The 288,358-nt window shown below is 44.7% G+C and overlaps 3 protein-coding genes and 2 pseudogenes across 13 annotated transcripts in view; all 5 read right to left on the minus strand.

Annotated features, from left to right (window-relative positions):
* Positions 1–17,724, minus strand: part of RBP2 (retinol binding protein 2) — a 23,332-nt gene extending 5,608 nt beyond the window's left edge. Inside the window, exons 1-2 of the mRNA XM_059162775.1 lie at positions 17,564–17,724; positions 4,262–4,440 (exon numbers count right to left, since the gene is read on the minus strand). Of these exons, the coding sequence (XP_059018758.1) occupies positions 4,262–4,440; positions 17,564–17,636 (252 nt within the window). The 5' untranslated portion in view covers positions 17,637–17,724. The remainder of the gene's footprint in view (positions 1–4,261; positions 4,441–17,563) is intronic.
* A 6,581-nt stretch (positions 17,725–24,305) lies between these two features.
* On the minus strand, positions 24,306–25,035 carry LOC131825567 (protein farnesyltransferase/geranylgeranyltransferase type-1 subunit alpha-like; annotated as a pseudogene).
* Positions 25,036–62,777: 37,742 nt separating this feature from the next.
* On the minus strand, positions 62,778–87,245 carry RBP1 (retinol binding protein 1). The gene is given in 5 exon segments (XM_059162777.1): positions 62,778–63,027; positions 64,873–64,974; positions 86,177–86,355; positions 86,881–86,983; positions 86,985–87,245. Coding segments are annotated over 5 exon segments (684 nt in total). The 5' UTR covers positions 87,231–87,245; the 3' UTR covers positions 62,778–62,973.
* Positions 87,246–103,569: 16,324 nt separating this feature from the next.
* Positions 103,570–229,151, minus strand: NMNAT3 (nicotinamide nucleotide adenylyltransferase 3). Of its 11 annotated transcripts, none has more exons than XM_059162782.1 (6): positions 176,558–176,635; positions 128,567–128,749; positions 115,612–115,795; positions 110,775–110,854; positions 110,087–110,175; positions 103,570–104,730 (listed from the first exon to the last, which is right to left on the minus strand). In XM_059162782.1, the coding sequence occupies exons 2-6, from the start codon at positions 128,581–128,583 to the stop codon at positions 104,315–104,317; spliced, it is 786 nt and encodes a 261-aa protein (XP_059018765.1). In that variant the 5' UTR covers positions 128,584–128,749; positions 176,558–176,635; the 3' UTR covers positions 103,570–104,314. The 11 variants fall into 11 exon arrangements, with proteins under 11 accessions (XP_059018765.1, XP_059018763.1, XP_059018762.1 ...); XM_059162788.1 differs by lacking the exon at positions 128,567–128,749 and adding an exon at positions 228,930–229,151 and having other exon boundaries at positions 104,568–104,730; positions 176,558–176,707; XM_059162780.1 differs by lacking the exons at positions 110,087–110,175; positions 128,567–128,749 and adding an exon at positions 228,930–229,148 and having other exon boundaries at positions 176,558–176,703.
* LOC131824596 (isopentenyl-diphosphate Delta-isomerase 1-like) lies at positions 159,030–163,920 on the minus strand (annotated as a pseudogene).
* Positions 229,152–288,358: the final 59,207 nt, after the last annotated feature.

Below are 288,358 nucleotides of genomic sequence, written 5' to 3' on the forward strand. Positions count from 1 at the left end.
TTTCTGTAAATTTGAATCAGTCCTTTGAGAGTCTTTTTTTTTTTTTAAGGAAAATAATAGTTCTTTAAATTAAGAACATTGAAGGGCACCATGAACATGTTTAAACCTTCCCAGAACATTTGTCCTTGCACAAGAGTGATTTTTTAAAAAGATTTATTTATTTATTTATTTATTTGACACAGAGAGATCACAAGTAGGCAGAGAGGCAGGCAGAGAGAGAGAGAGGAGGAAGCAGGCTCCCTGCTGAACAGAGAGCCCGACTCGGGACTTGATCCCAGGACCCTGAGATCATGACCAGAGCCGAAGGCAGTAGCTTAACCCACTGAGCCACCCGGGCGCCCCACAAGAGAGATTTTTGGCAGCACCCATCCCTTCCAGCAATTCCAGGTGGGGGCCTCCTGGAGAAGGCTGCAGCTCCTGGGCTCTCATGGACACCACAGTGGCATTATTTGTTTTAACTACCATTGTGTGCCTGCTTTCCCCTGCCCTGATTGTCCGCCCCAATTACTTATTGTTTTTAATTGAGATATAATTCACATACGATAAAATTTACCTTCTTAAAGTACAATTCAGTGATCTTTAGTATATTCACCAAGTTGTAAAACTCACCACTGTCTAAATCCAGAACATTTTCATTGCCTCCCAAAGAAACCCTGCACCGATCAGCAGTCTACTCCCCATTCTTTCTGCCCTAGGAACCACTTTTTGTCTCTAGGGTTTTGCCTAGTAATTTTTAAAAGATTTTATTTATTTATTTGAGAGAGAAAAAGATAGCAACAGAGATAGTGAGAGAGAGCACAAGCTGGGGGAGCAGAAGCTAGGAGGAGAGGGAAAACTCAGGTCTCGATCTCGATCCCAGCACCTGGCATTATGACCTGAGCCAAAGGCAGACACTTAACTGACTAAGCCACCCAGGGTCCCCTAGGGATTTGCCTACTCTGAGTGTGTCATATAAGTCCTACAATATGTGGCCTTTGTGTCTGACTGCTCCATTTCCCAAGGTCATGCAGTGTGTATCAGTGTTCCATTCCTTTCTATGCCTGCATGCTATTCTAGCACATGAAGATCTGTTACTTCTTTTTAATTTTATTCTGGGTAGCTTGTGTACTTTTTGAAAAGGGCTTTAAATCCTCTTAGAAACAAACCAGGGTAAGTGAAGAATATATCATACCCACAAGAAGAAGGAAGGGGGGATCCCTGGGTCCTTCAAAGTGTTGACCCCACATGGTGTCACCACCCCTGCTGTGGGATGGCATAGATCTGGGCACTTTAGGGCCTTACTCTGCCTCTGCTACAACCCAACCCCACACCCACACACGTCTCCTCCAAATGGCCGAATGGAGAGGTTCTCAGAGGGGATCGTGAGGGTGACAGAGACGTTGAGAAGTAGCAGCCTGGAGAGTAAGAGCATGAGCACTACAGCAGCACACGCACACACACACACACACGCATGTGCATGTACACACATACAGACTCACACGTGCTCGTGTGTGCACATGCACACGACACACAGCTTGTGTGCCCTCAGCTGTGCCACCACATGCAGCCACAGACATTAATCAGAGAGAGATACTCACCTGCTCCCTATCATCCTTTTCCAGCTGAGGGTTCCAGTCAGATTACAACAAGTAGGGAGTCCTGAGGACATTTGCTTTGGTTGTGATTCTCATGGGAACACCCTTTTGCTGGAGACGGGCAAATTCTGTCCTGGGGGCTTCTCGGGCCCCACCAGTCTCCTGTGTGTGTGTGTGTGTGTGTGTGTGTGCGCATGTGTGTGTGTGCATGTGTGTATAAGCCCCAACTTTTTGTTGTGGGTCAGGCAGAGATAAGAAGTGCGAAGTGAGATTCTCTTTCTCTCTGCAGGACTCCGAACTGACTCTGGGGAGAGGACAGGGCTCCAGCGGGGGCGGGGGTATGGAACAGAAGGCAAAGAGACATGAGAGTAGGTGTTGAGAGGTAGAATCCTCTAATGGTCAGGACTGAAAGGATGTAACTTATTTTAGGAAGAGAGAGTTCTCTGCTATCAAAGGTGATGAAAGAAGTCAGAGAGAACAGGCCTGCTTTTCCACAGCCCACATCCAGAATGGAAAGGTGAAGGAAAATGAATCATTGTGAACAGATGAGGTTAGAACAGCAGAGTGATGCAAAAATCCAGAGACAGATTTCCCATTCATTCTGGTGTCTGAGGGACTGGCCTTCCAGCCACACAGTTCAGAGAAGACTTGTCGATCCATCAACCCTTCAGGGAGGGGATTCTACAAGGGGCTGTTCCAGAGCCTGGAAGCTTCAGCTTTTATGCCAAGATTGCTCTGATGGAAGCATTTCTAAAGTGCTTTTCATTTCCCACTTTTCTTAGCAAGGAGCACTAAATATAATTCAACCTTGATGTGATGGCTGGGATTATCGGTGCTGCAGGACAACTTGATGGAGAAATAAAATGTGTCCTGCTCTCTTGGCTTTACAGTGATCACCAGAGAATGATGACAGCTTTTCTCCCCACTGCAGAAGAGCAGCCAGAGCTCCCTTGCTTTGAGGGAGATTTGAGACCTCTGACTTTGGATTAGCTCCTGAAAGCACCAGAGAAGAGTGGGAATCTGGAGTGAGTGGGGCTCATGGTGAAAAGGAATGGGAAAGGTGGAGGATTCTGTTTCCTTATGGCACTCTGAGGGGCTGGCCCACTGCTCGGCTAAGGACACAGATACTTGCAGATAGGATATGCAGCACTGTCCTCCCTCATTTTGGGAGCCAGGACAGAGATCCTGGTGGCTGCACTGGCATGGAGAGAGCAGGTACTGTAAGTATGCAAGCTACCCATGGACTTTGTATATGTTTATACACAGTTGTATAAACTGCATGGGCCTGGACAGTGAGCAGTCAGTGGCAACCATGTTAAATGACAAACCAGAAGTCTTCCCAAGTTCCCTGGACTGCATAATCCACCAGATTCTTACATGATGCTAAGACTGAAATTGGGGTGGGCAGCACCTGGGTGGCTCAGTCAGTTAAGCACCTGCCTTTGGCTCGGGTCGTGGTCTGGGGGTTCTGGGATTCAGCCCCGTGTTGGGCTCCTGCTCAGCAGAGAATCTGCTTCCCTCGCCCTCTGACCCTCCCCCATTCTTGCTGGTGTTCTCTCTCTCTCTCTTTCTTTCACACACACTCTCAAATAAATAAATAAAGTCTTAAAAAAAAAAAAAAAGATTAGGATGCGGGAATCCTTAAATATGACTGAGATTGCTTTTCTTGGCATTCCTGTTTGTGGGGACTGACCAAGGGATAATCGGATTTAGATAACCAAAGATAGGTACATGAGTGTGAGTGTGGGCACTGGATTATGATACTACGTGGTGACACAAAAGGCGAGGGGGACCTGCTGTTACCCTGCCTCCCCTGCCCCCTAACCCCAACCCCACTTCTTCCTGCTGCTGTCATTCTGCCTTATTTACAAGCAGCTCCTCTGGGCGAGGGTCTGCTTCTCCTGCAGAGTCCAGTTCCTGGGCCTTGAGATAACCCCCCACATGTGTACTCAGAGTTGTCTGCTTACTTCAGGGTCCTCCCTATAATAGCCGAGCAGTTCAAGTGGCTGGAAATCTGGGCTTTTGATGAATGGAGAATTTACTCAATTATGATGTGAGTTAAGGTGGTGCTGGAACAGAAGCCATCAGTGTGCTAGAGATTTTGCTAAGTGCCTAGCACTGGGAAAACCTTGACCTCTTCACTGACTTTTTCTGATTAGCATTGCATTTTTCTTTAAAAAAAACAAACAAACAGACAAGTTAAATTAGTTGGGACCAACCAAAATTGAGGTATTTCATATAAAAAGTGTGAGTTCTCAACATCTCTTGAGAAGAAAAAAGCAACCTATTAACATGAGGGCCCTGTGCTCCAAGGCAAGGCCTGGCTGGTGCTGAGTGGGGCTGCCCCTGGGATGAAGAGCTGTGCTACCCAGCTCTCGAAATCACTGTCACTCCCTGTGATATTGGCCTTGCCCACCAAGCCCATGTTGGCATAGGAACTGGCTTCCTACCCCAGGTCCTGGAAAGGTTGGCAGTCTTCTGTCTCACCTTCATTTATAAGCTTAGTGTAGAAACTGGCTTGTTTCTTCCTGCTGAGCTTCCAATGCTTATTTATTGCCAGTATCAAGTCACTCTGGTCCCCTCTCCTGATCCCTCTCTGGTTGTTTCTGTCATATTTTCATTGTGAAGCCAGATGGCCGGCTTCTGGACAGAGTACATGAGTTGAAATGGCCAGGCTAGGTCCTCACCTTAACAGTCCGGTTGTCCAGGCCCTTCGTGCACTCCTCAAACTCCACTCCAACAGTGAAATTCAGCTCATAGTTGCGGAATGTGCTGTTGGTTTTTGTCTTGAAGTTATCGCCGTCTTGTTCAATGATCTTTGTCTGAGTCAGACGTACTGCGATCTTGCGGGTGGCAAAATCAATATCTGTTGGCAAAGGGAGTTGTGGAGGTTATGATGTGCTCAGCCAGACTCATTCATTTCTTTAACAAGGCCAAACATTCAGGACCAGAGACACAGACCATGGGCAGCCCACGTTTCTTTGCTCAAACGGGAAACAAGAGTTGTATTACACAAAGCCAGTTTGCGCAACTCAGTCAATTGTCTGGAAATGTCGGGTCTCTCAGTGCCTCCTCGGGAATCCTGATGGGAGGGGGAGGCAGCAGGCAGGGCTCGCCCTGAGCTGCAACTCTCAGTAGGTGTGTGCATTCAAACACACATGCACACACACGCACACACTCACACACACAAACCCCTCCCCCAGAGAAGTTCCATTCTATTTGACATATTGGATTTCCTCCTAAGAGTATGCTGAATAAAAGATTTCATGGTTTAAAAGAAAAAAGACCACTTTAAAATAACCATCTAGATCACGGGTAAAAGGGGCCTTTTGTTAATATCCATGACCTCTAAGGACACATGCGCACCTCAATTTTTAAAGCAGATTGGGGGTATACTTAGCTGGGTTGTTCTGCCTCAGTTATGGGCCCCCAGGACAACTTTAAGCATATTCCACACACTTAATAAATACTTGTGGAGAGATTTCTTTGTTGCTTTTAAGGAAAATATGAATGATTGTTCATATTTATATTATTGGGAAAAATTTAAAACAAACCAAAGCAGAAAGGAGAGTACAAGGAACTCCACACAACCTTTACCCAGTTCGACCATTATCAGATTTTGCCACATTTACTCCATTTAGATCTTTACTTTGTCTTGATTTTTTCCCACCAAATTCTATAGAAGATTTTTTTTAATCCACAGCTTAACTAAGATACAAGTAACAAATAACATTGCATCACTTTAAGTGGTATGATGTAATGATTTGATACACATATATGTTGCAAAATGTTGACCAACAATAAGGCAGTTCTTTTTTAAAGTTTAGCATGCATCAGAATTTCCAAGAGAATTCATGCAAAGAGATCCCTGGGCTTTGGTCCATACATTCTAACTCTGTAGGTCTTAGAGCAAGACATGAGTTTGCATTTCTAATAAACTCCAAGGTGATGTTCATATTATTGGTCATTGATCACACTTTGAGCAGTATTGCTATGACAGATTGAAAATTGATACATCAGTAGTATTTGTTTTCACATATATTTTTGATTGAGACTAATGGAAATGGATGTTTGAAGATTAAGCTCACTAGAGAGCCCTTTAACTATTTTTTATCTTTAACTGTATCTTCATTTTAAAAATCAGGAGGAAGTATTAGGAAGTATTTTAGTATTTAGTATTAGGAAGTATTTTAAAGGAAAATGTACTCATTTCTCAGAGACTATTAGTATGCAAAAGGGAGTGTGCTTTTCAGTGGGTGCTTCATTTACTAAGCTTTGAATTTTATAGTATGAAGCTAGGTATGGAGCCAAATTTCTCGCTAACTTCTGGTTGTGTATAAAATGTCACCCAAGCCAAAAAGTCACTGTCCTGTGGAATAGGTTTTTATTTATTTTTTTTTAATATTTTATTTATTTATTTGACAGACAGAGATCACAAGTAGGCAGAGAGGCAGGCAGAGAGAGAAGTGGAAGCAGGCTCCCTGCTGAGCAGAGAGCCCGATGTGGGGCTTGATCCCAGGACCCTGGGATCATGACCTGAGCCGAAAGCAGAGGCTTTAACCCACTGAGCCACCCAGGCGCCCCTGGAATAGGTTTTTAAAACAGAGGATAATTCTGGAACTTGCCACAAACATCATTAAGCTCTTAGTATCTAGCTAAAATCATATTGGATCCCCTTTATGTCTGTGAATTCTCCAGATATTTTTGGATGCCAATCTAAATCTTTAACTTTTTTTTTTTTTTTCAGAAATTCCACTTGGAAGTTTTTAAAAATACTGACACTGGTTCTATCATAACCCAAAGATAATAATGACCTCAAGAGTAAGAACAATTCAGACTAATTGAGTGTTCTTTCTCTGAGAATCTCAGCCCCATCTCTATGGTAGGGGTAATAAAACTTCGCACTATGTGCTTTCTGTCAGGGGATAGATACTATTGTGCCCATGAGGAAGACCAGTGGTTACCATCAGCAGTTTAGGAAGCTCCTGGCAATATGGAGAATTGACACCTCTACTGGCCTACCCCCACCCTTTCTGCTGCCCTTCCATTGTAGCCAAGCATCACTTCCCTCATCTTCTCTTCTCATTACTTTCTGACTCATCTTCTGGATCTCTTTAGTTACTATCACTCTTCTCCTCCTAAAGGACCAAGAAGAGACTGAAGTTGGCTGTTTGGACGTCAGTCTGGACCAGCAGTTTGGCCACAGCTGGGAACCCACAGTAGTATCATATCTGCATAGGGAAGTGCTCTGGATTGGCGTTTGGACCTGAAATTGTATAGTCAGGCTTTATCATAATGGGAATAATTTCAACATCAGGCAGCCCAGAAGGTAAAATAATTACATACCCATTTCCTAAGTTGAAAAGAAAAACAAATTCAAGTTGTCATGAGCTAGTGCATGAATGCTAGTGTCTTGCTGAAATATCATTCCTGACTATTGGTTGAGAACCTGTCATGCCTAAGAATTCACCAATGGGTCCCATCAGGATCCTGTGGGAAGATATAAAAACTACAGATTTCTGGGTCTTACCCCAGACCTAGAATCTCTGCGTGGTTTTAGATCTTGGATTTCTTCATAAGGGGCTGTTTGGAGAGATTTCTATGGTTTAAGAAATTTGAAAGCCATGACTTAAGCACCTACTCCTCAAGCCATAGGTGATGACATGGAGGCCCAGAGAGGTTAAGTGACTTGTCTAAGCATGCATAGCTGAAAAAGCAATCACAAGGTTTGATAATTGGGTGGATATGTGTGGAGAGATCAGGTTGGGAGGAGAAAACATGAGTTTTTAGTTTGGGAGTCAAGTTGCAGTCCAGGAAAGTCAAAAAGAGAATTAATCTTATGGGTAACATTGGAACTGAATTTTAGGTCAGATGACCTGGAGGTTACTCTGTGTGGAGCCTCGGTAATATTTGGAGTGGTAATTAAGACACCTTGGAGCCAAAGAGCAATGATGCCCCCAGGGTGGAACCACCCTTGAGAAAGTTCACCCAACAAACCCATTAGGTAAGCATTATATTATCTCCATTTTACCAATGAGGAAACTGGCTCAGAGAAGCTGTGGCACTATTCCTGGGTTGTATAGCGAGGAAGCGATAAAGGTGGAATTTGAACTCAGAATGATTAATTTCCAGGGCCAGCATAGTGCTCCACAAGCTCTGGGCTGGCCCATCTTGTCAGAAGGTCAGACCACCCAAGTCTGTGCACTTTCTTTGGCTGCTCAAATACCAGTAACTCCTGAGTGACACTTCTTTACAATTTCCCTGGAGCTGCAGGGACTTCTAGATCCAGCTGGAGGACACCTCCCTCTTTGGGGAAGTATATGTTTCCCTACACTCTAATGTACCATCTTCACCAAATGCTGTTGTTTTCTGGGTTTAGGGTTCCCTATGAAATCTGAGCTGAATCAGTCACACTCTAACTCCTGGTCTTTTTCTGATAACTCATTTAGCTTCTGCTTTGTGGCTTAAGGAATTGTACCTGGGGACATGCAAGACACAGAGCCTGCAATGAGGCCACAGGACATGGAATTAGATAAAAGCTCTCTCTGATGCCCTTTGTGATTTGAATATTCTAGGCTACCATTCATAGGTACCCCACTGCATTTGCCATGGTCCTCAGCTTCATAGGTCATCAGGTGGTCCAAAAAAATGTGGCTCATGATCAACTGTTTGGAAAGTGAGGAGGTAAAACGAAGAGAAGCTGGTTTCTACACTGAGGAACTTCAATCTAAGAAAGATGTTTTGCAACCCCTAAAGTGGGGATGCAGGATATGGACTTTCCCAGTCTTATGTGGCTGTAGGCCCACCCTGTGGTGGAACATCCCACCCAGCTGGTTTGGTGTTCCATAGAACATGGTATAGAAAGGGCTGACAAAACCCTCTGGCTTTCTCTCAGTCACCTGGGCCCTGCAATTATGGAACTATATCCTGTTTGATTTTCTCCATTCAGTGCAACTTCTGGCCTGTTTGGAAGGGAAAAAGACTAAACAGGACTAAGTGGTCAAGTATTTCTGTCTTAGAAATTAATCTTTCTTTAAGATTGCTAAAAGTTTTCCATATTTTGTCAGTATAAACACATGCTTGTGACAGGCAGAGGGCTAGCATGTCACAGTCCAACTCCTGTTTCTCTCCTTCTGCCCCAGAAACACAGTCTAGTGAGTCAGGTGACACCTGTGTGTCCAGCTTCAGTCCCAGGGTTGGACCCTTGAGTCCAGATCTACAAACAGGAGAAAGCAGTGGTCATAAGTGGAGCTATTATGAACTACATCAGGTTGCTTTGAGGATTAAATTTGATGGTGTTTGTGAAGAGTTCTGCCCAGTGTCTGGTGGCTTGTGGTAATGGCCCCATAAATGGTAGCTGCTGCCATCATTGTAATCATCATTATGAAGCTCTTTGATCTCACAGGGTGCTGTGCTCCATATCCTTTGCATTTTCCCAGGTATGCCCTGTGTGTTTGCCCCCTAAGTCCCTGAAGCTCTCCTCCTAGCTCTGCAAATCTCATAAGACCCAGTCCCAGTCCTGCTCTTGGCCGCTTCTACTCTTTCCCTGCCTCCTTTCTCACCTGGTCTTCGGACCACACAGCTTTACCCCCCAGGAGAAACAGCCTGATAGTCCCCTCTGGTTTTTTTTTTTTTTTTTTTTTCATGGGGGTGATTTTTCTTCCCTCAAAAATCTTACCTCTATGAGGATAGAACAATGCTGTCTTCTTGCTCTTTGTCCCCAGGGTTGGGCACAGAGTAGGTGCTCAAGAAACACACCCAGATTGTTTAATAATCACCATAGTTTAGGACAGTGGTTCTCACAGTGAGGTCTTTGGGCCGGCAGCATCACAGCACCTGGGAACCTCTTAGAAATGTAAATTCTGTATTCTTGGCTGCCTTTTCTTCTCATTTAGTACTCTGAATGTCTTGCCAGCCCTTTTTGGCTTGCCAGGTCTTTGTGGATAGCTGTGATGTTATTCTGATATTCCTCCCTCCATAAGTAAGAAATCTCTTATCCCAGCTGCTCTCAGGGTAGCTTCCTTGGCTCTAAGATTTGCAAGTTTCACTAGTATATGTCAGGGTATTGGTCTATTTTTATTAATTTTAGGAGGGGTCCTCCCTGCCTCTTGGACACAAATGCTATTTCCTTTCCCAGATTAGGGAAGTTCTTAGCTATGATTTGTTCAAATATACCTTCTAGTCTTCTCTCTCTCTTTCTCTCTCTCTCTCTCTCTCTCTCCACCCCCTCAGGAATTCCAATAATTCTAACATTGGAATATTTCATGGTGTCATTGATCTCTCTAAGTCTGTTCTCATGGGCTTCTAGCTGCCTATCCCTATCCTCCTCAGCTTCCTTTCTTTCCATCAGCTTATCTTCTAGATCTCTAATTTGTTCTTCGCCTCATTTAGTCTAGGTGTTAGAGCATCTAGTTTAGACTGCATCTCATCCATAGCATTTTTAAGTTCAGCTTGATTAGATGTCGTTTCTGCCCTTAGATATTCTATATTGTTGCTAATGCTTTTTTCAGGCCTACCTATTGACTTCATAATTACTACCCTGAAGTCTCTCTCTCACATCTTGCTTATATCCATGTCCATTAGTTCTGCCGCAGAGGACATTGTCTCTGGTTCTTTCCTTTGTTGGGAGTTCCTTCTAGTCATTATGTTGAGGAATGGTTGAGGGAATGTACAGAGTCCAAAATATCAATCACGGCCCAAGCAAAATGTACCTACAAAAAAATCTGAAGTGGTCAAAAGCTACGACAGATATGCCATCAAAGCCAAGATGATCCAAAAGAATAAAAAAGAAAGAAAAAAGAAAAGAGAAAAATAAGAGGGAGAGGTAGGGACAGATTATAATCTATCAGAGTGGACAAAGCTAGGTGATCTGCCTGTTCCTGCTTGATTTTTGGTCTCTGTGTTAGAAGACATTATATCTCAAAATTGCAAAGAAATCAGAACTTATATATATCACGAGAAAAATGAATAGAGTGAAAAATGGGTTAGTATGGGAAATAAATCTATAAAACATATATGCGAAAAAGAAAATAAAAGTTAAGAAGTGACTTACAAACATAGGTTGGGAAATGAATAAAGATATGGTTCATACATACAATATATTACACTATAGGAATATTACTCAGCCATCAGAAAGGATGAATACCTGCCATTTGCATTGACATGGATGGAACTGGAGAGGATTATGCTAACTGAAATAAGTCAAGCAGAGAAAGACAATTATCATATGTTTTCACTCACATGTGGAATATAAGGAATAATGCAGAGGACCACAGGGGAAGGGAGGGAGAACTGAACGAGAAGAAATGAGAGAGGGAGACAAACCATGAAAGACTTTGGACTCTGGAAAACAAACTGAGGGTTACAGAAGGGAGGGAGTTGGGGAGTTGGAATAACTCGGTGATGAGTGTAAGGAGGACATGTGTGGTGATGAGCACTGAATGTTATACATAACTAATGAATTGTTGAACACTACATCAAAAACTAATGATGTACTATATGTTGGCTAATTGAACATAAAAGAAAGTTAAAAATAGAGCTACCCTAAAAAATAAATATGGGAAAGATAAAATAAGATGAAATCAGAGAGGGGGACAAACCATAAGAGACTCTTAGTCATAGGAAACAAACTGAGGGTTGCTGGAAGGGAAGTGGGTGGAAGGGAAGAGGGCTGGGGTAACTGGGCAATGGGCATTAGGAGGGCAAGTAAAATAAAACAATGAAAAGAAAACAAAAAAAGTGTAAATTCTGGGGTTTACCCTAGACCTGGGAGTTGGGCGCTGCTTGTTTTAACAGGACTTTCAAGTGATTCTGTACATGCTAAAATTAAGAACCATTGGTATAGAAGAGGGAGGGTTAGGTCCAGGTATAAATTCTGCCCCAGATTTCCCAGCTATGTGTGTCTCTCTGTCTCAAATAAATAAAATCTTTTTTTAAAAATGGGGAAAGAATGCTCATTTCACAATGTTATTTATTGAAGGATTCAGTTAAAATGATGGTATAATGCTTTACAAAGTACCAATGAGCTTGTGGGTATCCTGAGCACATTGGCCACCACCCCTTGGCCTTTTCTGTTTAGGTGAAACAGCGGCCAGATTGGCTTTCAGTCCAGAGTAAAATATTTGGTTCATATTTATGCATCTGTAAGGGTTCTGGACTCCGAAGGAACAGTCAGGATGGTGGCTGATCTACTTCCTCACTAGCGGAGCCCTGGCATTTTATCGAGCCTGGCCAAACATTTCTCTGCATGGATCAGCTTCCTCGCTGCAATTTGGCTAGTGGGTAGAAACAACTTTATCTCCCACTCATGAGGTCCATGCTGTTTTAAACCATGATGCCAAAACAGTAGTTAGGAGATGAGAAAGAAAACCACAGGCCAGTATTAACCAGGTGAAACAAAGAGGAGTGCTCCAGGCAAAACAACTAAGGGAGAACTGGGGATTACAGAAAAATTTAGGATGGCAGTGCTCCTCAAAGAGGTTGTGGAAGTCAAGGCTCAGAGAATTTAAGTGGTGGGTTCAGAGTTACCCATGGGACAGAGTTCCTGACTGATTGCCCACAAATAAATTCTGTTATCACTCACAACTAAGGCTCCCCTAACAAAAATTATCGCTTGTTCCTGGTTGCCTAGAAAGGCAGATCACAGCTAAAAATACCTATTGCTGAGAGTACTGGTTTATCTTGGTCACACCAGCCCCTGTCAATCTTTCTGACCAGTGCCGGGGGAATCTTATTAGAGGCTTTATGCAAATGGAATCAAGTATTGCTGCTTCTCTGGATTGAAAAATGGCTCAGCATCTTGGCCACCCTTTAGCATTTGCACAGGCTAGTTAATCATGTCACCCCTGCTCCACCCCAGGGAAGGGAGCCAAGTGTTCTGTTGGTGGATTCGTGATATTTCTAATCAAAAGGAAAGGTTTAACTGCAGCAGTAGAATACACACACACACACACACACAGATTACAAAAACACTTCCTCTTTGTACTTTGTAGAGAAAATTATTTTCCTGATATGGTATTTTAACACCAGGGTTATCGAGTATGTTTTATCTGCTTTTCTGGATTAAAGGTATCTTCGAGTCTGATTTATAGCCAGGTGAAATGAATTTCTATCTCAGAGGAAAAGGTCCAAAGGCAAGCTATTTCTGAATAATATATGTGGCGTGTAGCTACTGCAGAAGAAAACAACAACACCGAAGTGACTTTATTAAAGCATACTTTCCATAACTGCATTTTGAACAATGTAAGTCATAAAGTTGAAATATGAGTATACTACTTACCATTACAATGCTTTGTAATATGCTTGTGAAAAAAGCTAAAGTGGCAGGCTAAAAGGGCAGGCACTCTTTGTAAATTAAAGAGAGAGACGCACACATATTCATCATGTGAAATCTGAGACCCATTTCAGCCGTTTCAGCCGTGGCTTTGATGGGCTTCAAACCTGGACTCCTTAATTCTCATATCATCAGCACTCTTAGGCAACTGTGAGAAGCAGAGTGCAAGAGCAATTTTTTCCATGTCTTTTCCTCTAGATAACACATTTAGAGAGAAATTGGACTGGCCCCTGCCTGCCTCCTCCAGTCTCTCATGGGCATCTCCAAATATGTTTAAAACCTTTCCTAGACAATGGAGGCAGCCTGGAGACCCTGAGGTGCCTCACTGCTCCCTCTGCATTATTCCACCCCCACCCCACTCATACTCTAGTACTCACTATTGGGATGGAGGCAGGGGGAGATGCGGCCAATACAAGGGAGGAGAGAAGGGACTCTCTCTCTCTCTCTTTCAGAAAAGCCTAGGAAAGGGCTGAACTGATCTTCACTGGGGGCTTTTCTACTGCGGCATTCCCAGCACTTTCAAAAGTTTAAAAGTACAATCAGGGAATCCTGGGTGGCTCAGTCCATTAAGCGTCTGCCTTTGGCTCAGCTCATGATCCTAGGATCCTGGGATTAAGTCCCCATCAGGCTCCCTGCTCAGCAGGGATCCTGCTTCTCCCTCTGCCTGCCACTCCCCTTGCTTGTGCTCTCTTTCTCTGTCTCTGACAAATAAATAAATAAAATCTTTTTAAAAAAATTAATAAAAGTCCAACCAGATACCATGTAGTTCAAGTAAAGACTATGGCAATGTATATAACTTCTTTGAACTCTAAGCACTAGCAGAAATCCAAATTTTGTGAAACTAACTTCTTCGGTCATCGGACATTTTTTCTTTCTCTCTCTCTCCCTCTCCCTCATTTGGTAATTAATTTCCACCCTGGGACCTTGAGTGACAACTTTGAGTTTGAGAAACAAACCTTGCTCAGAATGAAGTTCCTTCTCCCCTACCCCATGCTTAGTACCTGCACCTAGAACAGTGCTGTGGAAAGAACTGGGGTGGTAGAAGCAGGCAGACTGGTTTCCTGGCTGAGTAACATCAGCCACAGGTGACCCTGGGAAGGTCCTTTTACTTCTCTGGGCTCAGATTCCTCATCTTGTGAAATGGAAAACATTTCTTCCATCTTAATCCCTATCATCTGAGCTATAGATTTGTATCAACATGCCAATTTTAATAATTTACCTGAATTTGTAACAGGCATCTGAAATCCAAATATGCGAAACAGAAGTCTTAGTGAATTTTGCCCCACTCAGCACCGCTCTCCAAACTCACTCCTCCCCATGTCTTCTCTATTTCAGCCTATGGGATCACCATCTTCCCAGTTGTTCAACCCTAAGCCTGGGCCATCTTCATTTCTTCCATACCCTCTGGTTTCATATTTTTCTGCAAACCCTGTTGGCTTTATCTCCAAAGTATATGTTTAACCCGTCCTCTCTTCTCCAGGCCCCTGGGCACTAGTAGCCCAAGCCACCATCACTTCTTGCCTGAACAACACAGCTGCCTCCTAGGATGGGCCTCCCTGCTTCTAGTCTTGCCTTCCAATGATTCATTCTCTACATTATAGCCATAATGATCCTTAAAGAATATAAATAAGATAGATTGTCTTCCATCACAAGGGCTCACCTTCCCCCTGTTTACCACTTCCCAACACACCAGCCTTTGTGTTTCTTGAACACACCCAGAAGTTTTGCATTTGCTGACTCCTGTACCTGTGACACAACTTCCCAACATTCAAGCCTTAGCTCACTTGTCACCTCCTCAGACAGCCTCCTCTGACCACCCAAAGCTCTTCACTCAAGAAGTCCTTTTTACTTTCTTCAAAGCTCTTGCCACTACCTTAAACTATTCACTTTCTCTCACTGCTGCTAGCATATGTACTTTAGGAGACAAGAAACTTGTCACGTCATTGACCACAATGTTGCCAGTGCCTAGAACAGTTCTTGGCATGTCACAGGTGCTCAATGCATTTGTTGAATCTGAATAAATTAAGTAAAATAATATATATACATTTCTGATAAGATGCTTACCATGGCTTGATAATGCCTATCATGGCATGTGCTCCCTTCGGAAGCTGGACCGTGGCTCCTAAACAATCAGGACAGGATTTGGAATCTTGTGGGTATTCAGGAAACCTTTCCTGGCAGAAATCATTCAGAGGGAGAGCTGCCTGACTTCAGCCTCTAAGCCTGCATCCTTTCGGGTAGAATTTTCCAGAGACCTACTAGGACTTTTTGCAGTGGCCTCTGCTCTTTTAAATCTGTGTATGTTTATTTAAATGAAAAGATGTTCTTCATAGAAGATGGCTCCCCTCACCTTCTTTTCCAAAAGAAGAATTGGATTTTTCCCAATAGTTACAATTTATGAACCAAAGAATTCCTAGATGTCTAAACTGAACATTAACTGAGCATTTTTAAGACACACACATTCCATTATATGTCCACATCTTCACTGATTAGAGTTACATGATGGTGTTTCATTTTCTAGGCTCCTTCCCTGCCTGGTCCCTGCCCAGTCACCAAATCTAGTCTATTTCCCACTCCAGACTTTACCTTGCCCACCTTTTTGGCACTGTTCTCACCGTCTTCCCAGGGCCATCACAACAACCTCTTTACTACTCTGAGAGTCCCTGCAGATCTATTCACCCCTGGCTGTCAGAGTGAGCATTGGTGACTTCTCTCTCCTCTGCAGACACTTCCTCTCCTTGTAGGATGAAGTCCATACGTGGTGGCATGCCACCTTCAAGATCTGATCTGTCACATTTCTGATGCTCTTTTATCTCCTCCTTGCACTTCACCTCTGGCAATACAACTTGTTCTATTCTCTCTGCCCAACACCATGTTCTTACCGGCCTGGCCTTCACACATGCCTGCACAGTCATACCTGATTCCATTTCCAAACCCCACCCAGCACTTAGGAAGCCTTGAATGACCTGCATACAGTAGCTCCCTCCACCACATCACACATAACATCTGCTTCCTGTTGCTCTACTATTATGGACCCAAGGGATGGAATCACCCACTGTCCCATGAGGGACAGATTGCATTTACTTAAATGGCTGCAGCAATAGTTCTCATCCTACCTGCTTTTCATACCATGTGACTTTGACATTCTTCTTACTGAAAGATGGGGGTCTCTGTATCATTCCCTCGAATGTCAGTGGGCTCATGACTCCTTCAACCCAATAGAATACAGAATGCTGTATGATTTCTGAGGCTGGGTCCTAAAAGACCATTCAGCTTCTGCCTCCTCTCTCTTTGGACACAGCAAGCAAGCTGTGAGGAAAACCAGGCCAGAAAATTACTATCTGGCAGATGAAGAAACTGGTTCTGGAAGGTTAAAAAGTTGATCAAGGTTAGAGAGCAAGCCTTAACTGGGCTGGCCCCTCTGATTTGGTTTCCTTACCTGCATGATCTTGCTCAGAATTATACTTCTGAGCTAAGGTCCAGACCATCTGCCCATTTATAGAATCAGTTTTCCATTCTATTGTCCACTCAGGGTACTAAACTCAGCACAGCAGAACTGGGGCTCTGGTAAGAGGATTTGTGCCTTCCCTCTCATCCCCCAAGGATTTGTGGTAAAATTCAGATAGCCAGCAGGAAAAAGAAAGAAAGCAATTCTGTGTTGGAAACATGCCTAGAGTACATGAAGAAAGTTCCAGTCTCTATAATTTGTGTAATATGTCCCAGCTCTCCTCATTCACTGAACATTCTCCTCATTCACGGTAGAAATGTTCATCAAGCTAGAAGTTAATTGCACAGGAAATTCCACAATTCCTATTCTTGATGAGACTTCTCATCATCTTATCCAAATTATTAAGGCTCTCACCCCACAGGCAGCCCCAGCAGTGGGGAGGTTCCAACCAGGAGCTCCGTATGTGGAGAGCTCTAAAGGTGGAAAAATGATGAAGAGGTTGTTGCAAGATGAAATAAGCACAAGAAGCCAAAGCTCCTTGCCCAGTGCCTGGCCCATGGCATCTGCTACACACATCAGCTCCTCCCACAGTTTTCATGTGATTTCTGTTAGCCCCATGATAGATCCTGCAAGAGTCGACTCAGGACACATACTGATCAAGCCTGGAGTCCAGTTTAGAAGTCAGGTAAAGCAGTGAGTTGTTTGATCTGTTGACAAAAGCCACTCCTAGCCTTCTGTGGGTCTGATATTCTCTGGCTGAGAAATTTTTTTAGACACTCCTTGTCTGCTTCCCCACCACAAGCCTGATGCAAGAGCAATGCAGGGGCCATTCATGGATAATACCTGGTCCAACTGGTGATCTAAGAGACGGTGGTCAAAAGCAAAAGAGCTACTGTGTTATCCTGTCAAGTTTGGTATTACTCCGTGTGTGTGTGTGTGTGTGTGTGTGTGTACCCTCTATTCACATGTCTTTTCTCTGTGCCAGGTATTATGCTATGGACATTTCAGACATCATCTCATTTCTATTATTCCCCACTTACAGATGTAAATTCAGAGAATTTGTATGACTTACCTATTACTATATAGTTAGCAAATAAAGAGCGAGGTTTGCACATAGATCTGTTGATCTCCATGGTGGCACTGTCCAGATGGCTGGACCATAGTTCTCCCAAAGTTCCCCTCTTCCCCCACCACTGGTCTCTCCCTTACCTAGGGCCTTCATGTATCCTTCAAAATTGTCATTACTCTCCATCTCCCAGGTTCCATTCTGGTCCCTTGTCATGGTGATAGCCTCTGGTTCAGTGTGAGTGAGTGAGTGCTGAATGTCAAGGAGCAGACTGCAGGGAGAACCTGTTGATATGAGCTACTTTTATAGTGTAGTAGACCAGGTTTATGGCTTTGAGATAACAGGATCAAAGGTTATAAGCACAGCCCAAAAAAGCTTTCCTTTCCTTGGCAAAGTTCAACAGGACTATGAGCAACCCACATTCAGAAAGTCCAACGTGGCCAGCATGGGTGTCCCAGTGACCTCTTCCACATGCAGGGCTCCAGAGCAGCTCCTTTTTGGCTGGCTGGGTTCCCACAGAACCCCTGGCCCCACGCTGAACATTCTTTCTTGTCCTTAAGGAAAACAAATACCCTGTGCCCACTCAATACTGGGCAGAGCCCAATCTACTAAAAGCAAGCCAGATCTGAAGGAGACCAGATGGGAGGCATAAGGGAAGTGGGACTCTACTTTAAGACCCCAGGAACAAGCTGAGGATTGCCTTGACCAAAGTGGGGGACATAGCTGGCATTTGGACAAAGACTCTTGGTTCAGGCTGTTCCCCAAATTAGCTGTCCCAGTGAGTCAGAAAATGAGTTGGTTTCTTGCTCTGATGCATAATTCTGAGAGATGAGGCCCAAGCAGGGGCCACTACACTCTGAAGCACAGAAGTGTGAGCTAAGATGGATAAACCATGAGTCCCCCAAAGTAGGCCAATTTTGATTATGGCACTTTGGGGTTCTAAAATATGTAATCATATGCTGTAAAATCTAAGCAATGGTTCTGTCTCTGTGTGGTTTGGGGGGAGTAAAGCAGCACATCTATATTTTAGTAAATATACCAGGATCAGGAAGACACATGGTAAAAACGGCCCAGCTGCTATCAAAAAACCAATGTAGGATAAAGGGAAGAGTAAAGGACAACTTCCTAAAAAGAGAAAATGAGTGAAGGCAGAAGAAACAGACAGATGATAAGCATCAGTCTTCATTATTTGATGTCCAGCCAGAAGCTGCTGTAAGCTGAGCACTTAGCCTCCTGGTTTGGAAATGTAGGTATTCCTTTCTGAATTCAGATTCAAGGACTTCCACACAGCCCCTTCTATTCCCAACTGAATCTCCTATTAGGCCTCCCTTGCAAGAAAATATTAAAAAGCTGACCTGGTGGGGGAGATGGTTGGAGGCAAAAGTGGAATTGCTAATTGCAATAAGAAAAGAGATTTGAATTTTAATGGGTGGGTGGAGGCATTCACTCTGTGTCAGACAGGAAGTTGAAAATAAAATGCTTGCAAAAAACTAAAACATTGGAAAGACTACTCCGCCAGTGAGAATGTGAAATACCCAAACCTGCCCAGAGACAAAGACAAAGTTCTGCCCTGCTCTACCTCTGGTTTGGGGTTTGAGCTTATGCTTCCTGCTAGCCAATGTATTAGACATATGGAGTCCTGAACTTGCAAAATGTATAGGCTTCCAGAAAGTAGTAAATGTGAAAACTGTCTGGAGGGACACATTTTCAAACTAGGCCAACCAGAATTTCCTGTGATGAAGTCAGCCAAATGTGAGGTCATCAAAATTTGTAAAACACACATGAAAATCCACCAAAAAGCAAACAGCAGCAGAAACATACAGTCAAACTAGACTTTTAAGAGCCTCAAATGGTAAAAATGGTCAGTAACAAACCATAAAATAAGTATGTTTAGAATGAGCAAAAAAATTTAAAAAAATGTAAAAGGATAAAAGGACACTTAAAAAATAGATAAAAAAATAACCAGAGAGTAGTCATAGAAATTTTAAAAATATAGTCAGTAAAATTTAAAAGGTAATAGGTGCATTAAAAAGCTGATTAAACACAGCTGAAGAGAGACTTCATAAATGAATGCTAGAGCTGAGGAAATTATCCTGAATGTATATAACACAGAACACATGGGTGGAAATTTAGAATATCAAAATAAAAATAAAACTCTAAAATATTCCAGAGAAAACAAAAAACAACCATAGATTACCTATAAATAAACAATACAATAATTGGATTAATATCAGACTTTTCAACAATTCTGATGGAAGGCAACAATGAACAATATCTTGCAATGATGAGGGGAAAGACTTTTGACTAAGAATTCTAAATGTAAATGAACTTCATTAAAGGGTTTTAAAAACTAAAATACTTTCAGATATAATAGCCCCAAACTGGAAACAACCTAAACATTCATTGACAAATTAATAGATCAACAAATTGTAGTATATTCACAAAATAGAAAACTACTCAACAGTAAAAAGGAACATAATGACATGAATAAATCTCATAGCCTTATGCTGAGGGAAAGAAACTTTGACACTTAAGATTATATACCGCATGGTTCCACTCTTGGGAAACTCCAGAAACAAACAAACAAACAACAACAAAAAAAAACCTAACATACAGTCATATAAAATAGATCAATGATTTGCTAAGTATGGGAAGAAAAGGTGGGATAGGAGAAGGAACAAGGGAAATTTCTTGGGGAAGAAGGATGGAAATGTTCTATAGTTCAGGTAGTGGCTGTATGACAATTGTTAAAACTAAAACTCTACAACTGAGAGCTGTTCCTTTTATTGTAGGTAAATTAAATTTTAATAAAAATTAATGAAATCATTTTTATTCATGCATTCATTCATGATGGTTTTGGAAAAAAAATTAGTAGCAACCCAAAATAAAATCCCATATTATAACTGTATGGGAAATTAGCTGATTGAAATGAAGTAAATGTGTGTAAGAAGGCTATAAGTATTGATTGACTAGATGTTTCTAAGAAATATAAGTTTACATATTACTTGAAAAACAAGAGGAACCTCTAGAGCAGTGGTTCTCAAATCCTAGCAAGTGTCAGATCTATCTGTAGGGCTAATTAAAACACAGATTGTTGAAGGGAGTCAGGGAGATGGCAGCAGAGAATACTGAGCTCAGCTCATCCCATGGGCACACAGAAATAACAGCTACGTCTATACAGATTAACTGAAATGACTTGAACTCTGGCAGAACAGACTTACACAGTTAATCTTAGAGAGAAGACCATGTTGAAAAGTGTAGGAAAGGTAGAGAAGCAGTTGGGAACCAAACTCCTCCAGTGAGACTAACCACAAGTGGGAAGGACATCACAAACACAGAGAAATGAGAGGGTAAGATCCAGTACCAGGCACACCTGGCACTAGGGACCTGCACTGGGAAAATAAGCCCCCATAACATCTGGCTTGGAAACCTGCAGGGCTTAATTTCAGGAACTTTAAAAATCAGTGGGCTTAACTCTGGGAGAATTAGAAGGTTATAGGAAACTGAGTTCCTTCCATTAAAAAGCCAGCATAATAAATAACTCAGTCCAAGACACAGCACAAAAAGTTTGAAAACTGCCTGGGGTAGACATGAATATTTATTGACTATTTTTAGAATGTCTGCTGGAGAGGCAGGGACCTTTAGGAGATATCTCCAAGAAGAAAAGAATTTCTCTTCCCTTCTTCAAGCCTAATTAGCCTGATATTTATGGAAGCTAGCAGTAACACTCTCTATCTACCTTACTAGCACCATGAGCCCTGACCTTGTGCTCCCCTGCAGAACCTACCCTAGTCAAACTGCCAGCTTCAGCAGGCATCCTCCAAAGTAGCTCCTGCCCTGTGATACTTTATTGGCAGCGCTGGCCCTGAATGGTGCCACCCCAAACTGACTCCTGCCCTGGGGAGGGAGGAAGATAACCCTACACACCAGCATTGCTATTGTAGCAGATGGGCCTATTACCTCACTGCCCAGCGAGCAAGCCCTGCCCTTTGGTATGCCTGCAGCTGTGGCAGAGAGGCTAAGTACAAATAGTTAATCTGACTGCCAGCCCCACCTACCAAGAAGTCCTCAGTGACCGCAGACAGACCTCTCAACAGCATAGATATCAAATACTACCAAGTGTGCCCACAGTGGGCAAAGCAGGTGATTGCAGCCAGTTGGGCTGAAGGCAACTGCAGCTCAGTCACAACAGTAGGGTGCATGAAGCCCACACAGAGGATACTTCTGGAGTGCCTGGTTCTGGTGACCAGAAGGGACTGCACTATAGGGCATCACAAGACCTCTTTTTCACAAAGCCACTACTTTCAAGACCAGGTGATGTTGCTAACTTACCTAACAAACAGAGAGACAAAATGAATTGACAGAGGAATATGTCCCCAATGAAAGAACAAGGCAAAATCACAGTAAAAGAACTAAATGAAAAAACATAAGCAATATGCCTGATAAAGAACTCAAAGTGATAGCCATAAAGATACCGAACGTGAAAAGTAGATGAGTTCAATGAGAACTTAAACAAATAGAAAATATAAAAAATAACATTACAAAGCTGAAGAATTCAATAATTGAAATAAAAAATATGGAAAGAATCAATGGCAGATTAGAGGACACAGAAGAATGAGTCAGTAATCTCTAAGACAGGGTAATAAAAAGCAGCCAACATGAATAGGAAAAAATAATAATAAAAAATTAGAATATATTAAGGGAACTCAGCAACATCAAGTGTAATAAGACTCACCTTATAGAAATCCCAGAAGGAGGAAAGAGAAAGGGGCAGAAAACTTATTTGAAGAAATAATCACTGAAACCTTCCATAATCTGGGGAAGAAAACAGGTATCCAGGTCCAGCAAGTACAGAGAGCCCCTAACAAGGTGAACCTGAGGAGGTCCACACCAGACACATAATAAAAACGGCAAAAAGTAATGATAAACAGAATTTTAAAAGCCACAAGAGAAAGGATAACAATTACATAGAAAGAAAACCCTGAGGCTATCAGCTAATTTTTCAGCAGAAACTTTGCAGTGCAGAAGTGAGTGGCATAATATATTAAAAGTGCTGACAAGAAAAAACCTACAACCAATAATACTCTACCCAGTAAGGTTATCATTCAGAAGAGAAGAGATAGGGTTCCTCAGACAAACAAAAGTTACATGAGTTCATCACCACTAAACCATCCTTACAAAAGAATGTTTAAGGGAATTCTTTTTTTTTTTTTTAAAGATTTTATTTATTTGACAGAGATCACAAGTAGACAGAGAGGCAGGCAGAGAGAGAGAGAGAGGGAAGCAGGCTCCCCGCTGAGCAGAGAGCCCGATGCGGGCCTCGATCCCAGGACCCTGAGATCATAACCTGAGCCGAAGGCAGCGGCTTAACCCACTGAGCCACCCAGGCGCCCAAGGGAATTCTTTAAGAGGAAAAAGCAGGCCATAACTGGAAGAAAATTATCAAAGGAAAAAATTTCACTGGTAAAAGCAAATATATAGTAAAGGTAGTAGGTTAATCACTTATAAAGCTATATGAAGGTTAAAACATGAAAATAGTAAAAATCATTTATATCTGCAAAAATTTGTCAAGAGATACAAGAAATTAAAAGATGTAAAATATGACATCATATACATGAAACTTGAAGGGAGGAGAAAAAAATTTAGTACTTTTAGAATGTGTTCAAACTTAAGCGACCAACTTAATATAGACTTCCATACACATAAGATGTTATGTATGTGCTCCACGGTATCAAATCAGAAACCTATAATAGATACAAAAAAATTAAAAAGAAAGGAATCCAAGCATAACACTAAAGAAAGCCATCAAACAACAAAAGGGAGAGAGCAAAAACAACCAGAAAACAATTACAAAACGGCAAGTATATACCTATCAATAATTACCTCACATGAAAATGAACCAAATGCTTCAGTTATAAAACATAGGGTGACTGAATGGATAAAAAGGCAAAACCCACCTATAGGCTATCTACCCAAGACTTCAAAGACCTCAAATAATCATAAACGTCTCTAAATTCTTCACAATAAATGGGCTTCAGACCTAAAGTCACATACAGATTCAAAGTGAAGGGATGAAGAAACTTACATCATGACTATGGAAGTGGGAGGAAAAAAAAAAAGCTAGAGTAGTAATACTTATATCAGACCAAGTAGACGTCTTTATTTTTCCAGAAAAGAGGTGACTATTAATGTTTATGGATATTAATATAGAAATTCATGCTATTTCAGAAAATTCTAGCTCTTACAACAGCTTTTTGTATCCTAAAACAGTAGTTTTCAACTGGAAATGATTTTTCCCCACAGGGGACATTTGGCAATAGGGACATTCCTGTTTGTTATAACTTGGCAGGGAGGGAGTTACTACTGATATGTGGGATAAAGGCTAGGAATGTTGCTAAACATTCTATGATATTCAGGACAGCCTCCTACAACAAAGACTTATTCTGCTCCAAACCCTGTGATGATAACCTGGCCTCTGGGGATTATTATCTAAAGGGCAACAAGGATGTCTGGGTGGCTCAGTGGGTGAAGTGTCTGCTCTTCAGCTCAGGTCATGATCCCAGGGTCCTGGGATTGAGCCCTGCGCTGGCCTCCCTGCTTTGCATGGAGACTGCTTCTCCCTCTCCCTCTGCAGCTCCCCCTGCTTCGGCTCTTTCTCTCTCTCAAATAAATAAAATCTTTAAAAAATAAAATAAAATAAAGCTTCCTAGACACTATGAAATCTGATTTCTTCTCAATCAATAGTAGCAACAGTATTTTAAGAAACTTAACACACTACAAAGTAGAGGTATACTATAGTGTCTGTAAATGTGTCATTATAGAGTTCATCTAAGTATTCTGTCCTATTCGTTCCATGAGGGCAGGATTGAGTATACTGCTGTATACTCAATGCCTGAGACATGATAGGCACATAAATGCTCTTTTAATAACTGAACAAGTGAAGGAGATTACTAACTGGACTTCTCTCTCCAATATAACATGATCACTGTAGCCAGTGGTGTTAGAAATTATGAAGTAGCTATGGTTCCAGACAGAGTTCTTTCTCATATCCTCTTTAAGAAATTGGTCTACATACTGCAGCTCATATCTCAAAGTTATAAATTCCATTGTTGATGTTAACAGTTACGATAATCCTCTGCATCCTGATTAAGAATATCAGCAGTAAACTCAAGCTCCTGAGATGGATCTTTTAGGCATTCCGCTATTACTTGCCTGTGATACTAAACTTGATAATTTGGGGGCTCTTCCTCAATTATTGCAGTGATGTAGTTCATTTTCTCATGTAAATCCTTTTGAAGTGACTTTAAGAGAACTCTCCAAAAACACCAGTGTATAGTTGGCTGCGTTTAATGGCATCTCTGGTTAGTTTAAAAGCTCATTCACTCCTTTTTTCACGTCTCAAATAATCATAAACATCTCTAAATTCTTCACAATAAATGATCTAGACCACTGAACTGGGGCCATCATTCTATGGTACTGGATCTATATCAGCGCATTCTGCTCTGTCCCTCTACAGGACATAGGTGGGTGAGTCTGGGCTCATCGGTGAGTCTGGAGCCTGTTGTCTGTAGGTCACTGCTTCTCTAGGCTCAGCCATAGGCAAGCTGATGCACATGGTGTCAGTTGGATGCTCACATAGGTTCTCTCCAGGGCCCACTCCTCCTTTTGAGGGAAGTGGGCCCTGAAACTTGCATGTTTGGCCCGTGTTTGTTGTGGGAACTAAATACCACTAGATTTGTTCTTGCCAGAGTCCCTAAGTGGAAGGAGACCTGGAGTTCCTTCAGCCATCACACAGAGCTGGGTCTTGTTTTAGATTTTTTGTAAATTGTTCCCTTTTCCCACTTTTGTGCCCAGAAGTCATTCCAGAAGAGCAGGAGGTCACAAACCCTGATTGTTCCCAGGGCCACAGAGATCAAATTGTTTTGGTTCATATAGGGGTCCATTTTCAATCTCCTTGTCCTTCCCACACTCCCCTACACTTTAACTGCAGTTGGAAAGATGTAGGGAGCTGGCAAGAGTGGGTCACTCTAAACCACCTCTTCCCAAAGGAGCTGTCCCTGCCTCCCTTCCAAGGATTCTTGGGATGCCGTTGGCAATCCTGCCAGATGGAAACTGCTCCCCACTGAACTTCTCTTCCACCAGACCTAACGAATTTCTGACATTTCTCAGATTAGGGAAAATCTGTTTATTTATTTTCCTTCTTCCTGAGATTAGGGGATTATTTACTATCTTTCTCCTTGTTTTGTTTACTGCCATATCCCTAGTACCTAGCACATTGCAGATGAGGAATAAAAAAATATTTGTGCAGTGAGAACTGCTGGTATTGAATGTAAATGGGGAGGGTATTTCTGCAGCAGAAGCCCCAGTTGTCTGTATACCCTGTGAAAGAAGGCAGAAGCATTTTGACTACTAGTGATGCAGTAAACTACCAGCAATCTTTGTTTTTAAGACCTCAAATTAAATGAAAACATTGGTGATTTAATCAATAAGATATTCGTCCATATTCTCTCTTACCATTTATCAAATGTCATTTGATGTGTTAAAGTCAATGAAGATGTGTCTGTTCAAAACCTCTTATTACACAATGTTTTGTTTCCAATAAGTGACTTATTAACCTTTGATTAGAATAGCAATCATGTTTTGTTGAGCTTGCCAAGCACTTTTCCTGGCTTGTTTCACTTAACTCTCTCAGCAACTCTTTAAGAGAGGGAGTGTCACCAAAGTTCCACTATGAGGATGATGAATATGAGGCTGAGAGAGGTTAGATATCTTCCAAGGGTCACACAGCTGTTAAGAAGATTGTGGATTTGAACCCAGATACTCTTTTATCTGACCTATAGAGCTCTGTTTTCTAGCCAAGGAAAATAATATTTACTTTGTAAGGCAGTGTTGAAAATTAAATGGTGGAATGTTTGAAAAGAGTTTAGAGCTGTGGTTCTCCAATTTCGGTCCTATCAGAATTACCTCCATGAAGTTGATGAAAACATAGAGGCTATACCCTATGCTGCTTTAAGGATCCTGGACCTCTTTGTGCCTTATTAGCTCCCCAGGTGATTCTAATACCTGTGAAAGTGCAAAAAGCATTGATGCCGTACATGATATACACTGAACATGTGGGAGCTACAAAACAAACAAGCAGAGACAAAATGCCCATGAAGTCCAGGTACAAAAAGAGAGCAGAGGGTAGCCAAAGATGTTGGACACAGAAAGCATCAGAATTTTATGGTTTCTCAGTGCCCTGAGTTCTGTAAGTGCTGCCCTCTGGATTTGGGAAAGGCAGGCCTCAGGAACAGGTATTAGGAATGGCCATGGCATGCTGGCCTGCAAGCCCATAATGACCTCAAGGCAGCCACTGAGGGCATATCACTCTTTTGGGGCCAAAGCAGGTGAAGAGTACCTGGTAGTACTGCCCTTGACAGTCAGGTAGTTGCCGACCTCAGCCATGTATTTGAGTCAGATTGAATGTTTCCCAACTGGACACCCCATGAGACGAGGCAAATCTCATCCCCATACTGTTGGAGGTGGAATCCCAGACTCAGAGGGCCCATGGGGCCCTGCTGAGAAAATGATTGGTGCTCATCAGGCTGGGGTATGAGCCATTGAATTTATCTTCACTTGAGTCTCCAGGAAGAAGGAGACTTGGGAGTCCCCTCAGCTAGCAGGCATCACAAGGCCTAAATTGTGCCCCCTCTCTAGTTTTGTGCCAAGAAGTCAGGCTAGGAGAGCAGGGGGTCATAAATACTCATCCCTCCCAGGACCAAAGGGATCAAATGGCTCAGGCCCAGGAAGGGGCCCATTTGTAGTTCTCGTGTCCTACCCACCCTACCCTACCCTCTTATTAATAGGAGGAGATAGGAACTTGGCAGCAGTCACTCCAGACCACCTCTTCCCAAGGGGACCTGTCCCTGCCTCTCCCAGTGACCTTTCCTTCCATGAGACCTAGGGAATATCTAACATTTCCATTTGATATATCTTGCAAATCTTTTCAAATCAGCACATATGATCTACATCATTCTTATTTATCTATTCTTATTTTATTGCATTTTGGATAGGTAACCTATTCACATGGCTTGAAACTGAAGTAGCATGAAAAAATACACAGTGGAAGTTTGATTCAGTTCTTGCTCCTGCTAAACAGGAAACCTTTTGTGTTAATTTCTTGTGTATCTTTCCAGAGTTTCTTTATGCACATAAAATCAAATATGAGGATATTTTCCCCATCTTTAACTTTTTATCCAAAATATAGAATACAACAAACTGGATCCATATTTTTCTTTTTTGCTTCTCTTAGCAAATTTTCATATTAATACACAGAGAGCTTTCTAATTCTTTTTGACTTCTGTATAGTACCCAGCTCCTTCCAAGTACCAAAATTAATTTAGCCAGTCCTGAGTGGATGGCCATTTGGGTTGTTTACTGTTATTTGTAATTATAAACAGTGCAATTCTGATCTATTTTGTGCATATGTCTTTGTACACATTACAGAAAATGTCAAAGTGGTTTTTAGTAGGTTGTGCCAGTATGTGAGAGTTCCTGCTTCATCACATTCTTGGCAACCCTGTGTATTAACAAATAATTTTTAAAAATCTTTGTCAATCAAATAGGTTTGTAAAAATGTATTTTGTTGTTTTAAAATGGATTTCTTCTAAGTACAATTGAGCATATTTTCAAATATTTGTGAACATTTTTCCTGTGAGCTGCCTTTTCATGTCCTTTCTGCATTTTAAATTGGGTTGTTAGATTGTTGTTTTTTTTTTTTTTTTTACTGACTTAAAGGGCTTTTTATAAAAGTTTGTATGGAACCACAAATGACACCAACCCCAAATAACTAAAGCAATCTTGAGAAAAAATGAAGCTGGTGGCATCATACTCACAGATTTCAAGATATTCTACAAAGTTGCAGTAATCAAAACACTATGGTTTTGGGGACACCTGGGTGGCTCAGTCGATTAAGCATCTGCCTTTGGCTCAGGTCATGATCCAGGGTCCTAGGACTGAGTTCCTCATTGGGATCCCTGCTCATCAGGGAGCCTGCTTCTCCCTTTCCCTGATGCTTCCCCTGCTGTGCACACTCTCTCTCTCTCTCTCACATACACACACAAATAAAGAAATAAAATCTTTAAAAACAAAACAAACAAACAAAAAAACCCACTATGGCTTAGCATTAAAAACAGACACGTAGTTCAGTGGAATAAAACAGATAGCCCAGAAATAAACCCACACTTATATGGTCAATTAATCTATAACCAAGGGGGAAAGAATAATCAATGGGGAAAAGACAGTCTCTTCAACAAATGTGAAGTGCTGAGAAAACTGAACAGCCACATGCAAAAGAATGAAACTGGACCACTTTCTTACACCATACACAAAGTAAGCTGAAAATGGATTAAAGATATAAATATGCGGCCTGAGATCATAAAACTCCTAGAAGAAAACAAAGAGGTAACCTCTTGGACATTGGCCTTAGCAACATTTTTCTAGGTATGGTTTCTCAGGTAAGGGTAACAAAAGCAAAAACAAACTATTGGGACTATACCAAAATAAAAAGCTTCTGCACACTGAATGAAATCATCAATAAAATAAAAAGTCAACTACTGAATGGAAGAAGATATTTGCAAATAACCTGATAAAGAATTAATATCCAAAATATATAAAGAAATTAACTCAATATCAAAAAAATCCTGAAATAATCCAATTAAAAACTTGGCAGAGGACACCAATAGATATTTTTCCAGAGAAGATGTTTGACAGTCAACAGACACATGAAAAGATGCTCAACATCACTGATTATCAGGGAAATGTAAATCAAAACCAGAATGAGATATCACCTCACATTAGTTAGAATGGTTAGGCCAAGAAACGGTAAGTGTTGGTGAGGATGTGGAGAAAAGGGAACCCTCATGCACTGTTTGTGGGAATGTAAATTGGTGCAGCCACCAGAGAAAACAGTATGGAGGTTCCTCAAAAAATTAAAAATAGAAACACCACATGAATCAGTAATTCCACTTCTACGTATTTACCTCCCCCCAAAACCAAAACCCTAATTTGAAAAGATATATGCACTTCTGAGTTTACTGCAGTATTATTTACAATAGCCAAGACATGGAATGTGTGTAGATAGATAGATAGATATAGATAGATAGATAGATAATGAGTATATACAATGAAATATTACTCAGCTATAAAAAAGAATGAACTCTTGCCATTCTTGGCAACATGGATAGACCTAGAGGGTAATATGCCAAGTGAAATAAGTCAGAGAATGAGAGATACCATATTATTTCACTCATATGTGGAATCTAAAAACAAAACACAAAACCAAACAAAACAAATGAACAAACAAAAAATCAGATTCTTAAATACAGAGAACAAACTGATGTTTCCCAGAGAAGAGATGGTTTTTATGGTGGGGGAATGGGAGAAATAGATAAAGGGTACTAACTAGGAGGTACAGACTTCCAGTTATAAAATAGATAATGGCTAATGGCTACCTTCTGGGGCATTTGGTACTTCTGACTTCTGTGTCCCACAGAAAGTTCTATAGGTAAATAAGATGGCTTCTCATTGGCATACTCCTTTGTGACACTTAGGTTGTTTATTTTTCCTACTTTACTAAGTCAATTACTACTCATCCAAACACTTTCTATTTTTCCCATCATTCAACTGTTCTTTTACTTTTGTGATTTTATACCATCTTTATTTTTTTTTCAAAAGTTTTGAAAAGAGCAGAGAGAGTCAATTATCATATAGTTTCACTTATTTGTGGAGCATAACAAATAACATGGAGGACATGGGGAGATGGAGAGGAGAAGAGAGTTGAGGGAAATTGGAAGGGGAGATGAACCATGAAAGAATATGGACTCTGAAAAACAATCCGAGGGTTTTGAAGGTGTTGGGTGTAGGAGGTTGGGGAAGCCAGGTGATGGGTATTATGGAGGTCACATATTGCATGGAGCACAGGGTGTGGTGCATAAACAATGAATTCTGTTATGCTGAAAATAAATAAATAAATAAATAAATAGAAATAAATGAGGGTGGGACAAAATGGGTAACAATACATGGGTGATTCCAAATGTGAGAAAACAATAGATTGCTTATATTAAATCTGCAAAAAAAAAAATTAGAGTGTTAATAAAAAGAGACACAGTCTTTATTACAAAGCTGTGATCACCAAGACGGCATGGTACTGGCATAAAAACAGACACATAGACCAGTGGAACAGAGTAGAGAGCCTAGATATGGACCCTCAACTCTATGGTCAAATAATCTTCCACAAAACAGGAAAAAATATACAGCTGAAAAAAGACAGTCTCTTCAAGAAATGGTGGTGGGAAAATTGGACAACTATGTGTAGAAGAATGAAACTAGACCATTCTCTTACACTGTACACAAAGATAAACTCGAAATGGATAAAAGACCTCAACGTGAGACAGGAATCAATCAGAATCCTAGAGGAGAACATCGGCAGTAGCCTCTTCAATATCAGCCCCAGCAACTTCTTTCAAGATATGTCCCCAAAGGCAAAGGAAACAAAAGCAAAAATGAACTTTTGGGACTTCATCAAGGTCAAAAGCTTCTGCACAGCAAAGGAAACAGTCAACAAAATAAAGAGGCAACTCAAGGAATGGGAGAAGATATTTGCAAATGACAGTACAGAAGGTTGATATCCAGGATCTATAAAGAACTCCTCAAACTCAACACACACAAAACAGATAATCATGTTAAAAATGGGCAGAAGAGGTACTGAGTCAAGATGGTGGAGAAGTAGCAAGCTGAAACTGCTTCAGCTAGCCGGAGATCAGCTAGATAGCTTATCTAAAGATTGCAAACACCTGAAAATCCATCGGCAGATCGAAGAGAAGAAGAACAGCAATTCTGGAAACAGAAAAACAACCACTTTCTGAAAGGTAGGACCGGCGGAGAAGTGAATCCAAAGCAACGGGAAGATAGACCCCGGGGGGAGGGGCCGGCTCCCGGCAAGCAGCGGAGCAACCGTGCACAAAATCAGGACTTTTAAAAGTCTGTTCTGCTGAGGGACATCGCTCCAGAGGCTAAACCGGGGCGAAGCCCACGCGGGGTCAGCGTGGCCTCAGGTCCCGCAGGGTCACAGAAGGATCGGGGGTGTCTGAGTGTCGCAGAGCTTGCGGGTATTGGAACGGGAAAGCCGGCTACAGAGGCAGAGCCGACAGTAAGCTCGCAGCTCCGTGTTACCTTGAACCGGTCGCAGGCTCGGTGAGCTCGGAGCGCGGCCGGAGGTCAGGCAGACGGGAGTAACTGGGCGCTGTTCTCTGAGGGCGCACTGAGGAGTGGGGCCCTGGGCTCTCGGCTCCTCCGGGCCGGAGACCAGGAGGCCGCCATTTGTATTCCCGTCCTCCGGAACTCTACGGAAAGCGCTCAGGTAACAAAAGCTCCTGAAAGCAAACCCGAGCGGATTACTCACCCCGGCCCCGGGTAAGGGCGGTGTAATTCCGCCTGGGGCAAATACACTTGAGAATCACTACACCAGGACCCTCCCCCAGAAGATCAACAAGAAATCCAGCCGAGACCAAGTTCACCTACCAAGGAGTGCGGTTTCAATACCAAGGAGAGCAGCAGAATTCCAGAGGAGGAGAAAGCCAAACACGGAACTCATGGCTTTTTTCCTGTGATTTTTTTTAGTCTTGCAGTTAATTTAATTTTTTCTTTTTCATTTTTTTTTTCTCGCCTTCGGGTAAAATTTTTTTTTAACTATTACCTTTTTCTTTTTTAACGATTTTTTACTAGTTTATCTAATATATATATTTTTTCTTTTTTACATTTTTCTTAGGTGTTTTCTTTTTTTAAAAATTCTTTTCTTTTCTTTTCTTTTTTTTTTTCTTTTCTTTTTGTTGTTTTTTTTTTTTCTTTCTTCCTTTTTGAACCTCTTTTTATCCCCTTTCTCCCCACTCACGATTTTGGATCTCTTCTAATTTGGTTAAAGCATATTTTCCTGGGGTTGTTGCCACCCTTTTAGCATTTTACTTGCCCCTTCATTTACTCTTATCTGGACAAAATGACAAGACATAAAAATTCAACACAAAAAAAAGAACAAGAGGCAGTACCGAAGGCTAGGGACCTAATCAATACAGACATCGGTAATATGTCAGATCTAGAGTTCAGAATGACAATTCTCAAGGTTCTAGCCGGGCTCGAAAAAGGCATGGAAGATATTAGAGAAACCCTCTCGAGAGATATAAAAGCCCTTTCTGGAGAAATAAAAGAACTAAAATCTAACCAAGGTGAAATCAAAAAAGCTATTAATGAGGTGCAATCAAAAATGGAGGCTCTAACTGCTAGGATAAATGAGGCAGAAGAAAGAATTAGTGATATAGAAGACCAAATGACAGAGAATAAAGAAGCTGAGCAAAAGAGGGACAAACAGCTACTGGACCACGAGGGGAGAATTCGAGAGATAAGTGACACCATAAGACGAAACAACATTAGAATAATTGGGATTCCAGAAGAAGAAGAAAGAGAGAGGGGAGCAGAAGGTATACTGGAGAGAATTATTGGGGAGAATTTCCCCAATATGGCAAAGGGAACGAGCATCAAAATTCAGGAGGTTCAGAGAACGCCCCTCAAAATCAATAAGAATAGGCCCACACCCCGTCACCTAATAGTAAAATTTACAAGTCTCAGTGACAAAGAGAAAATCCTGAAAGCAGCCCGGGAAAAGAAGTCTGTAACATACAATGGTAAAAATATTAGATTGGCAGCTGACTTATCCACAGAGACCTGGCAGGCCAGAAAGAGCTGGCATGATATTTTCAGAGCACTAAACGAGAAAAACATGCAGCCAAGAATACTATATCCAGCTAGGCTATCATTGAAAATAGAAGGAGAGATTAAAAGCTTCCAGGACAAACAACAACTGAAAGAATTTGCAAATACCAAACCAGCTCTACAGGAAATATTGAAAGGGGTCCTCTAAGCAAAGAGAGAGCCTACAAGTGGTAGATCAGAAAGGAACAGAGACCATATACAGTAACAGTCACCTTACAGGCAATACAATGGCACTAAATTCATATCTCTCAATACTTACCCTGAATGTGAATGGGCTAAATGCCCCTGTCAAAAGACACAGGGTATCAGAATGGATTAAAAAACAAAACCCATCTATATGTTGCCTCCAAGAAACACATTTTAAGCCCGAAGACACCTCCAGATTTAAAGTGAGGGGGTGGAAAAGAATTTACCATGCTAATGGACATCAGAAGAAAGCAGGAGTGGCAATCCTTATATCAGATCAATTAGATTTTAAGCCAAAGACTATAATAAGAGATGAGGAAGGACACTATATCATACTCAAAGGGTCTGTCCAACAAGAAGATTTAACAATTTTAAATATCTATGCCCCCAATGTGGGAGCAGCCAACTATATAAACCAATTAATAACAAAATCAAAGAAACACATCAACAATAATACAATAATAGTAGGGGACTTTAACACTCCCCTCACTGAAATAGACAGGTCATCCAAGCAAAAGATCAGCAAGGAAATAAAGGCCTTAAACGACACACTGGACCAGATGGACATCACAGATATATTCAGAACATTTCATCCCAAAGCAACAGAATACACATTCTTCTCTAGTGCACATGGAACATTCTCCAGAATAGATCACATCCTCGGTCCTAAATCAGGACTCAACCGGTATCAAAAGATTGGGATCATTCCCTGCATATTTTCAGACCACAATGCTCTAAAGCTAGAACTCAACCACAAAAGGAAGTTTGGAAAGAACCCAAATACATGGAGACTAAACAGTATCCTTCTAAAGAATGAATGGGTCAACCGGGAAATTAAAGAAGAATTGAAAAAAATCATGGAAACAAATGATAATGAAAATACAACGGTTCAAAATCTGTGGGACACAACAAAGGCAGTCCTGAGAGGAAAATATATAGCGGTACAAGCCTTTCTCAAGAAACAAGAAAGGTCTCAGGTACACAACCTAACCCTACACCTAAAGGAGCTGGAGAAAGAACAAGAAAGAAACCCTAAGCCCAGCAGGAGAAGAGAAATCATAAAGATCAGAGCAGAAATCAATGAAATAGAAACCAAAAAAACAATAGAACAAATCAACGAAACTAGGAGCTGGTTCTTTGAAAGAATTAATAAAATTGATAAACCCCTGGCCCGACTTATCAAAAAGAAAAGAGAAAGGACCCAAATAAATAAAATCATGAATGAAAGAGGAGAGATCACAACTAACACCAAAGAAATACAAACTATTATAAGAACATACTATGAGCAACTCTATGGCAATAAATTTGACAATCTAGAAGAAATGGATGCATTCCTAGAAACATATAAACTACCACAACTGAACCAGGAAGAAATAGAAAGCCTGAACAGACCCATAACCAGTAAGGAGATTGAAACAGTCATTAAAAATCTCCAAACAAACAAAAGCCCAGGGCCAGACGGCTTCCCGGGGGAATTCTACCAAACATTTAAAGAAGAACTAATTCCTATTCTCCTGAAACTGTTCCAAAAAATAGAAATGGAAGGAAAACTTCCAAACTCATTTTATGAAGCCAGCATCACCTTGATCCCAAAACCAGACAAGGATCCCACCAAAAAAGAGAGCTATAGACCGATATCCTTGATGAACACAGATGCGAAAATACTCAACAAAATACTAGCCAATAGGATTCAACAGTACATTAAAAAGATTATTCACCACGACCAAGTGGGATTTATTCCAGGGCTGCAAGGTTGGTTCAACATCCGCAAATCAGTCAATGTGATACAACACATCAATAAAAGAAAGAACAAGAACCATATGATACTCTCAATAGATGCTGAAAAAGCATTTGACAAAGTACAACATCCCTTCCTGATCAAAACTCTTCAAAGTGTAGGGATAGAGGGCACATACCTCAATATCATCAAAGCCATCTATGAAAAACCCACCGCAAATATCATTCTCAATGGAGAAAAACTGAAAGCTTTTCCGCTAAGGTCAGGAACACGGCAGGGATGTCCATTATCACCACTGCTATTCAACATCATACTAGAGGTTCTAGCCTCAGCAATCAGACAACAAAAGGAAATTAAAGGCATCCAAATCAGCAAAGAAGAAGTCAAATTATCACTCTTCGCAGATGATATGATACTATATGTGGAAAACCCAAAAGACTCCACTCCAAAACTGCTAGAACTTATACAGGAATTCAGTAAAGTGTCAGGATATAAAATCAATGCACAGAAATCAGTTGCATTTCTCTACACCAACAGCAAGACAGACGAAAGAGATATTAAGGAGTCAATCCCATTTACAATTGCATCCAAAACCATAAGATACCTAGGAATAAACCTAACCAAAGAGACACAGAATCTATACTCAGAAAACTATAAAGTACTCATGAAAGAAATTGAGGAAGACACAAAGAAATGGAAAAATGTTCCATGCTCCTGGATTGGAAGAATAAATATTGTGAAAATGTCTATGCTACCTAAAGCAATCTACACATTTAATGCAATTCCTATCAAAGTACCATCCATCTTTTTCAAAGAAATGGAACAAATAATGCTAAAATTTATATGGAACCAGAAAAGACCTCGAATAGCCAAAGGGATATTGAAAAAGAAAGCCAACGTTGGTGGCATCACAATTCCGGACTTCAAGCTCTATTACAAAGCTGTCATCATCAAGACAGCATGGTACTGGCACAAAAACAGACACATAGATCAATGGAACAGAATAGAGAGCCCAGAAATAGACCCTCAAATCTATGGTCAACTAATCTTCGACAAAGCAGGAAAGAATGTCCAATGGAAAAAAGACAGCCTTTTCAATAAATGGTGCTGGGAAAATTGGACAGCCACATGCAGAAAAATGAAATTGGACCATTTCCTTACACCACACACAAAAATAGACTCAAAATGGATGAAGGACCTCAATGTACGAAAGGAATCCATCAAAATCCTTGAGGAGAACACGGGCAGCAACCTCTTCGACCTCTGCCGCAGCAACATCTTCCTAGGAACAACGCAAAAGGCAAGGGAAGCAAGGGAAAAAATGAACTACTGGGATTTCATCAAGATCAAAAGCTTTTGCACAGCAAAGGAAACAGTTAACAAAATCAAAAGACAACTGACAGAATGGGAGAAGATATTTGCAAACGACATATCAGATAAAGGACTAGTGTCCAGAATCTATAAAGAACTTAGCAAACTCAACACCCAAAGAACAAATAATCCAATCAAGAAATGGGCAGAGGACATGAACAGACATTTCTGCAAAGAAGACATCCAGATGGCGAACAGACACATGAAAAAGTGCTCCATATCACTCGGCATCAGGGAAATACAAATCAAAACCACAATGAGATATCACCTCACACCAGTCAGAATGGCTAAAATCAACAAGTCAGGAAATGACAGATGCTGGCGAGGATGCGGAGAAAGGGGAACCCTCCTACACTGTTGGTGGGAATGCAAGCTGGTGCAGCCACTCTGGAAAACAGCATGGAGGTTCCTCAAAATGTTGAAAATAGAACTGCCCTATGACCCAGCAATTGCACTATTGGGTATTTACCCTAAAGATACAAATGTAGTGATCCAAAGGGGCACATGCACCCGAATGTTTATAGCAGCAATGTCCACAATAGCCAAACTATGGAAAGAACCTAGATGTCCATCAACAGATGAATGGATCAAGAAGATGTGGTATATATACACAATGGAATACTATGCAGCCATCAAAAGAAATGAAATCTTGCCATTTGCAACAACATGGATGGAACTAGAGCGTATCATGCTTAGCGAAATAAGTCAAGCAGAGAAAGACAACTATCATATGATCTCCCTGATATGAGGAAGTGGTGATGCAACATGGAGGCTTAAGTGGGTAGAAGAAGAATAAATGAAACAAGATGGGATTGGGAGGGAGACAAACCATAAGTGACTCTTAATCTCACAAAACAAACTGAGGGTTGCCGGGGGGAGGGGGTTTGGGAGAAGGGGTTGGGATTATGGACATTGGGGAGGGCATGTGATTTGGTGAGTGCTGTGAAGTGTGTAAACCTGGTGATTCACAGACCTGTACCCCTGGGGATAAAAATATATGTTTATAAAAAATAAAAAAATAAAAAAAAATGGGCAGAAGACATGAACAGATATTTCTCCAATGAAGACATACAAATGGCTATCAGACACATGAAAAAATGGTCATCATCACTAGCCCTCAGGGAGATTCAAATTAAAACCACATTGAGATACCACCTTACACCAGTTAAAATGGCCAAAATTAGCAAGACAGGAAACAACGTGTGTTGGAGAGGATGTGGAGAAAGGGGAACCCTCTTACACTGTTGGTGGAAATGCAAGTTGGTGCAGCCACTTTGGAGAACAGTGTGGAGATTCCTTAAGAAATTAAAAATAGAACTACCCTATGACCCTGCAATTGCACTCCTGGGTATTTACCCCAAAGATAACAGATGTTGTGAAAAGAAGGGCCATCTCTACCCCAATGTTTATAGCAGCAATGGTCGCGGTCGCCAAACTGTGGAAAGAACCAAGATGCCCTTCAACGGACGAATGGATAAGGAAGATGTGGACCATATACACTATGGAGTATTATGCCTCCATCAGAAAGGATGAATACCCAACTTTTGTAGTAACATGGATGGGACTGGAAGAGATTATGCTGAGTGAAATAAGTCAAGCAGAGAGAGTCAATTATCATGTGGTTTCACTTATTTGTGGAGCATAACAAATAGCATGGAGGACAAGGGGAGATGGAGAGAAGGGAGTTGAGGGAAATTGAAGGGAGAGATGAAGCATGAGAGACTATGGACTCTGAAAAACAATTCGAGGGTTTTGAAGGCATGGGGGGTGGGAGGTTGGGGGACCCTGGTGGTGGGTTTTATGGAGGGCACGTATTGCATGGAGCACTGGGTGTGGTGCATAAACAATGAATTCTGTTACACTGAAAAGAAATTAAATTTTAAAGAAAGAGACACAGGAAAGAGAAAAAGAAAAGTTTTGAAAAGTTTTTGAATGGGAAAAAAAAATCAGTGGCTGTTCTGTCTAGCTCACCCATTCAAGTTGCATTTGGCTATGTTCCAATTTTGTAGAGATAGAGGTTAACATGTAGAGCTGATTGTGATGAAGGTGTTTCCAGTGTATAGCTGTGCAATTGATTCTTGATCATAGCAAAGCAAATAGGTTTGTCCAGTAGAGAATATAAATCTCTTTAACTCAAACTATCATTTGAACCAATTGTGACATCTTACTGGTTCCCTCATCAATTGATGAGTTAATTTAAAATCTTTGCTCAGTTTTCATTTTATATTTGTATGAGTTATGGTTTCATCTTTTAAAAAAATATCTTTTAACAATTTTGAAGTTTCTGCTGAGATGCACAATAGATTCATCTGACAGAGGCAGGTAGACTGTGTGCTCAGACAAGTATGCTTCATTAGCAGCTTAAGCAAGACACATTTTTTTTGGGGGGGGGTCTCCTAGGTGAATCCCAAGTGTCAATAGAACTTTAACTTTGCCAACTGTATATTCTCTGGGTTTTTTTCCTCTATTAGTTTTGCATTTTGGTTCTGTTCACTTACAGTCCATCAGTTATACGACATTGGTGAGAGCAATAACTGGGCATTTGTCTTAATTGCCCAGCCATTTGATGGTTTTTGTAGGTAAGTGAGAGATATCTATTCTTTGCTGGGTGAGAGAGGACAAAGAATCTGGTTTATTAGTCCTTTTTATTTGTTTTTCTTGTTATTTGCTTATGTGTTTGTCTATTTGGAACACAGATTTTTTAAAAAAGATTTTATTTATTTATTTGACAGACAAAGATCACAAGTAGGCAGAAAGGCGACAAAGAGAGAGAGGGGGAAGCAGGCTCCCCACCGAGCAGAGAACCTGATGCGGGGCTCAATCCAGGACCCTGAGATCATGACCTGAGCCGAAACCAGAGGCTTTAATCACTGAGCCACCCAGGTGCCCCGGGAACACAGATTAATGAACAACTTCATACTCACTAGGAAGAACAGCTCTCTTTGATAGACAGAATGGTGATTTTCAAAAAAAATTTCTGTCTGTGTCATGTGACCTGTGACTAAAATTATAGAACTGAAACTATAAACTCTCTGTAATTTGGAAAGGCCTTTACCTCTCAGTGTGTGTGTGTGTGTGTGTGTGTTTTCCTATTTCTGGAGGGTATAAATAAATTAGAGTACAAAGTCTTTTAAATTAAAGGAATTTTATTCTGGTTGGTTTTAGAATTAATAAGTAGCTATATAAAATCCTCCCAAATAAGATAATTAAACTTTGAATACTTTAAATGTGCTATAAAAATATGGTAAAATTATTCTTCCTGATGCTAAGTCAGAAACCTTTTAAAAACCCAAATTCATATAATTAAAGTAAATGTTTGGTAAACAAGACCAGTTTACTAATGTGAGTTTGATAAAAACAGCTTTGTCTTTTCTGATTTATCACTATTAAGTGTAATTTAAGCAGTTTTTTCTATGTAGGTGTGTTTTTCTTAGACATTTACAGGTTTGCTGATCAAATAAGCTAACATTACTCCTACATAATGCTTAAGATTATGAAAAATAAAAATTTATGTTTGACTAAATTGAATCATTATTCTGACAAATTTTTAATTTCAACAGCATTTTTAAAAAACTGTGAGCTGATATTAAATTAAATTAATTATTATGCAGCCAGTGGATATCTAGGTACTTTCTAAGTAGTATAGAGCACTGCCACATTGATTACTAAGCATAATTTTGCTTTTCTAATATGCTAAGAGAAACTATAGCAATGAGTCATTTTAATAAATGTGCTCATTTTTTGCCACACAGGAATGCATGTGACTGTAAAAAATTGTATTATGAACTCTGCTAATCTGCTAAAATGCTTCATATGACAGAAAGTTCTCAATTATCTGCTCTCTAGTTTTCTCTGTGAAATAGAAGTTAATTACTTCAGTGAAAAGTTATAATTAATATGACTGGTTGCAACTGCACTAGGAGCAAAGACAGAGAAATACAACCAAGAATATGCTTTTGCTTTTCCATAAGCAGCGGTTCTTGGGATTTATGTGGTTACAATAATTTATATTTACTCCATTAAAAATAAAAACAGAAATATTTAAAATACTCATTTATGCATTAACTTGAAGATAGTGATGAATCATAGCATGTTATCAAAAATAGCATCTTAATATTATTACAGAATTAGTTTTGAACTTATGGACCCCTTGACATTTGTATTAGAATAAAAATATAACCAGAATATTGAGAAGTATGGGAAAGGAAAAAACTGGGAAAGTAGATTTTTCTTATCCTGATTTATAATCCTTAGTCTTATAAGCTATGAAATGTGTTAGAATTTTTGCAAAGTTGGGCTTGCATCTTTGATTTTCTGATTAATGTCTTGACCGAAAATACAAATGTCTATTCTTTTTAAAGTGACCCACATTCTTGAGTGGTGCAGAACCGAGGGCTTCCTGGGATGTGGGACTTTCAGTATTACAATCAGAACAGTCCTGGGGAAGCTAGCAGGGTTGGCTACCTTATTTACTTTCTGTGTAATCTGCCTACAAAGCAAAGATTCTGTAACTTGCCTGAATAATCTTACATTCTCCATATTGAATTTTTTTAATTTTTAAAAATTTAAATTTTTCTAAATTATTTTTTTTAATTTTTAAAAATTTAATTATGTTAGTCACCATACAGTACTTCATTAGTTTTTGGTGTAGTGTTTCATAATTCATTGTTTGCATATAACACACTGTGCTCCATGCAGTATGTGCCCTCCTTAATACTCCTCACTGGCCTAACCCATCCTCTCACCCCTCTCCCCTCTGAAACCTTCAGTTTGTTTCCTGTTGTCCATAGTTTCTCATGGTTCATCTCCCCCTCTGATTCCCACCTTTCATTTTTCCCTTCCTTCTCCTAATGTCCTCCATGCTATTCCTTATGTTTCACATACAAGTGAAACCATATGATAATTGTCTTTCTCTGCTTGAACTTATTTCACTTAACATAATCTCCTCCAGTTCCGACCATGTCAATGCAAATGGTGGGTATTCATCCTTTCTGATAGTTGAGTAGTATTCTATTGTATATGTGGACCACATCTTCTTTATCCATTTGTCTGTTGAAGGGCATCTCGGCTCCTTTCACACTTTGGCTATTGTGGACGTTGCTGCTATGAACATTGCGGTGCACGTTCTTTTCACTACACCTATATCTTTGGGGTAAATACTTAGTACAGTTGCTGGGTTTAGGGTAGCTCTATTCTTTACATCTTGAGAAAACTCCATACTGTTTCCCAGAGTGCTTCAACACTCTAAAACAAATAATGAAATCAAAAAATGGGCAGAAGACATGAACAGATGCTTCTCTAAAAAAGACATACAAATGACTAACAGACACATGAAAAAATGCTCAACATCACTAGCCATCAGGGAAATTCAAATCAAAACCACAATGAGATACCACCTTACACCAGTTAGACTGGCAAAAATTAACAAGGCAGGAAACAACAAATGTTAATGAGGGTGTGGAGAAAGGAGAACACTCTTGTGCTGTCGCTAGGAATACAAGCTGGTCCATTTTGACTTTATGCTCTTAACTATGAAAAGGAAGGAAAGCAAGAAAAAAGAGAAGAAAAAAAAATTTTCCTTGCTTATGAAAGTGCTAAGGTTCTTTACAATCTTGTTTCCTCCCCATATTTATTTTTAAATGTTTTATTGTCACCTTGACTCAATAAGCAACCAAGCATTGCTTCTCAGGTACCTATGATCCTGTCTTAATCAAGTGTCTAAATCTCCTCTGACAACTCTTGATTTTTGCCTTCCAAAAATCAGGTCTGAAATATAGAAGAAAATAAATAAGACTTGCAGGAAATCTTTTACACCTAAAGTAGTCTTTGAGATTTCCCAGAGGGTTCCTGGAAATTCACAAAGCTTTGTTCTTTTACCTTATAAAAAGGGATGCTAGAAATAATCAGGTTTGGTGAGCTGCATGGGAAGAGTTGTTAATAATATCAGAAGAAATGCTCAGCCTTCCCTAGGTTAAATTTGTATAGGTAAGATGTTATTAATATAAATATTTCAGAAATTTTATGCTTTATGGGAAGTCTCTGGAGATTTTTCAATGCTTTGCTTTCTGTATATGTTTAAGTTTGGGTAAAACACTGACTGGAAGTCTTATAAAAATAGTTCTGTTGAACTTTTCCTTATTTATTTGAGTCTTGGCAGTGTTTTGTCTGATGATACTGAGCAACAATACATTTCAATTATTGTTTAAAATGTTGACTGCCACAGACATTTTTTCTTTTTTAAAAATATGAATCAAGTAATTTTTAGGTCAGTGGGCCTCAATACATATTAGACCTAATTATAAAGTTGCATAGAAATATAGATGTCTAGGCCCTACTTCAACTTTTTACTTGATATTCTTCATATATTACATATCTGTTTTATCTAAGGATTATGATATGTTTTATCCTAAGAATTTTCCCTTTATAAAAGTATATCATCCAATTTTATAAATCAGATGTATCATCCATTGGCTTCTTAGCAAGTAGACTTAATGATTAATATAAGAGACATTTGTTTAAAGTTTCTTTTGGGAGAACAGGTTTATTATTTTTGTTTTGTATGCCACTAACCAAATGACTAAATATCCTTCCAAGTTGTATTATTCCTGCATTATTATTATTATGAGCTCTCATCAGTCCATTTGAAAATTTTCAGTAATAAAATAACAATAGCTGTCATTTTAAAATAGTTTTTGTGTGCAGCAAAATGGTTCTAAGAGGGAAGTTTATAGCAATACAGGCCTACCTAAAGAAGCAAAAAACATCTCAAATAAGCAACCCTACCTTATACCTAAAGGAGTTAGAAAAAGAAGGACAAGCAAAACCCAACCCAGCAAAAGGAATGAAATAATAAATATTAGAAATAAATGATATAGAAACTAAAAGAAAAAAAAAAGAATAATTCTATAAAACCAGGAGCTGTTTCTTTAAAAGATCAACAAAACTGATAAACCTCTAGCAAGACTCATTAAAAAAGAGAGAATGAGAGGATCCAAATAAGCAAAATCACTAACAAAAGAGCAGAGATAACCACCACAGAAATACAAATAATTATATCAGAATATTATGAAAAACTATATGCCTACAAATTGGACAACTTAGAAGAAATGGATAAATTTCTAGAAGCATATAACCTACCAAAACTGAAGCAGGAAGAAATGGAAAATTTGAACAGATCAATTACCATCAACAAAACTGAATCAGTAATATTTAAAAAAAAAAAACAAAAAACTCCCGAAAAACGAAAGTCCAGTAACAGATAGTGTCACAGGTGAATTTTACCGAACATTTAAAGAAGAGTTAATATTCATTCTTTTCAGATTATTCCAAAAAATGCAAGAGGAAAGAAAACTTAACAAATTTATTCTATGAATCTAGTATCACCCTGACATCAAACCATAAAACCACCACAAAAAAAGACAACTATCAGCCAATATCTCTCATGAATTTGGATGCAAAATTCTCAACAAAATATGAGCAAACTGAATCAAACAATATATCTAAAAAATAATCAACATGATGCTTCACATTAATAAGAGAAAGGATAACTGTAGGATCATCTCCATAGATGCAGAAAAAGCATTTGACAAAGTACAACAACAATTCATGATTAAAAAAAAAATCCTCTGCAAAGTAAGTCTAGAGGGAACATATCTCAATTTAATAAAGGCCATATATTTAAAAAAAAAAAAACAAAAACTCACAGACAACATCATACTCAGTGGTAAAGAAAACCAAGAGCTTTTCTCCTAAGGTCAGGAACAAGACAAGGATGTCCACTCTCACTACTTTTATTCAACATAATAGCGGAAGTCTGAGCCACAGCAATCAAACATAAAGAAATAAAAGGCATCAAAATTCACAAAGAAGCAAAATTCTCACTAAATGCAGATGACATGATACTATCTATAGAAAACCTTAAAGATTCTAACAAAAAACTACAGGAACTGATAAATGAATTTAGTAAAGTTGCATGATACAAAATCAATGTACAGAGATCTGTTGTATTTCTATGCACTAATAATGAAGCAGCAGAAAGAGAAATGAGGAAAACAATCCCATTTATAAATGCACCGAGAACAGTAAAATATCTTATTAACAAAAGAAGTGGAAGACCTATACTCTGGAAACTATATAACGCTGATAAAAGAAATTCAAGATGACACAAAGAAATGGAGAGACATTCCTTGCTTGTGGGTTAGAAGAACAAGTATTGTTTAAAAGTCTATGCTACCAAAACAATCTACAGATCTAATTCAATTCCTATCAAAATACCAACAACCATTTTTCACAGAGCTAGAAAAAACAATCCTAAAATTTCTATGGAACCACAAAAGACCCTGAAGAGCCAAAACAATCTTGAAAAAGAAAAGCAATGTTGGACATATCACAATTCCAGACTTCAAGTAGCAATTAAAACTGTATGGTACCACAATAACAATAGACACATAGATTAATAGAATAGAACAGAAAACCCAAAAATAAAACCACAGTTGCATGGTCTATTAATCTTCAACTAAGCAAGAAAGAATATCCCATGGGAAAAAGATCTTCAACAAATGGTGTTGGGAAAACTGGACAGCAACATTGGAAGAACTGACACTGGACCACTTTCTTACACCATACACAAAAATAAACTCAAAATTGATGAAAGACCTAAAAGTGCAACAGAAAACCATAAAAATCCTAGAAAAGAACATGGGTAGTCGTTTCTCTGACACTGGCCGCAGCAGCATTCTTTTAGATATTTCTCCTGAGGCAAGGGAACAAAAGCAAACTATTGGGACTTCATCAAAATAAAAATCTTCTGCACAGCAAAGGAAACAAAACTGAAAGACAACCTATGGAATGGGAGAAGATATTGCAAATGACATATCCAAAGGCCTTGGTCATTTGGTCAATTTGTTTAATTAAGGTCTGGTAGAAAGGAAGACAGATTATTACCAAACCCATGCAAATAACTATAATGCCATAAGAAAGAGACTCATAATTTCTGAGTTCTAGGAATCCATAGAATTAGATATCACTTTTAACTGCTTCATTTTAGTTTATAAAAGCAGAGTCTACCAAATTGCCATGGGTCACTTAGAGCATAAGAAAAAATGACAAGGGCTTCCTTAAATATCTGGAAAATAGTGCATTAAAACAACATCAGTGATATTCCAAACAACCACAATAAAATCTTTCTCATCAATTCATTCATTTCTGTATAGTTAATTCTTGTTCCATTCCATATCTTAAATTCATAGTCTTATGAAGTCATCTGTTTCTCAACTGAAAGGGTTCTGGAAATCCAGACTTAGTCTACTGATATAGTCTGAAAGATGCCCAAGTGATTCCAGCTTAGATGCCTCTACCCAAGAGTTAATTCTTTGAAATGTCGATATTTGGAAGTACATGTTTCTATAGGGCTCTGAGACTTTCTTTGTTAAAAACACAGATTCTAGTCTTGGCTTATAGGAGAGACTTCAGCAAGCATTAGAGTAAACTATTTTTTGTTCTTATTTGTTGTTTTTCATTTCATTTAATTTATTCATCAGAACAAAAGGCACTCTTTAGTCCCTATCACCCCTATTTCCTCCACCCACCATCCAGCTTCTCTGATAACCACCAGATTATTCTCTACAGTTAAGATTCTGTTTCTTGATTTTTCTCTCTCTTTCCCTTTGCTCATTTGTTTCGTTTCCTAAGTCCCGCATTTGAGTGAGATTTTATGTTATTTGTCCTTCTGACTGATGGATTTCAATAAGCTTTATATTCCCTAGCTCTCTCCATGTTGTTCCAAGTGGCAAGATTTCATTCCAGGGAAAGGGGCTGAGTAATATTCCATTATATATGTATATTATACACACACACACACACACACATACACACACACATATGTATATACAGAATGTGAATACATACATACATACATATACATATATATGTGCATATATAGATAGATATGTAGATACCTACATATCTATCTATATATCTTCTTCACATCTTCTTTATCCATTCATCTATCAGTGGACACTGGGTTGCTTCCATGGTTTGGCTATTGTAGATAATGCTACTATAAATACAGAGGGGCATGTATCCCTCTGAATTAATGCTTTTGTATTTCGAGGTAAATACCCAGTAATACAAATACTGGGTCATAGGGTAGTTCTATTTTTAACTATTTGAGGTACTTCCATACTATTTTCCACAGTGACTGTACCAGTTTGTATCCCTACCAACAGTGCAAGACGGCTCCCCTTTCTTCACATCCTCACCAATGCCTGTGTTGTTGATTTTAGCCATTCTGACAGGTGTGAAGTGATATCTCATTGTAATTTTGATTTGCATTTCCCCCATCTGGATGTCTTCTTTGGAGAAATGTCAATTCATATCTTCTCCCCATTTTTTAAATTGGTTGTTTTTTGTTTTTTTGGTGTTGAGTTGCCTATGTTCTTTATACATTTTGGATACTAATCTTTTATAGGATAGGTCATTTGCAAATATCTCTCCTATTCCATAGGTTGCCTTTCAGTTTTGTTGATTGTTTCTGACTAGGCTATTTTCCAATTCTGGGAGATAGAACTTAACTTGTAGAACTGATAATATTGCAAACTTTTCCTGTCTATAGCTATGCAAATGACACCTTATCATGGCAAGGCAAGTAGATTTTTTTAGATGAGGATATAAATCTCTAAGTCAAATCCTGCTTTGTAAGAGCTATAACATCTCAGTAGTTCTTTCATTAATTAATAAATTAAATAAAATATTTGCCAAGCATTTATTTTATGTTTATATGAAGGTCATGATTTTACTGTCTTTAAAAAAATTGTCCTGTAACATTTTTATTGTCGTGGTAGTGAAATTTTGGTAAAGAGCAGTGATAAATTCATGTATTTATTTATTTATTTATTTTTTAAAGATTTTATTTATTTATTTGACAGAGAGAGATCACAAGTAGATGGAGAGTCAGGTAGAGAGAGAGAGGGAAGCAGGCTCCCTGCTGAGCAGAGAGCCCGATGCAGGACTTGATCCCAGGACCCTGAGATCATGACCTGAGCCGAAGGCAGCGGCTTAACCCACTGAGCCACCCAGGCGCCCCAATTCATGTATTTAATCCACACTTTTAAACTGAAAGTTCTGTACTGGAATTCTAATTAATAGGTACTTTAAGTTATCAAACTTTTCTTTTCATTGGTTCTAAGGTTTATGTCATAGAAAGTCTTCCCTACCCTAAGATTAATATAAAAAATAAAAAGAAAATCTCATGTATTTACTTTTAGAAGTTTTATACTTTCACTTTGAAGCCTAAAAACTTTTTGATTTAGCTTAATTAGTTTCCCAAATGTGTCATTGATTATTCCAGTACCATTTCAAATCATTTCCCTACTAATTAAAAATTCCATTTTGTTATGAAAATGGAAAAAATGTTCACATTCAATTTACATATTAATAGGAAGAGTGGACATTTTTGTAATGTTGAGTTCTATACAAAAACAGGGTATGGGTTTCCATTAATCCAAATCTTATTTTATATTAAGTCTGAGTTTAAAGTTTTTGTCTATATATCTCTCATATTTTTTGTTAGTTATTTCTAAATATTTTGTCTGTCATTATTATTATAAATGGAATTTTTCTCCCATTAAATTTTCTAGTTGTGTTTTGTTTGTATATGGGAAAGCTACTGACTTTGGCATTAGCTTTGTGTCCAATTACTCTTTTGAATTCTCTTATTATCTGTAATAGTTTTTTTATTGATTTGCTTGTATTCTTGTATTTTCATGTATACAATCATATCATCTACAAATAATGATAGTTTTCTTCTTTGTTTCTGATTTTTACACCTTTATTCCTTTTTGATTGTTGGCAATGGCTAATCCTTACGGAAGAGTATTAGTGGGTATCCATGCCTTATTCTTGACTTCAGTAGAAATGCCTCTAAACAAACAAACAAACAAACAAGATCTATTTATTTACTTATTTATTTAAGGTTGGGGGAGATTGAGTTTGAGTGAGTGGAGGAGGTGCAGAGGGAGAGAATTTTCAAGCAGACTCATCGGTGAGCATGGAGCCCTATGCTGGACTCCATCCCACAACCCATGAGATCATGACCTGAGCTAAAACTGGAATCAGATGTTTAACTGACTGAGCCTCCTAGACACTACAATACTTTTTTTTTAAAAGATTTTATTTATTTATTTATTTAGTTAGTTATTTTATTTGAGAGAAAGAGAGAATGTGCAAGCAAGGGCAGGAGCAGAGGGAGAGAGAGAGAGAAAGAATCTCATGCAGACTCTATGCTGAGCTCGGAGCCCCATATGGGGCCAATCCTGTGACCCTGAGATCATGATCTGATCCAAACTAAGAGTCTGTTGCTTAACTGAACTGAACTGAGCCACTCAGGCACCTCTAGTAGAAATGTTTTTAATATTTCATCAATTGAAATGACTGGCATTTAGTCATACCTTGTTAAGAATTCAGCCACCCAAATCTATTTTGCTATGCTTTTATTTTTAAGTTAGTATCAGAAATCATAGGAAACGATGAGATATATAACATAATATCATTTGTGAAAATTAAGAATATAGTGCCACAAAAGAATGCATAACTTGCAAAAATATGTTCACACTAAACTTATTAAAATGGTTGCTTACAGATGTGCCTTCCTGGCTCATCAGTGAAACATGCAACTCTTAATCTTGGGGTTTTGAGTTCAAGTCCCATATTTGGTAAAAAGATTACTTAAAAATAAGATATTTTCTTAAATGGTGGTTCATGGAGGAATGGTAATGAGAATACAAAAATAGAAAAAAAATATATTCATAGCAAAAAACTAACAACTTGAAACCTTGATAGAAAAAGGTACAAGGGCACTATTTGTACTAGTATTTGTATTTAGTACTTAATAAAAAATGTCTATGAAATCATCTGGGCCTGGTGCTTTTATGAGGGCGGATGATTCTTTGACAACGTCCTTAATTTCAACCAAGGTCACTGGTCTCTCTAAATCTCTGTTCTGTGATCAGTTTTGGTCTTTATATTTTACTTGAAAATCTTCCTTTTTTTTTGGAGAGATCATCATACTTTTATTTCCTCTATGTCAGTAGCCATTTCCTCATTGTAATTTTAATTTTGTATACTTATGAATTCTTACTTTTTCTTGATTTGGTTAGCTGGTGGTTTCTGTGTTTTATTTTTAAAGATCCAACACTTTATTTTTAAAGATTTGTTCTATTTGTCTATTTTCTTTTCTTCTTTTTTCTTTTTGAGAGAGAGAGAGACAGCATGTGCATGTGGACAAGTTGGGGAGTCGGGAGGAGGGGCATAGGGAGAATCTTAAATAGGCTCCATTCTTAGCACAGAACCCGACTTGGAACTCGATCTCACAATCTGAGATCATGACCTGAGCCGATACGGGGTGGACACTTAACCAACTGAGCCACCCAGGAGCCACTATTTGTCTATTTTCAAAGGCACTAATTTCCAGTTCTGCTTTATCAGATCCTTTTTCTATTATCTTTATTTTTATTTTGCTACTCTTTTCCTAATATTTAAATTATTAATTTAATTATTTTTACTTTGTTGAATATTATCAATTTATATAATAATTAATATTTTACATATTAATTTATGAATTATTTAAGGATATGAGTTTTTCCCTGAGCCTTGTTTTAATCATAAACCTTAGGATTTTATACATAGTGTTATTTTTAAAATGTTTCTAATTTTTTTATTATGTTCAATTAACCAGCATATAGTACATCATTAGTTTTTGATGTAGTGTTCAATGATTCATTAGTTGTGTATAACACCCAGTGCTCATTACAGCACGTATCCTCTCCAATGTCCATCATTCAGATAATTACAGACTCACAAGAAGTTGGAAAAATAGTACAGACAGGTCCTGAGTATCCATCACTCAGCTTCCCCTACTGTTGACCTCTGCTATAACTATAGAACATTATCAAAACCTAGGAAATTGGTTGTCACAATACATATAACTGACCACAAATCTTACTTGGATTTCACCATTTTTGGCAGGCTCCTTTTATATATCTTTGTGTACAGTTCTATTATATTTAATCACATGTGTAGATTCATGTAACCATCATCACAATCAAGATATGGAACTGTTCTGTCTCCACAAAAACATTCTTATGCTGCTCCTTTGTAATCATATCCTCCTGGCCCTTCCTAACTCCTGGTAACCACTGATGTGTCCTCCATCTCTATAATATTGTCATTTAGATAATGCCATATAAATGGAACCATATACTATGAAACTTTTGAGATTGGATTTTTCACTTTACTCAATGCCCTAGGAGCTGTCCATTTATTTTAAGTATCAGTAGTTTGTTCCTTTTGTTGCTGACTGGCATTCCTGTTTGAATGTACCACAGTTCGTTTAACCCTTCATCAGTTGAAGGTCATTGGGTTTTTGTTTTTAGTCTTTGGCAATTAGAAATGAAGCAGCTATGAACATTCATGTACAGGTTTTTGTGTGAATATAAGGTTCCATTTCTCTGGGGAAAATATCCAGGAGTGTGATTACTGGGTTGTATCATAAGTGTGTGTTCAATGCTTTAAGAAACTATCTTTTTCAGAGGGGCTCTACCATTTTATATTTCCACCAAAAATGTGTGAGTGATCTAGTATCTCTGGATGGTTGCCAATACATGGTACTATCAGATTTTTAATTTTAGCCCTTCTAACAAATATATTAGCATGCTTTTTGAGCAGGTAAGTCATTATGGTTTAATTTGCATTTTCCAGTGGTTAACAATCCTGAACACCTTTTAATGTATTTATTTGCCACCCTTATGTCTTCACTGGTGAAGTGTCTATTCTAGTCTTTCCTTCATTTTCTAACTGGACTGTTTTCTTACTGTTGAGTGTAGAGAGTTCTTAACATTTTTTATATGAGCCCTTTGCCAGATATACGATTTTCAAATGTTTTCTCCCATGTAGTCTTTTCATTGTCATCAATGTCTAACCATTTTTCTACTTGAGTTTTGATTTACTGTTTGATGCAAAAATATTTTTAAGAGAGTGGATACCACAAAAAGAATGTAATTTAATAATGACACAATGTTCATCATGAAAAAGACCATCCAGGGCTGATAAGGAATGTGTCTTGCTTTGGTAGGGCCTTCAACTGAGTCTTCAAGAATAGGTTGGGCTTGGGGAAAAATAATCTGTAGTGATTACAATAACCTTGAGGATTATCAATTAAGAGCTATAAAATGGTGATAGTCCCAAAGTGCAAAAGAGCAGAAATTTTCTGAAGATATACCCAGGCATTATCCTGACATCCTACATTAGGTGTTGCAATGCCCACCTCATCTGAGGAGCAGTTCCCTCTCAGAGGTGGCCTGTTTGGTGGGCCAAAGGTCACTACCTATTGCTGTGTGGCAGGAAGATTTCTTAACACTGGAGGTCTCCTTAGGAGGGCCATAAATGAAAACATGGTCAAAGTTGGGCTGATAACCACAGTATGAAGGTCAGAGGAGTAATTAACTCACTTACACAGCCCAGTAACTCAGAGAACACAGGGCAAAGTGAAGAGGAAAAGGAGAATAGCATGTGACCAATCCTACCTGGCTGGAGAAAGTCTGACGGAATCCATGTTGTCATCAACAAGAATGAGATCTTGAAATGTACAACCTGGTTTGACCCCTCTCTTCCAACATCACCACAGCACCAAACCAATAAAAATTGAGAATTAACTAGGAAAGTCAGTCAAAGAGGACTTTTTGGAGGAAGGACTTGGAGAATTTCATAAGAATTGGCTGTAAAGGGAAGAACTAGGCATTTCTTCAGTGAGAATGGGAAGAACAATAGTGTAGTGCAGGAACTGTCACTGTTCACTTCAGTGAACAGAAAGGATGGCTCAAACAGAAAGGATGTGTCCAGCACTCAAGGGACAGACTTCTTTTTTTTTTTTTTTTTAAGATTTTATTTATTTATTTGACAGAGATCACAAGTAGGCAGAGAGGCAGGCAGCGGGTGGGGGGAAGCAGGCTCCCCGCTAGCGGAGAGCCCAACCCTGGGATCATGACCTAAGCCAAAGGCAGAGGCTTTAACGCACTGAACCTCCCAGGCGCCCCAAGGGACAGACTTCTAAAGGAGGACTTGGACACCAGAATGAGGAGGGCAGATGCTATAGGGCAGGAATTAAGGGGCCCCTGTGGGTTCAGGCAGCTCCCCACACTCTCCCCGCCCCACTTGTCATGGTGTCTGAGATGTCCAGGAGGGTTCCGGGTCACTTCTTCAGATAAAGACTTACTCCCTTACCTCTCCAAATATCCAGCCAGCTTGCTCAGTTGTGGACTGACAGGAGGTCTTTCTAGAGTTCTGCACTGTACTCTGTTCTCACTCTGCCAACAAACTCCTGTACCACTGGGCATCTCAGGCACTCATGTGGCCCCTGGCGCTCGTGTCACATTTCCTGGGTGAATGGCCCAGACACAGCTCTGGCCCTGCTTATGTGATCAGTACACATTTATGGAGCAATGAAGGACAATAGAGAAACATCTTAAGTAAGGCCATTTTATTTTATTTTTTTATTTTTTATTTATTTTCAGCATAACAGTATTCATTATGTTTTCACCACACCCAGTGCTCCATGCAATCTGTGCCCTCTAAATACCCACCACCTGGTACCCCAACCTCCCACCCTCCTGCCACTTCAAACCCCTCAGCTTTTTTTTCAGAGTCCATAGTCTCTCATGATTCACCTCCCCTTCCAATTTCCCCCAACTCCCTTCTCCTCTCTAACTCTCCATGTCCTACATGCTATTTGTTATGCTCCACAAATAAGTGAAACCATATGATAATTGACTCTCTCTGCTTGACTTATTTCACTCAGCATAATCTCTTCCAGTCCCGTCCATGTTACTACAAAAGTTGGGTATTCATCCCTTCTGATGGAGGCATAATACTCCATAGTGTATATGGACCACATCTTCCTTATCCATTCGTCTGTTGAAGGGCATCTTGGTTCTTTCCATAGTTTGGCGACTGTGGCCATTGCGAGTATAAACATTGGGGTACAGATGGCCCTTCTTTTCACGACATCTGTATCTTTGGGGTAAATACCCAGGAGTGCAATTGCAGGGTTATAGGGAAGTTCTATTTTTAATTTCTTGAGGAATCTCCACACTGTTCTCCAAAGAGGCTGCACCAACTTGCATTCTTACCAACAGTGTAAGAGGGTTCCCCTTTCTCCACATCCCCTCCAACACATGTTGTTTCATGTCTTGTTAATTTTGGCCATTCTAACTGATGTAAGATGATATCTCAATGTGGTTTTAATTTGAATCTCCCTGATGGCTAGTGACGATGAACATTTTTTCATGTGTCTGATAGCCATTTGTATGTCTTCATGGGAGAAGTGTCTGTTCATATCTTCCCAACTTCTTTCAGGATATGTCTCCAAAGGCAAAGGAAACAAAAGCGAAAATAAACTTTTGGGACTTCATCAAAATCAAAAGCTTCTGCACAGCAAAGGAAACAGTCAAAAAACAAAGAGGCAACCCACGGAATGGGAGAAGATATTTGCAAATGACAGTACAGACAAAAGGTTAATATCCAGGATCTATAATGAACTCTTCAAACTCAACACACACAAAACAGACAATAATATCTAAAAATGGACAGAAGTAAGGCCATTTTAATTTTGTTAACTGATATCGTTTCACCTATCGTTTAATATCATTTGTAAGTTATCTTTCTTTTTTCTTTTGCTTAAAACAACAGAAAGTTATTCTCCCACTTCAGGGTTTGTTCCTTTTGGAGGTTTGAGCAAGAATCTGTTCATTGCCCCTCTCTTAACTTTTTTTTTTTTTTAAGATTTTATTTATTTGACAGAGAGAGATCATAAGTAGGCAGAGAGGCAGGCAGAGAGAGAGAGGGAGAAGCAGCCCGCTGAGCAGAGAGCCCGACGTGGGGCTCGATCCCAGGACCCTGAGATCATGACCTGAGCTGAAAGCAGAGGCTTAACCCACTGAGCCACCCAGGCACCCCCCTCCCCCTTAACTTCTACTGGTGATCCTTGGTATTCTATGACTTGTAGACACATCAGCCCAATATTTTTCCTCCATATTCAAACCACTTTCTTTCGTGTGTGCCCTTATCTGTCTCCTATAAGGACAGTCTTGTTGGATTTACCATGATCTTATATTGATTCTTTCTTAATCACATCTCTGTGGGACTTAAGTAATTAAATTAATAACAGAACCACCATTTTCTTATGTCTTCTAGTTCTTGACCTCTCTAGGATTCAAAAAACAATCTGAGGTTCATTAGCTATTCCCTCCCCATCTTCTAGCTCCTTGGCAACCAGACTTAGAAATGTTACCTATGGAAGGGACACAGTCTTGGGCATCTCAAAGACCCAGGTGCTTCTTTTGGTTCTGCCTTTAAAGGCCTACAGAGAAGAAAGGAAGTCTTGCCATAGGCTGATTTGTCATACTCATGGGGGCACAGCAGTCTTTCATGGTTCCCATTGAGATATCATCGGTCCACACAGAGGCCACCCTGCTTATGCATCTGAGAGTTCCTGTATTGGTTATTTATTGCTGTGTAACAAATTATTCCATAATTTAGTGGCTTTAAACAACATAAGCATTTATTATGTCACAGTTTCTATGGGTCAGGAGTGTGAGAGTGGCTTAGCTGGACTGAAGGACCTGCTTTTAAAGGTGGCTAACTGGCTGCTGGTGAGAGGCCTCAGTTGTTGTCCATGTGGGCCTTTCCATGGGTCTACTCAAGTGTCCTTGTGACATGGTGGCTGGCTTCCCTCAGATCCAAGAGAGAGACCGAGGAGGTAGTTGTATATACCATTGTATGACCTAGCCTCAGAAATCACACACCATCACATTCAGAAGGTGGGAAATTGGGCCTTGGAAGGGAGGCATGTCAAAGAATTTGTCAAAGTATTTGAAAACCACCACAACTCTCTTTTCTACTAGGTCTCCATCCTTCTTCTCCTCTGTCTTTATCTACTTGGTCTCATTACTACTCTGTTCCCCACCTTCTCACCCTTATGCTTGGAGTCCAGGATCTCTGCCAGAGTGGGGTGTGTGTGTGTGTGTGTGTGTGTGATACTAGTTAGGGAAAACAAAGGATTTCATTGGCTAACAAGCAAAAAGCCCATGGTTAGGACTGATGTCAAACAGGGCTTGATCCTAACATTCAAGCGATGGAGCATCTCTTCATCTCTTGCCCTTGCTTTCCTCCATGTAGGCTTCATTTCAGTAAGACTTCCTCCATGTGATGGCTCTCAGCAGCTCCAGGCTGATATTCTACCCCTTTAGTTTCCCAAAGGCTAAAGAACATTTCTTTTTCAATAGCTTTAATGAAAAACCCAAGATTATGTAATTGTGCCAGGTCTAGTGACCTTAGGTTTGATGGGCCAGGCCCGTGTTGTATGCCAATCCTGGAACTGGCTGGGGAACATGGAGGTATGAACTGTGTGAAGCACATGGACTGAGTGTTATTATTAGAAGGGGACCAGACTTGGAATAAGAAACCTGGCAGTGGTCTGCAATACTGATGGTGAAGACATAAGGAGATAAAATATATTAACTGCCTGGAACTTGATGGGAATTTTTTTTTCTGGATTCTTCTATTTTTTCCTCTCTCTGTATTTAATCATATGATAAGTTCCATAGATTCTCCTTTAACATTGCTGGTTGCAACTGCCTCTCCCCTCCAAACCACTGCCTTGTTATGGTCTCTCACTGCCACTCTCCTGGGCTAGGCTGGAGCACCATACCACTGACCCCCTTCCAACTATCTCAGAGCACCAGAACCAGAATCTGGCTCTGGAAGATCCATCATCTCCACATACCTTCCAATGTCCCCTTGGCTACAGAAGAGCACGTGGACAGTTTGTGGCAGAGAAAGCTGGCCGCAGGTGGGCGGTAGAGCTAACTATCTGGGATGGAATGGAGATGCATGGTAGTCATGGCACTGGGCACCATTGTTCCCAATGCATCTGCGGAAACCAGAGCATATATGAAGCTGAAGGAGGCCAGATGGCCAGAGTGCACTGCAGCTTCTCAGTCTCCACATTCAAGCAGCTCCATCCTCCACCTCCCACAGAGGAGAAATGCTTTCCATTCTTTGATCTGAAATGGAAAGTGCCTGGTTAACCTTGCCATGGGGCTCTGCAAGTTATCAGCTTTGCAAGGGTATTCATAGTTAAGCCATATGAAGTCTGATTTCATGCAAGGTCATTTATTTGTTTAAATTTTTATATTTTTAAAACAGTTTTTTCTTTATTTCTTAAAATTTTATTTATTTATTTATTTTTATTTACTTGAGAGAGAGAGAGTGAGAAGGTGAGAGAGGAGAAGGTCAGAGAGAGAAGCAGACTCCCCATGGAACTGGGAGTCCGATGCGGGACTTGATCCCGGGACTCCAGGATCATGACCTGAGCCCAAGGCAGTCGTCCAACCAACTGAGCCACCCAGGCGTCCCTAAAACAGTTTTTTAAAGAAAACTTTTAAGGTGCACCTGGGTGGCTCAGTCATTAATCATCTGTCTTCAGCTCAGGTCATGATCCTCGGGTCCTTGGATCAAGCCCTGAATTGGGCTCCCTGCTCAGCCTGCTTCTCCCTCTCCCACTCCCCCTGCTTGTGTTACCTCTCTCACTGTGTCTCTCTCTTTCATATAAATAAAATCTTTAAAAAACCCAACTTTTAAATCATGGAATACTCCAAACATCTAAAAAGAAGATAAGATAGTTGAATGACCATCACCTAGCTTCAACATTTATCAGGTCATGGCCAGTCTTATTTCGTCTCCTTTCCTACTACTTCTCCCCTCTCCAATTATCTTAAAATGAAACCCAGATATCATGCCCTTTTATCCATAAATATTTCACTGTGTATCTTTAAAAGATAAGAACTCTTAAGATATGTGACCATAATGTCATTATCACACCTGAAAGTTTATTTTTTTTAAAAAGATTTTATTTGAGAAAGAGAGAGAGTGAGCACGAGCAGGGGACAGGGTCAAGGCAGAGGGAGAAGCAGGGAGCCCAGGTGGAACTTGATCCTAGGACCCCCGGATCATGACTTGTGCCTAAGCAGACGCTTAACCAATGGAGCCACTCAGACACCCTCACACTCGAAAGTTTAATAGTATTTCTGGCAGTATAATCAAATGTTGTTAGTATACACATTTCCCTAATTATCTCATATACTTTTTTGTTTATTTTGTTTTTACGGTTTATTTATCTGAATTAGGATTCAAATGAAGGCCATAGAGTATAATTAGTTGAAATGTCTCCGGAGTCTCTTATTTAAAAAAAAAAATTTTTTTTTAACATATTTTTTAAAAAATATTTATTTATTTATTTATTTGAGAGAGAGTGAGAGAGAGAGAGCACATGCATGAGTTGAGGGAGGGGCAGAAGGAGAGGGAGAGACAGAATTGCAAGCAGACTTCCTGCTGATCACAGAGACCAACTCAGGGCTCTCTCTCATGACCCTGAGATTGTGACCTGAGCTGAAATCAAGAGTTGACACATAACTGACTGAGCCACCCAGGCGCCCCTCTGAGTCTTTTTAAGTCTAATATAGATTATAGGTTCTAATATAGGTTATAGGTTCCCTCTCTGTATCATCTTTGTTCCTTGAAATTTTTGTTGAAGAAACAAGGTTATTTATCCTGTTGTTTCTTACAGTCTAGGTTTTGCTAATTGCATCCTTCAAAAATCCTTTAATATATCCCTCTGCCCCTGCATTTCCTGTAAATATGTGGTTAGAACCAGAGACTTGACCAGATTCTGTGTTGATTTTTTTGGTGAATCCACTTGACAGGTGGTTTGTGTAAGAAGCACAGAGATCTCATTGCTTCTCTATTTCGTGTCCACTGCCATTATATATAGTGCCTATGGCACTGGACACTGGGAACCAGAAGTCTGTCCCTGATGTCAACCCAAGCCAATTCCTCCACTGCCACCATTTCAAAAAACTGAATTCACATTATCCAACTTCCTCACCTAGTTCTCTTTCCAGATCTCTTTACTTGGGAATCTTGGTCTCACACCTGGAGCCTGCATGCTCCAGGTAGGCTGGGAAAGCTATTTCTTCTTTCTGTGAATACCTTGGAGAGATGGAATTCCCCATGAAGAAATTCCTTAATCAAATAGGGGAGACTTGTTCACAAGATGGCAGACAACCACAAGTGACAAATGTGCACTGGGATGTCTAAGACAATGGTAAGAGAGAGAGCTAAGTGTAAGGAGCTCAAATAGGACCTCCACTGGGATATGTGGTATTGGGGGAAGGGACTCATTGGGCCTAGACATCACATTCATGAAAGGATTTTCAACTTCTGATGCTATTACCAAATGAAAGTCACAGAGAGACAGTAATGGGACAGAATAGAATTCATTTTTTACCTTTAAGACTATGCACCATGATTGGACGAGCCTATCTCAGCTACACTATGAATTCAGGAATTGCATAAATACTAATCCTGGAACTAACACTGCAAAATTATACTGTATTTTTGTGTACTAGCCTATTTGTTACCTCCAGCTATTTAAAATAAACCACAACTTTTGTTCATTGAGAACTGGTCTTTTTTTTTGGAGGCATCTTAAGAAGAAATGGCCAGGATCACCTTTAAGAGGCTCAGCACTCAGGCACACCTGGGTGGCTCAGTGGGTTAAGCCTCTGCCTTTGGCTCAGGTCGTGATCTTAGGGTCCTGGGATTGAGCCCCACATTGGGCTCTCTCCTTAGCAGGGAGCTTGCTTCCCCCTCTCTCTCTGCCTGCCTCTGCCTGCGTGTGATCTCTGTCTGTCAAATTAATTAATTAATTTTTTATTTTTTAAAAAGAGGCTCAGCACTCCAAGGAGGGGGATTTTTTGGACTTTGGAAGGAGAGGAGGGCCCCAAACTTTGTCTCTGAAGGATTGGTAGGGTTTGATTATTGGAGAGAGAATGGCGGATGTCATCATAGGTAAGTGTCCCTCTTAGAGTGAATCAACTCCTTTTCCCAAAGGCATATTCATCCCTTTCCTTGTCCCCACTCCTGTTGAGAAGAAAGCTCTTCCTGTGACATGGGTGATTAGCAGGTCCCCACCACCTACACTGACTCAGTCCTGCAGGCCGCCAGCTCAGGGTGGGATGCCCAGCTGGGACTGCATTGGTGAAGCCCGTGGGAACTGAGATTAGGAAAGACTCAGACTTGCAGGTGGGGGGTGAGGTGGGGGATGGCTCCTGTCAGTGTTGGCCTGGATAAGGGACATTCAGGGGAATTAAGTGGAGTTTAATTGTAGGGCACTGTTGAGCTGTTTAATTTGCACCTGAAAAGAACAATAGTGCTGTCCTAATTAATGGAGACAGAGGTTATAAATTAGGGCTTCCAGAGAGGTCCTAGGGTTCACCTTGTCAGGATTTTCTTGTGGGAGGGTTTTGGAGGATGTCCAAAGAATGACAGTTCAGGGGCTTTGTGGGGTTAGGGTCTGAAGTTCATCCTCCTGCCAGTCCTGGGATGACAGGTGACGTGTCTGTACATCGCAGACTCGGGGATCCCAATCAGTAACTGTGGTGTGTGTGTGTGTGTGTGTGTGTGTGAGAGAGAGAGAGAGAGAGAGAGAGAGAAACTGCACTTGGGCTTGCACCCTCAAAAAAGGAGAGAGGCCTCCCTCCCCCCCACAACCCCCTGCTCTGCCTCTCAAACTCACCATATAGGAGAAATCGTATGATAATTGTCCTTCTCAGATTGACTTATTTCACTCAGCATAATACTCTCTAGTTCCATCCACGTGGTTGCAAATGAGAAGATTTCATTTTCTGATGGCTGCATAGTATTCTATTGTATAGATTTACCTTCTGTGCTATGGTGAGTGCTGTGAATTGTGTAGGACTGATGATTCACTGACCTGTACCCCTGGGGCAAATAATACATTATATGTTAATTTAAAAACAACAACAACCACAACAACTCCTCTGGCTCCTGCTACCTGTTAAAATAGATCCCGTGGTCAAGCTCTTCAATCAGAGTGTGGCTAAGTCTCCTGCTGGGACCAAAGATTCCCAAGGTGGGGGTGGGCCCATGATTCCTACCTTACAGGCGCACTCACACTAATGGCGCCACACTTAGAGTGCCCACCAGACCCTAACTGTTGGGCCAGGTATTCACTTACTGGGGGTGATCTGATGGGGGTCTTAACCTCTGGGATGGGCCAGGATGGGAACTCCTGGATGCCCAGCAGGTATGACTCCAGCACAGTTGTTGGCACAGAATAGGACTTCATTAGACACCAGTGTGATGAATGAGTGAACAGACTGTATAAGGCTCTTTACCTTTGCTCTATTTTCAGGGCCATAACCGGGGCAAAGGTGAAAAGGTCTCTAAAATCTTAGGCTATTCTGGGTTTTCATTTCTTTGATCTAGGCCAGGGACAGGACCTGGATAACAAAAAAAATTAAACATTTCTTACATGTGTCTAAGGCAGGGTTTCTCAACTCCGTTGACATATTGTGCTAGATAATTCTTTGGTGTGGGGCCATCCTGTGCATTGTAGGATGTTTTGCCTAGCTCCTGAGGTGTGTAGATGTAAATAGCAATCCCCACCCAAGCTATTAAGTCAAATGCCTCCAGACATTGCCAGTTGCCTCCAGGTTAGAAACAGTGGTCTCGGGCAGTGATTCTCAACTCAAGTGGCATATTAGAATCACATGGGGAGGGGTGCCTCGGTGGCTCAGTTGGTTGGGCCACTGCCTTTGGCTCAGGTCATGATCCCTGAGTCCTGGGATCAAGTCCTGCATCAGGCTCCTTGCTCGGCGGAGAGCCTGCTTCTCCCTCTGCCTGCTCTGCCTGCTGCTCCCCCTGCTTGTGTGCTCTCTCTGACAAATAAATAAATCTTTTTAAAAAAAGATTTGTAAAATGAGCTTTGTAAAAGAGCTTTGTAAAATGCGGGTGCCTGGGTCCTACCTAGAGACGCTCTGCTGTAACTGGTTGTGAGGAGTGGCCTGGGTATAGGAAGTTCTGTAAGCTCTGCAGGTCTGTAACTTTCAGCCAGGTCTGAGAGCCGCTGGTCTAGTGCCTGGCAGTCTCTAAGTTGTATACGAGTTACCAAGCTTCACAGCCCACCTCGGTGGGAGGGGAGCTAGATCATTAGTGTGGTTTTCTTTTTTTTTTTTTTTTTTTTAAAGATTTTATTTATTTATTTGTCATAGAGAGAGAAGCGAGAGCAAGCACAGGCAGACAGAGTAGCAGGCAGAGGCAGAGGGAGAAGCAGGCTCCCTGCCAAGCAAGGAGCCTGATGTGGGACTTGATCCCAGGACGCTGGGATCATGACCTGAGCCGAAGGCAGCTGCTTAACCAACTGAGCCACCCAGGCGTCCCCATTAGTGTGGTTTTCTGATGTGAGCAATGAGATTCAGAGACCTGTGGTGTTGCCCTGTGAGTGGTGGGGCTGGAGTTCAAACTCCACTCCTGAGACTCCTACCCCAGTACTCTTTCCAAGGGGCAGGGCACACCCTAAGCAGAACTGATGTTGAAAGGGTCCTGGATGTAAGTCTTCTGTTTCCCAGTGCTTTTTCCTATCCTGGTCTCTCATCTCCTCACTCACCCTTTAGTTTCCCTAAGTTCCTTTATGCAAAAGTACACTAGCTGTCATTTACACTTTAGTGTGAACACGAGGCGGCTTTCCCTCTAGAGGGATCTGCAAGTTACGTTTCATCTGTAACAGTTAAAGGAAGGCTTTACAGCAGCCCATAGATGAGTTGGGAATGTTTTGGGGGCGGTAAAGTTTAGGCTCATGATGCCTCTAAAATGAAATCCAACTGGTAGTTGCCTTTGATTGAGGTTCACCTCATTCTAGCTTTGGCTTGCAATTCTATCCAGTTCCATCTCATTCACAAAAAATTTTTAGACCATCTCCTATGTGTACAATCTGGAGCTGGAGATCTCCATTGGTCAGATCTCCTTAACCAGGCTTTAAGTGCCCAGGGGGAAGTGGCGGGGAGAGCGTCTTCTCTTGCTTCTGTGGCAGTCACCATATTTTGGCCCTGAATGGTCGTGTAACATGGTAGGTGCTTAATATGTGAAAAGCTGAATGTGAAGTCACACATCCTGACCGTGAGCCCATGCCCTTGGGGAAAGATCTTACAGGTGCACTGTCAGGACTAAATCAGCAGGTGTGTGGATGAATTTCTCCCTCTGCCCAGGGGTGGCATCGGGAGAAGCTGGCTTCAGAAGCCCCAGGGAAAAAGTGAGCACAAGGGGGTTTGGAAGATTCTTCAAAACAGATGTCTGGAGGAGAAATCACTTTTATTGGGATGGCTTTGTTATAAGGAAAAGAAAAAAGAGACAAAGCCGAGAGAGTGCCTCTGCTAACAGGTGCCTGCGGGTGGCTGGACATTTCAGCCCCATGCTGAGCAAAGAAGGGGATCCTGGCCCAAGGGTCCACGCCGCTCATTCCTCCAGATCCACAGGTCTCCGCAGGCTTCAGTGCACCTTCTTGAATACTTGCTTGCAGACCACTCCCTGCACTCTCATCTCCTGAAACAAAAGCAGACATTTGCCACTGGCCGGAGCAAGGTCACACTTGGGGCTCAGTGCGTGCAGGGGCAGGAACTTGGAAAACACTCAGTGTCTGTTATTTTTCCTCAAGAGTTGGCGTGAACTAACCAATTCCTTGGAAAGTGAACCGGATCTGTGGAGATGGGGCTCTGCTATGCCCCGTAGGCAGAGCTGGCTGGGAAAAAGGTAGCTGAAAACTGGCCAACAGGAACCTTCTGATGACTCCCCTCCTCTTACTCTGCTCAAGGGGCTGAAAGGCTTTAAGAACCTCAGGCCTGAGCAGGACAGAATCTTTGCCCAGGCCTGGGAGAAATCAAGCCCGGACACACGGCTTGACCCCAAGAGGACTCAGTAGGTTGTCACAGGCCAAGGCTGGAAATTAGCACAGAGACTCCAGCTTCAGGCATACGTTGGAGTACCCGGGAAGCCTGAATGATGCCTGGGTCCCAGGCTAGACCAGTTGTATCAGTGTCTCAGTGGGTGGAGCACTATTATTAAAAGCTCCCAGGTGGTACTACATGCAACTCAGAAAATCCATGCTCTGTCTACAGGGCAGTCCCCATGGAGATGCCAGGAGGAATGACAGCATGGTGTCACCACATCTTGCAAGTGTTTTGTTTTGTTTGAAGGAGGCTGGAAATCTGAATATTTATGTGACATCTTGTAATTTTTAAACTTGCCTGAAGAAGTTTGAAGCTCACTGATGGTCACATAAAAGAGGCCTGAGGCCCTCATTTTGCAACTTTGGGCATTAAGCCACAGAACCACTGAGCCGGAAGAGCCAGTAGAGATCACATCGGCTTCCCTCATGCCTCTGCTGTTGAGGAAACAGAGGCCCCGGGAGAAGACGGGCTCAAGGTCAGGCACTGCAGAGCCCAGGCTCTCCGCATTAGCCTAAACTGCTTCTGAAAGCCATGCCCTCATGCCTCCTCCCAGCACTCACGCATCCCAGGGCTCTTAGGGACTCTGGCCTTTGCAGAACCCCCATGTGGCAGGATGGCATTTTGAAGATGAGGCTCAGGGAAGGAAGGCACTTATTCAAAGGTACCCAGTGAGGTTGAACCCAAGTCACCCAGACCAGGTTGTTTTTTATTTTTGTTTTTGTTTTTGTTTAACTTGGAAGGTAATTGAAAAGTTCCAAAGGTGCAGGAGTGATGGAGGTCTCCTTTCAGAGGATATGTGTTATTTTAGCCCTCCAGGGGCTAAGACCCTTACTCTTGAGTTGTGCATGCTTCTCCCAGACAGCGGATGGAGAAGTGGCTTTGACTAGAGTTCCCAGGCTGGAAGCCCACACCTGAACTGGAGAAAGGCTTCTCCTCCCCTGACCTAGAGTGTTGAGATCAGGTCTTAGAGAAGCTTAAAGAATTCTCCTTGGTTCTAGCCTGTCACAACTTGGCATGGTGAACATAGAGTTTGGGAGCAAATTTCAGTTCTTCCAGTTTCTAGCTGTGTAACTTGGATGTAAGTCTCCGTGTTCCCATCTCCAGAATAGGAACCCTAATAGTACCTGGCCCATGGGGCTGCTGAGAGAACAGAAAGAGATATGGAATGCAGAAGAGCTTAGCTCCACATCTGCTGCTTGGCAGAGACATCTCTTCCCCTCCTGCCTCTGGCTGGACAACTGAGTCAGCCTAGACCTTGAAAACACATCCCTTGGTTTTTAAAGTCATTCAAGTGTCTTCTCCTGGTCCTTGGAAGAGAAGCTTCAGAGCAGAACCAAGGCCGAGCTATAAGGCCTTCTTCCAAGGTCCACAGGACCTCAACACTGACCAGAGCTTCCAAGCCCAGCTCTGCCTCACACCACCCCACACACCAGCAACCTACCAGGTGCAGCTCATCACCTTCAATCCACTGGGTCCAGCCACGTCCCTCCTTTTCACCTTTCTGCACACACTCAAGCTTGTCCCCATCCCAGCTCACCGTGGTCTGCCAAGCAAAAGAATATGGTGGTCAGTTTTGAGCAAGCAGCCCCTGGGGGGCAGCCCCAACCTTGATAACCCAGGGTGCGCTCAAGTCAATTTCATTAAAGAAAATTTGCAGCCGAATTCTGTCCATCATGTGCTCTTTTTTTTTTTTTTTTTTTTTTTAAGATTTTATTTATTTGACACAGAGAGACACAGTGAGAGAGAACACAAGCAGGGGGAGTGGGAGAGGGAGAAGCAGGCTTCCCAGCAAGCAGGGAGCCTGATGCTGGGCTCAATCCCAGGACACAGGGCTCAATTCCAGGACCTGAATATCATGACCCAAGTCAAAGGCAGATGCCCAATGACTGAGCCACCCAGGCACCCCACCACCATGTGCTCTTATTACAGTATGCAAATCAGTTTTAAAACTTACAAAAACCATCCTAAATTTCACTTAAAGGGGTAATTAGAAGAGAAAAGGACATTAGGGTGGGGATCTCAGAGCTAAGGCTGGGGCTTGGAAGGGAGGAAGGGCTTCAGAGGGCTGAGCTCCCACCAGGTGGGCAGGGAGAGGGCTACGTCCTATATCTTGCAGGTGAGGTTAACTTCTCAGAGTGCTCTGCCTTTTCCTAGACCTTCCCCCCCCCGCCCCCGCTTCCTTCCTTCTTTCTTTCCTTCCTTCCTTCTATTGTTTCAACCTTTGCAAGTTCTTAGGACACATAAGACTTGAGCCCTGCCCTCAAAGATGTTTCCATCTCATGAAGAATGACCTTAGGGCGCCTGGGTGGCTCGGTGGGTAAGCCGCTGCCTTCGGCTCAGGTCATGATCTCAGGGTCCTGGGATCGAGTCCCGCATCCGGCTCTCTGCTTAGCAGGGAGCCTGCTTCCTCCTCTCTCTCTCTGCCTGCCTCTCTGCCTACTTGTGATCTCTCTCTGTCAAATAAATAAATAAAATCTTAAAAAAAAAAAAAAAAAAAAAAAAAAAGAATGACCTTAGATATAAATAACCACCTGTAGGTACAAATGGCAGCCCTTCCAGCTCTCTGTGCTGTCTCTAAATCCTCATGACTCCATTTGGAGCAGGGATTAGCTTCTCTATTTTACAGAGTGGGTTAAGGGACTGGCCAAGTTCACCCAGGTGGCCAGTGACAGAGTCAGGTCAGAACACAGATCTGTGGGGCTCCAAAACCCTCTTGCCCACTTTGACTACACTTCTTTCTGAGGTGTCGATTGTCACCAGAGTTACAGACCAGATGCTGTGGGATCCCAGATGAGAGTCAGAGAAGGGGAAGCTCTGGAAGGAGGAAGCAAGAGGCCAAGGCCTTGAAGGACAGGAGAATGGAGCTGGAGCCGAAGAAAGGAGGCATGGGGGGAGAGGAGTTTTCAGTGGATCACTGTAAGATGAAGGCACAGAGATGGGACAGCATCAGGCATGCTCGGGAATGCTCCTCAGGTGGGTTCCTGGCGGCGAGGAGGAAGCTCCTACTGCCCGGTGCTCACTGCCACCCCACTCCCCACCCTCCAGCCCTCTCATCTTCTCTGAGCACTTTGTGCCCTGCGTAGGTGCCTGAGCCACACAGTGAACAGGCCAAATGGAGTCCTAACTGCCACAGTGGGGAGGCAGGGCTCATAAGGTGGAACCGCCATGTAGGGGGAGGCTGTTTAAGGGGAAGTGGGTAGCTGCAAAGATGGGACATGCCACTGGTACCTGCACAAAAGTTGCAGTCCAGACCATGAGTTCTCAGGGACCACTTAAGCCCTGTATGTCTGAGTGAGCCCTTGCCACTCCAGTAAGATGCTGAAGTCTCCTGTGGGCACAAGCTGAGCCTGTGGCTTCCCTCTTCCTGCCGTCTGTCTTCCTTTGGCATGCCCAGCACCTGGGCAGGGCACAAAGTGCTCAAGGAAGTTAATGCACTCGGGCCCCCTCCTCCTATGACAGGTGGGAACACAGGGCCCCAGAGAAGGGCCATTAACTCAGAGGTCTTGGCTTTACAGAGGTAAGGTTCTAGGGCCCTTGTGGTCCTAGACATGTTCAGACAGCCAGGACAGTTAGCAACAGCCTAATAAAGATTCAGGAGAGAAGTAGTCTGGGAAATGAGTATGGAGTCAGTGGGGGCACTCCCTGTAGGATGACCTCAGTCTTCTTCTCCCAAGCCCTCTCTCCCTCCTGGGTCTGCTGATGACAGCTCCCTCTGTTGTTGGGATGAGCCTGCCATGGAGCACAGGCACAAGGGCACCAGGTGGAGCCCCTGAGAGCAGGAATCAATCTGACTTCTGGTCCTGGAGCCTGTTTCTTGAGGGAGACACAGCCCAGGAGGACTTGGGATGGGGACGTTCCTTTCTGGGATCTAGAGATGGCTCAGGGCACATGTCCAGCCCCAAGCCAGAGAGGAGGTGGATGTCAGATGAGGTGTTTCGTGAGCAGAGACCACCAATGAGTCAAGCCACAGGACAAGGTGACCATTCTCTGCATGCCTTGTCCATGCCAGGCCTGTGGAGGGACGTGGGGGCAGAGCTCTCTGACATTCCTCAATTTCAAGGAGTTCGTCAGAATACTTGGCTTCCCCATCGACTGAACTTCTTTTTGTGTTTATCCAGAAGTCTACTCTGCATACTAAGGGCTCCAGGTTTCATCAGAGGCTGGGACAGAGTTATTGGCTCCCAGTTAGAATATACACACTTCTGCCTCTGCCAAATATATTAGAGTCTATAAGGGTAGTCATGCCTTCTGTGATGGAAAGTGCGAGAAGCGCTCAGAGAAGAGCACAGCAGTAAAAGGAATACCTGTAATCTTGCTTCCTCAGAGATAATTACCCTAACATTGTGATGTATTTATGTCCAGTCTTTTGTTCTATTAATCCATATATATTTCTATTTTTTAAAAATTAGGATTACATCATTTATGGTGTTGTACCCTAGTTTCTTCATTTAATAGAAGCAATTTTCCACTTCAATAAATATTCTGCATAAGCAGTATTTTAATTGTTACATAATATTCAGGAAATGGCTACATAATTTGCGGGGCCCAGCACAAAATGAAAACAAGGGGCTCCTTTCTAAAAAATGATTTGGAATTTTAAGATGGTGACAGCAGAGCATTAAACCAAGGGAGGGGCCCTTCTGTGTATTGTGGCCTGTGTGATTGCACTGGTCACAGGACCAGTAGGCTAAGCCCACTGGTGTTTCATTGTATAGGCACACTATTATTTAGCTCATTCTGTATTCTTGGACATTTAGGTTATTATTCTGTGCCATTATATATACATAGTTTTGAATATATCATGTTCTTTTTTATTTTAGGGCAGAGGGGCAGAGGGTGAAGGAGAGAGAGAGAGAGAATCGCAAGCAGGATCCACACCCAGCACAGAGCCCCATGTGTACTCAATCGATTGCCACAACCCTGAGATCATGATCTGAGCCGAAATCCAGAGTTGGATGTTTAATTGACTGAGCCATCAGGCAACCCTGAACACATCATGTTCTTAGAATAAATTTACAGGGGAAGAATTGTTGCATTAAAGAATATGCATATTTTTAAGGCTTTTGGTAAGTATTGCCAGCTTGATCTCCAGAAAGCTCATGCCTGTTTACCTTCCAACACCAATGTCAGGGCATGAAGCTTGAAAGTGATGTTCATTAATAGTAAAGCAGGCTTTGCTCCTGAACTAACATGTTACCCTTTCCAGATCATTTTGCATCTTTTAATGGGGACCATTTGGATATAAAAAATAAAATACCTTACCAAAAGAGTGACGGATAGCAGAATTTCAGGCATCCTGAGAGATGGAGGGACATAGGGAGTGGGTGGAAGGATCTTTGGGTATAGAGAACCCTTTCTTGGAGCCCTACAATTAGGCCCGTTTATGAGAAGGGTCCCTAACACACAAATGCTATGGCAGTTTCCAAAGGAGGCACTTTCTCAACTTCAAGTTCCTATTGACTCTAACCTTGGTTGGGTGAGTTAGACAGAACAGAGATGAGAATATCTCTGAGGCCGAGCTCAGAGATGTTCAGTAACTTTCTCAGGGTTGCCCAGCTAACAAGGAAAGAATCTGGGTGGGAACATGAGCCTTGCATGACTCCGTGCCCCATGATTCCCAGCCTAGGGCAGGGCACCCGGAGAGGTCTGCAGGAGACTCTGGGGCCTATAGATACATGCAGGGATTACGCTGAGACTCTGAGCAGCCCCCAGGAGAACACCTTTCGGTTCAGTCTAGCTACTGTTGGCTGTGGGTGCTGGGAGCCAGAGATGGGTCCGAAAGAGCTGACAGAGAAGTACCAGGTGCTTACACCCCAACATGGTTGGCACTGGGATTAGGGGAAGCCCAGAGGCTGCAGTCCTTGGGAGAGCTCCTCGTTCTAACAGGAAACATAACTACTATTTTTCTTTTTATTTAAGTGGGAAGGCATTCCAAACCCAGTGAGTAAGGACAAGCAAGCCAGTGCTGTAAAAGCTTCCCTGGGCTTAAGGAGAGGGAGGAACAAGGCTGGGGGATAGATGGGGCCACGCTGTGAGGCTACAAACTGGGACTGTGGCCTGCAGCGTGTTTCCAATGCCCGCCAGTGCTGCTTGCCCCCACACAGCCCCGTGGCTCTGACCTGCTGGGTGGGACCATCAGGGAGGATACTCATCCTGCGGACCAGGAAAACTGCCAGGCTGTCCTCCAAGTTAAAGAGGGCCAGAAGTTCAGCCATCATGTATGCTGGGTTCCTGGTACCTGTCCCCTTACTGTATATTCTCCAGCTGCATCAGGTTGACCCAGTACTCTCAGCAATGAGCACATTGCTTGGAGTCAGCAGACCTGGGACCTGGCTATGAGGAATGAGCTTCGGTGCCCTCATCTACGAGAGAGGGACTGCTATTATGTATTGTGGCCAACTGTTCCGTGGGTGGCCCCAGTCGATCACATATTCACACCCTTGTGAAGTCCCCTCCCACACTGACCCTGGCCTTGCCCGCATGGCTTGTTTTGGCCAATGGAACATGATGCAAGCAGCGCCTTTATAAACACGGGGACACTGGGGGCTTGGTCTCTTAGAACCCTCCCCTTTGGGAACCAAGTTGCTGGACTTTGAGGAAGGCCAACCCATTCTACTGGGTAAAAGGCCAACGGGAGAAGCCTGATTACTGCTCAAGAATTAAGACACCCAGCTGAGCCTTATCTACATGCAGAACTGCCAGTCAACACAGAGAACCATGGGAATGCATGGTTGCCCTTTTCTGTTACTAGGTTTGAGGTGCTTTGCTATGTGGCATTAGGCAACCAAGAGACTAACCAAGAGAGAAAAAGCACATAAAGTGCATAGGGCTGGCATAAGCAGCACTAAGTCCTAGTAATCAAGCCATCCAGAGTTTAGATAGGGAGGGGATATGCTGGTCCAGGTTGAACCATAACTAAAAGGCTTTTATTGGAAGTTGGAGGTTTGTGAGGAAGTGATTGATTGGCTATTCATCATGGCTAAATGTTTCAGAAGCTCCTTCCCTTCCAGAAGCCTTGGACCCAGAACCAGAAGGAGACCTTGCAGGGACTGCCTGCTGAGCTGGGCACCCCAGAGCACTGTGACGTCCATGTTCCTAAGACCTAATTAGTTTTTGTTTCAGGAGAAGATCCATTTGGAAACTTCCCACTAGTAGCAGTGATGGCTCCAAAAATGGTGATTTAGTTCTCCCACTTGACTATCCTATGTTCACTTTTGGTGGGCACAGATTTTTCTCTTTAAGCTTTGTGTCCTGTAGGAATAAACCAGGCACTCCCCCAGAGGATCAGATTTGTCCTAAGAAAAGAGGAGTGGGAATTGGGGAGGAGGAGGATGACCTAAGAAGAGATGAGGGAAATAAGAAAAGAAGGATTGTTGGAAGGAGACTGGGTCAGAAACAAGGGTCCCTTGTTTTCTTGGGATAACCCCTGATGACGAACACCCCCAGCACCTGAGAACTCATCCTGTGACTTCCTTCTGCAGTAAGAGCCAGCCACCTTCACTGGACCAGGAGCAGGGACATCTGAGACAAGGATTTGCTTGCCCTGTGAATGCCATGTCTGAAAGGATCTTTAAGAGGTTATTCAACCCAGTTTCCCAGCTCAGCCTCTTGCTACTGCTTAATCCATTTAACCAGAGCCTAACAGGGGAATTTGAGGCCAGAGAATGCTCCTGATGTTTTCCAAGTAGCACCGGAAGGCAGATGCCAGTGGGGATTGAGGTGGACAAGGTACCAATGATGAGGATAGGCAGTGCTGCCTTCACTCCCACCACGGGCTCTCGGACTCCACCTTGGAAATGAAGCCCAGATAATTTCAAGGACAAGGGGGAGTCTGGCCACCTTCAGTTCCTTTCCTTTCTTTCTTCTTTTTTTTTTTTTTAAAGATTTTATTTATTTGTCTCAGAGAGAGAGAGACAGAGTACACAAGCAGGGGGAGCTGCAGGCAGAAGGAGAAGCAGGCTCCCAGGTGAGCAATGAGCCCAATGCGGGACTCGATCCCAGGACCCTGGGATCATGACCTGATCCACAGGCAGGCGCTGAACTGACTGAGCCACCCAGGTGTCCCTTCAGTTCCTTTCCTAAGTAATCCTCACTGCAAAGACCAGCAGGTCTGCAAAAAGACTGGAGCCCAGGGTGGTGGTTGTAAAGTGAAGTCGGTCTAACTTTTCTATTAAAAACAAATAACCTCTAACACTTTGGCCTTGTCAGCAGCTTTCCCAGAAAGACATGCACCTACAGATGAATGAAGACAGAGCTGCATCACTCTGACAAGGAACTGTCACTTCAAAAGCCATTATCCGGCTCCCCCGACCACTTAGAAGACCCAGCTGGCACTGCTGCATGGGGACCAGTGACACAGAAAACCAGGCAGCCTTAAGAAGCACGTCCCAGGAGTCCCGAGGCCCCCTTGTCCTGCGCAGATGACCTGTACTGGGAGTGACAGACCATTCCCACTAAATGGATTCATCTCTTGGCAATGACCCAGCACAGTCTACAAATAGTGGGATTCAACCTACCTCCCAGGGATCTGTGACAGTTGTTAAGGGTCCTACATGCCCCAAACACCCGTTCTGATGAGCCGGGGGAGGATCAATTATGGACCCCTCCAAACTTGTCCACGCAGCTCCAGCAAGCCCTGTGTTCATGCACCCACCTCCCAGATATGGCTGGGACTGAATGTTAATGTCTCTGAGGCTCCAGAGCCACATCAGAAGGGAGGCTGCCATGTGTGCAAAAGCCAGAGCCAGGACTGACCCAGGTCTGACCCCAAAACTTGTGCTTTTGAAATTCTGGAAGGGGTGGGGGACTGAAAAACCAGACAGTGAGTAGACACTTCCTCTACATGATGTGAATTGTTAAAAGATGCAAATTGGCCACTCCTCCTGGTTGAGTTTAAAGTGCGCCTCACCCGTTGATTTTAAAGTGTGCATCACCCATTGAGCATTCCTGGGACAAAAAGAAGGTTCTCAGCCTCTGGTGTCTGTGTTAAATAAGTGAGCAGATGAGAAGGTCAGGGAAGGTAATGGAGAACCTGCTGAGTGCCAGGTACTTCTGTTTCACTTGACTTTCAAGCTTTACCTCTGGTAAAAATTAGACTTAGTATTAGACTTCGTTAAGCAACCAGCCTAAGTCTCCTAGGGGTTATGGGCTGAGCCTTCCCTTGGATCCAGTTCTTTCTGGCGGAGAAGTTTACTTGCTGCCCACAAGGCAAGGCCAGGTGAGCGATGGGCCCACTCTTCTCCTGATCCACCTCTAGGAGGCTGGCCATTATCTAAAATCAGCACATTCGGGGGCTGGGGGGAGAAGCCAATTCTCTCTAAAAGCAAATTAAAATGAAATTAATAAGGCCTTAAAATGTGAACGAGTAATTAGAGACCGAAAAGCTGTTAAAAGCAACTACTTCAAACTAGTAAAGCCACAACAAGGCCTTTGTGGGCATGAGAGAATGCGACGCTAATGCCACGAAGGAGCTAACAGCAAATGGTAACAATTCTTAGGACAAACGAAATGCTAAAATGCTAAGACTGACCTTGACATGTCATTTTTTAAATTCCTTAAACATTCCAGGAAGTTCCCAGGATCAATTTTAAAACAAGAAGCCCTCAGAGAGCTCAAGGCGCTAGGAGGCCAATATTCTGGATAGGGAGGAGGGAAATGGGACTGGGGAGGGTCACAGGGCTCATGTGGAACTGTGCTCAGTCAATCCAGGGACCCAGTACCAAGTGTCCCAATCTAGGGACCCAAAGTCTGGGCTGGACCCCAGCCATGCCATGGAGCAGCTCAGCCTGGAGGGAAGGCAGGCATGGAAACTGGCATTGATTGCACTGGCATTCCATGTTGGGCTATGTGGTGGGTACCCAACCTAGCCTGGAGGGTCAGGGAGAGCTTCCTGGTGGAAGGAAGAGCACCACTGTCCTTGTCACCATCACCATCATTACCCTAGCAACATGGGTTGAATACTCACTACGTGCTAGGCAGGGTATTAAGCGCAACATGGGTCATATCTTGCTGGAGAACTTACACTTTCCCCGTTTTACAGATGTGGAGACTGAGGCTTTCAGATCACCCAGCCATATAGTAGGCAGATGAGATTTGACTCCAGAGTCCATGTTCTTGGCTATTGTGCTCTGCAGCTACCTGATCTCAGTGGATTTTTGAATGAGCAGGATTCTCTGGCATGGTTCTGTGCAAGTAAACACTCGACAGTTGTAGATTTGACACCTACACACTAGTCTCGGGTGCTGGAAACAGAGGCAGTGAGGCGAGGACCCTACTCTCAAGAGCACACAGACTATGAAAGAAGACAAGTAGAGAATTCCAGTAGAATGGCAAGCGCTGGGTAGAAGTAGGTGATGGTAGTTGTGGAAGGGGGAAGGCATCTCATTAGTCTCTGATATAGGGACAGAGGTCCATCAGGGAAGGCTTCCTGGAGGAGGTAATTGATGCTGGAAGTAAAGCTGGAACTGACACCAGAAAACACCATGAGAGTTAGGTTAAGAAGGAGAAATTGGAAAAGAGGAATGAGGGTATCCCAAGTAGCAACCTGGACAGATGCAGGGAGGCAAGGGCCGCATGTGGGAGGCTTCTCAATGAGCTCTGCCCATCTGGATTCTCTTGGCATGACCTTCCCCCTGGAGTCTGACCCTTTACCTCTAACTCCAGAATTTCCTGGGGAGAGATGACTCAGCCTCTCTTTTCCTGCACTTTCCGTCTTTGTGGCTCCAACCAGCCAGGCCTGGAGCAATGGGCAATCCGGATGTTAGCAGGCAGAGCTGGCCTGCTACTTGAGCTGGGGGTGAGGAGTCAGCTTATTATCAATGATAGTCCACCCTGGCAGTGGGGGGTGGGGGGAAAGGGGGTGGGGAGTAAGGGAGGAGCCATCCTGCCCCAGAGAGCTCGGAGGGGCTTTGCAGGGCAGAGTCCACCAAAGCCTCATCCTTTTCACAAGAGCCTCTGGTTCCTTCTTTTTATCTTTCTTTTCCTTTTTTTCTTCTTCTACTTTTTATCTTTCAAGGCAAACAGAAACAAGCGGCTCCCACAGGTTAAGAGATGCTAGCTTAGTAACCGAGGAGGAGTCGCCAGCAGGTCAGGGTCTCTGAACCGAGAGCTCTTTGGGGTCAGGGATCTTTTTATTCACTGCAGGATACCAACCCCACCTGGGTATCTATGCGGAGAAAATGCATATTACCAATGAATGAATGAACAAACAGCAGAAAACATTCTAGGGCAGTCTTACAATTTTTCGGGCAATGATCAGATTTTTTTTTGTAGACAAAATATCCCAGGCAATGTAGCTGTTTATTCTTTTGTAGATTAGCCTTGAGAAACGTGTTAGCCATTGTGTGCTTCTGAGTCCTGGAGAACTTAGTCATCCCGCCCAGGGTCACACAAGCCAGGAAGAGTATGAGTCATGGTTTCAACCCACTTCGGTCCAACTCCAGATCTACCGCCTGCCCACTGTTCCCACATGAGCTTGCAGCCATGGATGCTTTTGCTGCCAAACAGTGACTGGGAGGCTATGGGGCTGGAGCTGGCCCCACCAAGGGACTGTGTGACAGCCTTGGAGAGATCCAGACCTGAGCCCCAATCCACTCTGGCTTCTTTCCAGCAGGGAGACCCTGAGCACTGTACTCCACCTTCTGAGCCATCATGTTCTCACCTGCACAGCGGGGCCAGTGAGCCCTGCCCCAGAGCAAGAACCATGGGGACAAAAATGACACAAGGGGCTGCAAGGACCTATTTCAGTGCTAGAAACAGAAAATACTTCAGTGAGCTGCGGCTGGCCTTGCATTTGATATGCTAGATAGGGGAGCCCACAATTTGCATGTACAGTGCCTACCACAGAAGGCTCCAATGTGTTCATCAAACAAGTGTCAAGGCCCTGTGAGGCCAGCGTTCTAGATGGCGAGGAGAGAAATGGGGCCAGAGAAGGTCTTAGGGATCATATGGGACTGTGGGACTGTGGGACTGTGGAACTGTGGCATGTTCCCTCTGGCTGTGGAGAGGGCCCTGCCCTTGGCTCCTACTCTTGGACTAGACCATCGCAGGCTTTCCTGCCTCTAACCCTCACTATGAAGTAGTAGGTACTCCTGATTTTATAATTATCCCCAATTTCACAGACAAGTCAAGGCAAGGAGAGGTGAAATAACTCACTTAAGGCCACCCAGTTTGTAGGTGGCATAGATGGGACTCCAAAGACAACAGTCTGGCTCCAGAGCTAAACCAGTTATGACTCAGCCCCACCTCTCTGGCCTGCCTCAGAGGGCATCCAGCCATGGCCAGCCTCCACCATGGGGGAGAACGAGAGCCAGAGCAGACCCCGCTCCTCGGCCCGACAGTTCCATCCGATGACAGCACTACTTCACTGGGGTCACTGCACTGGAGATTTCAAAAGCCTCCCAGAGAAATTCTTCCAGAGCTGGGACTGTGAACATAACAAGGACCCCGCCCCTTTCTGGTAACAATCTGGAGTCAGACTGCCAGGATCCCAAAGCAGGCTCCACCAGCTACCTCATCAGGTATCACCAGTGGTGACACCTGTTCCACCTTTCATTCATTTCACATACAATATAGGAAGAATTCAGGCATTTTCCTTAAAAAATTGTGAGGATTGAAAGGATCTGTTTATGGAAAGGGCCTAGAATTCCTCGCACATGGGAAACACCCAATAAGCATTATTGTTAAATGGCAAATGGATTCTGCAGTGATAAGATCTACCATTTACATTGTTTGAGGTCCTGCTATTTTTACTTAACACCAATTTGACAAACACACTGGAGCCTCTAGGCACTGGACATGCAAAGTATGGGCCCCCCTGTCTAGCATCTCAAATGCATGAACAAGTGTCCCAGGTGCCCTGGGAACAACAGCGGCAGAGTGGGGCAGTGAAGCAAAAGGAAAGGATGAGGTGGGATGGGGGGTTAGGACAAGATTGGTGGACAGTTGAGCTGGTCTTGACCAATGGTATTTATTTAGCAGGGGACTTATCTCAAGTGAGTGGAGAGATGAAAGAAGAAAGGCAAGCGAAGGCATCTGCATGTGGTAGTGGTGGGGAAGGGCGAGGGTAAGGAGTGAGCCCGGGAGTGGAGGTGCAGAGACAACCACGGCCATGTCCTGGAAAGCACAAGCCCCCTCAGGACTTGGCATGTCAGTGGTGGGGAGCCCCTGGGGGTTTGGCTAGGGAATGAGCTCATCAGATTCCCTTTTTAGAATGTGAAGGGTGGGCGGAAGTACTGAGGATGGTGGATGGGAGAAATAATTCATAGAAAGTGCTGAGCCTGGTGCATAGGAGTAAGCGTAAAGGGGGGGTATTATTATTGTTATTATTGTTACCAGCGTGAGACATTCAGAGCTGTGGGGATGGGGGAAGGGAAAGAGAGGCTAAGAAGCAGAATCCACAGAACTTGTTGATGGGTTGCCCATAAACACTTTTCATTTATCTTCACAGTGATCATTTATGGGGCTACGCAGTGGTCTACGGAATTAAAAAGCCACAGTCACTCTGGCCACCTGTGGTTATGTGGCACTTAGCCACATGGGCAGGAGGCAGCCAGCTCTGTCAACCACACGGGGTCAGGGGTCAGAGAGATGTGAAGTTGAATCCCAGGGCTATGGTTAACCAGCAGTGTGACCCTGGGTGGGACCTGAGGGTCCCCTCTGTAAAATGAGAGTAGCACCTCTTCTCCAGGATTATTGGGGATTTATATCATACATGTAAAGTGCTAGGGCAGAGCCTCCCACTTGGAAGGCCCCGGAGGGTGGCTTGTGCTTCTGTGTGGGCTGGTACAAACAAATATCTTCGTAAAAACAGATGCAGCTTTTTTTTAATTCTCTTTTGAATGATTTTCCTGGAATATAATCACAGAAGTGGGATATCTGAGCCAAAGAGCAAGAAGACTTTTCTGACTCAGCGTGCACTGCCATACGGGATCTCTCCCCCCTCATTTTCTGAAGGCAGAGCCACTTGTGTTGTTAAGGCTGGTCAAGGTGGGTTTTGCGGCCTGGCTTCTCCGTTACTCCTGCCCTCACACCTTCCGTGTCCACCTGGTTGATACAGCTCTTCCCCAGAATTCCTCTGCTGTTCTTGGACCCTCAGGCCAGGAAAGAAGGGGGGCAGGGGCAAGGAAGGACAGACTCATTAATACCACTGTATCAAAGACAACTAGCATTCTAAGGTATTTGCTTATTAAAGGAAACACCTAGGGATGCCGGGGTGGCTCAGTCGGGTAAGCGTCTGCCTTCAGATCAGGTCACGGTCCCACTCGATCCTGGGATCGAGTCCTGCATCGGGCCCCTTGCTCAGCTGGGAGCCCGCTTCTCCCTCTGCTTCTGCTCTCTTTCTCTCTGACAAATAAATAAATAAGATCTTTAAAAAAAAAATAAAAAAGGGAACACCTAGAAAAGTCTTGGGATATTTAGCCAAAATAAATGTGCTCTAATGTTGGAATTTCAGTCAGTGTGACAAAGCCCTGGGGTTCCTGTTTGGAGGATGAGGGGTGGAGTGTGTGTATGTGTGTGTGCGCGCGCGCGCGTGCGCATGCACACACACACGCACGTTCCAGCACAACTCAATCTGTAAAATAGAGATAGCTACAAAAATGCTTCCCAGGGAGGAAGCTCTTGTGAACCAAGCACAGCACTTGTTGTCAGAGTTTTTGATCAACTCTAAGTCAAATATGAATAAACCCCCAAGCCCAAGTGAAAGGTCAGCAGCTGGACCTGAGTTGCAGGGGCCGGTTACCAGAGAAGCCTTCCATGGGGCAAAGGGGCCCGGAAGAGAGCCCTCAGCTCACAGCCTCCAGAGGGCTGGAGAGGAGGGCAGAAGGGGTTTCCCACCCACTCACTTCTTCTGGTTCTAGGCCCTGTGACTGCCTCAACCAACAGAATACAGAAAAATACGGCTATATGACTTCAGAAGCTAGGGAGATCCCAACAGTGTCCCACCCTTACTTACGCCTTGTTCTCTTGACCCTGTCATTCCTGGGACCCAGCAACCAAGACCTGAGGAAGTACAGGCAGCCAGGAGACAGTGAGTATGAAGGGCCATAGGGAATGGGGTTCCTCCAGCTAGGAGGACCAGCCCCCTCTTTACGCTCTGTCCAGATTTCAAATTCATGAACAAAATAAACCACTGCTATTGCTTGGAGTGTGGGAGCACTAAGTTTTGGAGTGGTTTGTTACACAGCAATAGAAAAAGGATACAATTCACCACCACACTGAATTTTCACACCAATCCCATCCGTGCTGCTACCCCGGCTCATTTTTACAGATGAGGAAACACAGCTGGAAGCTGGACCCAAGACTCAAATCCAGGTTCACCTCAAAGCCAGAGCTCCTCAGTGTTTCGTCATAACCCCATACTTGCCCACACGCTATTGGCGCCTGCTGGGCACAATGCACACACCGTTGGTGTCATCTACTTAAAGCTCCGTTGCAGACCACTGTGGGCTGCTGCGAGTTTGGCATCCCCAAGAAGACTCCATCCACAGGGACTGGACCGCATCTCTCTGCTCTCATTCGGCCCCCCAGAACCAGGCACCCAGAGTTCCAGGATGGGCTTACTACTCTGAGTCATGACCAGCACATCACAGAATCCTGGGCACGGGCCAGCCCACTTCCTCATTTTTCTTTCTTAGTAGTTATCAAAAGCATGGTCTTTGAACCAGCAGCGTCAGCATCATCTGAAAACTCAATAAAAAAACCCATTCTTGGGTCCACTCCAGACCTTCGGAATTGGAAACCTAGAGGGGTGGGCAGCTCAAATTTGGGAACTATGGCTCTGGCTATTGATGTGGTTCTTAACCACATTCTGTGGACTCCGAAGATCTGAAAATGTTTTAGATGCACGTGAAAGCAGTTTGAACAGCTGAAGGCAAAGGAAAAGGAATGCCCTGGCTGGCTCAAGTATATGGGAAGCCTTGGAGATGAGCCAGTGGCAGGGGCTCCAGCATACCCCCAGCATCGCAGTTTCTCTCTTGCTCATTTCTGCTTTTCTGCTGGTCTCCTTCTCTTTCCCTTCTGCTGGATTTCTCCAGGCAGCTATGGGCGATGGCATGGCACTTAACATCTTGCCAGCTGATGAACTTCAGGGGACTAGAACACAGCTCTCTGCCAGGGTCCCTACATTAAACCCCAGGAAAGGGTGAGATTAGGTCACATGTACAGTCATGTGACAGGTCATGGGACACTGTCATCATCCTGGTGTCAGGTCTCATCCTACAAGAGAGAGTGTACATGACTGGCAGCTCCTCCTGACCCCACAAGGTGAGTGTGAGTGAGGGTGTAACTCCCAGCAAAACAGGAGGTGCTTCGGTGGGTGGGTGGGGAGCTATGTTGGCCAGAAAAACAAATAGCAATAGCTGCCCCAACTGCCACCTGGCCATTGTGAGTGATTACTTTGCCCCCAGTCTAGGGCATCAGAAGGGTTTTGGTCCCTTTTCACACACAGTGTCGTGGCTTCACAAGACACTGTCCCCTGAACCATCTCTATAGTCCTCTGCATCTGCCTTGAGAGACAGACAGAGCAGCAATCACTATGCCCGTTTCACAGATGACAGGACAGAAGCAGTGTATCCAATCATTTAAGGTCACTGTCAGTTGGGTCAGCGGGGAGGATTCAAACCCAGACTCTCATGGCAGAACTCCTCATCACACAGCAGGCCTCGTCAGTACTCTGTGCTCGCCTCCGGGCGGCGCTGGGCTCACAACAGGGAACTGAGGTGCTGGCCCTCTGCAGAGCTCCAGGGGAGACGTTGTAATAGAAAACTTCAGAAACAGACCAGTTAGAGTCCTTCCTCTGCCACCAGCTGGCTGGGTGGCCCGACCTCTCTGAGCCTTAGAGTTTCATCTGCAAAATGGGCACAAGGACACTTACAAAACAGCATTTGTTGTGGAGGTCAAAAGAGGCAAATTGTTAAAATCACTTGGTGCAGGCCTGATGCTTGGTAAGGAATTAGAGCATGTTATTTTCCTTTGTTCCTGCTTAACAAAAAACAAAACCTAACACAACGATGTGATTCTTGAAAGCTACTTTGTGCATTTTATATGGGTTGCTTTAATTCTTCTTTTTGTAATCCTCAAAAGCATGCTGCTGACACCAATTTCAAAGGTCGGGGAACTTTAGCTAAGACTTGAAAGAGACTCCGTGTTTCCATTTTGGAAAAGACCCAGCTGAGAGCTGGGGGCCTGACCTGCGGCCCTCAGGAGGCTCGCAAATCTGAGGGCACTCACAGCTCGGTGGCCCAGGGAGTCAATTCTGCCACCCGCATCATGTTTTTGTTGTTTGGTTTTTTTTTAAAATATGAACCAGAAAAAAAAATCCATTAATGAGTCAAGAACAGGATCAAAAAGCTGGCAAGAGTTAAAACCAAAGTGTTAACAGCAATTTGGTGGATTTCATGCATTACCATCTATAATTAGATGGATGCATGGGGGGGTGGGGCACGGATGGGCGGATGGAAGGAAGGAAGTCAGAGTGGGAAGGGAAGGAAATACACGGTTAAAAGAGAGAGAATTCAGGAGACCTACAAACACTGATATGGAAAGGTGCACAAGAAGTAGCATGAGTGAGAAAACAATGCGTCAAGGAGTGGATTTCTTCCTCTCCTTTAAAAAAAAAAATTGTTCAATAGACAGCTTCTATATTCGAGGAAGATTTCCAGCAGATCCATAGAAACAGTAGCAGTGATAACCTCTGGGGAGTGGGAATGAGGCCAAGGGGGGAAGGGGCCCTTTCCTTTGCAGTCCAGAGTCTCCTGGGCTATTTGAATTCTTTCTTTCCTTTTACAATAAAAACAAAGAAAGCAACAGAGGGGCGGAGGGCTGGGAAAGCGGAAGGGAGGCTCTGCGGAAGGGGTCATCCTGAGTTCATAGCTGGATATGAAGGAGAAGCTGCAGCCCGGGGAGGAGGGACCAGGCTCGCACATGAACAAAGGTGCCCCCTTCAGGGACATGCTGACCCAGTGTCCATGGTGGGATGACAAATGGCCCTTCTGCCACCACTATGTGGAGTGGGGCTCATGGCTGGGATTCCTGACTGAGGCTGCCTTCCACCACAAACGCAGCTCCTGCTGGAAGCGCTGAAAACAAAGAACTCCATCATTCCTCATCCCAAGGGATTCCCTGGCCCAGGAGCAGGGACAATATCTGAAGTTGGGGAGCATCTTCCTCATTCAAGCTCCCCCACCCTGCCAAAGCACCATGGGCTAGATTTCATACATGATACTGGTTTCAAACCTGTCCTGAGGTTTCCTCTTCGTGGATAAAGGCATGCAGGAGGCAGCGGAGAGCAAAGCCACACCTTTACACATCTCCTCCACAATGATAGCCCCTGCTGCTTGCAGGTCAAACCTTACTAGAACAGACCGGGAAATGTGAGCTGAGTGATCCCTGGCCACACAGACCCACGTCCTCCAGACCTCCGCCTGGATAGAGACTGGAGAGCCATTCCCAGTGGCTCTGGGCACAGATGACAATGTGCACAGGGCTCAGATGGCTGGACCCAACCAGCCAGTGGCACATGGCCCTCTGCAGCTGACATTCTAGTTGTCCCACTGTCTATGGAGATTCAGGCACACAGAGATGCTTCCTTCCTTCAGAGCCACGGTTCTCAAGCTTTAGCAGCATCAGAGCCGTGGGACGCACTTACTGAACCCAAGACCTCTGGCCCCACTCCCTGAGGGTCTGATTCAGGAGGCCAGGGCTGTGGCAGGAGAATCTGTGTCTCTACCTAGTTCTGTGCTGCTGCTTCTCCTGCTGCTGGTCTCCGCTTAGGGAGACGCAGCTCTAAGGAACCCACAGGGCAAACAAAGACATCTGGCTGCTTGATCCCCGACTTCAGGTAATGGGGTTGGGTAAGGGGACAATGTGACAGTGTCCCGGGGCTTCACACAGCAACCAGGGTGGAAGAAATGGGCACCTGGTGTTTTCAGCAATCTTGATTTTGTTGGTAAGAATGGCCAGAAATATGAAAGCTCACAATCTTTGGCAATGATTGGCAACTGGCTCTGAAATTTTTCAAACATTGTACAGGCCAAACAAAACACATCTGCAGGCCAGATTTCACCCCTTGGCTGCAGTCCTAGAGCACAGATAATGTTCCCACATAAGGAGGCAGAATCAGAGGTCACTGAGCCAGCAAGCCCCTGGGCCCTTCGGGGAAGGATGTCAGTGTGACTGCATGGCTCCCGGCAAGAGGTCCCTGCAGTCAGTGGAGCTGCATCTAGGCTCCCTAACGGGTTCTCATCACTCCTATCTTCCCCAGCCACACCCTGCACTCCAGTCTTTGTGGACTGCCCCCCCTCACCTCCGAAATCCTCTCCCAACCAGGCCTTTTCTGACTGCTGGGCCTTTGCGCTTATGGTTCCCTTGGCCTGGAACACTCTTTTCCCTTCTCTACATCTCTCCTAATTCTTGGTGGGCTTTCAAGGCCCCCCTCAGTTGGACAACTTCGATGACTGCTGCTTCCTCACCCCTTCACACTGTGCTCCTCAGCCCACTGTGTCTCCATCACTGAAGAAAATGGCCTGAGGATGCCCCTGTCTCCTCCCCGGGCAGGTGCCCCTGGGTCTGCAGGGCTGAACCCAGAGCCTGGGGTGGGACAGGTCTGAAACTGGATTTACCTACTGCGGTTCTCTTGGCCTTGGCCTTGGCCTTCCTTCTGTCCCTTTCTGTTTGCCTGGCTGTTTCCTGCCTATCCTTTAAGCCACAGTTCAGACTACTTCCTGTGGGAAAGTTCCCTGACCTCCCAGACCCGGTACGGGGTCCTCCTCTGGCTGTCCTGCCCCCATCCACACAGCAGTCACCCTGTGACTGGCCTCCTCCCTGCACTGAGCTCCAGGAGGTCAGGAATCCTGTGCAATTCATCTCAGTAACACAGAGGCTGCAAAGACAATATAAGCACCATGACATGTTTGTGGGACCAAGAAAGGGCTGAAAACAGATGAACGCCTGACCTTAGGTGAGAAATGAGACCCTTGTCATGTTCTGGGAAGGAAGCTTAGAACGAAGCCAACCTGGCGCTGAGTACAGATTGGTCTCCTCCTGGTCACTGCTCCTGGCTGGTGGGTGCAGAGCATGTGGAGCAGAAGGGGCCGTGGTGAAAGTTCACTTTGGCGAACTGGTGCCTTGCCCCAGACACACACGGGCCCTAGAGACCTCAGCCAATGTGGTCCCTTGGCAGGCGGCTCCTCAGACTTTGCAAGCCTCGAGCAGGACAGTAGCTGTAATTCTTTATCCTACACTCACTGCTGGCCATGCTCTTCCCTGTAGGCCTCCATCCAGTTGGCAGCCCAGAGAAGAAGGGCTTCTCTGCATGGGCAGGCTGGAGCAGAGGAACTGTCCAATCCCCCAACAGCAACAGCAAGATAAGTAAGTGCCTGTATAATTGAGAGAGGGCTGTCCTCAGTCCTGCGACCACAAAGGTGACCATGAATCCTACAATCCCACCTGGTTTGGCCAGCAGCTGGGCTCTCCGATCTGGTCACCTGGATTGTCCTAATGTCCTTCTGCTGGGCTGAGAAAAGAAGGTAGCCATGTGCCCCTTCCTTTGTGTCTGAACACCCCCCCCTCCACTCCTTTTGTCTTGTGTCAAAGTCATCTCTTCCAAAAGTCCTTCTGGGATCTCCTCATCTGGGTACTTCCCTTTGTCACCCCCGATCGCACTGTGTTCTGACAGTTTGTGTGTCTGTCTCCACCACCAAAATGGTGAGTTCCTGGACACCGGGGATTGCAACATCTCCCTGGGTCTCCCTGTGCCCAGTGCAGCGATTAGCCTGGTAGGTACGGGGCGGCGGTTAACGGCAGGGACTCTGGAGCTGACAGACAGAATGTAAATCCTCCCTCTGCCACTCACTTAACCTCCCCAACGTTTCACAGCGAGAAATCCTGCCCCAGTTTTCTTATCTGTAAAATGGGGTTGAAAACAGTTCTATGGATAGTGAGCTGAAATAAAATGGTAGCAGGACATGGTGCATAGTCAACCCTTGATGAGCCCCAGCTAGTATTACTAGGTGATCAATGAATGTTTCGCACATTATAGGATGACGCAGGGAGTGCAAGATGAAAGACGATTAGCCAAATAAGTACAAGCCAGCACATTCCGGAGACTGCAGCGACCCAGAACGGATTGAGATGTCTGATGCGCTCTGTGAGTCCCCTAAGAGTCCCACAAAGTCCCACAGCTTTGTGGACAAGGAGTTTTCTTACAGCACAGTTTCATGCAGCCAGCCAGGGAGAAGATGTTGGGCAGTGATCTGAAAGGCAGAGCCCCACCTTGCCAAGGCGGATGCTGTCTCCTGGTCTCCTTTCCCTCTGGGAGCCCCTCTGGGGATTCAGGGGCCTTAGGTCCTTTAAAGTTACAAGCTGACATGTTCATACAATAATATTGGCCTCTCCAAAGATGCTCCCTGCTGGCTACCCCCTCTTCTGCCATCATTCCAAACAGCAGACTCAGACACTGACTCCTGACTACTGTCAGATGAATTAATAAAGGGGGATGAGGAGTCCAGGCCTGGGGCTCCTTATCCTCACACACTGGCACCTCTTTAGCCACAGTCCCAGCAAACCTCTACCACTTGGTTTCTGCAGAGGTGACCAGCGAGAGGTGCCTGGCAGAGGACAGGAGGGTGGGCTTCCATTCCAAAGGCTCAAATCCCATCTCTTGCAAATCTCTTCCCCTCTCAGAGCCTTGACCATTGCATATTATGGGGTCACGAATCTCTCCCTCACTGGGCGGTGTGTAAAATAACAGGCACAGTGTAGGACACACAACAGACCTTCAGTAAATGGCCAGAGGGAAGGGGAGAAGGAGGGGGAGTATCTCCTCAATAAGCAAGGCAGCTGCCTGGGGATGAGCATATTCTAGCTTGGGACCCAAGACTGGGAAAGGGATTCCGGGAGCACCCTGACCTCTCAGTGACCCAAGAATGTTGATGGAGACTTGAGGCTGGCCTTCCAGAGTTTGCTGTGGAAACGCTAATTGGGGTCTCCAGGTCATCAGCTTCCCACCCTGGGGGATGTGCTGCTCCTTTCCCTCCCCCTCCTGCACCAAGGCTTCCTCTGGTCTGGGCTGCAGTGGCACTGACCCACTAGTAGGGGCTGGCTACAAAGTTCAAAGGAAGCTCAGCCAGCAGTGGAGGACAGGGCGAGGAAGGGGACAGCTAGGTCTCGGTTTGGGGCTGAGGTGGGGCAGATCAGAAGCTTCCAGGGGATCATGATGTCCCCTGCTTCCTAGAGTGGCTTCATGCTGGATCATAGGGAAAGTTTTACACTTGAAAAGAGTTCCCTGTGTTTCTTCTTTCCTTCCTCCCTCAGGCCACACAGTACAGCCAGAGGCCAACAGAGGCACAGACTGTGGGGAATTCCAGCCCAGCTCCTCCCTGGCTTTGCTATTCTGAGCATGTTACTCATCTCTTTGAAACTGTTTCCTCATCTGTAAAATGGGCATACTCAACCCCCCTCACAGATTGTTGTGAGGATTAGGTGAAGTCAAATATATAAAGAAAACACCTGGCTCAGTGCCTGGACACAAGAGAGACTCAACAAACTGCGGCTTTCATAACCATTACTCTCCTGTTTGGACAGAGTCCTATGCTTGATGAGTCTGCGCTGTCAACTTTGTGGGCTGGCAGTGTGAAGATCCCTAGTCCCTAAAACATAAGGGCCCTGGCTCCTCTCCCAGATGAAGTAGCCCAGCCTTTGGGCAGGCTCCCTGGGCGGGAGATGCCCAGGCATATGCAAATCCTCACCATGCACTTGCGGTCATCTATGCCCGTCAGATCCTCCTCAAACTCCTTCCCAACCTGGAAGTCCATGATATAGTTCCTGAAAGTGCTCAGCGTTCGAATGATCATGTGGTCGCCATCCTGCACGATCTCTTTGTCTGGCTTCAGCAAGTTGGCAATTTTGCGCAAGGCCACATTGACATCTGCAGGGGGTGCCGGGGAAGAGAGAGGCAGAGAGTTGGCAGGAAGATTCTGAGAACTGTCCCAGGGTAGTAGGGGCCCCAGGAGCCAGCTCCTCCCCAGGAGAAGGACCTTTGGGGTTCCCCGAACGCTTAGCGCTGTCTTAGAGAGCAGCCAGTTCTGGGCCTTTTTTTTTTTCTTTCTTTCTTTCTTTCTTTTTTTTTTTTTTTTTGCAACAAAGTTTTCTGCCCTTATGCTGACCCTTTGAAAACAAAAACTAGCAAACTAAACCCAGCTTTCCTAATGAAGTTATTCACGTCTAGAGTCAGCTATCAGATGTTTACCACTAATTAGCTCTAACAACACCCATCCTCCCAGCTGGAGCCCTGGCGGCCCAAACCCTTTTCGCTGCCCCGCGCACGAAGCAGAGGCCGGTCCCGGCGGAAGCAGGCGGGCCGCGGGCCCTGGAGGGCTCTAGAGAGCCCACCGCTGGTCCCTGAGGGTCTGGTCGGGGCGCCCCGGGCCGAGTGCTCCGGGCAGCTGCTTACCGAGCGCGCGCAAGTACTCCTCGAAATTCTCGTTGGCCAGCATCTTCCAGTACCCGGTGAAGTCGACCGGCATTTCGGGGGGCTACTGGGGCGGGTCGGTCACGGAGCGGAGAGGAGCAGCTCTGGGCTCTGCGGGCGCAGCGGCTCCGGACGCGATCCGGGTGGTGGGCGGCCCGGAAATGTGCGCCCTTGGGGTGCAGGGGGCTCTGAGGGGCGGCGACAGCTGGATTCCAGGCGCTCACAAAGCCCGGGGGAGGCTCCCTTGCAGCCGTCGCTCCTCCCCCTTCGTGGGGGCGGGGACGGGGGTTGTTGGAGGGCCAGGTTTGTTCCTGGCCCGAGGCCACCTTCATTCAGTACTTCAGGTCGCCTCCCAAAGAAGGAGATGGGGATGGAGGAGAGGCTTTACTGGCCCAACTCTATGGTTCCCGTGGGATTCCTTCCAATGCCTTGAACTTCTCACATATAACAGCCACTTGAGGGTTAAGAAAGAGTCTCCTGGCGTTTGCTGGAGTGATTAGGAAAGAGGCCACTTAACTGGCCTTTGTCTGAAGTCCCTCGCCCGTGCAGGTGGCCCAATCGGGCTGGTGGGCGGCCAGGGTCAGGAAAGCGGGGCGGTTGCACTTGGATAAGAAAGTGGGTACTTTCCACATCCCTCCCCCAAATAAAAGCAAAGTTAATGATGATGTTGATGAAGTAGCTATGGTTTAAAAGGCCTTCTAGGGGGCACCTGGGTGGCTCAGTGGGTTAAGCCTCTGCCCTCGGCTCTGGTCATGATCGCAGGGTCCTGGGATCGAGGCCCGCATTGGCTCTCCACTCCGCGGGAAGCCTGCTTTCCCCTCTGTCTCTGCCTGCCTCTCTGCCTACTTGAGATCTCTCTCTGTCAAATGAATGAATGAAATCTTTCAGAAAAAATAAAAATAAAAGGCCCTCTGGGTGGTGGTTCTGAGGCACGGTTAAGTTTGAGATCCCCTGCTTTATACAAATGTAAGCAATGATCAATACACCGCAGATTTTTTTCTCCTTCCCTTTCATCCAATGGCCGCGCAGTACTCCAGTATTCTGCACTTTCTTTTTTCACTAAATACATTCTGGAGACCTTCCTATTTCTGTACATAGAAAATGTCGTTCTTTGGCAGGGCATTCCATTGTTTCTCTAGCTTGTCCAGCACTGATGGACATTTGTGTTGTTTCCAATCGTCTGCTGTTAGAAACAGTTCCACATGTCTCCAGATATTGTCGAATGCCTGAGAGAGGGGTGCGAAATCAGCCCTGGCTGAGAACCACTGCTCTAGACAGCTGAACCCCTATTTGGCCGGTTCCCCTTCTCTTTCTCACCTGGCTCTGGGGTGCTCAGGCCATCAGTTGTTCGCACAGACCCTGGTTCTGTGTCCCTCCCTACTAGCTCAGGGTCTGTCTCAGGGGGACAGCTAGGGCAACTTATCCCAGCCCTGCCCCACCTGAAGGGGCAGGAAGGAGTCCCTGTGGCTCAGTCCAGTGGATGGGTGGGTCCCAGCATGGACTAGGTTCTCTGTGGCATCACTCAGGGATAGCCATGGCCCTGGGTTTCCTTGTCTGCTGAACTCACCAGAACAGAGAATCAGCCAAAGTCTTAAATAGTCAACTAGCCATTTCTTGGTCACTCCAAGCTAGTCTAAACTCTTCTTCCTGCTCCCCTGAGTAATCCAGCTCAGACAGCTGGATTTCTCATGCTCCCCAACTTTCTCTCTTTGTGCTGAGTCTCCTGAGATGGCTTATGCCAAACGCCCAACAGAGCACCTGGCCCACAGCAGGGTCCCAGTCCGTTCTGGCTCTCTGTCATGCCCACTGCGATCCCTCCATGCTCTAGGCAGAGAGGCATGTCCTCCTCACCTGTCTGGTCCTCCCCTGTGCATCCCAAAGACCAACATCTGGCCACTTCGTACATTTCCCACTCATCTGACCTCACTCTTTGGAGCTAGCTGGCTGGCTGTTAGTTCAGCCTGTGCTGCATTTGTCCCCCAGTGGGTTGGTAGACTCTTGCCCTTCTGGGTCTCCTCGCCAGAGGGATCTCCCAAGTATGACTCCTGCTGGCTGTGCTGTCCCTTGCAGCTGGGGGCCAATGGTGAGGGCAGGGTTTAGAGACATAATGCTTGGTTTGAAGTTGAATGTTTTACTGTCTAGCTGAGTGATCTTGGGGGAAGTGACTTATCATTGCCCTGCCTCAGTTCTGACATCTGTAAAATGGGGACACTCTGACTACCTACCTTTTAAGGAAGTGAGAAGCAAAGGAGACAATGGATGAAGAGGGGCCTGACACAGAGTATACTCCAGACACACTGCTGTTTGAGCCAGTGGAGACTACTGAGTGAAGAAAAGGGAAGGGAGAGAGAGTGCTGGCCTGTGCCCCCTTCTGGGGCCTTAAGGTCAATCCAATGAGTTGAGGGGAGAAGTGCCCTGTGAGTGTATCATTAGGTATCATCATGGTTATCCTTCCTTAGCCCTCTCTGTCCTGCTTGATTTAATCCATTATTCAGTATGTTTCAGAGTTTCTTTTTGTCTGGGGTGCTATCACTTGGGATGTATAAAGCAAAGAGAGTAACAGAGAAGGGTGTATGAAGAAAAGTGGAGGATCTGTGTGGCTGGAAATCAGTGAGGGCTTCCTGGAGGAAGTGAGGCTCCAGCTGGATCTTAATAACAGCCTGGATCTGACTGGTGAGGAGGAGGTAAGGGAAGGGGAGAGGGGAACAAAAGAGTACTGAGGAAGGAGCAGACTTCTTAATAACTGAAAGGGAGAGAGATGTAAGCACTCTACAAATCCTGATTGGGCTTGCTTCATTCCCTAGCTTTAAAGAATAGCAGTGGAGATCCAGGAGCTATCCCAAAGAGCCGCCAGGAGCACAGAGAAGAAGCAGGCAGTGGGGAACTACCTAGGAGCTGTGTGTGTATACAGTGGTGCTGATTGGCAGAGTGAGCAATCCTGGGGTGGAAGGAGGGAGGACAGTGAAGGAGCAGGAGGCTGGCTGAGGACAAAGCAAAAGCTGGCGCCTTGCACCCCCCCCTTCACCCGCTCCCCTCCATATGTGTAGCATTCCTCAGGCACCCCTGACTGCCATAAAACGATAAATAGTTAACTTGCAGAGATCACAGTCCTGCAAGGTAGGAGTCTCCCCAGGTTTGCAAATGTCCTTGAGATTTACAACAAAGAAGTTACCTTATCAATAGCCCTAATGTCACCCTCCCCTCCATGAAAAACCGAAGGAGGTGGAGGTAGAAGGAAAAGTAAATACTTCTAAACCTAAATCTCATTAACAGGGATGCTTGATAGCAGGAATGTAACATTCCACCAGGAGACTCCCAATTGTGTTCAAACTATCAATCAATCAGCTCAGCCCCACCTGAAACTTGTTTGTATCTGTCTATAAAAATCCTGCACCGACCCAGCTCCGGACCTCTTGGTGTTATCGGCAACGAGCGCCGAGCGCTGCAGAGGTCCAGGTTCGAACCTGCAATAAACGACCCTTGCTGATTGGCTTTGACTCACGTCTCTGGTGGTCTTTTAAGGTGGGGGTAATATTCAATTGGCATTTCAACAGGAGCTAGCCAAAGGCCCCCAGGGTGAGCTGTGGGAGAGGAGAGCTTGGAGGAGCTAGGGAACAAATGTGCCTTTCATTCTTCAGTGGATCAGTCTGCTCCATGGGGATAAATTAGAGCTCAGGGAGCCATCTCCATGAAGTGATTCATCGATTGCCCACGATCCTTATAATCGCCCTGCATGGTGGACAGTCCTGTCCCTTCATCACAGAGAGGTCAAGCTGCTTGCCGGATGTCCCCAGCTGTCGGGGCAGCAGAGCTTCCTTGGGGCGAAGGGGTTGGAGCAGAGAGCCCAAGGAACAGACTCTGAGGCTCTGAGCATCCCCCAAAAGATGCTCCTTGCAAGAAGCTGGGGCAGAGTGTGCCTTCCAGCCTCATCCCCACCCTCTTTGCAGGGCTCCCGCACCCAGGGACTTGAGTGTCCCAGCATGGGCCCGACAGCCACATACTCCTCCCTCATGCTTATAAAGAAAACCTTCCTCATCTGACATCACACCTCTGCTTCTCTTCTAAAGGGCTCATTTTATTTTGGTGACTTGTAAAAAAATATTCCCTTTCCTGTGTTCAAATATGTTTCTGGAGTTATTTTATGGAGAACGACCCCGCTCCGATCCCTGAGCTGTCGCGGTGCCATCTGTGAGGTTAATGTCTGAAGGGATGAAAGGGGCCCAGCAAAGCTGCCTTCCTGTGTCGGCTGTGTTGAGGAGTGAGAGGCATTGTCAAGAGGCCTCGGGGGCTGAGGGGCAACAGGGTCCACTGAGGATGTTCTTCTTTGATGCATTCATGAATATGCAGATGACACACTGTGTCTACAAGCTGCAAACTCTTCCACCCACTTCGTGGGGTTTGTCTGGGGATTTAGTTCTGTCCAGGAAATGCCTCTGCAGAGTTGGTCAGTCATGGACACATGATAATTGTTTCTGCAGATTGGGACACACACTCCATGGGAGGTCTTTTCTACCCTTCCTAACCCTTTCCTCCTCTTCTTACCCTCCCCTTCCCTTCCTTCTCTCTCACTCTTTTTTGCTTTCCTAGCTGTTTCGTTGCGGACAATTTTTTTTTTTTTTTAAGATTTTTATTTATTTGTTAGAGAGAGAGAAAGATACAGAGCACAAGCACAGGCAGACAGAGGGACAGGCTAGAGGCAGAGGGAGAAGCAGGCTCCCTGCCAAGCAAGGAGCCCGATGTGGGACTCCATCCCAGGACGCCGGGATCATGACCCGAGCCGAAGGCAGCCGCTTAACCAACTGAGCCACCCAGGCGTCCCTCGTTGCGGACAATTTTAAACGTACAGAAACATAGAGAGAATTGTATATGGAACTCCTGTGGATTCACCACCAGCTTCAACAATTATTAGCCCGTGGCTAATCCTGTTTCATCTATATTCCCACCCGCCCCCCCTCCCATTTTCAAAATTATTTTGAAGCAAAGACCACATATGTCCATTTCATTTCATTTGAAAGCATTTTGAGAAGAATCTCTAAAAGATATTCTCACTAAAAACCATCACACAACACCATTATCACAACTAAAAACCAATAATACAATTCCTTAATATCATCAAATATCCAGAAAGTGTTCACTTATTTCATATATTTTTTAAGTCTGTTTGAATAAAGATCCAAACAAGTTTCATACATTGCCATTGGTCAGTATATATCTTTTTTTCATGGCTGATCTTCTCATTTAAAACTATAAATATCAGGGCATCTGGGAGGTTCAGTCAGTTGAGCATCTGACTCTTGATCTCGGCTCAGATCTTGATCTCAGGGTGGTGAGTTCAAGCTCACACTGGGCTCTGTGCTGGGTATGGAGCCTGCTTTAAAATTTTTTTAAAAAATATAAACATAAATATATTATGTAGTCATGCTTTCCTTTTCTTAGATAAACAGTGGCTTATTATATCTTTTTTTTAATAGATTGTATTTATTTATTTATTTGAGAGACAGAAAGAGAGCTGGGGAGGAGCAGAGGGAGAAGGACAAGCAGACTCCACCCTAAGCACAGAGCCTGACGTGGGGATCTATCTCAGGACCCTGAGATCATGACCTGAGCAGAAACAAGAAATGGAAACTTAGCTGACTGCGTCACCAAGATGCCTCGATCCTTTTTTTTTTTTTTTTTTAAACTTAAAATCAATCACGGTATTAAAGGGAGAGCTTCCTCCTTCCCTTCTCTGATGGCACAGTGCTCCATCGTATGGTCGAGCCACAGCGTCTGGAACCCATCCCCTGCTCATGGTTGTTCCCAGTCTTTTGCTGCAACAAAGGGTGCTGCTATGAACAGGTTAAGTCTTTTTCTATTTTTGTGAGTGTGTCTTTGGGATAGATTCTGAGAGGTGGGATTGCTGTGGCAAAGGACAAATTCTTGAAGTGCTCTTGCTAGATGTTGCTAGATTTCCTCCCTGAGCTCGAAACATTTCTCCAGCATCGACATGTGGAAGTGTCTGTTTCCTCACTAATGGATTGTGTGGTCAAAAGCTTGGCTTTTTGCTGGTTGAAAAAGTGTATCTCAGAGCAGTTTGCCTTTGCTTTTGGGGAGGGTTTCGATGCCACAGACTGAGCAGTCCTTTCCTTATTTGGGTCAGTACTGTAAAAGCCCCAGGCGATCCCCTGTGTCCTGTGAGTGACCATCAGACTAGGGTGAACTGCTGAGCACAGATGGGACTTCTGGGTTTGTTTTATTAAATTGTGTTTGTAAAGCCCATCTGCAGTCCTTACTCCTCCTGCATGTTACCTCATGGGAGTGACGGCTCTGTGTAACATGCTACCAGAAACGGTGTATGAAGCTCAGGGCCCCAAGGAGAGCAGGGTCTCCCAGGGTCTGGAAAGATGGCAGGGGCCCTATGGGCAGTCAGAGACGTCCGCCATCTTGGGAGGCTTCCCACGGAGTGATGGTAAGGGCCAGTTTTAGCGAGGGGGGTCACTATCCTGTGCCTTCCTGCTATTCCAGCTGCAGGGTGGTAGGACAGCTCCCCTGGCTTGCTGCCAGATGACGAGAACACCTTGGAAAGGGTGGTAGAGAAGAGGAAGACTGGCAAGGGTTTTGCCTACAGTGAGGATGTGGTCCAGCAAGCAGAGCCAGGATGAGCAATGGGGAGATCTTGTGGGTTGTGGTGGTTTCATGAACAAAGCACCTTCGACTTTATCACTCCAGACCAGCTCTGCAGTCTTCCTTCCCTTCTACAAAGATATCTAGGTCCCAACTTTTCCATGCTCTGGCCCCTTAGACATCTATTTGCAAGGAGAATGCCTCTTGCAATGTGAAGCCTGGATCCTGTGGAATGTTGTGATTGCTGTGTGACTGTTGTGATGTGGGAGCAGGACGATCACCTGTAACTGGTGGAAGTTCCAAGGCTGTGCCAGGGTGGTGATTGTGCTGGAGGTCCCTGGACCTGATGGCCCTCTCCAGGGGTGGAGACCTTCTGGAGTGGAAGCCCAACCCAGACGGCAGGACCAGGAGTATTGTGGTGAAGTTACAGCCACCCAACGGGACAACTTCCAGGACATTGGTTCAGCTGGAAGATAGCATCTTGTACAGTGGCGTAGCTGGTAGGAAATGAGAAGAGGTCCTCTCTGATCTTTAGTCTGATTTCAGTCTTTAAATGGCCATTTCATCTGAGGAGCAATATGGTACACATAAAGACTGGAGATGTCATGATTCCATGCTTTGCTGAGTCATGATGGTGATGTGGGGTTTTTTGATCAGAAATTATACTAAAGGAATTCTAAGTGAGATGGCATTAGCAATTAGGTTATACCAGAGTCATTAAAAGGTGAGAAAGGGGTCAGTATAATTTATCTGCCTACTGCTAGCCAGCCAGCATACCTCCCTTGGGACAGGCCTATAAAAGGACTGAAGTGGGAGGTGGGGGCAGGTTATTCAAGAAGGTGGGCAGCTAGGAGCAGCCACTGCCATTTCAGATAGAATACGAAGTGTTGGCTGATTCTTTTTTTTTTTTTCTTTTTTTAAAAGATTTTATTTATTTTTTTGACAGAGAAGTAGGCAGAGGAGCAGGCAGAGGGAGAAGGAGAAGCAGGCTTCCCACTGAGCAGGGAGCCTGATATGGGACTCCATCCCAGGATTCTGGGATCATGACCTGAGCTGAAGGCAGACGCTTAACCAACTGAGCTACCTTGGTTCCCCACCCACACTGGCTGATTCTTAACCTACGTGCATTTGCTTTGATCCAGGAAGCCCAGGTTTCTTGTTTGTTTATCACTTTTCCTGCACAGTCTTGAGGTACTTTGGAGGTTGAAACTTAAACAGGAGATTTATTTTGTGTTTTGACTTTGGATGATAAGGCTTAAAATATTTTTGGCCCTAATGAATTTGAAAAAAAAAAAAAAAAGTGAACTCTATACATTTATAACTTTTCCCCCTTCCCTGCCTTTTTAAGGAAGATGGTGGTTTTGTGAACTTTACCCTGGGTCTTCTCACAAGCTGATCAGAAGTGCTAGGTGAAGGGGAGGTTTGGAGGTGGCCCCGACAGGTTGACTTAGTGGACAGAGAAGGAGCAGGCAGATGCCCTTGGAAGAAGAAGGGAGACAGAAAAGAGCAAGGGGTAGGAGGGGTGGGTTAGGAGATGAGTCCTCGCAGAGCTGAGGGCTTTCAGAAGTAATTGTTAGGACTGTTATGCACTTTGTGCTGATTATAGCACCCTGGGCAGGATATAACTCCACTGGGTCTCGGTTTTCAGAAGAAAATGAGCTTTAGAGAGGTTCTGTGATTTGCTTGAAGTCACATGGTTGGATGTCAGGGCTGGGGACTGAATGCATGTCTCGCTCTGTTTGACCCAAAGCCGAAGTCTTAACCAGCTACTGTTTCCCGAATGAGGCAAAGATCTATGGGGGCCTTGGCCTGCTGGATCTGCTAGATAAACCCTCAGAGGAAAATCCCAGAGAGAAAATACGTCTCCTTAAGTCATCATCAATATGGAAGCAGAACTTGAATTCCCATGTGAAATGAAAGCAGAAAAAAAATCTATAAACAGTTAAAGATTAATGCACCTTAGTGAGGCTCTGGCCAGATTTAAAAAGAACAAATCTTGCCAGACCAAAGTTTTTGTGTTCTTGGGGCAGAATTATACAATGAGGGATGGAAGGGAGGCAGCTAGTCAAACACACATCGATTTCCAGGAACCACATGACTGGCCCTCTGAGGACGGCCTAGAGAGCAATATAGAGCAGGGCAAGGGAGAGGTGGCCTCCCAGGGAAGGATGACGGGGTGGGGCGGGCAGGCCAAGATCCCCAATCACCTCAGGGCTGGCCTCAAGGCTTCCATCTAGCGCCTGTCCCCTTAGAAGTACTGGAGGGTAAATAGGCTTTTTAGGAACTGGTGGAAGATCTGTGCTTCCAAAAGGAGAAGAAATAGGCCAGGAGCTCATTGATTTAGGGACAAAAAACCCATTCCAAATTGTATTATAATAATCTTTGTGAAGACCCTTCTCATCTGTGAGCTTCTTTTGTGGTCTGCCCTGCCCACTGACCCTGGACTGACAGAATCCAGTGCAATAACACACCTGGATTTTAGAGTCAGACTGCTCTTGAATCCTGGGCTCACCATTTCCTAGCTGTGTGATCTTGGGCAAGTCACTTGATGTCTCTGAGCCATCACCTTGTAGTGTAATTTTAAGGATTCGAGAACATACTTCTTCAATAAATTCTAGTTTCCTTCTCTTCTTTGTCATCTGAGGCCTTTGACCATCTGACCTCAATGTCTTAATGTCTTTTCCGCCCCATCTGTACCCTTTCCCCCTGCAGTCCAGTTGACCCATGTCATCTTCCTTCTGTGGCACTGGTGGCTTTGTCTCCTAAACTCTCCCAGCCCAGCCTTATTCCCCTAGGTTTCCTGGCACAAATAATCTCCTTCTTCCCTTCTCCTGGATTCTGAGAGATTCTGGGCTCTCCTAGTCATGTAGTTTTGTCCACACTGCTCAGGTGGACAGAGCTCTTTCTCATGTGCACACACTTCCTATGCCTGTTTGGGCTCCCCCAGTGAGCCTGTCGATGATCTGGAGCCAGAGACTGGGTCTTAAATTCCTTCCATGTTCCTCACAGCCCCTGGTCATGGCCTGCTCACCTCAGAACATGAGCCCAGTGGATCCTCACCAGAAGAACTAGGGCAAGTGTCAAAGCTGCGCGTTAATGGGTCCTTTCAGCAAACACTTCCTGAGAACCTGGCAGGTGCCTAGAACTGGGCTAGATGCTGAGGTCTCCACTCTGATGAAAATACGATCAAGGGGAGACAGTGTAGCGATTAGAGGCTTGTACTGAGTGCTTCTGGGGCATGCTGGCGGTTGAGCATAAGGCCAAAGTTTAGAAGGATGAGTAGGGATTTGCCTGATCGTGGATATAGAAGACACTCCCAAGAGGGAGTGACACATGCAAAACCAGGGAACTGGAGGAAAGCCTGGCGTCTTCAAGGAAAGTGGGGTAATCCAGTGTGGCAACAGCATGGCTGAGGGGGAGTCATGGGGGCAGAAGGGACGGCCTGGTCTGACACAGTGCAAGAAAATGTGGAGAAACAAGAAGGGCCAGGCCATGGAGAACACCTGCTCTAACAAGCCATTTGTATTCTACTTTGTAGGAAATGGGGAACCATGGACAAGTGTCAGGGCAGGAATGCCACCACAAAGGAAAAAGGAGCTATGATGGTAATAGGCCCAGGAAGGAGCCTTTGGGCAAGCCTGCTAGGGAGCCAGTCCCCAGCCAGCCCCGAGGAACAGAGTGTGTGGGGTGGGTGTAGATGGGCAGGAGAGAGACCCATTCTGCCTGACAGGACATTGCAAGAGCTGCTCGGCTGCTAGCACAGTTGTCCTGGTATGAGAGTAGGATGTGAAAGCCATCTGCCCACCCCCCCATAAATCCACCACTCATCCAGATGATCTGCTTTTATCCACCCATAGAACATACCAGGAACAATGTGTGCCTGAAATGACTGTGTCTCTCTGTGGTGAGTCCCTGAAATTCATTATCACACATTATCTATAGAAATGAAGAGATGGATATTGTTTTGGTTTGTATAAAAGGTAATGAAGGTGACTCCCTGCAAAGGAATAGAGAAATGAGAATTTCAGTAGCTCTATGAGTCTCCTTAAAAAGAAAAAAATCAATTTACTTAAAAAAAAAAAAAAAAGATCTACAATCCGGTAACATCGATTAGAATAAAAAGTACACATAGCATTTGACCCAGCAATACAACTCCTGGGAATCTGTCCCACAAAAGCACTGGTTTTTAAGGGCTTATGGAGAAGGGTATTTGTTGTAGTGTTGTCTCTGTTACAAAAAAACTGGGGAAAAACTTTAGATAAGAACTTCCTAAACTACACCTCTGAGTACCATGGTCCACATGTTATTAAGTGTATATGTGTAAGAAGATTGTGTGTGGAAACATGCTTCAAAAACACTGATACAAAGTTAGGCAGATGTGTTTATCAGGGGCTTCTCAGAGCTAATAAGATGCTTATTAGGTATTATTTTCTGGAATATTTACTGATCCAGGAGTTGTCTAGGGATGAAGAGCAATGATCAAGACAAATTCTTGCTTTTGGGGAGCTGGGAGTCACCACTGAATCCGTCATTTCCAGAATGATGAAATTCTCTTACAAGAGGAGGGCAGGGAGTTGAGACTATGGGTGCAGTGGACAAGTCTCATTTCCCAGAAAGGGCAGGGAGAGGGGGAGAATGGGAGAAGAAAGGGGAATCAGCCCAGAGAAGGGACGCAGAGAGATGGCACACATAGGGAGGGGCGCACAGGCAAAGTGCTGACAGAAGGAGAGGTGTGGGTCGGGGGGGGGGGCACTGAGCAACGCCAGGCTGGAGCAGGGCACAAGCTGCAGGAGTGTGCTGTGGGGCACTGGGTGCGTGGGGTGGCCACCCTGCGGGAATCAGGTTTTCACTCCAAGGGCAAGCAAAGGAAGCTCAGATGTTTGAAAAACCCCTTTATTGAGGTGTAACTTAAATACCTCAGAATTTGCCCATGTAAGGTGCAGGGTTTGATGAACTTCAGTAGATTTACAGAGTTGTGGAATCATCCTTGCAGTCTGGTTTTAGCACATTCCTAGCCCCACCCCCTCGCCCCACAGAGTTCCCTGTGCGCACTGCAGTCAGTCTTCACCCCTACCTGCAGGCAACCGCTGCTCTGCTCTGTGCCTCTATCTATAGTTTTGCCTTTTCTAGAAATTTCACATAAACAGACCCATACAATGTGTCGTCTTATTGTCTGGCTTTTCCGCTGAGCAGGTTTCCAAGAGTCATCTCTTTTGTTGCAGGTTCCTTCTTTGAGCTGCTGAGTAATTTCCCATTGCATGGATACATTTGTTTCTCCATTTGCCAGCTGAAGAACATCTGGATTCTCCCAGTTTTGGGCTATAATGAGTACTGCTGCTATAGATATTCACACACAAGTGAGGGGACAGACACGTACATGTTCGCATCTCTTTTTGGACAGATTCTTAAGAATGGGATTTTGCTGACTGATTTTAAACATTCATGGAAGTGCAAAGTGGTATATCATTTTGGGTCTCTGAAGACCATTGGTGCCAAGCATCTTTTTGTTGCTCATTTGTCATTCATGTATCTTTGGTAAAGTGTCTTGTTTCCAGGATCCCATGTTTGGTGACTCTCTTGAAGAACTCACAAGGCTCAGGGTTAGCTATGCTCACAGCAGCGGGTCATTCCAGTGAAAGGATGCATGGCAGGACTATCGGGGGAGGAAAGACACATCCAGGAGAGTCGGGGAGACTGGGTGAAGGCTTCCAATATTCTCTTCCTGCAGTGGGGGCCGCACAGCATGCAGTTTCTGCAAGGGGAAGTCCATCTGAAACTCTGAATCCCCGGGGTTTTATTGTGGGTTAGTGATGTAGGCACTGTGCCTGCAAGATCAGCTATGATTTCTGAAATTCCAGGCTCCTAGGAGAGCAGGTGTTCACTACAAGTCGCATTGTGTGTACCAGTCTAGGCAGGCTGCGGCAGCAGGACTCTGCGCCCCAGGTAGACGGAACAGCCTTATCAGTCAGAATCATGGGCAGCCTTCCAAAAGCCTATTTCCCAGATACTAGCCAACGGCCTGCCTAGGAGAAGGCCTTTCTCAACAGCTGCATCTGGCCTGCAGTGTTAACCTTTTCCTACATGGGTCTAGTTCAATCTTTGGATCATCTTTTAATCAGATTTTTAGTCTTTTTATTTTTGAACGGTTGGAGATCTTTTCATAGTCTGGACATGAGTCATTTATTAAATATTAAATACACATTTTGTAAATGTGTTCTCCACATCTTGACTTGTCTTCCATTTTCTTTATGGTGTCTGTGCAAGGAGTTTGGGCAGGGAGGTATTATGATCAGATTTGTGTGCAATCACAAAACCGCTCAGATTCGTATGCTGAGAGTGGGTCACAGGGGCCAAGGGTGGGTTGGCTCCCATCACAGGAGTCTGGCTAAGAGATGATGGTAGTCTGGGCTGGAGGGTGTCAGGAGTGATGGAGAGAAGAGGCTGCATGTAAGGGATGCATGGAAAGAAAACAGCGGGACATGGAGACACTCATTATGGATTCCACCAGAAGGAAAGCCGGGCTCTCCAAACTGGTCTGCAGAATACCGTATTCTTTGTTTCTAATAGTGGAACTCCCATTAATTTGTGGGATTTCAGTGTTCTGAAAAACTGAGAAAGGCAGGATCCAATGAATGTTAGGGTTCCTCCCGGCTTTCAGGGACTGGCGCCATGAACAAGACTTTCTGGGGCTATTTTAACAAGTCTAAAATCTTCTGAGGTGTGTGCCTACATGCATTATTATAGATTGTTTGCTAGTCATACATGTGTGTCTGCAATGCTGAGCTCTGGTCCAAGAAAATAACTTCACGACTGAAACTGAGCAAGTCCGTGCGTGGAGATCCTTGCCAAAAATGAAGGCGGAAACACTGTTGCCAAAGGGAGGGCAGGACAGGGATGAGGAAATTCATGTTCCTGTATTGACCCAATTACCAGGCGTGCCTTGCATGTCTGTTGCACTGTTGGTTTAAAATGGGATTATGCATCATTCTCTCCCAAGCAACAGACAGTATCCTAAATGAAAAATCCTTTCCTCAGGCTGGGATGCATAGCTCCTCTCATTTGGCCAGCATCTGCTACCATGGGAGAACCTTTATTTAAGGCTGGAAATTCTATTTACCCAGGAGGCCAAAACACTGTTTTTCTGTTCTTGCAAAATAAACAAAACACCTTGGCACACTAGATGCAAAGAAGGCCTGAGGGAATAGAAAGGAATGTGAGATCAGGTATGCGGGGCAGTGTCAATGCAATAAATCAGGAGCACAGCGCTGATACCTGTTTTCCCTTCTAATACTAAAAAAAGAAGGCTACATGAATCAATGACAAAAAGTAAGAGTCTAGAAATTGAGAGATACATATGTGCGTGTGTGTGTATGTGTATGTGTATATGCGCTTACTTTATTATTATTATTAAGTAGGTTTTGTTGTGTTATTTTAGGAGACAATGTAAAGGCTCAGCACTGGTGAAAGCCACATGGTACAACCATGAATCAGAGAGATGAGGGCATCTCCTCATCAAGCCTAATTGGGCCTGGTATCCTGAACCTATGGGAAGGAGGGATGGGGGGACACTGGTATACCAGGATGCCTGCTGTGAGGTGCGTGCTGCAATAGTGAACCCCTTCCTTAAGGAGTTCATGATGAACTCAGCTCATGATGCTGCTCATTTTGCCCTTTTCTGCCTCAGGGCCTTTGCATATGTTGTTCATTCTCCCTGAAAGCCCAGCTGCCTCCATCTATCCCCAAGTCGTGTGAATCTATCTTTCAGGTCCATCTTCTCTTCCCTACTTTCTAGATTCTGTCATCAGGATGAATCCCCAATGTTTTATGGAGTCTCTACTTTATACAATTTTGAAGGTCACTTTTCAGAAAAATAAAAATGATGAATGTGAAATTAGATACCCACACAATTAGCACCCTCCCCCCACCCCTGACAAGGTACTGGAAAAGGACAGGGCAAGTGAGGGACTATGGCTTCAGCTTAACCTCATGGTGAACCTGGGTTTCTGGCTGTAGGTAATGCTGTGTGTTGGCCTTCAGAACCCTCATCCAGTCTGTATTAAGATGTTTGGTCCTGGGAATATTTGATTCCTCTCCACATTCACAAGTGCAGAGGAGGTCTGTTTTATTCATCATTATACTACTAGTGTTGTCTAGTGCCTGGTACATGAGGTGCACCAAAAATGATTCAAATGAATGAACCCTGAATTCTGAATCACAAAAGTTATAATCACAAGACTTCTAGTTTCTGCTCCTTGAGTCTCTGCTTGCCAGGTTGTTGCTGTCCATACTGAGAGCTCAGGACGTGCTAGGAAGCCTCAGCCTGTAAAAACATGGGAGAGAAAGTCACTCAGGGCATGTGGAAGTAAGGGAGACTGAAGTTGGGGGTGCTTCTGAGTCAAGGGCATGGTTTCTAATTCCCACTGTCAGTAGCACTGTGTCCCCCAGGATAAACATGACTTCGTGAATGGTGGGGACACCTGTCAAACTACCCTTTATAAGAGGATGGTATTCTAAAGCTGCTGTCAGCTCATCTGCCCTGATGAGAAAGGCAGGAACCCCTCCTCACATACATACACCCACCCCCAGTCATATCCTTAAACCAGCGGGTCTCAACCAGGGAGTCTGTTTTGTGCCCCAGAGGGCATTTGGGAAGGCCTTGGGGGCATTTTGTTGTTATATTTAGACGTGGGTGTGGGTATTCCTAGCATCTAATGGAGAGAGGCCAGGGAAGCCCCTCACAGGAAAGGGTGATCTGGCCCAGAATGTCAATATTGCTCAAGTTGAGAAACCTTGCATCAAACCCCCAGGATCGCTCACCACCACTTTCTCTGGACACTCCAGCTATGTTCTTTCTATAATCCACATAGAACAGCGGGAAAATGTTGCTCAGAGGGTGAGGAGGAAGCTAGAGTAAACATGATGTAATCATATATTTCAACCATATATGCAGTCTACTAAAAATAAAGCTAATATTTATTTTAACAGGCACTGATCTAGGCCCGAACATTGAATGGCTTGAGAATCTTATTAAAATGCAGATTCTGAGTCAATAGGTCTTGGTTGAAGCCTGAGAGTCTGAATTTCTGTCCAGTTCCTAGGGGATGCAAATCCTGCCACTGCATTTGGGACAGCAAATTTCTTGGCACAAAACAAAGACTCTTTGCCCTTGGAGAACTTCCAATGTGGCCAGAAGTGAACTGGACCCCAAAAAGGGTGGCCGGGCTGGAGGACAGCACTCAGTGCCTCAGGAAATCAGAGCTAGAAGAGAATTTAGAGATGATCTAGTTGAACCACCACATTTTAGAGTTTGGGAAACCGAGACTCACAGGAAGGAAGGGAGCTGGTCCAAGTCACACAGCTTGCTGTAGACAAGGCTGTTTGATTCCTATTCACCTGCATCATCAAGGTTCTTAGAGATCCCTTGGGTGCAGAGCACAGTCAGGGTGGGGAAGGGCTAGCAGCTTTAGAGGTGGCAGGGGTGGGGGTCTAGGGACCCTCCCCACCCCACAGGAGGGCCCCACTACACTAGATCCAGGAAATCCTGATTGCCTACTCTACTCCTTGCTATTGTGACACACACACGAAGGCTGGAATATGTCTGGGGAGATAGGAGATTCTTCCTGGCTGGCCCTTTGTTTTTCTGCATGACGACACCTACACCAAGGACGAACCCACGTAAAAGTATGGAGTGGTCCATTCTGAATGCATTCAGTCATTTGGTGAGCAGATGTAAAGAGTAAACTCAAACCGAATTAGTCCAATTAAAACCTCTTCTTAAGGTGAAGTGGAATGACAATCTTGCACACGGGTGAAGTTCCTCTTCTTATCCTTTAGGCCCCCTTGAACGGAGCCCTCCGCCCAGAGCTTCAGATTACCCAGTCGTTACAATGTGTTCAAAAGCAACTGCTTTCCCCACTGCTTGTATCTGGAAACAGAAACTTTTAAATTCATGTCAGTTCAACTGGAACAGTGGCAAATTTCATGGGGTAGCTAAAAAGAAGAGCAACAGCTGGTACATCAGGCATTAATAATATAACAAAGGAAGAAAAAAGAGAAACTTTTCATTAATATCTTTCGATGTCAATTTATTATTTATCTCTTTGCCAATATTCAAACAGGCAGGCGGTCATAAAACATTCAAAAAGATCCTCTGAAACAGTCAAGGCATCTGTTTTACCTCAGTTCCTTTTTAGAAACCTGGAAATCAGGAATCCTGGCATTTATTAAAAAAAAAAAAAGTCGTGTTAAAAATATCTGCCATATCAAAAATACTGTTTGAAGGTCACTTCTTAGAAAGATTTAAAATTGTATCTACAGCTTATGCAGGCAGACAGTGGTTAAGAGCTGTTTCCAAATTTTTGACTCCTCACTTAGTATTATTTTGTTGGAACAAGGCGTTGACAAAGCCCACTGTTTGGTAATTAGCATCCTGTCAAGTCTCTCCCATCAAGACAGGCATCTGCACCTGGTTCTAGTTAAAAAATGTGTGTGGGTAGTTCTGAGCTGACCCTCGGAGGCCCTGCCTGGTGTAGAACTGCCTTCGATGCGCATGCCTGAGTCACCCCTTACAGAATAAGAAGGCCTCTGCAGTGACAGCCTCTGAGAGCTGTGGTCTAGTTCTAGTGACCTGTCACGCCATTTTAACCTCTTTGGAGAAAGTCCATTCTTGAGATGTAGGCACCTGCTCCTCCTCCCAAAAGAAACATGTATCTTCCTCACACAGAAGATGCCTCTGAAGTCAACTCATTGACTAAGTAAAATAAAGGAAACATGAGAAAAAAAAAAAAGGCCCAAGACCTTGACTGCCCTTTGGTCAGGAGGAGTTCCGTGGAGAGGCTGACTCTTCCCAGCCTGTCTTTCCTTCACTCCTCTGGGTGCTGCTGCCTTTCCAGGAACTGTCCCTGGTGTAGAGGTTGTGGTCCCTGATATAGGTGATGACGGCATCTGGGAGCAGATACTTCACGCTGTGCCCCTGGCTCAGGGCCTGCCGGACGTATGTGGAGCTGAGCTCGTTCTGCACGGGCTCCCTGGCCAGGTGAATGTTGTGCCGGTACCGGTGCAGGATGGGCGAGCCTGAGATGTATTCCTTTGGGTTGTGACCTGTGCGGCTCACGCACACCACACCGAACTTCTCCACGATCTCCTGGATGTGTGCATCTTTCCAGAGGTTGGGGGTCTGGAAGGTCTTCAGGACGTCTGCCCCGCAGAGCAGTTTCAGCTCCGGCACAGCTGGAAAAACAAGGGTGGAGGCCGACAAGGTTACAGAAGGGTCATGGCAGTAAAGATAACATCATATTCCGTTTGAAAACTGCACAGGATGCTTTTCTGGGAATATATTGGGAACTCAGTGTCTGTGTGTTCATGACTGCAAAAGCAAAAGCATGTAAGTGAATCTGGAGCGACTTCAGGGACATACAGTTGTTAAGTAATAATTTAATCAATAAATCTTTTGTTTAGTATTGGTAGAGCGCCAAGAAATACACAATGGCCTGTTTGTTAGTTTTCCTCCAGTATTCTACCACAAGTCTGCGTGCAGTGGCTGGACCTCACGGCAGGGTGGTCCGAAGGCGGCTGTGGACCTGGTCTTCAGATAGAAGGTAAGGCTGTAAAAATCCTAGTGCTAGCTGGGGGCCTCAGGCAAGTCACCGCCCTTCTCACAATCTTATTTCAGCCCTAACACCTGGTACTTTTAGAAGTAAATCTCAGCATAAAAGTTCTTGGGATAATCAACAGCTAGTGACCTTTTCATCTGTTTTCAATATAACAAAGCTCTAGAACAACTGATCAATGTGGATAATCCTTCGGCATTTGTTCTAACAGAAAGATGGTTGTGATGATAAAAGGATGCCTAACGTTTACTGGGTGCTCACTGGGAGCACCACCGCTAAGCACTTTATGGGTTTAATCTCCTCTGATCCTCAGAACAATCTCACGTGGTAGGCGTTATTGTTGCGCCCCGTCTGCGGAGAGGGAAACTTGCCTGCCTGAGGTCACTCCAGGCAGAAGAGGAGGCAGGATTCAAACCTGACCTCCGGCCTCCGGGTGGGGCATTTGTAAATGATGGGCTCTGCCGCCTCCTGCTGGCGGGAATTGTATATGCATCAGAACCCCGACGCCCTTCCTGGATTTTCCCGGCACTGTTCAAGGTCATGTCCCTTTTGAATGGGCTGATGTGGAAAGGAGAAAATCAAGTCCATGCTAGAAGCAGCCACTAGGATCTCTGGTCCTCCTGGAAGCCGATTCTAGCTTCAGTAAATGGCAAAGGCTGTGTTCCTAGAGGTGGCAGCTCTCAGTCACTGGGAAACCTAAGCTGGGGTGGGGGTTGGGGTGGGGTGGGGGGACCGACTTCAGGGATACCACCAGCTGGGGAAAGAGCTGATGTAAATGGTGGCTTGAGGCTCCTCTTCTGTGGAAACTTGGAAGGATCTGGGCATGGATCAGAGAGAGGAGTTTACAAAGGAGCGCACTAGATCAGCTGTGGGACGGAAAGTGAGAAACTGGAGGTGTCATGGGGAGGTCTGAATTCAGCCTCAGTCAGGCACTGGCTGCTATGGGGCTGATGCAGCCTTCTCTGGGCCTCAGTCTCCCCACTGAGGACTGGACTTATTTACTGATTTCGAAGAAGCATATATAATTATAGAAAAGGACTTTTCAAACACTCTAGCAGCATAATATTGCTATAATGAAATGATATTCAAACACTGATGCATGTATTCATAAATTATCTGTCCATGGTTAAGAACTAGGACTTTAAAGCCAGACACCTTAGACCTGGCTCTGCCATTCAACAGCTGTGTGACCTCAACTTTAAAATGAGGATATTAATAGTACTTACCCCATAGGACTATTTTATAACTGAATGAGCCTATAAGTATGAAGTACTTAGAACAGTGCTTAGAACAGAGTAACACCTATCAACAGAGTGGGATAGGTGTTAAGTACCATCCATCATCCATCCACCGTCTTATCCACTAACCCATTCATCCACATGTCCATTCAACATTTATGGATTTTTTTTCCCATAGGGAGTATTTTTAACATCAGTAAAACTGCATTTAAGAATTATTCAATAACTCACACTTTCCACTACTTTGGGCTGGTCCCATTGCTCACAACATATGTGGATTTGAACTATTTTTCATCCCTAAGGTTCTACTCTAATTTCTTATTTATTCAACCACTGTAACATAACAAGAGACCAGCTTTTGACCTTTTAAACAAATGCTTGATTTTCACGTGCTCTTCCTATGGGAGAGGTTAAATGATTTAATTGTAGGACATTTAATTGTAGGGTCTCCTGAGGCCTGGAGCACACTGTCCTCCCCTCCGTTTCCCACAGGTCAAAGAACAGAAGATACCCCCTTTCCTCTGTTGGTGGATTTTTGTGGGGACAGTTTCCGCACAATGGCTTCAATATTAGACACTATTTGATTTATTAACAGTGACAGGAATACAATTCACCGTGAGCTCTTGCCTACAGGGGACAAGTGACCACACCTTCCCATCCCTCAAATCAAAGGCATGTCTGCAAGGTAATCACTTCTGGCAACATGTGCCTTGGACTCCCACTCTGGGCAGCCCTCAGAGACCACTGTCTATCTCTTTCAAATCCATTTACATCACTGCTACAAACTCTTCACACTGGGTACCCAAGTCAGAGGTGCTGAATAAAGGCTGGTGATCTGATTTGTCTTAACCATGATGTAGTGACCTACATCAGATGTCCGTGGGTATTCTGGGGGCAGTGCGCTTTCTTGGAATAGCCACAGGCTTTAAAAAGCAGAGATTTACATGGAAAGTGAGGGAAGTGCCACCGGGACCTTTTTCTTTGAAAGTCCAGTTTATATTAAGAACACCCAGGCCTGAGGTCAGCCAGTCCTGGGTTTTCTGTTTCAGAGCCGTAGGAAGCATGGGAGAGTTCTGGCAGCTGGGCCGGTTCCCTCTGCTGTAAAATGGGGATGACCTCCTGCAGAAGTCCTGGAAATTGAGTGACGGACTGAATGCAATGTGAATTTCTGGCCTAGTGCAGGGTATGGGCACATAGCCATGTGTGAGGAGTGTGAGACCCTGAGTGGACGGGACACCAGAGCTGAAGCCAGGGATAAAGGGTGGTGCCCAAAGTAACCAGACAAGGCCACTGTGGATCAAACTGGTGCGAGATGGAATCAGAGGGAGTGGCTGTTCTGGTTGTGCAGATAGAGAATCCTTTGAAGGCTGCTGAGCTGTGCTCAGCCTCATCAGCTAAGAGCAGGGACCACCTGCACAAAAGAAACACATACCGTCAGGCTGCTAGAGGACCAACCGAGGCATCCTCCGTCCCATGTGTCATATTCAAGCAGCCCAGAACCGGGCAGCCCACATGACTGAGTCAATCCAAGGAGGACCAAAGATCATGGGAGTGAAGGGCAAAGCAGGGCTCTGGCTGCCATAACATGCTGAGTGCAGCCTGTAATCGTCAGTCCCAGGGGAGACGAGTGTCCAACGAAATACGCAGCACACAAGTGGTCCTTTACAAATATGTTACTCGTAACATACAGGCCGCCTGGTCAGATGTGAGATTTCAGCTGAGAAAGAACTCCACCCTCCTCTTGTTCATTGCTCTAGTGTTGTGGACTGTTTTTCCCTCTGATTACAAATGTGTAATCTATATCCATCATAAAATGTATGGAAAATATGTATTTAATGTAGAAAACAACAATTCTTTCCTTTTTTTTTTTTTTAAAGATTTATTTATTTATTTGACAGAGGGCATGAGCAGGGAGAGCAGCAGGTAGAGGGAGAGGGAGAAGCAGACTCCTTGCTGAGCAGGGAGCCCAATGCAGGGCTCCATCCCAGGACTCTGGGATCATGACCTCAGCTGGAGGCAGACGCTTAATGACTGAGCCATCCAGGCACCCCAATAATTCTGCTTTCTACAAAAACTTAGTATTTTCCTGTATTTTTTGTTTTTTTTCTATTGATTAAGACATGCAAATAGATGTACAAGTATATTTACATTTTATATACTTGCGATTATATATACAGAATCATATCCTGATTTTTCCCACTTACCTCATAAGCCTTCCTCCAAAAACCTTTTGTCTCAATTATTTGTCCTGTGTATACAGAATAATTTAAACATTCTCTAATACTTAAACATGGAGGTTGCTTTTATTTTCTGCCATTATAAAAACTGCTGTGCTAAACATCTTTCTACATAAATCTTTGTCCCAATTTCTAATTATTTCCACTGTCTGGTTCCTAGAAGGGGAATATATCAAGCAAAGGACATGAACATTTTTAAAGCTCCTAATATATTTTGGTAAATTGAAAAGCCCACTTTTCATTCAACATGAATTTTCTTTTTTTAACAGTTACTTTAGGAAAGAACGAAGATGAGCAGGACCCAGGGCCTGAATAGCATGAAAAGGGATAAAGAACAAACTCCCAACATTACAGGGCCAAGCAGAGTAGCCCTTAGAAAATAAATCTGAAAAGAATGCGGGTGAGCTTTGGCTGAGGGAGGGGGAGAGTCAGCTGGGACTGGTTTCACAGGAAGATGGGTCCAACATGGGCCAAAGAGGACAGGTAAGTTTTCAAAAGCGGAGTCAGAGTGAAGGTGGGGGGAGAGGCACCCAGCGAAGACCTAAGACAGGGATTCTGGAAGCAGGTGCAGAGGGGGCAAGTGTGAGAGGCTGGGAGCCTGTGTGTGGCATCCCTCCCACATCACTGGAGGCTCCTGCCTGTTACTGGAAGCTCCAGCATTCCCTAGCAGCAAGGAATGTGCAGCACCTATGCCATTTCCTGCCTTTGTGTTTTGCCCAGCTGCCCCTCTGCCCAGAATGTCCCTAATCTCAGAGAAGATACTTATCCTGAGTCCTGGGACTAGTGTCTCCTCTTCCAGGCAGCCTTCCTAATCCATGCCTGGACTCCACACCATTCACAGCCTGTCTCTAGCCTTAGGTCAGAGGCTGGGGGAGGCTACCTTTTTTTCCCTGAGTCCAAAGCCAGGCCTGGGGAGGTGCTCAGTGGGTGTCTCCTAACTCTGGTAGAAGTAGTTGCTGAGCCAGAGATGCTTCAGAGAGAAGCAGAGGCTGAGAAGGAACGCTGCCTGTGTTCCAAGACTGGAAGATAGGGGAAGAGAGGCAGACACAGCAGAGGATTACACAGGAGATGCTGGACCTCCTCCTTTCTTAGATTCCTACTCTAGTGCAGTCCCCCGAACTGGCCATAAAGCAAATCCCAGCATGCCTGCTAAATATCCAGATTCCCAGAACTCAGGGGGCCTGGGCTGTGGCCTAAATTGTTATACACCTCACAGGTGATTCTGCCAGTGAGTGATCCTTTAACCAGCATTTGAGGACTGCTGCATGAAACCTTTAGGGCCTGGTAGCATTTTCGAGTTCTTTTAGAAGAGCGCCTTCCAGTCTGTGTTTGGGGTGGGGAAGGGCACTGGTCTTCTGGGGCACCAATATGTGTCGAAAAGGGTCCCATGACTAAAAAGTGATAATGGCCACAAGCTAGTTCCCTTTCTTGTAGAGTCACAATGCACGTGATCATAGTAAAGGCTCTGAAAAGTCCTGCAGGAAATTTTAGGTTGGTTTACCTGTGATATTCCTGAGCCCTTCTGATCGGGAACAGGTACACACCATCCACAGTTGGGAGACAGGCAGTAGAAAAACCCCATAGATGCACCTGATGGGGTTTCAGCGGGGCGGGACCAGTGAGTCCCTGACCATGTCACATCCTGCCCTTCCATCACCAGGGACTTCTGTTTATTTCCATGAGGGGCCTACACACTTGACCCCTAGGACCAAGGCTGCCATTAGAGAGGGAAGATACTTCAAAGTCACAACTAGTAAGATTCCACCAAACACCAGGAACTAACAACAGGGTAGAAACCCAGGGTTACAAATTAAAAGGACATTCCACATGGACTGAAATTCCCCTAAAAACAGGTTTCTGTTTGAGGATCAGAATGGCACATTTGTACTCAGAAAGGCTCAGGCTTTTAAAGGAGTCCAGCATCACTCACTGGTTTATCCCTGTGTAGCCCTGACTGTAATCCGGGTCACAAGCACAAGTCACAAGGGTAGGTAAACTCCTTTGGAGAAGAAAATCCTAAAGTAGCAACCCGATTTACAAGGGATGGTGGCAGATTGTTGACAATGACCTTTCAACCCGGGAAGTGTCACCACAGCCCAGCAAGCCTCAGAATCCTTATGCTGCTTGGGAGTGGGTCCTGCGCATCCCTGACCTCTCCCCCTCCCAGGGACAAGAGGGTCCGTACCTACCTGTGGGGGCTGTGCGAGCCCTGCTGTGGTCTAGGCCTTCCCTCCTGGGCAGAGATCTGAGCAGTTCGCTGTGATGATGCCTGCATTGCAAATACACGGGCTCAGGGTGTGCCCATCCCCACAAAGCCACCCAGGGGTCTGTTTTCAAGTCTCCACCTGCTTTGTCCATTTTAGGTAGGTAGCTCGTTCCACAAATGTTTGTGGAGGGCCTACTGCTATGTGCCAGGGGCTGGGATGGAAAGCAGATGTGATTGGGTCCTCTTAACCCTCCACTGCCTTCTGTGAGCCCTGGTGGAAGGTTGGGATGGGGGGGATGAGCATGGTTCTACTTTTTTTAACACTGTCTTTAAATACCTCACTTAAAAAACGTTGAGTAGGGATTAAGGACATGCTCTATGAGAATCACACACATGTGGGTTCAAAATAAAACCTTTCATTTGTAAAGTGAGGACAATGCCTACCTTTTAGACTTTTGTGAGGGTGAGTCAGCTACTACATGGTGCATGGCCCACAGCTCACTGTTGTTCTAAACTAGTATTTCAGGACTTCACGGAGTGGGCTGCCTGGGCTTAATCTCAGCTCCCTCCCTGGCCAGCTGGGTCACCCTGTGAGGGCATCAACTGCTTTCTGTCTGCGGACAGTTCAGCACTTGTGTGACAAGAAGAGTCACCGTGTGTGCCTCTCACTAGTGGTCATGAGGATTGAAGGAGTTATGCACGCAAAGTGCATGGAACAGCGGGCAGGACGAATCAAGTCTCATTTGGTGTTAGCATTTCAGATCTGATTAGACTCATGCCAGCTTGGCACGCCTGGCTCTTTTAGCAATCAATGTGCAAATCAAGACATACCTGATCAAACACAGGTAGTCACCACATCTTGTATCAATGCACTCTTCCACCTACTGAATTATACATTTATGAGCTGTGTTTGGGGGAATGCAGGGGCTCTGCAGCCAGACTGGGTGGGTTCGAGTTTAACTTTTCTGACTTGTATGACCTTGGATGAATCACTCAGAGCTTCACTGACCTCATCTATTTATTGGTCATCATGAAGCTGATGCTGACCTCCCTGCTGAGCATCACCAGACTGTGAGAGAAAAAGCACTTCCTTCCCTGCCCAGTGCTGGGCGAGTGGCCCAGGGCTGATCATCACTGGGGCAAGGCATGGTGTAAAGGTTAAGCTTTACAGTTAGACTGCTTGGTTGGAATTCTGCTTCCAACCAGCAGCTGTGGTATTCTGGTGGTCTCCTTAAGCAATCTGCCTCCAGTTTCCTCATCTGTAGAATGGGGGACGATGACCGCACCCACCCCTGTGAGCTGCACTGAGGATTCATGGAGCAGCTTAGTACTGGCCCGTCCACAGAAAGAGCCCAGTCAACTTTATCAGTTTTTTCTGAGAATGGTGAGCTCATTTAATTCATCCTTATAGTCTTAGTTCTCAGGAAATGCTTACCTAAAATCTGCTGAATTCAGGAATGATGGAAGGAGTGGACCAATAAATACATTTAATTCTGGCCCCTAGTCTTTTCTGATGATCTCAGAGACTCAACTGAGTCCTCTTAGGGTCTAGTTGGACTCTGTGTTTCCATTATTGTCTGATTTGGTTTTGGTAAGCTTCATGTCTGAGGATTCACTCCTAATTGGAATCTTACCATACTGAAGTAGGTGTGAGTCTCACCTCTACTTTCTAACTGTAGGAGTCTGTGGATGTTACTAACCCTTTCAGAGCCTCCATTTTCCCATCTGTAAAATGGGACTAAACCACCTACTTCTCAGAGTTTCTGAGGTGACTAGATATTAACCTACCTAGAAAAGCCTGACACAAACTGGTGATCAGTAAAAGTGGTGACTGTCATTTTATTGTATTTACCTTGAAGATCCTAGTTCAGGTTGACCCTACGTGAATATTAGCTGGCTCTCTGAACTCTGATGTGTGAATAATTATTCTCACAGATCTCCAGTGGGCCTCTGTGGGGCAGTGCCCATGGCTTCTTCCTGTCTGCCTGAGTGGTGTCCCAGTGTGCCCAGCCCCGGGCCTGAGTTTGAGTTTTCCATGTCCTACGCAGTCCAGGCATGCCTGGTCAGAGGGTCCCTGTGGCAGGACCAGAGTCAGCCCCTCTGTGAGCCCACCAGTAGATCTCTGGTTGCAGGAGGACCATAAGTGTGGCTTCAGACTCAGACGGGGGCTCTGCCACTCATTCGTGACTTTGATTAACTTAGCCTCTCTGAACCTGGTTCTTCATCTGTAAAAGGAGGATAGCGTAAGATCATGCTTGCAGAGGGGTTGGTGAGATGACAGTAGAGATGGTGACCATGATGATGGGCCACATAAATGGCATTGTGACTAAGGACCTCCCCTCACAGCTCCAGAAGGTGAGCAAAGTAAGCTATCAAATGTCCTAAAAGCATGAAAACTGGCCTATATTAAAAAAAAAAAAAAAGTAAAAATAAGCAATCTGATAAGTAGAAAAAGAATCCTCAATGAACTCTACTGTGAATTTACTTCACAGTGACATTTGTCATAGTCACACTATTTGTCCCTATGATGCAAATCCCCTGTTGACTCTGTCAGGAAGATACTAAATGGAGCAAAGGGTGGGGTGGTTTATTACCTTGCTTCTAAAATCACCTAACCTTATAACTACCAGATTTTCAATCTTAAAAAGAAAAATGCTTGGGGAATTTTAGGAAAACATTCACAATCAAATTTTCTGAGAAGCTCACTCTAAATGTTGGAAAAAAAGAATGGGATCAGTTATTAGCAACACTGTGTTGTCTGTATCAATGGATTTTCAACCCTGGCTGCACAAAATCAATCATTTGGGGACCTTAAAAAAAATACCCATGCCTAAACCCCACTCACAAATCGTAATTCCTGGGGGTGGGGAGATGAGCATTTTTAAAAAAGCTTCCCAGGTGATTCCTATAGCCAGGGCCCACTGGTTTGGATGGATCTTGGTACTAATCATAAGCCTGGTTCACATACTTTGTGACTGAGGCTGTGGCCTCAATCCTAGCCAAGCATTAGAATCACTAGGCAGCCCTTAAAAATTCTGATGCCCCACCCCAGACCAGTGACATCCCCGTCTCTGGGAGAAGTTGGTACTTTTGAAAGCTCCCTAGGTGATTCAGGGTGCAGCCAGGGCTGAGAGGCACTGGACTAAAGGATAGAGTAAGAAAAAGAAAAAGCACATGGTCAGTAAAATCTCAGCTCACACCTGCATTTTCCAACAGAAGCAGCAACAATATTATATAGTTCTGTGGCCAGTTCGTATTTATCCAGGAATGGCTTATCTGTCTTGAGGATAAATTCTGGGCCAGTGTTGGGGAGGCAAGGAAGGTAACTAACATTATTAAGCACCTGCCATAAACCAGGTATTTTGCCCATATCATCCCATTTAATTCACGCAGTGCCCCGAAGAAGTAGGTGGTGTCACACTCATTTTATTAGGCGAGGAACTGAGGCTCAGAGATGCTAACTCACATCAAGTCCCTGAACTAGTAAACTGGACTTCCACATCTGGGCCCTAGGCCACACTGCCTCTCACAGGGTGAAGGAGGAAAGCGTCTTTGTGACTAGTGTGAAAGATAAACGATTTGCTGGATTTTCTACTCTTTTGTGTGTTTTCCCCTCTGCTATCCTCCAGAGATGAGAACTGGCTGTTATTTCTTATTCTGAAGGGATGCTCTAGGTGTAAATTTATTCTTTATGTTAAAAAAAAGAGCATGTATTCTAACCGTCATTTCATATTTGCTCTTCTTTTAATTTGGCAAGAGGTTCTGAAGTAGCACTGAATTACTACTGAATGCTTCTAGCTGGTTCTTTCCCAAGAAAAAGGCAAATAATCAGAGCCAAGATCTGTAACTAAATGTTTACCTTTAATCTAAGAAAAAGGTAAACAGTTTTCAACCAAGTGACTGTGAAGACGAGTAAAAAATGAAAACCTAAATCGATTTATGAGGGAACAGGCTTGCCAATTACTGGACACTGTCCAGTCCAGTGGTTCCAAACAGAGAAGACACAACGCCCAGTTTGCAGTCCCTTCAGCAGACCCGGCTGTTTGTGAGAGACAGGCCCACCTCCCCGTCCCCTCTGAACCCCAGGCTGGACTGGGCTTCCTGCTTTTCTGGTAAGCTCCCAGGACCCTTTCCCAGACCCAACTCAGTGACCCACTGCCCCAGCTCCCAGGGCTCTCAAGGCTTTCAAAGAGCCAATTACTTCTGCTGGGTGCTAATAGCAGTTCCAAAAGGAAAACTTTCTAGAGCAACTTTCTAGATTTATAGGCTTTTTTTTTTTTTCAATTTTACATAAAAGTTGAGATTTATAGAGCCCAGAATTTGTACAATTAGAAAAGATGGCTTATGAGGTAGATACAGTTTTCACCCTAGTCAGTGATGACAATGATAGAAGGTCCCACTTAGTGAATCCTTTAATGGGGTTCTGGGACAGGAAAGTTCTTTACATTTAAAAAGTCCTCATTAGGTTTTATTGTGCCCATTTTACAAGTGAGAAATGTGTCTCAGAATGTTAAATACCCAGTCTCATAGCTACTAGGTGGCTGCACTGGAGCCCAAGGAGACAGCCCTCTGAATCGAGATTGGGCATTTCCAGAAAGTGCATCCTGAAAGGCAGTGGGTTATGACTGTTTTCACTCTAGCCCTCCTTGAGAGTGGGTCTGTGGGTCTCTCTCCCTCTGAGAGGAAGTGCTTCTGGGATTTTGGCTGAGCAAGCCTGGCTGAAGCCCTACTTCAAACTTGGTCCCTACTTTCAACCGCAGGGCTCTACAGATGTGTCCCATGACCCCTGGTCATCACACAAAAGTATGCTCCGCTGTTACCTCAGCACCTTCACTGTCTCCGTCCACTGCAGCTGCTCGCTCTCCCAGGGGTCCACCCGGACCCAGTCGGACGTCTGCAGGGCCAGCCGGGCCATGGCCACCCGGTGGTGGGCAGCCACAAGGCCTTGCTTCCTGTAGTGGTCGTTGACAGGAGAGATGATACCCCCGATCACCTGGTACATTCCTAGGCAAGGGAGAGCAGGGGTGTGTGGTATGTGCCAACAGTGACCACCCGGCCACCTGGAAACTCTCTGGGCCTCATCCTGAGTGGGGGCAGACTCGGGCATTCTCTCCTGATGGGCCAGCCCCCTCAGGCATGGGTAAAGGATGCCCCAGGAGCCATGTGCTTCTCCAGTTGGCAATAGCCCCAAGTCATACTTCTCCTGAGAGCCAGGCTGTGAGGGGGTGGCCAGACAAGACGCCCAGAAGGCAGTGTGGACAGTTAGGGTCAGAGCACAGGAAGGTACATGATGGCCTCCTCCTGCACAGGACTTAACAGAGGCACCATCATCCTCTAATCATGGATGGGACAACAGTGACATGTAATTTCTTATGCCCAAACAGGGGATCTTGTGAATCAAAGATGAAGGGAGGGGGTGGGTCTAGGAGGAATGGGAAGGCCTACTTTGGGAAAGATGTGGGTTGTGCTGATGAGTGATGCAGTATGGCTCAGGGACTGGAGAATGGGACGCTTCAAGTTCAGAGCCAGAGTGACATGGTGGAAGCTAGAGAACCAGCATGGAAAGAGTCTGAGCAGGACCCCGAGAGCCTTGGGAGGGGGCTCCAGCTCCATCACTCCCTAGTGCACCCTTGGCAATTACCAACCTATGTGGAAAAATAAAATATGTAGTCATCTGAACTTCAGTTCTCCTGTGTGTGAAAAGGGACCATACCTGCTTGGCAGGACCTTGTGCTAAGGAGAGATATTCGCGAATCCTTATGTAGTGGGATGATATTTTGTTTTAGGATGGGACATATTTTTTAAAATCGTATTATAAAATATAACATGCACATAAAAACACGAAACACAGGTGGGTTGACAGAGAGTTATAAACTATATCCTGCTTTCATCATCACCTAGATTAAGACACAAACACTTCGGGCACACCAGATGTTCCCACTGCAAGCCCCACTTGGACAGCAGTTAATCACTACTCTTTCTTTTTTAATATTAATTCTCTGTCCTGTGTTGCTTTACCATGTATTTATGCAGCCTTAAAAAACATAAATTCATTTGCCTTCTGAAACTTTTACAAATGGAATCAGACTGAATATATTTTTTTGTTCAGCCTTTTTCACTTCATGTAAATAAAATTCATGTAATCCAACCAGTCTTACTGCTGCATAACCTTTCATTGCAAGATTGTATACTAAGTAATTGATCTCTTTTACTGTTGATGGACTTGGTCTGAGTCTGGCTTTGGACAATTACAAACTGCGCTGCTATGGACATCCTTCCCCAAGTCTCCCTGTGCACAGAGCCATGCATGTCTTAGGACACACATCCAAGAGTAGACCTGCTGAGTCATAGGGCAGGTGTCTCTGCAGCTTCTCTAGATGATGCTGGACCATTTTCCCAAGTGGTTGTAGCTATTTGTCCTCCAATCAGCCATGCAGGAAGAGTTTCATTTGCGCTGGGCCCTGCCACACAAGGTTATGGTCAGGATCTTCCCAATCTGAGAGACGTGCAATTAAATCTCACTGTTGTTTTAAGGTTCATTTTCCTGCTCACTAGTGAGGCTGAGCATTTATTCATACATATTATTTAACATTCAGGCTTAAATTTTTTGTGAAAGTGCCTTTTCAAATCTTTTGCCCATATTTTGGATTGTCTGCTTTTTAAACATTGATTCGTAGAGTTCCTTACATATTCTACATACAAGCCTTTTGTTAGTTGGTTATAGGAGTCATAAATACCCTCTTGTTTTATGGCTTGCCTTACTGTTGTTTTTTAATGGAATCCTTTGAAAATGAAAGAAAAAGTTCTTAATTTTAATGTAGTTGGGTTGGGTTATTAGTTTTTTCCTTTATGGCCAGTGCATTTTGTGTTATGAAGACATTTTCCTGTATTATCTCATAAAAAGTTTACAGTTTTTTCACATTTGGGTCTTTGTGCACGATGTGAATCCTATTAAGTTATTTTTCTTTTGGACAGTCCATTATTACAGCAGTGGTTACCCAAAAGCTCCCATCCACCCTGCTGCCGTGCTCTGCCAACCATGTGCTGAGTATCAGTGTTCACCTGTGCAAGGGCCTGCTTCTCTGCTGTTCTGTTCTTTGCTCTATTTGCCCAGCACTGTGCAACAGCACACTGCTTGGCTTAATATAGCTTTATTACACATCTTGGTATCTGGTTAAGCAAATCCTCCCACCAGCTTCTGCTTCAGAAGTGGCTTGGCAATTCTTGACTTTTTGTACTTCCCCTATACATTTCAGAACGAGCTTGTCAGATTCCACAAATGAAGCACCTCTCCTTGCCCCTCCCTGCAAAACCTAGCGAAATTCTGATAGGAACTGAACTGAATTTATAATTTAATTTAGGGAGAACTCAAGCCTTTACAGTTTTTAGCCGTCCAATCCACAAGCATGGTTTATCTTTCCATTTGTTTAGATCTTCTTAAATGTCCCTAAATAAAGTTATACAGTTTTTCTTATAGAGAGCCTAAGCATCTTTTCTAAGACTTATTCCTAGACACTTGATTTTTTGGATGCCACTATAAATGGAATTTATTTATTCATTTTTTAAAAGATTTTATTTACTTATTTGACAGACAGAGACCACAAGCAGGCAGAGTGGCAGGCGGAGGTAGGGGGAAGCAGCTCCCTGCTGAGCAAAGAGCCTGATGCGGGGCTCGATCCCAGGACCCCGAGATCATGACATGAGCCAAAGGCAGAGGCTTAACCCACTGAGCCACCCAGGCGTCCCAATAAATGGCATTTAAAATATACTTTTTATTCTGTTTCTTGTTAATATATAGACATATGATTTAGGCATCCTGAATGCATATGTAGTAACCTCGCTAAACTCTCCTATTCTAATTGTTTATCTGTACAGTCTTTTGAATCTTCTGTGTCCAAAATATGCCATTGAAAATACTGACAAATTTGCTGCATTCCCAATCCCTCTGCCTTTTGTTTTTCTCACTGCACCACCGAAGACCTCTAGCATGATACCAAATAGAGGTGGTGTTAGGGGGCCTTATTGCCACTATCAGAGGAAAAGCTTTTGAGTTTCAGTATTACATATGATGTCTGCTGAAAGTTTTCTGTAGCTATCCTTTTTCAATTGTGGCAAAGACAATGCCATGTGTTCATTAAAACTCCATTTTCCCCTTTCTGGGCACACTGGAAGCTAATACATCCATTCTTCTTGAAATTAGGTTGGGTTTCTGTGATCTCACTGAGTTGTAGTCAACGGGGATGTGGGTAGAAGTGATGTCTGGCCCATCTAGACTTGGCCAAAAGATTCTTGCTGACCCTACAACTCTTTTATAGTGAATCTGAAAGCTGAAGTTAAGGATGTAAAGCCATGGGTGGGGCCTACTAGGATTCCTGAGACATGGCTGGGCAGTGAATTGCCCTGTAGCCCTTCAGGAACTACATGGGATTTATCTGATAAGGGAGAAATGTTCTTTAATGTGCTAAACTCTTAAAATTGGGGGATTTATTATGGTAGACTGACCTGGTCTACCCTGACAAATAGGCTACTTTAAGAAACATTCCCAGCTATTCCCTGTTTAAGAACTTTTGTCATAACTAAGTTTTGTCAAACATCTTCTCTGCAACTCTTGAAATGATGGTGTGATTTTTGTAGGATTTTTGACTACTTGCCAGTCAATGCCCCTGACTAATCATTTATTGGGGGGCTCTCCCCCGGGTGTCAGATGTGCCCTCCTCCAGAGAAGCTTCATGTTTCTGTCTCCCAGGTCCCTGGAATTACTGAAAGTCATGGATGACCTTAAATGAATGTGTTGACTTAAGGTTCTTTGACTAATTCCAGCAAGGGGCGGCAAATCTGAGCGAAGACTGATATGCAGGCGTTTCTTCCTATCAGTATTTTATCTTTGCCTTTTTCTTCTTTGGCTTGCCTTAGTGCTAGGGCTTCTCTGAAGGCCTCTAGGACTGGGGGGGAGAAGGAGGGTTAAGATCTAGACCCTGAGACAGCTCTTTGGGGTCCCGCTTCATGTGGGAAAGATACCCATCCGGTTTCCCAGCTTGTGAGGGCTCCAGCCTTTGAATTCTTTGTTGGGTTTTATGGCTGCTGATTCAAAGCTTAAGTGAGCAGTACTGGCAAGTGCCCACAGGGCATCAGTGGCTCTGATGTTCTAATAGCCTGCTTACTAACCTCCCTGGTTTTAGGGGGCTTTCTCCCAGCTGGTCTGAGACATCCCCACTTTTTGGCTTTAACAGAGAGGTTTGAAAAATGTTCTGCTCACCATTTGTTTTTGGTTTTAGTGGGAGAGCTGCTCCAAAGAAGGCAGCCTGACCAACCTGCCAGCCCCCCAACACACGCACCTTCCAGGAAGCTGAGAGTTCCCTGATGCATTTATCCTTCCTGGAGGCGGAGGCATCCACTCTATCAGGGGGATGACAGAACTAGTGGAGAATAAGGCAAGGATGTCCATCTTTTCACTTCCAGAAACTGGTTTCAAAAACTCATCTCAGAAATACTGGTGAAGGTTAGAATCAGGGTTTGTTGAGAAAGATTGATCAAATTTTGAATGTCTCCCTAAAAAATATCAAGAGCCAGAGTCTAGGGAGTAAGAGCACACAGTTTTACTAAAATCCACAGAGGAGTAAGGAGAGAATACGAAAATGGAAAGGAAAAGCCCCTTCTGGGAGCTGGGGTGGGGTGGGTGGAGGAATGAGCAGCAGGCAGAGGGAAGGACCTGGTAGGAAAGATTTGTGGTGACCAAGAGTTTAGAGCCAAGTGGAGACCTGCTCCCTACATCCTCTTACCCTTTGGAGACAAAGCCTCCTGTGTGTTGGGTGGGGGAGGTTATAATTAATAGGCTTAGTTTTGGGAACCACAGAGCAGGTGGGCTGGTATTTTGGTTCCCACTTGGAATTCCAGGAGGCGACCATCTTGCTCTGTGCCGGCAGAGGACCAGTAGAGTAGAAGTGACAGTGCGCCGTGACAGGCAGAGAGGCCTTCCGGAAACATCCCCTCTCCTGCCTTCAGTGGGGCATGGCAGACATCCACAGAAATCCCCAAGGCTCTTTGAGAGGAGGAGTGAAAGAGGCTGAGGATGAACAGTCAGCTGGGCTACTTTGGGGGAAGGGGGAGTGGCCAGTAGGGGACACAGGGTGTACAGTGCAAAGCCAAGGACCATGGTGGTGTTAGAACCAGGGAGAGCCTGGGCATGGGGCCTTAGCCAGTTGAGGCTGGGGGCACATCAGTAGTGGAGGCAGAGAGGATAGAGGCCAGTGCCCAAGACCCGGATAGCCTGCTTCAGACACCAGGATGACAGACTACCACCTGTGATGCTTCATTCACTTTTGGGGGAAGCAGGCAGCAAAAGACGGACTTGATTAAAAACTGACCTGTAACACAATGACTTTAAAATCAGAAAATGGTTACCTTGAAGTGGTAAATTTTTTCACCATGCATGGAAATGCTGGCTTCAGAACAAGGCGAGTGTTACAGAAAGCAAAGCAAGTTCTAGGTCTGCATATCTGAGTCCCATGTTATCCATGGAATATGATCTTTTTCTTTTCCACTTAAAAAAGGGGGGGGCCAGCTTCTGAAGAGTGCCCACTTTCTTGGGCAATTTATGTACATTTAACGTGCACATTAATCTCTGTTTGGAGGAAAGGTGTGGGGCTCCTGGTGGCCCTCCAGGCAGCTGTGCAAGCACCTTGGAGTCTCAGGTGTCACTTTTGATGGTTTGGCTCATATTGACAGGGAAGGCGATACAAGGAGAAAATCAATGCTTTGTTACAGCACCCAGGAGAAGAGAACCAATAAAAATAACAATTTGGACTAAAACTCCTTCTTGCTCTCCAAATGGTTGTGTGCTCAAGCCTCTTCTCTTTCCCACAATCCCTGTATTGCCTCTCACATGACCCATTCTCCCCCTAGGTAGATGGAGGTAGTTCTCTGGCAGCTCGCTGCTGCCCTGACACAGCTCCATTACAGTATCTGTACCGTAAAGATCTGTTTGTCTTTCCCACGAGACTGGTCAGCTCTCTAAGGATGTGAACCTGACTTTTAACTCTGGGTAACATGACCCGCCCATCTCTTAGTATGAAGCTCTACTGACCTTGCTATTGGGTTACCAGAGCGATAGATGGCTGTGAGTTTAACATGGTGGACAGAATTCCTTCTTTATCCCCACCCCTGTTCTGATAAAATGGCAATGAAGGAATAGAATACATATGAAATCACCAGGGCAAAAAGAGTAGGAAGAGAGACAACCACGGATGGGAAAGGTCAACACAGTTTTGGAAGCTGGAGAGCTGATGCACAATGTTGGTTAACAAGCAGAGTCTGCAGGCAACAAAAGTGGGAAGAGGCGAGGTGCCTTGTGTGGCAGCAGCAGTGCAGAGTGGCTCAGGAATGGGAGAAGGGGTGACTGAGGGCCCGAACACAGGAGGACCAGTTCAGAGTTTGCCTAAGGAGCCCTTCGATCCAATCATCTACCTATTCTCCCATCATGGCAGAAGGCTGGAAGTCTGCTTTCTGCTGACGTTGGACCAGAGAGACCCTTGCCTCCCATATACAGGCATAGGTAGAGGAGGGAGAAATACCATCCTTCAGACAAGAGGCTAACATTTGGATTCCAGAATAACAGTCCCACCAAGGAGAAGACACCCACAGATCCGTACATTCAGGGGTATTGGACCCGGGGTCTGATCACATGACCATGAAGCCCACTGGCTTCACTCATATACTCAGAGCTTCCAGCCAGCATGTAGGGCCTGAGCTACAAATATAAGCAAATAGTCTAAGAGACAAATTTTAGAAAATTGCTGACCGGGAAAAAGAGACCAAAACCATCACCAGGTTAGGCACTTGGAGGATACAAAGGCAGTCAATGCACAGAGCAAAAGGAAATTTCAAGAATCTCCAAATAATATTGTCAGGAGGGTAAGAGATGTCAGCTTATCCACGAGTGGGATGCTCTCAAAGGGCCAGTCAGAAAACAGGAGGAAACTTTTAGAAATCGAAAAATACCCACTCATTCAACAATATTCACCCACTGCCCATTCCACGCCAGGTACTGTGCTAGGTGCTAGGACACACAGGGTGACGAAGCAGACCGGTTCCTGTCCTCATGGAATGTGCATTCTGGTGAATAAAGCCAGTGGAAGAATCAGAAGATAACCTGAGGAAATCATATGCCAATAAGATACAATTAGAGGACTGACCTGGAAGGCCCAATATCTTGGTAACAGAGATTTCTAGAAGAGAACAAAGGGAGGAAAACATCATAGAAATAGTACATATTCCCAGACTAGAAGGGCATTTTCAGACCCAAGTACCCTCTGCGTGCTTAGCACTTTGAAGGACAGAAAGTGTACACACGACAAACCATTAGAAAACTGCAGACCATCGGGTTCATGGAGAAGATGCCAAAATTTTCCAGAGAGAAAACCAGAGGTCAAACACATCAGAGTGGGGCTCAGGATAAAACTGTATTTCTCAACAGCAATTCCAGGATCCAGAAGGCAGTGCAGCAAAGCCTTCAAATTGTGAAAGGAAAATTATTGCCAACCTCGAATTCTCTATTTAGCCAAACAACCAAACAATCAGAACAGGGGTCAGCAAGCTTTCTTTTATCAAGGGACAGATAGCAAATAGTTTAGGCTTTGGGAGCCACATACAATCTTTGTTACATATTCTTTTTTTTTCTTTTCTTTTAACAATCCTTTTAAAATGTTTAAAAAAAAAAAAAAAAAAGCCTTACTGTTAGTTTACAGAAAGAAGGAAAACAGACTCTAGACCAGAGAGGGCCCACAGGCTATAGTTGACTGACCTCTGAATTGGAGTGTGGAATAAAGTTGTGTTCATATACACAAGGGGTCTCAAAAATTTAGCTCCCATATATCCTTTTTAGGGATAGAAAAATGCAGGAGGATGCATTTCTCCAAAACAGAAGCAGGCCAAAAAAAGCAGAAGGCGCCAAGACCCAATAAATCCAAGGTCCTTCCACACCAGGAGACAGGCAGAGAGAACCTCAGGGAAACAGCGAGGGGACATCTCAGATGACAGCACTGTTGCAGCACGGAGAGCTTACCATCCAGACAGGAGCTGGAAGACCCCAGGGAGGGTACGAGCAGAATCAAAATGGGACAGTTGACATGATGAGTCTATGTATACTGAGATGAGTTTTGAAGATCTGGAAATTTTAGGACTGAATTAGTGATAGATCTAAGGAACATAAAGAAATAATAAAGAAAGCAATTATTATCTCCAGGAAGAACCGAAGTTCACCTGGGATGCCATGTAAATCTAGTCAGCGATGTGGCTTAATTAATGACATTTACGCAGATATAAATGGAAACAATATTCCTTCAGCCCAGAGTTGTGAGCCAATCTGAGAGCTTGTGGTGGAGGTGAAGTGTGAGGGCAGGGGTGTGAGAGAGATAAATCTTCCCTTTTCATAACTGGAAGCCAACAGATACTATCTAAATCTGAAAAATCAAGAAACACAGTATAAGCTTATTATACAAAAATAGGGAGACAAATACTAGAGAAGATGGTTGAAAAAGGCAAACACAACTGCTCTGGGAACCAGGAATCAGGGGTAGGGATGGATGGAACAAAGTTACCATAAGCTTTATAGCAAGCTAACTTGAAGTGTACATATGCTTAGAAATAGAGAGAATTAGTTTAAAATAAATGCACTTGGTACAAACATTTCAGGATACTGAAAAGCATAAAGAATCAAAAATCAACAAAACATATCTAAGGAGTCAATATTGTTTATATTTTGGTTAATTGCCTTTTTCTTCTCTGTTTTTCTTCATATAATGTAAATTCCATTTTTGTATCTTCTTAGATTCTATCATTAGCGTTCTTCTTGGCCATGAGCACTTTTGAAAACACCATTTTTAATGGCTGCATAATAATGAAGATATATGTATATATACACATGTATGTATATGTGTGTGTGTATGCTTGAATTAACATATTGCAGCCATCTTTGTAGCTCTTTTTAGTTGCAATTTTTAGATACATTTTTAAGATAAATTATTAGAAAGGAAAATCACAGGCTTGAACATTTTCGGGGCTTTTGCTACATCTTGCTAAACTGCTTTTCAGAAATTCTGAACAAGGGGAGAGTGTTACCAGCATGGTATGAGAGAACCCAACTCCTGCCATCCTGGCTAGTGCTGGGATTATTCATCGAAAAACATCTTTGCTGGGCGCCTGGGTGGCTCAGTGGTTAAGCCGCTGCCTTCGGCTCAGGTCATGATCTCAGGGTCCTGGGATCGAGTCCCGCATCGGGCTCTCTGCTCGGCAGGGAGCCTGCTTCCTCCTCTCTCTCTCTGCCTGCCTCTCTACCTACTTGTGATTTCTCTCTGTCAAATAAATAAATAAAATCTTAAAAAAAAAAATTTAATAAAAAAAAAAAAAAAGAAAAACATCTTTGCTAATCTGCAGGAACCTTTTGTGGTTTAAAACTTGCATTTAAGATGATTTGTGTGATTGTTATGACTTATTAGGCATTTGAGCTTCTCTGGCTGTGAACCACCTGTTCACAGTAATTGTTCCCTTGTCTTTTTATGCGTATGAACTTTTTAAAAAAGATTTTTAAAAATTTATTCGACAAAGAGAGTAGGGAGAGTGGCAGGCAGAGGGAGAAGCAGATTCCCTATGGAGCAGAGAGCCCGATGTGGGCATTGATCCCAGGATCCTGGGATCACAACCAGAGAAGAAGGCAGATGCTTAACCGACTTAGCCACCCAGGTGGCTAAGGGCTCCTATGAACCCTTTTTAACAAGTATATGAAACGTTGCCTGGTTGGGTCTGTTGGCACCACATAGAGAGGGTTCTTCTCCACATCCTGGACCTCTCTCCCCCAACTCCAGTCTGGCTGCTGGGACTAGTCTTGGTCTAGGTTTTCAACCAACTAAAACTCCCCACATGCTTGTGAAGCAAAGCCTCAACTGGTCCTCTCAGGGATGCTTCTATCATTTCTCTGACTGAGTACCGTGCCTCTGCTCTACTTGCTTGTCTCAGTTCCTTATCTCCTCTTAGTATTTTCATACCCTCATCTTTTTCTTTAGTTCTGGAACTCACTCTCATTTTCTATTTGGTTGCCAGAAATTGCCTCCCTGCTGCCTCGGCCCCACAGAGTGCTAATTTGGCAAAAATGTTTTTCATCCCAAATGCCCTTCACTGTCTTTAGACTGCTGCTTCTCCTGACACGTTGATCTTCTGCTATGCTCACATTTTTCTCCTGAATCTCATGGAGAACCAGAAATTCAGTAATTTATCTTCCTAAGTAGAGGGCATCCTCTTGGCCAGAATCTGTAGGATGGACCATCTTTGGAAAGGCAGTTCCTTTTCAGATGATATGTTACTCTTCACTGAGTGGTTTCTTACCTCTGTCTGTCCCATATGGGCTGCTGGGAAGCCCTGTCAGAGTCTGGGCAGGTTCCTGCTTAATTATTTTATTCACAGAAAAAGGACAAAGGCTTTTGTCCTTTTAATTTTTTTTTTTTTTTTGCATCTCAGAAATGCACTTGTGTAGTGCAAGGAGGGAGCTAGAGGTCAAAGGAAACAACCATTGATGGGGAATTCCTCCCCTTCTAAGGTTTATCTTTAGTAATTTTTAAAAAAGATTTTATTTATTTATTTGAGAGGGAGAGAGAAAGAGTGAGCTAATAGCGCAAGAGCAGGGGAAGGGAGAAGCAGGCTCCGCGCCGAGCAGGGAGCCCAATGCAGGACTCGATCCCAGGACCTGATCCATGATCATGACCGGAGCCAAAGGCAGATGCTTAACCGCCTGAGCCACCCAGGCGGCCCTATCTTTAGTATTATAAGAACACTTAATATATAAGGTAGGCAATCAAATTGACTTTTTTCCTTAAACACTTTAAGGGGAAAAAAGTACTTAAAGAGACCACCCACTTCCTTTTATAAAAACTGTGTCTTCCACACCACGGACTCTGTGTTTTACTCTTACCGTGTCTTATCTTTTTACATAGAGTTCGTGTTCCATTGAGCTGTCTAGAGTCAGCATCACACTCATGTAACCACTTTTGAAAAAAATTATATCTTAATGTCTCACAGAGCTTTCTGAGCACTTGGTTAGTCTTCCAGGTGAACCTTGGGATACTTTTTTCAAGTTAAATAAAGACAAATAGCCATGGGTATGTTCACTGGAAAGCCCATCAATAACTGGCCATTCCCTTGAGGACTGCTCGTATCTGCACTTAGTGAGGCCTCCCAGCAGAGGGGCAGAGCCCCGCCCCAGTGTCCTTCACGTTTCTAGTTCAGGTTCGTCCTGAAGACAGGTGTCCTTGGCAGTTTCTCTGGTGCATGATTTTTTTTTTCGTCAAATTTTATTTTAAGGTACAGGTTATATGTATTTTTAAATGTTACATTACATATTACATATGTTTTATAGACCATAAACAGCTCACGACATTGTATCACAACTGTTATGTCGAAAACTCTGTATTTTGGCTTATTTTTAATCTGGACTACCTTACTGAATGTATTCGTTCTGCTAGGTTTTCAGATGCTTCCCCTGGATTTTCTAGGGATACCATGATACCACCTGCAAATAATGAAAACTAGGTCTCCTATCTATAAGTCTATTTCTTATTTTTGACTGATGCCGTTAGAAATAATGGTGGTAAGTAGGCATTCTTTTCTATTTCCTTGCTTCTGTGGGAATGCTTAAAGTGTTATGTCATTATATGTCATGCTAGATAAGTATCCTTATAGTTCTAATTTACTAAGAGCTTAAAAAAATCCCTAAGTAGGTGTTGGATTTTATTGAATGACTTTTAAGTGTGTACTGAGATGATGATTTAGGTTCTATAAAAATATATTGTCCTAGTAATGCAATATATTAATAGATATCTTTATGGTATATTGTCCTTGAATACCTGGGATAAATGCTACCTGGTCATGTTGAATTATTCTTTTATTAGCAATTTGATAACCTACTACTTTATATGGGTATTTTGCATCCCCGATTATACTGTTAAACACCAGCTGTAATGCCACAATATCCTTATCCAATTTTCTTTGTTCTAGAAAATGGCTCTGGTAGATTGAATTATTGGTCCTAATTTCTCACTCTGTCATTACACCATTACACACTCCCCCGCCACAGCCTCACAAAGGCAGGATGTACTTCCCAATCCCTTGACTTTGGACTTGGCCATGAGACTCCTTTTGGCCAATGGCATATTCGTAGATGTGAGATGAACAAAAACTCAAAACTTGCTTGCTTAGTGAGACTTGCAATCCCGTGCCTGTGCCATCTCCAGGAGAAGGATATGTGAGATAGCCATTACCCTTTTATTTTCCTGGACCCACAGTTATTTTAAATCAATAAGTGAGGATGTGATAACACAAAAACAGTATGCCACACTAGGCTGGTGCTCAGCAACTGTCACTCCCGCCACCCTCTTGTCATTACATCGGTAGAGCAGGGAACTGTGGCAAGGTCGTATTTTCCCAAGATGGCCTCGACATTGTCTCCTGGCATGTGTGCTCTCCTAGAACCCAACCACTCCTCCATCAAAAGTCTGTGCCCTTTCCCCTTGGACCTGGGTGAACACTGATGAATGTTTAACCCAGAGGTAGAAGTGACACTACATCGCAGCTGGGGTGAGGTCATAACAATGTCCTGCACGACCACCTTAAGATCTGGGGACACCTGGTTTGGGAACCCAGCTGCCAGGCTGTGAAAGCCCAAGCTAGCCCATGAAGAGAGACTCCACAGTGACAGAGTGAAGCCACCTACCCACGTTCTGGTCAACTGACCTGCCAACACCCAGCATGCACTGCCAGATGTGTGCGTGCAGAATTCTCCAGGTGACTCTTGATCCCAGCTGTCTGTCTAGTCACTCCTGGTCTTGGAGGTCCTCCGAGCTGAGTCCCCAGATATTGTGGGGAGGAGACAAACCATTCCCACTGGGCTGTGTCCAGATTCCTAACCCAGTAAATCTGTGAGTGGGACAAAATGGTCACTTTACAACACTGAGTTTGGGGTGGTTTGCTGTGTAGTAATAATAACTGGCGTAGGACTGGAGATTCAGGAAGATCACATCATTTTCCTATGGTTACACTACCAGGCAATGGCAGGGTTGGGATCCAAAGCAGCTGTGCCTGTACTTTTCCTGTTGTCTTATACTGGTGACTGGCAGTGAGGTTCAAAGAGCCCTAAGCCAGCCAGAACTCACGAGGGTATCACTCAGCAGCTCCACCTGTGTGTGTGTGGTCCCAGACCAGATCACTCTGGGGGTATGACAGGGATCCCACCCATCTAGAGCAGATCATGTCCCCCAGCAACACTGGGCTTCCAAGTTACTGCTCCTTAAAATGCTAGCAGCCTCACAAACCGTGAACCAAGACTTGATAGCATTCTAGAGGGTAAAGACTTCATTATTATCATAGGGAATGCTCTGGCCCATTTATCAGCATTTTATTAAGAATTACCATATGTATCTAGAACAAAACTACACTTGTCCAAACAACTGAGTGAAGCGTGAGGTCATGCTCAGAGTCTGGCCGGCTCCTATTGCACCCCTTCCCCCGGCACAATCCACCCCTGCTCAGAGCAGCTCAGTATCCCTGTGTGTACAGGCACAGTCCAACCCTTACCCACTTCACAGACCCTTCTGTCCCTTTCCTTCTTTCTTTGGTTGTGGTGGCTGAAAAGCACCTCAGGAAATAGGGCCTTGAAAGGCAAAGTCTTTTAAGAAATACCAGGAGCAAATGTTACAAGGTAAACAAGGAAAGAAAGCCAGAGTGATGTTAAGCAGGTTAGGAAAAAAAAAGATCAGGATCTCAACCAAATGGATCTGCACACTTTTACAAAGAGCTTATTGTGATTAAACTTGGCCTCCAAGCGACATCTGGAAAACAGGAGGCTGTTGAGGCTTTGAGGCCATTTTGGCATGCTCTTCTTTATTTTCTTCATTAAGTCCTGCTTTTTTTGTTTGTTTGTCTGTTTCTTCAGCCAAATTGCTCTTAGCGCTCCTGGTCCAGATGAACTCGAGACTGCCTCTTTATTGCTTGGCTCTGTGCGCCGCTGGCCAGAAGTACCCCCACCTCAAAAGGCCACTAAATGCCTGGATGGAGGAAGCCTGGGGCAGGGAGAACAGACCCAGGAATTCTGATTACCCCACACAGAGCTGTGGTCCTCTGGCAGTGCCGCGGGTGGGCTGGACCATGGTGGCCGCGGGCAGTGTGACCATCCTCCCTCCCCCTTCAGTGCCTGTGGTGTATGTGGCTCTTTTGTCTGCCCTCCATTTCCCTCACTGCTTTCCACACGGAGTCTTTCTTTCAACCTGCACGCTCTTCCTGCACACTACAAAGCCCCCTCTGGTCTCCAGAATCCTTCAACACCTGAGCTTGTCAGCATGAGCTTTCTCTTTCTTTCGTTTCCAAATGTCCTGCTTTTTTTGTGTGCAACTTCTTAAAAAACGGGCAAAGTAAACAACAAAGCAGCAATATTTCACAGGGTTTAAACTTCCTTTCTGGTCCTGGAGAGCGGGGCCTTTTCGGTTTCTTCTCTCCTGCTCCATTCATTCTCTACAACCCTTTTCCTGAGTCCCAGGTGCTCGGTGCTGGTCAGCTGGTGGCATGCCTTCCATTTCTATCGAAGCACTGACAAAGCCTCTGATGGGGTGGCCGGCTCCTAGGGTTCTATGTGCTTTCAGGGTATTAGAACCTCTTTCTTACGTGTGCCTCTGTTTTCCAACATTTAACTCCTGGCTGTGTCTCTCTGCCTGGTGAACAGAATGAGTCTACTTTCAGACTAGGTAGGTTTTTTTTTTTTTTTTTTTTTAAATTAATTAATTAATTAATTAATTTGCCAGTGATAGAGGGAGAGAAAGCGAGCAAGCACAGGCAGACAGAGAGGCAGGCAGAGGCAGAGGGAGAAGCAGGCTCCCTGCTGAGCAAGGAGCCCGATGTGGGACTCGATCCCAGGACGCTGGGATCATGACCTGAGCCGAAGGCAGCCGCTTAACCAACTGAGCCACCCAGGCGTCCCCAGACTAGGTAGGTTTTAAAAAAGAACTCACCAGAACTCCCAGATACTGGAGTCTCAAGGCTCCTCAGAAACTCACTGCTGTCTCTTTGGGGGCCTGAGATCCAACAGGCACTATATATGGGAGAAGAGGCAGTGGGGGCTGGTTGTAATCAGGCACTCCGGGCTTGGTGTGCAGTCTGCTGAAGGCGTCATGGGAATGCCGCACGAAACACGGCAGTGGGCAGCCTCCATATGTGGAATCTCGGTGTGTGAGAGGCAGCCTCATTTCCCGCTGATGAATTACTAGTCCTGGGCCATACGCCACCACTGTGCTCTTTTTAAAAAAGATCTTATTTGTTTATTTTTGCAAGAGAGAGAGAGAGAGGTGTGAGAGAGATCATGAACTGGGGGAGAGGCAGGTAGACAGAGAGAGAGAGAGAGAGGCAGGCTCCCCACTGAGCAGGGTGCCTGATGTGGAGCTCCATCCCAGAACCTTGGGATCACGACCTGAGCTGAAGGCAGATGCTTAAATGACTGAGCCACCCAGATGCCCCTCACAACTGTGGTCTTAAGACAGGTTTTGTAGGGCACCTGGGTGGCTCAGTGGGTTAAGCCGCTGCCTTCGGCTCAGGTCATGATCCCAGGGTCCTGGGATCAAGTCCCGCATCGGGCTCTCTGCTCAGCAGGGAGCCTGCTTCCTCCTCTCTCTCTCTCTGCCTGCCTCTCTGTCTACTTATGATTTCTGTCTGTCAAATAAACAAAATCTTAAAAAAAAAAAAAAGACAGGTTTTGTAGTGGCAGGAACTTGAGGGCGAGTGAGTAGGCTGAGGCCAACCTGAGTGATGAAGACTCTGTTCAGCTGCTTATGAGCTGTGTGACTTGGGGAATATGATTTCACCTCTCTGTTTTCAGTCTCTTTACGCAAATCAACTGCGCTAATGCAGAAGACAAAGTCCAGTGGGGTGGAAGGGGACACTAGAAATATCCGCGGAATCTGAATTTCCCCGACCTGGCCCTCGTTTCCATGACAAACACCATTTCCCTTCTTCTAAAGGCAAGAGGGAACCACGTGCATTCATGTAGGTGGCAGCCTGGCATGGACCTGGAGCCAGGGCGTGTACCAGCACTGCAAATCCTGAGAGGAATACTGTGGGAGCTCCAAGGTTCACTCCTGGGAGAGACAGCCCCCACAAGGTGGTCTGTGGAGTGCAGAGGTACACGAGGAGCCCAGAAGAGGCTCTGAGCAGGTGGAGCCATTTCTGGAGGACGGGACCTCTGAACTGAGTTATGGATGCCGCAGAAGGCACGTGGTGACCTAAGAAAGGTAAAGCCTTATTAATCACATCAATTCTTTCTACTCTAACGATACTGAAAAGAGACTTTTTAAAAAAGTCTTCAGAACAACTGAAGCTTGATGACTCCTTGATTCTGCACTAATATCCTTGCCCATTTCTTGATACATTTTCAATTTACCTTCATGGTAATTTACACTCAAGGGAACTGTCCAAGATCTGCTAAGGGATTCAATAAAATAGGTCACGGAGTTAAATGCTGTGGTGAAACACAGGGCTTAATTTTATGGATAAAATATAAATTGCTTGGCTGCCTTTTTGCATTATTCGTGTTACGACTAACGATCACTCAGTGAGTGGGAAGGACTCACGAGAAGAGTGAGGAAGCAGTTTTCTTCATTCGATAAGCATACCTGGTGGGGTTGCGGGCTTTGCCCTTGAGGTTAACAGGCGCAGCGTTAGGGAAGAGACCTGAGCAGCCTGTCAGCCCACCTCTACCAGCAGGGCTGCTCCTCCAGCTGCGACAGGAACAAGAATTCTTCCTAAGATTGACATGAGGGGGAAGAGGAGGAAGACAGCATGTTAACACCAGCATTTTTCCTGATATTTCTCAAAGCGAGTCTGCCCTGATTGATGTCTTTGTTAAAAAAAATGCATATTCTGGGCTGTACCTGGACCTGCTCTCTGGCAGGGAGGCTTAGAAACTTTGATTCTTCCCAAGCAACCCCGGGTGACTATGAGACTATGAGACACACATGGAGAGCTACCGGGCGGCACTGAGCATAACCTCAGTTATGCAGGATCTTTTATTAACCCAGCACTGGGCTCGGAAGTAAAGAAGGACCGCTTTGCTGTAACGACTAAATGACCTATGAGTATGGAATAAAAGGATAAAGTCAGCTGTATTTCAGGAAAAAAAAAATTTAGTGACAAGAGGAAGGACGTCCTAGGTCGTCGATGTTTGATGGGGTTTAATGCAATTTCACTTTTGAGGTTTGTTTCTAATAATACCCTTCATTTACTTGTTTGATGTATTCATCGGTCAGTTCTGATTATGTAAGTTGTAGATGACCTTCTTCCATTTGCCATCTAGGACAGAATTTAGAGTTGCAAAACTAACCGAAAGCTAACCATTCTCACCAAGCACTAAGAAATTAGTCCCTCTGGGGGGAACATATTTCCTAAAAGTTTTATTTTTCTTTTCATTCCAAGAGTTGTTTAGATTAGTGTTTCTCTCGCTGTTCTGTGTAATTTATAGGCACCTACCAGCAAGCACGACCCCCCAACCCCGCAAAGGGTTCAGTGGTCAAGGAAGCTTTGGAAATACCAGGGTAGACGAAGTGAAGGTCTTATTGGAGACTGGAGATCCTTTAGAAGCCCCTAACCTGTGGATGTGCACAGTCAGTGTCCAAGAAGGGCACAGAAAGCTCAGGATGTACCAAGCACATTTAGGTGGCATGGAACCGTCTGCTGGGTGGGTATTCAGAGGACCACAGCTCATGAGATACACAGTTAACTCCACTGGCAAGTTATGGCAGAGGGATCAGGCTGCACTGATTTAGGAGAACTGCTCCTAAGACCCAGGCCTAGGAAGTGTTTTACAAGTGGAGATATATAGCACATCACTTGGGGAGAGCTTCCTCAAATACAGACTTCCCCACCTTGACATCAGGGTTTAAGTACCAATGAGAATTATGGAATCATAGTCTACTTGGTCACCGCCACTGCTACCATCATCAAATCACGATCAGCATTTCTGATGAACACCACAATCCCTACCACTACCACCACGTTGGCAGTGCCACCACCATCATACCAGGACCGATAAGATCCACGTCCTCACCAACACCATACTCAGTCCCATCACCACCACCACCACCACCACACCATGAGCAATTAACACCATGGTCATTATTGCACCATGATCTATGCTATTACCACCGCTGCCACTGGGGCAGCCATCACCACCACTGCACCCGCTGTGGCCACTATCCTTCTAGTGTTCAGACTGAAGAGGGGACAAACAACAGTGTCCTTATTTCAGGTTGTAGTCAAAGGTCGGAAGGCTGGATATAATTGCACATACTTATTCTGGGTTACTGGGACATCCCAATAAGCATCAAGTGGAACCAGACACGGTGTCACAGTGGAATCTTGGGGCCCACTGTCTAGAGTCTAAATAGGATCTCAAGTCCAAGGCAGGCGTACCTCAATTATCTCTGTGACTAGAGTAAAACATGTCACATAGATCTGTCACATCCACCTATGTGATGGGAAGATTCAGCCGCAATCTGATTTCAGAACCGTGGAAGCCGGACTTGAGCTCGTTCAGGAGCAGTGATAGCCCCGTGGAGACCACAGAGGGACTTTAAAACCAGCGCAAAGGGCGTCTGGGTGGCTCAGTTGGGTAAGCATCTGCCTTCGGCTCAGGTCACAATCCCAGAGTCCTGGGATCGAGCCTCATGCTGGACTCCCTGCTCATCAGGAATCTGCTTCTCCCTCTCCTCCCCATTTGTGTTCTCTCTTGCGATCTCTCTCTCTCTTAAATAAATAAAATCTTTAAAAAATAATAATAAATAAATAAAACCAGCACAAAATGAGACTTGTTACTGCTCGCGGACCTAGTCTGGGGGTGGGGGAAGGGGAGAGGAGTCACAGCAGAAAAAAACTTTAAGGATATATTACAGTTTACATAATTAAGTTAATTTAAAAAGGTATTTTATGTATGCACTGTTGCATATATCATACATATATACATGTATTATAATGATGATGGTGGAGGGCATGTACTGAGGACTAACAGAGTGTTGAGAACTGAGCTAAAGGCTTTACACATATTACCCCTTTAATGCTTATGACTCCCCTATGGAAGAAGTGTGATTGTCAGTCCCACTTTTCTGATGTACAAACTGTGAAGTAGGGGTTCTTGAGCGAATTAATTGTAGCACTGCGGTAGGACCGAGGCATTCTGGTTCCAGGGTTCATGATCTTAACCAAAATTGGACACTGGTAACACACTGTCTACATGCTGTCTACACAGATATGCAGTATAATAATATCAGCTGTGCACACGTCAGCCTGCATGGAGTGATTTACAGGAACGTTCAAGGATATTGTTGATTATGCATGATTTGTCTCATGGACTAATTTCTGAGATGAGATTTAAGTCAACTGAATTCCAACACTGAAAGACCACCAAGTGCGAAGCCATTTGGTGCAAAACATGATGGAGATGACTACCCTCTAGGCCACATTTGCGACATATGTATGCAATGAGCGGCTGCGGTGTGCAGGGCACTGGGCAAGGCCATGCCATTCCTCCTGTCCCTTAGTCTACAGCTTATCTTGCATGAAGTCCCCAATGGGCCACCAGAAAAGATAGTGCAAAGAGCTTAAGTTTCCAAGCACTTCACAGACAGCGAAAGAACTGGGCACAGACGGGACAATTCTGAGGGTGGTGCAGAGGGTGCCTGCCAAGGGACTGACCCTCCTTCCTCCTCATCCTAGCTCATTCCTTAGACTTACCCATATTAGAAATGATCACTTTGCGAATGTACCTATTGTTAACTCTTAAAAATATATTAATATGTGCACATTTATATCGATAGTCTACATAATACAGACATTCACCTTTGTTTTGCAAAGAGATGGATCCCTTCAGTATAAGCCGTACCTCCCGCCCCTGCAGTGTCTGCAGAGGGGCCAGAACCACAGTTGAGGCTGCTCTGACTCCGGTATTGGGTGGGCAAGGCTGCTGGACTGTGTGCGGAAGTGCCCCGGCTCCAAAATCCCATGCTCATCCCCTGCTGCTTAGTAAGTGCCAAGGGTGTGTCCGGCTCTGTGCAGAATGTTTATAGGGTTTAGATCCTCACAACAGTCCCAAAAGGCAGCTGCTATCATGCCCTGGAGGTTGCTCTGCTGGGGGCCAAGGTTGTACCAGGCTGGAAATGGCAGTGCTGGGACGTTGATGCAGGTGTATTTGGTTTTGAAGTTCTGCTTGTCTCTGTGATCTGTCCTTGTTTTAATTATACCCAGGACCTCTTAGATCAAGATTCTTCATCTCTAAAACAGGGTTGGGCGGAAATAATGCTTGTTTGAGGCCTCAGTAACAGAATGCAAGTAAGAACACTGTAAAGTGTAAGGAGCCATTCAAAGGTACTAGTAGTACTATTATTTTGGTTTCATGGGATACAATTAAACATGAACTTGATTCACTGGTTCGGTAACAATCTCGATATAACCTTTGTAGTTTGATGTATTTCAACTTTTTTTTTTTGAAATAATTTTTGACTCAACGAAGTTGCAAAGTACTTAGCAAGGACAGTACAAGGACTTCCCACATCCTTCACTCAGCTTCTGCTCACGTTAACATCTCCGAGGATGGTGGCACAACCATCTAAACCAGGAAGTTACCATTCACATCATGCACGAATCTATCTATCTATCTATCTATTTATTTATTTATTTGACAGAGATCACAAGTAGGCAGAGACGCAGGCAGAGAGAGAGGAGAAGGCAGGTTCCCCGTGGAGCAGAGAGCCCAATGTGGGGCTTGATCCCAGGACCCCAGGATCACGACCGGAGCTGAAGGTAGAGGCTTTAACCCACTGAGCCACCCAGGTGCCCCATGATGCACAAATCTTGAGACTATATTCCTAATTCCCCTGGATTGTTTTGCTCTGGTCTAGAGTCCAATCCAGGATCCCACATTGCATGTAACTGTCCTGAATCCTATTCTCCTCTAAGTGGGGACAACTCTTCAGTATCTCATGACCTGGATCCTGGAGAAAAGTACTGGCCAGTGTTTTTGGATGGAACATCCATCAGTTTGGTTCGTCTGAGGTTTTCTCTCCATTGGATGGAATTTATGCCCCTCAGCAAGAATACCTCAGAGACGATATTGTACCCCTTCTCAGTGCATCCTGTCCAGGATGCCAGCCATTGCTTTGTCTTGGTTCTGGTGGTGCTACCATTGATACCTGGTTGAGGTGATGTCTGTCAGAGTTCTCTACTGTTATGTTACTATCTTCCCCTGTATCTGTAAATAATAAGCATGTTATGGGAAAATACTTTGAGACTACACAAATATCCCATTTCCATCATACTTTTGCCCACTAATTTTAGCAAACATCAATGAAACTGGTCTGCAACAACCATTACCATGATGTTCGCCAAACGGCCATATTTTATTTCCAGCATTCCTTCCCCAGCTTTCATTAGAATTCTACCATAAGGAGGAACTGTCCTTTCTGCTGTGTCTATTCATTTACTCATTTAATCATTTATTTATATCCCTATGGACTCACGGATATTTATTTTATTCTGCAGGGTGTAATCCATTATCATTATTTATATTATTTCTCAAATTATCCCAGATTTGCCCAATGGAACATCCTTTAAATTGGCTCTGGTGTCTTTCTGACATGATTCCATCATTTATTAACCACGTTCTTGCTTTCTGGGACCCCAAGATATTCAGGCTCATCTTGTTTGTCCTCTGTCCCAACTCAGGAATCCCACGTTTCTCCAAAAAGACCAGGCTTTTTTTTTTTTTTAAACTGAACAGTATTTACAAACCAAGAAGGTGAGTTGTGCTCAATGCTACTGGGGTTTTGTGGTTTCTAGGCATCTCTCAGAAGACAGAAAACTAGGAAATTATACATTAGACATTATAATTATATACCGTATAATTATGAAACACAAACACATCAACACCCCCCTCTGTACGTCCTTCTATAAGAATCCCTCCTGTGTAGACATTAAAAACCCTGAGTTCATACTGAACCCTCCAGTTCCAATCCAGCACCACAGGGTTCATTCCAGCTCCCTTCTTTTCCTTATTGGAACTTCTCTCTTCAACAGTGAGAAACCAGGCTCTACCATCCACAACGCCATTTGCTTGTTCCTGTTATTTACATAAAGTAGCTTCAAAATTGCTCACTTCCATCCCCATGGAAAATAGATGTTCTAACTAGAGAACAGTACTTAGGTATCCCTTTTTTTTTTTTTTTTTTTTTTTGGCTTCAGCCTCCCAGTATCCAGTTAGACTGCTGCTTTCCAAGTTTTTGCTTTCCCACTGCCTCCAGTGGGGCTGTCTACTCCTTTGTAGTAAAGTAAGGCTGTTTGTTACCATTTGTACTTCATCTTCGGTTCCCCTTTCATCCAGGCTGATTTTAATGGTATATTCCGTTACTTTGGTATGTGATTTTGAGTCAGAGAAGGGTCTCTCCTCTCTCGCTCTAATTTTCATCCTGTTCCCATGCCCCCATTCTTTCCACTCCTTTCCTATCTACCTGCTGGAAGGGACCAATCTCATCAGTTTACAGAATCTATTCTTAAATGATTTTGTCTTCCTAAGATTTATTTTCCCTATCATTATCAGTAATTCATAAATCTCCCCAAGGTCTAATTCTTTCTCGACAAGGTTGTCTTCAAAAATATTTATACAGACACATCTTTCCAACTTGTTTTAATTAATGCCCTTTGTACTGTTGGGAGTGTTACTTACTGTTTTATCTGATGTTGGCCTGGGTTTTCTGAATGCTCTTTGCATGAGTTCTCTTTATCATCTGCTTAGCAAAGAAGGTAAAGGCTCGTGTCTGACTCTGAATAATCTTTGCTTCCCACTGGAGGACAAAGATGGTTGCAGGTCCCGGCATATTAACCCTGGAGCTATGGGAGTTGAGGGTTAGGCCCGACTGGTTGGTATAGCAGCAGCAGCCGGGAGAGACAAAAAGGTCTGCTACAGAGATGGGGTCCCCCATGGCAAGATGGTAAGAGCACTGAGATCTAAGAGATTGGGGCTTTGTCCTTTCCTTGCTGGGGAGGTCTCCTGCAAAATGTTTTACCTCTCCAAGCCTCAAGTTTCCTTATCCTGTGAATGGGAATATTAATATTTGGTCACAGGAACATTTTGCGGATGAAGTGACTGTATTTGAATCCCCCAGTCCTGCACTTAGAACAGGTCCACTGAAGGACAGTGTTCCTTCCTCACTTAACTTCCACCCATTCTTACATTAATACATTGTGGTTTCCATTTTTTCATATTTTTTAAAAAGATTTTATTTATTTATTTGACATAGATTACAAGTAGACAGAGAGGCAGGTGGAGAGAGAGAGGGGGAAGCAGACTCCCTGCTAGGCAGAAAGCCCGATGTGGGGCTCAATACCAGGACCCTGGGATCATGACCTGAGCCAAAGGCAGAGGCTTGAACCCACTGAACCACCCAGGCACCCACCATTTTAATTAAACTTAAATTGAACTTAAGTTAAACTTTTAATTTTGAGATCATTGTAGATTTATTTTTTTAAAGATTTATTTATTTATTTGAGAGAGACAGCATGCACAAGCAAGTGGGAGTGTAGGGAGAGGGAGAGGGAGAGAGAACCTCAAGCTGACTCTGCACTGAGCTTGGAGCCTGACGTGGGGCTTGATCTCACAACCTGCTGATCATGACCAGAGCCAAAAACGAGAGTTGGATACTTAACTGACTGTGCCACGTAGGTGTCCTGAGGAAACTGTAGATATTTATATGTGGTTTAAGAAATAATACAGAGCGATCTCATCTGCCCTTCATCCAGCTCCCCCCAGTGTAACATCTTGCCCTGTTCCAGTACAGTACAACCAGGACATTGGGATTGGGAGAACGCATCTGTCTTATTCACATTTCATTCATTCTACATGCATTCATTTGAGCATGTGTTTTTAGCTCCCTGAAATTTCATCCCGCCTGTAGGCTGCATTTAACTACCACAGCTGAGCTATGTAACCACTCCCTCACCACATTGGTTGCCCTTTATAACCACACCCACTTCCCTCCTCTCAAGCCCTGTCCCCAACCCCTGGCAACCTCTAATATAGTCTCATTTATATAATTTAGTCATTTCAAGAATGTTATATAAATGGAGTCCTATACTATGTAACCTTTTAGGACTGGCATTTTTCCCTCGGCATTACTCCCTGGAGATTCATCAAAGTTGTTGGGTGTATAGTTTCTTTTTATTACTGGATAATATTCTCTAGTATGGATGTATCAAGGTTTAACTGTTCACCCCTTGAAGGACATCTGGGTTTTTCCCAGTGTTTAGCTATTGTCAAGGAAGCTGCAATGAACATTGGTGTACAGGTTTTTGTGTGAAAGAAAGTTTTCCTTTCTCTGGGATAAATGCCCAGAAGTACCTTTGCTGGGTATATGGTAGTTGCCTGTTTAGTTGTAAAAAATTGCTACACTGTTTTCTAGGGTGGTTGGGCCATTTTTACATTCCCCCCAGCAAGTATGAGAGGTCCAGTTTCTCTGCAACCTTGCTAGCACTTGCTGTCATTATTTTTTCTTTTAGGCCATTGTCATGGGTGTGTCACAGTACCTTACTGTGGTTTTAAAGTTGCTTTTTCTAACAGCTAACATTTTAAATATCTTTTCATGTGCTTATCTGCCACATGAATATCTTCTTTGGTGAAATGTTTCTTTGGTGTCTTTTGCCTATTTCCTAACTGGACTGTTGCTGTTTTTATGGTTAAACATTGAGAATTCTTTATATAAATAGCAGTCCTTTCTTGGATATGTGATTTGCAACTTCAGCTCTTTGAGGAATAAGACAGTTACACTAAATAAGCAAAAAAATAAATAAAAACCATTGATTTTGTACCTTTTGTATCTGACTGGGGGAAGGGGATGGAAAGCCGGGAAGAGGTGTCTTGTAGTTAATGAAGACACAAATAATGGTTCCCATTTTTCATGGAGTCCTTTATGTGCACACTAGTGAGGCAGAATGGAAACCAGAAAAATGTCTGAGGGCCTCAATACAAAGCACATTCACTGGGGAAGGGCTCTTCACCCCTACCCTGGTGCAGCCAAGTCCAGTAGGAGAGTACCAGCCATGGAGACCTCCCTCTCAGAGACCCTTCCAGGATCTGTTTCACTGAAGCGACATTTCCAGGCAGACAGATGAAGAAAATGCTGATTTGTTAGTAAATCGGAAAAGTACCTCTTTCTAAAAGACTTGGGAATGTAACACTTGTGTGGCCTCAAGCCCCTGAAGCCTCACATGAGAAAGAGAAAATGATCTTGGCTCAAAACAATTGCCAGAGTAATTCAACATTCTTAAGTCTATCTCTTCCAGAAAAATCTCTTAAATTAGAAATGTGAAAATAAACAGTTTTTCAGGCCAGGCTGGAGAATTGCCCATGAATATATATTAAAATCACTCTATTTGATTAATAAACGTCTGTGTGAGCCCAAGATTAAAGTAACACGCTGAGCTTATATAATACTTACTGGTGCTCTCATGGTGTCTCCGGAAGCCCTGAAGACCCAAAACCTGGGCTGTCACTGCCTTAAACAGAATTATTAGAGTTTAATTTCCCCCCTTATCTCAGATTGTCTTGTACCTCCTGATCATGATGCACTGAATCCTCTATTCACTGTGTAATGGAGAATCAAAATTAAAGTCACAGGGGTAAGCACAAGTGATGTGCATCACACTGGACAATGATCAGATATTTGTATTTAACCCAGAAAACTGCTGGTGTAAATGATATTGCAATAAATATGCCTCAATTTAAAATGCAAGTTGCTGAGAGGGAAACCTGGGAGCCATAAAGTACTCTTCCCCTCCTCAAGGTTGTCCAAAGGGAAAAAAAGGACAAGGCTTTCAACTGGGTTGTTATCTTTACGATGCAATTTAATCTGGGATGCCACAAACATGTGGGGCAGGATCGTTAGGAAATAACATCATAAAATATCAAGAAAGGACTAAAGAAAACAGGAGAAACCGTTTTTTGTGGTTTTCTCTCCCCTATGCATAGATATGAGAACATGACACTAACCTGTCTGGTCATGGCCACAGGAATGTGAACTGCTTTCAGCCAGCCCTGGGTCAAGGGCTGCTCAGGATGCAAGTGGGGAGACTGAAAGGTGCACTGGATGTGTCATGTGGGCTAGACACGCCACATACATTATCTCGTTGAAGCCTTGTAATAAATAACCTTGCAAAAGTTAGGAGATGTTATTCTCCTGCTGCTGTTGAGCCCCTGCTGCCATTGAGGACACACAGGTTAAAGGGGGTGGAATAAGCTGCCAAGGTCATGCCTGAGCGAGTGGGATTGCTACCAAGGCTGACTTCAAACCCAGTGCTCTTTCTGTGACCCTGTCGTCCGAGGGAAGGGAGCAGTGTCCCCTCTATGGCTCACTCCTCTGCAACGCTTTCTCTTGTGCGTTGTGGCATCTGAGGGAAAGCAGAAATAGAGATGAGAATCTGAGGACCCAGAGCCAAGTCAGGGCCGAGTGTGGCTGAGTGGCAAGCAGGGCTGGGAGGAGTGTGCGTGCTAGACAGGCTGCCAGGCACAGGTACGGCCTCCTGGACCCTGCCGAGGCTGGGGCAGAGATTTGGCTGATAGCAGACATGCGCTCATTTCTGCTCCATGTGTCTAGAAAACTAGTGTTCTTCCTTCTGGAGGCATCCATTTCGTCAATTATAGAAGCACAAAGGATAAACTCTGGACTATAGTTTGGGACTCTGAATTCAGGGGAACTCTGGGAATAGAGCCTACAATTTAGTTTCTGAGTGCTCAGAGCCAGCAAGAGTTCACTGAGTAGTCACTTCCCTATTCGGTAGTTTCCAGACAAGCAGGCAGGTAATAGCCAATGAAGGAAAACCTTATCCAGGCATCTGACAGGGTCTCACGGTGAGGTGGGAAATGCACCGGGGCCAGCTTGCTGCCAGGAGTTGTTGTATGGGGCTGCGCACCTGTCCCCGGTTTGAGTCCTGCTGGTCCTGCAGATGGTGGCCTGAACGCTCTGTCAACAGTCCCGGCACTAGACGGCGGTCTGAGCTACCCAAGTGCAGGGAACTTGGGGCGTTCCAGCAGTTGCTGTACCAGAGGTTCTCTGGGGGAATCCCTGTGCCAAGTTTCCCTCCATGGTTGACACTTAAGCTATTAGACATCCACTGACCACCTGGGAGAGATCTGAATGAGTCCCTTCATCTTAAAGTCCACCTTCCCTACCTGGCATTTCAGACTCCAAGGTCAAGCCCCGACCGCTTCCCCACTTCCAGCCGGACCACCCAGACTTTCTGCTCTCACCGAATCTGGGTTTGAGACTTGTCATTCCTGAGGCCTTGCACAAGCCTGCCGCTGCGTCTCTGCAGCACCGGGAGGAGAGAACACTAGCCTTGGGGGCTGAGGCCTGGGTTCAGGCTCCAGCTCCCTATGTAGGAGCTGTGGCACTGACAACCTCTCCAAGCCTCAGTTTCCCTGTCTTGCTAGGGAGGGATAACATGACCCCCTGCATTCTAGTCCTTGTACTCCCACAGTCTCCTTTCATCATGACACCCAAAACTTCCTGTTACTCTGGTGCTTCTTCTCATCCCAGCTTCCCTGGCTTGTCCAATCAGATTCCCATGTTCTCAGGAGTAGGACTCAAAGTACCTCCATCTTTGGAAAATCCTTCTGTACTTGGAGGTTTGCACGTTATAAGGCTCCTCTACCTAGTGGTCATTTTCCCAAGCTTCTTTACTTTGCTGCCCTGACTCAGCTGCCCCCTCTACTCTGCGCTCCATAACAGCACATTCCCCTGTACCTCCACCCACCTCTTGTAGCTTCTGTCTACCAGTGTGTAAAACCATGGTCATATCAGCACATTGAGATCCTCTCCATCTATAGTCTGGCCGTAACTGGGATGCCGTTTCCAAGTTCTAACACTACTGGCTCTCTGTCCCTCATTAGCAAACTGTTCTCCATGCCCTGAAGCCCTGTGTGGGTTCCTTTGTGCACTGGGCCATGTTATCCCCAAGACAGCTAGTCACCAATCCATCGCTTCAGCTCTCGGCAGACACATGTTCCACCCTCTCTGATAAAACTGTGCACCCCCCTTGCTAGGCTCTCCAGTCACTCTTGACCCTGCCCTGCCCACCTCCCCTCTTCTTTTGCAACTCACTTTCGATCACCTGGGATCTCAGGTCAGCCCTTTCAAGGATGCTCATGGCAATACCCAGAGCCCCGTGCCCCTGCATACCTCCACTACACCCAGCTAACAAATTCCTTCCCTGGTTGAACCCAGCTACCCTCTTTTTCTGTGGTTGTCTGAGAGTGACCAAAACCACTGGGAGAAGCCATCCCTGAGGCCTCTCGCAGTGCTGAGTCCAATGGACTAGCCACACGCCCTCCACGAAGGTGAGATTCTGGCCCAGGTGGTCTCCTATCACACAGCCGCCATCTTCCCTCCTCAAGCCTCCGAACTCCCAGCAGCTGTCACTTTCAGCTGGGGGCCATGCCACCTATCTTGGAAGGGAAGAGAAGCCACACAGGGAAGTGTCCCCATCTCTACCTTTGTCCTGCCTGTTTGACCCCCAGTTAACAACAGCCACAGCCTAGGGCCAGTCCATCTACTTGGGCTTAGGTTTCTAGTCCCTCCTTATCCCACAGGACCACCACCAGAGGGGCCGAAAATCAGTCAACTGCAGCCTGAATCTGCCCGTGACAGGCATGTCCTGCTTGGTCCACAGAGGGTTAATTATTTTTATATTCGATGAGCCAGTATTTAATATTTTAGAGGTTTGTTTAAAAAAACTTTTAATTTCGATAGAATTTCAGGCTTAAGGAGAAATAGCAAGAATATTACAAAGAATTTTCATATACACATCACCCAGATTTCCCAATGGTAATATTTACCACACGTGCTTTATCCTTCTCTCTCTCTTGCCAAATACACACACACACATTTTTTTTCTGAACCAGATGAGTAAACTGTAGATGTGATGTCCTTGTGTTCCTAAATATTTTAGTATGTTTTGCATTCTTTTGCATTTATATGTAAATATATAAACATATATTTATACATATATAAAAAAATATATATATTCTTTTACATTTATACATTTAAATGCTACAATAACACGAATCACGAAGTTAACATTGATGCAGTACTGTTCTTTAACTTACAGACCTAATTCCTATTTCACCAAACTTCCACTGATGTCTTTTATAGTAATAATCAACCCACGATCAGTAGACTGCATTCAGTTGTCATCTCTTTAGCTCTTCCTGCATTTAGAATAGCCCTTTGGTCTGCTTTTCACGACACTGACATTTTATACAGGCTAATTATTTGGCAGCCTATCTCTTACCCTAGCTTTGTGTGTGTGACGTGCATGTGGGGCATGCACTCCTGGTGGGCACAACGCAGTGGCGATGGGGCGCCCTTCCCAGCACATCAGGTCTGGAAACACCTGTGTCTTTATGTTCCCTCCCATCGAGGTCAGCGTGGATCCGTTGGTTAAGGCAGTGTCTGCTGCATTCCTCTGCGATAAAGTTAGGATTTCCTCTTTTCTGATCAGTAAGTCTATGTCAGGAGTTACTTTGTGAGTATGTAAATATCTTACGTCAACCCATTCGTTTTAGAACCTGTGAACGATTCTTACTTCAATCCATTATCACGTGGTTGCCAAATCGTGATTTTCTAGCTCTATCATTCCTTCTACATTTATTAGTCAGCATTCCGCTGTAAGAAAGAGCTATCTTGTCTCTTCCTTTATCTGTCTGTTCGTTTAACTAACTTAGTTGATTTATATCAGTTTAGATTAATGGATTAGATTAATGGACTGGTACTTTACTCAATGAGTGATAACCCTTTACTTCTTTATTTTTATGCTCAAATTGTCCTAGATTTTTATCAGTGGTAACCCCATCAAGCTGGTTCCTATATGCTTCTGCTATGTTCCCATTATGTGAGCAATTTTTTTTTTTTTTTTGGCTCCTTAAGTTACTCAAGTTCAGCTTATACTTTCCCTGCCCCCTCCCCAGAATCAACCATTTTTTTCCAAAGAGCCCTTTGGCGGATAGGATTGTATTTAGAAACCAAGATTAGAATGGTAGGTTGTACTATTTTCTTGGGATATTATTATTTCTAGACCCTCTCAGCAGACAGGGATAAAATAAAATGTATGTGTGTCTGCATACACACTGACAGAAATGTCTGTCTGTCTGTTCAACTATCTTTTCTCTCCGTGAACTCCTCACACCGATACCTTCAATTCCTACGTCCCATCCCTAGATATTTCTATTTTCCCTCTGTCACTCAGTCTTGCAACAGTGAGAAGCCTGACTTTGATTATCCACTAGATTTTATCACTTAGTCCTAGTATACAAAGGAAGTGGTTTCAGAATTGACAGCCCAAGAATCTGGAAAAAGAACCCTATTTATTAGAGTTGAATATTCACTTACACTTGAATCCTTAGTTTCCCCTATTTTATAATCACAAACAATGCAGCAATCAATAATCTTTTACAGGGGCGCCTCGGTGGCTCAGTGGGTTAAAGCCTCTGCCTTCAGTTCAGGTCATGATCTCAGGGTCCTGGGATCGAGCTCCGCATTGGGCTCCCTGCTCACTAGGAAGCCTGCTTCCCCTTCTCTCTCTCTCTCTCTGACGGCTGCTCTGCCTCCTTATGATCTCTGTCTCTCTGTCAAATAAATAAATAAAATCTTTAAAAAAAAATCTTTTACATATGAACATTCCTATTTGCAGCTTCCCCTATGAATTCAGAAGGTATGGCTATTCCCCTCTTCGCACAGGGCACACGTGCTCCCCCGGGGCTGCTAGTCTGCTTGCTTTTCCTCCTTGCTCTTGTACATTTAAACCCCACCTCGCCTGGAGCAGGCCATTCCCAAGACCGTGTCCACTAACATCTCCAGTTCTCTTCTCTCATCCTCTCCAATCCAGCTGGCAATCAATGCTACTATTGCAGTAAAAGCATTCTCACAGAAAAGTCACTCTGAACCCCACAGATGTGATTTTGCACTTTCCAACCAATAAGACCTCTTTGTAGCATGAAGTGTGTTGACCCTTCTTCGCTCCTGTCTTCTGGGACAGAGACTGCTCTGGTTCCCTCCTACTTCTCAGCCTCCTCAGACACCCTTGCAAACCATCATCCTCCTTGGTGGGGTTGCAAAATGCTGCAACCCCACGGGACTTCTCTCCCTTTGTAACTCTCCCCCGCTCCTGGAACTCAGTTACCCCTATGGACATCTGCCTGTTTTATCTACAAGGGATTGGCCAATGTCCATCTCCAGGCCTGTCTTCTCTAATCACCACCTTCCCACAGATGTTTAGCTGTCTCTCCTCCCAGCATGTCTGAAGCTGAACTTGTCCCTTGCCCACGTCTGGCCCACAGCTAGGACTCTCTCTTCCTCAGGGAGTGGCGCACTTTCCCCATCAGATCCAAACCATTATCAGGTCAGCTTTACCTTCTAGCTACCTTCCACATCTGTCACCTGCTCTTCATGGCTTTCCATGTCACCCTCTTATCAAAAGAATTGTTTCAGGTGCCACTTAACTGTCTTCCCTCCATCCCCTCCTTGATGTGTGCATTAGAGGAAGGTAAGGTAGGGAAGGGAAATGCGTATCGTCTCACAGCCCTTAGGATGAAAAATACATTCCTTAACAATGACCAGCAAGGCCCTCATGGTTTGCCCCCTTCTTTTTCTCTCCCTTGTCTCACCTCCCGCAATACTCCCCTTTGCTTCCTGCTTCGCAGTCATCACAACCTCTTCAGTCCTTGGTAACCATGTTCTCTTCCACCTCAGGGCCTTTGCACGTACAACTTTTCCATGCCGAGAATGCCCCGCATCCTCTGATCCCCAGCCAGCCTCACTCTTGACTTTAAAAAATGTCTCATTATTCTTCTCTAGCTCAGCTCTTCCATTCCCAGAAACACTCTCCCTGGATTCTATGTTGAACTGCCTCACTGTTCACACTGAGAGCATCAGCGCTTCTCCTCACTCCTCTGAGTAATTTCATGTCTGTGGGATTTGATTAATGTCTGCCTCCCTGTTAGGGACTGAATGCTTCTAACTCCTCCCTCTCTCCAATTCCTGTGTTGAGACCAGAAATCCTGCCCCAACGGGGTATTAGGAGGCGGAGCCTTTGGGTGGTGACTGGGGTTAGATAACGTCAGGGGAGGGGGGGAGCTCTCATGAATGAGAAGAGTGTTCTTCTAACAGTCACAGGAGAGCCTGCTTCCTCTCTCTGTTGTCTACCCTGTACCCGTATGATGAGAGGTCAGCAGTTTGCAACCTGAAGAGGTTCTTACCAGAACCTAACCCTGCTGAAACCCTGATCTCACACTTCCAACTTTTAGAATATTAGAAATTAACATACCTGCTTTGCTTCCAAACCACCCCAGGGACATCTACAGTGCTTTTGCTCACAGCTGTCTGATGACCAAGGCACCCCCCCCCCCCCCGAGCACAGAAACCAGTCTGCTCCCATGTGGTCCCTGCATCCAGCACAGTTCCCAGCACAGGGAGGGGCTTGAGAAGAAACATGTGGAATGAAGGTGGTGGGATGGTGTGGTGGTTACAGGCCCAGACTGGAGGGCAGACTGGCTCTATCCTTTACTGGCTGTGTGACCTTGGCCAAGTGACTCAATCTCCCTGAGCCTCAGCTGCCTCATCTGTAAAACAGGGAGAGTAACAGTACCTGCCTTGTAAGGTTGTCATGAAGGTTAAAAGAGTTCATGTAATGCACTTACCACCTGGCAAGTAGTAAGGAAGACACGTTTGTTAAATACATAAAACAGGTGAACGGTTGCTAAATGAGTAAGTATTAATTAAACTGGAAGTATTAATTAAATCTGAAAGAAAAAAGATATATAAGTGACAGTTGTTGAAATATAGGCCAATGGCCAAAACATACTGCCTAGAAATAAATACTCTAAGTAACAGAAAACAGGATTTAAATTAAATTCAAACTCCATTAGTAAGTTTGTAACTATGTATTGGGAAAACAAGAAAGTACAACTGGGAATATATTCAACAACTCAAAAGAAATGCAGGCTCAAATTCTTAATATATTCAATGAATGCTGTAGGTATGTCTGATGTTGTTCACTAGTCATATGTTGGGCTGAATCATTTGTTAAAAATCAGCACACTAAGAATAAAAATCCCAAATGAACTTTTTTAAAAACCACCCACATCCAATACACAAACTCATCCATCAAGGCTTTGAGAACTTTTTCTGTGAGAGCTCCAAACAGCATTCAGTGCAAAGTAAGAAAGGCCTATCATCAGAGGACCACACTATAAAATATGGACATCCACCAACGGCCTCGCGCATTCATACAAGCCCTTATCTTATTCCCATTCTTTCAAGTGAAGGAGTTTAAAAAAAAAATAGCTGCTTCAACATTTTCTCCTTTGAGCTCCTATGACTGTCGTATTCACAATGAAAACCTACAGAGCTAAGTTTCATCTCATGTATAATTTTTTCACTGTGTGTGTGTGTGTGTTATCACAGAACCAGAGATCATTAAAATTTTGATATACTGGCCTCTGTCAGCTTGTAGGGTCTTCTTGTTTTGGGAGAAACAGTTAGAAGGAACAAAAGGAAGGACAGTTGCAGCCTGGAGAAGGGATGCTTGTGAAAGGGGAAAGACCTCCTGTGGCAAATTAGGGAGACACTGTTCATTTCTCTGTAAAGGTACTCAACAAATGCTTTAGCTGGTTTAATTCAATTTATATGCATGCAGGATCAAATTACAATTGTGAGATGTCTTAGGGAAAATACACTAACAGAAGGAAGATTCACTTTTCTTCCTGAAAAAACAAAATCAGCAGTGGGGCCAGATTTTCATCCAGCTTTAATTGTGAGCTGATCCTGGTTGGCAGAAAAGGTACTGCTTAAATATTTGTTCCTGGAGAGATGAAGGGGGGTTGGGTTGTGACTTGGTGCACAGATCTGTGGGCCTTTGAGGCTGCTGCTGGTGACTGGGGTATGGGGAGGAGATGATGCCTGACCAAATGGAGAAAGGAAATCCACACCACATAGCTCTCATGGTGGCAGTAAAGTTCGCTTCTCCATGACCTGGTCCTCCCGACTCTTTCAGCCTCATCTCTCTCCCATATGCTGGAACATCATGCTCTTCCACCTCTGTTTACCCATGCTGCTTTCTCTATCCATCGTGCCTGGCTAAATCTCTCACATTCCTCAAGCCTTGGGTGTCACCTCCTCAAGAAGCTTCCCCCACCTGTTAGGTGGGAAATGTCCCTCCTTTGTACCCAGTACTACAGTCGCCTGCAACCATGCATCTCTCACTGTCCAAGGGAGGCAGACAGTCAAATCCCACAGAGGTAGAATTCCTCAGGTGACCTATGGTACTCATGCCTTCCTGTTGGGCAGGGGATACAATTTAATCAACTGTATTCCCAGCAACAGTGCTTGGCCAGGGGAAGATGCAGTAAATAAATACCTGTAGGATGTTGAAAGGTGTCAACCCAATATCTAACATTCCAAGACACAAGCAGGGGAATCTGTTCTGGACTTCCAAAAATGACCAAGTACTTTGCATAGAAGAATGATTGAGAATAAAGGCAAGAAAGTGCATGAGTCATTCATGACCAAGGGCCTTCCAACTACTAATACCCCAAATGATGGGAATCATACGTACTATAAATATATGATATATCATGATTGATTATCCATGCATTCTGTGGTTACCATGATCTTTGGAGATCAGGAACAATCTGACACCTTGCAGGGCCATCCCAGAGCCTTCCCATGCAGCAAAATGAGCATCTGCAACTACATTATGGGATGCATATGTCCCCCCAAAAGTTCAGGTGTGGTTAGCCATCTGTGAAGTGCACACTCTACAATGCATACCACATACTCTATCCTGATAAAGCTCACAGCAAAGACAATGTCATGAGGCCTGGGCATTTCTGATGAGTCAGGGTTGGCAGGACAAAGCACTTAGTGGCTAAGAGTCAAGCAGATGTTTATATCAAGTCCAGAGTATATATCCTGAAAAGAACATTATTCCACACAGTGTATTAAGATTTATAGGGAAATAAATTTCTTCTTCTCCCAAATAGAAATGTTCTTTGTTCCCCCCACATACTTTCTTTAGGATAAATTTTGTGAAGTGGAATTGCTAGACCAAGAGTATATACTTTCTTTCTAAGAGATAAGGACGCTTTTAATTTTAACACAACAGCCATTACTGTTGAACTAGTAATTTCTTCAATACATCTACTATTCAGTCAGTTGGTCTTCAGATTTTCCCAACTCTTGCATGAATATCATTTTATAGTTGATTTGAATCAGGATTCAAATAGGGTCCATCCATGCTATTGTTTTATGTGTGTCTTAAATCTCTTGAATTATAGTTTTCAATTCTTCTTTCTTTCTATTTATTTGTTAAAGAAATAGGTTATGTCCTACAGAATTTATCATGTTTTATATATAACTGAAGTAACCTTGTGGAATTTTTTCTTTGTTTGGTAATTGAGGTATAATTAACATACAATAAACCAAACATATTTCAATGGTATAATTTAGTAAGGTTTGACATGTATGCAGCCATGAAACCAACACCACAATCAAGATAACGAACATAGCATCAGTCACCCAATGTTTCCTTGTGTCATTTTGTAATCCTTCCTTCCCACCCCATGGCAATCCCCTAACCCCAAATACGAATCTGTTTGCTGTTACCATAGATTAGCTTGTAATTTCCAGAATTTTATAAACAGAATACATAATGTATGTACTCTTTTTAGGTCTGGCTTCTTTCACTCAGCATAATTATTGTGAGATTCATCTGTGGTTTGGGTTCATTCTTTTTTGTTGTTGAGTACTATTCCACTGTGTGGATAAACCACCATCTCTTTACAAGTATATGACAAGAGAAAAATATATATATAAACAAATAAAGAAAGAACCTCGTCAAAAAGACCCACAAGTGTAAAATTTATATGCTATCAGGACAAACACAAAAAACATAGAAACACTGGTGGAAGAAGATGGGAGAGTTCTTATAAATTCTCAGTGTGTGCGAGGAAGGTTGTTTTGATTCTTCCTGGATGTATCTTGATATCTTTGTTAAAGGACTCAGCTTTCCTAAGATAAAGGGGATTAAAAATTGGTTTACCTATAGGGGTAGTATTGATTGGGGAAAGGGGATTACTTTGAAGTTTAACTCTATATGAATATTAGAGGATAAAAATAAAAAGGAATAAACTAGACTAAACTAAACTAAAATTTAAAAAAAGGAATTCAAAAAATAAAAATGCAAAAGAAAAACATAGGTGTATGTATCAAAAAGTTCAGGTTAGAAAGGTATTATGGAATTTGATGTACTGTACAGATCACTGTGATGGTAAATAGGTTAAAAAAATTACCTATGTGTAAAAAAAAATAAAAAAAATGAACCAGAATAGTGGAAATGAGTGAACAATACAAGTTTTCCTATGAAGTAGTGGTTGTTCTCTTGTAGTCCTTTTTTTTTCTCTCTCTCTTTTTTTTTCTTTCTTTCTTGGTTTGTTTTCTGGGGGAGAGGCCTGCCACGTGGGTTGTCAGTCAATGTTTCCTGAGTTAAGTCCTCCTGCTCCCTCTCCCCTCAAGGGGGTGGGCTCTGAGGAAACTGTTTTTTTTCAGGCTTTTGTTCTCTGGCAGTATTTATGCTTGTTCACTTTTTTTTTTTTTTCCTCTCACTTTGACCGCCTTTGATAGTTTTTGTAGTTTTAGAGGAAAACAAACCACACCCTGATCTCCCTCTCAGAGAGAAGCCTCAGTCTGGGTGCAGAGCCTAAATAAGTTCCCCCTTGGCCGCTGGCAGAGCAGGTTCCAAGTTGCAGACCCTGGGGGCGCAGGATCTTTTGCTCGTACCCAAAGCCAAGGCAGTGGCAGCTGTCTGGGAGCTCCCGACCGCCAGAGAGGTTCCAAGCACACTGATCGCACACTGAGATTTTGCCACTGGCCCGGATTGGGAGAGCCCGGCTTGCGCGCACCTCTTTCAGAGGCGGCTATGGGTTGCGAGCACATTTCAGGCACTGAGAACGGGGTGCTGGTCTGTAAGCACCAGGCTGGGCTTTGGCGCACCTCTGTCAGGGGAGAGTTTAGGGCGCGGGGCTTAGGCTTTGAAACAATGGTGTGGGTCAAAGAGCGCCGGCGGGGCCTTTGTAACTCAAGGGAGCATGAGGGATGTGTGCGCGTATCTCAAGCTTTGTGGTAGGGCTCAGGCGTTCTGCTGACTGGCGTGGCTCCCATCCCCTCACAGGAGCTAGAGCCCACGCATTCTCGGGTGTGCTGGTGGCTTAGGGACCAAGAGCTGGTTTCTCCGCTGCACACTCTCTGCCTCAGCGCCGGGGAGGCTGTCCTGGGACCGGGGACTTAAGCCCCTGTCCCTAGCCGCCCCGATTCCCACAATCCGCCCCCCCCACCCCCCACCCCGCGATCCTTTGCTCTTTTGGAGTGCTTTCAACCAGTCTCCAAGTTAATGCTGGTCCCCAGACGCAGGGCACTCTCGCTCGTATTGGGGTATTACTCTCCAACCAGTCGCCTCTGGTGGCTCCTTCCCCCTTTTGTTTATCTTCCTATATCAGTCCGCCGTTCCCACTCTGCTTTACCTGCCCACTGGCGTCTTCTGCCCCTGTAGAGATCCAGATACGTATAATTCTGATCTCAGGCTGATTTCATGGGTGATCGGAGTTCTTTGGTAGGTAATCAGCTCACTTTGGGGTACCGGCTGAAAAGGCGCCTCCTCTTACTCCCCCGCCACCTTCTCCCCCCAAACCACCATCTCTTTATTCACACATTGACAGAAGCCTGGATTGTCTGTAGTTTGGGGCTATCATAATTAAAGCTGCTCTGAACTTTTGTGCATGAGTGTATGCTTTAATTTCTTTTGGGTAAATATCTAGGAATGGAATAGCTGAATCATATGATAGGTAAACATTTAACTTGTAAGAAATTGTCAAGCTGTTTTTCACAAGCTGTTGCATAGTCATGTTCCTACCAGTAGTATCTGAGACTTTCAATTGCTCCATGTCTTTGACCATAGTTCTAGGTTGGTCTTTTCAAGTTCAGTCATTCTAATGTGGGTGCCATGCTCACTGTGATCTTAATCTACACTTCTTTTATTTAATTGAGCATCTCTCCATGTGCTGATTTGCCATCCCTATATCTTCTTTGGTGAAGAGTCTGTTTGAATATTTTGCCCTCTTTTTTAAAAATTGTGTTTTTTAAATTACTGAATTAAAAGGTCTTTATATATTGTGGACACAATCCTTTTATCAGGTACAGGGTTTGCAAATCTTTTCTCCCAGTCCATGGCTTATCTTTTCATTCCTGTAGTGTTTTTTTAAGAACAGAAACTTTTAGTTTCAATGAAGTTTAATTTGTCCATTTTCTTTTCTATTTTGGATTATGCTTTTTGTGGTGTTTTATCTGAGAATTCTTAACCTAAGAGCACAAGACTTTCTCCTATGTTTTCTTCTAGAAATTTTATAATTTTAGGACTTATATTAAAGTTTGATACATTTTAAGTTAGTTTTTGAGGTGTGAGCTATGGAATGAAGTGCCCCCCTCCTTTTTTTGCTTATTATGGATATCCAATTATTTCAGCACCATTTTTTGAAAAGGCTATCCTTTCTCTTCTGCATTTCTTTTAATTTCTCCTTTTTATTTTTCCTGCCTTACTGCTTTGGCTACAACCTCCAGCACAATGTTGAATAGAATTTCCATTCCTAATATGCTGCTTTGTATTTTCTTTTTTTCTTTTAATGTCAAGGATGGATGTTGACTTTTGACAATTCTCTTTACTGAGATAATTATAGTTTCTTTTTTCCTTTTTAGTTAATGTGATGAATTATATTAACTGATTTTTGGGTGGGACAACCAAGAGATGGGGTTGGTACTGATATATTATCTTGTATATGTATTGTTAGATTTTTTGGAAATATTTTGTTTAGGGTTTTGATCTATGTTCATGAGGAATACTAGCACATAGCTTCCTTTTCATATAATGTGTTTGCTTGGTTTTGATATCGGGGTAGTGCTAGCCTCACAGATGGGAGTTGTGAAACAGTCTCTCCTCTGATTTTCTGGAAGACACTGTATACAAATGTTATTATTTTATCCGTAAATGTTTGGTACAATTCACCAATTAATTTATTAACTTATGTAGGTACGGTGGGGCGCAGTTTTTTTTTTAAATGTGGTAAAATATATGTAACAAAATTTGCCATCTCAACTATTTTTAACAGTTCAGTGGTATTAAATACATTCATTATGTTGTGCAGCCATCAGCACCATCCAACTCTGTAGCTCTTTTCATCTTATAAAACTGAAACTCTGTATCCATTAAATAGTACTTCCTCCTTGTCCTGTCCTCCAGCCCCTAACAACCACCTTCTACTTTCTATCTCTATGAATCTGACTACTCTTAATTATCTCATATAAATGTAATGACACAGTAATTGTCTTTTTCTGACTGGCTTATTTCACTTAGCATGTAATGTCCTCAGGATTCATCCATGTTATAGCAAATTACAGAATTCCCTTTCTTTTGAGGGCCAGATAATAGTCCACTGTATGTCTATACCACATTTTGCTTATCTAGTCATCCATCAAGGGGCACTTGGGTTGCTTCCACAGTTCAGCTATTCTGAATCATCCTGTTATGAACAACAGTTGTACAAACGTCTCTTTGAGACCCTACTTTCAATTATTTTGGGCATATAGCCAAAAATGGAATTGCTGGATCATATAGAAATTCTAGTTTAACTCCGTGAGGAAGTGCCATACTGTTTTCCACAATGGATGTACCACTTTGCATTGCCATCAACATGCAACAGGGTTCCATCTCTTCACATTTGTTGTTGTTGAGGTTTTTTTTTTGGGGGGGGGTTGTTTCTTTGTTGTTTTTTTTGTTTGTTTGTGTTTTTTTTGGTTTGGCTTCTTATTAGGTACATAATTTGCAAATACTTTCTCCCATTTGATGGGTTGACTTTTCACTCTGTCAATAGTGTCTTTTGATGCGCACAATTTTAAAATTTTTACAAAGCCCAACTGGTCTATTTTTTTCTTTGATTATCTGTGCCTTTGTTGTCATATCCAAGAAATCACTACCAAATCCTTGCTGTGAAGCTTTTATCTTATGTTTTCTTCTAAGAGTTTTATTCTTTCTCTTGTATTTAGGTCTTTGATCCATTTTGAGTTATTTTTGTATCTGCTGTTAGGCAAGGGTCCAGCTTCATTCTTTTGCATGTGGATGTCTAGTTTTTCCAGTACCATTTGTTGAAATGATTGGCCTTTCACCATTGCATGATCTTGGCACTATTGTAAAAAGTCATTTGATCCTATTTGTGAGGGTTTGTTTCTGGACGCCTTATTTTAAACATGTCTGTCTTTATACTGGGACCACACTGTTATGATTATTGTAGCGTTATAGTTAAGCCTGAAATCAGCCTTCCAGTTTTGTTCTTACAGGCTATTTTGGTTATTTGGGTCTCTTGAGATTTCCTAAGACTTTTAGGATGGTTTTTTCTATTTCTTCAAAACATGCCAGTAGGATTGTGGTAGGAATTGCACTAAATTTGTAGATTTCTTTGCGTAGCATTGACTTTTTAACAGTAAGTTAAAAACTTTAACCCAAGTTTTTTTTTTTTTTGAAGATTTTATTTATTGGACAGACAGAGATTGCAAGTGGGCAGAGAGAAAGGCAGAGAGAGAGGAAGGGAAGCAGGCTCCCCACTGAGCAGAGAGCCTGATTTGGGGCTCAATTCTAGGACCCTGAGATCATGACCTGAGCCGAAGGCAGAGGCTTTAACCCACTGAGCCACCCAGGTGCCCCTAACCCAAGTTATTTTTAACAATAACTTTTTCTCAATCCACAAGCATGGGATGTGTTTCCATTTATTCAAATTTCTTTCAACAATTGTTTTGTAGTTTTCATTTGGTACAAATCTTTCACCTCCTTAGTTAAGATAATTCAAAAGTATCTTAATCTTTTTGATGCTATTATAAATGGAACTGCTTTTCTAATTTACTTTCCAGATTGTTCATTGTTACTGTAGAGATGTGACTAAATTTTGTGTGTTGAGTTTGCATCCTATGTTGCTGAATTCATTAATAGTTTTGTGCATGTCTGTGTGTAATTTTTAGGGTTTTCTACATAGGAGATCATATCATTTGCAAACAGATAATTTTACTTTCTCTTTTCAATTTGGATGTGTTTTGTTTCTTTTTCTTGCCTAATTGGGCTGGCTATAACTTCTAGTACCCAGCTATAAGAGATATATGTAGAAAAATGTTGCTATCGCCAATGTCAGAGAAATTACTGCCTGTGCTCTTATCTAGGATTTTTATGGTTTCAGGTCTCACATTTAGGTTTTTAATCCAATTTGAATTTATTTTTGTGTATGGTGTAAGAAAGTGGTCTTGTTTCATTCTTTTGCATGTAGCTGTCCAGTTTTCCCAACATTTGTTGGAAAGACTTTTTCCCATTGCATATTTTTGCCTCCTCCATCAAAGATTAACTGACCATATAATTGTGAGTCTATTTCTTGGCACATATCTATACTGTTCCATTGACCTTTGTGTCTATTTTTGTGTCAGTACCATACTATTTGGATCACTACAGCTTTGTAGTATGTCTTGAAATCTGGGGTTTGAATACCTCCAGTGTTGCTCTTTTTCAAAATTGCTTTAGCTGTTCAGGATCTTTTATAGTTTCATACAAATTTTAGGATTGCTTGTTCTAGTTCTGTGAAAAATGCTGTTGGTATTTTGATAGGGATTGCATTAAATGTGCAGATTGCTTTTAGTAATATGGACATTTTAACAATATTTGTTTTCCCAACCCTGAGCATGGAGTGTCTTTTGTGTCATCTTCAATTTCTTTTATCAATGTTTTATAGTTTTCAGAGTACAGATCTTTCACCTCCTTGGTTAAGTTTATTCCTAGATATTTTATTATATTTGGTGCAACTGTAAATAGGATTGTTTTCTTAATATCTCTTTCTACTGCTTCATTATTGGCACATAGAAATGCAACAGATTTCTATATATTGATCTTATATCCTTCAAACTTACTGAATTCATTGATCAGTTCTAGTAGTTTTTTGGAAGAGTCTTAGGGTTTTGTATATATAGTATCATCTCATCTGTCAATAGTGAAAGTTCTACTTCTTCCTTACCAATAAGGATGCCTTTTATTTCTTTTTGTTGCCTTATTGCTGTGGCTAGGACTTACAGTACTATGCTGAATAAAAGTGGTGACAGTGTACACTTATTCTTGATCCTAGAGGAAAAGCTCTCAGTTTTTAACCACTGAGTATGATGTTAACTGTGGGGTTTTCACATATGGCCTTTATTATGCTGAGGTATGTTCCCTCTAAATCTCCTTTGTTGAGGGCTTTTATCATGAATAGATATTGTGATTTTTTTTCTGCATCCAATGAAATATGGTTTTTATCCTTTCTCTTGTTGATGTGATGTATCACACTGGTAATTTGTGAATGCTGAACTAGTTTTGCATCCCAGTAATAAATCACACTTAAGCACAGTGAATGATTTTTAATGCTTTGTTGAATTTGGCTTGCCAATATCCTGTGGAGGATTTTTCCATTTATGCTTATCAGAAATATTGACCTGTAATTTCCTTTTCTGGTAGTATCTTTATCTGGTTTTGGGATAAGGGTAATGCCAACCTCATAGAATGAATCTGGAAGCTTTCCTTCCTCTTCCATTTTTTGGAACAGTTTGAGAAGAATAGCTATTAACTCTTCTTTAAATGTTTGGTGGAATTCACCTGTGAAGCCATCTGGTCTTGGACTTTGTTGGAGTTTTTTGATTACTGATTCAATTTCTTTGCTAGTAATTGGTCTGTGCAAATTTTCTATTTCTTCCTGATTCAGTTTTGGGAGGTTATGTATCTAGAAATTTATTCATTTCTTCCAGGTTGTCCAATTTGTTGGCATGTAATTTTTCATAATATTCTCTTACAAGAGACAAGCACCTTTGTTATCTGTGGTATTGTTATTTCTCCTCTTTCATTTCTAATTTTGTTGGAGTCCCCCACCCCCGTTTTTTTGGAGTCTGGTTAGAGGTTTATCTTGGTTTCCTCAATCTGTTCTATTGTATTGTTTTTAAGTTTTTGTTTTACTTTATTCTAATCTATATTATTTCCTTTCTTCTACTGATTTTGGGTGCTTTTATTTTTCTTTTTCTAGATGCTGTAGGTATAAGGTTAGGTTGTTTGATATTTTTCTTGCTTCTTGTTTGATACATTTCTTACTTCTTGAGGTAGGCCTGTATTGCTCTAATCTTCTTCAGACAGCTTTTGCTGCATTCCAAGATTTTGGACCACTGTGTTTTCATTTTTTCTTTTCTTTTCTTAAGATTTTATTTATTTATTTGAGAGAGACAGAGACAGTGCGTGTGCGCACAAGCAGGGAGAGCGGCAGGCAGAGAGAGAAGCAGGCTCTCTGCCAATCAGGGGTACTGATGTGGGGATCAATCCCAGGACCCTGGGATCATGACCCAAGCCAAAGGCACACGCTTAACTGACCGAGCCACCCAGGTGCCCCTGTGTTTTCATTTTCATTTGTCTTAATGTATTTATTGATTTCCTCTTTGATTTCTTGGTTGACCCATTGATTGTTTAGTAGCAGGTTATTCAACCCCTATGTATTTGTGGTCTTTTCAGATTCTTCCTTATGGTTGATTTCTGGTTTCACAGAGTTCTATTCATATATGCTTTCAATCTTTGTGAATTTGTTGAGACTTGTTTTGTGGCCTAATATGTGATCTACTCTAGAGAACATTCCACGTGCGCTTGAAAACAATGTGTATTCAGTCCACTATTTTAGGATGTTATTTTCAAATATAACTGTTAGATCCATCTGGTCCAATGTGTCATTCACAGATGCTGTCTCATTGTTGATTTTCTGTTTGAATGATCTATGCATTGATGTAAGTGGGGTGTTCAAGTCCCCTACTATTATTGTGTTACTATCAGTTTCTTCCTTCAAGTTTGTTAATAGCTGCTTTATATATTTGGGTACATAAATATTTTCAATTGTTACATTTTGCTATTGGACTGTTGTCTTTATTATTATATAGAGTCCTTCTTTTTCTCTTGTAACTCTTTTTGTTTTAAAGTCTGTTTTGTCTGATATTGGTATACCACCCCTGCTATCTTTTGGTTATTATTTGCATGGAGTATCTTTTCCCAATCTTTCATTTTCAATCTGTTTCTCCCTATGGATCTAAATTGTCTCTTGTCATAACATATAGTTGGATCGTGTGGTTTTTTTCCCAACTGCCAATCCCTGTTTGACTGGAGAGTTTAACCCATTTACAGTTAAGGTAATTCCTGACAAGGAGGAATTTCTATGGTAGTGTTACTTGTTTTCTAAACGCCTTATAGCTCCCCCTTCCCTTATTTCTTTCTTTATTGTCTTCTTTTGTGTTTAGCTGCTCTTTCTGTAGTAGAAATTCCTTCTCATTTGAAGGAAATTGAAAGGAAGGAAATTGAAGGAAGTTGAAATTCCTTCTCATTTCCTTTTGTGTATATTCTATAGCTATTTTCTTTGTAGTTACCATGGAGATTACATTTAACACCCAAAGTTAAGACATTTTAATTTGAACTTACACCAGTGTACCTTCAATGGCATACAAAATCTCTGCTCCTTTAAACCTCTGTCCCCACCCATTTGTTGATGCCATAAAATAACATCTTCATAAATTGTGCAGTCAAAAACATAAACTTATAAGTCTTTTTTTTTTTTTTTTATGAGCAAGAGGAGGGGCGGAGGGAGAAAGAGACTCCCTGCCCAGCAGGGAACCCAACTGAAGGCCCGATCCCAGGACCCTTGGATCATGACATAAGCCAAAAATAGATGCTTAAGTGACTGAGCTACCCAAGCACTCCTTCTTATAATTCTTTTAAATCCATTAGTCTCTTAAATTATGTAGAAAATGAGACTTGGGATTACAAACCAGTTACAATAATACTAGCTTATATTAGACAATTTTTTTTTCAAACTTACAATCTCTTAAGATGTATAGGAACCAAAAAGTACAACTACAAACCACTGTTACAATAATACTAAATTTTATAATTTCCCATGTATTTAGCTCTACTGAGATCTTCCTTTCTCCATACAGATTCACGTTACTGTCTAGTTTCCTTTTTTTAAAATTTATTTTTTATTTTCAGCATAACAGTATTCATTATTTTTGCACCACACCCAATGCTCCATGCAATCTGTGCCCTCTATAATACCCACCACCTGGTACCCTGACCTCCCACCTCCCGCCCCTTCAAAACCCTCAGATTGTTTTTCAGAGTCCATAGTCTCTCATGGTTCACCTCCCCTTCCAATTTCCCCCAACTCCCTTCTCCTCTCTAACTCCCCATGTCCTCCATGCTATTTGTTATGCTCCACAAATAAGTGAATCCATATGATAATTGACTCTCTCTGCCTGACTTATTTTACTCAGCATAATCTCTTTCAGTCCCATCCATGTTGCTACAGAAGTTGGGTATTCGTCCTTTCTGATGGAGGCATAATACTCCATAGTGTATATGGACCACATCTTCCTTATAAAAACAGAACTCCCCTATGACCCTGCCATTGCACTACTGGGTATTTACCCCAAAAATACAGATGTAGTGAAAAGAAGGGCCATCTGTACCCCAATGTTTATAGCAGCAATGGCCACGGTCGCCAAACTGTGGAAAGAACCAAGATGCCCTTCAACGGACGAATGGATAAGGAAGATGTGGTCCTTTTATTTTACCTTACAAAACTCCCTGATCATTTCTTGCAAGGTAGGTCTAGTGGTAACAAACTCCCTCACAGCTTTTGTTTATCTGGGTATGTCTTAATTTCTCCCTCACTTTTTTCCTGGACTATAATAAAAATTTAATGATTTATAAATCATTTGGGAAAGAGCAAACTGCTCTACAGTGTGCTGACAAAGTTTATCACAATGTATCAAAAATGAAAAGCTTCACTTATTTGTTCGAGTTTGTTAGGACCATGTGCCTAGGTTAAATTAAGTTAATCTCTCTCTCTCTTTTTTTACAACAACCTCTCATAAATGTCTTTTACAAATAGTAATGTACACATATGGGGTGTGTGATACAAAATTAAGAAGTTGGTTGTGTTTTCCACACAAATACTAGTTGTAAAGTATCAATGTTTCAAGTAAGAGTTCCTAGGGAACCAAATTTTTAAAAATCATGTTAAGTTAAGCAGAGAAATTATTCAGTATTTTATTAACCACTCATCTCCACATTCACATTCTATGTAATTTCTCACGGTCAACAAAACTGATTCAAATAACTTTGAGATCTCCCACCATTTAAAGTGGAAAAGCTCCACAATAATTTGAAACCATGGAGTTATCCTAATTTCACCACTGGTTGCCTTTACCAGAAGTTCTTTTATCTCTTCCTTTGACACATAACTAATAGCTCTTAAACTCACGGTGCTCTGGAATCAAAAATACATTCCTCCTCACAAACAAAATGAATCAATTTCATGTTCCCCCCAGATACAACCTGATTGAGCCTTGCTGTGAATTTGTATTAGATAATTAATTCTTCTGGAGGAACCACTTTCATGGGAATTCCTAATTCAGCCTTTAAATATCTCTGTGCTGCTCTTCTTACTCCAGTCAGCATCATTTTCTTCTAGCTTTCCTGTATTACTTAATGGAGGACTACAACAAGTAGTGGTAAAACAACCTGGAAAGGTAATTTTAGCATCTGAGCATCTGATCTCTGTTGTAGCATGAACTCATTTTCAGTGTTGTATCATAAAATCCTAAAAGCTCAGTGCAATAATCCTTTCATTCAGGTGACAATTCTTTTTGGTTTTGGCCCAACTGTACTGTAATATTCATCAGCAAGGATACACATCTCTGGTAGGAGCTGAACCTGTTCCTTATAGAGGTTGTCAGTGTCTATCTCAGTTATCATTATGACCCATCTGATCTGTCCCACAATACCTAGCCCTCCCCTCTGATTTTTGACAGGCAGTTTTGCCAGATACAGAATTCTTGGTTGATGGACTTTTTCTTTTAGTACTCTGACTATATCAGTCCACTGCCTTCTAGCCTCCACAGTTTCTGATGAGAAATCTCCTGAAAACCTTATTGAGGATACCTTGTACGTGATGATTCACTCATTGCTCTCAGGATTGTCTCTCAGTATGCATCTCTTTGATTTCTTCTTTCTTGGCATTCACTGAGCTTCTTGGATGTTTATATTTACATCTTTCATCAAATTTGAAAAGCTTTCAGCCATTATTTCTTTAATTTCTTCATTTTTTCTTCTTGAATTTCTTCAACTCCTTTATTCCTCTTCTCCTTCTTGATTCCCACAATGCCTATGTTGATGTACTGGATGGTGTCCCATGGGTTTCTTATGCTCTGTTCAGTTTTCTTCAATCTTGTTTCTATCCTTTCCTCAGACTTGACAATTTCCATTATCCTATCTTTAAGTTTGCTAATTCTTTCTTCTGACTGCTCAAATCTGCCTTTGAATCTTTCTAGTGAATTTTTAAATTTCAGTTATTGTCATATTTAGTTCCAGTTTATCTTTTTGGTCCCTTTTAGGTTTTCTATCTTTTTGTCAGTATTTCCATTTTGTTCACACATGGTTTCTTGACTCTCTCTACATTCTTTCAGTTCTCTGAGCATCTTTAATGCCACTGCTTTAAAGTCTTTGTCTAGTGTATCCACCCTCAGATCTCTGACAATTTCTGTTGATTTATCTTTTTCCTTTGAGGAGGTCATACTTTGTTTCTTTGTATGTCTTGTGACTGTTTTGTAGAAAACTGGACATTTGAATCTAAGTGTGGCAACTCTGGAAATCAGATTCTCCTCCTTCTCCAGGGTTTTGATTTGTTGTTGTTGTTACTGCTTATTGTATTGTTTTTTAATTGTTTTAAGCTGTCTCTGTGATGAGGATCAGCCTGAGGTGTAAACTTATTCTGAGTGTCATCTCTCAGTCTTTCCCTGGGTATGTAAGGTTGTTTTTGTTTTTTTTTTTGTTTTTTTTTTTTTTTTTTTCTGAACATGCAGTTGTCAGTGTCTGGCTGCCAAAGGGGGGGAAATGAGGGGAAAGGAAGAAGGCACTGGCCCCTTAAATCCCCTGGAAATCTCTTCAACCAGAGGGGGAGAGGTTTGCAACAATTACTGGGGGCTGGGAGAAGTACAACAAGAGATCAGAGCAGATTCCTGATATTTGGGGGACAAGATCCTTTTTGCCAACCTTGGCTCCCAAAGGCTGTGTGCAGGCTGCTTCAGGAATATGTGCACAGCTGCCTGCTATGTGGAGGTTGGAGGATGGGTAACTGTTACTTGTGCTGAGCATTGAAGTTACCTACAACTTACCTGTCCAAGTCCTCCCCTAAAAGTTCAAGCCTTCAATAGACTCCAGAGTTCCAAAATAGTTACATCAGATACATTCTGGTAGTGCAATTGCTATTTAAGTGGGGAGACAAATTGTTGGTGTTTCCTAGTCTGCCATCCTCCTAGAATCCTCTGTGGGATAGTTTTTAAACTACAAATGAAATTTCTTTAATTGAGCTATTCAGGTTACTTTTTCTTCTTCTTAGTACTGCCAAATCAGCCCTCACTTCTGCCCTTAGAGTTTCTATGTTGCCACTAATGGCCTTCTCCAACCTAGACATTGCATGGATAACTGTTACCCTAAATTCCCTTTACAGCATACTGTTTATGTTCATATCCAATAGTTCTGTGGCAGATGGCACAGTCTCTGGATTTTTCCTCTGTTGGGTGTTCCTCCTCCTAGTCATATTGGTGAGAGAAGGTTGAAGGGATGTATAGTTGAATATAACAACCACGATCTAAGCAAGGTGCACCCTCCTTTACACTCTTTTCTTAGGGAGGTTGCTTCAAGTTGTGCTCTGGCAAATTCATAAGGTAAACCAAGAAGTAATAAGCAAACAATGGATCCAACCTGAGACACTGGTGGGGAAATCTAGAGTGGAAGGTGTTAGGTCCAGGGGGTGCTCTTCTTACTCCAATTTTGCACCAAAGCTCAGAGTCCAGATGTAAAGACTCAAAGACCCATGTTCAGGAGCCAAATAATGAAGTTTTAGAATATAAGTGAGGTTCAGTGGGGGGGGGGGAGGGTCTGGAGCCAATGACGAAGAAGGAATTAATGAGATGTCTTTGGGGCAAAATGGTGGTGGTTTATTAAAGCATGGGGACAGGACCCACGGGCAGAAAGAGCTGCTGCACTGGGTTGTGATGGGCGGCTGATTCTCCTTCTTCTTCTTTAAAAGAAAATCTAATTTTGAATGAGTGTGTCTTTCAAGAGATTTGTCTATTCTAATTAGGTTGTCAAATTTATAGGCATAAAGTTACTTATAATATTCCCTTATCTTTTTCCTCTCAGTAGAATCTATAGTTAAATCACCTCTCTCATTCCTGATGATGGTAGTTTGCGTCTTTGCTTTTTTCTCCTTCCCTTGATAATCTGTCTAGAGGTTCAATTTTATTATTATTTCAATTTTATTAATATTCTTAAACAAACATATATTGGTTTATTAAATTTCCTAATATGTTTGTTTTCTAATATGTTAAGTTTCAGCAGACTGATGTCTGCTCTCATCTTGTTTCCTTTTTTTCATGCTTGCTTTGTGTTTGCCCCCTATCCCTAATTTCTTTTTTTTTTAATTTTTTATTTTTTATAAACATATATTTTTATCCCCAGGGGTACAGGTCTGTGAATCGCCAGGTTTACACACTTCACAGCACTCACCAAAGCACATACCCTCCCCAATGTCCATAACCCCACCCCCCTTCTCCCAACCCCCCTCCCCCCAGCAACCTTCAGTTTGTTTTGTGAGATTAAGAGTCACTTATGCTTTGGCCCCCTCCCAATCCCATCTTGTTTCATTGATTCTTCTCCTACCCACTTAAGCCCCCATGTTGCATCAACACTTCCTCATATCAGGGAGATCATATGATAGTTGTCTTTCTCTGCTTGACTTATTTCGCTAAGCATGATACGCTCTAGTTCCATCCATGTTGTCGCAAATGGCAAGATTTCATTTCTTTTGATGGCTGCATAGTATTCCATTGTGTATATAGACCACATCTTCTTGATCCATTCATCTGTTGATGGACATCTAGGTTCTTTCCATAGTTTGGCTATTGTGAACATTGCTGCTATAAACATTTGGGTGCACGTGCCCCTTTGGATCACTACGTTTGTATCTTTAGGGTAAATACCCAGTAGTGCAATTGCTGGGTCATAGGGCAGTTCTATTTTCAACATTTTGAGGAACCTCCATGCTGTTTTCCAGAGTGGTTGCACCAGCTTGCATTCCCACCAACAGTGTAAGAGGGTTCCCCTTTCTCCGCATCCTTGCCAGCATCTGTCATTTCCTGACTTGTTGATTTTAGCCATTCTGACTGGTGTGAGGTGATATCTCATTGTGGTTTTGATTTGTATTTCCCTGATGCCGAGTGATATGGAGCACTTTTTCATGTGTCTGTTCGCCATCTGGATGTCTTCTTTGCAGAAATGTCTGTTCATGTACTCTGCCCATTTCTTGATTGGATTATTTGTTCTTTGGGTGTTGAGTTTGCTAAGTTCTTTATAGATTTTGGACACTAGTCCTTTATCTGATATGTCATTTGCAAATATCTTCTCCCATTCTGTCAGTTGTCTTTTGATTTTGTTAACTGTTTCCTTTGCTGTGCAAAAGCTTTTGATCTTGATGAAATCCCAATAGTTCATTTTTGCCCTTGCTTCCCTTGCCTTTGGCGATGTTCCTAGGAAGATGTTGCTGCAGCTGAGGTCGAAGAGGTTGCTGCCTGTGTTCTCCTCAAGGATTTTGATGGATTCCTTTCGCACATTGAGGTCCTTCATCCATTTTGAGTCTATTTTTGTGTGTGGTGTAAGGACATGGTCCAATTTCATTTTTCTGCATGTGGCTGTCCAATTTTCCCAACACCATTTATTGAAGAGGCTGTCTTTTTTCCACTGGACATTCTTTCCTGCTTTGTCGAACATGAGTTGACCATAGAGTTGAGGGTCTATTTCTGGGCTCTCTATTCTGTTCCATTGATCTATGTGTCTGTTTTTGTGCCAGTACCATGCTGTCTTGATGATGACAGCTTTGCAATAGAGCCTGTAGTCCGGAATTGTGATGCCACCAACTTTGGCTTTCTTTTTCAATATCCCTTTGGCTATTTGAGGTCTTTTCTGGTTCCATATAAATTTTAAAAATGATTTGTTCCATTTCTTTGAAAAAGATGGATGGTACTTTGATGGGAATTGCATTAAATGTGTAGATTGCTTTAGGTAGCATAGACATTTTCACAATATTTATTCTTCCAATCCAAGAGCATGGAACATTTTTCCATTTCTTGGTGTTTTCCTCAATTTCTTTCATGAGTACTTTATAGTTTTCTGAGTATAGATTCTGTGTCTCTTTGGTTAGGTTTATTCCTAGGTATCTTATGGTTTGGGGTGCAATTATAAATGGGATTGACTCCTTAATTTCTATTTCTTCTGTCTTGTTGTTGGTGAAGAGAAATGCAACTGATTTCTGTGCATTGATTTTATATCCTGACACTTTACTGAATTCCTGTATAAGTTCTAGCAGTTTTGGAGTGGAGTCTTTTGGGTTTTCCACATATAGTCTCATATCATCTGCGAAGAGTGATAATTTGACTTCTTCTTTGCCGATTTGGATGCCTTTAATTTCCTTTTGTTGTCTGATTGCTGAGGCTAGGACTTCTAGTAATATGTTGAATAGCAGTGGTGATAATGGACATCCCTGCCGTGTTCCTGACCTTAGCAGAAAAGTCTTCAGTTTTTCTCCATTGAGAAAATATCCATTGATATTTGCGGTGAGTTTTTCATAGATGGGTTTGATGATTTGAGGTATGTGCCCTCTATCCCTACACTTTGAAGAGTTTTGATCAGGAAGGGAGGCTGTACTTTGTCAAATGATTTTTCAGCATCTATTGAGAGTATCATATGGTTCTTGTTCTTTCTTTTATTGATGTGTTGTATCACACTGACTGATTTGGGGGTGTTGAACCAATCTTGCAGCCCTGGAATAAATCCCACTTGGCCGTGGTGAATAATCCTTTTAATGTACTGTTGAATCCTATTGGCTAATATTTTGGTGAGAATTTTTGCATCTGTGTTCATCAAGAATATTGGTCTATAGCTCTCTTTTTTGATGGGATCCTTGTCTGGTTTTGGGATCAAGGTGATGCTGGCCTCATAAAATGAGTTTGGAAGTTTTCCTTCCATTTCTGTTTTTTGGAACAGTTTCAGGAGAATAGGAATTAGTTCTTTAAATGTTTGGTAGAATTCCCCTGGGAAGCCATCTGGCCCTGGGCTTTTGTTTGTTTGGAGATTTTTAATGACTGTTTCAATCTCCTTACTGGTGATGGGTCGGTTCAGGCTTTCTATTTCTTCCTGGTTCAGTTGTGGTAGTTTATATGTTTCTAGGAATGCATCCATTTCTTCCAGATTGCCAAATTTGTTGGCGTAGAGTTGCTCATAGTATGTTCTTATAATAGTTTTTATTTCTTTGGTGTTAGTTGTGATCTCTCCTCTTTCATTCATGATTTATTTATTTGGGTCCTTTCTCTTTTCTTTTTGATAAGTCTGGCCAGGGGCTTATCAATTTTATTAATTCTTTCAAAGAACCAGCTCCTAGTTTCGTTAATTTGCTCTATTGTTTTTTTTTTTTTTGTTTGTTTGTTTCTATTTCATTGATTTCTGCTCTGATCTTTATGATTTCTCTTCTCCTGCTGGGCTTACGGTTTCTTTCTTGTTCTTTCTCCAGATCCTTTAGGTGTAGGGTTAGGTTGTGTACCTGAGACCTTTCTTGTTTCTTGAGAAAGGCTTGTACTGCTATATATTTTCCTCTCAGGACTGCCTTTGTTGTGTCCCACAGATTTTGAACCGTTGTATTTTCATTATCATTTGTTTCCATGATTTTTTTCAATTCTTTAATGTCCCGGTTGACCCATTCATTCTTTAGAAGGAAGCTGTTTAGTCTCCATGTATTTGGGTTCTTTCCAAACTTCCTCTTGTAGATGAGTTCTAGCTTCAGAGCATTGTGGTCTGAAAATATGCAGGGAATGATCCCAATCTTTTGAAACCGGTTGAGTCCTGATTTAGGACCGAGGATGTGATCTATTCTGGAGAATGTTCCATGTGCACTAGAGAAGAATGTGTATTCTGTTGCTTTGGGATGAAATGTTCTGAATATATCTGTGATGTACATCTGGTCCAGTGTGTCATTTAAGGCCTTTATTTCCTTGCTGATCTTTTGCTTGGATTATCTGTCCATTTCAGTGGGGAGAGTGTTAAAGTCCCCTATTGTATTGTATTATTGTTGATGTGTTCGATTTTTTTATTAATTGGTTTATATAGTTGGCTGCTCCCATGTTGGGGGCATAGATATTTAAAATTGTTAGATATTCTTGTTGGACAGACACTTTGAGTATGATATAATGTCCTTCCTCATCTCTTATTATAGTCTTTGGCTTAAAATCTAATTGATCTGATAGAAGGATTGCCACTCCTGCTTTCTTCTGATGTCCATTAGCATGGTAAATTGTTTTCCACCCCCTCACTTTAAATCTGGAGGTGTCTTCGGGCTTAAAATGAGTTTCTTGGAGGCAACATATAGATGGGCTTTGTTTTTTTATCCATTCTGATACCCTGTGTCTTTTGACTGGGGCATTTAGCCCATTAACATTCAGGGTAACTATTGAGAGATATGAATTTAGTGCCATTGTATTGCCTATAAGGTGACTGTTACTATATATTGTCTCTGTTCCTTACTGATCTACCACTTGTAGGCTCTCTCTTTGCTTAGAGGACCCCTTTCAATATTTCCTGTAGAGCTGGTTTGGTGTTTGCAAATTCTTTCAGTTTTTGTTTATCCTGGAAGCTTTTAATCTCTCCTTCTATTTTCAATGATAGCCTAGCTGGATATAGTATTCTTGCCTGCATGTTTTTCTCGTTTAGTGCTTTGAAAATATCATGCCAGCTCTTTCTGGCCTGCCAGGTCTCTGTGGATAAATCAGTTGCCAATCTAATATTTTTACCATTGTATGTTACAGACTTCTTTTCCTGGGCTGCTTTCAGGATTTTCTCTTTGTCACTCAGACTTGAAAATTTTACTATTAGGTGATGGAGTGTGGGCCTATTCTTATTGATTTTGAGGGGCGTTCTCTGAACCTCCTGAATTTTGATGCCCGTTCCCTTTGCCATATTGGGGAAATTCTCCCCAATAATTCTCTCCAATATACCTTCTGCTCCCTTCTCTCTTTCTTCTTCTTCTGGAATCCCAATTATTCTAATGTTGTTTTGTCCTATGGTGTCACTTATCTCTCGAATTCTCCCCTCGTGGTCCAGTAGTTGCTTGTCTCTCTTTTGCTCAGCTTCTTTATTCTCTGTCATTTGGTCTTCTATATCACTAATTCTTTCTTCTGCCTCATTTATGCTAGCAGTGAGTGCCTCCATTTTTGATTGCACCTCATTAATAGCTGTTTTGATTTCAACTTGGTTAGATTTTAGTTCTTTTATTTCTCCCAAAAGGACTTTTATGTCTCACAAGAGGGTTTCTCTAATATCTTCCATGCCTTTTTCGAGCCTGGCTAGAACCTTGCGAATTGTCATTCTGAACTCTAGATCTGACATATTATCAATGTCTGTATTAATTAGATCCCTAGCCTTCGGTATTGCCTCTTGTTCTTTTTTTTGTGGTGAATTTTTCCGCCTTGTCATTTTGTCCAGATAAGAGTATATGAAGGAGCAAATAAAATACTAACAGGGTGGCAACAACACTAGGAAAATATGCTTTAACCAAATCAGAAGAGGTCCCAAATCGTGAGGGGGGAGAAAGGGTATAAAAAGAGGTTCAAAAAGAAATAAAGAAAAAAAAAAAGAAAAGAATTAAAAAAAAAAAAAGAAAACGAATAAAGAAAAATATAAAAAGGAAAAAATATATATATTAGATAAACTAGTTAAAAACATTAAGAAAGAAAAGGGTAAAAGTTAAAAAAAAATTTAGCAGAAGAAGAGAAAAAAAATGAAAAAGAAAAAAATTAACTGCAAGACTAAAAAAAATCACAGGGAGAAAGCCATGAGTTCCGTGCTTTGCTTTCTCCTACTCTGGAATTCTCCTGCTCTCCTTGGTATTGAAACCGCACTCCTTGGTAGGTGAACTTGGTCCTGGCTGGAATTCTTGTTGATCTTCTGCGGGAGGGGTCTGGTGTAGTGATGATCTCAAGTGTCTTTGCCCCAGGCGGAATTGCACCGCCCTTACCAGGGGCCGGGCTGAGTAATCCGCTGGGGTTTGCTTTCAGGAGCTTTTGTTCCCTGAGCGCTTTCCGTAGAGTTCCGGAGGATGGGAATACAAATGGCGGCCTTTGGTCTCCGGCCCGGAGGAGCCGACAGCCCAGGGCCCCACTCCTCAGTGTGCCCTCAGATAACAGCGCCCAGTTACTCCCGTCTGCCTGACCTCCGGCCACGCTCCGAGCCCACTGAGCCTGTGGTTGGTTCAAGGTAACCCCCGAGCTTACTGTCGGCTCTGTCTCTGTAGCCGGCTTTCCCGTTCCAATACCCGCAAGCTCTGCGACACTCAGGCACCCCCGATCCTTCTGTGACCCTGCGGGACCTGACGCCACGCTGACCCCGCGTGGGCTTCGCCCCGGTTTAGCCTCTGGAGCGATGTCCCTCAGCGGAACAGACTTTTAAAAGTCCCGATTTTGTGCTCCGTTGCTCCGCCGCTTCCAGGGAGCCGGCCCTTCCCCCGGGGTCTATCTTCCCGTCGCTTTGGATTCACTTCTCCGCCAGTCCTACCTTTCAGAAAGTGATTGATTTTCTGTTTCCAGAATTGCTGTTCTTCTTCTCTTAGATCTGCCAATGGATTTGCAGGTGTTTGCAATCTTTAGGTAAGCTATCTAGCTGATCTCTTGCTAGCTGAAGTAGTCTCAGCCTGCTACTTCTCTGCCATCTTGACTCCTCCCTCCCTATCCCTAATTTCTTAAGACAGGAGCTGAACTCACTGATGTGAGAGCTATTTATCCATCCATCTTTTCCCTTTCCTTTTTCCTTCTCTTTTTCCTTCCCTTTTGCTTTCTCTTCCCTTCTTTCCCTCCTTACCCAATATGGTATTTAGTACTATAAAATTCCCCTAAGTACTGCTTTAGTGACATCCCAAAATTTTTGATATATTGTTTTCATTTCCATGTAGCTCAAAATATTCTTTGGTTTCCATTTGGCTTTCTTTTATAACCCATGGGTTTTTAGACACGTGTTACTTCATTTTCATATTTGGGGATCTTTTTTTTTTTTTTTTAAAGATTTTGTTCATTTATTTGACAGAGAGAAATCACAAGTAGATGGAGAGGCAGGCAGAGAGAGAGAGAGGGAAGCAGGCTCCCTGCTGAGCAGAGAGCCCGATGCGGGACTCGATCCCAGGACCCTGAGATTATGACCTGAGCCGAAGGCAGCGGCTTAACCCACTGAGCCACCCAGGCGCCCCATATTTGGGGATCTTCCAGAGGTCTTTTTGTTAGTAATTTGTCATTTAATTCTACTGAGGTTTAGGATGCACTTTGTAGGATTTTAATCCTTTTACCTTTATTGAGATTTCTTTTATGGTCCAAAATATGGTCTATCTCGGTAAATATTCTCTATGTCCTTGAAAGGAACATGGATTCTGCTGATGTTTGGTTGAGTGTTCTTTAAATGTCAACTAGGTCAAATTGGTAGATAGTGTCATTCAAGACTTCTACATTCTTAATTATTTTCTGTGTACTTATTCTATCAGTAAGAATTGAAATATCTGACTGTAATTGTAGATTTATCTATTTTTCTTGCAGTTCCATGTTAAGTAAAAAAAAGATTCAGGATTATTATTTCTTAAAGAATTGGACTCTTTATCCCTTTTTCATTTGAAATCTATTTTCTCTGATATTACTATAGCCATTTCAGCTTTCTTTTAACTAGTGTCAGCATGGAGTAGTTTTCCATTCTTTTACTTTGAACGTATTTGTGTCTTTATATTTTAACGTATTTCTTGTAGGCATCATATAGTTGTAGTTGGGTGTTGCTTATTTTATCCAATCTGATGGTGTCTGCACTTTAGTAGGAGTTGTTAGACTACAACTGACACTTCTGGGCACCAACCCCCCATGCAACTGAAAATCCACATGTAATGTTTAACTTCCCCCCAACTTAACTAATAGCCTACTGCTGACCAGAAACCTTACTGATAACAAAAAGTTCATTAACACATATGTATTGTATGTATTATAACACATATGTTTTATGTATTATATATCATGTTTTTACTGATACAGAAAGTTCCTTAATACATATGTTGTATGTATTATTATTTTTTTTTTTAAAGATTTTATTTATTTATTTGACAGAGAGAGATCACAAGTAGGCAGAGAGGCAGGCAGACAGAGAGAGAGGAGGAAACAGGCTCCCTGCTGAGCAGAGAGCCCGATGTGGGACTCGATCCCAGGACCCCGAGATCATGACCTGAGCTGAAGGCAGCGGCTTAACCCACTGAGCCACCCAGGCACCCCTGTTGTATGTATTATATACCATGTTCTTATAATAAAGCAAGCTAAAGAAAAGAAGATGTTATGAAGAAAATTGTAAGGAAGAGAAAATACATTTACAGAATTGTACTGTAGTCATAAAAAAAATCTGTGTATAAATGGACCTGTACAGTTCAAATCTGTGCTGTTCAAGGGTCAACTGTACTTTTATTTTGTGATTACTGATATTGTTAGATTTAAGTCTGTCATTTTGTTATTTGCTTTCTATTTGCCCCATCTATTCTTCAGTCCTCTTTCCTTCTTTCCTTTCTTCTTCTAAATTAACTGAGTATATTCTGATTCTATTTTGTCTCCTTTGTAGGCTTCTTAGCTATACCTTTTTTTTAAGTGGCTGTATTAGGGTTTATTTTATATCTATCTACCTGTCTGTCTATGGCACAATCTACCTTAAGGTGATACTATACTACTTCACGTATAAGAATCTTACAATAGTCTTCCATTTTCCCCCTCCCCATGTTTATGACATTGTCATGTGTTTTATGTGTTATATACTTGTCATATATTTTACTTCTACATATGTTATAAACCCCACAATATATTCCTATTATTTTTGTTTGAATAGTCAGTCGTCTTTTAAAGAAGTTTAAGTAATAAGAGAAAAACTTACATAATTGCCCATGTGGTTACCAGTGCCTTGTATTCCTATTGTGTAGATCCATATTTCCATTTGGTATCATTTCTCTCTGCCTGGAGGATTTTAGCATTTCACTAGTGAAAGTCTGATGGTAAAATCTTTCAGCTTTTATATAGTTGAAAAAACTTTTTTTTTTTTTTGCCTTTGTTTCTTCAAGATATATTTTTTGTTGGATATAGAATCCTAGGTTGACAATTTTTTTCTTTCAGTACTTTAAAGATGTTGTTCCACTAAATCCCCTTTTGCTGAATTCAATAATGGGAAATCTGCTGTCCTATTTATTTTTGTTCTGTGGCTGCTTCTAAGATTTATTGTTGGTTTGTGAGAAATTTTAGTATCATATACCTTGGTGTTGTTTTCTTCACATTTCTTACATCTGGCATTTGAGCTACTTGATAGAATCTGTTTTCATCAAATTTGGAAATTTTTTAGTCAGTATTTCTTCAGATATTGTTTCCTGTTCTTCCTCTGTTTTTTCCTTCTAGGATTACAAGTATATCACGATTCTTTTAAGTTACCCAACATCTCATTTATATTCTTTCTTTTCAGAATTCCATTTTTCCCGCTGTGTTTCATTTTAGATCAATTCTACCGTGCTATCTTTAAGTTCACTAACCTTTTCTTCCGCAATATCTAATCTGTTAATCCTTTCCATTGTATTTTTCATCACCTCTTGTAGTTTTCATCTCTTAGTATTTGAGCTCTTTTTATATTTTCCAGGTCTCTACTTCTGAGCATATGGCGCATAATTATAGTAACTGTTTTAATGCCGTCTGCTAATTCTAACATCTGTGTGAGTTCTGTTTCAGTTTCAATTGATTTTTCTCCTCATTATGGGTATGTGTACAGACTAAATTTTTTGCCACAGAACACCAACTTGCCCTCCAAAAATGTTTCATTTATCCTATCATTACCAATAGATGACAATGTCTATTTCCCTCTCTATCCTGCCACCACTAGATTTTGTCAGTCCTTTAATTTTGCCAATAGCACAGGCTAAAGCTATTTGCTGCTATAACAGATTTTTACTGAGCACTGACTACAACCTGGTGATGGCTGGTGGAATTTCTGTGATGTTCAAGCAGCCATAGTAGCTGCCATCATGGTGCTTATAACTTTGTGGTATTGACCATGTTTTTATTTGTATTTTCACTGATTATCAGTGACACTGAGCATCTTTTCCCAAGTTTATTGGTCACTTATATTTCTCCTTTGGTATACTACTACTACTGTTCACTGGATTGTTTGGATTTTATTCCTTTGTAAGAGCTATGTATTTACTAAGGATAGATACCCGCTTTCACTTTTCTAAAGATTTATTTGAGAGAGTGTGTGCACAAGTGAAGGGAGAAACAGGGAAAGAGAATCTCCCCAAGGAGACTCCCCACTAGGTGGGGCTTGATCCCACAACCCATGAAAACATGACCTCAGCTTAAATCAAGAGTCAGATGCTTAACTGACTGAGCCACCCAGGCACCCCCACTTTCATCTTTTGATACAAAGACATTCCCTTTAAAATAAACTAATAGTTGTACATAATTTCTTTGAAGAAATTATTTGCATGTTATCAGAATACTTTTTTTCTATATTAAAAATAAATAGGAATTGATTCTGGTTTAAAAACAATGCCCTTAAAGGCAAATATTTTTGAATACAAAAATACAAAATACATATATGAATACTTAAGGTATACATAAATATATAAATACTTTCATATATATCTGACATCAACATATAAATGATTCACATTCTTTTTAGAAATAATTATGCAAATTCCAAATGCCATTTTACTCTCTTAATAATGAAATGGAAAGTCAGAGATGGAACGTTTCTAGATTAAATATTCCCAGCTGATGAAATATTTCTGGCAAAGCCATGCCATCTGTATTGGAAATGGCCTATATGCAAGATTGTTAATTTGTAATTGTCTAAGATCTATTCAAAGAAAATGTCAAAATTCCCATTATAGCATGTTTGCTTTCCCACTGAAGAACAGCAAGAGTTCTCATGCACACACACAAGAGTAGCAAGGCACATACTACCTCCTTATCTGGCTGCGCAGGAAGCAGATAAATGCTTCCTGGGAGTATCAGGAAGAATGCCCAGAGACACAGTTTCTAGAAAGTGCCCATTGTCTTTTTAGCCTTTGTGGGCAACAAGTGGCAGGGGATACTGGAGCCTGACAAGTTGTCAACTTTATGGCCAGGAATAGGACTTGTCCACATATCACGGGGCTAAGAGGTTAGCTCTCCGAATATGATGGGGGAATGTATGCCACCAGTTATGCTGTGAATTCCTATACTGAGCAGTTTTAATAATGGTGGTGATGACAACAGACAGCAGAACCCTATGAGGCCCAAGCCATCAGTTTATCCATTGGGCCTGGCCCCTCTGACTGACCTGTCTGATGTAGGTGGTCTCTGGCCACTTCAAACAAGCGCAGGTGCATGTTGGTGATGGGATTGAAGGAGCCACAGGCCAGGAGCACCACTGGGATTCGGCTCTTCATCTTCTCAGGCACATCTGCACCTGCAGCAGTGGCCACCCTGCCTTCATGGGGACAAAAACTGATGTTAGAGAGCTGGCACCAGACAATTGTCCAGATCAGCGTCCCTAAAGCATATAGAGGCTATTACTTCTCATTTATAAGGTGACTGAGGGGGCAGTAATAACAGTAACAACATTTACGGAGGCTTTACCGTGGGCCAGGACCTGTGCTCAACACTATGTCACTTAGTGTTGTCACCCCCTTACCTCCCCAAATCCTTTCCACAATCCTGAAAGGTCACCTATCCAGCTCAGGGACCTTAGAAGCTACACAACTGGAATGCAGACAGCCTGATGCAGAGACCATGTTCTTCTTATAAGCTCTATAACCTCCCTGGGCTCTGATAGGTTACCTTGAAATCAAAAGGAGGTATGTAAGACCCCCATATGTCATCTCTGACAGTCCAAGTGAAACTCACTATGTCCCAGAGTAGACTGGTACTTAAAAAAAAAAAAAAAACTTATTTAAAAATACTTTCAGTTTTGCAAGTAGAGTTGCAAAATTTGAGCCAAGAATTCCTATATATCCTTTACCCAGATTCCCCAAATGTTAACATCTTACTACATTTGGTTTATCACTCATTCTCTCTCTCTACACAACACACACACACACACACACACACACACATTTTTACCTATAATTTTTTTTTCAGGTGTCTAAGGGTAAGTTGTAGATGTAATACTTCTTTATCCCTAAGTACTTCAGTATGTGTTTTCTAAGAACAAAGGCATTTTCTTATATAACTACAGAGCAATGACTAAAATCCAGAAATTAAGATTGTTACAGGATGAGTATCTAAGCTACGGATCTTTTCTGATTTTACCTATTGTCCTTTATCTAGGGCAGAAGCATTTTGAGGGTACCGTCCACCTTCCAGTCTCCACCACCTGGGGATTTCAGGGCCACGGTTAGGTTAAAGGAAAGGAATAAACAGCCTGGGCTCTAGGACATGCTGGCATACATGGCTCTCCTGCCTCTGAGATGCTCCCTCCTGGAGCGGTGAGCTCTACTGGAATTAGGCTATGTGATGGGGGACAAATCACAGTTCCTCTCTCAGCTGCAGTTTCCTCATATGCAAAATGGGGATAATATGATATCCTCTTACAGGGTTGTTGTGAGGATAAATGAGCTATGTATGAGAAGTCTTACTTTTTATTAAAAGTAAGCATTTAATAAATTACTGTGGCTGTGGCAATGATCATGCCAATAATGAAATGGGTGCTTCAGCTGCTGTCCATGACAAAGAGGAGAGAGGAGGTGGCTCCCAGTGAGCCTCACCCCCTAGTACTCACCTGCAGTCCCTCCCCTTGAGTGTGGGCTGGGCCTACTAACTTGCTTCTACTAAACAGAAGACAGCAAAAGAGTGGGATTTCGCTCCACAGAGGTTACAAAAAGTCTCTGGCTTCCCTTTTGCTTTCTTGTTTGCTCACTTTGATGAAGCCGGCTGTCCTGCTGTGAGATGCCTCATGGGGAGACCCTTGGGGCAAAGAACTGAAAGGGGACCTCTGGTGCCAACAGCCTGTGAGGAATGAAATCCTGCCCATAGCACATTAGTGAACGTGGAAGTGGGCCATTCCCCAATCAAGTCTTTAGATGACACCGAAGGCCTGTGAACATCTTGACTGCAGCCTTGTGAGAGACTCTAAACCAGAAGACCCACTTAAGTAATGTATAGAAATAGTCCCAACTCATAGAAACTATGAGATAATAAATGTGTATTATTTTAACCTGCTAAATTTTGGGTTAATTTGTAAAGCACCAAGGGTAACTAATACAGTGACCTACAGGAAAAATGTGTGGTGGTTCTGACTATAATTCTGCAATGGCAGGGGTAACATGGAGAGTTCTCAGTCACTGGAACCTGGAACTCTCTTTGTACCTAAGGAAACTATTGTAATCTGGCCTTCGTTGTCTGCTTCTCCAGATCCAATGCAGCTGCCTACTTTCAGACTTTTTGTCATGCAAGAAAAGACACCCTCTATCTGTTGAAGTCACTGAAGTTAGGATGCTGGGACTTCTAGTCAAATGCTGCAAAGGCAGGGACTTATGTCCAACCACTGCCTGCCTCAAACTTCAGCAACAGGGGAATACTTGTCAGTGGTTTCTCTGTGAGCTCCTCATGGCTTCCTGCTTCAAGCTTTTGTACATGTTATTTCAGTTTCTTCCAACTGGAATACCCCCCAGCACACCCCAATCTGTTAAGATTCAACTCAGGTGATCATTTGTGACTTCAATCACTATTTCTTGACTGCCTACTAGGTGCCTGTATCAGTTAGGGATGCATTTGGCTACAAGTCCCAGAAGCCTAAAACTTTAAGGGCTTAAACGCACAGAGGTTATTTGTTTCTTGCATGACAAGAAGTCTAAGTAGGCAGCCGCCATTAGGTCACTGGCTCAACAAGGACCTGCAGTTCTCTCAGTTTTTCCCTCATGGTCACAAGATCGCTGCTGTGGCTACAGCCATCTTGAATGTGATCAAGGAAAGAAAGAGCAAAGAGCTACTCAGGTTATAGCTCTTAATCAAAAATACAGCCTCTCCAGTGGGAATCAGCAAAGAAAAGGGAATTGGAAATAGGATTAGCTAATGCACGGCATCTGCCATAGACTTGGGGATACAATGGCTATGGAGCTGGCTGCTGAGCTGGCTCTTCTGACAGCTAGCTGGGGTCGGGGAATTTATGACTTACCTTCCATAAACCATAGACCCCATTCTTTTGTAAAAACCTGCTCTTGTGCCTTTCCCACCCACCAGACAATAAGCCCACTAAGAACAGGAATGGTGTTTCCTTCATCTCTGGCTCCCACCTTCAAGCACAGCACCTGGCCTCGAGGAGGGCTCAGTGAAGATTGCAAAGGGTGGTGGCTAGCTGTAGAGGGAAACTGGGTCCTGGCAGGGGGAAGGCCTAATGCACTTCCTAATGTAGAGACGTTATTCTGGATGTATTCTGAGGTACAGCATGTAGGTAAAAAGAACTTCCAACCTAAGCTGGCTACAGTTTCTTCAATCGTCCTTGAAGGCAGCAGTAACACCCCCAACTGCGGCAGAAGAAAGCAGTCTGCAAGCTACTGCTGCTAGCTTCTTCCTGGGGAAGGTGGGTGGTTTAATGAGATATTATTTGCAGAGTGTGCTTAGCTATTCACAAAAGCAGCCTTGTGATGACTGTATCTGGAGAGGCTGGCTGATATACAAACTATTATGAAGCCTTTCAAAATTCTATTTCGTTTTGACAAAATATAATTTTTTAGAGCTTCTAAAACACATAACGGCAGCATCTCAGGTAACCTGGGGTTTTGATTGTTTTTTTTTCAAAAGTTCCCAGAAACTATAAATTAGATCATTTGTTTGAATGGCGGCATCAACAGCAATGGAGTGTGATGTTGGGGAGAAGTATCAATGATATTTAATGTGTCTGTCTTTTCTTTCCTTGCCAGCAGTGCACCGAGCCACAATGCTCCAGAGTGACTGCGCCTGTTGGGGCCACGGCTGGGGTGGGAAGAGGCACTGAGTGTGGGTTCCCAGGCTCAGGAACAAGGTTGGTGCTCCTGCCTCACTTGTGTACTCTAACCTGCGTCAACTAAACCTGCTCCCACGCCCAAATCCAATGAAACACAATGACAGCCTTAGAAAGGACTCACTCCAGGGGCCACTAGGAGAATAAACCAGGTTCTGATTTGCGTGCAGGTCTCCCCAGACATGAGGGCACATGTAGGCCATAAAGTGAGTCACCTGCCCTGCCACCAAGTAGTATCTAGTGAGATGAAGCAAGGGCAGGACGACGTTGGCGATCGATGGTTCTCATCAAGAAGCATTTTTTTTTAAAAATTATTTTTGAGAGAGAGCAAGCACAAGTGGGGGGAGGGGTGGAAGGAGAGGCAGGCTCCCCCGCTGAGCAGGGAGCCCGATGCGGGGCTCCCTCCCAGGACCCTGAGATCACAGACCTGAGCTGAAGGCAGACGCCTAACCAACTGAGTCACCCAGGCGCCCTCATCAATAAGCAGAGTGAGCAGTAACTGCTGCTGAAGAACTTAAGCTGAGAAGGAGGCATGCGTGATCTTCTTGGAATTTCTCATTAAAACGAAGAGACAAGGCGAACAGCTTCCACCTGGGGCCACAGACTCCTCTCCAGATATAGACCTCATCTGGCTTCACAGCCACCCCAACAGCATGTCACCCCACTCTTCGAAGACAGCACACTGTGTCCCTTCTCCCCACTTCTGCAGACGCAGTTCCGGCTACCTCAAACACCCTCCTCCTCATCCCTGCCTTCAAGCTGTTCTCCTTGGAGTGTTTACCCAACCCCCCAGCCCCTCACCAGGCTATACATACCCAGGACCCGCTTTATCACTTTCTACTTCCAGCCACCACAGAGCTGCCATTGCTTCGTCCCCATCATGCTCTCCCCCAAGCAGAAGGTGAACTCCTACGGGGTGGCTTCTCATTCACATGGGTCCCCTCACCTCCTGCACTGTGCCTAGCACACAGGTGTTCAGGAAATGTGGAGAACGAATGAGAGAATGAGGGATGGTCTCCAACTGAGCATCATCCTTTGCAAGCGGCTACCTCACTTCTTTGGTTCTGTCCCAAACAGTCCTGGACTGGGCCTGCCGCAGATATAAACTGACCTTTCTGGCTTCCAAGAGGCACTTCGGACCCCAAGACCCCACTCCACTTCAGACTGAAATCCAAGAAGACATTCCTGCCCTGGTGCACCATGGTCCATGGCAGGATCCCATCGGCCTGGATACGCCAACTTCCCGCCCACTGACACCAAGGGCATCCCTCTGCTCTGGAGAGCTGGAGGCTAGCAGTCGCTGCCCTGACAGGCACAGGCTCTGCAGATGTGGTTAAATTCAGGACCACATATAGGGAGGTTAGACTGGATTATGCAGATGGGCCCAGTTTTATCATGAGGGTCCTAGTGAGGAGGAGGAAAGGAGGCTCAGACACCAAAAGATGCAAGGGTCCAAAGTGACCATCAGGAGGTAAGAGGCTATGCTGCCGACTTTGACAGATGACGGGGTGAGGAACCAAGCGGTGCAAGTGGCCTCTAGGAGCTGGAACTGGCAAAAGGAAACAGATCCTCCCCTAGAACCTTCAGAAAGAATGCAACCCTGTGGACCCCTTGGTTTCAGGCTTCTGACTTGTAGAATGGTAAGAAAATAAAACTGTTGTTTTCAACTGGTCATTCAGGGCAATCTGTTACAGTAGCCATAGGAAACAAATACACTTCCCGATGTGGGCGCAGGCTCTCTACAGTGACCTCAAGCAGGGGCAGGGAAGGTGAAGGAACTGAACCAGTGACGAGTGTCCTGACGGGTGTGTTGGACCAGAGCGGCAGAGGCCCAGAAATCACCCAGGGTGGGGTGATGGACTAAAAGCTCACTGATGTGGCTGTGTGTGGGTGACTCAGGATCCAGGCTGCAGAGGGTATAAAGATCCCACAGCCCTTAGGGGGTCTCCAGAGACTTGATTTCATTCCATAGGGAATGAGGAACCTCAGAAGGATTTTGAATGGGGATGGGACTTACTCCTACTTCTGTTTCAGGAACAGCTCTCAAGTGCTCCCAGGAGAGTGCATCCAAGGCCCAAGGCAGCTTCTGCCCAGATCCTGCTGCCTGGGGAAGGGCAGGTGCTTTCCCAGCTCACCTGAGGACAGCCTTTCCTACTGCCTACATTTCACTTTAATCACCAGGTAATGTGATGCCAGCCAATGGCCCGCATGCACCAAATTCTAACTAAGTGTGCACCCTTCGGCCCATTTGTCACAGGCCGTCGCAGAGACACAGGAAGGAAAGGCGAGCCAGGAAGGTTAAGTGCCGTCACCGCAGATGTAATGTGCTAATGCTCATCGCTTGGAAGGCAGTCAATTTACCTTTCCCTGCGGTGAGCGCCTCTAACAGGACCTGGCCCTTCAGAAAGGGGCTGAAAACATCCCTGTTTATTATAGACATAAAGCGGATGGCTTCAGGCAGAATGGAAATGGATTCTACAAACATCTTTCATTACACAGACCTCTTGACCGGACTCCTCATCTTAAAGAAAACAAGAGATGCGGTTTGTATTTCTGGGGTTGACGAGCACATTTTTCAGGACCCAGGGAAATCATTTCCATCTGCACAAGTATGTCAACTTCTCCAGGGCAATCAACCTTCACGCGAACTCTGGGCACTTTTTCTTTTCAACTTTGCCGGATTCACCTGCTGTTGCTATGGGCACACAGTGCTGCTAGGAACAAAAGCTGAGCGAGCCTTCATTGTCAGTGTGAGGCTCCTCCGTCAGCCACCTCTCCACGGACACAAACATGCCAATTAAGCACTCGTCCTAATTACAAGACTCCCAGGAAAGCAGGCAGCCTGGCTCTTCGGTTGGGAAAACTTTCAAAAGATGTGAAGAAGGCACAAGGAATGGAATGAGGTCTCTTGCAGGCCCACGCTCAGGAGCTGGGATGCATTTCGACGGGTGCAGGAAAGTGGAAGGGAGTCACAGCTACGGGCTTGCCAAGTGAAAGGCGATGCATTGTGTTCCAACTTTACACACATCAGGCTGATTCTTGAAACCTGCCTGGAAGGAAAGGGTCTGTGCCTGCATTCTGGTCAAGAACCTCATCAACTGGGGCACCTGGGTGGTGCCTCTGCCTTCAGCTCAGGTCATGATCCCAAGGTCCTGGGATCGAACCCCACATCGGGTTCTCTGCTCAGTGGGGGGAGCCTGCTTCCTCCTCTCTCTCTCTGCCTACTTGTGATCTGACTGTCAAATAAATAAAATCTTAAAAAAAAAAAAAAAAAGAGAAAAAACCTCATCAACTTCTCTGAGTCTCAGTGAGCCCCAGGGAAGATGGAGATAAATCACATACCACGTAGGGCTGTCATGGAGCTTACCAGAGCTGACCCACCAACCACAATGCTTGGCCCATAGGGGGTTCTCCAAAAATATTAGCTCTGCTTTCCTTTCATTATGTTTTTATTTACTTATTTTTTAAGAATTTATTTATTTGACAGAGAGAGAGCATAAGTAGGCAGAGAGGCAGGTAGAGAGAGAGGAAGAAGCAGGCTCCCTGCTGAGCAGAGAGCCTGATGCTGGACTCGATCCCAGGACCCTGAGATCATAACCTGAGCTGAAGACAGAGGCTTAACCACTGAGCCACCCAGGCACCCCTCCTTTCAATTATGTTTAAAGCAGAGCTCACCATCCCCACCTCCACCTGCTTTTTCTCTGTTTTTGCAGTCACCCACGATCAAAACCTGACAGCCTTAGGGCTGCCTTAGCATCGACCTGCCTGTTAGGCATCTCTTCCTGACTGGCCTGGCCCAGGAGATGTGCCCACAGAAGGGAGCTCCCGAGGAAGGCCGTCCCCACACACCACTGCTCTAGTCTTCCACCCAGCTTCAACCCTAACAACTCAGCACTGAGCGTCACTTGTCCCTGAAGCTAAGACTTGATTGTGAGAAACAGGTAGTGTAATGTCATGCTGGTAGAAATAACATCTGATGCTGAATATGCTCCAGATCACAGCTGACTTGCCACCTTGGAACAAAGAAGGTAGAAGAGACGGGGGAGACTATGAGAAGTGCTTGGCATCTCCTGTGAGCAGTGCCAAGTAGCAGATAATTAAAATCACAACCTACCAGCAACTGTGCTAGTGCCTCAGAGGTATATGGCTAGATAAAACCTGGCCCCTGTGCTCCAGAATATTATAGTCCGGAAGGAAGAACAAACCACTAGTCTCCCAGGTGGGACAGAGTTTGCTGGGAACTTCCCACTACCCACTCTGCCTTTCACTTTAGTAACAGAGTCTCTGTCTTTTGCTGGCAGGTAACTATATTCCCCAGTCTCGGTGGCAGGGGAAAGCTGTCCACGTGCCGAAGGTCTGGCCAAAGATCTATGAACAGAAGTGCTGCGTGATACTTCCAGAACCTTCGTGAAATGGGAAAGTCCTGCCCTTCTCCTCTGCACTCCTGCTGACTACAATGTGATGGCTGGAATATGGCAGCAAAACTAGACCGACTCCCAGTCTGACAGAGAATAAGCCAAGAGAAAGCCAGGACCTTAATGACTCTGGAGTGGCCATACCAGGCCCAGACTGCCTACCTTCAGCCTTCTTTTTCCTGGGGGAGAAATAATCTTGTAAGTCACCATTATTTTCTATTTTTCCATTATATGTGGTGAAACCCAGTTCTAACTGATATACTGATCTTTAATGAATGTTTACTGAACTAGTGTATAAAGGAATGAAAAAGTGTGTAAACTTTGAGAAGTGTCTACTGCCCCAGTTAAACCTGTTTTATATGCAGAAACTCAAATGGATATTGTTTGAAAGGGAAAATATACCTAAGGAAAAAAATCTATCATAACTTAATTTTTTATATGAATTTTTCATGGGAGGGAAAAATCCTTACTCAGGACTCTAGAAAGCTGAAATGTGTAGCAGTGAATCTGCTTTTCTGGAGATCACAAAAACCAGACTCTGTCCTATCTCCTTCCCCCCAAAACAGATTCATTATGGTGTGCTGTTGCACTCTGCTTTGAGTGGGCATTTGCCATATGGCTTGGCAGTTTAATGGTTTTCTGATACTTGACAAAAATGAAGCACAATCATTTTGCAAGGAGTCTGCGTTCCTAGATGGGTCTTTTCCAAATAACAGCTGTGCCTCAAAATTGAGTTACTCAAATTGCAATTTGTGGACACAATACTCAAACATTTACAAGTGAGCAAAACCTCAAATCACTTGGGCTATTTCCAGGCTTCGGAGTTTATGAAGTTTTTAGCAGTGTTATGAGTGTGCAGCTGTCAACAAACTCAAGCCAAAGTCTCCAAACCACCAGCCCCGGCAGGCAGTAGAGATGGCCTACTTAGCAGCAGGACGTGTGCCGCCGGCCACAAACCCTCAGGAACGAGAGAACACAAGGGTAGGAAGCTTCACACTAAAGCCCACAGACCAGATCCCTCTGCCTTTCTCTCTACTCCCTACCATGCTGTACGGATGATAGCAAATCTATAGCTCGAGCCCTGACCTTGCTTGTGGGCCCCTACAGCTCCAGGGATGATCACCTGGCACTGGCTTGATCACCAGCCACATAAACATGGATTCAAAGCCGAGTAGCAAGACTTCGGAACTGAGTGACCTTGAGTTTATCAGTCAGGAGAGTCCAGATGAGATACACTAACAATTCCCAAATCTCAGGAGCTTTAAACAATAAAGGTCTGTTTTATGTTCCTATTACACGCGCATTCCATGCTGGTTGAGGCTCTGTTCTGTACCATCTTTTCCCCTCAATCCAGGACTCCAGCCGATGAGCAGTCACTACCTGGAATATGGTGTCTGTAGCAGAAGGAAACAAAATGGGCTCCAGAAGGACTGCTGCCAGCAACTGTACCGTATGGTTGGCTCACACTGGCACATGTCACTTCCAACAACCCTGCCCAACTTCACCAAGTTAGAAAATATAATTGACTCTAGCTCTCCACCTTCAGGACACAGAAATATCTGGGAATAGCCTTGTGCCTACTACCATCAACCAACTACTCGAGCTTCAATGACCTATCTGGAAAATGGAGATAATGACACCTCCTCAGATTGTTCTAAAGGGTCATCAGAATTGACCCATGCAGAGTACTCAAAACAGTGCCTGGCCCACAGGAGGTTCTCCAGAAACACCAGCTCCTTTCCTTGCCTTCAAAACAGAAATCATTTCCCACTCCTTCTTCAGGCTGCCCAAACCCCTTGTCTGCAAAAAGTTCCACGCTTTTTCTAGTCACTTTCAATCAAAACATGCCAGTTAGCTAGGACATCTCTTCATCCTTCATCATGTCCTCCAATACAATGAACCTCCAAGTATGGCCAATATTCCGTGAGGTCTTCACTTCCTATCACTACTGAGACCCACCTTGCTATTGGATTTCATTATCTTCTTGAATAAGTTAGGATTTTTAAAAATCGCAGATGAGAGAAACAAGCTCTGGTCATTCTAGTTCCCCTCCATGGCCACCAAAGGCAAAGCAGTAAAGGGGCATGGAATCATGGGAAGGCTACCAGGCCATCACACAGAGTAAAGGATGAGCTGAACATGAGGTCTCAGGGTGGACAAGGGACAGGGCAGGGCCACGGTCTCAGCCTGGTCGGAGTCCCATGGTACAGACATGGTCAGTGGGACTCACGCCAATGTACAGTGTTGTTCCTAGAGAGGAGCTGTTGATGTGGGCTGGATAGACCCTTAGCCACCCCCACTGATAGCTTCCACATGTGGTGAGAGAAACTCTGGAATCCTTCCCCCCCCCAATCCAATCTTTTCTCAATATGCTAAATGGATTAATAGTCCTTAAGTTTGGGTTAAGTCACTGAAACTACTTTGACAAACTACTTTTGACAAAATACTGAGGGTCTGCCATGCATCAGACACTGTTAAAAACCTGGGGCTTCATGCCAAGCCAGTGATGAATCTTCAGCAATTTGTTCTCCATTGGCATTTGGCTGCTCAGCCATGTCCTTCATGTGACATGAGACCTTTGGAGATTTTAGTACCACTCCACCTCTAATTGTTTTCCGACCTATTCCCTACATGTGCTCCCTGTCCTTCCCAAGCTCAGACCACCTGCTGTTCTCTGCTGGGTCTTATGAGTGTTCCCACTCCTTGGGCTTCTGTTTATGCCACTTCCTAGAGCTAGGTGGTCTCTTTCATGCCAGCTCTCCCACACAGCTTCCCCAGCAGCCCCTAGAAGTCACTGTTCCATCCTCTGACCTCTTAAAGGTGATACTCTGTCTGTATTATTGAGTCTCTCCTCTTTTCTTGCCTAACAGATTATAAATCCCTGAGGGCAGGGATCCCATGGGGTCTAATGCAGAGTGGAATGCAAATAAGGAATATTCACTTTATTCCCTGGGGACAAGGTAGAAGTGAAAAGCAGATCCAAATGAGAGCCAGAGAGCACTGGTCACTCCCTGGCATGGTCTAGGCCAAAGCACCTCCATTCTTGCCTCCAATATCCAACACTTGCTGGCTTTTCCTGTTCATTTTACCTGATGCAAATTTCTGTCCCCCTAGGCATCAGCTCCCTTCTGGACTTGAATTTTGCTCTTACCCCATATTGTGTCTGCTGCCTTGGCTGGGCTGCACCCAGAATCCTCGCTGGCACCTTAGAGCCATCACCTGATTCCTCTCTCCATTCCCTGCCTCTGCCCCTACCCAATACAGGGTATATGTCTAGGGCCCTGCTCCAGCCCAGCAGCAGGCAATGAACCACAGTGAGTGTTGGGAAAAGCAGTCCCACACCCTCTACAGACCAGGGAGATTCCCTGTATGGCAGAAAAACACAGAGCTGTCCATAACTGTGGCAGGGGATCACACCATAGCCCTTCTAGTGCTCAGAGAACAAAACTGGCAGCCATCTGGGCTCTTCTCTCTCCCTTGCCTCGGCAGCCTGTCAGTTCCACCTCTGCAGTATCTTTGTAATCCGTCTCTCAAACTCCGCAGTCCCTGCCTTGGATTGGGGCTCATTATTTCTCAGTTGGACCTGAGTAAGCCCTTACCTGTCCCCAGTGTCACCCCCTAGGCCCATCTCTGCTAGCTGCTCAAGGGATCTTTTGGCATGCACATATGGTTTCCTGCTTCCCCCATCACCCAATCACATTGTGGGTAATGACACTCCTCAGTGTGGCATCTGTGTGCCTTAGGGTCTGGCCATGCCTGTTTCGTCAGCCTCCTCCCTTCCTCCCAAACCCCTCCCCCGGGCTGCTCCATCTAACCGCTTTCCAACCTGTCTTAAGTCCCCTTCGGTGCAATTTTAAGACCAGCCCTGAAATCAAATACAAAAATTCTAACAAGACAACTTTGTTTAGCTTGCTTGTTCATTCACTAAAAGAGAAAATAAGTTGCCCCTTAAAATAAGCTTGCCACTATCAAGTTCGTCAGGGCAGTAGGAGCTGACAGGAAGATCCCAAAATGCCTAGAAAGGTAGGAAGCTGGCCAGGCTCTCCATGAAGGCAGAAGAGACCAGTGGAGGCCCAGTGAGCCACAGCAGAGGACAAAGGTAGGAGTCTTGCTGCTCAAAGATAGGTGTTCACTTGGGAATTTCACCGGGCACAACACAACCAGGTCCAGAGCAATCCTTTCCCATTTCACATAACAGAACTTCCTCCAGAAATTATAAGCCAAGCAGCTCATCTTCCCTTCTTTATTGGGCTATAAGCAGACTGCTATAGTCCTGAGCGGGTAACTGCAAATCTGGGCAGTGATCTATGAAATCAGAACAGACCTGGGTTTGGGCATGTGATTAATTAAAAATTTTAACCAACTTCATCCCATGTATATTTAATGTTATGCATAAGTGCTTTTGGGCTGGCTGGAAATCAGTACCAAAGAGTGGGCAGTTCATAGAAACACCTGCAGTCCCTGTGATTCCGAAACAAACAAACCTTCTTTTGTTTCTTCTCTTGGTTGCTGCTTCAGAATCCACTAGCAGGACTGGCAGATCATTCTCTGCCCACGTCCCCCCACTGAAGCCCAAGCATTTCTCCTGCACACAAGAGTATGTGTTCTCAGACCATGAAGGGAATACTTCCTCTGGCCTTGAACTGAGGCTGCCTGTGCCTGCAACTGAGGGACCTCTGGAACGGAAAACGGTTGGCATTTATAAGCTCTGCAGCCTTCACAAGCCCTTCAGTCTCCCAGAAAATGAGGATAACCTAAGCTCATCCATGGAGGCCATGAAGATGACCTGAAGAGACACATTAGGACTTCATCTCCTACACTGCATTCAGAGGAGGGGGAAACTTCCATCACAGAGTTAGGGAATGGGATTCATTATGTAAAGACACCAATATCCGCAATAGACTCTACCTGTTCCTGCAAGAATAGGTCAAATGAAGCCACTATTTGTCTGAGCACATCCACGACTGCACTGTACAGAATCAGGGATTTCAGGCCAACTCAGGCCTGGGCGGGAGCAGTTGAAGCAGCCCACCAGGTCACACACAACACTCCAGTGGACCTGCAGCAGGCTCCCTCCCAAAAAGGACTTGTTGATTTACTTTACTATGTATAAATTTAAAAACCAGCAAAGAGGTTAATCTGCTTCTATGATTTCTGAAAAAGTAACGTATTTATCTGGTACACACTTTGGCTGATGTTTCCTTTTCTAGACTCTTGTGATCCATAGTGATCCATGAGTGCGCATACTACAACATGGGGCTGGTGCAGAGACTGCCCAAAAGTGCAGGCAAGGAGGGTCCTGGCCTTGGGAACAAGCAGGTCCCTGGGCCTCAAGGTCAATGGGCAGAGCTTCTAGCTCTCCTCTCCAAGGAGGTCAGAAGAACTAAAGAGCACTATGTGCCTAGAGGTGGAGGTGAAGCCAGATGCAGATGTCTGTAGGTATCAACTCTAAAATTAAGACAGTGAGGCTTCATCCCCCAGGCCTCTAGCTCATGTGAATTCTCTTACATGTGCGGGCCTCACTAAATCAATAAAATAATAATTTAAGTGAAAAACAAAATATAGCCAAAATTAAATGATTTAAGGTCACTGTCTTCCCTGAGCAGATGTTCCACAGGGAGTGTGATGTGGCAGAGAATCTGCTGGCCCTTCCTGCAGCACCGCAACCCCCTTTTCTCCTTGCTAAGAAACCTGATTTGGGGGGCACCTGGGTGGTTCAGTAACCCCAAGCCTTGGACTCTCAATTGCGGGGCTCCGCACTCAGCGGAGAGTCTGGTTCTCTCCTTCCCTTTCCTTCTGCCATTCCCACTCACGCGCACCCTCTCCAAAATAAATCTTCAACACTACAACAAAACCTGATTTTGTTCAGCTTCAGGGTCAAGGGGCACAAATCCAGAAAGAAACCACAGCACCACAGCCACCATGGCGGGCCACTTCCTTCACCCGTGATTGGTCAGGCAGGAGCACGTGACCCAGTCCTGACCAATGAGATGCAGGAGGAAGCGCCCAAAGGCCCATGGGAAAGATTCTGAAAATGCAAGGACAATCTGTCTTTCATCCGAGCCTTCCCAGGGACGCTGCGGTACAGGGTGTTCACGCTCCCAGCTGCCACTGCCCTCCTGTGACTGCAAAGGGAAGGCCTAGGGAAATGCAACAGTGACGGGCAACCCAGAGACTTGGTCTCATTAAGCCCCTGCAGTAATCTAGTACAGCTTCTCCCTAGGCTTTATTACGTGAGCTGCTAAGATACCTTCATTGCCACTACACCTGCAGGCTATTTTTTCAGCTGCCTCTGTCCTCCCATGTCTAAACGGAGACATCTCAGGTGACTTCGGTTCTTGCCTCCACCTCACACTCCTGCAGGCTATTTTTTCAGCTGCCTGTGTCCTCCCATGTCTAAACGGAGACATCTCAGGCGACTTCGGTTCTTGCCTCCACCTCACAGTGTGTGCATACCGTGAGAGCCCAGTGCATAAAGACGGCTACTTCCATATCACATGGCCCTGCAGTCAAGGCAGCTCTCTCCCTGGGCAGCAGCTGACCCGAGACCGCATCTGGGTCAGAAGACATCCTGCTTTCTGAGGCCTCGGGAGGGACGGTATGCTGAACACCAACGTGGAGCTGTACTGGGAATCTTCCAGGACATGAACAAATGTGATTTTTGGTAGATACTGTGACCTCAGAACCTCAGAACCACAAGGAAGCTGCCTCCAGGGCCTCTTTGCAGACCCCTCTCAACTGCACTCATTGTCCTCACAGAGACTGACTACAGGGACCTTTCTGAGGACAGCTCTGTATCCCGTGGTACTTTTATACAGCCAATGGCTCCTTGGGGCGTACTGCCTTTGGTGGAGCTCCCACCCTTCTCTCCACAGGTAGGGACACCTGCGCTTTTCCAGCTTCAGTGTTGGCTGCTTACCTAAGGTGCCTGTCGTCCAACACAGCCTGGTGACCCGAGGAAACCTGAACACACCCACAATGCCATCTCATTTTATTCCTGATGGTCTCTCTGCCTAGAATGCTCTCTCTACCCATTTCTACCTATTAAACATTGTTCCCTCAGCCCTCAGCATACATTAGGCCAACCATAGAAGGTCTCCTCCTCATAATGATAAAATACAACCCAATTTAAAACACACAAAGGACCTGGATAGACATTTCTCCAAAGAAGATACACAAATGGGGGCGCCTGGGTGGCTCAGTGGGTTAAGCCGCTGCCTTCGGCTCGGGTCATGATCTCAGGGTCCTGGGATCGAGTCCTGCATCGGGCTCTGTGCTCAGCGGGGAGCCTGCTCCCCCCCCCCCCCCACCTCTCTGTCTGCTGCTCTGCCTGCTTGTGATCTCTGTCACATAAATAAATAAAATCTTTAAAAAAAAAAAAAGAAGATAAACAAACGACCAATCAACACATGAAAAGATGCTCAACATCACTAATCACTAGAGATACGCATATCAAAACTACCATGGGATACCACCTCAGATAAATTATGATAACTATTATCCAAAAAAGAAAGAGGGGGAAAAAAAAAAAAGAAGTGTTGACAAGGATGTGGAGAAATTGGAACTTTTGTGCACTGCTGGCGGGAATGCAAACTGGTACAGCCACTGTGGAAAATAGTATGGAGTTTCCTCTAAAGATTAAAAATAGAACTACCCTATGATCCAGCAATTCCACTTTTGGGTATACACCCAAGAGAACTGAAAGCAGCCACATGAACAGATGCTTGTACATCCATGTTCATAGCAGTATTATTCACAGAAGCCAAAAGGTGTAAGCAAACCATGTGTCCACAGACAGATGAATGGATAAACATAATGTCTATATATATTATATAACATTTTATATTATATGTGTATATACATATATAATTACATATACAATGGAATATAATTCAGTCTTCAAAAGGAAAAATATCTGACACATATTAGGACATTATGCTCCATGAAATAAGTCAGCCACAAAAAGATAACTATCACCTAGAACAGACAAATTCATAGAGACAGTAAAATGGTGGTTGCCAGGGGCTGGAGGGAAGAGGGAATAGAGTGTTATGTAGTGGGTAGAATTTCAGTTCTGCATCCATGAAAGAGTTTTGGAGATGGTTGCACAACAGTCTGAATATACTTAACATTACTGAACTATATACTTAAAAGTTGTTAAGATGGTAAATTCTTTGTTGTATGTACTTTACCATAGCTACAAGTTTAAAATAAAAGGTCGCCTTTGATAAGCCTCAACCGGGCTCTGGTTGCATTTCATTGTTCATCAATCTGCCTTGATTTCTTGTTTTCTGTTCTTTCAGGATTGTTTTGAGACCTACCTCGTTGCCTAAACCACAAGAATCACAGAGTAAAGAGCAAGAGCCCTAATTGAACTGTTCCTTAAGTCTATAGTTCCTAGGGCACTTCAATTACATGAACCAATAAATTCCCTTTTGGACATTAAGCTAGTTTGAGCTTGTGTCCTGTGACTTGTAACCAAAATTAACTGAACTGAGACTACACTTGATTTGAAATATCAGAACTCTAAGAATTTAAAAAAAAAAAGACACTGAAGATTTCTAGGGAATAAACAAAACAAAGTGCATAGACAAAAAGCTGAGAGTATGACTGGCATTTAACCCCTCCTTTGCAACATTAGATGCAACAGACAATTACCAATGCCTGCATCCTTCTACGACAAGAGGACTTTCAATCTGGAATTCTCTATTTGGCTAGATAATTAAGTATGGAGTTACAACAATACATTTTTATAGATGAATAGACTCAAAAGTTTACCTCCCAGGTATTCTTTAAAGTAGTTCTTTGAGGGTATGTTCCAGCAAAACAAGAAAGGAAACCCAACAAAGTACAAGATAGGGATCCAACCTAGGAGGATGGTGAAGCTAGGATGAGCTGTACAAGCTGGAGAGGACTGAGCAGCACAGCAAAGTGTGGGGTTCTAAGAAAAAAGAAAGAGAGAAGAGGCTGGAGAGGCTAGGTCAAATGGGGTTATGGTGAAAGCATTTCTCTAAACTATAGTTTAAAAAAAAAAAAAGAAAGAAAAATCGAAGTAAAACAAAAAGTGACATAACATGGTCCAAAAATAATGTAAATTAAAATGACATAATTTTAAGCTTTTTATGAAATATGAGAAAATACATTTGACCCTCATATTAGGAGCCCTGTGATTCGTCCAGGGCTACTTAACCCTGGAGTGAGCATTTATGTGGCCATAATGATTTAAATCCTACTTAATGATGTTCAACTTTTAAAGTCAAATCCGTGAAAAGGCACAGAAGGCTTAACTGTGACTATAGAATAGAAAGGTAATGTTAAACCCCTGGCAATGTAAGAATACAGCTAGCTACCAATGAGAAGTGGTGGGGAACGAAAGAGGGAACGAAGAGGAATAGGCACCAATGTTTTCCTCTTGTCACATGGGGAGTCTAGGCACTGATTACTTTACCAAGAAGAAACAGAGAATTGGTTCTGAGCATCAGATAAGGGGGAAATAGCATTTTAATCAAGCCAGGGCATAAACGTCTCTCCTTGAAAAGCTGGGAAGGTAGGCAGGTCAGGGATAGTACAGCAGCTCTGATGTCATCAACATCCCAGAATCCTTTTTTTTAGATTTCTCTATCATTTTTTGAACAAGCCTTCCATCTATCCTCAAGATTGTCTCATGATCACCTGATGGCTGCTGCAGCTCCAGCCATCAGACCTGTGTTCAAGAAAGAAGAGAGAAGAGCAAAAGATGCCTACCTGCTAAGTTAGCCCCTTCATAAAAAACTCTCCTAAGGCATGATCCAGCAACTTCTGCTTATATCTTACTGGCCAGAACCCAGTGACATAACCATCCCTATCCAAAGGATAAAACTGATGAAATCCTAAACTGAAAAGCATAGTTTTTTAGCTGGTGCACTGATGTTCTCAACAAAGCTGGATTTGTTTGTAAAGAAAGAAGGAATGGATATTGGATAAGCAATTTAGCATCTGTGTGACTCAAGAGATAGAAAGCGCGCGCGCACACACACACACACACACACACACTTTTTTTTTTTCCCAAAGATTTTATTTACTTGAGAGCATGCACACCCAAAAAGGGGGATGGGCAGAGTGGGGGAGGGAGAGAGACTAAGGAGAATCCCTGCTGAGTACAGAGCCGACTTGGGCTGAATCTCAGGATCCTAAGGTCATGACCTGAGCCAAAACCAAGAGTGGGATACTTAACTGACTGAGCCACCCAGGGACCCTGAAAGAATATTTTTTAGAGTAAAAGTAAAAAGGTAACCAACAAAAGAATAAAAAAGTAACAGAACCATCAAAAATGAGAGGAAGGGTGCAGAGTATAAATGAGTTAAGTCAATCTTTCATAATGGGGCTCAATGGCTATCTTTCCTGGATACAGTTTAGAGTTGTGCATTTAACCCAAAAAATAATTTTTAAAAAGGGGGGGCTACCTTTGGGAGGTATGCAAAGAGGCAGGGGTAGAGCTATAACTTTTTATTAAAAGCCCTTCTGAACTAGTTGAATTTGTAAAAAGCCATGTGCACTTGTTATTTTTATTACAAAGGTTAACAGGGTTTAGTCTGTTCTTTTGGGAAACAGCATCACTATCTTTCCTTTACCTTTGGCAACCTGGGTCAGTGGTGGGCATCTTAATATGTTTTAAGCTCCCTTCACTGACTTAGTAACAAAAATTAGTCATATGCAGGGCTCTCTTTATTTCACTTCTTTCAATTGATTTGTTATTTTTAAAATTCTAACCAAGATTTTTTTAAAAAAGATTTTATTATTTGAGAACGGGAGAGAGAATGAGCAGGGGTGGGGAAGGGCAAAGGGAGAGGGAGAAGCAGATTCGCTGCTGAGCAGGAAGCCTGATGTGGGGCTTGATCCCAGAAACCTGAGATCATGACCACAGCTGAAGGCAGTCAATCAACCGACTGAGCCACCCAGGTGCCCCTCAAGACTTTTTATGAGCAGCTGGACTAGACTGGCAGACACATCACCATTTCTGCTGGGAAGGTCCATGGATGCCCCATGCTTTGTCTGAACCTGGGGCCACTCCCATCTGCTTGCAAGCAGACCTCTGTGCAGGGACGTATATGCTCTACCTGCCTGGTCTGCACTCTCAAATCTCTGTCCCAGTGTCTCCATAATATATTAACAGGCGGTGGCCAAAGGGAGTTCTGCTGAAATACGCAGTAGTTTGGGCCATTTTGGACAAAATCCTAGAATGCACACGATAATGCTGAGCAATGCAGTTTAATTTATGAACATGCAGGTCTGCTGTGAAATTGGGAAATGGAAGTATGAGACATTAGCATTCACATGCAAGGGCAGGGCCAAGTCCAAAACTGTAATATGCCTTTCCCAGGGAAGACTGGAGAGTTTGAAAGAGCAGCCACACAGTCAGTTAAATGTGTGCTCACGAACCTCATCTGCGTATTTTAATGCCACCAACCACCTGAGAGGAATGTGTTTCTCCAGGCCCTATGCCTTTCATATTGCCTAACACTCTCCACTGCCTTTAACAATAGTAGAACACACACATATGCACCTCTTCTGGGCAGATTTAAAAGATGAATTTCATGGTCTGGATATGATTTGATCTGCAGGGTCAGGGGGAAGGTATAACAGACGGCTTCTCAACTTCTAGCTAGGGCATACAAACTATTAGGCAGCAAAATATTTCCAAGTTAAAACAGGAAGACAGGCACGTTTGTGGGGCGCCTGGGTGGCTCAGTGGGTTAAGCCGCTGCCTTCGGCTCAGGTCATGATCTCAGGGTTCTGGGATAGAGCCCCGCATCGGGCTCTCTGCTCAGCAGGGAGCCTGCTTCCCTCTCTCTCTCTCTCTCTGCCTGCCTCTCCATCTACTTGTGATTTCTCTCTGTAAAATAAATAAATAAAATCTTAAAAAAAAAAAAAAAAGACAGGCACGTTTGTAATTTAATTCATAGCAGCTGTACATGCAGTTCATGTCATGTATTCTCCAGTTAAAGGAGCTCATCAGTCAGAGGTTTCGTCTGACCTTGACCTTCTAGCCCATTTTTCAATGCACAGAATAAAACAACATCTACCTCTGTTTTTCTTATGCATGAAAATATACCCTCCTAAAGAGTCCAGAGGAAACATCAAGCGTGCTCCAGCAGTTAAAGTATGTTGAAAAACAGACTGGAAATCTCACTGCGACAGGCTGAATAACGTCCCCCAGAGATACCAACTCCTAATCCCTGGTTCCTGCAGATGTGACCTTATTTGGCAAAGGCCCCTGGCAGATGTGATGTTAGGGATCTCGCAATGGGGAGATCATTCTGGATCTGCTAGAGGGTCCCAAATGGAATACCCTGGATCCTTCTGAGGGAGGGGAAAGGGAGATCTGAGAGTAGCCCTAGAAAATTAACACACCCCAGAGGGGCCACAGGGGAGAGTTTCAATTTTGCTAAAAACCGTCCCAAACAGTCTATGGTTCTTTTAATGGTATTTAGCAGAACTTAACTCCCCGTCTCCAGCATGTGGGACAGTCAGGTCCACAGAGTATGGGTGAAGAACACCAGTGGCCGTGCTCCTGGGTCCCTGGGCACAGCTCAGAGGGGCAACGTCCCTTCCTGAAGCAGGGTGCTAAGTACCGGAAGAAAACACATCTCGTTCTTAAAGCAAAAACATGACTAGGTGAGTGTGAAGGGGGGAACCAAGGATTTAGGAGACTTCCAATAAATTAACCTTACAGCTCGCACAGGGCTGCGTTGCTATCTGTACGTGTCAGGGGAGCACATCTTTAAACAAATGCAGCGTAATTATTAATAAACACGGCCAGATGCCTGCAAGCATATGTTACAAGGCTGTCCTCTGAGGGTTGGTCTGTAACAGTGAAAAATTAGAGACCCGAATGTCTACCAACAGGGGAATGGTTAAGTCTCCAATGATACCACACAGTTATTAAAGAGTCACATAATTCCACTCGTACTGACATCAGAGGTTATGAATGAGTAAATATTGCGTGAGAAGGGCATGTTGCAGATGGGATGATAGTGCTCTCATCTTGGTTACACAAACCTATCTCTGCGGTCATAATATACAGAAATACTATAGAATAAGAATGCCTTTATATGTGTGTCTATCCACTGGATGGGGGCCCTACAAACAGGAAGTTAACGTCTCTGAGAAAGGGAAGGCTGGCTGCAGGGACAAGAGGAATGGCCAGACTGGGACTCCTTTACATGAATAAGCTTTTCCCCTAGGTGTGTACTCACTCCCTTTGTAGTTCTAAGAAAGCGAAGATTTGAACATGCAGTAAAGATGCACTCTGAGAGCCTTGTCAAGTCTGGTGTCAGATAAACAGCGGAGGCCCTCAGGAACCGTGTGCTCCAGGAGCACTGTGCTGCAGGTGGTCTCCAGCGATTGGCTGGGGCTTCTGGGGGCTGCCTGGAAGCTGGCGAGTACTGCAGGGCTGGAGGCAAAAACTGTGGCTTTTATACCAGGCTCTCTACTGGGACTGCCATGTTCTTATTGAAAGAAAGAAAGAGGGGTGCCTGGGTGGCTCAGTGGGTTAAAGCCTCTGCCTTCAGCTCGGGTCATGATCCCGGGGTCCTGGGATGGAGCCCCAAATCAGGCTCTCTGCTCAGCAGGGAGCCTGCTTCCTCCTCTCTGTCTGCCTGCCTCTCTATTTGTGATCTCTGTCTGCCAAATAAATAAATAAATAATCTTAAAAAAAAATAAATAAAATTTTAAAGAAAGAAAGAAAGAAAGAAAGAAAGAAAGGCACAGCGAGTAGAAAGTCCCAGGAAAGTGTGTCTTTTGTCTCTTCCACAGGAACTGGGCCAAGCCACTGTTCACCAACTCAGTAATTTACACCAAAGCCAAGGGAAATCTATCTTTTGAACACTTTCTTTGAGAAATTCTGCATGAAGATGTTTCTAAAGGGTTTCCTGCCTCCTGGAAGGGTGGTTTTTCTTACCAGATGAGCAGACGGTCCCTCTGCTTATTACTGAGCAGAGCTCTCTTTGTATGGGTGAGCCGCCCAGCACAACGGGAGGACCTATGCCTTGAAAACAGAGTCCTCTTAGCCTCCCCCCCTTCAAAGTACACCCTGGCCACGTTCCATCATATATGAAGGCTGAGCTCTTTGATCTAGAGAGTCTCCCGGTTACCTGTCTCCTGGAAACGCTGTTTTGGATTAATGTACAATTGAGCTGATCAACTGTGCACCAAAAAGGCATTACTACAACTAAGGGCAATGTGCACGGAGCTCACACTGTTCAAACTGAAGGGGTACTGAAGAAATGAATGGGAGTGTGTCTCAGAACCCCAAAGCAAAGACGAAGGTTCCCTGACAAGAAATGACAAGCACTATTCTCTTTCGGATAAAAGCAGGGCTGTGGGAGACTTCTATTTCAAACACATGGTACAGGAGCACAGGGCCTTGAAAGTGACAAGTCTCTACAAACACTTGTTAAGTGACGGTTCTTAGTGAAATTACTGCTTTTGGTGGAATGAAAGGAACCAGTCCTCATTCTCCACCACATAATATGAAGTGTTTATTTTTCAAGGTAGGTTTCTCCAAGATTTGCCACAAATCTTTAAAAGTCATGACATTTTATGACTCCTTATTACAAATTTCAAGGAAGACTTTCATCTCCTCATTTTAGAGAAATTGTCACAAAAGCAACGACTGGAAGCTGGATTTTTTTCCTTAAGCAGAGGGAATGCTCTATCTAGACGGCTGAGGCTTAATCAAAATATTGAATGTTGCTGGTTTTGTGATTCCATCTGCAGAATGTTCACACCTGGTCAACCCCCCCCCCCCCCCATTTTATAATTGAGGACGCAGAAGACCTGAGAGGTGAAGCTGCTTATTCAAGGTCACACAGGAAGCTAACAGAGCTAGAACTGGAGCTTGGGCTGAGACTTCTTTCACACTGGGATACCGCCTTATAAACCAAGCTCTTTGGTTATGCAGATTTTTAAGTTTTATCCCAGAAATGCCTCTTGACATATAAGCCGCATCACTAGGCCTAATGAGACCAGCACTGTAGGACAAATGCAGGGGATACAGAAGATAATAAATTCCAAGAAATAAGGCTGGAAGGGACCTGGAGTGATTCTCTTACTCCCGTTTCCTTTCCTTGAGGCAGAAGTCACAGACATCATTTCAGGGGAGAAGTATCTTATTTCTAAAAGCCTTGAGGGAAGATTTCTTAACTTCAACTTACAAAAAGGAACATCTGATTTCCGCTCAACACCAGGATTCAAGAAGTATCCACTGAAAACCACTGTACAGTTTTTTACATAAAAAAACATAGACCACTCCTCACCCCAATATCTCAAAAGTGATTTATTTAAAATCACTTTCCAAGCGCACCTGGGTGGCTCAGTCAGTTAGTGTCTCTTGGTTTTGGCTCAGGTCGTGATCTCAGGGCTTCAGACTCTCCCTCTCCCTCTGCTCCTCCTCCCTGTTCTCTCTTTCTAAAATAAATAAAATCTTTTTTAAAATATTAAAAATAAAAGTAAAATCACCTTCCAATTTAGTCCTACTTGAACATTTTTACTATGAAAGGAAAATAAGAAGAGCTTGGAGATGTCACAAAACCCTCCCTAAGATCTTTGTAAGAATTTGAAAGAACGTCGGAGACTCACTCGGGTCTGGTTGTGTGATTAACTTCGACATATAGAGAGGCCTGCAGAGCACAGAACATCTGTGACATGAAAGCCTCTGAGTTAGAAACCATGTAACAGCTCCCACTGCAGCACTGGCACCTCTAAAAGTTTTGTTAAAAGTCCCCCTCCCTTTTTTTTTTTCTGCAAAGCAGTTTTTACAGCAAGCCTCAGATCAAGAAAGTACCCTTCTGAGTAATGTGAAGGGGGAAAAACTAAAACCAAAATAGATTGTGAACCCCACCAAGGATTCTGCATATATTCCTGCCAAATGATCTAAAAGCCAGAGGTTCTTCTAAGAGGAGGAAGCCTGCCTGACAGCTACGATATTCAGAGAGGGAAAGCTAATAACGTAGGTGATTCATCTGAAGGTGACCCTGCTGACCTACCGCCAATGGCTTGGGACTGCTTTTGGATGGGCGATGATAGCATTCTGGGTGCCAGAGAATCAAGGGGTAAGCCTCCCTGGCAGCTGTTGGAAGTAAGGGGGCCCAAGTCCATGGCCTGGGAAGGCTGTCTGTGTGGGGAGCTGGCAGGTCTGAGGACAGTGAAACCAGAATCCCGGCCTCAAAGTCTCAGGCTCTGGGCCAGGGCGAAAACAGCCTTCCTTAATTTCACCCTACCCCTGGCTCGGCCACACCATTCCACTAACGTCTGTTAAAGCTTCTCACAATCCATGCCTCAGAGTCCCTGTCACAGGCATTTCTCCTCTACTGTCCCAAAGCAAGTGTTTCTCTGCATGCCCCCAGCCCTGACCTTCCCCTGCCATTCAGAGAATCCCCCATCCACTGGCTGATGGTCTGGAGGCCCATATCCTCCACTCCTCACAGAACTGTAGTGTATCTGGAGCCCAGTCCTGGATCTGTGTCCAGCCCTCACTTTCCACCCAGCTCCAGGTCAGAGGTAGAAAGGTTGAGGTCCTCAGCTAGGGGCCCAAAACCCCAGGCTAGAGGCAATGCTGGGAGGAACCATGCCCTGTGGGCTCTAACCCAGATGGCCAGGGCCTGGCCCAGATGTGGGCCACTGGACATTCAGCAGCATCTCAGCCCAGAAGCAGTCCATGGCTGCTGCAAGAGCCACATGAGCCAACAGTTATAACCCAGTGGGGTATGGGTACCCACAGAATGCGAGGGGGCCCAGATAGGAGGCTAAATGGCTCTAGATGCAGGAGCTTAGGAAGCACATGAGCAGGACAGTATCATTACTAACCACTGATGGGGACACGGCGGCTAGCTGCTTGACACATATTTCAATTCATTGTCGTTATTCCCCTCTGCAGATGAGCAGTGAGACTGGGGCTGGAAAAGTGAACTAATTCGTTCAAGATTACCCAGCAAGGAGGGGCCAGCTGGAATCTGCCCTCACTCCATATAGGCTCTCGAGCTGCCTCTCTTGGGTGTGAGCAAGGTGACAACAGCCCTTCTCATTTCTGCAAGGGACTGGGAGCACATGCTTGAGGGACGGGCCAGCTCGGATTCTCAGGTCCCTAAGAGCACAGTGTTTAAGTGGAACCGCAAAATTCTCAAAACCAAATGAAATTCACTTGAATTTTGAAAGTAAAAGCAAACAGATGCCTAGCTGCCTCTTTTCCTAGGAGAGGGATGGAGATCCGATAAATGGCCAGCCCCTCCCACCCCCGAGAGAGGTGGGGAATCTCTATGGAACCAAAGAGCAGCCCTTCCTGTCCAAGCGCACACATAAGTCTGCAGGCAAAGCAATGAAAGAGAAACCCGAGCTCTTGATGAGCTTAACCAGTGAGACTCACAGTCACTCAAGAGAGGATTAAAAAGAATTCCAAGTACAGAATAAGATTCGTGATAAACTGTTTCCCTTATTTTAATGAAACCATGGAGATGTTAAAGGAATGCATGTTTACAGGGGAAAGAAATGCCCCATAGGCCAATGGAAGGACTCACTGCTTCATAAATGTCACCACCTTATTAGTGTTTCTCTATCATTTTCTATGTCTATTCCATTTTATAAAAATACTTACGCATGGATTAAGAGGTTCCTAAGATGTGATTGTGTAAATTAAATGATGGGATGGTTTTTTAAAAAATTGTCATTGCAAAAATCCTCACACCTTCCACTGAGTCGTGGAATAATGCAAAAGGTAAGTGGCATTGTTAAAAACCTCATAATAATTAAAAAAAAACTTGTTTAATTCAAAAATAATAGAAAACCATAAAATTCTCAGAAACTATAAAATGCTCACTGGAGTTGAAGCCGTTATTTTCTGAGCAATCAAACAGATCATTTATTAGGGGCTCTCTGGTTCTCGTTTTCCTAAATCAGAATCCTGCGTGTGATAAAGAAAAGCTGCATCCGAGACCCCCAAACCCTTTCTCCTTCTGCGTCTGCATCCTGAGAGAGTCCTCTTTTCATTCTGACCTCTCCGTCCATTTTCTTCCTTGCCTCCACTTCCTAGGGTGAGTTTCAGGCCTGTGTGTGGGGCCTGGCACCTCGGGGTCCCATGTACCACCTCCGGAAACTCAGCCTGCCCGGATGGCCCATCTCTCCACAACAGGGGCTCCTCACCCCCTGTTATCAACCCCGTCTAAGGCAGCGTCAGGTGGAAGCACCTCCTGGATGGGCTCTTCCTCCTCTCTGCCTGAGACCCAGTGCACAATTGTTCTTAGTGTTCCTGGCCTTCAACCCACCACACAGAAGGTGCTTAATAAATGTTTGCTGAATGTATGATGCAGGCATCTGGCCAGGAGCCACTTGCTTCCTTCTCTCCTGTGAAGCTCTTCTCTCCACCTGGAACGTTCCTATCCCCTAAGTTTATCCATATCACCTTCTCCAATTTTCCATAAATGAACAGCACCACCATCCAGTCAGTCATGTGGTAGTGATTCTGGCCTCCTTTAAGGAAAGGGAGCCGACAGGCGCATGGGGGCTCAGTCAGTTAAGTATCTGCCTGCAGCTCAGGTCATGATCTCGGGGTCCTGGGATGGAGTCCTGAAGTAGGCTCCCTGCTCAGTGGGGAGTCTGCTTCTCCCTCTCTCTTCCCCTCCTCATTGCTCATGCTCTCTCTCTCTAATAAATAAAATCTTAAAGAAAAAAAAAGAAAAAAGAAAAAGGAAAGAGAGCCCTTCAATTCATGCATCATTGAATCCTATACATGCCACTTCCTCACTCTTTCTCTGACCTCCCTTCTCTATCCCTCTATAACCCAGGACCCTGGCCTTCCCCCCAATCCATGGGGCCACCTCCTCACAGGGGGTCCTGCTCCTCACTCCTTGTCCAGCCTGTCCTGAATGCATTCTGGAACTCGTCCCTCCCCTGCTCCCCTCTGTCGCAGGGCTGGAGCCCAAGGACTGACAAGGCAGAGGGGTGGCCCCATAAGCCTCAGCTCCTGGCAGTCAGTCTCCAGACCCAAGCCAGCAGTCACTTGGCACTCAGCTGCCACAGAAGCCCTCTTCCCCAACCCTGGCTGGCTGGCAGAGCAGAAACCTATGCTCAAAGCAGAGTCAATCAAAAAATGTCTAAGCTCTATTTTTAAAATTAAAGCTACACAAGCAAGTGATCTGATGCAGGGTCTAGGCCTTTTTTTTGGAGCAGGGATTGCAACTTTCACAAACCCCACTGGGTAGGTGGGGAAGGGCAGCTGAAGAGGCACAAGAAGGACTCAAGGATGGACTCAGTCTTGAGTTTCTGATTCTGACTCTTGCATCTGCCTCCACCAATCAGACAGCCCAGTTCTTTCCTCAATGCCCCGTGGAACTGGGCTGGGGGAATGGGGAAATGGGAGGGAGCCACTCTCACCTTTCCAAGTCTCTTCGAAACATCCATTCCTCAAAACACCCCACTCTTGCCTTGTACACTCACAATCCATCAGTTTATGTAGTACTTAATGTTTAATAAAGTCACGTGTACTTACGAAGCACAATGGGCAGGGGCACATTTGGGAAGAAACACCGCTGATTGGGTTATGGAGCACGCCCAGCCCGGGCTTGCAGCACTGGGGCAACTGTGCTTCCCTGTGTTCACCTGTTCACCTGCCTGGTGCCCCCACTGGATTACCAATTCCAGGCCCAGAGAGCCCAGCTTGGCTCGCTGCATTTACAAACTCCTGTCTGGCACAAGACCGGAGCATAACCTGGCCTTGGGAAACGCTGATCAAATGGAAAAGGGAGCCCGCTCACAGAGCAGCCCTTCCTCAGTTCCAGAGACTCCTCTAGCAAATCTGGGCAGCCGGATACCTCCCTTCCCTACCTGGACTCACTCAGCACCCATCACATAGTCAAGCAATGTGTCCTAAGTCAGACCCAGATGCAGGGGACCATGGGTACTTTTCAGCCCAAACACACGGTTCTCAGGTCAGAGAGGAGACAAGCCAAGAGATCTGGTCAGCGGCTGGTGGAATTATCATCTCTCTCCCTATCCCCCCTCTCCCCCCCACCTCCCAGCTTGGGTTCCTCTCCTCTTTTGTCCCTGGCTCCCAGGAGCTAGCAGAACACACTACAGAGGCCCAAGATGGCACAGCCCAAAGCCAGCAATGGCTCTGGAACATCCCCACTGTGCCTGAGTGGTTTACAGGTAAGACCCTTAGGGCAGGAACCACACCTCCCATCCTTCCCCAGAGCTTGGGGCACAAGAGGTACCTGATTCACTTAAAAGCAAGCCTTCAGCAAGTTAACCTGCAGATAAAAATTAAGTCAATTTCAAACCAGGGCTAATTTCAACATAAACTCGCACTCCTACTGACCCAGGCAGGAGTCTGGAAGTGACTCAGAATAAGCGTGGTGATGAGAAACCCAGTGGCTGGCAGACGTGCCCACTCACTGGGCCGAGAGCTGGACTCTGGCTTACAGAGTGAGGGGGATAAATGGACATAAACTTGCTTCCTCGGCTCACAGACATTTCATTAGAGACTGACCTCATTTTCATGCTGAAAGCATTTGTGTGGCCTTCAATCCTTCCAATTTCATCACAGAAATAAGATGCAAAGCAGTGAACACACAGCTGTCCTGTGTTCCAGAGGCATGCAGAATGTAAGACAGAAGTGAAACCATGGTGTTCTCACAGGCTACTTTTGCTTTTGATGTGAAATCTGGGCAGGCCCACATCATGATCTGCCCCTTAGCTCATGCCTAAAAGAGCATGGGCAGAAAGGGTCCAGACATCCCAGCGGGCTGTGGAATGTATTATGGGATTTATTTTATCCATAACTATGTGATAACTGTGCTTTTTAAAGACAAACTTGAAAACTGATCCAAACTCCACTACCATTAATAATAATCCCTTCATTCCTTAAACCTCAGTCCATACCTACTATGTGTCAGACAGTATGCCAGGAACCAGGAAGAAAGCCGGAGAAGAAAGCCTAGAGGGTTCACCTATATCTTTGGTAAGGGGGCAGACGGGCTGACCAATGTTCTCAAACCCATGTGGTTAAGAACTGGCATAAACACAGAGGGAGCCTGTGTGCACAGAGGAGCACCTCCAGCCCAGCCAGGAAGGATGCAAAAGGAGCACGAAAGGGTGCCAGGGGTGGGGGGCAGGAAGCAACAGGGGCTTTGGGTTTTGAAGGATGAACAGGAGTTAGGCATGTAAATGAGTTGGAAGAGGTACAAGTATGTTCAAAGCCTGAAGGTGGGGAGGCCACGGGGAGTGTGCGGGCTACAAGAAGTTCAACAGAGTAGCCAAGGTGGGGGTTGGGGAGGTGGGTAGGACAAGGTTCTCCACCACCAGGTTACCAAGGGCCTTGTATTCTCTGCTGATGAGATCAAACTTGATCCTGGGGTGCCTGGGCAGCTCACTGGGCTAAGCCTCTGCCTCCGGCTCAGGTCATGATCTCAGGGTCCTAGGATGGAGTCCCGCATTGGGCTCTCTGCTCAGCAGGGAGCGTGCTTCCCTCTTTCTCTCTGCCTGCCTCTCTGCCTACTTGGGATCTCTGTCTGTCAAATAAATAAATAAATAAAATCTTTAAAAAAGCAAACAAACAAACTTGATCCTGATGGTGGTGACTGGGGAGCCTGTACAGGATTTTACACAGGGGTGGGACCAATGCCCAAGCAATCCCCTGAGGGTCCCGAAACAGCTGAGCAGCGCCCAGGAGTTCGCTTCCTTTATTCACGGCTCTTGAGACAACAGAACTTGAAAGCCTCATTAGCAGGCAGGTCTCCCACGAACAACTAAGCCTCTTTCCCTTCCAGAATGCCCTCGCTGAGGCCGCAGCTACTTTCAACTGCATCCTAATTTCAAGAAGTGATAAACATATGCTTGTGTTTCCATTTACAAGTTTTTGATTATCAGCCTGGCATTGTAGCTGCAAATTACCCATTTTCTATTATAATTATTTTTACTTCTCTCGATGAAGAAGGAAAAGAAGCACTTTGAAATGACGGAAGTGCCTGAGCCACAGAGGGAGGGAAGAATTAAGCACTGCTGCAGCTTTTGCCAACGGCAATGTAATAGCAAGAGTTTGACAAATGAAATGCAAGCTTGTGGGCTGTGTCAGACTAGGCCTTCTGGAGAAGTACATTTGCTCACCACGAACAGTTTACCTAAAACAGGGCCCAGCCTGCGGCAAACCAGGGGAGAAGCCGTCCAGGGCCGAACCGCAGCTGTGAGGGCTCTGGGCAATGACTTCATGAAGACGGGATGCTTTAGGTGACAGACACGTCCCCTGTACTCTTAGGTACTAACACTTGCTCTTCCTGCTTCCAGGTGGAATTTTTTTAAAGGATGGGGTTGTCCCTAGTCAGACGCATTCCAGTAACTATGGTCATACTATGGTTGGAATTCACCAGGATGCAGCCACACTCACTGGCATCCCTGGCCCTTCTCCTAAATCAGACATGGCACAGAGCCATGTCTGGCTGTCTTTCTGTCCTGGCTGGGGCTGGGGTTGGGGAAGTGAGGACGAGCCTTGGCAATGGATGGGAGGCAATGAATTCAGGTCACTAGCTGAAGTGAAGAGGATGCTAGCATGGAGTTGCATGCCTACTGGCAGCTTAATGTCCCATTTAATTGGCATGTGACATTAACTGACAGAGTAGCATGTAAATGAGAACGCAACTGTGGCTTTGTAGCTTTGAACGTGCTGCTGGTGAGGTGACTTTGTTTTAAAAGCACAGCTTGGACGAGCTAAACAGTTTTAATATTGGGATGACTTGCTCATCAAGAAACCGTGCCCATCATCCAAATTCCTAACATCTTCCATGAGCAACTGTGTGCTCAGTCATGGGGACAAGGGTATGGATAGTGCCTGCTCTGAAGGCACTCACTCTAGTGGGGTGTCAGGCATTGGGGGGGAAAAAACTAAGCAGATATGTTCAGAATGCTATTTGTGGTCAAAGCAAAAACTCTTAGCATTGTAGCTGTGGAAGTTCTAAATATTGCTCTCTGTTCACATTTTAAACCCTCATGAATGAAAATAATAAATCACTATCGCAGCAAATCAATAACAATAGTAACAGTGAAAAGAGCTAGAAGTTACCATAGGAGGCCCTTTTTTAATGCACTAGGCACTTTGCGTCTACTAAGTCCTATTTTGGCAGCACATTTACTGTGCCTGTTACTACACTGTCTTTCAGAATTATCTTTAATCTTTGTAAACACTGTGTGGAGAAGTGATATCATTTTGTTTGTTTCTGACCCGGACACTGAAGCTTGGGGCTCTGAAGCTCAGGGTTTGGCCTGAGATGCAGCGCTGGGACACACAGAACAAGGATCAGGTCCTGTCTGATTACAAAGACCAGGTCATTTACTCCCCACTGTCTCTGAAGTAGCAGAAACCTGGGGGGGGGGGGGGGCTCTGACTGCCCTTCCATGCCAGCCCCAGGCTCTTTGGTATTCAAGATGGGCTTGTTCACTTTTGCAGGAAACAATAGATGTAATCAGCATATTAACCATCCTTTAGACATCAATCATGAATTCTTCCCTCCAGAGTAAATTGCTCTCCTTCTTTCTGTGTCTCTCAAGATCCCTGCTTGAGCCGGGAGAGGTAAGAGCAGATTACTATGCAGGTGCTCTTCCCTCCAAGCCAAAGGCAAGGGGCTTCCCCTCCAAGCTGAGGGCAGAGGTGAGGGGGCAATCACAGGGCATGCGTGTGCACAGTGGGGAGTGTGCGGTGGCTGTGGGGGCAGGGGTGCCACACAGGAGCATGTGCTATAGAGGGTGTTGTGGGGGCTTCTGCAGTGGGGGTCCGCCATGGGGATGAGGGGTCTTTGGTGAATCTTGGGGAGAGGTGATGTAGATGTGGGGGAGAGGCTGTACTGCATGGTGGGTAAATTATGTTGTGGGGGGATATTTTGGGAGGGTTATGCTGTGGGGGTATGTGGTGGTATGGGCCACTAGAGTCTGCTGTGGGCCTCTACCATGAGGGTATAATCTGGGGACAGTGTTGTGGAGCCGTGTCCTGGGTGCACTGTGGTGTATGGTGCAGGTGTGCTGAGGGTAGGGGGACCCCGCAGATCCCTGGTTAGTGAAGCATCCTGGAGAGCCCACTCCCAGGCCCCAGAAGGTTGCCCTTGCCACTGCACCTGCCTGATCCCCATGATGGTAAGCTCATGCCCCAGCACCCCACCTTCCTCCCAGCCACATCTGAGCTCAGGATATCCAGCGAGAACCTGGGGCAGCAAGTTCATCAATGCTGGTGACTGGGGAAGCCAGGGAAGTCCCCTCTCTTCCTCCCTCACTAGTACCAACCTTTCTGTGGGAGGGACTGGGCCAGGCGGTGTTTGCAGATCACATGGCACATAGCCACTGCATGGCCCCTCCCAGGGCTAGGCAATGCTAGGGCAATGCTCCTAGGGACCCTCCAGGCCACAGCACAGGTGAAGGAAGTGCCCTCTTCCTTCTCTTACAGCTGGCCTGGAACAAGCGAGCTACACTCCCTTCCCAGCTCAGCGGCATCTCTTAAGGACCCTGTCCTTTCCTCTTGGCTCACCCCTCTCATCCTGCAGCCTGTCTGTCTTCCGCAGGAGCCTCCTTGGCAAGACCCAAGTGGCAATGGCTGGAGAGCTCAGGCATGTGGGTGGCATGCCTATTTGTTCTTCTGAAGGTCTATGTCCGTTTCCCCCCAGTCCTTAATATGAAAGATTTTCCAACATACTGCAAAGTTGAGAGAATTTTAAATGAACACCTGGATACCCCCCACCTAGATTTCACCATGAATGTTTTATTACGCCTGCTCGGTTACATATCTACCCCTCTACCCATTCATCAATCCACCGTATTTTTTTTTTTTTTTTTTTTTTTTTTTTGGTGCCTTTCAAAGTAAGATGCAGGCATCAAAAGGAGACAGTAGCTCCCTTCTCCCTAAACACTTCGGCATGCATATCGTTAGCTGGAGTTCATTATTTGCTTGGTGTTCTTTTTGTTTTCTGAGCATATAATCCAATGCACACATCTGGAGGGTAAACATTCAACAAGTTTTGACAAATGCATGTACCCATTTAACTTCGAGCCTTATGAAGACACACAACATCCTGTCACCCTAGAAAGCCCTCCTCGCCTGTCCCTTCCCACTGATTCTCCCCGTCCCTCTTCCCCCAAACAACCCCAATTCTGAATTTTTCCACCACAGATTAGTTCTGCTTGTTTTCAGACTCTAAATATAAATGGAATCATACAGTGTCTAGTGTCTAGTCTCATTGGGCTTTGGCTCAGCCTCATGTCCGAGATTCACCCCGGTTGCCATGTCCCACAGAAGTTTTGTTCCTTCTTCTTGCTGAGTAGTAATCCATTCTTGGACTATAGCAGAGTTTATGTATTTTCCTACTGATTGATTCTTTTCTTAAAGGTAAAGTGATCACCTCATTGAGGTTCCTGTGTCGTGAAGTTCCTCACACTTGTATTCTGACCTTTTTCTGCCACGGCCAGAAGATCAGGTGTGCTCAGGGATAGCCCAGGCCTGACCGATGAGAGAGGATGAAGGACAGAAATAACATATTCCATCATCTTTGTGAAAAACGTAAAACAGTAAAAAGTACAGTTCTAGAACAGAGCCTCCCAGAGTGTGATGGGATGTAAGAGGGGTGCAGGCAAGAACCTGATAACATATTTACCAGTGTGTCCCTCATCTGGCCTGTGAAACTAGTTTTCCTATGTGAAGGGGATATAGAGTTTGCTTTTTATTTTTTTTTAAATAAAGATTTATTTATTTTAGAGAGAGGGAGAGGGAGGGGGAGAGTGCACAAGCAGGGCGAGTGGCAGAGGGACAGAGAGAGAATCCTCAAGCAGAGTCCCAGCAGCATGTGGAGCCTGATCCCAGGACCTTGAGATCATGACCTGAGTGGAAACCAAGAGCTGGGGGCTCAACTGACTGACACCCAGGCACCCCTAAAGTTTGCTTTTTAAATGAATATACTATCATGACAAAGCTTCATTTAAAGCAATATTACATATACAGGGAGTTACAATATGGAACAAACTATGGCCCACATATGCAGATGCCTGAAGTAGGGGAACAGTCTCAAGAACAGTGTAGTCAATCCTGGGTGCACATCTCCTGGGAGTTTTAAAAACACTCAAACCGGGGTCCCACCTCTCCCATCTAATTGGCCAAGCTGTATCCAGGCTCTGGTAAGTTTAAAAAGGTCCACAGACAACATGCACGCGCAGCTGGTATGGAAAAGAATGGTTTGGAAAGCAGTAGGTCTCCAAGTGTGGTCTCTGGGCTGGCAACAGCAACATCACCAGGGCACCCAGACCTACTGAGTCAGAAACTGGGACTGGGGCCCAGCAGTCTGGGGCCTCACAAGCCCTCCTGGTGGGTATGATACAGCTCAAGTTTTGAACCACAGCTCAACGGGCAGGGGGGGCAAGCCCTAAAAGCAGCCCTCACCTGTGTCCCGAGAGCAACGTCTATGCCATCATGGTACTAAATCCAGCCAAGTTTTGCCAGCTCTGCCTGATGTAGCCCCCAGGAAGCCCTTCTCCTCCCCAGGACAGACTCGGTGCATGGGGTGGGAGTGGAGGGGAGGCCAGGTGGTGAGTAGCTGTTGACCAATTACCAAGGTGATGACATCCTAGGGTCCACTGTATCTTAACCTCAATTAATCCATAAGCCAGTTAATCAGCCCCCAGAAAATCCAGTGTTGACTATAATTTTATTTTCACCATGATTTTTGATTATCACTGACCTCCTTCCACTCCATTACCCTTGTTAATTGAGAATTGACTATGCAGTTAAAATGAATGTTTCCTCCACTAACAGAGCTGTACTGAATTCATCTCAAAGTCCCTCGAAGCTCAAAAAATGCGATGAGTCCACAGATGTATTGATCTGATACAATTCATTTCACCAAGAATTTATGAAATTACCACTCAGAGGTCACCTGTTAAGTGTTCGTATGTCCAAAGGCTTACAGAAAAGAAATCGAGTTTTTGTTGAAGAGTAACATTGTTGTTAGAGAGCCAGACCAGAACTTGGCCAAGATTGGCCCAGGGGTTAGAAGTGAGGTCTGTATTAAAAGATGCCTGATATAGTTCTACAGATTTGGCAAAATCCTTGGAAATACAGGGAAGATAAGGTGAGAACAGACACTCCAGGGGCTGTTCCTCTTTACCGGCTGGCTATTTCGATAAGGAAAAAATAAAAAGAAAGAGGAGGCTAACAGGAGATCCGGGAGCCTGATTATCTCTTCTAACGCTAAGTCTGAAAAATGAACTTTCGTGTAAAACCCAGAAGATTACAGAATTTGCCCAAGAAAATGTGCTAGAGAATCGGCAGTGACAATGGAATTCCTATTAAGCAGTATGTACCAGGAGGAGATGTTTGACGAAACACCACAGTCCCTTTCTGTATGATAACACAGTGAAGGAATAATGCCACTTTGAAGAAAAAATCATCCTGCCTGTGGAAGGCCAGTCGCACACCACAGGGAGTCCTTCAGTGATGGTGCATTAAAGACTTGGCTTGCTGTCTTAGTTCCTTGATTGGGGACTGACTATAAACAGCTCCACAAAAGCAACTGCGCAACTGGGAGGCAAGAACCAGGTCCCACACAAGACTTCCTCTCCAAGCCGGCTCCTCCTCTGATGACTCTCCCCAGCAGGCCCCGTCACACCTCTCCACCTCTGCCCCCCAGCTTGTCCCTACCACAGTGGTCATCCATCTGTGGGTCTCCAGAGTGTAGAGCTGTGTCTCATTCAGCTGAAGACTGAGTACATCCTAAGGGCTCTGTGAATGATTTTTATTAAAAAGCCCAACTTTTTATACAAAATTACCACATACTGAGAAGTGGAGGAAACAGCATAATGAACTGCCACACAGAGGTCCCCAAATGGTCCTTAACACATTTCCATGTTTACTTCATCTTTTTTCCCTGGAAGCATATTAAAGTACATTATAGAAACCATGACATTTCACCTCTAAAATACCTCAAAACTAAAAGAAATTTTTTAAAAATAGGGGAGTTTCTTATTTATCCATAATACCATGATCACTCCTGACAAAATTAATAATTAACAAAAATTGTCAATATCATCTAACACCAGTCCGAATGTCAATGTATGCCTTCTGAGGAAAAGAAAAGATGGACGCGGACGTGGTGATCCTGAGGGACACAGCAGAGGTGAAGCCCCCCCAGAGCCCAGGAGCCCAGGAAGCAAATGCACGCCACCCCTGTTCCACCCAGGGCCTCCACCACTCCAGTAGCTGCAGGAGGGCGTGGAAGGCATTCCCTTGAGTGGGGCCTCCTTCCAGAGATCCTGGGGACCTTGTTCCCATGGGTCTCCTCATCCAAACACAGCACTCCCATGCTCTGTCCAGTCAGCCTGCGGGTGGGCCGTCTCTCTTCTCCCACTCAGTGACCAATTCTGCCCAGGAGGCTGGATCTGGAATCCACGGAACCTAGCCTGTAGTCCCAGCTCTGTCACTGACAAGCTCTTTGACCTTGAGCAAGTGGCCTAAGCATACTATGGGAAATAAGACTTGCCTCACTGAGGGCTGCCATGAAGGCAGAATGAGACGGCTATCAGACTGTCAGAGAGCTCCTAGCACACGGCCTGGGCTGTAACAAGCTCACCCAAGTTCAGCTCCGATGTTGTGGCAGTAATTATCTTTAAGGCCATGGGGCAGCCAAAAAGGCATTAGGGTGCTGGAGTGTCTGGCCAAGAGAGACCCACATCCTGCCAGTTCTCTGAGGCAGGGCGCCACCTAACGGAAGAGGTCGTAGGCTCAGCCCTTTCCTGAGCTCCCTTTCCTCAGCTCCTGCTCCCTCAACATAGGACTGTGCTGCCAGATGACATGCAGATGAACTGGGGGTGGAAGCCTGTGGACCATCAGAGTGGAAGGGTCTCTGTCAGAGGGCCTCTGGTCACCTACCTGAGCCATCTGGGGTCTCATACTGACCTCCTAATGGCCCTGAACTTTCCCTCAGAGGCACCAACCTTGGTTCTTCAAAGACACCTGCCATCAGCTACTCCTCTTTTCTCTCTGTATTGATGACCACCACTGCCCAGACCCACCAGCCCACCAGCACCATCAACATGACTGGTTTTTGTTTGTTTGTTTGTTTTTCTTTTTAAGACTTTATTTAGTCATTTGATAGAGAAAGACACAGCGAGAGAGCGAATGCAAGCAGGGGGAGAGGGAGAAGCAGGCTCCCTCCTCAGGGAGCCCAATGCAGGACTTGATCCCAGGACCCTGGGATCAAGACCTGAGCCAAAGGCAGACGCTTAACTACTGAGCCACCCAAGTGCCTCTCGATAGGACTGTTTATCAAGCATTTGCTATGTTCCGGGAGCTTCGTTGGGAAATTTTCAAACATTATCTTCCTGACCCCATGCTGCCATTTTTGGAGGCAGGCATGACTATTTGTCTTTCTGTCGCTGGTATAACAAACGACTCCAAACTTAGTGGCTTAACACAACACACACTGTATTATTTTACAGTTCCAGAGGTCAAAAGTCCAAAAGGGGTCTTGTTAATTAAAATCAACATGTCAGCAGGGCCACACTACTTTCTGGAGCTCCAGGGGAGAATTTACTTCTTATCTTTTCCAGCTGTCCGAGGCTGTCAAATGTTCCTCAAGTCATTCCCCCTTCCCTCCTCCAAGCCAGGCATGGCTGGCCCAGTCCTTCTCACACTGCATCAGTCTAACTCACTCTCCTGTCTTCCACTTTTTTTTAAATTTTATTTATGTGAGAGTGAGAGAGAGAGAGAGAGATCATGAGCAGGGGGCAGGGAGGTTAGAGGGAGAAGCAGACTCCCCGCTAAGCAGGGAGCCCAGTGCAGTTCCCAGGACCCTGGGTTCATAACCTCAGCTGAAGGCAGATGCTCAACTGACTGAGCTACCCAGGGATCCTGCCTTCTGCTTTCACTTATAAGAATGTTTGCGACTACATCAACCCTATGTGGATAATCCAAAATAATTGTAAGGTCAGTTGATTAGCAACCTTAATTTCATCTGCAACCCAAATTCTACCATGCCTTGTAACCTAACATATTCACAGGTTCCAGAGTTTTCTGGAAGGCCATTATTCTATCCATCATCACAGGTGAAGAGACTGAAGCTCAGAGAGGTAATGGGGCTTACTCAAGGTCACGCAGATAGTAAGGGATACTAGACTCAGGAGTGAGATTATGGGGACTCCAATCTAGCTCTGCTCTTTCTACTTTGCTGTGTGACCTTGGGCAAGTCATTTAACCCCTCTGGCCAGTTTCCTTAGCTATAAACTGAAAAGTCTATCTACATGCTAAGATTTCTTCTAGCAGCCATCCATGACCACCAGAGGATATTCCCCTTATAATGTACATGGATCATAAAGTTAAGGACCCCTTAAAACCCTCACATGGTCTGTCCACAATGACCAAAACTCAAGTACTGACCATGAGAGGAAGAGATGCCAGCTTGGTCATGGCATGGACATCCTTCTCTCCCCTGACTGGAATCTTCCAAGGCTGTGGTCCTAGGAACCATGGAGACATGGACTTAGGGGCACCTTACTGACTAGCACCAACCTACCCTACTATCACCCCATGCAAACCACCAGTCAACTTGTGTTTTCCTCCCAATTCCCAGCTTAGAGGGGAATAAAGACTAAGGTTTCTTTGTACAATGAAAAGAAACAGTCAGGAAATCAAATAGCAAACATACAGGGGATGTTTACATACAGGATTGTTTGTTAAAGTTTCCCAATCCAAGGCAGAAAAAAAAGCAACTTTTTCTTTTTGTTTTCTTTTGTTTGGTTTTGAAGATTTATTTATTTATTTGAGAGAGAGAGAGAGAAAGAGTGTGTGTGTGTGTGTGTGCACGCATGTGTCAGCACATGCACACACGTGCACATTCAAGAGCAGGGGAAGGGGCAGAGGGAAAGAGAGAATCTCAAGCAGACTTCCTGCTGAGCTTAGAGCCCAACTCAGGGCTCGATCCCAGCACACTGAGATCATGACCTGAGGCAAAATCAAGAGTCAGGAGATCAACCCAAATGCAATTTTTATTACAGAAATTTTCAAACATACACAGAAGTAGAGAGATTGGCACAATAAATCTTTTCTTGACTCCTGGACATCACCTCCAATTCAGGTATTCTTTACAAGCTGAAATTAGAATTCTGAATCATCATCTGCAGCAGGCAGCTCCACGCACTAGTCCTGTATCCCTCTGTTATGAAAGCTGCTCTACCCCCCTCCTTATGATTCTGGACAATCAATCGGGATGTTCAGAAAAGTAACTTCCTGGCAAAGTGACTAGTACAGAAGACAAATGGACAAATCAGAGCCCATCTGCAATATGGACACCGGAGAAAAGAGTGACTTCTTCTGAAATCAGGAGCTATAACCTCCACAAAAACCTGGAGTTGCCATCATCCCTACCTTAGAGAATGAAGCCAACACAGTAGTAGAAGAGTTGAAAGAGAGAGAGAGAGAGTATGGGGCGCCCAGATGACTCAATCAGTTAAGCATGTGACTCTTAGTTTTGGTTCAGGTTGTAATCTCAGGGCTTGAGCTCTATGTCAGGCTCTACGCTCAGCGAGGAGTCTGCTTAAAACTCTGTCTCCCGGGGCACCTGGGTGGCTCAGTGGGTTGAGCCTCTGCTTTCGGCTAGGGTCATGGTCCCAGGGTCCTGGGATTGAGCCCCGCATCCGGCTCTCTGCTAAGTGGGAAGCCTGTTTCCTCTTCTCTCTCTGCCTGCCTCTCTGCCTACTTGTGATCTCTGTCAAATAAATAAATAAAATTAAATAAAAACACACACACACACACACACCACTCTGTCTCCCTGAGACAGAGGAGGACAGAGGACAGAAGAGAGAAGAGACAGAGTTCCCACCCCCTGCTCATAGTCTCTCTCTCTCTCAAATAAATAAAGAAATCTTTAAAAAAGAGAGAGAGAAAGAGAGGGTGAGATTCTTAGTGCCATCAACAGAGCATCTGGATCCAGCTGTGCCTAATACCCTGAAACTTTTCTATTATACCATATTCCCAGTGTTGCTCAACCTGGTTTGAATAAAGTTTCTATGCCTTACAACAGAAAAAATCCTGAGCATACATCATCCCAGAGAGCTTTCTTGAAAGCAACAAGCACAACTGTCAATCTTTCTTGTGGAAGCTCAAGGCTGGCCCTCTTAATTAAAAAACAACAACAACAACAACAATGTGTATTCCTCAAGGAATACATTTCCTAACAGACACAGAAAAAGTATGTGACTTTAGAACATTTCCTCAATAAAGGAAGAATTTTATTTTGCTTGATTTTTTGGGGACAGCAACCCATCGACGCTGTCTTAGTACTGTACAGCTACCACCCACACCTTCCCCTAAAGACCTCTGATGTTGCTACTTTTGGATAAGACAAGCTGTCAGAGAGCAGTTCTGGGCCGACCAGGGGCACTGCACAAAAACTGGGCACACAAGACCAGGCAGGACAGGGTAGGACTCGATTCCAGTTTTGGTGACAGGCTGAAGTGGCAACTCAAATTAGGAGATGTGGCCACAAATGAAATCAGAGGAAGGGGAACCCGGGGCACCCAGAAACCTATCCTCAGTCAGCTCTGCCTGCTCCTCTTTTCTCCTCCCTCCTCAGTACAGGCCTCCTCCCTTCGCTGTGGACACGGAGCTCCCTGTGCTCCAATGCCACAGTCCATGACCTCTGGGTTGCCCCATGGTCCAGTGAGAGGAGGCAGGGGAAATGCCATGATGGGATGAGAGGTGAGGTATATGGGAAGAGGGGGCCTGTACTTGGCTACAGCTCTTGAGGAGGGCTTCCAGTGTCTTCTCTCCCACGAAAGACAGCATATAAACGTATTCACTGCAGTAGGGTTGGCAACAGCCTGTTGCCCACCCAGAGAGAACTAATGAAGTAATGAAGTAATGAAGAGAGGGGCTGAGACAGAGGAGAGGGGAGAGGGGGTGAGAGAGAAGAAGGAGAGAGAGAAGAAAGAGAGGGGGGAAAGAGAGGGAGGGGAGAGGAAGGGGAGACAGAGGAGAGGGGAGAAAGAGAGAGGAGGGGGAGAGACGGGGAGAGAGAGGAAGGGGGGAGGAGGGGGAGAGATGGGGGGGTGGGTAAAGGGAGAGGAGGAGGAAAGAGAGAGGAGGTGGAGAGAGAGAGAGACAGGAACGGGGAGAAGAGAGAGAGGAAGGGGGTAGAGGGAGAGAGATGGAGGGGGAGAGGGAAGGAGAGAGAACAAGAGGACCCTCCAGTACTGATAAGGAAATCTCTCCCAGATATATTGTTAAGCAAAAGGAAAAAAAAAAAAAAGCAAAGCACAGAACAGAAATATAAAAATACCTGTAAACTCTGAAAGAATGTAAAGAAACCTAACAGTGGTTATCTATGAGGAGGCATGATGAGAAAGAACATTTTCACAGTATACGTTTATACTTACTTTTTCTTAACTTCCCAATCATGTAAATATGTCAGCTCCCCAAAAGAAAATTTTTTTTGAATTTTACTTTTTTTTCAGCGTTCCAAAATTCACTGTTTATGCACCACACCCAGTGCTCCTTGTAATCTGTGCCCTCCTTAATACCCACCACCATGCTCACCGCCCCCCCCCACCTCCCTCCCTCCAAAACCCTCAGTTTGTTTCTCAGAGTCCACAGTCTCTCATGGTTTATCTCCCCCTCCAATTTTTTTTAAAAACAAAACAGAAAGCTGGGACTTTCCAGGTAGTTCTCAAAGGACTAGTTAGGCATACGTAAGGACTATGACTGAATTTGCTTTCCAGCATAGACACAATGTGACACAGTTTCCATCCAGGGGTGGGCCTATGTTCCATCCCCTGAAGCTAGGCAGGATGGTAAACAGGAGATTTTTGAGGTTGGCCCCTGAGGACACCTACTCTTAGAACCCAGGCTGCGTGACAGTGTGTCCTGGCCACGAGGTCTTAAGACGGCTCCAGCCCCTGGCTACCATTTAACTGTCACTGAACAAGCGACGCGGGGTGAGACTTGCCGAGCTGAGTCCAGTCAACCCCTGGAACTCTGAAAGATGCTCAGTAAATGACTGCTTTCTTTTAAGCCCTGAAGATTTGAGGAGTAGCTCTTAGTTTGTGCCCTTGCCTTACACTTCATTTTCCAAGATGGTATTTTCCTGACAAACTTCCAACAGTTTACCTCTGACCCCCAAGGAGGTAGCAGAAACAACCTGAGAGGGGCACATAGTTGGCTGGCCACATGAGAACAGGAATCCTCTAGAACAAGTAAAAGATGTTGACCCTGCGTGCCTATGGGAACCACAAGAGGTCCCATTCAGCAGGCTACCAGATACAAAGGTCTGGCAGAGAGGGGGTGTATGGAGATGGGGATGCAGGGGGCATCTATGTAAAAGTGAAAGTTAAAAACCAGGGTCATGGATGAAATCATCCAGGAGGAGTGTACAAGCAAGAGGAGGCCAAGGGAAGAACTCCTGGGCCCCCCCCCCCCCATCAAATGCCAGCAGAGGAAAGGCAGCAGGGAGAGAAATCAAAGCAGCAGCAATCAGGCAGGAAGGAGGAAAATCCAAGAAAGAAGGGTTCAAGAGCAGAGCATGGTCAGAGCCATCCCAGGTTGTAGAGAAGAAACATGCAAGGAAGGCCCAGGAGACTTGGCAGTATGGAGGTCACTGGTAACCTACAGCAAAGTAGCCCTCCTAAAGTGGGAGAGGAAGAAGTTAACATTTCAATGCACAGGACACCAAACAGCAAATAATCTGGAGCTCTCTGCTTTATCTTCTGAGAAACACTAAAGGAAAAAGGGAAGAAAGGAAAAACATCAAATGCACGTGGTGGAAGAGAAAAAGGACAGGAGACAAACACTGACAGATGGAATAACCACCATCTGCATGCAGAGACATGAATATAAAGGCACAAGGTGAGCCAACCAACTGCCTCCTCTTGCATTCTTTTTTTTTTTTTTTTTTTTGGTAGAGAGGCTAGGAAAGATTCCTTTGCTAACAGTTCACAGCAATGGCGAGGATGAGTAAAAAGATGTGCAAGGCAAGGAGAGCACTCCGGCTCTGCCCAGTGAGCCAGTCCTGACAAGGGCCATGGCTGCAGGGGCGCCTCGCCGAGGGGGAAGCAGGAGGTCAGACCACAGTAATGTCTGCCACACAGGACGCGGGGACGGGGCATTCACACCAGCAACTCACCATCTCATTCTTTGCAGAATAATGCATGCGGAACCGCGGCTGGAAGGAAAATGGCCACATTTCTCTAAAACACTGGGATCTTGAATCTTTTCTACACAAATTCTAAAAAGCCCATAACTCAACGCAAAGGGTTTAGCCACTCAACTTTACTGGGCTCATTACATGAGCAATTTTACATCATGTCCTGGAGTAAGGCCCTCATTTATGGTGACAAACATACCGATAGACTTGGTAATAATAAGTACACAGAAAATGTTTCTAGAATCTGCATTACCCTCCCCCAGATTTCTGCCCCTATTCCTCCTTCATGCATAGAAAACAAAAAACAAGCATAAAAAATGGACTGAGACCCACAAAACTATAGAGTGAATTAAGTTGAAATGTCAACACACCCATTTGGTGCGCCTCAACTGTGAATAGGTATTTTGATGAAGAGCTTAGTAAATCTTTAATTGGAGATGGAGTGTTTCTACATAAAGGCGATGACTAGAAAACATTTATCAGAGAGCCTAAAGCCATAACTATAGAAATGTTCTCCCATCCTTTGGTATTAGTGTCAGTACGGTGAATACTATATTAATATTAAAACATGGCACTGGAGATATAATCGTGGGTTGACAAATGAGTTTAAATGTTATCTCCCAATGAGTTTTTCTTTAACATCATCTTAATGTACTTGAGAAATAACAGAAAAAAGTCAAGGTACATCAGAGGTGGAAACATTGCTATGATAAAGATCAATCTCACTACACACTCAGGCCCTCTTCCAGAGTGGTGGGTCTCAAACTGCACAGCTGTGAACACAGCTGTGAACACTGTCCTGCTGCTTAGGTCACATATTAATACTCTATCCCAGTTAAGGGAAAATGTGGCAGTATTTTTCTTAAAGATGTCAGTTTTTCAGAAACTTCTGGGGTTGGTTACTATTTAACGCAGTCTTCAATTTAATATAAAAGGGTCTCTGATTCAGCACATAATTGTGAATTTGGTTATTTTTAGTTTAGCACATTGATAATGTTCATGGTGCTTGGGGAAGAATGTCACAGCGGACGCTGTCAGTGCTGTGCCAGGAGCATTCAGGCCTCACTGTTTTTGTTGTTGTTGTTAATTTGCTCTTTTAAGATTTTACTCATTTATTTGAGAGAGAGAGCACGTGCCCATGAGCTGCAAGGCGGGGCAGAAGGACAAGGAGACTCCCTGGCTGAGTGCAGAGCTCGAGCACAGGGTCTTGGGGTCATGACCTGAGCTGAAGGCAGATAACTGAACCGACTGAGACACCCAAGCACCCCTAGGCCTCACAATTTCAAGGCAAGCCAGCTTGACTTCCACGTGCTCGGCAGTCTCCCTTAGCCCTGATGCTTCACCGGGGAAATGGAAGCTACCAGAAAGCCCAGAGAATTAACTCCACGTAAAAAGCAATGCTCAACCAGTGATGGACAGCAATGGTGGCTGTATATTCAGCCCCTACTCCCCATGAGAGGCTAACTCTGGGATAGGTGCTCTACACTGGCTGCCAGAGTTTAAGCTCTAGTGGTCCACACTGCTGCCCTGCTCAAACGATGTGCTTGTCTGGCTTGTTTTCCTATTTTCTGCTAGGGCTTCATGGAATCTCCTCCCAGGTAAATCACCAGACTCAAACTCTTGTCTCAAATAAAAACCCCTGTTATGATGTCCTAGTGTATAAGAACTGCTGCCTTAGGACACATCACTGGTCATGCACTAGCTCCTTGCCAGTGCGAGGTAGAGAGGACACATGGGTTTAAGGACAACCCAGGGACAGCTGGTATTAAGAATACAAAACCCAGTCCCAGAGGTACTGGAGGACAGAGGCCTGAGCAGGACAGCAGGGCTGCCCCAGACAACTACTGACTTAGGAAGTGTGTGTGGGTGTGTGGGTGTGTGTGTGTGTTGAGGGCAGAGGATGCTGAAGCTTTACCAACAAGGATCTCAAAGACTGTAAACCCAAATCCCCTGTCCCCACAGTCGCAGTGAGGCAGAAGGATGAGGGAGGCTCGAGGAAAGGCAGAAGGGCAGAAGCTGCAAGGCAGGGAGGAGCTGTAGACTTTTCCACCTGAATGACCCCCCACCCCCACCCATGCCGCCCCCTGGTGTCTGATTCTCTGAGCCAGAATGAGCACATCTGTTGGCCACTCAGCTTGTGGACGCAGAGCATGTCCTTTGCCCAGAGACACGGAGGCAGGAAGCCAACCCCAGCGTTAGAAATTATTGATTGACAAATTTAATCAGGAGAAGGCCATAAATGTAGTGCCCTTAAACCTGCCAACAACGTAAAGGTCATTATTTAACTTGGCTTGTTTTAGGATTTTTTTTTTTTTTTAATGGAGAGTCAAAATACAATATAGAAAGTTAGAAATGTGGAAAAAAAAGTTATCCCTAGTTTCCCCATTCTGGAGAAATTCTTGTTCCCTTTGAGTCATCTCTTGCAGACTATTTTCCTGAATCCGTACTTAATAGAGTAGCATTCTGTTTGCTGAGCATGTAATGACTTCCCAAGCTACTAATCTCCATAGTTTTAAGTACTGCATAATATTCCATCAACCTAATTTTCTGGAGCTTGACTATAGTCTATGTTACATATTCAGGTCACTTGTAAGTTTTCACCATTATAAATAATGATGGATCTTTATACAGTGGCTTTTTTCACTTTTCAAATTATTTTTTTAAGACAGAATCCCAGAAGCCAACGGACTGGTAGCATTCCAGGGACCCCTGAAAACGGCAGCCTTCCCACTTGTATTGTCCGCAGTCCTCTGATGACTCATAAAATATAAAGTGGGTACAACACTGGCCTCCGTCTTCTCTCTCTCTCTCTCTCTCACACACACACACACACACACACACACACACACAAAGACAAGACTGATCAACAGCATTATAAAAATTACATAGAAGAGGACCAGATGGAAGAAATAAAAAGCAAGGCAGTCTTTGATACTAACCATAGGGTCTGTGCAATAAACACTTATTTCTGATCTTTCAAAATGAAAGTGGCTAATAATTTCAAGTTAGACTCCTCCACACTAATTCATGTAACAGGCATTCTGCCCTAATGACCACCTGCTCAGAGAGAGACTTCTAGCCTTTGAAAGCCTGCTCCTTACCCGGCCTGCTGTTACTCCCTTCCTGACACTGCCTTTCATGCTCTTCCACAGGCCACTTACTGGGCCCAAACCTGCATTAGTCCCCTCACTTGTTTTCATCATTCTTTTCACTCCTCAATGGCAAAAGGCTTTCCAGCGAGCACACTGGCTGACAGCAGAGTTGCTGATGGCTGCCGCAAGGATGGAATTAGGTCGAACTGCACTGGTCAGCGCTGCTCCACACTCCCTCCTCTGTCAAACACTGACCTGGGGAAGGACCAGAATCAAGGCACTAAACCCTTTGTGTGTGCCTCCAACAATGTTCACTCTGCTGCTGCAAGTCACTGGGAGGAGTTGGAACTGCCTTGACAGTTCCCTCACATAGGAGAAAGCCAGGGAGGAGGGAAAGATGGGCGGGATGGGGGGGAGCAGGAAGATTGGTTCTAATTTAAAACCATCTTAGGAGGTCGGGTGACTGATGGACGCATTTACTCCCCAGAACCTTTTTTCTTAAGTACCTACCACTTAACGTGTACTTCCAAAGGGAAGGAGTACCATTATCGTGCGTCAGCCTTATGGGAGGGAGATTTCCAGAGCCCCTTCTTTCCTCCATTGGCTCAGGGCCACATGGTGACAATCACATGAGAGCTGTGCCCTGAGAACCCAGCAGTCATACCCAACCCACCGAAATTGGCCTTCTCAATTTCTGCCCAGCAATGCTACTCTCCTTCCTTTGCTTCGGGGAAGATGGTAGCTCATCTCTTGTAACAGGGTCCACATTTGAGACTGGCAGGGGTGGAGGGTGGGGAACGAAGACATATTTTGTCATCTGCTCTGGCCAAATAAAATAACTCTCTGGCAATATTCAGTCCTGAAGACAGAATGGTTCCTGGAGCTGTTTGGCTCGTGTCTTATTTAAAACCCGTCTTTCTGTGTTATTTTCTTCTAGCTCTCATTGGAACTGCATGTGCTTGAAGGCAGGCATGGGGTCCCCCGGAGGACTGTGCTGGGACAGTGGGCTCTGTAGGAGTCCAGGCCCTGTGGGCTAGCCCTGCCATAGGTGCCAGCAGCCAGGTAGCCCCGCCCTCCTGGACGAGAGCAGCCAGCTTGCACTCCTTTCCTCCCAGATGGCAGGTCCCTAGCTCCAATGTGAGAAAAATCTATGCTGGAACCTCACTCAGCCTGTGTGCACAGGGCTATCAGAGAAAGAGAAAACAGGCTTTCAGATGGAGCCAGTCACTCAGAAGGAAGCAAGCACCAGAGCCCACCCCCTAGATTTACCCTCAGTGACCAGACAGACATCTATTTGCTGCCACTACCCGGCACATGTGTGAGGCTGAGGATGGGAGCATCCAATGAGACAACTTCCAAAGAGGGCTCTGCAAACTTCAAAGGGTTAAGTAAACTGAACATTAGCATTCCTCTCCCCATTCCGAGGCTAAAGCACAACAACGTTTTAAAGTACGCATTCTTATAAGATGACCTTGGCAGTATAAACCACAGTTTACCAGAATTTATAGAAAAATGACATCCACCGGTCTTCAAAGGTATATAAATAAATGAGTATGAGCCTCAACCAACATTTATGGACACATTCTACACGGATACTGAATAGATTTCTGCAATCGTCCCACCTTTTCACATTCTCATGGCATGCCAGGCTCTCCTTCCTGACAGTTAATACCCGACAGTTCATACCATGACAGCATGTGTGCTCATGTCCGCCTTTCTTAATAACCTGTCTCATGATGCCCGTGGGCCCCCTGAGGGCTGAGACGGAGTTGCTTTGACTCAGCCTTCTAATCCCCACGACCCTGCCTGAAGAATTTATAAGAGAAAGAAAGGAAAGGGAGATAGGCAGGGAGGGAGGGAGGTCAAGGAGCCAGGCCCGGTGCTGGGGACCAGGAACGCTCAGTCCAAAAGCTGTGGAAGTTCTTACAGCCCAGCGAAGGGCAAGTCGGGGTCAGCTGGAGAAGGGCATGCCTGGCAGCAGTGGCCACTGGGACTGTGGGAAGGCAAAACCAATTCAGAAAAGCTTCCCTGCAATAGGGCTGTGCCTCCGCAGCTGCTCCAGGAACTCCGGCTTTAGGGGCAGTTCTGGTCAGGGGCAGCGATGGCAGAGAGGCATGGAGATGCAGATCAGACCTACGAGGGAAAGGAGGCCAGCCCCAGAGATGGCACTCCTAGGGAGATAGAAAAGACAGCCCTCACTTCCAGAAGATGCCACTTTCACCCAAAACCCCATCACGGAGAAGCTTAGATTTACCCAGACTCATACTAGTAATAGAACGAATGCCCTTCTATTCCTGCTTCCCAGATTGGGGCTGTGGGTCTGTGTGTAGGTGAGGGAGACAACAATGAGGGGGCCGTCAGCCCCCCGTGGCTGGTTAAACACCACTATGCCCAAGTGCGAGGCTGAACCAGTGGGGTAGCAGCCGCCATCCTGTGGCCTGCCCTGCAAGATGGGATCCGTCTGTCTTCACCAGGGAACCGTGATAAATGAGCAAAGACAGACACTGGTCAGGACCAGCCACTTTATTTAAGAGCTTCGACAGCCCAAAGTGGTTTTACATAGAGGCACGGAAGATTTATCTCGATGATAAAATACCTGAACTTGAAAGGCACATAAATTATTATTTTGCAGGGTTTTTCCCTTTTAAGATTTCACATAGTCAAGTGCTTTAAGTAATGAATGAAATGCACATAAAGTTGACTTAATTTCACAAGAGTTGTCTGGTTCCTGTCTCCAGAGAGTCTTTGCTTCCAGAAGGGGCTGAGTTCAGAAGCAACGCCACCCCTCTGTGCCTTCGGCCTTCTGTTTCCACATCACAGCGGAGATCATTTGGAGGGCTGATAAATACGGTAATAATAACAGCAACTATTATACTGCTGAGCACTCACCCCACCGGGAGTCTGAGCACCAGAACAGCACCTCCTACGAGGAGCATTCCCACCGTAATACTCCTCACAGCCCTGGGAGTTCACACTACTGAGAGAGGGCTTCATCCCTTCCCTTTCCACCTCAAGCTTCCTAATTAAGTTCTTCTCTCCAGCACATCTCTTAACTAGGCAAGAGACCCTGCAGGAAAGCATCCCTGGTGGGAACTGAAAACTACCCCCTCAAACCAGAACAGCTGTCCTGAGCCAGCAAGGCCCCCAGGGCTGACCCTAAGGCCCCAATCGACCTGACCTTCACAGCCCAGCTTCCTATACTCACTGACCTTTGTCCCACCTTTTCCTTACATAAGCCTGGAAGTCGTTTTGGCACTTCGCCCACAACCTTTAAGATGTCAGTCTGCTGGCTCCCTGGTCCTAACCTCACTGAAATAAATTCCTTTCCTGTTTCACCACCACTGGTCCCTCTGCCTTTGGATTTTGCCAGCAGTGAGGGCCGAACCTGTCTGTTTGGGATTCCCCCGGCCCCCAGAGCCAGGTACTCCTGTATCCCTGCACTCCAGCTACCAATGATTTCCAGATTCCAAATGCAAAAACTGGGCCTTTGAGAGTTTCTATGATGCATGTGAGGTCACACAAGTAATTCTGTCAGACTCCAAACCTGCAGGGATCACCACAACGCGGCAACATACATGAAAACACTTGGCCAGGAGCAAGTACTTGAAAACACCTGCTTTTCTGCCCATATTCATACTCCTTTCTTTTAATCAGCACACTTTAACACAGAAAAGTCTGCTTGTGGGTATGCATCCATTCATCCAGGCACCATTCTTCTGGCCCCCATACTTTGCTGGATGCAGGATTAACCAGACTGCATTCCCCAGCACCCACACCAGCCTCAGGATATCACCATACCCCTCTGAAGGTTGGAGGCAGCACCTGGCAGGGGCAGCCCCTCACAGGAGACCCACACGGAGCTGTGGGTTAGAGGCAGAACGTGAACAAGACAACTTTAGTTAGATCTTTTTCACCTTAGTCCTCACCCCCTCCCTTACCCCTTAGCTTTTGCTTCTAAGGCCAGTCTTCAAGACCTCCAACTCCTGTGGCTCCCGGAGGCCTTTTATCATGCAGAACATTCCTCTCTCTGATGCCTGCAGAAGCTTCCCAGTAAAACCAGGGCCAAAGATAACCCAGCTCCTCAGCTAATCACCCAGCACAGACCCTCAAAGCCACCCCCTCACACCCACCTCCCTCGCCTGGTTTCACCAACTTTTACCCAAAATAAAGAATAAGAACAACAGCATCAGCAGTAGCAACTTCCTACATGTTAGGCATTGATGTATTTTAGGTGCACTAACTCATTAAATCCTGTAATAATCCTCTGACCTAGGCACTATTATTACTCCTATTTTAGTTCTTTAGGAGAAGAGGGAGAGAGTACTTCTTCAGGGCCAACTATATGCCAGGCACTGGGAAGCGTGCACAGAGGATAAGTGACCTGCCCAGGGTCCATCACAGAGCTGGGAAGTAAGCAATAAAAATCTGGACCCAGGTCTGCAACAGCCTGGCCTACAGTCTCCCCCACCCACCCCCTGCCCTTCTCCATGGCAGGCACCGCCACGGTCTGCAAGGGAGAACAGAGTGGCTGCACAAAGACAGCCCTCTCTCCCTCTTTCTCCACACCCTTCTGTTAACATCTGTCCTGTTTTTATTACCACTACCCACAAACAGTGCCAGTCTCCTCTCTCAACTGTGTTCGCCCACTCTCTGAGCCTCCCAGCCAGTTTTCATGCAGCAAATCCTAAAGCTTACAGCAACCGTGTAAACAAAGCCAAAGAAAGAAATAGGAAATTTCAAGCCAATAAAATACGCGAAGAGGCTGACAGGTGATCCCTGAAGTGCCAAACCGCCTCCTAAATCCCTGGGATTTCAAGATCTGGAGGTCCTCAGCTAGGGACCAGAGGGTTACTGCCTCTGGGGAGCGTTTTCCCCAGCTGTTGGGGATGATGCCACCAATGAAAGTGAGCAAGTAACTGATGGAGAGGGAGCCTTAACGTTTTGGAGCCTTAGGAAACTGGCTGTAACAGGTGAGGCTTTGTGGGAAATGAGCACCTCAGGAGGGTGAGGCGGAGTAGGAGGGCACTCCAGGAACACCAGAGAGTCAGAAGCCCACAGGCCGAAACTCCTGAGTTAGATTTCTCTCTGATCTCTCAGGGCCAGTCAGAAGTGCTACTTAAGTGTTTCCAGTACCCCATTTTAGAGAACGGGCGGTTGGAGACATCCTACTCACAAGGTAAGAGGACTCCAGGTGGGAAGTGATTTTGCGCAGAGGCAGGCACTCTCTTTAGAGCCCAGATCAACGTCCTCCTCCAACCAGAAACCTGTTTTCACCTGTACCTCACTGGCTGACCCCGGAACACCGCTAAGTCCTGTAAATTCAACACCTCAATCTTCAGTGGGAAGGCGCGTTCCTATTTTAGGGAGCGGAAAGTTCGGGAACTGGCTTCCCCCGAGCTCTCTGCAGCCAGGCACCACAGTCCTTCCTTTCCTCAAACAAGCCACCTTCTCTCCTAACAAAATGTGTTTGCTCTGTTGTCCTCCACTCTGGAACGGTGGGGCTCAGGCTGAAGTTGGCGCTCCCGTATCCTTCAGAGATGGCGGCCGCCGGTTAAACGCTCGCCCCGCGCCCGCACGCTCTTTCCGCAGTTCCACCGTTTACACTGTATCTGTAGATGATCTCCCCGCTGTGGGTCTTTCCCTCTAGACTGTGAGCCCCAGCGTGGCGAGCACCACGTGAGCTCGCCCACCTCCGTATGCCCAGCACTTGGCCGAGTGGTAGGCACTTGGTGGCACGCGATGCGTATGTGGGGACACGTCTTTGTATCTGCAAGCTGCCAGAGTGGGCCAAAGTGGGTTCCGAACTCTTTCTGTGTGCCGGCCTCGGGTCGGAGCCGAAGGCCTACTGGGGCTTAGGCTGACCCCGCTACGGGGAGAGCAGAAGGCGCAAGAGCCTGCAGGGGAGGCGTTCCGGCGTCCATCCTACCTAGGCCAGCTGCCGGGCTCCGCACCCCGCTGCCACCTGTCGCCCCCAGGTCTGGGCCGGCGCCCGCGAGGCTGAGGGCGGGCTGGAGGCGCTTACCTGCGCGTCCGGGCTCCGCAGAGGCTCTCTTTCGGTGAGCCTCGGGGGACTGCGAGGGACTGGGGAATCCGCCGCACCGAACCCGGGCTCCAAGACCGCGCAGGACGGCGCCTGCTCCGGCGGAGGAAGGCCCTCCGCGGCCGGACGGTCCCGGGACAAGGCCGCCCGGGGGCAAGGCCGCTCCGCCCCCACGCGCTGAGCGGGGCGGGCCCTACGGTGAACTTGACCCCGCGCTCCCCGGGAGGCCCGCTGTGGGCGGAGCCAGAGGAAAACTCCGCTCTGCGCCCCGCCCCCTCGCTGGGGACGGTCCCTAAGGGCGACCCGGCCCTGTGCTCCGCCTTTTCGAAGCCCCGCCTGCCTTCCCACCCTAGAACCCCACCTCTGCTCTCACCCACTGGTTTTTTTGTGTTGTGTGCCTCTTGGCTTGTAATTTTCCTGTTTTGTATTCCGTTTTATTTCTTGTTTTTATTTCTCTACTTTAAAAGATAGAATTAAAAGATATATCAAAGTAATACATGAACACTGTTTACAAAATAAAGTTATCTAAATGTTCTTACAATGAGAGCAACAAGCCCTTCTCCCTTGCTCCCCTTTGTATCAGTTCCTCCGTTTAGTTCTTCTGGTGGTCACCCCCTTGTCGCTAAAAAAAATAAGCTTACATAGCGATTTCTTGATTTATCTATTGACTTTCTGCCATGTTAGATGAGGATTTACTCTCTTTCTGTGCCCCTGCTTCCCTTCTCTTGACAAATTTACACCTCTATTCTTAAGTCCTGCCCTGGTGAGCTCTGAGACCTCGAGGCTTCAGTAGAGGAAGGTTTTCTGGGGCCTGCAGCTAATACAATTGTGGGGGCAGGGAGAAAGGAAGGCTATGTTAGAAGGGCCTACGGAATTAAAGCTTGCAAATGAACATTTATTTGGGATGAGCAAAATCCTGAGACCTGCGGAATTCAGGTCTCTATCCCTTGATGATGAGGGAACAGAAAGCAAGCTGAGGACAAAGCAGAAGGGGACACCCTGCAATCAGAAGGGGACACCCTGCAACCACCCCTCACCCTCCGCTTCTAAGTGGGACCTCTGTGACATTCTTTTGGGAAGCTCCCAGCTATCTTAATGTTAATGCCTTGCCAGAGGGGAAAAAACACCTTATCTTGATAATAGCCAGGTGTCCAGTATCCTGAGGTATTTTTTAACAAATGAAAATCCTTTGAAACCTCCCTTTTCCTTACTTCCCCCAACTCCCCAGTCTTAACTCCACGCCTCAAGACCCCTATACAGCAGCTCTTTTGGCCCACAGTTCCTGTTCCCACGCTTTAATAAAACCACATTTTTTGCACCAAAGACATTTCAAAAATTCTTTCTTGGTCATTGTCTCCAGACCTCAGCCCTCCAAACCTCACCTATACTCCAAAACCCCCATCACTGAGACCTTCTTAGATAATTTACTTCTTGAATTTGCTTCTCCAGTGTGACTGGTCTTCCTCTGCCCATGCAGAATCCTCCATAACTCCGAACCCTCTCAGGGGTCATGGGGTAAAGGTCAAGATTCATCTGTTTCTGCCAATAGGATTTCTTAATGGTGTGAACTAGAGGTGGGGGGTAGGGAGAGGCATCAAGGATTACATCAAGGTTTTCTGATTGCTGCACAGATTCTCCGAGCATCAGTGACAAGTTCTTAACCTTAGTAGGAAGGGTGTTTTATAAACTGGCTCTGGGCCTCTGTCCTGTCATCAGATCCTTACAGTGCTCCCACGAGATCAGCTGGAGCTGCTCGCTGTCCCCACTTTAGGAGGGCTAGTACTGATGATCCCTCTTGTATCAGTGCACACAGCTAGCCCCCAGTAAGAGCCCAGGTGAAAAGGCTTGGTCTCCCCCTTCATTCAGATGTAAGAAATGGTGTCCCCACCCTGCCTGACACACCTTCTCTCTTCAGAGCTCAGCTTCCCCTTCCTCTGCTCTGCCTTTCTTTTCTTCTGTTCACTCTCCTCTTTCCCCTGCCCAGCTGCTGAGGGTAGAGGACTTGGGAATAACTCCAACTGAGGGTGTGAAATGTGGCTCTACAAGGTGACCTTGGGCAAAGCCACTTTACCGATTTGAGCCTATTTCCTTCTTTGAAATTGGAGGTAACAATCTCTACCATATTTAGTTTTAGGGGAGGATTAAATGGCTTAATAGCCACATATGCAGGATTTTTTCATTTTTAAAAACTTTGTTTCCCTAAATCACAAATTTTACATATTAAAATTAAACTTATTGAATATGAAAATTAGCTGCTCTTCTCTTTTTTATTGCATCTGGATTTTGTGTCACACTTAGAAAGGCCATTCATTCCCAATATAAGATTTTTTTTTTTTAATTCAAGTATAAATACCTTTGGATGTTCTCTTATTTGTAACTCAGTTTGTCTCCTAGCAGAGTAGAGGGAGGCTCATGGGAAAGGTTAGGATCTTCTAAGAATCTGTGTAGCATGATGGTAGCATAGATCGGATTATAATTAAAGACTAAATCAAGGTGCTTGGCTGGCTCAGTTGGTGGAGTGTGTGACTCTTGATCTTGGGGTCTTGAATTTGAGCTCTAGTTGGGTATAGAGATTATTTAAAAAAAAAAAAAATTCTAGGGCTAAGTCATGCTGAGTCAGTCTTGACCCTGGACACAAAGAGCAAGAGGGACACTGGACAGTGACTTCCCCATACAAGGGACTCTTTTCCTCGGGCAGAGAAGACTAAGTCTCCTCCAGACTAAGTCTGTCTTCCGGGAACAAAACGGTGTCCCCTAGTGGTAGGAGGTAAGAACCTCACACAATAGCCATGCTTACTCTAACCTAAGTAGGGGAGGAGCTGAACTCTTGAGAGGGTCTGGAGAGATATTTAGCTCCTAATATTTTAGAAGGGGAATACATACCTAGATGAGAGTCAAGTCCTTTCCTTGAGGGCATGAAAGACTACTGAATTATTGGTTTATTATTGGTAAATTATTATTTATTTGGTAAGTTTCATTTCTCCCGAATCCTATGATCATGATGGCTCAGGAAGGAGGAGGATTTCACAGAGGGTATCTCAGTTTGGATCCCTTGCAAGCAGATCCTGAGACGAAGATTCAAGGATGAGCGGTTTACTTGGGAGATACAGGAACCAGGGGAAAAATGAAGGATGAAGAGTAGAGGGAAGAAAAGGCAGTCCGGTAGAGGATGCATTGTTAATCCAGCTACTAGATTGGAGCTTAATCCTGTGAGAAAACTCTAGAAGTTGTAAAGAACAGGCCTCAGAATTATTCTATCCAAGTAAAGGCTATAGGTGGGAGGTCTCTAAAGGGGGGAAAAAAAAACCGGAACGGACAGATTATCTCATTTTTGAACATTTTTCAAATTATTTCTAGGCATTAAAAACATGTGGTCATCCAGTGTGATCAAGCTGTAACACTGCCTTTTCATTTTCCTCCTATCAGCTAACAACAGTGTTACGACAAAGTTTTAGGAGCATTTGGGGCAGTAATCAATGTGCCGATGGCTGAGAGTCAGTTTCTCAGGCCCAGAAGTGTGTTCTGAGGACATTCTGGAAAACCCGCTCACACACAGATTGTGATGGGACTTCAGCTGGGTCAGCTTCTGCATCTGGATGAGCCCATAATTTTGACTTCTGAGCTCTCATGAGAAAGGGAACGTTTTGGCTGAATAAAAGTAACATGTAAAAAAAAAAAGAGAGAGAGAGACTGGTGGACTTTCAAAATGGCCAACGAGGGCAAACTTTTCACTGTAAGTACTTCAGAAGATGGGTGTTTTCTCACAAGCAGTGAGCAGATAATTTGCCAATGCCAAGTCTTTCTTATCCAGCCTCTCAAGCAGGCTTCCACAAGAAAGCTGTCACTTTGTCAAACCTGGCTTCATCAGCCATAATTGCTATTGAACTAAAGTGATCCTTTTAAAACATGAAACAGTGCCCAATTTGCGCCTGGCTCAAAAGTCCTCTGAGGCTTCCACCACAATCAGGGTCAAATTCCAGGTTCTTCTCAAAGGCCTCCAAGAGTCTCGTGAGATCTGCCCTGACAAACTCTTCCTGACATTGTCTTCCGACAATGACCACTGGGCATTCCTCGCCTCTGGTCTCCTTGGTTTGCTGTTGTCCCTTGGACACACTGGGTCTGTTTGCATCACAGAGTTACTGCACTCCTGTTCTCATTGATTAAAATGCTACACTCCCCTGACTGGTTAGGGAACTTGCCCAATTCATCAACTTTCTAATAGACCACTAACTGAAAAACAAACACTCTCATACTGTCCCATACATAGTGCTTATTGTCTGTCATGGGAATAGATTTTTAGTTATTATTTGTGTAATAAATAAGTATAAAGTCCTAAAAGGGCTAACTCTTCATATATTTTGTTCCCTGATATATTCCCACACTTGGAACAAACAGTGCCTGATGCCCAATAGGTACTTAATAAATATTTGTTGAATGAATCAATCAATTGAATTGAGAGAACAAAAAATATAAACAAAATCAGTAAATATATAGTTCAAAAATATTCTAGAATGTGCACTTTCCACAACTCCAGATAGGATTCCTCTCAGAGAATTGCTGGAGCAGAGTGAGAAAAATAAAATAAAATGAAGTGGTTGAGATGCATTATTCAATCAGAGTCATAATTACAGGTGAGTATTGGAGTGAGGACCTTTGCTATTTTGTCTTTGACCCCATGTCTGTGTTAAATATTTAAGAAAAGGCTAGCTTGAAAGGCTACATACTCATTTAAAATTAGTAAGAAGGATAAAGAAGGAAAAATGTTCCCCAGTTTTAATAATTCAGAACGGTGTTCTGTGGCTTCTGTTGGCATTTGAGGGCCCAAGATGGTAACTGCTTACCTGAAGATAGAGGCCTTGATCAAATATTTAAGATCTCACTTATTTTCATTTTCTGCATATTTTTTTTATTCCTGTGTCCCACTTCTTTTTACCCATTCTGCAGCTGCACAACTCACACACTAAAGCTAATAGAAATGTTTCATGGATTATTAAATGCGGCTAAGCAATGAGCTTTTGCTAGAACATAAGGCCAAACTGGGGCCACTTTGCAGTTCTAACAAACTAATTTTTCCTGGAAGGTGCAGACTATGAATGTCCAGAGGCCTCTCCCCTGTGTTCCAAAGTTTCTTAAGGCAGATGCTTGTCTGCTGCAAAGAGATTTTGAGGTGGAAAACAAAGACTCCCTAAAAACAGATTTTTGTAAGTGGTGCAGGTAAGCAATCTTAGAATCAAGTTGAAGTCATAGAATAATAAGTGAACCCTTGAAATTATGGTGAGAGAAAACTAAATGGTACCAATTCAGCAATTAAACATAGTACTCTGGTGTCACCGGCAGTGGAGTGGGTTTTGGTTAGTGTCTGCCTAGGCTTAATTACCTAAAGAATGTTCCAGCACCAGCACCCCAACACTGTAAATTATCTTTCCTAATGGAGCTTTTATATTCTGCCACTGTAGCTAATGCTCTGATTCAGCCTTTGATGTCTGTCTGGGCCCACTTGGTACAAAGAAGACCTCTGAAGGAGGTCAAAGTCATATAGTAGGTTGTTCACAATGGAAAGCACTTTAGGAACAACCCATCATTTCTCCATGAGGAGAGAGTACCCAAAGGGGTGAGGAGATTTTCTCGCGGTCCCACACAGCTGGTCAGAGATGGGGCTAGAGTGTCAGTTAGGACTTTTTGTTGTTGTTCTAAGCTTATTGGAAAGGTTGGCGCTTCAGAACATACAGGAAGGTTGAAGACCCAGGCTTAGAAAGGGACAGGAAGAAAGCAGCTCTGAGAAGCTTGAAAGTGAAAACTGTAGGAATTATCTCTGAGCAGAAATCACTGGGCTAGTCAGAATGCCACTGCAGGGATGGGGATTAAATTCTGGCCACTTGATGGGTGGCTCAAAGTCCTGGGAGAGAACACCTGATGGGCCACAGTGAGGGTGTGGTCCTCTAGCTGTCCTGGGGAAGGTGTCTGCGAACCCCTTGGACTCTGGATATTGAGAGGAGGCGCCTGACTTTACTCTCTCACTAAGACTCTCATAGTGGAGAAAGGCAAATCCCCAGAAAGAACCCTGAAGGTGCTTTTAGGAGGAATTCAGGGATGCCAGGAGCCAGGATACAGTGAAACCCCAGATGTCGTTTAGAGCAGTAAGCTCCTATGTGGCTAGAGATGGTCACGAGAAGCAAACAGAAGTCTGCTAGGGATTAACAGGAAGGAAGATTTTGCCTTCCAAACATAGGAGCTCCTCCTCCCTTTCTTTTTTCCTTCTTCAGTCTCAGAATGTGGATATGTGCCTGGAGGCCAAGCATCCATCTTGAGTCTAAGAGGTGACAAGCCTGAATTCCAAAGTTACTTGCTAAGGATGGCTGGGTGGATACATAGAAGGAGTCTCATATATTAAATACACCACAGAGTTGCTGTACCTGCTCTGAATGGCCTACCTACAGACTTTTTACATTGTAAGAAATTAAAAACTGGGGAGCCTGGGTGGCTCAGTCAGTTAAGCGGCTGCCTTTGGCTCAGGTCATGATCTCAGTATCGAACCCCAGTATCGAACCCCAGTCACGAGGGGCTCCCTGCTCTACAGAGAGTCTGCTTCTCCCTCTCCCTCCGCCCCTCTCCCCGTTTGTACTCCCCAGTACACACACACATTCTCTCTCTCAAATGAATAAGTAAAATCTCAAAAAGAAAAAAAAGGAAAGAAAGAAAATTAAAAACCAGGCCACTATACCTGGGTATCAATAACACGCACACTTGCATAGTCTGATAAAGCAAATTGGTCTTAGAACTCTCATCTCTCGGTTCCCTGTGCAGCACCATTCCTTTTCTGCCTTCAAGGACAGGATTCCAGCCTTCAAGGACAGGATTCCAGCCTTCAAGGAGCTTATGGCTGAAGCGAGGTTAAATAATATTCTTAAGCAAGTGAAGAGTAAGAACGTGTGATGTATAATACATTCTGAGCAGTAAGGAACAGATGACAATGGTAAAGACATTGTCTAAGGCCAGCCCTCCTGCCCAGGCCCTCACTCCATCTTCCCTCCCTGGGCTCTGACAGGACTACCTTTCTCTTCAGCATCTTTTCCTGTGCCTCTCCTCTGTTCCTTCCTCTTAGCTTAAAAGGAGACTCAAGTCTTTCCCATCACCAACGGCCTAAGAGCCAATCTCTTGCCTTCTCTTCTTATCCAAACTTCTCAGAGGAGAAAATCTGTCCACACCTCCACTCTTCCCATTAAATCCTCAGTCCAGAGCATCTGGTTCTTGTCCCTGCCTCCACACTGAAACTGCTCTGCTGATCGCTAACTCTTGTGGGTAAATCTTCATCCTCATTTGACTGGCCCCGTGTGCTGCCTTCAATAACACTGGCTACTGCCTTTGTCGCCACTTCCCCTCCCTGGGCTCTGTGACCTTACTTTCTCCTGGTTTTCTTCTTACCTCTTGGGAGTGTGCATACTGTCTTGCAGGTCCTACCAATCAAGGCATCAGAGCACACCCTAGTTAATGGGAGGACACTGTATCTCCCTTTCCCTAGAAACTGAATCATGAGCAGAGAAACTCGTACTAAAAGTGGAGGCCTTCTTCCGTTTTCATGGAGGTGCTCTTGTGGAATTGTCGAAGAGCTCCTGCCACCCCGGGTCCCAGAGCTGCCAAGTTCCTGTCTACCCCCTGCCTGGTTCTTCGGCTCCTCTGTGGCCCATCCACCAATCTTTTCTTTTATGTTAGCCAGAGTTTGTTTGGGTTGCTGGTATCCTAAGAGGCCTGAGTGATACTTCAGCCTCTGCTCAGATCTTTAAACACAGTGTGCAGAGCAGACCATTGCCTGGTTTGTATCTGGTCCTCAGAAAGCTCACTCTTCAAGGCTCAAATCAGATATCCCTCCTCCTCCATGCAGCGTCTTCCTGATCCATGTCTTTGTAGTCAAACCATGTTGCTCTCCATATGTTGCTGCCTGGCAAGGCCTTGATCTCCAATGGCCCTTTCATAGTCAACTGCGATGCTCACAGTCAGGGCAGCTTGTCCAGGGCCAGTCTGCCCTGTTCTATGTCCTGGCCCTGCTCACTAACCTAGTGTCTCCTAAACGGTGTTGACCCCTCTCAGGTGAGAGCTTTACAGATGATAGGACTCCTTATCAGGACTCCTTATCAGGATCATCATACAGTTCGCTCTTAACGTGGGTCTATTATCTGAGAAGGAGCTGGCAAGAAACACTCAGGCTACAGATGAGAAGATCTTGTTCATTATCTCCCCCCTTGCACATTCCTCCTGCCCTTCCATGCCTGTTTGGTTTTCCACGAAGCAGACATTGAGATGGAGTTCAAGGTGCAAAAACTTTACAGGGGAGGAACACCCGTGAAAGACAAGGGTCAGAAGCAGGACTGGACCATGCAGCCAAGAGAATATGATGCAGACCCAACAGTCTTCATCAGCTCAAACAATTCTGGAGCTCAGATTGTCCACTCGAGGCACTCTTTGTTGGGTAGCACTGGCCAGGCATTGGGTGGGGTCTTCCCTGAGAGGAGATCCACCTTGGCTTGGAAACTGGAGCAGACCCTGAGGAAGCTAATAGCCGAAGGCTGGAAGCCATGCCCCTCCCACCAGGAAAACGCATCTTCCTGAGCATCTCTGGGTCTGCCACACCTTCTTCCCAACCAGTATTTGTCTGTGGGAGCTCAGGGATTGGCCTACATCCCCATGCAGCTTGGGGCTCTGTGCCAAAGATTTTGGCCAAGTGTGACAGAAGTTAGGGCTCTATCTGAAGCAAGGGAGAGGTTTTGTCTATCTCCCAGACCCCACAATAAGAGGTAGAACTGAAACCTCACCATTGAGTTCTTGTTCCCCTGAGTATCAAAAGCACAGCTGGGAATCTTGGCTCTGTGTCTGTCCCTGCCCTGTCCCCTTGCCCACTCCTCCTCTTATGTTGTGCAGCCTGGGAGTGTCTGGACTGTGCTGTGCTCAGAGGCTCACTGGCTGCAGGAGTGAGGAATGAATGACATACAGAATGAGTGAAGGACAGAATGATGGCCCAGATAAAAGGATGCAAGAATGATGAGACAGCCTGAGAAAAGAGCAAACTGAGCTGAGATACTTCAGCAACTACCAACTGAGTCACTTAGGGATGAGATGATCATATCCAGCCCCTAGGGATTCTTTGAAAAGAATCTCTTGACTATTTCATCCAGTAGTAAGGGCAGTATCTCTGCTCTCTCCTGACTATTCCCCAGTGATGACAGCTCTTCTTTTTTACTCTGAGTCTTTGGCTTTTTGGCTAAGTCACCATTCTTCCCTTGAAGGCAGCTTTGTTAAATGCACAGAGAACACAGATTTTCTGTGAAGGCCATGTGGCTCCCTGGGTCTCAGACCAAAGTGGTAATTGACTGCACCACCCCTGAGCCTTCCTTCCAGCCGTCTTTATTGCTTCCCACTTTGCCCAGATGGCACGTGAACCTCAAGCCTCCAGCTGGTCGGAGCTCAGTGTCCCTCAAGGGGAGGAGAGCAGGCTGGCGGCTCCCTTCCACATGGTCCTGTAATGACTTAGAGCCATGCACTAATTGGTCTGTCTCTCCTTGGGCAGTTCCAGAGACTATAATTGGGACTGATTCCAACAATCTGCCCCATTAGGAGGGTGTGCTGCGGGAGTACACTCTAGAGGAGGAGATCATTTTCCCAAGATCGTTTTCAGAAAGGGCAAGGAGAACTTCACACTAACGCTTTGCTCAAGACTCCTATTTTTTCTAAGAGGAAGAAGCATGAAACACATTAGTAACCGCCCATGCATTTGCAGTGCTTGTGTCCTGACCGAGTCAGTCAGCTTAGGCTACATCATGACGTGGTAACACACAACCCCACTTATGAGAACGAAGCCCTCTGTCTTGTTCAAGCTACGTGTCCATTATGGGTCCACTACAGCTCTGCTACACTCCATGTTTTTATACATGGACCTTCTTGGGGGCACTACCTCATGGCAGAGGGGAGAGAGATGTGGAGAAACATCAGGTGACTCTTCCTGCAGAAGCGACATGGCCTTTCCATCTATCTTTTATTAACCCAAGTAAGTCATGTCCCATTTTCAAGTTCAGCAGACTCTGGATGTGTAGTTCACCCACAGGTTGTAGATTCCATGTAAGAAAATAGACTTCTCCCTCAGGGAAGGCTAATATTGAGAAGCATAATGTATAGAACTCCTAGCAGTCACAGCTGGCATCAGGCAAGGCAGCTCAGATGATCAAGTGAGCTGTCAGGTGTGTCAGAGCTTCTGCACCTGTAGGCAAAGTGGGTGATCCTTCTACAAGCAGCATGATTTAGTGACCAAGGGCCTAAGGTCTGGTTTGATTTCTACTTCTGCTTGTATGACCTTGAGCAAACTGCCTAAATTTTTGAACCTCTAAATGGGCCATTAATATCTACCTATTAAGGCTGTTGTGAAGATTGAATAAGGTATTTGGCAGGTGCATAATACATCGGAGATTTTATTGTGATAGAGTAGTTCACACTTGCCTTGGACAATTTGGAAAACTCAGAAAAACAGGAAGAAACAAAGAACACGAAAGTATTTCTTGCCTCCCCAAAAAAGCCACTGTTAAAATTTTGGCATATTTCCTTCAAAAGATGAAAGCATGCTATTTTTAAAGCTGCAGCTGTTTCTGCATTTGGGCGCGAGGACAAGGAAGATATTTATTTGGGAAGACACCTTAATGGGCTTATTGAGCTCCCCTCCCTTGCTTTCCCTAGCTAGTCTGGAAGTGAAGCATTGAAAGAAGAGTTTTCTGAATTCTCTGAAAACTAAGCAAACAGACGTTTTTTAGTCCTGGGTTGAAAGCAGAGAGGAGAGGAGGTTCCACTTTTAAGGCTCTGGCAATTGGAAAAGGAAGGATGTGAATATCGTGGGCAGCCCAAGTTTATTTGAAACAGAGATATGCAGAGGGGGAAAGTGAGGGATCCCTAGAGGGAGAGAAGGCCAAATAGGGATGGAATGGAGAGCCAGGGGCCTGGAAGGAGACAGAAATGGGAGCAGGAGACCAACTGAAGCACACACACAGGCAGGGCGTGTGACAGCAGTGACACTGACAGCAGTGTCCACCTGCCCCTTCAGTGACAAGAAGCCAGACTGATTTTGCTTGTTGGGGCCAGCATGTTCCACTGAACTTCATAGACTGAAGCCCAATTTTTAGCTTTCAGCATTTATCCGCCCTCTGTTGCAGCCTGCCCTTATTGTCCTCAAACCTTCAGGACAACAGTCTGTTTGCAGAAACAGCCTGATGTAGCTGGTGCTTTGGGGAATGCAGGAGAGGGGTCCTTGTCTGGAGAGGGATAAAATATCTTAGGGAGAGGGGCAGGGTATGGTGGGACTGAGCTGAGATCTCTCAAGGGCATTGATACCTGGGTCAAGAGGAGCCCATAAGAAGAAGCCAGTGGCAACCCATAGAAAAATGAAGCCCCCTTTACTCAGAGGGTCCTTGAAATCTCAGGGAGGAGGATTTGGATTTCTGTGTTTCTGTAAGTTTGAGGTTTGAGTTATACATAGATATTTTTATTTTATTAAGATTTTATTTATTCATTTGTCAGAGAGAGAGAAACCACACAAGCAGGGGGAACAGCAGAGGAGAGGGAGAAGCAGGCTCCCCGGCAAGCAGGAAGCCCAATGAAGGGCTTGATTCCATGACCCTGGGATGAAGACCTGAACCGAAGGCAGACACTTAACCAACTTAGCCACCCAGGCACCTATACATAGATTAAAAACAAAACAAAGCAAAACACCTGTTAATTGGCATGTATTAATTACCAAACCTAGTCAAATATAATGATGGCTTTATATCGATAAATACATACCTAATATAGCTGAAATACTGTCCCTACATTGTATATTCTGCTTTTCCTCAAAAGTATTATATCTCAAAAAAGATATCCAAATTGGCAATGAAGAAGTCAAACTCTCTCTCTTCACAGATGACATGATACTTTATATGGAAAACCCAAAAGACTCCACCCCAAAATTACTAGAACTCATACAGCAATTCAGTAACATGGCAGGATACAAAGTCAATGTACAGAAATCAGTGGCTTTCTTATACACTAACAATGAAAATATGGAAAGGGAAATTAGAGAATTGATTCCATTTACTATAGCACCAAGAACCATAAGATACCTGGGAATAAACCTAGCCAAAGAGGTAAAGGATCTGTACTCGAGGAACTACAGAACACTCATGAAAGAAATTGAAGAAGACATAAAAAGATGGAAGACCATTCCATGCTTTTGGATCAGAAGAATAAACATTGTTAAAATGGCTATACTGCCTAGAGCAATCTATACTTTTAATGCCATTCTGATCAAATTTCCACCGGTATTTTTCAAAGAGCTGGAGCAAATAATCCAAAAATTTGTATGGAATCAGAAGAGACCCTGAATTGCTAAGAAAATGTTGAAAAACAATAAAACTGGCGGCACCACGTTACCTGATTTCAAGCTTTACTACAAAGCTGTGATCACCAAGACAGCATGGTACTGGCATAAAAACAGATGGATAGACCAGTGAACAGAGTAGAGAGCCCAGATATGGACCCTCAACTCTATGGTCAAATAATCTTCCACCAAGCAGGAAAAAATATACAGTGGAAAAAAGACAGTCTCTTCAAGAAGTGGTGCTGGGAAAATTAGACAGCTATATGTAGAAGAATGAAACTTGACCATTCTCTTACACCGTACACAAAGATAAACTTGAAATGGATAAAAGACCTCAACATGAGACAGGAATCCATCAGAATCCTAGAGGAGAACATAGTCAGTAACCTCTTTGATACCAGCCACAGCAACTTCTTTCAAGATATGTCTCCAAAGGCAAAGGAAACAAAAGTGAAAATGAACTTTTGGGACTTCATCAAGATCAAAAGCTTCTGCACAGCAAAGGAAACAGTCAATAAAACAAAGAGGCAACCCACGGAATGGGAGAAGATATTTGCAAATGACAGTACAGACAAAAGGTTGATATCCAGGATCTATAATGAACTCCTCAAACTCAACACACACAAAACAGATAATCATATAAAAAAAAAAAAAAAAACGGGCAGAAGATATGAACAGACACTCCTCCAATGAAAACATACAAATGGCTAGCAGACACATGAAAAAATGTTCATCATCACTAGCCCTCAGGGAGATTCAAATTAAAACCACATTGAGATACCACCTTACACCAGTTAGAATGGCCAAAATTAGCAAGACAGGAAGCAACGTGTGTTGGAGAGGATGTGGAGAAAGGGGAACCCTCTTCCACTGTTGGTGGGAATGCAAGTTGGTGCAGCCAATTTGGAGAACAGTGTGGAGATTCCTCAAGAAATTAAAAATAGAGCTTCCCTATGACCCTGCAATTGCACTCCTGGGTATTTACCCCAAAGATACAGATGGAGTGAAAAGAAGGGCCATCTGTACCCCAATGTTCATAGCAGCAATAGCCACGGTCGCCAAACTGTGGAAAGAACCAAGATGCTCTTCAACGGTTGAATGGATAAGGAAGATGTGGTCCATATACACTATGGAGTATTATGCCTCCATCAGAAAGGATGAATACCCAACTTTTGTAGCAACATGGCTGGGACTGGAAGAGATTATGCTGAGTGAAATAAGTCAAGCAGAGAGAGTCAATTATCATATGGTTTCACTTATTTGTGGAGCATAACAAATAACATGGAGGACAAGGGGAGATGGAGAGGAGAAGGGAGTTGAGGGAAATTGGAAGGGGAGGTGAACCATGAGAGACTATGGACTCTGAAAAACAACCTGAGGGTTTTGAAGGGGCGGGGGGTGGGAGGTTGGGGGAGCCAGGTGGTGGGTATTAGAGAGGGCACATATTGCATGGAGCACTGGGTGTGGTGCAAAAACAATGAATTCTGTTACACTGAAAAGAAAAAAAGTATTATATCTCAGCCATTCTCCCACATCATTAAAAGTTCTCTATAAACATCAGTTTGGGGCATTTACTTTTCAACAGCCATGGTGTGGCTCTCCCTCTGCTGACCCTCCCTGGACCTCCTCCTGGCTCCTCCCGCCCACCTGCTTTGTTTTATGAATTCTTCTCAGCCTAGCTAGAGGAGGAGCCTCTGACAAGGTCCTTGTTGGGCTCAATTATGGAAAACATGGCCGGAGTCATGAGCTGAGTGATTGCCGTGTCCCTCCCGCGTGTTACAGGAACCGTTACGAAGATGCTTCCAGAGTGCAAGCCCAATTTTGTTATTTGCCATTGTGGTTAATGAAAAGATGAAATTGGAGCCTATGAGCACAACATGTAGGCAGCACCATAATTAGCCCTTTGGAAGGTGAAAGATCCACTTTAAAATAAAAGAAAATAGCTTTACTCCCACAATGAAATGGCTGCAATTTTCTAGCTAATGCAGAACCTGCAGTATTTCTGTAATTATATCCCCTAGGTCTTCTATTCACTGTAATCTCTCCCTTTCTTTTTCTCTCTTTTTCCTCTCGCTTGCTTTTTTACTCCTAAGTAAATTCCATTTGGTAGAAAGGAGGCTGAATAATATTATTTGCAAACAGGAGGGAAAAGCTCTTACCCACGACGTGATGAGTGCATTTTATTTTGGAAGGAAGAAATAAAAGGCCAAATAATTAAGTCCTGATCCTGGCAGAGCTGTGCTTTCCTCAAATTCAGCCAAACCTACACAGGTGACTCCTGGCCTTACTTCTTCAAGAAAGGACAGGCGCCCTGAGGAGGAAAGGTAGTTTCCTGGGAGGTGACTGATGGCCATAGCAAACCCCAGGGAGGAGTAGGCCGAGAGCGGGGTAGGGCCAGACAGCCCAGGCTCCACCCCAGACCACACCTCCAGACGATCACCTTGCCTCTCTGTGCCTCAGTTTCCTCACTGGTGAAATGCCTGAAGCTCCCTGCCTTGCAGCCAGCAGAGGAAAGTGCCCAGAACAGCGACAGTGCCTGCATCATGGTCAGGGCTCAACAACACTCATCTCTCCTTTTACCCTGGGGCCACTGACTGAATGAACATTGAACACAGACCCCGAGAGCCTGAGCCCAGGATGACTCACTAGCTACAGAAGACTTACTGCTGCAGGAGTCTAGAAGACAGCCAGAGTCAAAAGTGTTTGATTTTCTCAAAGCAGCACACAATCTTGCAAGACAGGTGCTGTTTCTCTGTTTCATACTCCAGAAGCCAGAGACTCAGCAACTTGCCCGAGGCCACACATATTGTAAGTGGCAGAGTCAAGACTTACATCCAGTTCTAGCTGATGCTGGAACCTCCCCTCATTTCTCTGCGCCTTGGCTCTGATCCTGCCCTAGTTCCACTGTGTACTAATTTTTCATCTGCAGAATGGGCATGTTGCTTATATAAGTGGTCAAGTGCGTGGTCTCCAGACCTCCCATCACCCAGCTGTGTGACTTTGGGCAAGGAACCCAATACCCCTGGGATCCATCTGAGATATGTGGACCTCAATAGAACCTATCTCATAGATGCTGTGGACATAGAAAAGACAGTGCTTGCAAAGCAAGTGTGTGCTCTGCCCGGCAAAAGAATAGCTTTAATGATAACTCCCCTATGTTGTCAGGAAGTTTCCCTGAGGTCACAGACACGAAGGACGTTCTGACTTGGGAAGCCTAGATCCACTGGCCTAAATGTCGTTCCACTAACCATGACCCTCCTGGTGATCAAGGCCCTTGTGCCTAGGTATGAGAAAGCTATCCCCACACCTCTTAGGGCGCTGGGCTCTGAACTATCCCAGATCTGAGGGGACAGTTACCATATGAAAATGTTTGCATGAGGCTCTGCAGCAGAGGCTTAAGCAGCAATCCCCTTCCTGATTAGTTTCACTGCAAAGCCTAGTCAAACAGAGGCCCATTCCCTCAGCACAGGCAGCACGGAGACCTGGCAGGGGCAGGGGGAGGGGGAGCGGCCGATCTGTGATTAAAAATTCACTGCGGATCATCAGCCAACAAATCGTGCCCTTCGGGAAGACTAAAAATTGACTGCAGTGTCAATTTACTGCCCCAGCCTGGGAATCTGTGCCCTGGTCTGGAGATATCAGTGTCATTGCCAGCCCCGAGAGTCAGGTGGTAGAGGAGGTCAGACCAGCTAGGGCTGGAAAGGTGGTAAGTGGACCTATGGGGCCAGGATTCCTTCTTTCCCACAAATATATTTTTTTAAGTCTTTATTTAAATTCCGTTAGTTAAAAATACCATGTAATAGGGGCGCCTGGGTGGCTCAGTGGGTTAAAGCCTCTGCCTTTCGGCTCAGGTCATGATCCCAGGGTCCTGGGATCGAGCCCCACATCGGGCTCTCTGCTCAGCCAGGAGCCTGCTTCTTCCTCTCTCTTTCTCTGTCTGCCTCTCTGCATACTTATGGTGTCTGTCAAATAAATATATAAATAAATAATCTTTAAAAAAAAAAAAAAACCATGTAATACTAGTTTCAGATGTATGACACAGCAACCCAGCACCTCCACACAAGCCCCGCTGTTCATCATGACAGGTGCTCTCCTTCATCTCTATCACCTACTTCAGTCATCCCCCCACTCACCTCCCCGGGGGTAACCATCAGTTCCACAAATAGTTCTCAAGTCCCAGGTGAGCCAGATTGTGGTCTAAGCTCCGAACTAGGGAATGAATCTGGTCCAGTCTGGCCCCAAGGGGTATAGAGAAATTAAAGGACAATGACATTCATTGGTCAGCCACGATAAAGGTAAGCACAGGTGCCATGGGAGCCCTGAGGGGAGCTCAGCCTTGGTGGTGGTGGAGGCAGCAGAGGAGATGTCCGGGAGAACCTTCCAGAACAAATGGCATTCTGAGCTGAGCTTTGAGGAGTGCTGGACAGACAGAGGAGGAATTTAGAAGAGCCTAGGCAATGGCCTGCTCACGTTCAGGGCATACAAAAAATGTGGCATGAGTGGAAGGAGAAGTGGGCACATAGGAAGAGCAAGAGTGGAGAGGGTGCAGCCAGAGAGGCTGGCTAGGGCTGGCCATGGAGCATCCTATTAGCAAGCCTGCAGTGAGCGGAGTGAGTCAGACCCATGGCCTGTCTGATGGCCTTGAACCCTGATTCTGCTTTTCAGTAGCTACGTAGATATGGGTCTGCTTCTCATGCTCAAAGCTCAGTTTCTCATCTATATGAATGGGACTTCTAACATCTGCCTCAAAGCTAATGTAATTACATTACATTCCAAGTGGGTATCTGGCCCATTCAGACACTTGGCAAAGGGTACTTCTTTCTTTTCCCCAAGTGTGAGAATTGGGGAGAATGTGGGACAGGAAAGCAGGCAGGCCAGTGCCTGGCCAATGACCCTTTCCTCTCTTGGAGAATCATCTATTGCCAAGGCCTTTGAAACTCACAGTGTGGCTGGAATCACAGGACCCCTATTCTGCCAGTGGGCTCCGGGGCCTGGTCTCTCCCTTGGAGTTTGCATAGAGCACCTCTGTGTTCACAGAGCTGGGAGACAGTCAGTCATCAGCCAACCTGCTGTGTGAGTCACATGGTTGAGCTCTTGCCTTAGGAAGAATGGATGTTTACAGGCTGAATGAATGTTTATGGGTTTATTCATATCCTCTTCCTAGAACAAAAGATATTCGAAGGGGCAAACAGGGAGCACTGTAGCACCCAGCAGGCCCTGGCATTGAGGGCAGAAGGCGTTGGCTGCCCCCCATCTCTCTCAGAATGCCTGTCCCACCGAGCACTGTAGGAAGCCCCATGTCACGGTCCAGGAGGTTATCCTAGGAAGAAGGTCTTCCCATTGCTCTCCAGCGTGCTTCTAGCATCTGCCCTCAGGATATATGGCAGGCTTGGCCAAGCATGTGGAGCTTTGCTCCACCTTCTCAGAAGGGCTCCTTTCCTCGCTCAGCATAGCACAGTGCCATCTTGTCACAGTGCTGAGGCCTGGGGCAGACAGGGGGTGGGATAGGGGCTTCCTAGAGCCACCGGAGGCCACCTCATGTAGCTAAGGCTCTTGATGTGCTGAAGGCCATCTTTGCTCTCATCTCCAAAGTGAAGCTGTATGAGCCCATGCTCCATGCTCTGCCCTAAACCTGGGCCCTCCATCGTCCATCCATGGCCACCTCCAAGGTGACTGCTCACCTGTAAGGTGTCCTCAGGAGGCCTCAAGGATGTGCTTACAGGCTCACACAGCCAATGAGAGGCGCAGTGGACAACTCCTGGCCGCTGAGCCCTTTCTGCAGCCTTGGGCCATACCAGCCTTTCCATTCAGTTTGGATTGTGGGAGGGAATGACCATACTCTGTATTTATATTTTATCAGTCCCCAAGGTTGATCACACTGCTGGGCACCCATGGGGAACTGAATGAAAGAATTCATGACAAAAAAGATCCAAAGTCTTTACTCATTAAGGACACAATCATACGTTGCATCCCTACTCCCTGGTTAAATGCACAGACTGTGGCACCAGCTGCCTGTGTTCTGGGCCCAGTTCTACCACTGGCTGTGTGACCTTCAGCAAGTTGTTCACCTCTCTGTGCCTCAGTTTCCATATCTGTAATTTTGAGATAGTTACACGATTGTTGGATTGAATATGTTAAGAGGTACAAACACAACAGAAACTGCATTATGGTAAGTGCTACATAAGATTTCATTGCTATTATAGCTAAAAATATTGGGTGTTCATTCTCCAGCTTGACTATTCTGGAAAAGAATAATAAAGGGAAAACACTAGCTTGATCCTATTCATGCAAAAACCTCAGGGTTTTGAGGGTATTTTAACAACTTCCTGATTAGTGAAAAAAAGAATTGATTGGCGGGCCAAACTTTTGTAGTCTTGGCCAAAGTGCAGATTTGATTGTGGCCGTGGCTACAGTTGCAAGCTCTGGGGGCTCCAAGAAGCACTGGTGATCTCCAACTCCCGACCCTGGGCCCACATTAATTTGCCTGCCTGCATTCAAGTCAGCAAAATGGGACAAGTCAAAGCAATAAGGATGGTAGAGAAAGTCAGAAACATTTTTCCTCCCCTGCGCCTAATAGAAGAGTAGAGTCCCTTAATAGAATAAATAAATTTAGTCATCCATTACTTTAGGACAGCCACTAAAATGAAAAAATTGACCTTACATCCCCAAGCAAGGGAAACTCCACTGACAAATTCAAAGTACAACAAGAAGGCAGTCTTGACATCTGATGCTGTGGCTGGAAATGTTAAATTAATGGACAAGTTTATGAAATAACATGCTAGCTATCAAATCATATTCCCAGTTTCTGCAAAAGACTTGAAGAGATATTTCCGATATATTTGCATTTTCCCCATTTTCAAATACTACTGCAGGGCTGGGCAGAGGGAATTGGGCCTTTTCCTGCTGGAGGGCACATTCACTCCAGCCAGTCATCTACTTTTGGTGCAAACATAGCCAAGAACATTGCGATCAACGGCTTTGGAGTAAGTTCTTCCCCACACCCTTCTAAATCCATGCCTTCATGCCATGCCAAACCTGCTCAGCATATGAGCCTAGGCATAGGGATGGTCCTTCCCAGGAGAGCATCCTGCGGGACTGTATACCCAGTTCATCACAAAATTACGCACCGTTTGTTCTGTTTGCCGTACTGCTCAAATTCATAAATCCAAGCCAATAAAGACAAGGCGGAAATTCTTTAGGAGGGAGTAGGGATTTTCCTTCCAGTGCAGAGAAGTTAAGACATATGCATTTGCTAATACCTGCTTCCCCAGCCAACACATCTCAGCCCAATTTCCAACTGGGTAGCTCGGGAGCCTTAATGAGCTGTAAGGGCGTTCATTTTTGTTAATTTTGCAGCCGACAATTTCTCCACTGGTTTAAGCGGCCTGTAGACTGTGATTTGTTAGTTCTCATTAGAAGGGAAAAGGTGTAGTCTTGCACTCCGCAGCTCTCATAAATCACATTTTCAGGTGGCTTTAGCATGCTAGAACATTTCTGAGCACAGGGCCTGACATGAATAATCCCAAGGATGTGGCTCTGTGTTGGGCAGCGGCACTCGAAGCCCGTCCACGATCCCATCTGTGATTCACTGAACATTCGTGCTGAGGCACAGACAAAGGTGAATTAGTTCCAGACAAAAATGCATCGATGCTCTATTGAATAGTCAATTATTAAACACATAATGGAATCTGTGGTTAGCAAGGCGTGCTGACCATGTGCCGTGTTTGCACAATTTCCAGCAGAAATGGAAGGCTGGCTGGGAGCTTTGAAAAATGAAACGATTCAGTGGTATTTAAGGCCAACTTGGAAACACACTGCTTTCCTTAGAGGGGCATGTGAGCATTCTGTTCATTATTCACAGTTTATTCCACTTCTCTTCTTAATTAGATCTCAGGGAAGTCAGCTCTTCAAACTCACCAGTCAACAATCCCGGAGGGGACAAATAAGGTGAGTCGTCTGAAGTGGTGTGTCACAGTCTAAACACCATCCAACAATCTTGACGTTCTGGGTTTGTTTTGGGTCTTCACTCAGCTTATGTGTAAATAGGGATGTGTGTCTTCTGCAATTCATGGGGCTTCAAGCAAAAGAGAGCATCACGCAGCCCGCCTTCATGCATCTTGCCTCTCCTTGGCTTCAAATCCTCAAGTAGATACAAAGCACTGTCCAGGAGGCATTGTCTCCCATATTGGCTGCCTTCCACACTGCCTCAGGCCACCCTGGAACGTGAGAGGCCATTCAGTAGTTGGGAATCAGAAGGCTGTCCCTTAGCTCGAGCTGGATGTTGAAGGACAAGGTCCCGTAGAGGTGCTCCTCTAATGCTGTCAGGAGTCAGTGGATGCCAGTTGTTCTAGGTTCTGCTATGACCTATGTATCTTTGAACAAAATGCCTCTCTTCTCTGGTTTTACCCATCTGTAAAATGGGTGGGATGATTTAAAACAAATCTTTGGTTGCTCACACACACACATTAAAAATCAGATGCTGAGTTCTGGATACATGTATGGTTTACTGAATAGTCTTACTTGCAGTAGAAACAGGAGATGATTTCATTTCTCTCTAATCACCACCCTCCACTGTGATATGTTGACTCTCTTCTGTTCTTAGCAACATCTTGGGCAGAGTCTACCACTTTTCTGTCACTTGGAGTTATAAGAAATCGAGTCCATGTTAAAGTTTCGATCTGAAACTCCATTTAGATGTCCTCTCCTCTCCCATGTAGGCTTCACACACATGTTAGGGTCTACATGTCTACATGTCTGTGTAGCCCGAAGTCCTGTGTTGAAATCTTAACCCCCAAAGGTGATGGCATTAATAGGTGGGGCCACTGGAACGTTGCTGAAGTCATGAGGGTGAAGCCTTCATGAATGGAATTGGTTCCTTCTAAGACGCCTCAGGGAGCTCCCTCACCCTTTCTGTCCCACGAAGATACAATGGGCCATGTGAAACCCTGAAGAGGACCCTTACCTGACCATGCTGGCACCATGAGCTCTGGTCACCAGCCTCCAGAATCCAGGGAAATAAACATCTGTTGTGTCCAAGCCTCCCAATCTGCGGTGTTCTCTCACAGCAGTCTGATGGATTAACATACCATGACTGTAGGACTCGTGGAGGGGAAGGGTATGGTTTGCTCTCCTGCCTGGCACCTGAGAGCTGGGGGTGTGGAGGTTGCCCTTCAGGTGCCTGCTCGCCTCCACCCCTTGGGTGTAGGGCTGAAGGCAAGGAGGAGAGGAGAGAGCAGAATTCTTCCCTCACCCCTGAAAACTGGTCAGTGGAGGGAGGGAGGTGCTGCTGGCTTCACTGGGGTTTGGGGCAGGAAGGACTCTGGATGGATATCTACAGGCTGATATGGCGGTCCCCACACCAATGGTGTACACAGGCTTTGGGGGTGGGAATCAGCTCCCCCCACCCCGAAGACTTCTCCAGAAAGGGAAAAAACATTACATTACATTATTAGATTACTTTCCTTTATTTCATCCATAGTCCATGTTCATCCCTTCCTGAGTGGGACAAGGATCATGGTCTCACTGGGCCATTGGTCACCAGGATGATCCCCAGCTTCTGTGTGTTACCATGTTGTGGTAACAAGTAAACCCCCAAATCTTAGTGGCTTTAGTGCAACAAGAGTTTATTTCTCACCTAGGTCAAGTCTGATATGGGTCAGCAAGGACTAGCCTCCACCTGGTGACCCAGGGTCCCAGAGTCCCTCAATCTGGGATGCTGTCACCCTAACATGTGTCCTCCAAGATCTCCAGGGCAAGAGAAGAAAGGAATAGAGCAGATCTCTTTCTGAGTCAACCTTGGATGCCCTGGGCTTTAATATCTTTAATGAATGCTGCATTTCTTCTTTACAGGTATTCTAAACATTTGTCATGTGCAAGGGATATATCTGTCTCGCCAACAGATTATTGTAATGTACTTGCCCAATAAAGTTACAATGAGTTAGGACCAGACTTGTATGAGCCACACTAGATCTGATAATGACACTGTGCATTTATATAGCCCTTTTATTTTCCAGGAGCTTTCAGATTTATCATGTCAGTTCACTCCTTCAACAACTTTCTAAGGCATGAAGGTCTGCTTCCTCCCTGCACTGTCCAGGTAAAGAATCCAGGTTTGGCAAGATTCTGGGCCTCACTTGTGCCCCACAGGTGTGGCTGACCCATCCTATGGGCCAGTGGCACCATGAAGTTGGGGTGACAACAGGTAGATGGGACCCTCATGTCCCCGTGACCTTCCTTGGACCATCATCCTCTCTGTCCTTTCTCCCACCTCCTGTTCAGGCTGCTCTTCACCATCTGTTTGGAACCTGGCTTTCCATGTTCACTGCTATGGCCTTGGGTCTTTCAGGGACCTGAGTATCCAACTTAATAATGTGGTAATAATCCAGTCAGTTCTCACTGATTACTTGATGACTGTATCCTAAGCAGGGCATAAAGAATTTGAGGTGGAGTGAACATATCCTTCCTTGAGATTCCCAGAAGAGAAGTTTTTTAGGCTCTTGAAAATGTGTTAGAACTGTAAAATGTAAGAAACTTGGCATTTTAAATGGTGAAATACAAATCACAGCTCTGTTTGGTATGAAACAATATAAAATTGCCATTTTTGAAACAAAAGAAATAAAAATAGAGACTCTGAGTTAAACAGGGTAGTTTGCACACATGCATTTATCCCTAGTGCCTCCTGAGATACTGAGAAAAAAGCAGAGAAAGGAATAAAGATGGTATAAATTTGCCAAGACAAAGAGATTAGGAGGAAAGAAGACAGCAGACAGGAGAGATCCAGTAATTTGGGAAGACGGGAGGCTGGTGGTGAGGTAGCTGAGGGCACGTGTCTATAGCCAGGACACCTGCGAGAGCTCAGGGATGGGAAGGCCCAGTTACCTCTCAACACATGAGGAAGACTCAAGGCAGGTAGACAGAATACAAGTTCATGTAAGGAGCAGGCAGACCCCCAGGCCTCCTTTTCTTTGGGTGACTATGGGAGATGGCTTGGAAGAAACTCTACCAAGGAGGCCCTGAATTCAGGACATCTGACCCAGAGCAGAGGGGGCGCTGGGATGGCACTGAACACAGAGGAATCAAGTCACAGTCTGTAACTGACTGGGGAGAGTCCAGCCCCCTTGCTTTGCTCAGTCTCCACAAGCATGCTGACAGCCTAGCTTATAACACCTACACAGAAGTCAGGAAAAGTATTCTGGAATGGAGAAAAACAAAAGTAGAAATAGGACAAAAAAGAAGAAAAGGAAAGGAAAAGAAAGGAAAGGGAACAAAAGGAAAATTATGGACTTACTCAATCTATAAGGTCTAAATCTAACAAACAGTCATACCATAAAGGAAGAACAGAGAGAATTGGTGGGGGGGGGGGAGATTATCAAAGACATCATAGAAGTATATTTCCCATACTGAAGGACTTGTGTTTCAGATAGAAAGAGCTTGTCACCTGCCCAGCACAGTGGATGAAAAATGACCCGTGCCAAGGCCAAAGTTCTAAAGATGAAGCAAAGACCCTAGAATCTTTTGGGATGGGGGAGAGAGGGAGACAGAATGCACCACAAAAAGTATAACTCAAGCATGACTCAAAATGGTATTAGACCTCTTAGCAGCAACCCAGGATGCTGGCAGATAAGGAGCAAATCCTCCAAATTCCTTAGGAGAAATGTTTTCCAGTCTAGAATTCTCTGTGTGGTCCAACTGTCAAGGATGAAACAATGACCTCTCATGCACCCATTTTTAGAAGGGGGTGCTGTACCACCCTATGACCCTGCAATTGCACTACTGGGTATTTACCCCAAAGATACAGATGTAGTGAAAAGAAGGGTCATATGTACCCCAATGTTCACAGCAGCAATGGTCACAATAGCCAAACTGTGGAAAAAATCAAGATGCCCTTCAATAGAAAAATGGATAAAGAAGATGTGGTCCATATATACAATGGAGTATTATGCCTCCATCAGAAAGAGTGAATACCCTTTCATATCAACATGGACGGGACTGGAAGGGATTATGCTGAGTGAAATAAGTCAAACAGAGAAAGTCAATTATCATATGATCTCACTTACTTGTGGAGCATAAGGAATAACATGGAGAACATTAGGAGAAGGAAAGGAAGAGTGAATTGGGGGAAATCGGAGGGGGAGATGAACCACAAGAGACTCTGGACTCTCAGAAATAAACTGAGGGTTTTGGAGGGGAGGAGGTAGGGAGATGGGTGAGCCAGGTGGTGGGTACTAAGGAGGGCACGTATTGCATGGAGCACTGGGTGTGGCACATAAACAATGAACCTTGGAACACTGAAAAAATAAATAAAATAAAATAAAGTAATAAAGAAGTGCTCTATAAAAATGAAGGAGTCACAAAACAAACCAAAATAAGAACCGTGAGATCCAGGAGACAGAGGAGCCAACACAGAGAGGTGAAGGGAATTTGCAAGCTGGTGACAAAGGATGTGCCGGTGAGAAAGTCTCAAGGCAGACCCAGAGAGCAGCTTTGCAGACCAGTGCAGGAGGATGGAGGGATCCAGAAAAGACATTACCAGGGGGGGATAAAAAAAAGTAGAGATTACCTCATATATTTAACTGAGAATTGTTTTACAACTGGGTCAGTGTTTAGGATGAATTAGTGATGGGACGCCTGGGCGGCTCAGTTGGTTAAGCCGCTGCCTTCGGCTCGGGTCATGATCCCAGCGTCCTGGGATCGGGTCCCATATCGGGCTCCTTGCTCCGCGGGGAGCCTGCTTCTCCCTCTGACTCTGCCTGCCACTCTGTCTGCCTGTGCTCGCTCTCGCTCGCTCTCTCTCCGACAAATAAATAAATAAAAATCTTAAAAAAAAAAAAAAAAAAAAGGATGAATTAGTGATTGATGCCCAGAAAACAAGCAAACAAAAAGGTAAGGCAATTTCAACTTCAGGAAAAATGAAAATATGCACAAGAAAATACATGTAATTATAATACGCTATTTGTCTCAGTCGTGAACAATATTTATGTGGTTCTAGAAATACACACGCTATAGTAATTCATCTGCAAATCATTATGTGATTCACTCGGGAGGATAGGGAGGAAAGGTGGTGAGATGGCAAGGCTCGAGGGAGGAAGAGAGAGAGGGGGGGAGGGCTCAATTCTCACCCTTCATAGTAGGAGGTGATCAATGCTCCCTACAACAGATCAGGGACTGGCCTTATGTGGCTTAGCAAGAGGAAGACACAGACCAGAGAAAACATGCATAGGAGTTGGAATTGTTTTTCCTCTGAGGAGCAGGACTGGAGTAGGAAGGAGAGAGAGGCAGTCAGAGAGGGGCAGATGCGGGCTTTACAGTACCTGAAACTCACACAATTTGGGGGTCCCCTAAGAAAAATAACTGCATATATAAAATTAGGAGAGAAGACTTAGGAGGGGTGTGTCAAAATGAGGGTCTCCGAAGATAAAGCTTCAATCGTGGCTTTGAGATACTGCTGCCTTTTCAGAGGTCAGGAGACGTTATTTGTCACTGTAAATTTCAGGTCATTACTTATTGCTTAATATTATGTATGTGCATTATTTTGTATGCATTTTATGAAAAGAGAAAGAATGAATACATTGTTAAAACCCAACTGATGATGTCACTTGAGTGAAGCCATTTTTATTTGGCTTTACACAGTGCTGTTGGGACAGAAATGCACTATGCCCCATTCACACACGCACGAAGTCCTTCCTTTTGCATTTCAGAAATTCTTGTTGTTGTTGTTGTTGTTGTTTTTTAGATTATTTATTTATTTATTTGACAGAGAAATCACAAGTAGGCAGAAAGGCAGGCAGAGAGAGAGTGGGGGAAAGCAGGCTCCCCACTGAGCAGAGAGCCTGACGTGGGGCTCAATCCCAGGACCCTGAGATCATGACCTGAGCTGAAGGCAGAGGCTTAACCCACTGAGCCACCCAGATGGCCCCCATTTCAGAAGTTTTAAAGTGAAATTTTTAAAAAGATGTGTTTATATAATTGGGAAAGAGAACCAGCACAAATAAACCCAGCAAGAAGAGTACTGCATACTTAAATTTCGTGAGTGGGAGGAGGAGCAGAGGGAGAGGGAGAGAGAGAGAATCCTCAAGCTGATTCCCCAGCGAACGCAGAGCCCAATGTGGGGCTCGATTTCAGGACCCCGAGATCACGACCCGAGCAGAAATCAAGAGTTGGATGCTTAACTGACTGAGCCACCCAGTTGTGCCATGAGAATTTCTTATAAAGCTTTGTGTTTGCTTGTTTAGCCAAGAGCCCTAGCCCAAATATGTTGAAACAAAATTTGTCTCCCTTCTCTCACCTGCCCTGTACCCAAGGTTCAGGGGTGCAAGGCTCACTGACATGAGGAAAACACTTCATAGCCCTAACAGCTGTCACCAGCATCGGGCTAATTCCCCTGAGGAACAGAAATCCTTGTTCCCCAGGGAACACTTAGATGCTCCATTTCAGTTGGCAGAGGTCAGATCAGAAGTAGCAGGCAGGAAGGAGGCATCAGATGGCTGAAAATGTGGGTGGGACAGAGACTCCCCCTGACCACTCTTGCCAGCCCCTTTCCAATAACTTGCTCAAAGTCATCCAAAAAGAAGGCTGTCATTCAATAAAAATTGTCCAGTTGTACTTGATGATTCAAAATGTTTTAGCCACATTCAACAACCTTGCATTGAATATCAGCCATGTACTGTGCAAGGCTCGGTGCTGGACAGAGCCCAAAATAAGAAGTGGAGGGATGCCCTCATGAACAATCCTGGCCCTGCCCTTAGAGAGTCTGTGACCCAGGACCCAGGCCCACCCAGTGCATCTCAACTTTGAGGCTGCCTTCCACCTTCCAACATCCACAGGACACTTTCTGTGGGTCAGACTCTGTTCTCAGAGTTGGGGAGTCAAGTACAGAGAGGAAAGATGAAGTTTTGGATCTCTGGGAGGTCACTGTCTTGTGCTTGCTAAGTTGTCCCTGCTTCTGAGAAAGCTACAGTCCAAAGGCCAACATAAAGCACCCCTGGTTCAATCTGGAGCTCGGTGAAACGGAATTCAGAGAAGGTGAACGCAGTGCCTGTGATGGAGGAATTTCTTGTAGACAAGGGTTTTTTCCTTTTTCTTCGACTGAGATTTATGAAATTTACAAACAAATGAAGAAGAAATATCAAGTACAAAGGTATTATGAGCACTATTGATCAAATAAACTTCAATGTGTAGTCACTGAAGTTTCCCCTGTTCCTGGGGTGGGTGTTGACTGTGTCCTGAGCCAGGGATGCCTGAATGAATGACTTCTGTTAAATCATTCAGACCAGCCTGAGGTCCTTCTCTCAGGAAGCCTTCCAGGACTTCCAGGTTGAACCAAGCCCTCCAACTCTGTCCCCAAACCTCTTATGAGACCCTCTATAAAAACACAGATTACCTGTGTTTAATGAAGGTCCAGGGATGGTTGGAGTACTGGTCTACCAAGTCCAGAACTTGGTACATGGTAGATGCTCAAGAGTATGCTTCTTATACAGAACAGGGAACAGTCTAATACCCTGGTCTTGTACACATGACCGACCTCCTTCAAAGTGGCTGGTGACTCTCTGAGGGCGAGGGACTAGGCAGGTGGGTAGAGGACGGGGTGGGGTATAGAAGCTCCCCCAGATGGAAGTCATTTCCAAATTTGTTGCTTCTAGACCAAGTTGGGCCTCTGTCCTACAGGCAGGTGCTGCTTCTCCTTGCCCTAAGACTGACTCCCACTCTGCTTGAAAGGCTGTAAGAAAGATGGCCAGCACTGACCCCTGTCATGTGTCTGGCGAGAAACGGGCATTCAGAAACTCTGGTTTGCAGGATTCAAGCTCACACTTGTCTTCCTAACAGTTCACATCTGTCCCACTGGCTGTCTGATGATCTATTGTTTTCCAACTAAATTTTGGAATAATGAGAAAAATGTGATACAGTTTGGGGCATGGGAGTCAAACACATTTTAAAATGAGTATTTCTGATTTGATCGATTAAAATATTTACTAATCCTAATGGAACTGAAAGTCAACTCTATTAGACAAAGGGTTAAAACTGAAGCAGGCAAATAACCTAATTTAAAAATGGGCAAAGAATCTGAATAGACAGTTTCCCAAAGAAAATGTATTAATGGCCAATAAACACATGGAAAGATGTTCACTATAATTAGTCTTTAGGAAAATGCAAATCAAAACCACACTGAGATATCACTTCCCATCCACTAGGAGAGCTGTAATCACAAAGGCACATAAATGCTGGCAAGGATGTGGAAAAGCTGGAACTCTCATACATCACTGGTAAAAATATAAACTGGGGGGTGCCTGGGTGGCTCAGTGGGTTAAGCCTCTGCCTTCAACTCAGGTCATGATCTCAGGGTCCTAGGATCGAATCCTGCATCAGGCTCTCTGCTCAGCAGGGAGCCTGCCCCCTCCCCCCCCACGCCTGCTTCTCTGCCTACTTGTGATATCTCTGTGTGTCAAAAAAATAAATAAAATCTTTAAAAAAATATATAAACTGGTATGGCCTCTTTGGAAACAGTCTGGCAGTTCCTCAAAGTACTAAACAGAGTTTTTTGTTTTTTGTTTTTTTAAGATTTATTTATTTATTTATTTATTTAACACATCATGACCCGAGCTGAAGGCAGCGGCTTAACCCACTGAGCCACCCAGGTGCCCTGAGTTTTATTATTTTTTTTTTTAAAGGTTTTCTTTATTTATTTGACAGAAAGAGAGACAGTGAGAGAGGGAACACAGCAGGGAGAGTGAGAGAGGGAGAAGCAGGCTTCCTGCAGGAAGCCCGATGTGGGGTTAGATCCCAGGACCCTGGGATCATGATCTGAGCCAAAGGCAGAAGCTTAACCGACTGAGCCACCCAGGTGCCCCTTAAACAGGGTTTAATGCCCAGCAATTCCACTCCTCGGTATATACCAGACACAATGAAAACACATCTGTATAAAAACTTCCATTCAAAGGTTCACAGCAGCGTAACTCCTAACAACCCCAGAGTGGAAACAACCCAAGAACAACCCCCCACATCTGTCATTATCAACAGGGGATGCCTGTGAGTGTGGGTGGGGTGGGGGCACATGCACTGGAGGAAGAAACAGAATGTTTTCAGTGTTGAGTAGGAGTTGTTCCCACCTCTGCAGTCCTTCTAAAGCTGGTGGGCTGGTGCGTGCGGAAGGAGAAGAGGGCAGTGAGGAACAGAGGAGCCTGAGTTTTCATTTGAACTCAGCTAATAACCTGGCCTGCAGCTTAGATTCTGGGACTCAGCTGCCTACCTGTGGAAGAAGCGGCTGGAGGTTAAGTCCCAAACATGCTTAAAACCTGCACACTATGTGACCAAGTCTAGGGAAAAGATCCTGACTGGGGTCTGGAGTATTAGCTCTGCCATGGGCTTTCAAGGATTCAAATCCCTTTCCCTCTCTGGGTTATCATTCTCCTACATGTACTAATTAGGGTTCCCCCAGCAGTGTGCTTCCAGATAGGGGCCTTGGGCCCTGGTCTGCTGGTGACCACATAGACTTGAGCCAAGGATGTTCCTTTCCATTCCTCGATCCCCACTTGATTTTTTACTTTTCCTCTGACTGAAAGAAGACAAGATAGAGTGGTGGGATTAGAGCAAACCAAGAAGGAGTGGGAGGAGGAAGAAGAGGGAGATGAGGAGAAGGTGAGGGGAAAAAAGAGGAAGACCCAGTGGCCTGGGCTGCAGAGGGGCAGAGCAGAGTGTCTGGAATTGGCAGCAATATCTGCCGAGGAATAATGGGAGGGTCAGGGTCAAGAGGAGGCAAAAGATTGTGGACATCAGTCAGCTATCCTTGGAGCCCGTTTGGGTAGATGGCATGGCAGCATCTACTTTGGGATGCCGGCTGACAGGATGTCTCTTTCTCCTCAGAATGAAGCATCTTCCCACCTGCCTGGCATGGTCTTTGTGTACACCAACTGCACGTGGCTCTGCAAGGGTTTCTCTCCCAGTGATTTCCCAATACAAGCAAATGCTACCACATTTTCTGTATTAGGTACTGCAATTCCTTACCATATCCCCATGATCACCCCCACATCACAGATGGCAAGCCAGGGTGTACTGAGATGAAGGCACCTGTGAAAGCTCCAGAATCTAGAGGCATCTGCTTTTGCAGACTCAGCTTCTTCCACCCATGATGCTGTGCCCCAGTGGCTGGCCTGGGCTCTTCCCTCTTCACAATTTCTTCTCTCTGCCAAGCCCACTGTCCGTGGACAAGGTTCTAGGCCAATATTCACCGACATTTTAAGGTTTGACTAGGACTTGATCCTGAGGCGACAAAGCTCTAAAAAAGAATAGCCCTCAGATGTTTTCCCAAGGAGTCTCATTCATGGTTCTCAGCAGAGCAGTGGCCACAGCAGGAGGAACAACCTCTCATCTGGCTGATCCCACCTGGAGCTCTGGGGAGTAAGTGTCTGCTGTAAGACAGAGACATGTAGGGCTCCAGAGTCAAACCAATACCATATTCCCAAGGGTCCTCTTGAGCCAGTGTCCCTGTTGTCACTGGCCGTCACTGGCCATTTGACTGGAGCTGGGTCAGATTTCACACATGCTGACTCCCCGTGGTTACATTCTCTGCCATCCATAATGGAGCCTGTCAAAATGCTTGTTACGACTATTTTTAAAAAGTCCCATTTAGCATCGAAGTGATGCCAGAAATGCAGCTTATAAAGAAAGACGACAAATGATCACTTCCTCTTCCAATTCCGTCCGAGGCCCGAAGCTGGAAGACTTAACTGCAGAGTCTATTCTTAGATGTTCAAGACAGAAGTTTCTTTTTTTATTATTATTTTTTAAAATGCCAATCAACATGCAATGTGATTAACACTCTTTGGGAGTCAATGGATGATATGTGAGCCAATGAGGTAGATTATGATCAACAGAAAAACTGTCATTATAGAGATAAAAGTGGAGTGCTATGGGGATGTGTGGGCGTTGATGGAGATGGAAGCCAAGCTTTAGTTGAATGCCACCTTCCAGCAGCATTTCTGGGGCAGCGATGGCGTGCTGGAGAAGACCCGCAGGTGGTGTGTCAGGAACGCCCTTGATCACAGTGGCAGGCACTTCCACAGCATTATCACTGAGCTACTGTTCCAAGTTCCACTACTGTTCCAAGTAGTGCCCTACAGGTTTATGTCATTTAATCCTTATAATCACACTGGTAGGTGGGAGGTCGGTACTATTATTATCTTCATTTTATAGATAAGGAAACGGAGGCTCAGAGAGGTTAAGTAACTTGCCCAAGTCACACAGGTAGCATGTGAGATAGGGCTGGGACTCTAGGCTCAGGTTGGCAGCCTTCAGAGTGCACCCTTAATCTTTCATGGACTGTTTCTCAGATGCTCAGATGCATTCTAGAGACTCATACTGGCAAGGGCAGGGGAGGCTTTGGAGGTGATGGATGGAACCAGGTTTGGCACTAGAAAGGGATATCTTGGGTCTCCTCTGACTGTTCCCCCATTTGTGCTCCACTGTGTGGTGTGCTCTCTTACTATTTTGCTGACCACACCGAGTTCCTATCCTTGTGGCTGGTCTTCCCCCTTGTCATCTCTCCCCTTCACTAGCTCTGTGAGAGAAGAAGCTCCGCCTTGGTCTTCTCTGTGTCCCCTGGCCCCCAGCCCATGGTCTGGCCAGGGGATGGAGCTCAGTGAACTTAGGAATGGAGTTGTTGATGAGAGGCAGAAAGGAGTGGAGAGGGCTGCTGCTGAGGGTGGGTATATGAACACAGTTATGGCAGTGGGAATGAACAGGGGGTCTGCAGAGGGTCTGGAGGGAACAGAGGGTCCATGGGGAGTCTAGGTCAGAGAGGAAGATTGTGGAGGGAGGGCCTTGAATGCAAGGGAGGAGTAAAATCCAGCAAAGGTAGTCGGTCTTGGGCAAGTTGACTTCAGGCAGGAAGAGTCAGAGAAAAATAAACTGATCTTGAGGCCATGAGGGAACACTGGAGGTGTCTAGCCATGGTTTATCTAATTCAGATAAGAGCTCTCTGAAGATTTCTGATGTCTGTGAGTGGGAAGCTCAGAGGAGAAATCAGAGAAATCAGTGAAATCAGAAAAAACCTAAGTCAATTAAAAGCATAAATGGACAGAAACTTTCCCAGCTAGGAAACAGACGATGCCTCTAATGGATTTGGGGAAGCACTTGCCACAGTGGCCCCCAACCAGCCTTCTGCCCTCCCCGCTGCTGCCTTGGGGAGGAGGCTGGGCGTTCTGGTCAAAGTCACCAGTTGACCATATCCTGTTGGAACCTCACGCTGTTCCTCATCACAATCATCCTTCCCATCATACTGGCTGAGCCAACAACCCTTCATCTTTTCCCCAGGGCTGCAGCCTCAGACACATTTTCCTCTCAGGCAAGGGACCCAGCTCTTTTATCCCACTCCATCATGCTGGAGTGGGAAAAAAGAATTGCTCACCCTCAGCAAAATTGATGCAAATGCCATCTCTGATTTGAAAACAGCCCCGTCATTGGGAAGCTGAGTTTCTCTCTTATAAGCTTCTCTTGAGTTCCCAAGGGAAGTAGAATAATCATTTATAAGAATAATAAAATCATTTTCCTGATCTGACAGTGTCTGCTTTCCAGCATGCTCTGCTATGAAGCAGGCACTGATCCTCAGGGCTCTGTTTTGCTAACAGACCCTTTTCTTTAAGCACTGGGGTCTTTCTGTACTGGAAGCCCACTGCACACCCCAGCTAGTAGCTCCCAGGCAGAGCTAAGGGCCTCCTGTAGACTGTACACACACTATTCCCTCATCTTTACATCTCTGCGAGGGCGTTCTCACTTAATCTAGACTGGCCCGGGCTCTTCTCTCCTGGGAATGCCGCCCCAGAACGGCTCGGGTAATAGTAACAGTAACTATTAGTTACAAAGCACTTGTTATGTTCTAAGAGCTTTCCGGACATTGTCACATTTTACTGCTCACAACAACTTTGTGTATTTTTAATCTGTATTTAGGGATAAAGACAATAAGACACGGATTGAGAGCACAGAGAGTGCAGCTCCAGGACGCAAAACCAGATGGCTGTCTGAGCCTTCCTGTGCTGTCCTGCCCGGCTCTCAGCAGCATCCCCAGTGTCTAGTCTAATACAAAAGAGGTAGAGGCGGAGGCCATTGTGGTTTCTAGGGAGAAGGTGGTTTTAACAACATCTGGGGCTGAAAGACCATCCTGGTGGAACAGTGGGATGGAATGATCCGTGCAACTGCTGATTAAAGACCCGATATGTGTCCTCATTGTCACACCCCTTTAGGACTTTAAAGTACAGTACTATCAGTACCATCGAACACAGAATTGATAAACAGTCGTGGTTCGTGCTCACCAAGCCCCCACTGCCTATCCGGTTTTGTGCACTGATGCCATCTAACCTGTTTGTTCAAATAATCCTTTGATGCAGGTATGGCTGGCATTTCCATTTTACCCCAAAGAGGCTGAAGCTGAGTGAAGTCGCTCACTCAAGGTCAAATCCATTAAGTGGCAGAGCCAGGATTAGAAACTGGGCAGTGTACTTTAGGACCGTCACTGGCAAGCTGGTTCCCGTGCTCCTGTGCTTTCCCTCCAGGGGGCGTCCCTCTCTCCTCCTCAGTGAGGATTTTGGCTCCCAAGGTGGAGCTCCTTATGCCCTTGGTTTCAATCCTCATCATCACCACCTACCCAGGCAGGGTCCCCCTCTAGGTCTGTTTGTTTACTTCCAAACTGTTTATTTCCTCTTCCACCTCTGATCTCCACAACCCTCCCCCACCACCCAGCCCCTAGAAGTTCTAACTGCAGTGAGCTTTATGCGAAAATTTAAATATGCATGTCTCCTTGTCAAGTCGCTGGAGTTTTCTTATGCATACTTGGCTTTTAATTTATGTAAAGGGTACTGTGGCATAAAGCCCCTTCTGGTTCTGACTCCACCCTTTCAAATGCATGCTTTCAAGATCTGTCCATCGATAGATTTTGATTTATGTGCATTGAGTCCACGGTTTCTCACTGTTGTTTGGCATTTTATTCTCCAGCACATTTTGCTTAATTATCTCTCCAGTGATGGACCCCCCTCCCCAAGTTTAAGCTCCTTCTACTAGAAATAATAAATGCTGTTGACAAACATCCTTATACTGGTTCTCTTATTAGATCTGTGGAAAATCTCTGGGTTGTATAAATGGGAGTGGAATTGCCGGATCATAGGACATAAATACCCGTAATTTTACTAAATTCTGTTAAATTGCTTTCCAAAACAGCTGTACCAACTTAGAACTCCCAGCAAGCAGTGCGCAAGTATTCCCAGCTCCTCGTGTCGTCACCTGAACTACGAATTACCCTCTTTTCCAGTTTTTGCTACTGTGAGGGCTGCAAAGCACTGCCTCATTCATAATTTAATTTGCATATCTGTGATTACTAGGGAGTAAGAGCATCACCTCATTATTCATTTTCTGTGAATTGCCTATTCATATCCTTGCTCCTTGAAAAATACTAGGTTTCCCGTCTTTTTTCTTGATAACGTGGACTTCCTGGTAGAGTCTAGGGTAGATAGTAATCCATTATTCACATTAGAAGCTGTAATACCTTTTTCCAGTTTGTCATTAATCTGTGAGCTCTGGCTGTGGTGCTCTTGTTAAATCTCACTACCAAGTTGTCGTAGCTACTTATTTTTGTCTCTTTAGCTCTTATGGTTTGTGCTTTTGGGTATTTGATTATCGACATTCAATGACATTTTCTTCTATGAGGTTTATAGCTTTACTTTCCATGCTTACATGTTTTTTCTGTCTGGAATCTTTTGGCATAAAGTGGCCATGTAGCATTCTCTGGTTCCTCATGACCGGCCAGCTTCCTAACACCACTGACGAAACAATCTTTTCTTTCTCTCATTATCTGTGGTTCCACCTAGATCATCTGTAAAGTTCCCATCCATCCATGGGAGCTGACCCTTGGAATAGAGTGCCCCATCTGATGTAGACAGGCATTTCTTTGTCCTGTCCAGGCACTCCAGGAGAGACCTGCACACTGGCCATACTTAGCAAGGACTGCTCTCAGATGCAGTTGCTGACCTCTAGCCTGTTGTAATACACACAACAGGATGGTAGTAAGGACCCGGGATGGCCTCAGCCTGTAGCTCAAACCTGGCTGCAAGGGAGCTGTCTGTATTGTACATATGAGTATGTGCAAAGCCAGGCTGGGATCAATGGTCTGAGTTCGAAGCCCAGCTGTACCGTCTATAAGCTCGGTGAACTTGGGAAAACCACTTCATTTCTCTGGATCTTAGTTATATCATCTGCAAATGAGGGACTAAGAACAGCTCATGGGGCTATGGAGAAGATCAAATGAAACACTTTGCCCATTCCTTTTCACATGGCAAGTGCTTGATAAATTACAGACACTCAGGTGCCAAAAGAGAAAGCTTCATAGAAAAGGTGATGCTTGAAAGATGAAGAGAGGTTTGCAAGGTCGCTGTGTAGGCAGGGGCTTCCGGGCAGGAGGGAGCAGTAGAACAAAGGCCCCGAGGCATGAAATAACCTGACATTTCAGGAAACTGTAAGTGGTTTGATTTGGTTGGAGCATAGTGGAGGGGAAAGGAGGGACGTACACACAGACAGTTAATTATAGATTAGTCTTAGGTGGTTGTCTAATTGCTTTGCATGTGAGTCTGTCATCTGATGAAGATGGCTCTTGCCACGGGTTGGAAGATCCTGTCTGGTGCTCGGCTTGGCAGCAGGATCAGCCTGGACACTCGACAAGGACTGTGTCTTCAGATCCTGGGCTTAGCCATCAGCAAAGTGAGTCATGGCAGAGAGGTTTCAGAAGTCTTGGTCTAGGGTCATCCCCTGAATGCTTGATGGTGAGGAACTCTGGCCCATCCCTGGCCAGAGCCCCCTGCTGCCTCTCTGCAGGCTGGAGGCAGGGTGCAGTTTGGGGTACCCTCTGGCCCCATACCTCTTCAGGCACTGCCTCCCGTTTAGTCCCAAAGCCAATACCACTCGTTTCCATGTTCTACAGCAGCATCACACTTCTACTACCAATTTTTGTGTCAGGACTTAGAAGTGTGCATGTCCTCAAATAGGGATTTACTGTAAGAATTAGACTTTCCACCACTGTGGAGGATCTGGAAGTGAAGGTCTGTGTTATGAGCGGAATTATGTTCTCCAAATTCATACATTGAAATCCTAACCTCTAGTACCTCAGAATATGACTGTATCCGGAAATAATCTTTAAAGAGGTGATTCGAGTTAAGTATGGTCACTAGAATGGGCTGTGAACTAATACGACCAGCGTCCTTATAAGGAGAGATTAGGATAGAGACACTCAGAAGGAAGAGCATATGAAGACAAAGAGGGAAGACAGCCATCTACAAGCCAAGGAAAGAGACATCAGAAGACAGCAGCCCTGCCAACATGTTGATCTGAGACTTCCAGTCTCCAGAACTGCAAGAAAATAAATTTCTAAGTCACCAGCCTGTGGTACTTTGTTACGGTAGCTTGAGCAAACAAATACAGTCTGGAAGGGGAAGTCAGAAGATCGTAAAGAGTCACTATGTGTCCTCGGGAAGCCCTGATGTGGACAGGGAAGTCAGAGCTCGCAAGGAAAATCTGAGAATCCAGTCAGGTCCCACTGCTGATGTGGAAATGCGAAAGGGGCCCTCACGGAGAGGTCTGTGGACAGCTGTGTCATCTGTAGCTGCCACCTCTGTGGTTAACAAGAGTCTAGGGATAAGACTGGGGTCACTGTTGGTGATTAGGGCTAGAATGGCGAAGAAGAGCCAGTCACAGATTTTGTGAGGAACAACAAGTTGGAATCCATCAGGCACCTCTGGGTCATCTGTCACCTTCTCTGACCTCAGAAACCTTTAAGAGAGAAATGGTTCCTGCTTTGCTTCTACTTCCCAAATCTCATGCAAGTTCCACTTTTAGCCAACTTGAACTTGGAAGGATAGAAAGGAGATTCTGGGAAACACAGCTTCCAAACTGACCTAATCAACAAAAGAATAGTGCATTTGATTGCACTATACAGATGCTCTAGAAAACAAAGAAAAGGAATCTGAGCTCTAACAGACTGTGTTAAGTACCACAAACCATAACCCTCATCATAGGAACATTAAGGGCTCCTAGAAGTCTAGCTGTAAAGAAACCCATTTAATTTTGATCAAGCATTCTTTGGCCACTTGACCTTCTCTCTCCTTAGCATAGCAACTCTCGGCAGCCTGGCTCTCTGTGCACTGGCTAAAAGGATGTTGGGCAGTTACCCACCTTCCTGCTCAATACCTTTCTTGGCCATGCCCACCTCCCAGATAGCAGTTTCTTTCTGAGACTGCCCTTCTGCCCAAGGGTCCTCTTCGACCTCCTCATGCCAGTTTCTTGTCCTGCCCCTGGGGCTACCCAGCATTCACCCCAGTGTGGATCTCCCCCAGCCACAGTTGGCATGACGAATAAGATGGGCTGAGCAATACTAACCTTGAGTCCATAAGAAGGTCAGGTGGATCATATGTTGGACGGTATCCGGAGGAACTTGACCGGTGGGTTTCTGGCTGCCCACTATTCAACACGGTCTGTCCCTAAAAATTTGTATTTGTGGAAGATTCACTTTTTGAACAAATTAGAGCAGATTTCTTGCTATTCCCCTAACAGCCTCCTGCTCACTTCCTTGCATGGCAAGATGCTTCCTTGAGTGGGAGAGGGTGGCAATGGTTTGCCGTGGAGTCAGGAATGGACTCCCACGTGGCCTAGGGGTGTCCCTGGGACTGTGGCCCACGTGTGATTCTTACCATGTGGGGCCAATTGCACACAACATGAAAGCCAGCTGTTTTAGACAAATGATAGGGATTATCATTTGGATAAGACTTTAAACAATCAACCAGATGTTTCCAAATATATTGCCTTGGGGTCCAGGTTATTGTGATGTTTACACTTTGTTCCTACCAGGTCCCGTGGATCTGAACAAATCCATTCTCCAATGCTGGAGGGGCTGCCAGTGCCCGCTGTCAGCCTGACAGAGAGGAGAGCCAGGGCCCACTTTGCCCTTGTACTGATGCCCCTATGTTCTTCGCGTATTCAAACATTCGTTAAGAACTTTAAAACTAAGTTTTACCTAAACCCAATCACATTGAAGGGTTGGAGAAATGAAAAGAAAAAGACAGATGTATTTCTGACAGGACTGCAGCAACTGGACAGGGCTGGACGGGGCTTTAAATAGCTGTTATTGGGGTCGAGCTGAAGAGTCTAAGAAGAGCACATTCCGGTTCTCCCTCCGCAGCCCGCTCCCAGGGGTCAGGGGGTGGGGGTGGGGGCTATAATTACCCCACCAGTGTTTTTAAGGACAAGGAGGGAATTCTGAAGCCCTAGGTTAGAACGAAAGCAGAGGCCTATGTTCAGCTGGGCATAGTTCACAAATCTCCTAGCTTTCTCCAGATAAAAACAGTCCTGAGAATTCCTGAGGGACAAGATCCCATGGAGGGGCCCAGAGATGGAAACAGATAAATTTATTTTAAGTAACTTGTCACTCCGGACGGAAAGTCCCCCTCTTCTCCACCCTTAAGTCTGTGTAAATTAGGACTCAGAAGGCAGTGGTGTTTGGGACAATTTTCCATACTCTTTGGGAAAACTACTCTGTGGGTGAAATTTCCAGTCTCTCCCTGAGGAATCAGTCACCAGAAAGACCCCGTGTGTCTGCGTGGGCGAGCGGGTGTGTTGGGCACAGGGCGGGAAGGAGAAATGCCAGCGATTAGCTGGGCTCACAGCCTTCCCTCCGCCTCCTGACTCTCCCGCGCAGACGCTGACCAGGACATCAGCGGCGGCCACCCCGGGGGCTCCAGGGTAGAGATGGGAAAGGACAAGGACACCGTGGAAGCTAGCTTTCTAGCAGGAAATACCCTCCCTTGGGCCCGTTCAGTCTGGAGCATGGACACCTGCCACGCTGCCGCATTTTCCAAAGAACCAGCAGAGGGAGTTGGGAGTAGGCGCCAAACGCCTCCCAGGGCCTCAGATAGGAGCATTAGCAATTCTGATTTCCGTCTGTTTCTCTCGGCGGTCCACAACTCAGAAGTAACAAAGGACTCCTTCTTGAAGTTGTAGGTGGATTTTCGTTCTGCAGCTGATCGGAGGCGCGGGTCCCGCTGGGCGGCGAGCTTCCTGCCCGAGCACGGCTTACCGCGCAGGTGCAGCCCGCCTTCCACGTGCGTGCCCCGACCCCGGAGCAGCAAGCAGGCCTGCTGCCTGCTACCGCCAGTACACTGAGGGACTGGGTAGCCTTTCAAGAAGGAGACCATTCCAGGCAGGCACATTTTCCCAAAACCAGTGTGAGCAGAGCTGGGTGGGAAAGGCTCTGCCCTTCACGGGAGATGACAGTTTCCTGCACTGGAAGGACTTTCTGCTCAGCCAGAATGGGTTGGTACCGGGAAAAGCGTGGGAAAACTTTATGAGAGAGCTTCATTTTATTTTACTATGACTTTTTTCCTTTTTATTTGAGATCTAATATGACTATCACAAGATGCACAGAAAGCACAAATCTTAAGTACACAGCTTGATGGTTTTTTACTTTTGTGCACGTTCATGGAACAGCATTCAGAGCAAGATATTAAACCTTTGTGGCATCCAAGAAGGTTCCTTTGTACCATTTCCCATGAGTCCCTGCCCTTCAAAGAGAATGATTATTTTGACTTTGTCAGCATTGATAAATTCTCCCAGCTGTTGCATGCATACAATATGTTTACTTTTGTTTCTGGATTTTCTCTAACCCAGTACGACATCTGCATGTCCATGTTGAATTCACCACCAGTAATTCATTCTTTCCTAATGCCAGGTAGCATTCCATTGCATGAAAATACCACAGTATGTTTATCTGTTCTTCTAGTGATGGACACTCTGGTTGTTATCAGTTTTGACTATTCTAAATCAAGCTGCTATGAACATACATTTCAGTACAAGTCTTTGTGTGGACATATGCAATCATTTCTGTTGGGTGTATGTTGAGAAATGGAATTGCTGGTTATAGGGTAGGTTTATGCTTAGCTTTAGTCAATATTGCCTAACAGTTTTGTAAAGTGTTGAACCAATTTACACTCCTGCCAGCAGTGAGGGGAATTATACCGGAGAGCTTTTAAACCAAGATTGTCACGGCCGCACCTCTAATCTGATTCTTCAGTGTTCTTCTGGCTCTCCTGCGGGCTCCACTTGAGCCAAAACCCTGATCTAGTCATGACTAGGATCAGGGATCGGGAGCAGTCTGCACAAAATTTAGAGTACAATGAGGTCCAGGCTGGAGTCGGTCCTAGTCAGTGTGTGGCCAACGAGAGAACAAGTCCGTCTTCTGATCCAGACACCGAACCAGATTTTTTGCTGACACTTGGTGCTCTTCCTTCACTCTGATGTTGGTGATTGGGATGCTGGTGGCTGTGGGTACCACTTACTTGGCCTCAAGCATGCGCCACTGTCTTTTCCGGTACTCTTGATGATCTGATGTGGGGGACAACATTATCCCTGCTTAAAAACCAAGCAAACAAAGCTCAGCAAGGTTAGACAGTCCACTCCAGGCACTCACTAGGTGGAAGGGCTGGGGTTCATACACTCTTAAACAACTCCTGCTTTTCTTTCCTTTTGTTGTGTTACTTATTCTTTGAAAATATTCATTTGGCACAGATTTGAAAGGATACAAATAGGAAGCAAAAAAGCCATTCTTCTATCTCCTGCTCTACCTGGTACTTCTGTCCCAGAGCCAAGCGTCATTACCAGCTCTTTGGATGTCCTTCCAGAGACTGTCTATTGACAAACATGGACAGGTATTCAGAATCTTCTTCTTCCCCTCCACACTGTCCTGCATCTTGCTTTCTTAATTTAACAAAAACATATTGGGTAGCTTTTCTTTTAGGTAAATACGATGGTGTCTTTTCTACAGCTGTATTACAATCACTCCTCTTTCGATGGACTCTTACGATAATTCCAATAATTTGCTATTATAAACAATGCTGCCTCAGATATCCCTGTATTGGTGCCACCTTGCACATGTGCAAGTGTATTTGTATGATAAATGTCTGGAAGTAAGATTTCTGGGTCAGGGATGTACGCATCTAAAGTTCTAAATATTTCCAGCCTGCCCTCCATTAACTAAACCAGTACAACAACTCCAGATAATCTAGGAGACGTCGGATCGCAGAGAACTGAAATACTCACCATCATCCCAATCTGCAGTCTTGGTACATGGTGTCTGTTGAACGTCTGAAGGAAAGAACCACTCCCCACGGCCAGGCATTGGGAGGGATTGCTGGGGCAGCTACCAGTCCCCCAGTGCCATGGTTGTTCCTTCCCTTCTCTCTGACATTTTTGTCCTCGTAGGGTTGTGTCTCCCAGATTAGATAGGAAAAAGACAACTAGAAAAGATAACTTTAGACAGGCTTTCTAAAGAATGCAAGAGTTCCTGATGCTTTTCCTACTCTTCACTCAACTTTCTTAAATTCTCCCAAACAGGAACAGGGTTAGTCTCATAGCTAGGGTTAGGAGTGAACCCTGAGTGGAAAGCTGCCTGTGGGTAAAAATGAACTGAGCCACTCCTGGTGGGATCTCTGGCACTGTGTCAGATCAATGGCAGAGATGCATGTTGTGTGGGGGCTTCTCAATGTCCCTAAGACCTCACCTATAGGTGGTGGCTGTCCATACACAGGCTCAGCAGGTCTTAGCCTCCATCCTGAGCATCTCCCTAAATAGCAGGCTGCAGGGGGAGGAAACGTCTCCTTTTCTAGGACAAAAGGCTCCTGCTAACCACAGTCTTCATTTACATTTTGTCGACTTATTAAAGTGAGATCCAAATGTTTCATTGCTCTCAATTACACTTATTAATGGAAGCTAAAAGCTTCTGAGGGTGAAGCTTATTGGAACATATGGTCAACCTTCCATTCTGAGAGCCTGGGGCTGAGGAGCACAGGGAGGCGAGAGGCTGGGGTTTTAATAACCATTTGGTTTTTCCTGATCCTCCTTTCTCCAAATAATTAAATAAAAAGAGCTCTCTTTCTTAATTTATGAGGAAGGCTTGGACAATTTGAATCAGAAAAAGTCAAGAATAAGCTAGGAGATCTACTCAAACAATATTTAATAATATCTGTGGACAAAGAGTTCAGAGTTACTTCACAGACTTTGCCTGATTTCTCAATGGTTTTAATACTTGGCTAGAGAAAGATTGTGAGTTTGGGGCTCCATAAAAGACTCCATCAGGGCCTCATTCACAGATGAACAAACTGAGTCTTAGAAAGTGAACATGTCCAGAGGAAGAGCTTGAACTGTAAAAAGTAAAGAGTGGCAGACGGGTTGGGGTCATCAGGGAAGCTTTTTGGGAGGAAGTGGGTTTGGGTTGTGATTTGAAGGATGGATGGAATTTGGTCATGGGAAGAGCAGAGGAAGGTACCAAGGTAGTAGACAATGATAGAGCAAATGTGCAGACACAAGGCCAGGGAAGATATGCTGTGTAGACAGTGAACATGACAGTTTGGTTTTAAATAAAGGTTCATGTAGGGTGGTGGGAAATGAAATTATAAGTGGAGGTTAGGACTTTGGAAGAGATGGCTCTGTGTTTGCATTTTATCTTTGAGTGATCTTTTGGGAGCTAGCATCTAGCAGGTAGTGAAACAGATGATCTAGTCATTCAGCAAGGTTATTCGTCTTGGATCTGACTCAGCAAACATTCACATAGTACGTGCCAGGCACTGAGGTTGGCACTGATGACACAAACAGGAAGATGCCAAATGCTGGCCATGAGGAGCTCACAATGGCACGAGGGAATTTTGGTCCAAGGTGGGAGCCAGGAAAGAGTAATTAGGAAGGAAATCCCAAGTGTGAGAAGATGTGGGCATCCATCAGGATCTTTGTGGTGATGATGGGAAGGAGCACAGATGAAGAACAAGGGGCTAGAACTGGGGGATGATGGGATTTGGATGATGAAGTGGGGGCTAATGTTTACTGAGTGCTCCCTAGTAAGTCTGCGAGTAGGGGTTCTCAACCTGAGCATGGCTGACACAGCTAGGAATTAATTTCTTCATTGTGGAAGCTGTCTTACGCAGTGCTGGATGTTGAGCCACGTCCCTGGCCTCCACCTACTAGATGCCAATAGCACTCCCCACAATTTGTGACAACCCGCATTGTCCCCAGACACTGTCAAAGGTCCCCTGTGGACAAAACAATCATTCCCAGCTGAGAACCTTTGTCCTCTGAGGTAGGTATGTTATAATTCCCACCTTGCAAGTGAGGAAATTGAGTTTCTGGAGGCAAGTTAAGTGACTTCCCCAGGATGCCTTAGCTAGGAAGATAGCAAACAGGTTTTGAATCCTAGCAGTCTGGCTGTGAAGCCCATGTCTTCACCACAGTGAGGCTGGATGAGGGAGAAAATAGAAATGATTTCAGCTAGGACTCAAGGAGAAGTTATTGCTGAGCTTGGTGCCTCCCAGAAGCCATTCCCTGTCAGAGTTCTTGGATGGGGCTGGATAGCGGGGCAGGCACAGTCCAGCATGTAAGGAAGTGGCAACTGGTCAACCAGAATTCTCCCAAGCCAGTAACCCTGAACATTAAGGAGTCAAAGAGTAAAACATTTATCTTTCCATAAAGCTAGGCTCCCAAGCTCCAGGGTATCTGTTACTGATATGTTGCAATATTTCAGAAGCTTTGGATTAAAATGCATTTTGTGATTAAGATAGGAAAAAAAGAAGTCTGAATTTGGAGATGATGTTTGCTTCTCCCCAAATCTAATTTGGGCCTCACACTGCCACTATAAAATCTATTGCTCTGTCAGTTCATCTCACATTGAAATAATGTAAAGTAAATTTATAAACTCAAACACCTGGTAAATCAGTTAAAAACACATTGCTTCACGGAGCACCCTCCCTGCCTCTTCCAGCCCATTCCATGCTGTTTCTTAGCATTCATTTATTTATTTGACAAATGTGATGTTGCGAATTTAATAGCATTAAGTTTGGAGCTAGAGGGATGTCGACAAGATACAGTTTCTGCCCTCAAGGAGGACACAGTCTATCGATCAGTGCAGGGCAAGTGCGTGAACAGGAGCAGCAGCATAAGACATCCCAGGTGGTGGACACAGCAGGTGCCTAAGCTGGAGGCAGGACAGAGCTAAGGTTTTAGAGGACTTGCCTATCAGCTAGGATGGCTGCAAAGCAGAGTATAGCTAAGAACACAGCATGCATTCCAGGCAAGCTGCACCCTACGGGGTCCTCGTTCCTTTCCATTCTGGCTTTTGTCTCTGTGTTGTGGACCCCCTGTGTACCTTCCAGTACTTGGCTACCTTTCAAGGATCAAGTCCTCCGTCCACAGAGCCTTCCTGAGTACTGTTCTCAGCCCCCTCTCAGACTCCTCATGATGTCAACACCCTCCTTTTGGTAACAATCTAATTTTTATCAATAGATTGAGGTGCTTTGAGGGCAGGAGTTCTGTCTTACAGTTCTCTGGTTTCCCCGCAGATATTTAGGAAAGGGCTATACTCAGCAGATGTTTTATTATTTATGTCTTTGGAATTTCAAAACATCAACTTGAGGAGCTGGTGTTTCTCATTCCAGATGAGTTTGACTGAACTCTCACCTGTGGGCGTTCAGGCTCCAGGGTATCACCTGATATCACCTGCCCCTGGGTTTCCTCCCATTTCTTTCGTTGGTCCTTCTTGGTCTTCCCATGATGCCTTTCCTGCTTCCATATGGCCTGGTGTTCCCCGGGTTTTGGCCTTGGATCTGTGGTCTGCTCACTGTCTGTTTGCTGCCTGAACAAGTTCCTACCCCATGGCTTTAACTATTACTCCTTGCTGAAAATTCTCAGTGCAGCTGAGAACTGTGCCGGCATCCTAGATCTGTCTCCACCAGGACTGTTCCTGCCCCCAGGACCTCCAAACTTGCCAAATTCCATATAAAATTAGTCATCCTCACCACCCCAAATCCCCATGCCTGCTCCTCCTTCTGTCTTCTACAGCCTGCTCAATGGCACCAAGGTCAATTCAAGATGCCAATCCAGGAATCTAGGTAATAAAGAATTCCTTTTTCTTCCCCAATTTTCCTAGACACAGAGCCAACAGAGTCTCCTATCAAATTACTTCTGGAACCTGCACCTTCCTTTCCATTTCTTTTCCCTATTAGTTTAGAATTCATTCTCTCCTGCTGAGATTCTTGCCCTTGATGGCTCTTCCTGGCTGAATGGGAGTCCCACAATCTTTCTGAAAACCAAGACTGATCTTTTCCATTCTTCTGTTTAAATTCTTCAGGCAAATTCTAGGGATGATATTTAAAGTCTTCAGTTGAAATCTTCTAACCTCACTCCTGCCATTCTTTGCATTGAATTACTGGATAGTGGAGACCAGGAAACACATGGGCTCTATAGTGTTTGTTGAATGAATAAACATGTTTTGATTCTCTTGGACGTCATATGTGTTTTCAGCTTGGGAGTGGGTAACATAACCACCCACGCAGCATCGTTTTAGGGCCCTTTTTCCAGATTAACAGGGTCTGAACTGAGACCTCTCTGCATGTTTGAACACGTCACTATCTGTCCCAGAGAAGGTAAATTTCCCATCTTGCCATTAGGTCATTGTCCAATGTCCTGCCTTATCACTCAGGATGTATCAGGGATAAATGTTCTTCAAAAGAGAACTGGCCTCCTTTTTATTAACAGGCTTGGCTGATTCTATAAAAAGGGGACTTAGAGCTTTACTCTCTGGTGTTTGTGAAAGAATCAGAACCCTAAGAGATTTTTATTTGGTAGGAATAAATCTGTCTAACCTGGCAATGCCTGCTGCACTATTTATTACTTTACTAGCAATAACAACATCTTATGTGTTAATGCTTTTGTGATATAAAAGTGCTTTCTCATGCAGTATCTCATTTTTATTGTTGATCTTTGCAAGGTTGGAATGGCAGGTATTACTATCTGAGGAGCAGAACTGGGGATTTGGACTTCAGTTCAGTGGACTCCCCATCCAGTGCTCATTAGACTAGGGCCATGGTGTTCTCTTTGAAAACAACCCACCTTTGTGACACCACAGTTTCTAAAGTGGCCTTGTGTATGTATATTTTCCTAGTTTATTTTATTTAAGGAAAATCTTTCACTTTCTACTTTTATCTTCTTAATTCATACCTCATTTTCTGCCCTGGTAAGACAGTTGAATAAAACAGTGGCTGAAGTTCTCTTTCTGTTGTAACATTTGTACTGCACACTTAAAAGTTGGTTAAGAAAGTAGATCTCATGAGACTTTTTACCACAATAAAAAAATATCTGAGCACTTAAAGGTATCCTTGCCATATTTGGGCAACAAAAAGCCATTGCCACCCAGGAAACCAAGATGGGGACCCTGCTAGCTGTAGAGGACAGCCCTGCATTCCAGATGGTGAGAGCAAGATCTCCTGAAGAGAAGAACTGCTGGGCTGGCTGCACAGGTGCTGGGCCTACCTGGTCTCGTGAGGCCTGCCTGGGTCCTCAGGGCTGGGAAGCATGGGCTAAGGCAAGAACTGCTCGGTACCTAGGGCCGAGGAGGATACCAGAGGAGCAGCTCCGTCCAGCCAAGTTCTCTTTCTCTATCTTCCAGCTCTGCTGACCAAACCCTCCATCCTCAAAAACTCAGCTCTAATGGCATCTCCTCTGGAAGTCATCTCTCATCCCTCAACTCAAGGTGAGTTAGTTCTTCCTGGCTGGGTGATCCCATAGCACTTCTTGGTTCTGTCTTTTAGGGTGAGGCAGTGCTGTATCAGGTCCAAACCTTGGACTCTGCAACCACACTGCTGGGTTCAAATCCTAATTCTACCACTCACTAGACATGTGACCTTAGGCGAGTTATTTCACCTCTTGACTTTATTTATGAAACGGAGATAATGATGATGATGATGGTGATGATGATGACAAGGATATCATCCATCACACAGAGACTTTGCAATGAACCACACATTCCAGTGCCCTGTGACCACAATCATTATGACTGGCACAGTTTGGCCACAGTTAGAACTACTTAGGTGAGTCCACCCCACGGAGCACATAATTGATTTAAGTAGGTGTTTGTTGAATACCAGGCCTTACATAATAGGTCCTCAATAGGCCTTTGTTGAAATGTTTATTGAATTGAAGTTAATCAAGACTTAGACAGGAAAAACAGTATTGAATCGGCCAACCCGTCAATGGAAATTTTCTTAAGTGCTGACTGAAGGACTAGCCCATGTGAAGATTTGTAGGTCGTAGAATAGTAAAAAATGCAGTACTCTCTGTCATAGCTTATTGGTGTTTACTCTAATGACTATTAATAAACTCCTTACAAAACCAAACTCAGTCTAGCACAGAGCAGGATACTTCATAGACACTTAAGCAAATGTCTAGTGAATTAAATTTTCTTTGAGTTTATTTATTTTTTAAAAGATTTTATTTATTTTGAGAGAGAGCATGAGCTGGGGGAGGGAGGAGTAAAGGGAGAGGAAGAAGCAGACTCCATGCTGAGGAGGGAGCCTGATGTGGGGTCTGATCCCAGGACCCCGAGATCATGACCTGGACTGAAGGCAGATGCTTAGCTGATTGAGCCCCCAGACACCCCAAATTTTGAGTTTAAACTAAATTAATCAGTTTATTTTAAAAAAAACTGGGTCACGGGGCGCCTGGGTGGCTCAGTGGATTAAGCCGCTGCCTTCGGCTCAGGTCATGATCTCAGTGTCCTGGGATCGAGCCCCACATCAGGCTCTTTGCTCAGCGGGAGCCTGCTTCCTCCTCTCTCTCTCTGCCTGACTCTCTGCCTACTTGTGATCTTTCTCTCTGTCAAATAAATTAATAAAATCTTTAAAAAAAAAAAAAAACTGGGTCACCCAAGTGCTTTCAGGAAACAGTTCCCTAAGGCCAATGGTGATAGCCCCATCATGTCATGTGCCATTCACTGAGCAGCATAGAAATTGCTGGTGTCTTGGGGCGCCTGGGTGGCTCAGTCATTAAGCATCTGCCTTTGACTTGGGTCATGATCTCAGGGTCCTGGGATCAAACCCTGCATTGGGCTCCCTGCTCAGGGGGAAGGCTGCTTCTCCCTCTCCCACTCTCCCTGCTTGTGTTCCTTCTCTAGCTATGTATCTCTCTGTTAAATAAATAAATAAAATCTTAAAAAAAGAAAAGAAATTACTAGTATCTTAAGAACTAGAGTCTCCTTCAACTTTTTAAAAAGACTTATTTATTTATTTGAGAGAGAGAAAGACAGAGAACAGAGAGCAAGTAGGAAGAGGGCAGAGGGATAGGGAGACAAGCAGACTCTATGTCAAGCAGGGAGCCCAACGTGGGGCCCTATCCAAGGACACTGAAATCATGAGCTGAGCTGGTATCAAGAGTCAGACACATAACTGACTGAGTCACCCAGATGCTCCTCCTTTGATTTTTTAAAAACCTTTTTAATTTTGAAATAATAATAGATGCACAGAAAGTTGCAAAGACAATACCAAGATGTCTTGTGTCCCTTTTGCTCAGTTTCCCCTAATGGTTACAATTTTTATGTCACTGGAATACAATATAGAAATCAAGCAAATTACATTGGTATGATGTATATGTGGAGTTCTTCTAAACTGTGGCTTTGGTTGAACCAAGAAAGGAGGGGGACAAGATTCGGTAGCAACAGCGCAAATGCCTCTGGGCAGACATTGCTCTGAGAGGCCCTGGAGTGGGAGTGTCTCAGCCACCCAACCTCTAGGGCCCTCCAGGAGAGGTAAGGAGCTTGTGGGTGTCGGGGCTCCCCACCACCAGCTCGACAGAAACGTGGGTGTGGAGCAGAAGGGACACTTCAGACCTGGAGATTTGTGTGCTGGTTTTCCTAAATCCTGTTGCACTTTGCTTTTCCCTCAGCTCAGAGATAACCAGGCTTCAGGACAGAATTCTTCAATGGACCCTCAGCCAGAGGCTGGGCTTGGCACCTTCTACAGCTCATAAACGCTGTGTTCCAAGGGCCCGATCCACATATACGAGAAGGAGCCAAGGAAGAGCCAAGTGTAGCTGAGACACCCACAACTCGCCCTGTTTATGAAGCTGCAAATAACCCGCTTGCCAAGGTGTCGGCGATGGTATTTTATAGGGGTTTAGAACACCTCATAAAGGACTTTTATTTAGCATGCTTAATTTTAAATAGATCCTTAAATTGTAAGGCATCTAAATGCCAGTGTTCTTTGAATATTTATATACCTTCTCTGAGGAGAAAAATGGCAGGAATGGCCAAAACAAGGGGAAAGCCCTGGCTGTCAACCCCTGGCTGCCTCAAAGGGAGAGGTCTGGGAATGATGGGAGGGAGCTTTCTCTCTTATTAGTGAAGCTGTGAGAGATGTGGCATTCCAGAGCTCTCCGACATCTGTACACTGAGATTGTGGCAGAGAAACCTTATTCTGCAAATAACATGCCCCCTTCCCTGAATATGTCATATATAATCACCTAAGCAAAGCCGGGTGCCAGGCACATGGTTTAGGTTTGACTAGTGTTAACTCCCATCACAATGGGATTATGAATACTTATTGAACATTTTCTATGTGCTGGACACCCTTGCAAGCACTTTATTAGTCTTAAATCATTTGATCATGAGAATAACCCTATGAAATGGGATCTATCTTTTTTAAAAAGATTTTATTTATTTATTTGAGAGAGAGAGAGGGAGAGGGAAAGTAAGAGGGTGGGGCCAGGGGCAGAGGGGGAAGGAGAGGAACAAACAGACTCTGTGCTGAGCATGCAGCCTGATGTGGAGCTCGATCCCGCAACCCTGAGATCAGGATCTGGGCAGAAACCAAGAGTTAGATGCCTAATGAACTGTACCATCCAGGTGTCCAGGCATCTTTATTGTCTTAGAGACAGAATGAAGGTACAGAGTGGTTAACCAAATGGCTCAGGGCCACACAACTAGGCAAGTGGAAGAGTAGGGGCTCAAACCCAAGCACCCTGACTCCAGAACCTCTGCTCTGAACCACTTTTCCGTGCTGTACCTTTTGTTAGGTTTGCCGCCTCTAGGATCACTGAGTATGGATGGTCTACAAGCTAGTCTTGAGCATGCACTTGAACATTCAGTATTACTTAGAGGGCTTGCTGTAATACAGATTGCTGCACCCACCCTAGAGTTTCTAATTCAGTGGGTCTGGGGTGACCTCAGAACCTCTTCTTCTGATAAGTTCCTAGGTGATGCCAATGGTACTTGTCTGGGGACCTTGCCTTGAGACTATGGGAATAGAGCAAAAGCCAGGCTCATCCTTTCTTGCATCCAGCATGGGGTGGGCTATCACAGCCTTTCTCCTCCTCTTGTCTGTCACTTGTCTTCATGGCTTCCCAGATTTCACCTTCTCCTGGTGTTGGCTTTAATAACCCGTTTCTTCCATTCTTCTTTTCTTGACCCTGTAGAGAGCCTATGGTTGGTGTCCCTCCATCCAGCTCAGGGCCAGCTTCCTGGGAGTAGTCACACAGAGCCCTCTGTTTAGAAGGTCCCATACTAGGGGTTTATGCTCTGTGGCTGCTGTCTTGAAATTCATAATAATCTACCTTTGAATTTGTGTAATCTGAGGGGACAATGGACTTTGGTCCATTTTCTCATCCATACATCCATGTATTTATTTATTGAACAAGATTTTCCCATACAGTGATGAGATTTAAGAACAGGGGATAGGAGGGTAATAAGAAAATCCCCTCCTCCAGAAGCTCATACTATAATGGGGGGTAGAGACACAGGCAACTAGGCTATAGGATCCTGACGTTCTAAGAGGGAAGTGTGAGAAAGAGGAGCAGCAGAAAGCAGGAAGTGATAACTCAGCCCTGTGTCTGATAATAATCCTCCTCTCCTTCCCTCTGCTGGAAGCACAGATTTCATGGGGGAGGGGCATTTCACCGACTACGAGTTATCTTCAGAGAAATGGGAAAGCACTTCCTTGGACCAGGTGTTCTCATTCAGGCTTTCATGGCCCCTAGGACAACTCCATAGTTTCTCTTCCTTTGACCAGTGAGCAGATGAAGGATGAGTAGAAACGCCAGCAGGAAGTTGTTCTCCTGTGCTATGATAGAAGAGGAATAAGCAAAGTTAAGGAGGATACCTCCAGTAGAAACAAAGTCCGGGGAGGTTGGGTTCCACATGAAGCAGCTGAATGAAGCCGAGACAGGGGAGGCTTCTGGACCTCTGCTCCATCTGAGGGCAGAGTGAATTCAGGCAGGCACCAATGAGAGAGGCAGAAAACTCTGCCTCGCCTTTGTGTTCTCTGAAAGTCTCTCCCTAAGGATTAGCATTTAAATGTGGTGTTTGCAGCCTGGACAGGGGCCCATGACAGCCACCTGCCACTCAGTCACATGGCCACAGCTGACTGCAAGAGAGGGAGGGATACATGGTCTTGTGTGTAACCGTTGGCCAGCCTCTGCCAGGGGCACCACGTGTCACACGAGGTCAGCACCCCTGTAGTGTAGGACAGCCGTCCAAGTGCAAGTTGGGAGACTTTGGGGTAGAAAGCCGGAACCTCAATGAGCACATCTTGTATCAGGCTGACCAGAGAGGGATGTACCACTCTAGGAAGGATGTGTCTTATTTTCTGCCACCCTGTGCCTGCACTAAGCCTTTGGCTGTCCTTGTCTCCCATTAATTAGCTCCATTAGGAATACTGTAGTGGCCACCTATAGGTGTGTGCTTGCTGCTCAGAAGGGGGGATGCTGCCAAGCTGCGCACACCCAGTGCAGAGAGATGGGCTGCTGCATGCCATTTTAGGTGCTCTGGCAGTCAATGGGGGTCAGGAGAGAGTTTGGAAAAGAGGGGAAGCAGGAATGTGGTCCTGAGTGCTGAGAGTCCAGCCCTGAAATACTTGAGTTTTAAGAGCATGGTGTTTGTGGTCAGTGAGAACTCAGGCCCAAATCCTAGCTCTGCCACTTAGCGGTGTGACCACGGACAGGTTACTCAACTTCTCTAAGCCTCGAGTTCCTCCTCTAAAGAATGGGTCCAATACATCACCCGTTGTAGTAATATAATAGTTCTCCTTACACAGCAGCTTACGCTAGGACTCAGGTGTGGGCAGAGCAGAAAAGGCAACCCCGCTGTGGGAAAAGCCAGCATGGGTGAGCAGGAGGGCAATGACCAGCACTTCAAGATGGCCGTCATATTAGTTTCAGGTATACAGTATAACAAATTCTACAGTTCTCTACACGGCTCAGTGCTCATCACAGTAAGTGCACTCTTAATCCTCTTCACCTATTTCACCCATCCCCTTACGCACGTTCCTTCTGGGAACCGTCACCTTGTTCTCTGCAGTTAGGAGTCTGTTTTTTCATTTGTCTCTTTTTGTCTTTGTTCATTTGTTTCTTAAATTCCACCTAGGAAGGAAATCGTATGGTATTTGTCTTTCTCTGACTTATTTCACTTAGCATTATACACTCTAGGTCCATCCACATTGTCGCAAGGAGCAAGATATCATTCTTTTCATGACTGAGTAATATTCCATTATAGCTTCACATTTTATCCACTACATCTTCTTTATTCATTCATCTATCGATGGCCACTTGTGTTGCTTCCATATCTGGGCTATTGCAAATAATGTTGCAAAAAACACAAGAGTGAATATATCTTTTTGAATTAATGCTTTTGTTTTCTTTGGGTGAATACCCATTAATGAAATGACTAGATCAGATAGTATTTCTGTTTTTAAGTTTTGGAAGAAACTTTATACCATTTTCCACAATGGCTGCACCAGTTTACATTCTCACCAACAGTGTATGAGGTTTTTTTCTCCTTGGCAACACTTGATATTTCTTGTGTTTTTTATTTTAGCCATTCTGACAGAGGACCTGAACAGATATTTGTCCAGAGAAGACACACAGATGGTCAACAGACACATGAAAAGACGCTCAACATCACTCATCGTCAGAGAAATGCAAATCGAAGCCCCGATAATCTATCATCTGACACCCGTCAGAATGGGTCTTGGAGGGTTTGAAGCAAAGGTGCGGCAGAGTCCCATGAAGCACTGCTGTTGCCAGTGTGGGCTGAAGAGCCCCGAAAGACTCCCTTTGGGGCCCTGGGTTCTGGCAACTGGAGTTGTAGAGAGGTCAAAATGAAGGGAAGAACAGCACCTTCTCCTCCCTGCCACTGTTGACTTTCATGCCTGTTCTCTGGGTGGATGAGGCAGTTGCTCAGCACGTCCCTGGAAGGGCAGCATCACTGCATTGATATCTACACCAGGAAAAGCCTCTAGTGGAGCCGTGTAGAAGGGAGCCAAGAGCTGGCACATAGAGAGAAGTCACGCCCAGTTCACTAATTATACCAACTTCAAAACAAACAGAAGATATGGGCTCTGCAAACGGCGTGGGGAAATATCAACATGCATAAACAGGAAGGCATAGGAGCCATATGTTGGCCACTCTCCACCCACATAGCTTTCCCAGAAGCTGGCCGTTCATCCAGAGCCGTCTGAGGATGACTGGCAGGGAAGCATACATATGGATCGGAAATAAGCAGGCAGATCAACTCCGCCGTGACCGCTGTCACTGTGGCCTGTCTCTGTTGTCGGTGCCGCCTTGGACAGCAGTACACATGGTGGGCAGCCTCTTGCTTGGGCGGGTAGGATGACCCACCTTGGGGGACTTCATGGGCTTTTGTTTTGGCAATCTTAGGGTCACGCGTGCATAGAGCCTGCCATTGGGGGTGCTGGGTTTAGGAGTTAGTTCTGCCCCTCAGTGGACATTTCCCTTAACTATAAATAGAAATAACAATGTCCACCCTACAAGGAGCCACTTGTTCTTTCAGCAAATTTTTCCTCAGTGCTTACTCTAGCTCATACCATGTTCTGGGACTGAGAGATGGGAGATAAATAATACAGGCCCACAAGGAACTCCCAGTCTAGCAGGAAAGACAGCCCCCCAAATAGGTGTTGATGTATAGGGCTTTCTGGCAGCAAGCAGTGGGCATCTAACTCAGATTGAGAGGCCACGAAAGAAGGTTCCTGGAGGGTCTCCGCCTTTGTGTGAACCAGGGCTCAAGAGCTAAGAGCGAGGAGTGTGAAGAGTGGTAGGAACTTAAGGAAGGTGGGAAGTGTATGAAATGGTTGATGAGGAGACTATGAGAAGCAATCAGCGAGGGATGGCCAAAATGGTGGCCAAGAGGCTCACTGAGACAACTGAAGGAAGAAGCTAAGTGAACAGAAGCAAGTGATAAACAGCTAAGAGCAATAGTGCTGTCAGTTGTGTTGGAACTTACTAATATTTTTCCATACTGAAGCTCCACTTGGAGTACTCGTTGGCTAAAGTGGCCTCCCTGCTTTGTGTTCCCTGAAGCCTCCATGTGTATTCCTGCCTGGTCCATTTGCATCACATGCCTTGCTCCCCCTCTCCGTTCAGGTAAAGCCAGCCTATCCTCCAAGGCTCTGCTCTCAACTGACTTCCTCCAGAAGCCATCTGGGAACCACTCTTGTTCTATTTGCTGTGTGAGTACCTTCCTTTCTGTCTGGGGCTGCAACAGACATGGCTGTCAAGGCCTCTCAGTTGGCTGACTTCATACTCCTTTGGGTCTCTGTCAGGTAATCTCCTGACTCCAGAGGTGCACTCAGAGATCCAGCTGAGAAGAATTGATGGGAGAGTCTGGCCTCAGAGAGCCAAGTGATGTGGTGGGAGACAGACCATCTCAAGGGCTGTCATGCCTGCAGAATAAGGATTCTTTAGGCCCCGCGGATCAGGGACCCCTTCTTGTCCATGTCTGGATCCTAGATCCCAGCACACACAAGGAACTCTGCTTCCTTCCTCCCTCTTTCCCTTTTGATTCCCTACAACTTTGCTGAGCACAAACCCTGTGTGAGGACCAGATGTTACAGAGTTGAAAAACATCGTCTCCCAAACTGTATAGTCTTAGCTTCTCTGGTTCCTGGTGTATCACAGTCACTTCCTAAGTACTTGTCAACCTGAATTGAGGCTTCTGCTGAAAAGAAACTTCTGGATCTCTGAGACTGAGTCCTGATACTTCTTCATTTCCACCATCGCTTGGTTCACAGAAACCATGAGCTTCTACTCCATGCTCTGGGGTCTTCTGCCCTAGAGGATTGAGTGACCAGTGGGCAGATGGAGCAAGGGCTCCAGAACCTCAGAGAGTCAAGCTATCAGGTATTTTCCCAAAGTACAGAGGCTTCTGGAATGCCTGAGTGCTCCCTCAGGACTACATTTTGTATTCTTTATGCTCTCATCTGCAGGGTATGGGACTATGGATGGGCTGGGGAACTGGGGCGGGGGCTGGGGAACTGGGGCGGGGGGAGGTTGCTCAATGACTTCATGCTATTTGAGGAAGAAGAAAGCAGGAAGGTTTAAAACAGGGGGTATGACAGAGAGAAGCAGAGATCTTGTCCCCCCACAGCAGTGTGCATGGGTGAGGACCTGTTTCTCTCTGAGAAGGATACACCCAAACACCCCAAGGGCAAAGGGAGCCAGGTGGGAGGGGTGTCTCGTTCACTGGCCGCATGCTGGGATTATTTTTCAGTCCTTCCTGGGAGGTGCCCGTACATTGGAGAAAGGAAGTTACTCTTGGAAAAGTGAGGGCACCAGTGAGTGGTGGAGCTGGGGTGCAGTCTGGGTCTGCCTCAGTCTCTTTCCTGGGCTCTTCAAGACCAGCAGCAAGTCAGAAAGGATTTAAAGCATTATTAGAATCCATATGGGACTTGGCCAGGTCAACAAATCCATGACAGAATCAGATTCTGTTCATTATACTTTTGTCACCTAAGTATCCAGTGCTGAGCATAATGGGGGGCAGGGGTGGGGGGCCAGGTCAGAAGGAGAGGAAGGCCCAGGCAAGCTGCCACAAGCTCAGTCCCATGAGGGAGGCATACAGACTATCCTGAGGGCAGCGGGCCTGTTGGGGGGTTCTCCGGAGGGGCAGGCAGTGAACAGGACAGTTTTAGGAGGACATGGAGATGGGAGAAGTGGCAGGGCTGGAGGCTATGAGACCTATTAGGATGCTCTTCTGTGGAGGGACCATGCTGGGTGCTGTGGGCAAATAGCCTTAGAATGTCTTGGTGCTGCCCTCACAGAACTGGGGGAGCAGACCTGTGCAAATCCTTGACAGGTATTTCAATATGGCAGTTGAGATAGGCCAGGGGAGAGGGAGGACGAAACCTCAGAGGAGAGTGAGCAGGGAGACTTCCTGAAGGAGGGGGCATTCACACTGGGCACTGAAAGAAGGAGGAGGCCCTGATAGGTCTGTATGGGTGAGATGAAGCAGGCCAGGATAACACAGGAAAGGGCGAGGCCTAGGGCATAAGTTATGGCTAAAATTGGCAAGGTTTTCTCTGGCCAGAGGTGATTGGGAGGACATGAACTGGAGTGGGGAGTGGGGCCTGCTGAAGAGTCTGGGCACCACTGTGTGACAACTGAGAGCCTCAGAAGGGCTCTGGCTCCTTGGGGGGTGTTGTGGGAGGGCGGGCTGGCAGAAGGCAGTGGGTGGGGCACTAGGTCTCACAGTCTGGCGGGGAAAGCAAGCCCAGGCCGTGCCGTTGTGGGGAGCAAAGGGAATGTGGTAACAGCAGCATGGTAGCTGTGAGTGCTGGTGGGGCACAGGACACAGGGGAGAAGCTTGCTAGACTCCATCAGGCTGCCTCCTGGGTGCTGGACCCATGGAAGTTATGCATTTATGCCTGGAGATGCCAGCTGAGAGAGATAGAGAGAGAGCAGATACGTGTTCTGGCTTCTCTCTTGGTCCTGCCTTCCTCACTGGTTGATCCAGGAGTTTGGGAAATACAGCCCTGTTGGGTCAGTGGAGGTGGGGAAGAGCCAGCATGGGCCGGCACCCCCCAGTCTGGAGCTGGTCGTACGACAGACCCTCCATGGATATCATGGCTCTTGGGGTCTGGTCCTTGTGTGCCATCCCGGAGTTCATGGGTCCTGGCCTCAGCGGCCTGGTAGTGACAGAGCACATGAGGGGTGCCCCCCCTGGGATATAATGATCAATAAGGCCTGCCTGTGGGCTCCAGGCCTCACCTCCCACCACCTCCAGGTTCCTCATTGCCCACACCTTTCACCCCATTTCTGCCCACTCGGCACTTCCCTGCTACTTCACAGTAATCACCATTGACAGCTATCGACTAGTGGTGACCAGTGGAAATCTGAAGGTGTAGGACTGTGCAGGTTCCTCACTTTCTGGCTATGCTGCTCCAGATGCAACAAAGTGAGGTGCTTAGTTCTCATCCACCTCTCATCCAAGCCTAGTGCTCCCTTGTTTTCCATTTCTTTTCCTAAAGAGGACCTCTTCAATGTCCAAGTAAGGACACCATCACCTCCTCCAGAAAGGCTTCCCTGACTGCTCTAGTTCGCAGTAGCACCTTCTCATTGAAGTCTGACAGCAGGTGTGATCAGCATGAACACTCTAATGTCAGGATTAGGCTCTCTTAAGGCAGAGGTTCCCAAACTTAGTGTGCATTTCATCCCCAGGACGGCTGGTGGAACCACAGAGTCCTGGGTCCCACCCTGGTGTCTCTGATTCAGTAGGTCTGAGATGGGGCTGGAGAAATTGCATTTCTGACAAGTTTCCCCCATGCTGCTTTTGCTGTTGGTCTAAAGTACTCATTACAGCTCAGTAGGCTCTTGCCATTTCCTTAGTGACCCAGCGGGAGCCTGTGGGGGCAGGGGACCCTAACCATCATGAGGGCACTGACCTAGAGCTCTTGCAGTAAAAACAGCTGCTCCATAAGCCATTGGACATAGAGTAACTGAGAAAGATTTCCTTTTTCCCCGTGAGTGGCAGGGGCAGGGAAGAGAGAAGAGTTTGAGGTTATTGGGCCAAGTTTTATGATGTTATTGAATCTTGCAAACTACCATACGTTATGTCTCTTTCTTCTTCTGCTAAATGAGTTAATTTGGGAAGGGTTTAGAATAACGCCTGCAACATGCGAAATGCTAGAGAAAACCTTGTTATTATCATTATTGGTGTGGGTGGTGGGTGGTTGGCACGGGAATTCTGCTGAACCCCCAGACTTGAGGTACAATCTCTGTGTCAGGACACAGTGGCGACAGCAAGGGCTGCCTCAGCTTTGGACAAGTTACGATTTTCTCTGTTCCTGGGGTGAAATATGCCCCAATGTCACAAAACCTACATTCTGAGGGGTGGATTATGGATGAGTTTTATTTTCTTCTTTATACTTCTCTGCACTTCCCTAGTTTTCTACTGCAAACATGTATTATCACCATTATAAGCCGAAAAATGTTATTTATGAAACGCAGAGTATCTCCAATACAATGATACGCAAGATTCAAGTTCAATCCCTTCACCACCTGCATGAATACCATATACTTCTGTCTGGGACCAGTGGACTACTAATCATTCTTTCTTTCACTTATTTATTCATTCACTTGAAATATTGATTGGGTATTCAGCATGTGTTACCTCTGTTCTAGGATTTGAAGATACAAAAGTAGTGGAGCAAGTGGTTAAGGGCATGGCTTTGCATCAGGAAGACCTGGAGTCTAACCCTAGCTCTGCCACCTGCTGGCTGGGTAACTGGACAACTCATTTGCCTTCTGTGTCTCGGTGTCCTCATCTGTAAACGGGAACCCTAATGCTAGCTTCCTTACGGGTATCTGTGAAGATGAACTGTGGGAAAACCCATCCACGCCCAGCACATAGCCAGCACCTGCTGAATGCAAGCTGTTATAATTAGGGTGCTTGTTCTGAGAGCTGGTTTCTGTCATGGTGTTGTAGTCGCATCAGGGATCCAAGGACACCCACATGCATGGCTTTCTCTCTTCCCAAAATGTTCAGTTTGGTGGGAGTATCACCCTCATCTTCAAGGTGGGGGCTGTAAAGTCTAGAGGATGAAGGGGGTGACTCAGAGTGCCACACAAGCCTCCAAATATCTGGCCTGATGGGACCCCTGTGCCACGTCACTGGGCATGTACCATGACACAGTGTAGCAAACTTTCTCAGCTGATGGCTTTGTTTCTTTGCTTTGCATCAAGGAGTTAAGTCAGTTTGCCTGCCTTTCATGCAAATCTCTAGCTCCACCGTCTACTTAACTAAGGGAGACCTTCCTTTCTAAGGAGTGAAGGCCAGAAGAGTGATTCTAACTTAGTCCACATTGGGAGGCATCCCACACCTGCCACTGCAGAAATGAAGCCTCTTGGTACC

The sequence above is a fragment of the Mustela lutreola genome, chromosome 2 (assembly GCF_030435805.1).
Source record: "Mustela lutreola isolate mMusLut2 chromosome 2, mMusLut2.pri, whole genome shotgun sequence".
Taxonomy (NCBI): Eukaryota; Metazoa; Chordata; class Mammalia; order Carnivora; family Mustelidae; genus Mustela; species Mustela lutreola.

Bases quoted from the DNA above. Each gene is read 5' to 3' on its own strand.
- NMNAT3 (XM_059162778.1), bottom strand. From the start codon at position 148,642: ATGTATTTAACAAACGTGTCTTCCTTACTACTTGCCAGGTG. The intron at 110,855-115,611 runs GTAACAGCGGAG...TTTGCAATGCAG, and splicing joins GAGACAGTGAAGGTGCTGAG to GCATCATCACAGCGAACTGC. The intron at 110,176-110,774 runs GTAGGTACGGAC...AAACCCCATCAG, and splicing joins GGCTCGCACAGCCCCCACAG to GTGCATCTATGGGGTTTTTC.